Source organism: Myotis yumanensis, unplaced genomic scaffold (genome assembly GCF_028538775.1).
Source record: "Myotis yumanensis isolate MYYU_CA2020_CCGP unplaced genomic scaffold, mMyoYum1.0.hap1 SCAF_19, whole genome shotgun sequence".
In the NCBI taxonomy this organism is placed as follows: Eukaryota; Metazoa; Chordata; class Mammalia; order Chiroptera; family Vespertilionidae; genus Myotis; species Myotis yumanensis.
The window spans coordinates 22,142,570-22,420,433 of NW_027223770.1; the positions used below are offsets into that span (position 1 = coordinate 22,142,570).

General features: G+C 51.7%; 4 protein-coding genes and 1 pseudogene across 7 annotated transcripts; 3 read left to right on the forward strand and 2 right to left on the reverse strand.

Moving 5' to 3' along the window:
* Positions 1-26,128: 26,128 nt before the first annotated feature.
* Positions 26,129-79,765, forward strand: SGSM1 (small G protein signaling modulator 1). Of its 4 annotated transcripts, XM_070399759.1 has the most exons (26): positions 26,129-26,205; positions 26,301-26,344; positions 43,724-43,799; positions 45,124-45,286; positions 47,663-47,815; positions 50,857-50,924; positions 51,195-51,340; positions 51,472-51,603; positions 53,711-53,835; positions 54,414-54,481; positions 55,539-55,702; positions 55,871-56,003; positions 57,629-57,793; positions 59,727-59,865; positions 62,378-62,442; positions 64,282-64,427; positions 65,600-65,728; positions 66,093-66,275; positions 67,538-67,606; positions 68,187-68,774; positions 69,786-69,910; positions 71,796-71,878; positions 73,133-73,242; positions 74,709-74,805; positions 75,900-76,067; positions 77,703-79,765. In XM_070399759.1, exons 1-26 carry the CDS (start codon positions 26,187-26,189, stop codon positions 77,789-77,791), a joined length of 3,447 nt encoding a protein of 1,148 aa, XP_070255860.1. In that variant the 5' UTR covers positions 26,129-26,186; the 3' UTR covers positions 77,792-79,765. The 4 variants fall into 4 exon arrangements, with proteins under 4 accessions (XP_070255860.1, XP_070255861.1, XP_070255862.1 ...); XM_070399760.1 differs by lacking the exon at positions 67,538-67,606; XM_070399761.1 differs by lacking the exon at positions 57,629-57,793.
* Positions 79,766-79,976: 211 nt separating this feature from the next.
* Positions 79,977-89,553, reverse strand: LHFPL7 (LHFPL tetraspan subfamily member 7). Its single transcript, XM_070399763.1, has 4 exons — positions 89,433-89,553; positions 84,283-84,500; positions 83,342-83,480; positions 79,977-81,154 (listed from the first exon to the last, which is right to left on the reverse strand). The coding sequence occupies exons 2-4, from the start codon at positions 84,481-84,483 to the stop codon at positions 80,892-80,894; spliced, it is 603 nt and encodes a 200-aa protein (XP_070255864.1). The 5' UTR covers positions 84,484-84,500; positions 89,433-89,553; the 3' UTR covers positions 79,977-80,891.
* Positions 89,554-110,307: 20,754 nt separating this feature from the next.
* Positions 110,308-110,835, reverse strand: LOC138997859 (ferritin light chain pseudogene; annotated as a pseudogene).
* Positions 110,611-230,550, forward strand: KIAA1671 (KIAA1671 ortholog). The gene is given in 13 exon segments (XM_070399757.1): positions 110,611-110,742; positions 136,818-138,413; positions 140,499-140,586; positions 143,000-145,801; positions 151,728-151,862; positions 218,097-218,215; positions 219,762-219,969; positions 219,971-220,024; positions 221,209-221,383; positions 222,437-222,555; positions 222,984-223,117; positions 224,801-224,883; positions 226,113-230,550. Coding segments are annotated over 11 exon segments (5,454 nt in total). The 5' UTR covers positions 110,611-110,742; positions 136,818-136,872; the 3' UTR covers positions 224,880-224,883; positions 226,113-230,550.
* Positions 230,551-236,503: 5,953 nt separating this feature from the next.
* On the forward strand, positions 236,504-243,572 carry LOC138997812 (beta-crystallin B2). The gene is made up of 5 exons (XM_070399691.1): positions 236,504-236,572; positions 239,022-239,140; positions 240,160-240,292; positions 241,433-241,575; positions 243,404-243,572. Exons 1-5 carry the CDS (start codon positions 236,519-236,521, stop codon positions 243,570-243,572), a joined length of 618 nt encoding a protein of 205 aa, XP_070255792.1. The 5' UTR covers positions 236,504-236,518.
* The last annotated feature ends 34,292 nt before the right edge of the window (positions 243,573-277,864 follow it).

A 277,864-nucleotide genomic window follows, 5' to 3' on the forward strand; every position in this document is an offset into this window, starting at 1 on the left:
TGGTTATCAGCTCTGGTAAATTGGATTCTTGTTCCCACTCCACATCCTCCCTCAACAGAATTGTATATCCATGCTCTTTGGCTTGTGGGTGGAGTCCACTTCCTTGCCCCATTGGTGCTGAGCTTAGTCATGTGACTTGCCTTGGCCAGATGAACTGTGAGAGAAAGTGATAGTGATACAGTTCAGTTTCAGGAGGCACCACATTTTTCTGATCTCTTGCACGCCTGCATTTATCATGATAATGATAAGGGCATGCCCAAAGAGCTATGGATCCCGGAATAAGACACACAACCTAGAGTGTCTGGATACATTTTTATACCCAACTGAAATTGGCCAAATCTTTGCCCATCTGCAGACACAGAAGTGAGAAAAATAAATGTTCGTTGTTGTAAATCATTGAGGTTGGGGAGTTGTTTCACAGCATTATTGCAGCAGTAGCTGACCAATGTAACGAATGTGCATCAGAAGCCCTTGGGGAACTTTTAAACTCTGCAGATGCCTACGCCCCATCCTAGAGATTCTGATTGAGTTGATCTGAGGTGACCCAGTGCACCTCCCCAATGATTCTAATGTGAAGCTAGGGTGAAAACCACCAATCTGCATTATCACATTTAAGCCTCTCTACAATCCTGTAAGGTAGGGCGTATCCACCCCATTTTACAGATGAAGAAACTGAGTGCCAAAGACAGGGAGTAGTTATCTGAAGACTTTCCATCCAGTAAATGGCAAAGCTGGGACTCAAGCCCAGATCTGTGTAACTCAGAGTTTAAAAGCAGGTAGGAAAATTGCTAAAAATGTGTGTGTTTATGGCCCTGCTATGCCTCCATAATTAATTCTCTGGGATTTGGAACTATGAGCCTACTTTTTCAACTGACCTCTGTATAGGCAGAATTCTGAGATGGCCCCCAGAACTCTCACCAGCTTGTGTACATACCTTATTCTTTTGCCTGAATGTAGATTAGATCTGTGAATATATATGATGGATGTCACTCTCTTGGATTCTCTTCTTTTCCTGATGGGTGTTTTCTGCTTCCTTATCTTCCAAATTGCTTATTTCATCCTCTGTTTCATCTGCTCTACTGTTGCTTCCCTGTAATGTAGCCTTCATTCCAGTTATCATATTCCTCATTTCTGAATGGTTCTTTTTTTATGTTTTCAAGCTCCATTTTGTGTTTCCTGTCTCTCTGTTGAAGTTCTTACTGAGATCATTGAGTATCCTTACAACCAGTGTTTTAAACTCTGGTAGATTGCTTATCTCCATATAAGCAAACTCTGGTAGATTGCTTATCTCCATATTTTGCTTAGTTCTTTTTCTGGAGTTTTGTTGTTCATTCATTTGGGACATGTTTCTTTGTCTCTTCATTTTGGCTGCCTCCCTCTGTTTGTTTCTATGTATTATGTAGAACTACAACAACTCCCGGTCTTGGTAGAGTGGCCTTATGTAGTAGGTAGATGTCCTTGTAGGGCCCAGCAGTGCAGCCTCCCTCATCACCCAAGCTGGGCACTCCAGGTACACCACCCTAAGCCCCTCTCCCAATGTGGGTTGTGTGCACTGTCGTGTTGCAGTTCAGCCTTAATTGCTGTTGGCATGGCAATGGGAGGGATTTACCCCCAGGCCAGTTGGCTATGAGGGCTGGCTGCAACCTCTGCTGTGGCTGCAGTGCAGGGGCTGACCCCACAGAGCAGGACTCACTTCAGCAGGGCTCTGGTATCCAATGAATCTACCCCTTGAGTGTGTCTCTGGTGGAGGTGGTTGGGTGTGGTCCAGTGTGCTGGCTCTGAGGCCTCCCGGGAGGAGAAGGCCGAGATCAGCTGCCACCTGTGCCCTGCCTGGGGCCACCCGGCATGAGCTACAAAGCCATCTGCAGATGGCTGCTACTTGTGCTGGGCTTGGAAGTGCCCAGGAGAAGCCAAGCTGCAAACTGAGGCCAGCTACCACCTGTGCCAGGCCCAGGGCCACTTAGCAAGAGGTATAGGGCATGCCAAGGCCATATGCTGCTTGTTTGGGATTTGTGAACCTTTGAGGGATTTTAGAAAAGTCCGCAGCATGACCCAAGATAGGTTGTTTATATGGAAAAGCCACTGGAAACAGCGTGTGTGGGCCTACAAGTTGGGTTGGGTGGGTGAGCAGTGTTGGCCAGGTTGATGAAGACTCAGATATGGTGCCCACCTGCTGGCTCTGTGGGGTGGGGGTGGGGGAGGCGCTCAGCAAAGGAGCAATGGCTTCTGCCAGCACTTCTGTCTGGGAGAAAGCTGGCCCTTCAGCCCTCACTTCTAAGCCAGACAACTCAGTTCTTCCCCATATGGCCCTAGCACTTTTGGAGCTGCTACCCCAGTGCTGAGCTCAGCCAGTGAATCCGAGTAAGTCCAGGTGGACCCTTTTAGAGGGATGCCTGGCACTCCAGCAGCCCTCCTTCTCACACAGCCACAATCCCCAGTGGTTTCCACAGCCAGAAGTTATGGGGACTTCTCTTCCTGGCACTGGAATCTTGGGCTGGTGGGCCTGGTGTAGGGCTGGGACCCCTCACTCTTCAGGAAGGACCTCTGTAGTTCAGCTATCCCTCCCAATTTTAAACTGCCACACATGGTGTGGGACCAGTTCATTCTGCATGTCCATGCTTCCTACCAATCTCATCTTGATTTCTTTTTTTTTTTTTTAAATATATTTTATTGATTTTTCACAGAGAGGAAGGGAGAGAGAAAGAGTGTTAGAAACATCGATCAGCTGCCCCCCGCACATCTCCCACTGGGGATGTGCCCGCAACCAAGGTACATGCCCTTGACCGGAATCGAACCCGGGACCCTTCAGTCCGCAGGCCGACGCTCCATCCACTGAGCCAAACCGGCCTCGGCTTGGTTTCTTCTTTATATCCTTATCTATAGGACTTCTTTTCAGCTTGATTTCAGCCAGTTCTCAATGATGGTTGTTCTATAGTTTAGTTGTAATTTTGATGTAGTTATGGGAATATGCGAGTACCGTGTTTACCTATCCATCTTAACTGGAAGCCATCCAAATAGTATAAGCATCAGTACTCCAAAACCTGATCTGACCCTGTTGGGGTCTTGGGCCAAAGTTCACCAAGTCATAAGGTCCACTAGGTCAGCAGTCGTCAACCTTTTGGACCTCACGGTCCACCAGTGGTCCACGGACCACCAGTTGTTGACCGCTGCTCCCAAGGTTTCTTTAAACCAGTGGTCGCCAACCTTTCAGACCTCACGGACCACCAGTGGACCACCGGTTGGCAACCACTGCACTAGATGAACCTGCACATATCCTACAACTCTGCAGGCAGTGATGTTCTATTTATGCACTACCGGCCTTCCCAAGGGGGAGCTTTGGGTGTGTGGTCAGAGAGCCCTGGAGTGGAACCTCAGCAATACTTGTACTTGTTAACGTTGGACGAGCTGCTGTACTTCTCAGAGCCTCAGTTTCTTCATCTATACAATGGGGCAAGAACAGCACATGTAGAAGTTTATTGAAGGGACAAACTAATGGGCTCAGTGCAGAGCTAGATATTGAACAGATGCAGTATGTAATGATTTAGCACTTGGCCTCTAGAAAAAAGAACACCCAGATTCAAAAAAATAGCCCTGCCACTGACAAGCTGACTGAGTTCACAAATTTCCTAATATCTCCCAGCCTTGGTCTCCTCAGCTGTGAAATGGGCTAATATTGTAACTCCATCCTGTGGTCTCTCTGGAGATTAATAAAATGATGCAAAAAAAAAAAAAAAAAAAAAGAGTGGCAAACTCCCTGGAGCAGAATGAGTGCTTATAAATGGCAACTCTTATTTTGCAAACCCAGGTGATGGCTTTGTTATTAAGCATTTGGGTGGATAACAGAAGGCCAAGATTAGGGCCAAAGAATCGATCCCATGACCCTGGAGCTGAGTTATGACAACAAGCCACACAGGGCTTAAACCCACAACCTCGGGTTTGGGAGCAGACAAACCTCCCTTCCCCCACAGGCCACCAAGCCTGTTTCCCTCTGCAGAGACCTGGCAGCCACATGCACCAGTTCTCAGTTCATTCCAGTATCATTCCCCCTCCTATCTCCCTGGGGGCTGATTGATAGTGACAGGCGACAACCTATAGCTGTGTGACAGAATGTTTACTACCAGCCCTCTAGGAAATGATTACTTTGAGGTAATTTTGAACCTCCAGACTATGATGCAGTGTTTCATATATTAAACTGCAGCAAACGGTGTGTAACAGTCTTACAAGAAGACCTTGTATTTCACAGCTTACTGGGGAGGGAGCACACAGGGACAAATTGGTTTCAAGGGGAGGCCAGCACAGAGGATTCAAGCTCTTTGCATCCAAGTCTTACTGAAGGAACAGAGAATTAAGCTTTGAGTCTACATGGCAATGCCCATTTTATACCCTGGGATTGCCCTGGGAGAGACCCTACAGCCAATGCCACTGAGACCCCAGATATCATAATTCATATTACCAAGGCTGCAGGACCCAGCCATAGCTGCTTCTAAAAACTAGACGAATTTCTTTCTTCCTCTCCCATAGTCATTATCTGAACTTCTTTACAAATCTCTTTCATCTGAATGTTTCTTAAAGTTTAGACATGTAAACCAATGGAACAAAATAGTCTAGAAATAGACTCATATATATATATATATATATATATATATATATGTATGTATATAATCACCTGACCTATATCAAAAGTTCACTGGAAGCAGAAGGGAAAGGTTTTGTTTTCAAATACTGGTGCTAGGTCAATTTGATATCCATATGGAAAAAAGATTCATCTTGAACCCTACCTCACACCATACACAAAAATCAATTCCAGATAGATTGTTCAGCTAAATATGAAAGGTAAACGAATAAAACATTTAGGCAGAATATGGAGGAATGTCTTCATGACCTTGGGGTAGGCAAAGATTTTTTAAGTGGGTCAAAAAAGTGCTAACTAAAGGGAAATACTCATAAATTGGACTATAACTAAAATCATTGATAGTAATAAAAAAAATACCATAAGGGAATGAAAACCAACCAGTATAAGTCACATATTTGCAAATTCAAAAAGGAATTTTATCCAAAATATAAAAAGAACTCCTACAAATTAGTAATAAGACAGACAACACAAAAGAAAAATTTGCAAAAGACATGAACAGGAAGTTCACAAAAGACATTGTCCAATTGGCCAGTAAATACATGAAAAGAAAGACTCTTTGACATCAGAGAAATGCACAGTAAATCTACAGTGTAATATCTCTCACTGTTACCCTAATAGGCTAAAAATTAAAAAGACAAAAAAAAACACCAACTGTTGGAGCAATTGGAATTCTCATATGTTATTGGTGGCAGTATAAATGAGTATAAACACTTTATAAAATGGTTTCACAGTATTTGCTAAAGCCAACTATGTCTATTATCTTTGATTCATCAATTCTGCTTAAACACAAATACATATATGTGTTCACCAATAAATATGTACAAGAATATTCATAGCAGTTCTACTTGTATTAGCTAAAAACTGGAAGCAACCCAGTGCTCATCAACAGTTGAATGAATAAAGTAACTGTGGTATAGCCACACACTCTAATACTACACTAAAATGAGAATGAATGAACTACAGCTACATACAGCAACATGGATGAATGTCACAGAATGTTGAATGAAAGAAGCCAGATGCAAAAGAATACGTACTTTATATATTTATGTAGTTCCATTTTATTATATTTATGTTCCATTTGTATTTCTATTAATTCTAGTTATATATAAATACATATAATACAACTTTATATCATTGTGTTTCTATAAAAGTGTAAAAATTAGCAAACCTAGCCTGTGCTTTAGAAGTCAAGATACCTGGGGAATAGTGACTGAAAGGGGGCTCAGTGGGATCTTCAGGGGAGCTGGTAATGTTTTCTGTCATATTTTAGGTACAGTTACAAGAATATGTTCAGTTTGTAAATATTTAACAAGCAGTATATTTATGCTTTCTGTGATTTTCTATATATGTGTTATTCTACATCCAATGATGTAGAACACTAGAATGATGCTGATTGGCAAAAAACAAAAACAAAAATATTAAAAAAAATACCCACTAGAGGAGGGTAGGGGGAGGGAGAAGAGCTTCGATTCTTAAGTGCCAAGCCCTGTGCTGAGTGCCTTTGCACACATCTCATCTTTCAAGCCTCACCTCAGCGCATGAGTTAAGTTCTGTACCATCCCACGATGCAAGTATTGCTGAGGAAACTGAGGCACGGATAGGGGCCAGAACACATACCCAGGTCTCTATGGCTCTAAACCCATGCTCCCAGCCTCCATGGGTAGCTCATAGGGTGTGGAGGCTGCTTACTATGTGGGAGCAGCTGTTATTCTAGGACCCTCTATCTTGGTGACCTCCCAGCAGAAATGTGGAGGCCACGGCTGGGGAGAGAAGGCTGGGCTTCAGCCGTGCACACGTTGCCCTCCTGCTCAGCATCTGTGCCTTTAAATTGGCATGGCCCGCTTCACAGCAAGGGAAACGTTTACAGTGTTAACAAGGCAAACTGTTAATTAAGACAGCAGTACCTTCAGGGGTACTTAATTTGGGGTAGGCACCCACTAGGATAAAGAAGACATTCAAACCATTGAAATTGTGCAGATTCAACACCCAACTGGCTACCATGCAGAATTTAATAAAGATGACTTGTGCTTTCTAATTATGACTTCCACATGCTTTATAAACAAGCCTTTGCTGCCTCAGAAGGGTTCAGAGTCTGCACTTTGGGTGCTAATAACAAGAAAGGCAGGGCATGTGAGGCAATGAAGGAGTGGTGAAGAGGCAGGCTGCCCTGGTTCAAATCCTGGCTCCGCCACTTCCTAGCTGTGATAAGTTACTCAGCCTTTCTGGGTCTTCGTTTCCTCGTCTCAAAAATAAAGACAATGGGTTTTTGAGATTATTAAATTAGAATGTGTGTGTGATGCTGGGTCCCAACTTTATTTTTATGATTCTTTTTGTTTTAATTATTGACTCTTTTCAGCAATTCTATTACTGCTTTTAGGGTTGTTGTTTTTTTTAGGGGAGAAAACTGAGGCCCTGGGACTTGAAGTTCATTCAAGGTCACACTGCTCGTAAATGATAGAACAGGATCCAAACCCAGAGTCCAGTCTAAGTCCAGAGCCTATTTGCTTAGCTCAGAAATTATGAATCATTTGATGCGTGTAAATCACTGAACCCAGTTCAGGGCATGCAGTCTGTGCTCACTCGATTCCAGAATGCCTCTCTGAGCCAGGCTTGGACATCTGAACTCTTTTCTGTAGGTAATAGGGATTTTTTTCCCAGAGGAATTGGGTCAAAGGTCTACATGGTCATATGTATGATTTGGGGAGATAATTCTGTCACCCATGCAGGGCCTGAACAAGATTGAGGCAAGTGAGGTGCCCACCTCAGGCACACAATTTAAGTGTAAAAAAAAAACCAGTAATCAAGACAAATAAAAACGAGTCGATATTACTGATACTTCTTTTTGCCTCAGGCTCCAGTGTGGCTCAGCAAAGCACTATTAAATACAGCAAATCCTGTATTTATTTAAAAGTTTTATTTTTTTTCACCATAGGTTTTTTGCAGTAATTAAAAAATATATATGGCATTAAAATATGATTGTTCTTGTCCAGCCGATATGGCTCAGTGGTTGAACTATGAACCAGGAGGTCACAGTTTGATTCCCAGTCAGGATTGCAGGCTCGATCCCCAGTAGGGGGCGTGCAATCGATGATTCTCATCATTGATGTTTCTCTCTCTCTCTCTCCTCCCTTCCTCTCTGAAATCAATAAAAATATATGATTGTTCTTTATTGCTGAGTTTTTCGGTGCCCCCTTAACTCTGTGTCCAGGTGTTGGCCCTTCTGCCATGACATTTATTCATATTTCTTCAGGGCAAAACCTTGTCCAAGTCTCTGGTTTTGCAGTTGTGCAATGGGAATTATTGCCTGTCTCTCAGAGTTGCAGTGAGTGCTAGCAGAGATCCTGCAGGTAAAAGCCTTGCTCTGGGAGTGATGAATCATGTGACTCGTGGGGGATGTTGTCTGTTCTCATGCAGCAAGGTCACCCCACAGTGCCCTTGACAGATCTAGGTGGCATTCAGGCTTTTCCTTCTAAATCTGAATCCTTGGCCACACTGTTCTCCATCGTATTCTCTCCTCCACTACCTTCTGACCCACTGCCTGCCCAGTAAAGACAATCATAGGGTGGCTTATTCCTAAAAAAATTCCAGGGCCATAAAATCCTCCAAGAATTCACTATAAAATGGTCTTATGGCAAAATCTATTCTGAACCAGGTACTGGAACACAAACACTGCTCCTTCCCCTGGTCCTGAGAACCATGCCTTGTTTTTGGAGGCCTGGCGAGGGCCAAAATATTCTTTCTCTCAGTGGAAATGAAACTCGGCCTCGCACACTGCATTTGGGGCTGTTTTCAACCCCAGAGTCAGGACATTTGCTATTCTGATCGTATAAGCCCGAGTCGGGTACACATGCTGGGCTTCTGAATCTATTTACAAGGAAATCAGCATAATGTACAGTTAATATTCAGAATGTGATTAATCTAGAAGCCCCACTCCATATTCCAGTTACATCCACTGCCCCCCCCTATGTGGGCTGGGTTTTGCTTAAATGCATGTGGAGTCAGTTGGAGCACCAGATTTATGGAGGCTGCCAAAAGCCTGGCGCTCCAACGGTAATAAGTTGTATTCCTATTATGTAGTAAGCAATAAAAAATCTTATATTTATTCTGTTGGATTTTGAGAAACTCTTGGAAAGATTCTAGGCTGCTGGAACACAGTGACATATTTCACAAACAAATGTCCCCTCTTCGGTTTGGCTGTTTAAAGGAGCTGAATCCACCTTAGAAACCCTGTACTCAGTTCTTGAGGAGGTCAACCAGTGTCTTACCACGGCTGATAGCTTCTTACTACCCTAAGCTGGATACCTGGTTCTGTCCTGCTGGAAAGGCAAAGGCTGTGTGACATTGGGCAAGACCCTCAGACCTCTCTGAGTTTCTTTTTCTGCATCTGGAAAATGGGAACAACAATAGCAACCTGAAAGGTTTGTTGCAAGAATTAAATGAGCCCTGGCTGGTTGGCTCAGTTGGTTGGACATCATCCTGTGCACCAAAAGATCGCCGATTCAATTCCCAGTCAGGGGACATGCCTGGGTTGTGGGCTCGATTCCTGGGGTCGGGGTGGGGGGAGTTGAAGCAGGCAGCTGACCGATGTTACGCTATCACATTCATGTTTCGCTCACACGTGTGTGTGCTCTCTCTCTCTCTCCTCTCTCTAAAAATCAATTTTTAAAATATTTTTTAAAGACAAAAAAGAAATGAAATAATGAGCCTGCATGTGTCTAGGCCAGTGCCTGGCACATAGTAAGCATGTGACAGATAATTTTAAAAAATATTTTTTAAAGAGGAAATGGATTTTAAAATGAAAAATGGATCAAAGATTATTTTTTCAACTCATGCAGGCATTATTAGAACAGCGTGTCCTCAACATGTGGTAACAATACCACTGAGGGAATGTAGGGGATGATTTTTGATGCTACATGGATAGTGATTTTTTAAAGTTGTGCACTTATTTTAATGTGTCTTGAGGAGAAAAAACAAAAATATCAACCCCTTGATTTCATGAACAGTATTGCTTGGGCCATAGCTATAGAGGGCTGACTATTAGAACAAATCTTTTTTAAAAATAATGTTCTAACTAAAGATAGGGTAGAAATTTTTGAAAGTAATACTAAAATAACTGGAGTTTGGGAAGCATTGTTCTAGAAAGAGAAAAATAGTGACATAGATAAAATTCAGGAACTGTGAAGGGTAAGGTTGAGTCATCCAGGGTTATTCAGAATTTTCAGCTGGTTTCCACTGCCCATCCCCACCTCCACCCCCACCCCCCACCTGCAGGAAAAGACATCTGTAAGCAAGGCACTGAAAACAGCACCATTAGAGAGAGAAATGCGAATGTTCTCAAATTTATTTCTTAAGGAAATAATTTGCCAACTTGGGTGTTTCACCAAGAGCTCAGATTTGTTTCCAGCATCCCTGCTAACTGATGGCCGCCCAGCACCAACGCACTACAGTGGTGGAGAACTGCAGATCTCCAGAACCATGACAAGGTTGGATTAAAAGCACCCTGGGTGTTGAGAATATTAACCCTGGGTGAAAGAGAGAGCGAGAGCGAGAGCGAGAGAGAGAGAGAGAGAGAGAGAGAAAGAGAGAGATGGCTCCAGCTCCTTCCACCAGCATGCCAACAGCTAGAGAGCTGCTAAGGCCATTGTCATCTGCTATCTTAATTACGAGTTCCTGCTCCCTGGAAGAGGAAGCCATTTCAGGCTAGAAACTGCAGAAAGACAAGCTTCTGAGGCAGCAAGCATGGGGTTTGGTTGGTTGGGATGCATCTGTTTTTACAGACATGTCTGAGGTTTTCTCATGCACATGGAAAGAGGAGAAGCTCTTCTCCTTGGGCAAATGCTGAGGAGCGGAAGGCTTTTCAGATGACCAGTGGCTGGGCTTCTCACTCAGAAACTGTTGGTAAGATTCAAGGGTCTGTGGACAACCTGAAATGCAAAGCAGTGTGTGTCTGTGTCTGTGTGCGTGCACATGCACGTGAACATTTCTCTGGGAGAAAGGCCATGGCTTTTATTAGATTGCCAATGGGCTGGTTCAGGTTTTACCAGCTGTTTGGAGCTTCAATGATGTGGACTCTTAATACAAAAGTCAAGAGGCAGGAAAAAGGTTCACCAGTTGAAAGGGGAAAAGGTGGTTTGGGGTGAGGCTGGAATAGAGAAGGAGGTTTAAGAAATACTTGTGAGCTCTGGCCAGCGTGGCTCAGTTGGTTGGGTGTCGTCCCATGCACCGACAGGTTGTCAGTTCATTTCCTGGTCAGGGCATATACCCGGGTTTGGGGCTCGATCCCTGGTAGGGGGTATGTAGGAGGCAGCCGAATTCACTTTCACTTCGATGTTTCTCTCTCTCCTTTTCCATTCCTCTCTCTTTAAAAATCAATAGAAAATATTTGACAAAAAAAGGAAATATTTGGGTGGACTATGAATCCCCTTCACAGTATTGGTAAATGATAATAAATGAACGTGAGTCATTTTGAAATGATTCCTGGGGTGGTTAGACTGTACTTTTGATCTCCACAGCTCTCTAGACGGAGCCATATGGATCCCTGCATTATAGCATTCCATCGGCACTTCTCTCCGGATTTCATCTCTTCTACCAGATGCGAATCCTCTAGGAAGGTAGGAACTCTGGCTAATTACACATCATATCCTCCTCCGCCTCCCTAGTTGGTGCTTGGTGAACACTTGCTGGGGTAATAACTGCCTGTCTTCAGGAGTCACTGGTCAAAAAAGCATGAGTTGCAGCAAGACAGATGTGGACTCAAATTGGTATCTCAGAACATGGTAATAAGGCTTTCTTGGGCAAGTTACTTAGCTACTCCCATCCTCAGTTTACCATCTGAAAAATGGGTGTGAACGTTCCTTGTTTATATGGATCTTGAATGATTAAATGAATTGGGGATTTCATGTGCTTAAAACTGTTCCTAGCATATACAGGGCATGCAGCCAATCGCGGTTATTGCTCCAACAGCCCATTTGTTTGAAAGACTGACCCTACTTAATTGTTTAAAAATCATTTAGGGTCACCATCATAAATCTCAAATGGCCACTATCTTTAATATTATTTCATCAAATGAAGATTTGATGAGAGCCTTCTACATGCATTCTGAGCGGCCGCAATGATGCATTCCGAGCGGCCGCAATGATGCATTCCTTGCCTTCATAGGTCTCTTGGAGGCGAAGGGAGTGGTTGGTGCACTTTACGGGCTCAGTGGATGTTATTACCAAGAGGAAGAGGTAGATGCCATGAGCACTCACCTAGACAGAGAAGGCTTTCCAGATGAAAAGACATGAGAGAAGAGGATCTACAAAAAGAGTTGGAAAGTTAGCTAGAGAAAGAGGATTGTAGGTGAGAGATACCACGTGAGAAACCCTGAGGCAAGGAAGAGCTTGGTGAATTCAAGGAACCGGCAAGACAAGAGTGGGATAAAACAAGGAATTCTTCGGGCTGTCCTGGCCTAGGGTCTCACACTGTAGCGTCTCCTATCTGTTCTGCACATTACCCTTCTCTTTTCCATTCTCCCCACATCAATCAGAGAGATTATTGGAAAATATAACTTGGATCCTGCTGCTCCTCCTCCTGGCTCCCTGCTGCCAGCAGGATAAAATCCAAGTTCCTTTTCTTACCCAAAAATGCTCTGCTGACCTCATCTGTGACCTCATGCCACGCCAGGCTTCCCTGTGTTTCACCATGCACTGCATCCTTTTTCTTCCTCATCTGGGCCCTGCTCATTCCTACCCCAGGGCCTTTGCACCTGCTCTTCCATGTGCCTGGTATGCTTTTCCTCCAGGTGCTGGCTTGGCTGCCCCCCTCTCTCCATTCATATCTCAGCTCTGCTGTCTCCTCAGACAGGTCTTCTCTGGTTTGTCTATGAACCAGATGTCACTGTTGTTGTGTGCCACATCACCCTATGCTTCATTCAGGTACTTACTTCCTTGGTTTTCCTGCTTATTTCTTTTATATTTATATTATAATTCAAGCTCAATGGGAGCAGGGACTGTGTTGGATTCATCCCTGAGGTTCTTCAACCTCGCCATGAGTGTGTCACCTGTGGCAGAGTCTCAGGTAACTGTCACCTCCCATGCCTTTTCCCTGCATTGCTTCTCCCAGCAAACTCACTTTTCCTTTCATACTAGCCATAGTGGGGACTCACCCTGGATATAATCACACTTCAACAACTGTGCACCTACAGTGCTGGGTCCTACTGTTGAGCACCCAACATAATGAATAAAAGCATGGGCTTTAGGGGCAGCCTGTATTGGATTTAAATCCACGCTCTGTCTGAACTTGGGCAGAGCTGTTCATCTCTCTAAGCCTCAGCCTTTTCCTCAAGAAAATGGGGCCCATTACAGTACCTGTTCTACAAAGGGATAGGGAGGAAGAGATGAGATGACTCAAAGTGCTCTGCAGAGATGGACGAAGTTAAGGGGCAAGCCAGGCAGGCCGTGGGTGCCAAAGCACCCGTGAACTAGGGAACCCACAGGTCTCAGGTAGACTGCCAGGCTCCCTAAAGGCCTGAATGACTGAGCTGCTATGGTGGTGATAGCTATTTAATTGGTAGACCACACTCCCACAGAGTCAATCTCTTTCTTTAAAAGGAAGAGATCATATATCCAGAGATGTAATTTTTTCAATCCAGGGGTTCAGTGGTGAGAAACAGAGCAGAGGCATAAAGTCAGGTGGCTATTGCTCAGTAAGCAATTGCCATCACATTTTCACAATGGAAACACTTGGCTGTCTGAATCAGACCTTATCGTAACACGTGGAGTAGTATTTCTTCTCCCAACTCTACAGTCACTGCGTTTCTCCAGCAGCATCAGGGCATCGTGGTATTTGCCCCAGTTGCCATGGAAAACTTGATTTCAGATCCAGAAAATCCCCAACTAATTGTAAGGTCCGGGAATTAGAGATTCTGATTAATTGAATTTTCCAGGCAATTGAGTGCTAATCAGAAAATCACTTGCATTTTAACTGCTCTGGCTGGCTGTATTTCAGTAAGCTTGCTCTTACTCTGAACTCTGGCTCTGTCACTGAGGAGCTTTGTAGCCTTGGGGAAGTTACTTAATGTCTTAGTTCTCTATTAGCACATCACAAATTACCTCAAATTTAGAGGCTTAAAATAACACACAGTATCTCCCAGTTTCTGTGGGTTCAGTAGTCCAGGCAGAGCTTAGCTGGTCTTCTCAATGCTACATCAAGGTGACTGTGGACTCTTTTCGGGAGCTCTGGGCCCTTTCCCTGCTCACATGGCTGTTGGCAGAATTCAGTTCCTCTCAGTTGTGACTGAGGTTCCCGTTGTCTTGGTGGTTGTCAACTGGGGCTGCTCCCAGAGGATGTCTGCGGCTCTTGGCTATGTGACCCTCTCACAACATGTTTAACTTCCCTGACACTAACTTGGTTAGTGTTCACCATGACCCTCTGAAGTAGATGCAATTATTATTCCTGCTGAACAGATGAGGAAACTGAGGCTAAATGAGGTGCTGTGGTTGGTACAAGGATATCTAGCAAGTGGCAGAGGCCAGATCAAAGTCAAGTTGGTCTGGCTTCAAAGCCTATCTGTGGCCTTCTGTTGTCCATGTCTTATTAAAAGTTGGTTGAGTTTTATTTTGGAGTATATTTCTTACACACAGGATAGAGAGGTTCTTAGGAAAAGGAGCCACATCTTCATTATATGTGTCCCAGGTCCATAATATAAGTTCTGGCACATTATGGGTAACTAGAAATGTCTGTTAAATGGATGGGTAAGAGTTGGTGAGTGGCAGGTTTTTGGATGGCTGGATGAATGGCTGAATGGATGGACGGATGGGTGACTGGGTAGAAGATGATGGATGGATGTTATGAGGGATGGTGTAGGTGGTTAATAGGTAAGTGAATGGATGGATAGATGGATGGATAGGTTGGATGGAATAGATGGATGACTGGGATGGTGGATTGGATGGGTGGTGAGTGAATGGATGATGGATAGATAGATGGACAACTGTGGTTAGTGAATGAATGTGGTGGATGGGTATGTTTGAAAGGGTATGGGTGTGTGGAAAATATATGGATGGAGAATAGGTTGGGTATCAGCCGTCATATAGGGTGGGTGGGTGGTGGGTGGAGGGATGAGTGTGTAGCTGGGTTGGTGGTGAATGGGGGTGGGCGTGCCATAGGTGGGCAGAAACAGACAATAACTTCTCTCCCATCTAATAGTTATATCTTCCTATACATTTTCTACTTTTCCTCTGCAATCATCTTATATTGTATATATCATTTATCTACAAGATTCAGACTGGCCTAAATTCATCATTGAATTGATCCCCATAAAAGTATATTCAAATTTACGAATTTATAAATTGCAGGATATCACAGGGTTTGGCAGAAACCTGTATCTCTAGAATGGAGTGAGCTGAATGGCTGCTTAATAGGTGGACAGCACCAGACCCCCTAGGATAAATCCCCTGCCCAGTGCAGCCCAGAGCCCTGGGTGCTGAGGGCTGCTTCGGCTCCTACCTGCCTGCAAATGAAAGGAACTTTGCTTTTTCAAGAGCTGATGGAATCTCGCTGACAGAAGAACTGTGTGGAGCCCTCCCAATACCAGGGGTGGGTAACCAGGTCCTGTGGCATCAACTAGAGCATTCTGTGCCACCTCACTCCATTCTAGAGTCATGTTCTGTACCCTGATATCATTTAGGAAGCATGCAGTAACAATGATAGTGTAATGAGGATAGAGGTGAGCCATCTATTCCCTTTACTGGCGCCACAGCTCCTATCAGGTAGCCCAGTCCAGTAATTGCACCTCCCTGGACCCTCCTAATCAAGGGGTGGGCATTAGTCAGTTTTACCACATTACAAACAGCCTCAAAATCTCAGTGGCTATAGGAGCAAATATTTGGTTCTGCTCACAGGTCTTTAGGTCACCTTGGGCACTGTTGGGCTCAGATGATCTTGATCCAGGCTGCCAGCTGGGTTCAGATCTGCTCCATGAGTTTCCTCCTTCTGAGGTGAACAGATTCCTGGAGCACATTCTTCTCATGGCAAATGACAGAAACAAGCACATTTCTAGCCTCGGCTCACATCACTTTCTGCTTCACATTCTGTTGACCTAAGCAAGTCACATGGTCAAGACCTAACCAATGCCTGGGGGTGTTCATGCTTTCTATTGTACTAGGAGGCACTACAGGATCACATGGCTCAGGAAGAGAAACACTGAAACAATCATCTGGGCTATTCCAGGATGGTGATGGCTCCTCTTGGCGTAGCCCTGGAATCCTGTGTTGGCTTTCCAATGCCCCCGTCACACATTTGTAAATAGTGCGTGTATGTCCAATTTTAACAGCTATTTTATTATTTAAGTATGTCCTAGTGTCATTATTTTTTCTTATTAAACTCTCCTCAAATTACCTAGTTTGAGGCTATCATCTGTATGTATATATATATGTGTGTGTGTATATATATATATATATATATATATATATATATATAGTTGGTTTTTTTACAGAGAGGAAGGGAGAGGGATAGAGAGTTAGCAACATCGATCAGCTGCCTCCTGCACACTCCCTACTGGGTATGTGCCCACAACCAAGGTACATACCCTTGACCGGAATCGAACCCGGGACCCTTGAGTCCGCAGGCCGACACTCTATTCACTGAGCCAAACCTGTCAGGGCTCATCTGTTTCTTGAAGAACACATTTAATTCATTGTGCATTTGAGTCCGTGCTCCCTGAGAGCCTCCTCTGTGCCCAGCTTGGGATGGATAAAAATCAGATGAACTAAAATAATGCCCTTCTTGCTGAGCTTACACTCTCCGTACATAGGGCTAATTTATCTTTATGTGCATTATCTAATATAATGGTCACAATTATCTTCGGTGGGGCTTCTATTATTCGTTCAATATAAAGAAATTAAGGCTCAAAGTAGTCAAGCGACTTAATCCAAAGTAACTTTGAGTGTTTGGAGGTGAAAGAAGCAGGATTCGACCTCAGGTCCACCTGACTGCACAGCCTCTTAATGACTCGACTTGATAGCTTCATGTTGTAGTAAAACAAATGTTTTGCAAATATAGGCTCATTTCATCATCATCTGAGCAATAGGTTCAGTTTATTGCCCATTTTATAGATGAGACAGCTAAGTATCAGGGAATGGAGTCCAATTTCCCATAGTACCGTAGGTAGGAAATTGCACAGTGGAAATACAAATCCAGTTCTACCTGTCTCCAAAACTTGTTTCTTTCTAACATACCTCACTGCCAATCCAATCTACTCTCTAAACAAGACTGTCCTGAGCTGTTCCCAATGGAAATTCTGGCCAGCTCTAACCACAGCCCACTAAACAGAGGTCACCCCCCTCTACTTTCTACTTCGTCTCTCCCCTAATAACCTGGCCCCTCTCCAGGCCCCTGCAATTTTTCCACTCCCATGTCAACTGCTCTTCAGAGCCGTCTGTCAACCATGCTTTACAGCCCATTCGATGAAGAGCAAATCTGTATTGATTTCAGAATAACTCAAGCTGTAAATTAGAGGTCATGATTGGCTTGGTCACCCTGAGATGATAATCTATCGACTGTACCAGGGGTCTAAATCTAATTATTACCCCCAGGAAACCCAAAGGCAGGGTGGCCCCAATGCCTTTGTAAAAAGGAACTTTTAGTTCATCCAAGAACTACCTGCAGAAATGCATACCGCATGATTTAGAGCTGGGTCTGGTCTTTGACAGGTCAAAGTCTAGTGGCTTACTTTGACCACCAAATTAAGTATGAGAACTGACCTTGAACCATTGATGTTAATAGTAGTAATAATAACAATGACACAACAATAACTAATAGTCACTGACCACTTTGCATGCATTATTTTATTCTAAAGCCTCACAATAGGTCTGCTCTACTAAATAGCTGTATGATTCTGGGCAAGTTACTTAGCTCCTCTGACCTGTTTTCTCATGTAAAAAATGAGGGATAATAGCAACACCTCCCTTATTTGAGGGAAAAGTTAAATAAAGTCATTTATATAAATTGTTAAAGCTCAGGAGTTAGGTATATACTGACCCTTGTTATTCATGAAGAAATAGAAGCCCAGAGATATTAAGAGACTTGCCCAAGGTCACATAGCTAGCACAGGGTTTTGTCTGGATCATGGCGCGCTGTTTTTAAAATATTTAATTGCCAGCATTAGAAAATGGAGCTGATAGGTTGTTTCTCTTGAAAAAACTGGCAGCACTGGGCCTGCATTTCTTTCTACCACACTTCCCTGCTAACCAAATCTATTCTCTCAGGTCAGTGCCAAAGCCCAGCCACAGTTTCTTGAGCAAAACCCCCCACATTCTGGGTTTTTGAGGTTGTCTGTAATGTGCTGGCTCAAATGCCTGCATCAGATTATGCTGACCAGCAGCTGTTCCGGTTACTTGGGGATCTGTTCCTGGTTAACCCCAGTCCCCACCATTCCCTGTTGCCCTGCACTTGACCCATTTCTCTCATTCATCATGCCTGTCTGTCCCCTGTAGGCAGCTGAGATTGTGGGGTAGATGAACACACTCAAGTCTCATATCAAATCCCTGAGGGGTATACTATTATCATTCCCAATTTATAGACGCAGAAACAAGTTCAAGGAGACAGTGACTTGCCCAAGGTCACACAGCCCAGCAAGAGTCAGAATAAGGTTTCAAACACAAGCCTACCTACTCCCAGAGCCAACCTTCTTTATCCTTTGCGGAGGTTCCTTCCCAGGCTCCCAGGCTAAATGAACATCTGCAAGCAGAGACAAGAAAGGAAAATCAGTGTCAATCTGTCACACTGGGAAGAAATATAAAAAGAGAGAGTGCTCAAGTCCGCTTTCAGATCTCACAGACTCTCCTGCAATGACTTTTCAGAGAACAAAGGGCTGTTTCCAAAGGCTGATGGCTCGGACAGTGCAAGACCCTTATCGGTGAGAGCACAGAGCTTAACATCTGTCCCTGTTCTGTGGCCATTGTAAAAAGGCTTCCACATTCAGTTTGCTGTTTCTTTTTCATTCTTCAGACCTCACAGGAAAGCAAGAGGCAGGGAGAACTATGGCTGACAGCAGCCCCACACCCAGTGGGTGGCAGTGCCAAGGCCCCACTGTCTGTCAGCCCCAGTGAAGAGAGAGCTCCCCCCACCCCAGATAAAGCATCCAGGGAGAGAGATTTCATTTCTTCTCCTCTAGGAGCTGACAGCTTGGACAGTAGCTTGCAAGGAACAAACTTTATTCTCAGGAAGACAGGCCCAAGCTTTAAATGATCTCATGAATATTTATAGTTTTTCTCCCTGCTTCCTTCTCAGCCTCACTGCCTGTGGATGCCTCATAGCTCTGCAGAAGCAGCCTGTTCGTACTCTGGGATGCCACCAGGTGGCGATGTTGTCTACTGAATGACGAAGATGATAAATCTACATTAGCTCTGTAGTGTATGGAGTGTGCTAAGGGCTTTAGATAGTTTAACTTTTTTAATCTTCACAATGACCCCAAGAAGGAGGGAGTGAGGAGCAGAGAGGTGAAGTTGCTTACCCAAGGTCACACAGCTAGAAAGTATTGGTGACAAGAGTCAAATTCATACACCAGTGGCAGTTTTCTGTAGCATAATGTCAGTGTAAAGACCAACTGTCCCTGCCTGGGAAGGCTATGATTAATTATTTTCTGAGGTTATGTCTTTTATTATTATTTATGTGTTAAGATAGTCTTCTTTTATGAAATTATGGGACAGTGGATTTGTATATGTTATTGTTTTCCCTTAATCAAAATTTGAGATTTTTGCTATCTTGTTTCTATCTCTGCCCTGTCTTCCCCACCCCCCTACCCACACACACACACACCAATATTGCTCCAGGCTCCAAAAATCCAAGACCTAGGACCACGTCTACTGATTCAACAAGAATTGTTTTGGTAACTTTATATTGAACACTTACTATTCATCATTTATTCCAATAACAAGTATTTATTGAACATCTACTAGGGCTAGTGGTAGTGCTGGAAATACAATGTCAATTGAAAGAAGCATAGTCATTCTCTTAAGGAGCCTGTGGTGGAAATGAGAATGAATCAGATACATGCAAACATGCACATGTGAATTTATGAGCTATGAAGGAGAGGTACTTAGGTGCTGCGAGAGAGGTGGCTGTTATGTGAACTGCGATGTTGGGGTACTCATGAGCTGTGTCCAGGCTGCCAAGGACTTTAGCACTGAAAGTCTCAAGTCAGGGGCCTCCTCCGTCGCAGGCAAACTGGGACTGTTGGTCATCCTAATTTCCAGACGAGGTCTCGTCACTTGGGGTACCCCCCATGCCTTGTTCTGTTTATCATTTTATTAGGATGTGCCAGGCCGACCTAATGAGCTGAACTTGAGATTTCGCCTTTATTAAACTTCCCGCGTGTGCCCCTGCATCCCAGGTATGCACTCTTGACTGGGAATCGAACCTGCGACCCCTCGGTGCACAGTCCAACGCCCTAACCACTGAGCACACGCCAGGGCTGGATATTTGTTTTCATTTCCAAGAATGAGATGTTAGCTGCAGTTATCTCCAGTGCTGGGTGTATAACCTGCAGCAGTTTGTTCACTTTTTCAGCAGCATTAACTGAGGTCGTGCTCTGTGCCAGGCCCTGCACTAGGTGCTGGGGACACGTGAGCGCTGCCCTCAAGGTTCCCAGGGGATGGACACAGGACAAACCGCCCATAGAATGGGTCTGTCTTATACATTGTGTATTCTCCAAGCTTCACATGGTGCGCAGCACATAGTAGGAGCTCATTAATTAGCTACTGCTCTGGGCAACAAGACAATATCATGTCTCTGGCATTTGGACTTTGTCGAATAACAGCCTGTTCCATCTGTGCTGTGTGACTCTGGACATGTCACATCACCTCTCTGAGACTCAATTTCCTCTTGTGTAGAATGGGAACTCATATCACAGGCTCCTGTGGGAGCTAATCTGGGGAAAGAGCCTGGCACATGCTGAGTACTCGACAAAGTACAGTTATTGGGGTTAATATTGTCACCACCATGTCAGTGAACCCCGGTAAGCACTCGGGTCTGCATCAGCTGGAAAACGAGGAGCACTGACCACATCCCGGTGTGTCTGGTCCACAGTGAGACCTCGGAAGCAGGAATGGTGGTTGTCTTAGGTGGGTGGAGAGCAGCATCTAGTGGAGGAGAAACAAAAGTGACAGTGTCACGGGGACATTTGGACAAGAAAGTTTTAAAGGCTGGGACAAAAGTTGGCAGAGAAGCCAGGAAGGTGACTCACGTGCTGGTGTCCCTGGCGGGGGGAGGGGGGGGGGAGACAACGTCCCCGTCCTCTGACTTCTACCAAATATTTGAGATAGAACTAATGTCAGTCTTAAACATGTATCCGAGAACAGAGAGGGGGGTGCACCCAGCTGCTTTCCCTGGATCAGGAGAGTCTCGATACCACCCCAGCAGCAGGCAGGGAATTGCAGGTCAGCTCTTCTGAACGTTAGTGGCAAAACCTGATACCAATTTTTAGCAATCTAGACTCAGAGATTTTAGCGAGAAAGGACACTGGGGTTTCCTGGAGGGATTTGCATGGGTTGATGTGGACAGGATCACGGTGAGAAGGGACCGTGCCCTCGGGCAGGTGGAATGAACATTTGGTGACAGCGGTTAGGAGGGTCTGTTGTTCCTCAGGGAGCGCCCTGGGGTGGGGTCTCCAGGCTGTGGGTCACATTTGTGAGTCACAGTCTTAGGTAGTGGGTATGGAGGGGTCCCTCTAAGGCAGCGGTTCTCAACCTGTGGGTTGCGACCCCTTTGGGAGTCAAACGACCCTTTCACAGGGGTCGCCTAAATACATCCTGCATATCAGATATTTACATTACGATTATAACAGTAGCAACATTACAGTTATGAAGTAGCAACGAAAATAATTTTATGGTTGGGGGTCACCACAACATGAGGAATTATTAAAGGGTCGTGGCATTAGGAAGGTTGAGAACCACTGCCGTAGACATACATTGTGCTTGTCTGATTACCATGGAGGGTGTGTCCTGCTCGGAAGAAAAGCCAGTCCCTCTACTTGAGCTATGGATTCTGACCTCAACTTCAGGGATTTTGTTCTTCTTTCTTGTACATTCTGTGTTATATTTCTCCCTCACTATTGGATGATTTCCACCAGGATAAATACATATTATTCTCTAATTTTTTAAATCCTCCTCCATCTACTATACCATTTCCTTTCTCCTTTTTTTGCAGCAAATATTGCTACATTTTTTTCAGTGCCTTCCACCTGGACTTCAATTCCCACCATTCCACAATTTGCTCTTGGGGATAAAGTCCATGCTGTGAAACCCAATAGACTCTTTACCTTGTATCTTTCCCACCCAGCCAGCTTTATTGCGGTGCAATTGGTGTGCAAAAATGTGTACATAATTAATGTATACAATTTGGTGAGCTTGGACACACGTATACACTCTTATCTAGCTCCTCCTGTGTCAAGCATCCCCTGCCCCTCACCATATCCGTCTTCTTTCCTCTTTTTACCTGGAGACTGAGATGCTCCCTCTGCTCCTCTAGGTTGTTCAGACTCAGCCACTTGGCTTTGCTCTTGTAGCAGCTGGAGTTTAGGTGGATTTGACCAGGTGGCTGGGTCTGCATTTGGAAGCAGAAATAAAGAGTAGGTTATCTCTCTGTTTCTTCATCATCTACAAGTTGTCGTGTGCCTGCCACGTGCCAGACACTGCCGGGGCCTAAAGCAAAGGACCTTCCCTTAAAAATCTCACATTCCAGTGACATCAAATAAAAACAACAAATAATGTCTATGGCCATAGTGTGGCCATTACTAAGGAAATGCAGAAAAAAATAGCAAAATAACGGAAATTGAGAGTTACTAGGAAGGTGGCGTGTGAAGGGGGCTGGTTGCATTCATTAATGGCAGACAGGTGAGAATCAAAAGGAGTCTTGGTGAGAATCAAAGATTTGAAGGAAGTCAGTGAGTTAACAAGGTTACATGAGCTATAAGTTGAGGAAAGACAGCAAATTCTTCAGGTAGAAATGTCCAAGGAAGAATAAGGTGGCCAGGGCAGCTGGAGCAAAGCAGACCCAGGGGGAGAGAAGCAGGAGAAATCAGAGAGGTAGTCGGTGGGGGAGGGCATCTGAGGGAATTTTCTCTGCAAAAACAGAAACCCTCATGGGGTGGTGGGAACAGGAGCCACATGAACCAATTTACCTGGTTCTGTGTTGGGAACCGACTGAGGGGAAGACCCCGGCAAAAGCCAGACCAGTAAGGCGACCACTTGCAGTGTCCAGCAGGGGGAGCTGGTGGCTTGGACCAGAGGTAGTAAAGAGCTGATGAGAACTTGTCAGTTACTGGCTAGTCTTGAAAGACAGAGGCAACAGTTATCTCCTGGTTGTTTCTGTGAAGGGTTTGAGGTAAAAAGAGGGGTCTGGGATGAATCGAAAGACTTTTACCTGGGAAACTGGAAGGATGGGACTTGTTCAAATGAAGTGTGACATGTGTAGGAGGGCAAGTCAGGAGTGTGAGACGTCCGTGGGGTATTAGGTCGTGCAGGAAAGGATCTGGCCCGAGATATCTGGTGTAAGTGGAGATATTTTCTTTAGGTAGACTCAGACCTAGTACCTTAGGGTCTCAGGGAGGGAGATGTGGTAGGGGAAGATGTTGCAGTTTTGTTCTGATGTTCTATTTGTCTCATTGAGAATTAGGATGGAGGAGGAGGGTGGAAGGTTGAGGCTTGAGTGAAGACAAGAAGGAGAGGTGCATGAGGTTCAGATGAAATGAATGAACCTGGATGGTGTCGTGTGGGTGCTGGTCAGCAGGGGACCCACTGGAGGTCATAAAAGCAAGACCCCTCAGCACAGCTGTGGGTTCTGCTGCACGAATACCAAGTGGATACAGGATAAGAGAATCCAGAATGCATACACAGCAGGGATAACAAATTTAAACCATATTGAAACTCTGTCCAGCTCAGGCTGTTCAGGTACTCTAACGAAGGGTAGGTGCTGTGCCCACTCCAATTTCAACCCTGCAGGCCCAGCCTCTTCGGGCACCATGTCCATCCTGGACCAAATTAGGCCGATGTTGAGCTGCATCTGGCAGGGTCTCAGATCCACCGAGTCTCAGTGGAATGGGAGTGGGGCCCTCTGCCCAATCTCTTTTTTGAGAGAAGAAAAAAGAGAGAGAGAGAGAGAGAGAGAGAGAGAGAGAGAGAGAGAGAGAGAAAAAAGAGAGAAGAGAGAAACATCAAGGAGTCGGCTGCTTCCCACATGTGCCCCTACTGGAGATCGAACCACAGCCTGGGCATGTGCCTGGACAAGAATCAAACCTGCTACCTCCTAGTGTACAGGAGGATGCCACAACCAGCTGAGCCACACCAGCCAGGGTGTCTGCCCAATCTCTTGCCACCCCCTCACCCCCCTGCCCCTTGTCTCGACCATCAACCATCCTCATATGAACCTGCCAGGTGACCTTACTAAATGACATGCACTTGGAAATTCAGAAACGTATGCCCTTACCACTTAATACTTCAACCAAATCCCTGCTATTGCCAGTATAGCTAAATTTTAGCTGCTGTAACTGTCCTTAAATTCAAGCCAAGGCTCATCTGAAATCCTCTAGGCAGATTCCTGCAAGTGGATTCACAGTGATTTGTAAGCTTTCAAATATTTTGGGCCATTTTTAAAAAAAAAAAATGGTATTTGTCATATCAGTTTTTTGTTGACTGCTTACAGAGAAGACGACGGATATGGTGAGATGCAGGGAAGCTTGGTATAGGAGGGGATAGATAAAAGTGTATACGTGTGTCCAAGCTCACTGGGTTTCTTTGGCCTTGCACTTAAATTTTTTTTAAATCACAAGTTCTTTCTTTTAATATTTTTATAATTGCCTTGTTTGACATTTAAATCTTTGCTGCACACAGTGAATACCCACTTTAATTAAGAGAGAGATCGTTATCTGACGCTTTTTCTTGAGCAATCCTGACCTTACCCACTGCTTTGAAATGGCAGTATTAGCTCATAGAAACCAGCATGCACCCTCAGCTCTAATGCTAAATGCAATTCTGCACTGTCCACAGTGCTCCGGGAACAGCAATGTTTAATTTGCTACATCTTGAAAAAAATTCTAAGGACTAGAAAAAACTAAACCTGCTAAGCACTGGAAAATTCCTGGCTGTTTTTTTTTTTCAAACCAACTTTAGAATCATTGCATTGAGTTCCAGGATATTACAAATTCTGTTGTCCGTTAATTTGGGGTTGTATTAAATTTAGACATTAATTTAGTTCCTCCAAGTTGCAGAGCTTCACTAGGGTTTTCCTGGAAAATCCTTGTGCTCATAAGTGTTTCCAAAGAAGATGCCTTAAGTGTTCAGGTTACTGCTTAGGGTTAGCTGTGGAAACCGGCCCTGGCTGCCTTCTGGGTAGTGGCCATGCCTGTTGTGTGTTCTGGTTTGTTTGATTCTGGTTTGTCTGGTGGAGGGTAACCCAGGAGAGAGGGTGTGAGAAGAGAAGAGGATCAGAGGAGAGAACTTGGGAGTGTTGGGTTGAATAAGTCCTATTCCTCTTTGCTCAAATGTCACCTTCTCATTGGGGCCTCTCTCAGCCACCCTACCTCAAAATACAAACCCCACCCATCTGGGCCAGCCCTGTCTCCCTCGTCTAGTTTGTTTTTCTCCAGAATCTTCCAACATACTATGTCATTTACTTACTGAGTTTGTTGTCTACCTCCTAAGCTCCACAGGGAGGAGCTGTCTTTTTGTCTGTCTTGTTCACTTCAGCACCCAGCACAGGATCCTGGACCAAGAAATATTTGTTGACCTGAGTTGCATTCTGGGTGGATGCAGTCAGAAACTTAGTGGAACAAGCCAATAGCCTGCACAGTGGAGATCCTGGCTAACAGCTGCACCCCATTGGGGACAGGCTCCTGGGAGGACCCCGCCCTCCCAGTGACCTGCATGTGGTGGGGGGAGTGGGCCACTTAAGGCCTGGCCTCTCCTGGATGGAGTCAGTATATCCTGTGACGCTGTCAACAATAATAGTGTAACCATTTTAATAATATTAATAATACTGGTAAAAATAGCAGCTGCAGGAACATTTTATAGGCGCTGGACTGTTCCTCCTGCGTCTGTATTAAGTGTTTTAGATTCCTCATTTAAGTCCCATATCATTCCCATGAAGTAATCACATTCTACCCGTTTTAAAGATGAGAAGACTGAGGTGCAGAGAGAGTGCCCCACCGTCTCCGGCCACTTTCTAGACTAGAGCCTGGCACAAGCAGACATTGACTAAAGGTGCTGTCCTTCCCTGCCCCACCAAAGGGGGACACTGGCCTTGGGCAGGAAGGTGGGGGTTCATGGGGAGGTGCAGGAGTGAGGATGGGCAGGAGTGAGGATGTGCATCTGGCAGGGAGGATCTGCGCGCTGGGAACCAGGGGGCCAGGCAGTGTGTTTCCGGGGGGCGGGGCCGCGCGCTTGACGGGTCCTGACGTCTTGGGGCGCCTGGTCCCGCCCCAACGCAGCCGCAGCTTGGGAGCCCAGCGCCCAGGAGCCGCCGCCACCGCCACCGCTGCAGGCGCCCGGGACTCGGGACTCGGAACGTTGCGCGCCCAGCCATGGCTTCGGGCCCTGCGGGTGAGGGGGCGCGGGGTGTGGGGCGCAGGGATGGCGGGAGGGCAGCCCCAGGCCCCAGTCCCAGCTTTCTGCTGACCGGCTGTCTTGTCCCACAGGGGCGGAGACCCGGCAAAGGCTGCTGCGCACGGTCAAGAAGGAGGTAGGTGGTGAGGTGGGGGAGGGTGGGGACATGCGTAGCCCCCCTCCCAGGTAAGAGCCTCAAAGGTGGGGTTGCCACTGGCAGAAGGGGGCAGCTGCCTTAGTTGTGGGCTCACCTGGGAGGGTACTTAACCTCCCTGAGGACTGGAGGCTGCTGAATTTGGGGGTGGGGCTTCAGGTATGGGGGTGCCCTGGATGTTTTTCTGCTATGTGCAGGGTGGATGCCGCGGCGGGGGGGCGGGGGGGGGGCAGGGAGGGCACTCCCACTGTGGGGCACTCCTGCATTTGGGTAGAGCCCCCCTCATGGGAGAGCCAGTGGGTGGGTCTCACTACAGTGAGACAAGCACCTGCGGGGATAGGGCATGGGGGGTCTGGATCGGGAGGAGGACCAGACTTTAGGAAAGGGAATAGATAACCCTGTGGGAAAATAAAGCTTCCCCCCACTTCCCCATGCCCCCCCCCCAAATTCTCAGTCCCTCTGCCCCTCTCCCTCTCTCCCTGGACTGCAGGGAGCCCAGTCTAGCCTTTGGAGTTAGTAGCCCATGTTCCCCTGCAGAGAGGGGAGAATCTATAGTGAGGGGTGTCTGGGGAAGCATTTAGATGCCTGGACTGTGTGTGTGTGTGTATGTATGTACATGCCTGTGTGGATAAGGATATGTAGCTGTGTGTGTATCTATGAGAATATCTGTGCATTGTGTGTACATGTATATGTGTTTGTGTGTTTGTATTTTCAGTATGATGTGTATCTGTGTGATGCAAGTATCTGTGTGAATGAGTGAGGCTGTGACTATGTATGTATATCCGTGTGTGTATCCACGTGTGTGTGATGTATGATGCATGAGTCTGTGTGTGAGTGAGTGAGGCTGTGACTGTGTGAATACCCTCCTCATGTCACTCACATCCCTCAGCCTGGGACCCCATTGCTGCTGAGCCGGCATCCCTGGTGTATCTTGAGTCCTTAGCCTGTAGACCGTGGAGGCTGGCCTGATCCCTCTGTCTCTGTGTTTGGGGTGTCAGCATCTCCTGTCCTCATTGAGTCCCGAGAAGCCCCTCCCCGCTTGATGGCAGACAGCCAGCACGGCAGCCTCCAGGTTTCGACCTGTTGCTGCCCCTCCCTCCTCTGGGAGCATCGGTGTGTGGTGTGTGTGTGTTTGTGTGTGTGTGTGTGTGTGTGTATGTGTGTGTGTGATGCCCATGTTGTTTCAAGAAGCAGCCCCAGGGCGGGTTGTACATCCTGACCTCTCTGAATAAGGAGACACACACGGGATACATGGAATCCCTCAGAAAGGCCCAGAACTTTTCAGCTCAGCCCTCGCAGAGACCCTGTGGGGACCTGAAGAAAGCTCTGTCCAGAACCCCTTTCCAGAAAAACCTACAACCCACACATGATGATGACTATTTCAGGGGAGGGTGTGTATCCCTCCCCCCCCCCAAAGCCTTCAGGTTAAAAACCTCCAATATTTTTGTTCATTGTTTAACCAAACCAGATGTTTTCACTGGAATGGCTGTGTTTTTAAGGAAATGGTTGGCTGATTCCATTGGGAGGGGGCTGCAGGCAGAGGAGTATGTCAGCCAGGCACCTGGGGCCCTGGTCTCAGCTCTGCCACCAGCTCCCTTGGTGCCCTTGACAAGTCCCCTTCCCTCTCAAGGACTCAGTTTCCACACCTGGAGAAGGGAGCATTGGTCCATTGCCCTTGGAGAGCCCGTCATATCAGTCTGGTTTGGGTGATTGGCCAAGCTGAAGGGAACACTTTGTCTCTGGTGGCCAGTGGTCTGAGCCTGCATCCTCTCTCCTGGGAGAGGCTGGGTTTGGGGCGAGGAATGAGCTTTCTGCCTGGCTCCCGGCCAAGATCACCTCCTGATCAGAGACTGGCATCCCGCTTGGACCTGAGAGGGGCAGGGGCAGAACCGAGCAAGTTTGGACAAAGGGCCTAAGTACCTATTGACCCTGGATCTGCAATCAGAAGGCAGGACCTACCAGTCACAAGTTGGTGGCTGTTTCTAAATTCTGCATTTCTTGGGGCACATCATTTTCGTAACCAGAGCTCCCATTCACCCTGTGTGCACAGTAACTTTGTGAAGTGAGTGAGTTTGTCCCCTCTTTCAGACAAGGCTTGGAGGAGGAGGGTGAATTGCTCAGAGCACACAGCTAAGAAGGGACAGAGTTGAGGACGCACCCCCCAGGTCTGTCTGAGCCAGGCTCTGGGCCCTTATGTCACAAACATGCCCTTCCACAGCTACCCAGCGCCACCATTTCAGCGTGTGTGTGAGGTATAGTTTCCATTGTACAGATGAGGAAACTGGCCCAGAAGGAGTAAGTGATGCTTCAAGGGTACAGCGGAGTGAAGAGAAACAAGTTCAAGTCTTCTGTCCTGTGAGCCCCTCTGTTTAGCATGGGTGCCCCTAAGGGCATGATGACAGGTTTGTTCCCCCCCAAAGCAGACCTCTCTCCTTTCCTTGCATGTCCCCCTAATACCAGAGAGCCAGTCTCCAGTGGAATGCCTCAAAATCTGGGGGTCGGGCCAGCTGTTGCTTCTCCTCTGGGTTCAGAGGAGCCACATCGCTGCTGTCATGGTCTGCCTGGAGGCTCCCCACATCCTTCCTGTGGAAGAGGTGGCTTCACAATCAGTTTCTGTAGGTAGGCCTGGCTGGTCTGCAAGCTCTGCCTGAGCCACTGAAGCCACAAAGGCCAGCAGGGGTTGTGAGGCTGGAAGCTCTGTCCAGTGCTAACTCGGGGAGCCACTGTGGAAGCAGGCCAGGAAGGAGCCTTGGGATCCGCCAGAGCTGGGTTCAGATGCCGGTGCTGAGGGGCACCTGTGTGCCAGAGGCAGGGCTGGACTCTGTGGATGTGGCAGTGAACAAGACAGGCCCTGCCCTCTTGGGGCTGACTTTCTAGTACAGGAGACAGCCCCCAACAGACGTTCCGAGTGTAATTAAAAAGATAATTATAGGCTGTGCACCACGGTCTGAAGGAGAGGTACTTTGCAGCACAAGAACATAACAGAGCAGTAACTGCATGCGTTACATATCTTAAATTACCTTATGCTTAAGATATGTGAAGGATATGTGCATTTATTTTTATTTATTTTTTTTGAAAGAGAGAGGGAAAGGGGGAGAAGGAGAGAAAGAAAGAAACATTGATTTGTTGTTCCGCTTATTTATACATTCATTGGTTGCTGCTTGTATGTGTCCTGACTGAAGATCGAACCTGCAACCTTGGCATAGGGGGCTGACACTCAAACCAACTGAGCTCCCCAGCCAGGGTGATGAGTAAGCCTTTCAGGTGAAGGTAGGAAGTGAGAAGAGACAGAAGAAAACCATTCCTGGCAGAGGGACCTGCATCTGTGGCTGGAGGGAGCACTGTGAACATGAGTAACGGGAGGACTCAGAGTAGGGGGAGTTCCAAGAGAAAGGAGAACAATGTGGACAGAGCACTTGGTCCTGTCCTAAAAGCGAGAGGGAAGGAGTGGGGAGGACTTGGGGAACATGGAAAGAAGAGGGAGAAGCTCACATTGATGGCTTGTAAGTTGCACAGTCTCGGATGAGCATCCCTCTTTACATTCCCAAGTGTCTGGGCTTCAGTTTATTCATACTGGAGATGAAAATTACTCAACCATCAGGATAAACAATGTGAAAACACCCACCACATTAGCCTGCGCTTTACCAGGGCAGGCATCTTATTTTTCCATCTCCCCGATGCCACCAAGGGAAAGCTGGAGACAGGGTTGACCCAGCATGAGTTCCTCCCGTTACTAGTAAACCCAACCAGCGCTATCCTGGCTCCTTTCTCTCCCCACCTCCACCACTTAATTTTGTTTTGGTTTCCAGAGAGAGCAGGCACTGGCTTCCCGTTGCCATGACGACTGCCATTAAAGGAGCTAGCCATGTGACTCAGAGTTGATAAAGGAAGCAAAGTGACTAACGGCCTGGTTTTCCTGCCTCCAGGCTGGGACTAGGAGGCCACTTAATTGGAGGAAAGAAGGCAGGGGCTTGCTGGCCGGAGGGCAGACCCCAGGAAGGAGACAGGAGGAGCCTTCAACACAAGGGCTGAGCTGGGTTTGTTTGGGGAGCTGAGCCTCCGGTGCCCTGGAAGGCGATAGGATGGGGGAGGTGGGCTGGACTTTCTAAGACGGTAGGAGGAAAGTGAGAGAAACCACTGATGTTACTACTGGGATGCCATGGTGATTCCACTTCAACCCAGTGGTTCATAAGGAAGGTTCTTAATTTTTCCCCCCAGGTAGGGTTACCAGATGACATACAGGTAGGTCACACAATTAAATTGAATTTCAGATAATGAATAATTTTTAGTATAAGTATATATTGCTGGATCTGGCAATGTGTAGAGACATGGTTGTCACACCTGTGGTTGCTCCTAGCAGGTGATAGGTAGAGGCCAGGGATGCTGCTCCACTTCCTGTAATAACAGGATGGCCCCACCACAAAGGATCCAGCCCACAGTGGCACTGCTCTTGAGATTGAGAAGCCTCTGTGCTGGGCACTGTCCCGAAGGCTCCCCAAGTGTCTCCTTCTTCACTCTTGGGACAGGCAGTCCACAGAGAGGCCAGGATTCAAATCCCACTGTGTCAGGACCTGGAGGATGGCTTCATGACCCAGATTCACAGAGGGCAGTGGTAGGGAGCCATGAGCTTCAGCAGAGTCCCTGGAAACGGCTTGGGTTTAGGTGTGTGCAGGGGGAGGAGATGAGGCAGGAAGATTCCATTAGTTCTAGCTTGTGCAGGGCTGTGAATGCCAGGCTGCATTGTCTGCTCCATTAGACAGTGGGGAGCTATAGAGGACTGATGAGCAAGGAGGGTCTTGTGTAGAATTGTACTTAAGGAATTTTCAGCTGATGGCAGGGACCAGGATGGACCCTTTCTGTTAGTTCTTAGACAAAAACTTCTTCTCTTCTTTTCTCCTTTACTTTCCCTCCTCTCTTCCTCCCCTCCTCCTGTCTCTCCCACTTTCCTTTTCTTCCATAAATATTTATTGACCATCTACTGTGTGCCAGGCACTGTTCTAGGATCTACAGATTGGGAAGTGAGCAAAGCAACATCCCTGTGCACATGCTCTCATGAAGCACACAGTCCAGTTGGGGGTCATAGAGATAAGCAATCTATATATATAAAAGCCTAAGTGACCGTTATGACCGGAATGACCAGTCGCTATGACACACACTGACCACCAGGGGACAGACGCTCAACGCAGGAGCTACCCCCTGGTGGTCAGTGCACCCGCACAGTGGGAGCGCTGCTCAGCTAGAAGCCAGGCTCATGGCTGGCTGGCGAGTGCAGCTGCGGTGATGGGAGCCTCTCTTGCCTCTATGGCAGTGCTACCGAGCAAGCAGCAGGTGCAGTGGGGCAAGCAGCAGTGGAGCTGTGCCCAGCCCGGCTGAGGCTCCTCCCCAGCCTCCTGCTGCTTTGGCAGTCTGACATCCCCTGAGGGGTTCCGGATTGCAAGAAGGCACAGGCCAGGCTGAGGGACCCCACCCGTGCACAAATCCATGCACCAGGCCTCTATAGTAACTATATGTTAGGAGTGACAAGCACTATGAAGAAATAAAGCTGGGAAGGGCTAGAGAGTGGCGAGAAGGGATCACCAGAGGAGGGTCGGGGATGGCCTCTCTGATGGGGTGACATGAGCAGAAGGAAAGGAGGGAGCCACCCTGACGACTGCAGGAAGAGTGTTCCTAACAGAGGGAACAGCATGTGCAAAGGCCTTGAGTCAAAAATAGCAAGGGGGCCAATGCGGCTGGAGGGAAGTAAAAATGGAGGAGGAGGAGGAAGAGGAGGAGGAGCTGAGGTCAGAGAAGGAGCAGGAAGCTAATCATCCCTTGGAAGCTTTGGCTTTTATTCTGAGCGAATGGGAGCCGTGAGAGGGTTTGAGCAAGAGGGGAACATGAACTCACCTATGCTGTAGGCTGCTCAGGCTGCTGGGCAAGCGATCATTGTAGGTAACAAATGGGGGTGGCACAAAGTCATTAGGCTAGAGAGGAAACTTCTGTCTTGTTCTCTGAGCTTCCAATCTTGGGCAGGAAATCACAGCTCTCCCTTTACTCCCCTGCTGGGCCAAGTAGGGGTTCCAGAAATGCTTGCAGAAGGAATCTAGACATCTGGATGGGGTATTTTAGGGCTCTCTGATGCTGGCAGGGTTGACTCAAACCATTTCTGTGTGTCGTGCTTTCAGGCTTAAGACGGCAGAACTTCTCTTTATGAATAATGCAACCATATCTGTAGGTGCATTTTGATATTTTTTTTCCAGGTCTCGGACAATGCAGCTTCCAGGAGCTTCTGGTAGTGATGGCTTGGGCGTTAGCCCCCTGGCTCAGTGTGAAAGCAGGTTCTGTCTCCCGTGCACTCTGGCTGGGTCTCCACTGCAGTAACCTCCCGAGGGGCTCCGGGAGAGGGTGGTAGCATTTGGTGCTGGTTGGCAGGTAGGAAGGACACTCTTGCCGTCACCATGGGGAGTGAGGACACCTGAGTCTTTATCCCAACTCTGCTCCTACTACCTGTGGCCTCCTAGCAGATCCCCTCTCCCTGTCTCATTCTCCTGCTTTCTAAGTGGACAAGGTTGGACAAGATCCAGGACTCTAAGAACCTCGAGTCATCTAATTTGGCTGACATCACTCTCGGAGAGCCAAGTCTTTCCGATATTTTCTGTCTTCTGAACTTGCCAAGTCCGTATTTAAGACTTATTAAAGCTCAATAGCTGATAAGACTTTTTGGGAGCCTTTACTTCACTTTAAGGAAACCAAGGACTCCAGCCATTCTAATGGGATAAAGTTTTTTTTAAAAACATCATTTACTGAGCATTTGATATGGGTGACCTCATTTAATTATTTCAACACCCCTTGAGGTGGGTAAACACTCTCCCTTGTAGATAAGGAAATTGAGACACAGAGATGGCAAATAATTGGCCTAAGGGGCTGTATGGCCATCCGGGGTGAGCAGCTGGCACAGCTTGGGGGGCTGGTTCCAGAACCCTGCTTTTCATCACTCTGGAGCCAAAATCAGTGACCCACACGTGGTTGTGAGCTGTCTGAGAGTGGGGTCAGGGGAAGGGCCACCCTTTGAGTTCAGGTCTTGGCCATGCCATCAGTAGCTGCGTGACTCTCTCTGGCTTCAGTTTCCTGGTGCACCTGAGAGTGGGGGCATCACCGACCACACAGCAGTGCGGTGTGCCATCCCTGCTGCCAGGCATTCAACAGAATTTGTGCTTGGCTCACCCAGTGAGGAGCCAGATAGGCTCAGTTCCATAAGGACATTTTGCCACCCTTTCTGGTCCTACCTGAAGTTGCAGGTGCTCTCAGCATGGGATCTTGTTCTCCCTGGATAAACCCTGGGCTGGGGGTGCCGTGGCCACAGGAGCAGTGCTGTAGACTGGGAAGGTGTATTTATGGGATCCAAAGGGACGAGCCCTTGGGTAGAAATCAGGAGGACTGAGTCTTGATTGGCTGTTTGGCCATCCGGGGTGGGCAGCTGGATCCTCCCTCTGGGTCTAGTTGCTCATTGGCCCCTTGAGGTAATTCCTCAGCCCAGGGAGGTCGGAAACCCCCATGAGCCTGCTGGCCCTGCCACTTAGCCACTAGGAGCCCCTGGGTGAGGCGGCTGAGAGTGCTGAACTCCAGTGGGGATCAGCGTATTTTTCTTTCTTTTGATAATACGAGAAGATAGGAGATGGGCTATGGCCGCGTAGCTCAGTTGGTTAGAGCATCGTCCCCATAGGCAAGATTGCGGGTTTGATCCCTGGTCAGGGAATGTGCAAGAATTAGCCAATGACTGCATAAATAGGGGAACAGCAAATCTACTAGTATGTTTCTCTCCTCTTGCGTGCGCTCTGTGTGTGTGTGTGTGTGTGTGTGTACACATATATTTAATGAATATATTTTTGTGCCTTTTCTTCGCAAAATCTTGAAGCAGTTCAGATTGTGGGTGTTTACAAAGGACAGGAACAGGTCCTTTAGCAGTAAGGCTCCGTTTAAAAATCAGAGAATTGAAGTCCTAAGAGTTCAAGAGACTTGGTGATACTTGGGCACTGAGTGAATTCTTCTTTAATTATTTAGTTAGTAAATTATGTTTAATTAGTCATTTAGAATGATAGCAACTACCATTTCTTAAACAATGCTTTACTTTATCTCATTCAGCCCACAAAGCAGTCTTCCTATAGAGTAGATACAAATAGAAACTCCTCTTTACTGATGAGGTTAAGAAGCCGGACCAAGGTTACATAGCTGAGAAGTAACAGAACAGGATAGTTTAGTGAGCTCCAGTCATTTCAAGCTGGATAATAACTTGCTCACAAAACTAGCTAGAACAATAGGTAAACGTATCGACACAAAGTGAAAAGGAAAAAGAGACACTAAAAATAGGAGTTTGGGGAGGTTTGGATGAGTCCAGCTTCAGGTACAGCTGTATCCAGATTTTCCAGTGGTGTCATGAGGACCCCCATCTCTCCATCTCTCCGTGCTTCCTGTCTCTGTGTTGGCTTTAGGTTCTGCCCCTCTCTGTGGGGAGGTAGAATGTTTCCCAGCAGCTCTCAGGGCACAATCTGCCAACTTGGCATCACAACAGAAAGAGAGCTGCCCCTTCCCCATGGTTCAAGCAAAAGTCTTAGTTCTCATTGGACCAGTTTGGCTCAAGTGCTTCTTTGGTGCCAATCACTGTGGGATGGAGTGCTCTGATTGGTCCAGTCTGAGAGGTGAAGTGTGGAGTCAGATCTCTGAGAGCGAAGGGGTCCCAGAGGAGAGTCAAGGTGAAAGGACCAGACGGAGATGGAAACCAGGCAGAGAAGTCACAAATGTCCATCTCAAAGGAGTGAGGGTCCCTGCCTTTGGAGCCCAGCCTCTAACAATGGACGTATCCACTCTTGGGCTCTGTGCCTGGCTGTGATCCCAGGTGCTGCCTGGGTACCTGTGTGCCAGGTGTCTGCCGGATGAGGGTGAGAGATTTCTACTCGGGGGGTGTACAGAGCCCTGAAATTGTATCAACACTTTGTACTTGGTGTGTGGAGAGGGTATCCTCAGCTATAATTAGTACCCCTAAGTGGTCCACAACCCAAATATCCAAATACGGTTGAGAACCACCCTGTAATATGCCAGGATACATAGGTCAGCACAATACAGCTCCATGCTCAGAATGAAATGGTGCCTCCTAATCTCTAACCCAGTGAGCCTCCAATGTAACAACCCCTAATGATAATCATAATTAGCATTTATTGGGTACCTACTATGTTCCAGGTCTGCACTGTCCAATGTGAGCCACGAGTCACATGTGCCTACTTATATTTAAATTATGTATAATTAAACTAATAATACTTCCTGTCCTGGGTGGGGGCTCAGTTGGTTAGAATGTCATCCCATACATATATCACAAAGGTTGCGGGTTCGATTCCTGTCAAGGCACATACCTAGGTTTCGGGTTCAGTCCCCGATTGGGGTGCCTGTGGGAGGCAACCGATCTATGTTTCTCACATCATTGTTTCTCTCTCCCTTCCTTTCCCTCTAAAAATCAATAAAAACATGTCCTCAGGTAAGTATTAAAAAACAAAAACAAAAAACTTTGCCAATTAGCTATGCTTCAAGTACTTAGAAGCCACGTGTGGCTAGTGATTCTTACAGTTGGACAACACAGGGTTAGAGCATTTCTAGAGGTTCTGTCGTGTCCTAGACTTCGTGCTAAATGCTTTACATCCATTAACATATTTAATACTAAAGCCTCAGAGGGGTAGATCCTATTTATTTTCCCGTATTCCAGGGAGTAAAGGAAAACACAGGGAAGTGAAGTCAGGTCACACAGCTGGCAGGAGGCGGAGCCAGGATGCGAATCCAGTCTTTAGAGAAGATTCAACTGCTTTTCCTCCTAAGCCTGCGTAGAGGTGGCTGGTCTGTTTTCTGGTTCATGCTGTGTGTGTTTTAAGCAACCATCTGTGAATCTCATTTCTTACTTTCCTATAGCTGCCCGGCCCCCGAAGTCTGGGCAGCCTTCCAGAGAATCTAGGTACGCTTGAGAGTCTGTGTGTATGTTTCTCGTGCTTGAGGCCTGTGGGTCTGGAAGTGGGGCGCGTTGCCAGGGGAGCTGCCACACGCAGTGGGCAGCGTACCCAGGAGAAAGCTGTCCGATCTCCAGGATGTGGGCTGGGAACGTGACACGCGGTGCTGTTTTCTCTGGGAGTGGGGGGTGGCCTGGCATTGTCTTCAAGGCCCCATCATCTCCAGCGGTGACTGTACGTGGGAGTGTTGGCCGGAAGGTCCTTCGCCAAGGTGCCCCCAGGTGAATGCTCCAGGATCAGGCACTGGGGGAACCCCCTTTGTCAGGGGCTGTCTGAGGCTCCTGTGCAGGGCGGTGATGGGAGGCCCGTTTATGGGAACCCCATTCTCAGCCCCAGGATACCCCTCTATCCAGGTTGTGACAGGTTGGCCAGTCTGTGTGCTGTTAGGGCACAGTGCTGGCGCCTGTTTATAGTGCACCAGTAAATGATTAACTGGGGCCAGGGTGGCAGCAGCTGAGTGGGAGGCATTCCCGTCTTCTGCCAGCCCTCCAGCCACAGTGAGGCCAGGTTAGAGGGAGGAGCTGGAGGGAGGAGTTTCCTAACACTCCAGAGATCCACATGCCACTGCTTTATCCTTGATGTCGCCTCCCCTCTCGCTCACTCCTATCACAGGGGTGCAACTGTGGAGGACACGCCTGTGGCTTTGCTTTCGGTATCTGAGGATGTCAGGGCAGGATGGAGGGTTGGGCAGGAGGGTGAGGCAGGGCTGTCCAGGACCTGAGTGAGAGAGTCCAGAAAAGGAAGCTCTGAGCCATTGGCCAGTGGTTGCCAGCTCCTGCCAGATGCCCTCAGGCTCCTCTCTGTGAAGGCCCCAAAGCCCCTGGCAGGCCATGAGCGGGGGTGTGGAGGTGCCCATCTGGAAGGAGGTGCTTAGCCTGTCTGCTGAAATGTCGCGATCCCTGCTGACACCCTCCATTAGTGGCAGAGCGAGGAAAGGACATTATTTTTCTTTGATTTTTTTAGAGCAGTTTTAGGTTCACATTAAAAATAGAGTGGTAAGTACAGAGATTTCTCATATACCCCCTATTCCTACACGCACAGCCTCCCCTCCTACCAACATCCTGCACCAGAGTGGGCCATTGTTACCCACAGTCCACGGGTACATTTGGGTTCACTCTCAGTGGTGCCCATTCTGTGGGTTTTGGCAAATTCATGATGGCATGCGTCCACCGCTGTAATATCATACAGAATGGTTTCCCTGCCCTTAAATCCTCTGTGTTCTGCCTGTTCATCCCTCCTTCCCTGCCAACCCCTGGCAACCCTGGTCTTTCAGCTGTCTCCACAGTTTCGCCTTTTCCAGAATGTCATATACTTGGAACCACACAGTATGTCGCCTGTTTAGATTGGCTTCTTTCACTCTGTAATATGCATTTCAGGTCGGACAGGTTTTTGTTTGTTTGTTTGTTTGTTTGTTTTTACCACGATTCTCCTTTTGGGAACAGACATGTGACAGAGAGGGAGCTAGGAGGTGCCGGGTGTCCTGGAAGAGATGAGAAATGATGCCTCGGGCAGAGGTGGAGGCTGGCAGGTGCTGCTGGACCCTGGTTCTGGGAGCAGGGAGTTGACTGTGAATGTGACACTCGGCTGACGTGGGCTAAGGGAGCAGGTGCATTGGCCACCTGGCTGCTTGGGTCCCCACTTTGACCTGGGACAGTGGAGTAGGAGACCTTGATTCAAATCCCAGCTTCTTCACAGTCAGATGATCTTCGCCGCTCCCAGATCAGCTGCCTCAGTGGGAAAATGGGACACCTGTATTGCATGGTTGTTTTGCTTCTTTAGGCTCGTGTATGTAAAGCTCCTACTCGGCTTGTGGGAAGCACCTGTAGGTGAACCTACTATGTGCCAGGTTCTGTACAGGGCAGACAGTCATGGGTTTGAATCTCCATCCTGCCGTTTGCAAGCCACGGGCTCTTGGGCAAGTCATTTAACCTCACTAAGACTCTTGTTTCCTTGCCTGTAAGACGGGGAGGGTAACTGTACCCATCTCACCTAATTACCCTGAGGATTAGGTGAAATAATGCCCCTAAGCTCGGTGCCAGCACACAGTGAAAACTTTATAAATAAATGCAGGTTGTCATTACATAAAACTTACTATGAGGCTGCTATTGTATTTAATGCTTTTGATGCATCATCTTACACCTATGAGGCAAGTACTAATGTCACCCATTTTACTGATGGGAATGCTGAGGCTCAGAGAAGGGATATGATTTGCGCCAGATCACGAGTGCAAGAGCTGGGATTTGAATTCTGGAAGTTTGACTCCAGAACCCAATACTCATAGCTATAACGGGGGGTGGGGGTGGCGATAATGTCAATTTCAGAGGTTTAAGGACGGAATAAAATGAAGGACACCAGGTCCTAGAGGATTGGGTGGTTTTTCCAGAGCTGGAGATGGAGGTGGGAATGGATGGGAATATCAGGTGGATGGGACTCTGCCAGCAAAGGCCGGGGAGGGGGGGGGATCTCCTGGGTCACACAGCGGAATGGCACGTGCAGCCAGAGATCGGCATGTGGGAAGGGGAAGGGAGAGGATTTGGCAGGAAAGGGAGATTGGGCCACACCATGAAAACAGTCACAGCTTGCAGGGTGGCACCATCCTCCCCCAGCCCCTGCGTCGTGTCTGTTGGTGTCTAGGCTTGGGAGCTTCCTAAAATATTCCTATTTCCCCCACCCACCATCAGCCCCGCTCCTGCCCCTCCTGCCTCTCACCTCCTGCATGCCTCGCCCATAACAAATTAAAAATAAACAGCCGCCAGCTATTTCCACGCCACATTGTCCGTACACCTGTTCCTTCCTCTGAGCTCCAAGGCGGCTCTGTGGGGGCAGTTGCAGGGGAGAGCTTTTCCCTCTGCTTTGAAGTTGGAGAAACCGAGGCCCCAGAGAGTTCCTTTCTACTCGTACTTCAGATCTGGACTGTCACCTCCTTTAGGAAGCCCTCCTAACCTCCCTACCCACCCAATGTCCCATTGATACTTGTTTAATAGAACCAAGAACACTTTTTAATATATTTATTGATTTTATGTGAGAGGAAAGGAGGGAGGGAGGGGAGGAGGGAGGGAGAGAGAGAGAGAAGGAAGGAAAGGAAGGAAGGAAGGAAGGAAGGAAGGAAGGAAGGAAGGAAGGAAACATCCATTTGTTGTTCTACTTATTTATGCATTCATTGGTTGATTCTTGTATGTGCCAGGACCAGAGATGGAACCCGAAACCTTGGTGTATGGGGACAATGCCCTGACCAGGGCCAGGTGTGTGCATGTGTTCTCAGGAGCTGGGGTGCCCGTGAAGCGGCACAGCCATCCTCAGCTCACCCCTCTAGCCCTAGTGGTTGTCAAGGGGCCTTTGAGTCACCCCCTCTTTTCCCCACAGGCTGAGACTTATTTTTAAAGCCATCCCAAGGCCCCCCAGGCAACCCAATTTAACCATTCTCTCCACCCCTGAGTTTCTTACAAATGTAAGAGTCAGGTTGCCTGGGGGCCTCCCTCTCATGGGCCAATGCTGGTTCAGCGTTACCCACCCACCTGCACTGCCAGGCACCCACCACCTGAGTCAGGGCTGAGGCAGCGGGCCTCTGAGGAGCAGGTGGCAGCTCGATGATGTTTATTTAAGTCTGCTCTGGGCCACAGGCCCTGTGCCGGGTGCTTTAAACCAGGGGGCCCTGTGGGCCAAATCCAGCCTGTTTATGTACTGCTCCTGAGCCAAGAACAGTTTTGACTTTCTCAAAGGGTTGTAAAACCAAGAGAGACTATGCGGCATAGACGGATATGATTGAAAACAGTTTTGCAGATTGAGCAAATAAAATTTCAGAATGCCTGGTTAAATTTGAATTTCGGAAAAACAACAAATCTTTTCGTGTGTGTTCCATATTTGGTACATATACTAAAAAAAAAAAAATTCCTTTTTTATCTGAAATTTGGATTTCGCTGGGTACCCTGCATTTTATCTGGCAGCCCTAGCTCAAAGCCTGAAATAGTTGCTGTCTGCCTCTTTACAGAAAAAGTTTGCCGACCCCAGCCTTACACATAGCAAACAAGATCAGGTGTCAGAAAGCCTTAGGACACTGCCTGGAGCCAAGGTCCGTAAACACTGGCTGCTGGTACTAGTGTTATTAATCAGAGTGATCACCAAACAGATAGTGAGCACTTTCCGCATGCCAGGCACTGTCCTGGGGCTCAAGATCTACGTGGGACAGACAGACACTAGATGGATAAACCCCCAGAGGTGTGGGAAAGCCAGACACTCTATTTTAGACAGGGTGGTCTGAGCCCTCATCCTTTTTTGAGCTCTGTGCATGTTTTGTTTTAAGTTTTTAAAGCAGGAATTTATATTTAGAAACTCTCAAGAGACTTTAAGCAGGCCCAGAGGCGTCCAGGTTTAATAGAAGATCATCCTGAAGCAATGTCTGTTGGTTTCTCCATTACTCAGGCATCTATTTGATCCTTGTTAACGAAACACCCGGATGATTCTTCTAGTTGGGTCCTGGTGATTTCTTCTGACTGCTGCTATCTTTCATAAGTGGCCATCAGCTCACAAACAGTGAAAAACGTAATCACGAAACATCTGCAGATCCATCTCCAATATCCTGTCTGCATTCTTTGAAACCAGGTCTGGTGATTATCAGTTTGAGTAGTGGAGACCTTGGTGAGTGTCATCTGCAGCTCCTTCAGACAGAAACCAGAAAACACCCTTCGAGACAAAACACCCAGAGCTCTGCACACATTTTTATGAAATTCTCACATAGCAGCCCTGAGAGGTGGTGTGGGTTTAACCCCCATTTCACAGATGAGGAAACTGAGGCCTGAAGTCACCCAGCCAATGGCTTAACTGGAGTTTGAACTGGGCCTGGTGGCTCCCAAGCTCATGTTCTTACTCAGTGCACTAGTGCCTCCCTTTAGATGGTGCCAACCTTTGCTGGGTCCTTTGAGGCCCTCGGCCTGCATTTTCCACAATCCTTTTGATAGCCCTGAACACTGGGCCATGTTATTTCCTTTTGGAGCTTAGAGAGCATGAACACAGCAGTGTGGAGAGGAGTAGCAAGTTAGTTTGGGACCTGGCAGGGTTCAAGGTGGGCAGCACGAGGGTACCTGGGTGTGGGCAGGTGGCAGATATGAGGAGGGGAGTAGACAGGGCAAGCCTGGGAGCCCAGAGCCTTCCTTCCTGCTTTGCATATTGGCCAGGATTTCCCTGCCTGACTCCCTCCTGAGATTAATCCTCCTTTTATGTTGTTTAAATATTTGCAGGAAGAGGGAGGGATGGCGGGAGGGCGGGGCTGGTTTCCAAAGGTTTGCAGGGTGGGACTGGAGATGGAGTGGGCATGCGCTCTGAGGTCTGACGTGGAGGGGCGGGGCCAGGCCAGGCCCGCAGGCCAGTGAGGCCTTGATTTGGAACATCCATTGTGGGCCAGGGTGTGGACTGAATAGTTACTGTCGACTCCAGAGTCCCTACAGTTTGTAGAAGCCTCTCATTATCCCTGTGAGGTAGGGGTGCTGTTGTCTCCATTTTGCAGATGGGGAACCTGGTCCAGCATCATGAGAATGGTGAATGGCCCAGGGTTTGAGCTCAGGTCTGTGTGGTCTGTCCCCTGGGATGGGAAGCAGCATCTTTCGTCCCGCAGTGAGGCAGTGCAGTCTTCTGTGAGACTCTCAGTGACCTTCTGGGGAAGGCTCCCACCCGCATTGCCTTTTTAATCTCCTCTCCTGGCCTCAGGCTCAGCTTGTTATTAACTAGAAGGAGGTTCTAGCCCACGGCTGGCAGCCAGTGGGGCGGTGGGGAGGAGTCCTCACTTGCTGGAACCCTTGGTGCTGCAGTCCCACCTGCACCACCCACTGCCTGAGATCCATCCCCAGGACGGGAGGCCTGGGGCCAGACAGCCATGGGCTCCTCCCTGTAGCATTTACCGGCTGTGTGGCTGAGAGAGGGGTTGCCCTTCCTGAGATTCAGGATCCACAACTGTAAACAGACAGCCTGCTCTGCTCTGCAGTGTGGACTGGACACAGCGTGTGTAGTCAAGGTGCCAATAGGAAGCAGATGGTTCCCCCAAACGGAGTAAATTAAGGTGGCTTTAATAAAGGGGCTATTGACGGAGGCAAGGGATGCCGGGAGACAAGGAAGGGGGCAGCACCTGTGACTGTTAATGGGGGCAAGGAGGACCAGAAACCGGCGAGGGAGAAGCCAGGAGAGGGGGGCTGGCTGTGTGGGAGGGTCCCTGGACAGGAGCTCTGACAGCTCCGGCTCTTCCTTAAGGATTGTGGGAGATCATTTAGATCCTTCCAGCTCCTCTTCCTTCCCCACTTTCCCTCTCTTCCTCCTTCCCCTCCAGTCTTCTACTGCAGTCCGAGTGCTTGAGAATCACCTGGAAGGCTTGATAAACACGCTGGAGTCTGATTCAGTGGGTCTGGGTGAGCTTGAGCAATAGTATTTGAACCCGTTCCCAGCTGGTGCTGGGCTGCTGGATCCTGCATCTCTCTAAGCTTGTCCTGCCTTGGGCTTCACTGGAGGAGCTTCCGGTCCAGTGAAAGCTGCCCTATCAGGACCGGATCCCTGTCTGGCACATCAGAGGTGCTTGAGAAGGATTTGTTGAGTGAATCTGGTAGGGAAAGCATGTAGCCTGGGAGTCAGACACAGGCTGGAATTCTGTCTCCACGCTGGGCCGGCTCCCCTTCTCTAGGTGAGTTGCTTCACTTCCCCGAGCCTCTGTTTCCCCAAATAAGATCACAGATCCAGCTGGCAAGTGACGACTAGGGATTTGAAACCAGGTCTGCCAGCTTCCAGGGCTGAACTTTTACACAACACCCTCCTGATTCTTTTATATACCTGTTTCGTTCATTCGTTCATTCATTCATTCGTTCATTCATCCACTCATTTAGAAAATATTTATTGAGCACTTACTGTGTGCACCAGGCACTGTTCTCACTATGCACCAGGCTCCATGGGCACAGCAGCAAACAAGGCAGACGAGGCCCTGCCCTCGGGCATGTATATTCTAGAAGAGGGAGGCAGACAGTAACAACACTTGGGATGGGAATAGTGTGAGTATTCTTTCTAGAATGAGATGGATGGAGGCGGGAGGGCTGCCTCAGATGATGTGGTCAGGGAAGGAGATGACATCTTGTGTGACACCTGAGAAGAAGCCTGCCATGCAAGGAGCCTGAAAGAATGAAGCAGTAAAATGTGAAGGGTGCAGCTATCCCAGGCCACAGGCCTTGGCCCTACAGAAGACACGGTGCATAGGGTGTAGAAGGAAAGCAGTTATCAGAATTCTCCAGACAGCCTGGGAAGGCCCCGGGGTGTCTGCACCCCAGGTCGCATTGGGGTCTCCCCTCCAGCTGCCTCTGCCTTTCAGGTGAAGCAGATCATGGAGGAGGCCGTCACACGGAAGTTTGTCCACGAAGACAGCAGCCACATCATCTCCTTCTGTGGTGAGTCTATGGCCCGTGGCCTTGAACAGTGGCTTCTTCCTCTGTGGGCTGCCTTGGGGAGGGCGTATTTGAGCAAGGATTCTCACATCACTTTTTTTTTTTTTTTTTTTTGCTTTGTAACTTTGAAGGTATTTTTGGATTCCTTCATTAGGGACTTGGGAAATACAGAAAAGTTTAGAGAGGAAATTAAGCATGACCTCTGGACCCCATGAAGAGGGAATCATGGTTAACATTGGAGGCCTGGCTTCCCCTGCTGTGGGCTCAGTTCACACTGACCCTGTCCCATGCGACAGGGGCCCTGCATCTGAGGAATGGACTCATGTCCTTTCCTCACTCTGCCAAGTAAAAGGAGAGGACGGATGGGGACTTTTAAAAAACGGAATGAAGAGCTGTGGACACATCCTGAGGTCCTGAGGGATCCTGTCTAGCTGGCTCAGCAAAGGAGGCAGGACCGGCGCTCAGAGCGTGACTCACTGCTCTCCTTGAACCAGCTCCGCTCACAAGGTTCCCGAAATAACCTCACTGCCAGGTTCTTACTGTGCATCCCAAATGGCTAGAGGGACACGTGTTTTGCGTGTCCCTGAAGTCAGGATTCAGCTCATAATCAGTGTGTACATACAAGCAGACATGTTTCTTTTTTTCTCCCCAAAAAGCTAGTTCACGATTGGAGTGTCTCGTAATAAAGGACATGCTGTAATTTCCCTCTCCTGGTCTTAGCTCCATGAAGCTTCCGTTCAGATGACTGGGGACACCACCAGGGTCCTGTTATAATGTTATCATGTCAGCTGTTCCTGGAGTCTCAATAGTGATGATGATGATGATGATAATGATGATGATGTGGTTCCTTAACACAGATGACACTAAACAGACCTATGGTCCAGTCTCCCCCATTAACAGGAGGAATAGGTAACAGTTGGAAAACACTCATAGGTCCCCGGCTCTGTGCTAAGTGCTTTTCATGCATTTTTCCCACCTCATCCGAACAGCAACCTTAAGAGGTTAATGTTCATACTGTCCTCATTTTACAGCTGAGGAAATAGACTCAGGAAGGGGGAGTCATTGCCTAAGTCACACAGCTGGGGAGGGGCTGGGAGAGGATGTGAGAGAGGTGGTCTGACCTTGGGCTGTGAGTGCGGGTTAACCACTAAGCTCTCCTTCTCTCTTTTGAAGGGGTTGAAGGTGGAGAGATATACATGCTTTTCCCTGTGATGTTGTCACAAACCTGTAATTCTGGGGGGCCCCCACTTTCCCAGGTGCCCGTGTGACTGAGCTGGGTGCTGGGGAGCATGGGTAGGGCTGGGCCTGCTGACCATTGTCTCTGCAGCGGCTGTGGAGGCCTGTGTCTTGCACGGGCTGCGGCGCCGGGCTGCTGGCTTCCTGCGCAGCAACAAGATCGCGGCTCTCTTCATGAAGGTGGGCAAGAGCTTCCCGCCAGCTGACGAGCTGAGCCGCAAAGTCCAGGACCTGGAGCAGCTGATAGAGAACGCGTGAGTGCAGAGCACGGTGTACAGGCTGAGGGAGTCCCCCAGACAGTCCATGCTCTTCCCCGGGCTCTGTGAGAGCTCCGGCCTCCCAGCACTCCCTCCACTCTCCTTTCTGCTCCTCTGACCCGTCAGACTCTTTTCCACCCCAGGGCCTTTGCTTATGCTGTGTCCTCCACCTGGTTCTCATCCCTCATCTTCCATGGCTGGTTCCTTGTCCTAGTCAGGCCTTCCCCTAGCTAAGGGTAAATTCCAACCCTCATCCCATTTCTCTTTCATATCATCTTGTTTATTTTTTTCCCAATTGTCATCACCATCTGTAATTATTCATTCATTTGTTTGTTTACTATTTACTTGATTATTGTCTGTCTCCCCTTTTTGCCTGAACTCCATGAAGACAGGCAACTACATCTGTGTTATTCCCCATATGTCCCCAGCGTCTGGGAGAGCCTAGCACCTGGTAAATACCCAAGAAACAGGTGTTGAATGAGTAAGTGCCTCCTGTGAGCTAAGTCCTCTTCCAAATGCAGCAAGGCCAACGTTTAATAGAACCAGTGTGGTCTTGTTCACATGGGCCTCTGGATAAAACTCACATTGAGGCAACCACCAAAGGGGAGAGGTGGCTTCATGCGCTCGTCTTGGTGGCTGATTGTATGTGTTGGGGTGGGGAGAGGGAGGCTCATGGCCTGAGTGTTTGTACGTAAGTGCCTCCTGCTAGTGTCACTCCCAGAGTTCGACCTGGAGCCTGGTCAGGGATGGCAAATAAGTTGCAACTCCAGTGGCTCCTGGTGGCTGCCCGAGGACTGTTATGAAAGATTCTGCAGCTGTGACTGGGCTTCTTGGGAAAGAGTGCATGGATTGATTAGCCATGTCTGTTACGGGCAAGGGAAGGGAGAGAGATATATGCATGCCATGTGTTTACCATCTTTGCCACGGGTGGTCACTCCACTTCACTGGATGAAAAGTGGCCCATTTCTTGACCTTCAGGCCCTGCCTGCCCAGGGCTGCTGACCAGAACTGCATGATGGGCAGGGCTCTAGACCTGGCATTGCCAGCTCCCATTTGGCATCTGAATCCCCAGCTATTTGGTTTTCAGGAGCCTGTAGCTCAGTGGTTCTCAACCTTCTGGCCCTTTAAATACAGTTCCTCATGTTGTGACCCAACCATAAGATTATTTTCATTGCTACTTCATAACTGTAATGTTGCTACTGTTATGAATCATAATGTAAATATCTGGTATGCAGGATGGTCTTAGGCGACCCCTGTGAAAGGGTTGTTCGACTGCCAAAGGGGTCGCGACCCACAGGTTGAGAACCGCTGCTCTAGTCCACCTGCTAAATCTCCAGATGCTGCTGACAAATTTCTTAAAGGGATGGGTTTCCATGGGGCTTCCATAATACTGGGAGTGACTTATTAATGGAGGAATTCAAGATGCCCATAGCGGGTAGTAAAGGAGCGCCATCATTCATTCATACAATCATGCATTTATGAATAGCTATACTGAGCCCCTCCTACATGCCAGGCACTGTGCTAGGCCCTGACATGAAGAGGAACCGTTCTTACCCTGGGGTAGACTCTCAGGAAGTATTGTATTTAAAAAATAATTGCATCACTTAGTTCATGCCCTCATGGTCACAGTGTGGAGGGGAAGACAGAAGAGTGAGCAGGAAGTTATACTTCCGAGTCATAAGGGCACAGAGGAGAGCCCCCCCCCCCACCCCCCACCCCCCACAGTTCTGGCTGGTCTGAGAGGGCTTCTGCAGGAGGGGACGTCCTCACTGAGACCTAAAGAGTGAGAAGGGGTGAGCCTGGAATGGGATAGGGAGGGAAAGCAGGAACAAGCAGCTCATGGAAAGTCCTCAGATGAGAGCCTGGCAGCCTCAGAGACCTGCAGATTTCTGTCTAGCTAGATCAAGGGGTCAGAAAGGAGAGTAGTAAGGGGATGGATGGAGAGGTGATCAGGAGAAAGGTCACCGAGCGCCCTGTCTGTCATGTTAAGCTTACGTTTCAAGGGAAGTCAGGAGCCACTGAAGGATCTATAATCCAAGACTCTTCCTTGACCAGCACTCCTTTCTAGGAGAGAGAAAGGAGAGAGAGAGAGAGAGAGAGAGAGAGAGAGAGAGAGAGAGAGAGAGAGAGAAATATCAGTATGAGATTCTAGCTTACCCATCAACAGTGTATGAACTTGTCTCTTTACCACCTCTTCACTCTCACTGGGTATTATTTTTTTTTCAACTCTTTACCATTTGCCAAGAGCAATATGGTTTTAGTTGCCATTTCTTTATTTCCTAGACAGGTTGCCCATTTTCCCATTTGCATATTGATCCTCTTGGATTTTCCTTTTTGGTGAATATCTTTTCTCCTTCCTTACTGGTCTCAAAGGCGAAACCAGATCCAGGGCCTCCAGGAGAATGTGCGGAAGCTGCCGAAGCTGCCCAACCTGTCCCCGCTTGCCATCAAGCACCTGTGGATCCGCACGGCCTTGTTTGAGAAGGTCCTGGACAAAATTGTGCATTACCTTGTGGAAAACAGCAGGTGAGCCGGAAAGACCAGACACCTGGGCGCACTCTGCCTCCACCTGCTGGCAGTCATGGGAATTGCACCCCTTGCACACAGCCACTTTCTTTTTGCCCCCTTGATGTGCACTTGATTTAAAGGTACTAAATACAGGTCGTCTGGACATTTGAATCTGCACTGGCCTCGATTAGAACCTTGGGAAGATTCAGGTGTTTAGTAGCAATGCGGGGTCTTCGCATTTGGAATGGGTTGTAGGGTCTTGAGATTTTGGTGATCTTTCTTCTCCAGCGAGTTAAGCCCACCGTCTACTCGCCGCCAACCATATGGCTGTAGGGAAATCACTCAGCTGCTCTGTGCCTGTTTTCTCTTTTGGTAAGTGGGATAGGGATTGTTGCCACTTCGGAGAAGAGATGAGAAAGGGAGTTAGTCATTTTGGAAGTGAATAATGACTCTTTCTACATCTTCTCTCCTGGCTCAGAATTACCTGCTGTAACGGTTTTATAGTATGAGTCCTCTTGGCAAGCATTTATCCCTGTATTCATGTATTCATCCAAATAAGTATTTAGTGATCATCTACTATGTGCCAGGCACTAACCTAGATGTTGGGGATACATTGCTTCTACCTGTCATATTATGTCAAGAGCAGTGGGGAGCCCTGAAGAATCTATAGTTTGAGATTCCTCATGGCCAGTACTCCTTTCCAGCGAGAGAGAGAGAAATATCTAATAATCTCCCCATCTTTTGGGATATGAAAGTGCCTATTTAACTTAACTACATCTTCACACACAGTGGATATTCAGTAATAAAAGAGTAGATTTTGTTCTTTACCTGTTTGCTAGGAAAATATGTATGAAAGTACAGAGCAAGGTCCCTTCCCTCATGAAGCTGACATTGTAACAGGGAAACAGTCAAGTAGTAATTTAATAATATGTGGCGAGTGTTCCAAGACAAGAGGGGGGTGTTTCACCTCCTCCCGGTGCTTATGGAAAGTGTCCTGGAAGGTATGACAGTTAAGCTTCCATTAACCAGGCGAAGGGAGTGGGGAAGAGTGTTCCCAGCAGAGGGAACAGCAGGTACAGAGGCCTTGAGGCAGGAGAGGAACTGAAAGAAATCCAGGCTCTGGGGCTGCAGTTAATCTCTTCACCTTCTTGTAAATTGTAACACGTCTCTGTCCCCTGCCCTGTCCCCAGGGCCTCTGAGGTTACTGCCTGTGGTGTGTGACCTTGTGTTTTCCTACCGAATATGTCAGTCAAAAAGAATGAGTAATGATTTGAGCATCAATGCTAACCTGCTGTTGCTTCATTAAACTTTGTATTTTGAATTTTAGATTCGCACAGAAGTTGCAACATTAGTACAGAGAGTTCTTGCCTCCCCCCAATGATAGCATTCTGCACAACCAGAGTACAAGACCCAAAACAGGAAGTTGCCATTGGTACAACACTGTTCACTAAACTACAAGCTTTATTTGGATTTCACCAGTGTTTACATATACTCATGTTTTTGCTATGTAGTTCTCTGAAATGTTAAAACGCGTTGTTTCATATAAGCATCACCACACTCAGGATGAAGAACTGTCTATGACAGAAACCCATCACCTTAAAGAAACTTCTTCAGGTACCTGTACAGCCACCCCTTGCTCCCAGGGCTCCCTGCTGTCTTTTCAGGCACCATTTCCAAGGTCACATAACTGCCAGTTTTTGGAAGGGACACGGAATAGTGGAATGGAAAGTGTCTCGAAGCATTATCTTTATATCTGACACTAAACTGTATAAACTTGATGTCGAGCATGCCTGGGGCGTGTCAGTTATGCCTCAACCAATATTCTGGTTGGTAGAAGATTTCTTTGGGGTAAAATTACAATGATGCTGCAGCAATTTAGTGAGAAATTTCCTGGTGTCAGAGTTGGTGCTGTTGCTGTACATGCAGGTCAACGTTTCATCCTCCCAACAGCCTGGATAGATGCGTCTGTCATTCTTTCCACTTTGCATCGAAGCTCAGAGAGGGTAATCCCCTGCCCAGGGGCACACAGCGAGGAAGAGAGTAGCCGAGATGGGCTCCTCCTCGGTCTGTCTGACTCCAGATCCTTTGCCCTTCATCCCCGACTATAGGATGGAAAGAGCCGAGCCATCTGGGTGTGGCCTCCAGCAAGTCATTTACCCTCTCTGGGACTGAGATCCGTCAGGAGGTCAGAACAAGGTCCTTTCCAACTCTGAAACTCTGTTATCTTTGCAGTGGTTCCCAACCTTCCTAATGCCACGACGCTTTAATACAGTTCCTCATGTTGTGGTAACCCCCAACCATAAAATTATTTTTGTTGCTACTTCATAACTGTAATGCTGCTACTGTTATGAATCATAATGTAAATGTCTGATATGCAGGATATATTTTCAGGGGTCGCGACCCACAGGTTGAGAACCGCTGAAAGGTTTGCACAGACTTACACACCACTACACAACTCGAACAAAGACTGAGAACATTCAGCACAAACACTGTATGTGATGGCTTCTCCTGTCATTTTGAAGAGCCAGAATCCAGGGGTGTGTGTCAGGCCAGCATTGTCCACATTAGTTATCTGGACAGGAAGGCCTGTTCATACAGCCTTTTGGGACAAGGACAGCTGAAAAGCATTTTATCGCCTCAATAATATTAGAGGGGTAGATATCATCTGTGCCTCCTAATGACTTCCTGTCTGAAATGGAAGATGCGGTAGAAGCAGACAAAACCAGCCAGGCCTCAGCAGCCTTCTAATTATTCCCATTACCTCATTAAGGCTTTTATTACAGTCGTGTATTAAGCAGTGACATGCTCAGAAGCGACTTGCTGGAGTGACTGTGCTAAAATCAGTGCCTTACATCTGTTGTCTCTCTTGAAAGTCCTTCCCAAAACCCTATGCGATACATTATCATCTTCCTGTTACGGATGGGGCAGCTGAGGCTTACAGAGGTAACCGCGTGACAAGAGCGAGAGTGAACCCATCCTGTCTGCTTTTAACCACCAGGCCATGGTGCACCCTCTGCCGGTCACTTCCCGAACCTGCATGTTCTTTCCTCTCTTGCCAGTAAATACTACGAAAAGGAAGCACTCCTGATGGACCCTGTGGATGGCCCCATCCTTGCGTCTTTGTTGGGTAAGTGCAGCGCTCTGAGCTTCCTGTGATTCTCTAATCTCCGCTCACAGGGCCCCTCCTAAGGGCCTCGCTCACCTCCCTCCTGCCTCCCCCATCAGACTCACTTGTTCCCTGTCTGTTGCTCCCAGGGTCTCGTTTCTCGCCTTAGCAGGACTCTGGGGCACCCTAGCTGACCAGAGGAGAGGGATAGTGCAATGGGTGGCCCACCTGGAGGTAGACGGGAGGGCTGACTTTCAGGGGCCAAGGATTACCAGCCCCTCTGCTCGGCAGTGGGGCCCTGCGCCTTGGAATACACCAAGATGAAGACGGCGGATCACTTCTGGACCGACCCCTCCGCTGACGAGCTCGTCCAGAGGCACCGCATCCACAGCTCGCACCTGCGACAGGACTCGCCCACCAAGCGCCCCGCCCTCTGCGTGAGTGGGGTGGGCAGTGAGACCCGGTGGGGGAATCGGGCTGAGTTCCCGACTGGGCGTGGGGCCAGGGGATGGAGTGGGGCCTGGAAGGTCACTCCAGCCTCATCCTCTACCTCCGCGCACACTGCCAGATCCAGAAGAGGCTTTCGAGTGGCAGCATGGATGACCGCCCATCCCTCTCCGCCCGCGACTATGTGGAGTCCCTGCACCAGAACTCCAGGGCCACCCTGCTGTATGGCAAGAACAACGTTCTCGTTCAGCCGGTGAGAGCTCATCGTGGGCCCAGATCTTCCACTGGGCGTCTGGCTCCATGTTATAGAGAAGTTCCCGTTGGCTCTAGGTTGCCCATTCATTCATCCACCCACCTACTCACCCATCTATTCATTCATCTGCCAGTATTTTCTCTATCCATTCATTCATCCATATGCTGCTATTTCCTTCATTCATGCATCCACATGCCAGTATTTCCTTCTATCAAATCCATCCATACATCCACCCATATGTCAATATTGCCAGCCAGCCTATCACTTCTCTTGCAGTGTCTATAGCCACCATCCTTCTGTTCCTGCACTTCCCACCATTCTTTCACCCAACTTCCTGTATTTATGTCCACTCGCCCATCCATCCATTTGTCCATTTATTTTTACTCCATCTGTCCATCTATGTGTTCATCCAGCCATCTCTTCATTCATTCTCTCGTTACCACTCATTCAGCACACCTTTATACGGAACCTGCTAAATGTTAGATGCTTAGGATAGCAAGATAAACATCTTCATAGTTAATATTGATTAAGCACTTCCTATGTGTCGGGCACTGTGCTAAGTGCTTTTAATTCTGTCAACTCATTTAAACTTCACAACAACCATTTGAGGCCGGTGCTGTTATCATAGCTGATTATACTGCGGCCCATGAGGGCAAAGTAAGGCACAGAGTTATTATTTGAATTCAGCATGGCTAGTGCCAGAAGTTGCCACTCACCAGTCACCCTCTGTGCCCTGCACTGGGCCAGGCCCCAGGAATAGCGATGAGCAGGCATATGGTGCCCCTGCCCTCATGGGAATTCTCCTTTGCTGTCCCCTCCCTGGGAACACTAGGGTCAGTGTAGTGTTTGGGCTCAGCTGAGAGGAAGCAGAGGGACAGCTGTTGGCCACCCAGCTCTGTGGTCACAGTTACAATCACTGGGTGACCCTGAGCAAGTCACTCCTCAGTATCCACATCATAGTGGGTACAGCACCCTATTTCCTGAGACCTAAGAAGCATCAATTTAAGATGCACCATTTTTTATATAACTATCAGGAAATTGAAAGTGCTATTAAATTATATACAGTGTTTTCTCTCTACTTGAAACTCTTCTTTTATGTGTTTTGAAAGCTCTTTGAGATTTATTTGGATAGAGTTTTTATAAATGCCAGGCCTCCTTCCAAGAACTTTTCTCCACATGTGCAGTAACCACCATGCACAACACTTAATTGAAATAACAATATGAACAGCTGTGACTGAGTGTACATGAGTCAGGCAATGATAACGGCATCCCAGTGGTGGGATGCTGCTGATTATAAGATGCATCCTCGTATTCAGGCACATTGAAATGTGAAAGACAGATGCGCATCTTAGAATGGATGGAAGACTGCCACTGTGCTCCCTTGGTGGGGCTGCAGGCTTGGGTGGTTCAGTTGAGACATGTGACCCTGAGCCATACTGGATATATACCAGATGCTCAGGAAATGTTAGTTGTTGGTCTACAAATGTTGTTGAGGTGAATTTGGTGGAGGAGCTGCCGCCTCTATGGGTGAGGCTTAGGGACACCCCTCTCCAGTCCCTTCCCCACTTGGGATACAATATAGCAGGTGAGAAGCTCTGCAGGCAGATTGGGACGCCAGAGGCTCAGGCTGCTGGGCAGGGAGGATGCTGCGGGTATTTGGGGAGGGTCTTCTGGGGGAGCAGACAGAGGTTAGCTGCAATTTTTTTCTCCCATAAGACTGGCTAAAATGATGGTGGGTAAGTGTCTTCTGCTTTGAAAAAGGTGATGTTGAGAGGGACAGAGCTCCTCCTTGCTTCTAAAGAATTCCCAGGTCCACCCTTGCAGCAGGGCCCTGGACCTCAGAAGGGAGGTGAGGGTATGAAAGTGTGAGGGGCAGGCAGCTCTCACAGCTGGGTCTACTAGTATAACACCCATCCTGGGTGGTTGGCTGCAATAGCCTTGCTTAGTATGGCCACCTAGAAGGAAGTTCAGGGTCTTCCAAATAGCCATGACCTTGGAGGGAATGGCCCAACCTCTTGGTTCCAGTTATGTGTCCTTGAGTCCAGTGGACCATGTTAACTGTTCACTCTGGCACTACAGCCAAGTCTGAGTCCTTCTCGCTCTACAGAGGGATGACATGGAGGCTGTCCCAGGGTACCTGTCCCTGCACCAGACTGCTGACCTCATGACCCTGAAGTGGACACCCAACCAGCTGATGAATGGGTCTGTGGGAGATCTGGACTATGAGAAGAGGTAGGGTGCCAGGTCCCTCCCCTCCCCTTGGCACAAGGAAGTTTGTGCCTTGTCCCTTGTGCCCTGCCCCTACCTGCTGCTCCATCTGGTTGTTACAGCCACTTGGCCCAGCCTCCCTATGTCAGTGGCCTCATGGGTAACTCAAGAACTTGGGAGGATCCAGTAACCGACTGGAAGAATCTTAGGGTGTGGGAACTAGGCAGAGCCCTGGCCAAAACACCACCCAGAAATAACATTTTTTTAAAATATATTTCTTTATTCAGAGAGGAAAGGAGAAGGAGAGAGAGATAGAAACATCAATGATGAGAGAGAATCATTGATTGGCTGCCTCCTGCACGCCCCCTACTGGGGATCGAGCCCCGCAACCCAGGCATGTGCCCTTGTCCGGAGTAGAGGCAAGGGAGGAGGGGACCAAGGAAGAGGAGATAGTCTGGGAAGACTGTGATACAGATGTTAGGGTCAGGTGGGTCCTGGTGAGAAGAGTGGAGGAACCCATGGGTATGGTCTGGCCTCCGGGGCCCTCCCCCACGATGATGTGGACAGACATCCTGCAGCTCTGACCTTCCCTCACCTTCCAGCGTCTATTGGGACTATGCCATGACCATCCGCCTGGAGGAGATCGTCTACCTGCACTGCCACCAACAAGGTAGGGACTGCCCACCCGCCCCCCTGTTGCCTGTGCAACCTCAGGCAACTGACTTCACCTCTCAGAGCCTCAGTTTCCCCTCAGGGGGGATCATACCAGGACCTACTCATGGGGTTATTGTGAGGCTCAAGTGGCATATGTTAAGGTCTCAGCATCAAACCCATGGTGTTGGTTGCTAATACTGAGCAATTATGGTGTGCCAAGCCTGACTCTGAGTATTTACATGCCTGTTACTTAATCATCACAACAACCTAGTGATAGGGGCTCCGTCACGGCCAGTGCACAGATAAGGAAGCAGCATGGCACAAAGACATGCAGCTTATAAGCTCCAGAGCCTGGACTTGAACCCAGGTCTTTGTCACTCCAAAGTCAGTGCTCAGCCGACCTGGGATTAATAACTAGCATTCCCCTTTAAAGCTCAAGGCAGGCATATTCATAATAAGCAGAGAGTCATCCTGCTTTGGAAAGCAAGGGACCTGTGGCCAACCAAGATGTAAAACATACAAGCTAATTTAATGAGATAGGACTGGGTTCCAATCCACACCCTGCCATGTACTAGCTGTGTGACCCTTGGCAAGTTATGTAACCTCTCCGAGCCTCGGTTTTATCTTTTGTAAACTAGGCAATAATAGATATTTTGAGTACTACAATAAGATGGTACCTTTAACGTGATGTGCTTATATACAGTAAGTGCTCAATCCATGCTACTGACAGTTACTACTGCGCTGAAAAAGCCTCCATACAAAAATAGATCAAGTAGATTTGTAAAGGGTGCTTGAGGGGCATGGGTGTTGGGAGGCAGCCTTTCCCTTTGCTGGGGGCTGTAGGACATGTTCTTCTTGGCCATGTCCTACAGTCGCAGTCAACAATGATCATAAGTGGGATGAGAGGGACTTGGGGAAGGTGAAACTGCCTCTGACCTTCTGTCCAGACCTGTCCCAGAGCCTCAGAGCAGGTCCATGTGTCTGGGCCTGGGGGTATGTGCTGGCCGGGAGGGCCCGTCACCATGCCTCTTAGTGACTTCCTGCTGGGTCTTCTGTGGTCGGTCACATGGCAGTGGACAGCGGCGGGACGGTGGTGCTGGTCAGCCAGGACGGGATCCAGAGGCCACCCTTCCACTTCCCCAAGGGGGGGCACCTCCTGCAGTTCCTCTCATGCCTGGAGAACGGGCTGCTCCCTCACGGGCAGCTGGACCCACCACTCTGGTCTCAGCGGGGGAAGGTGAGTGATCGTGGCTGGGGGTGGGGTCAGCCAGGGTGAATGGTCATTCTTGCCCAGGAGCCCTTGTGTGGCTTTTCGGGCTCATGCACACCCCATCACGACCCTCATGACGTGCAGTTGGGGGACAGGTGTGTCCCAGGGACTGTGCATTGGGACATGTTCTTTCAGGGTAAAGTCTTTCCCAAACTGCGCAAGCGAAGCCCTCAGGGTTCTGCCGAGTCCACAGCTTCAGACAAGGAAGATGACGAGGCCACGGATTACGTGTTCAGGATCATCTACCCCAGCCTGCAGTCCGAGTTCGGTACGTTGTCCTGTTCCTGGGCCCAGGGAGTCAGCCATTAGCTGATCCTAAAAATGAACTAGGCGTTTGGAAATAGAGGACAAGAGGTCTGGAATCTGGGGCTGACGGGGGACCTGAAATCAGGAAGTTTATACCTTGGTGGCCTTGATTTGCCCCCATATGAGAACTAATAACCACTCTTCTTAGCGAATAAAGATGCCACTGACTGGGAGGTGGCATGGGATAGTGGCAGTGACATGGACTCTGGAAATCACGTTGAACTTGGGCAAGTCGCTTTAACCTCCTATGCCTCAGTTTCATAATCTGTAAAATGGGGTGTCTACAGCACATATTTCATAGGGCTTTTGGAGGATTAAATTAGATAAGTCACTTGACATAGAACACTCAAATGTTAGCTGCTATTGTGTTACTATACTTCAACATATTGTTGTAAGGATTTAATGAGATGAGGTGATCAGTGTAAAGCCCTTAGAATAAGGTCTTGCACATAGTAGGCACTCAATAAATGATAGTCATAGCAGCAAAGGGAAACAAAGTGCTTGGCACTAGCCCAGGAGATGATCTGCCTGCTGATTGCCGTGAGACAGACGCTTAGTGAATGGAGATTGTTGCTATTAAGATGATCATTCTTACTGTTGTTAGGATTAAGTGAATTACTATTTGAAAAGTTCTTGAAAGGAGGCCTGGCATTTATAAAGCACTGTATGGACATCTGTTAAACAAATCAGTATTAAGTTATACACATCCTCTCTGTTATTTAACCCTCTGTGGCCCCATTGATCCAATCAGATGGATAATGGCTTGAAGCCTCCCTTTGCTTAAGTGACCTCGGCTGCACAGTGAAAGGCTCTTTTGAAAGCAGATGTCCTTCCCAGCAAGGTTGAACTAACCATGCCCGGCCACTTAGTGCTCCATCTCTCATCCATCGCTGAGTTGGATTGGCAGTAAGATCCTACAGGGCTTGGGTTAGTGTGTTTTCACCCGTATATTCCTTCATGAAGAGCCACAGAGTGTCCTGAAGTGTTCTTAGCATGTGCACTCCTGCCCAGGCTGTCTATGCACACAGCCCCACCGGAGAGCTGGTTCATTAGCCAAGACCAGATGCCCTGTGGCCACCTTCCCAGAAAACTCTCTCCTCAGGGGCTCATCCTCCAACAGGCTCTTGCCGGAGCCAGGCTGGATTCCCTTATTTGGGGAATATCATTGTTAGCTTCTTGTGGCTGCATGTGCCACCAGGAGAGACGCTAGGATTCAAGACACTAGGATGCAGCAGTTCGTTGTGATAGGGGCTGTCCTGTACACTGAAAGATGTTGAGCAGCATCCCTGGTCTCCACCTACTAGATGCCAAGTGGCCAATCCATCCCCTGCCCACCAAGTGTGGCAACCAGAAATGTCTCCAGTCATTGCCAAGAAACTGGAGGCAAAATTGTCTCAGGCTGAGAACTGCTGGTTCAGAGAAAAGCTCACATCAGTGCATTCAACTCGGCCACTGTGTGTGGGGCCGTCGGGGTTGGGGTGCAGGGTGAAGGTTCAAGTCCCGAAGACTTGGTTCTTCTGGTCGGTTCAGTGTTCTGCCCACCTCAGACTTTCCATTTCACTGGTGCTTTTTGTTTTGTGTCTCAAGTTGTTCCCGGCCCCTTGGGCAGCACATCCTCGGTCTCCGTGGGCCCTGCCTGGACGGTGGTTCCTGTGGGCCGGTCCATGCTGGTGGTGGCCAGGGGCAGTCGGTGGGCCCAAACCAGATGGGACACCACCCTTCCCATGCCAGGCTTGAAGCAGCAGCCCCCCAGTAATGTCTGGGTCCCCCCATCCGTTGGGACTGGGTGCCAGCCACCTCTGCCATGTTGTCATTTGAGTCTTGGTCCTAGTGGAGATGGAGGTGAAAGACAAATAAGTACCTTTATGCTGTCCAGTTGGTACCCTGTGTGATGCAGCTTGGAGTGCTGTGGGTTCAGTAGTGAAGGGATCCATTGGTGATGTCTACATGTTGGGAGGGACTGGGGGCAGAGGCATGCCTGCCACACCTGGGCATAACTGATCAATGCTTCCCTGAGATTGGCTAAGAACTGGGGCTGTTTTTCTAGAACATTTTACAGGGGCTTGCTGGTCATTTTTGGCCAGCTCATTGGTGAGTCTGCTTGGGAAGGTTTAGTGTAACAAGCCAGTTTTGGTGGCCCCCAAAGCCTCATTCTGGAGGCAGCTTTGTCCTACGTCGTTGGGTGCGAGCTGACCCTGTCAGCCACTGAGCTCCGATGACAAGTGGGGCTGAGTCCACAACTACCCTCCCCTTGGAGCCTGAGAGAAGCTCAGTGGCTTTCACTGGATCAGGTGGGCTCAGGAACTTGGGTCAGACAACATCCTTGAGAACGCCTGGCACCAGGGTAAATATGCATCTCTCTTAATTTCCTGGAGCAGGGCTTGGCAAACATGGCCTGCAGGCCAAACCCAGCTTCATTCTGTACAGCCCATGAGCTGAGAATGGTCTTTACATTTTTTGAATAACTGAAAAAAATCAAAAGCAGAATAATATTTTGTGACAGGTGATAATGATACGAAAGTCACATTTCAGTGCCCATAAAGTTTTATTAGAACATACCCATGCTTGTTTGTTTGCATTTTATGTATGGCTACTTTTGCACTACAACAGCAGAGTTGAGTGGCTACAATAGCAACCAAGTGGCTCACAAATCCAAAACTATTTTCTACCTGGATCTTTTCAGAAAATATTTTTTGAGCCCTGTCCTAGAGAAAATAATTTTTGCACCTGTCTCGAACTGCCAGGGGGCCAAGAAGTTAACTGTAGAAATTGTGATGTGTATGTCACCAGTATGTTTGTCCTGCAGCGGCACAGATCCTGTGGTGTTCTTGGAGCTGGGAAAGAAAACAGTGAGAGAAACTTAAGGGCCATATTCCTGGGAGCAGTTGATCAGGAATCACCAATGTCCGGGAGTTAGGAGATCAGTCGTGCTTTCTTGGTTTTCAAATGTGGCTGCTATATCAGAATTGTTTTTGAAATATAGACTCAAGGGATGTATGACCAGGAGGTTTTAATTGGCTACATCAGGGGTGGGATACAGGCTTATGGCTTTTTAATAAGCCCCCGCCCCCATGTTATTCTGGGGGTGGCCAGCCTACTTGAGACCCATTGAAGCAGCTGGATCAGGACCACGGACAGCGCAGGTGCCCTCTTCCTTGTCAGTGGGAGGCTCCACTGGGTTCTCACCCTTGTGTGCCCTGCCTCATCAGATGAGTCAGGGTCCCTCTGTCTCACTACTAGAGACTCTCTCACCAGAGAGTCTGTCTCTGAGGACTGGAGACCATCTGCCTTCCCCAGAAGCCCCCAGCAGGTCCCCGTCCTTTCATGTCAGCCTCCTGTGAGGACAGCTGAATGACAACATGGTGTGAGGCGTGGCCTCCTACTCTGGGATTGGGCCTGTTTTCTTGGCTCTGGTCTCTCTCTGGGTTCTCTTCCACTCTCTACTGTCATCAACTCTGCCCATTTGCTGGGGGCCCCAAATTTTGGTGGTGGCTTTCACTGGATCAGGCGGGCTCAGGAACTTGGGTCAGACAACGATTGTGGTCGCTGTTTCCTACTGTGACATTAAGGGGCTTTTCCTATCCCTGTGCTGGCCTAGGAGTGAGCTGCTTGTTTTGGGGTGAGGCTTCTGTAACCCACATATGCTCAATCAGGGCTCTTCTTCTGCCCTTTCTACTCCCCACAGTGCCCCAGGACCTGATGGATGTCTCCATGAGCAACCTGCCATCCCTATGGCAACCCAGTACCCACAAATCCTCTTGCTCATCCTGTTCACAGAGTGGCTCAGGCGATGGTGGCTCAACCAATGGCTGCAAACATGAGAGGTATGAGGGGCTTGAGCTGTGGATGGAGGGAATTGGAAGGATTTACCAAAGATTTGGAGATACCTGCTACTTGCCTTGCACTGACTTCAGAGGCTCCGGAATCATCCAAATCCAGGTTAAATCCTAGCCTTGTGAAGTCCTAGCTGTTGGAGCTTCCTTACATGGAAAAAGAACGTATGTCTCAGTAACAAACAGCCCTAAAATCTCAGTGGCTATTACAACAAAGGTTTATTTGTCTTGCATGCTATGTGTCTATTATGGATCAGTTGGAGACTCTGCTTTCTGCACATCAAAGGCCCCGCTGATGGAGCCACCACCATCTTGAATATTGCCAATCACAGTGACCGAGGGAAAAGGCATGGAGGGACTCGAAGCAGCATTTAAATGCCCCAGGTCAAACGAGGCACCTGTCATTTCCACTCACACCTCATTGGCCCTGTCTACAAGGAGCCAGGAAGTGAAGTCCCCCCATGCACTTCCAGGCAGAAACCAGAAATATTACTTAATGACAACCACACATGCCTAAATGGGACACTAATGCTTACTTTATATAGCTATTGTAAGGACATATCAGATAATGGTTTGAAGTGGCCAACATGTGGTACATGGTAATGCTCAGTAAATTACACGCTATTTTATTGTATAAAGTTAAATCCCAAGATCAACTCTTTCTTTGCTCATAGAGCTTTGGTCTCTCTGGAAGAATGACGCAGCCCATTCATGAGAATGGTCTTGTTTCCTGCTGACCTGGCCTGGCCTACAGGAGTGGAATCCTTTTTTCCCTTCTGGGCCTCTGTCCCAATGGGTGGTGAGTCTTCAGCTGTAGGATCATCAAGGGTGGGAGGCTGGATTCAGATTTTTTAAGTCTTCAAGCCCTGGGGACCAGAAGCCTTATCATCCGAGCAGATTCTCAGTCTCTCATCCCAGACCTGCTGAAGAGAATCTGCATTTAACAAGATCCCAAGACCATGTGTACCTTTAAGTTTGAGAATCACTGGTATAACCGAGAGACTAACATGTTAATGTGCGTCAGAATCACCTGGGGAGGTAGCAAAAACTACTGGTGCCTGGACTACTGCTTGGCGGTCCTGACTGAGTAGGTCTGTGTGGGGCCCAGGAATCCACGTGGTGGAGAAATTCCAAGTGATTAGGGGCTTGTGGTCCATGGACCACTGAAAAGTGCTATTCTAACTTAGTACCCCCTTTCACTGTATCTGTTTACACACTTCTAGTGACAGGGAGCTCACCACCTTGCAGGTAGCTAAGTACACTATGGGACAGCTGTCAGTGAGATGCTCTTCTCATGTAATCTGAGCAAGCCTGAGTCTTGCCAACCTGAGGGCACAAAGAGGGTAACTTTAAAGTTTAATGCCTCCAGGTGTACCTGGAGGACTTCGGCCATGCTTTCTACTCAGTGTTCCTGGGTTTTCCTGGGTGTCCCCTGGGATCATTTTCCTCTACTCTGTGTTTTTGCAAGAAGGTACAACACTCTCTTCAGCAGCCCTTATTTTCTACAACAATGCTGGGGCCCTATTCCTCTCTCCTCTTTCAGCCAAAAAGCCCCCCAGAATTCCCATGCAAGGAGAATTTATGCGGCATCACCTACTTTGCAATCAGCTAGTCCAGCCGTGGGCAAACTACGGCACGCGGGCCGGATCTGGCCCGTTTGAAATGAATAAAACTAAAAAAAAAGACCATACCCTTTTATGTAATGATGTTTACTTTGAATTTATATTAGTTCACACAAACACTCCATCCATGCTTTTGTTCCGGCCCTTCGGTCCAGTTTAAGAACCCATTGTGGCCCTCGAGTCAAAAAGTTTGCCCACCCCTGAGCTAGTCTCTGAGTCCCAGTTTGGCTCAGTTTAGTTCAGGTGGGTCACTTCAGAAGTCAGAATTCTTTCTGAAGGTGTCAGAAACCCACTTCAAACTGGTGCAAGTAAGAAGGAAAATCTGCTGACAGAATTGAAAAGTCCACAGGTGCAGTGGCTTCAGGTATGGCTGGATCCAGATGCTCAAAACAGGAATCTGTTTTTTTCTTTGGCTCTTGCTTCTATTTGCCACTATGATGGTTTTATGCTTAGGAAGGCCCTTCTATGCAGTAGCAAAAATGGATCCCAGATGCTTCTGCCCCATATCCCATTGGCTTTGGAACTTAATCAGGGAAAAGAGTGTCTGTTTCCCAGTTATCCCAACAAAAGTCCCAGGACTGATTCTCATTGGCCCAGGTTGGATCACATCACCACCTCTGGCCCAATCACTGTGATTCCAGCGTGAGTCATGCACTGGGAAGAATCAACTCTACCCAAACCATAGGGACAGAGTTATGGAGTGACTCCCAAGCAGATAGCAGAAGGGGCAGTGATGCTGTATGAGCAGAAATAATACCCCCACAGTCTGCTTGACCGGCTGGCTTTACTCTGCTCCTAGAGATAACAAGTTGTCTCCTCTCCAGGAAACCTGGGCTGTGGGTGGGTCTGTCCTAAGTGTCTCCCTTTTCCTCCACCGGCAGGGCTCCCCTGAAGCTTCTCTGTGACAACATGAAGTACCAGATCCTTTCCAGAGCCTTCTATGGATGTGCGTATTGACCTTGTTTGCCGTCGTGATCTCCAGGGAACATTCATTGAGTGCCTGCGACATGCCATCAATATCAGGGGGAGGAGCCTGGCTCTGGAGTTTGAACCCATGCTCCTCTATTTCCTAGATTCCTGGTTTTAGTGACATGATATTAACTTCTCTGAGCCTCAGTATCCTCATCTATAAGTTGGAGATAAATATACTTTGATCCTAAGAGAGGGCAGTGAACAATGGGGTTCCTTGGTGGCAGGGGTTTGGTTTAATCGCCATTGCATTCCCAGTGCCCACCTTAGAGTGTTTGTCTTCAAGACTGAATGAGAAGCATGTATAAAGCCCCTGCAGCTAGTGTTGCACATCATAGGTGCTCATAACTGCCTGTTCCCTTTCCCTGTGGGCAGAAGCAGAAGAGAAAGGTGGCCTGATCCCCTCCCAAGAACTTAAAAATGAAATTCATAATATAAGTACTCCGATTATTTCATTTTAACCGATGAGGAAACTGAGGTGCAGAAAGAGGGAAATGACTTGCCCAAGGTCACACAGCTAATAAGCAACAGACTCAAACCCAGGCCTGCCTGACGCAAAGGCTCTGTTTTTTTCCCCACTCTGCTATATCAGTTCTTAGCAGGGTTTAGTTCCCCAGCCTCTCAGCCTAGTGTGTGTATTTCAGGATTCTAGAAAAGTGTTAACACATGCTGCATGGGCCTGTGAAATAGCAGTGCAGGTCCTATCCCTGAGTGCCTGAAGAGGCAGGGAGAGTGTGAGCTCTCCAAGATCAAGGCTTTTGCCTGTTCTGGGCTGACCCGTCCCCAGTGCCTAATGCAGGGCCTGGCATGGAGCAGGCATTGGGTGTTTATGGAACCCAAATGGAAGAGCTTCCTGGAGGAAGGGGAGAGGGTTTAAAGGGATCTTGAATGATATCATCGCATGATGTGGCTCATCCCTGATAGCAGCTGAGAGCCCAGGTTCTGGAACTAGGCAGTTTGGGTTCAAATCCCAACTCCACGCTTCCTAGCTATGTAACCTGAGCAGGTGATGAAACCAGTCTGTGCTTCAGTTTCTCCATCTATAAGATGGGGATAAGAGTACCCGCTATGGCGAGAATTAAATGAGGGAAGTTAGGTAAGCTCAGGTGGCAGCTCCCTGGCACGTACGTAGTATGTGCTGTGTGTTAGCCATCATCATCATCACTGTTGGTAGGGGCGAGTCCTCAGGCTCAGGAAGGTCCAGGGTCCTCTCTGGGAGTTAAGGATGAGATGGTGGGGGAGATCCAGAAGAAGGGTATGCAGTCAAAACCAGCACAAGCCAGTATTTGCCGAGTGCCTCGTGTTCCAGGCACCGTGCCCTCCAGATCCCAGGATGGGTTGGCTGAAGGTTGGCAAGCATTCTGTTTAGAGTGCAGGGCCATCTTTGAAAGCAAACCAGTGCCCTCAGCATCCTCTTGGTTATGACTCGCCGGGACCTCGTTTATCCAGCTCCACGTTTTCTCCCGCTCTCTTTCTCTCTGTGTGTGGATTAGAGGCACCCAGAGGCACAGGAGCCCACCCCTACTCTGCTTCCAGCCTGTGAGTTAAATACCTTGGATTCTAGCGGAGGTGGTATCACCCTGACCAAGGTTGAGAAAGGTGATAGGACCTCCCCACGGTCACAGAGCAGTTAAGCAGTCAAGCCCACAGTGACTTCCCCCTCTGAGCCTAAGCTCCTTACCTGGAAAAGGGGGTGATGAGAACTCGTTGGGTCATGAGGGTTCAGGAAGGTTATGGGCAGCATTTTGGAGACTCTGAGACAAGGCAAGGAGGGTCGGATGGTGGATGATGACCCTTTCTCTATCTCCCCCCACAGGGCTTGCCTACTGCAGACACCTGTCCACCGTGAGGACCCACCTGTCAGCCCTGGTCAATCACATGATTGTGTCTCCAGACTTGCCCTGCGATGCTGGACACGGGCTGACGGCCGGGATCTGGGAGCAGTACCTTCAGGACAGCACAGTAAGGCTTGGCCTGGCTCGGCCTGTGGTGGGACTGCAGCGGGTGGGGGGCATCTTGCAATCTAAGGAATAGACCTATCTGCTTGCGGGGACTCAAGGATGTTGTGATATCTTTGGGTTTTGCATACCCAAACTCAAGAGTTCCAAGACCCATAGCCTACTTCTGCCCAAGGAGGATGGAAAATACACATGCTCTTCTGGAAGGAGTAAGAATCCATCAGTGGCTAAGCATTTATTAAGCACCAGCTGTATGCTCAGTCCTGCATGAGGTGCTATGAGTCCCCAGTGAGCAGGAATTCATAATGCGGTCGAATCTACTTAGAATGAGGAGAGGAGCTAAGTTAGAGAGAGACAGCTGTTAAAGTCACCCTAGTGTGCCTCTAAATCATTAGTGTATACAGAACCAGCTACTAATGTTCACTGCGGATTAATTTGCTTTAAAGCAATTTTCTTAGAGCTTAGTAGAGATGAAAAACTCCAAGATAATATTCCCAAATAAGCACAGTATACAAAATTGATTGAAAATTAAGTAGAAATATAAATTCCTTATACCCTGGTTTTTCCTTTTTTCTTTTTTTTAAATTTTTTTTCTTTTAAATATATTTTATTGATTCTTCACAGAGAGGAAGGGAGAGGGATAGAGAGTTAGAAACATCGATGAGAGAGAAACATCCATCAGCTGCCTCTTGCACACCTCCTACTGGGGATGTGGCCGCAACCAAGGTACATGCCCCTGGCCGGAATCAAACCTGGGACCTTTCAGTCCTCAGACCAACGCTCTGTCCACTGAGCCAAACCAGTTAGGGCTTTTCCTTTTTTCTTTAACAAAAATGAGTTCACAGTAGACATGATCTGCATCTTGTTTTTTTCCACCAACAGTACACATTGAACATCATTTTGTGTAGGTTCTCATAGATGCACCTTTCTACTCTCTGTGTGGTATTCCCATGTCGGGGGTTACTGTTCTCCCGTTGGTGGGCAGTTGAGGGGTTCCCAGGGCTTTGCTCTTTCATGTCACATTGTAGTGGATATTGGGTGCCTATGGCTTTGCTCATTCATGCCAGGGTTCCTAAGGGCTAGGTCTGAAAAGAAGAACTGCTGGATCACAGAGTCTGCCCCTGGCTTTCTGTTGACCAAACAAACCCTTTGCTCTCCCCTGTCCCCCCACCACAGAGTTACGAGGAGCAGGAGCTGCTGCGCCTTATCTACTACGGGGGCATCCAGCCCGAGATCCGCAAGGCCGTGTGGCCCTTCCTGCTGGGCCACTACCAGTTCGGGATGACAGAAGCGGAAAGGAAGGAGGTTGGTTACCCTGAAGGGCACTGGGTCTTTGGCAACCGAAGGAGCCAAGTACTGTGAGGCTGGGGGAGCTCTGGTCCCATTTTGGACCAAGGTAGGGCAGGGAGCTGGGGGGAGCCAGGAAGCTCAAGGGCAGCGCTCTCCAACAGAAATACAGCACAAGCCATGGATGTCATTTTTTAAAAATAAACTTTTATTTTGAGATAATTGTAGATTCACACCCTTCTTTATTACCTTCCACCTCGCCTTCCTGGCACATAGTAGGTGCTCAGTTAATGTGGGTTGAATGTTATGCCATGAATGTTAGATGGGTGCTGCCAGGGCTCAGGGTCCCAGCACTTCCGGTGACCTTGCATCTGCCCTGCAGGTGGACGAGCAGATTCATGCCTGCTATGCACAGACCATGTCCGAATGGCTGGGCTGTGAGGCAATTGTGCGGCAGAGGGAGCGGGAGTCCCACGCAGCCGCCCTGGCCAAATGCTCATCAGGGGCCAGCCTGGATGGTCCCCTGCACCGGATGATGCACAGGGACTCTACCATCAGCAACGAGGTGATGGGCGGCTCACCTGAGGGAGTGGAGGGTGGGGTGTGAAAGCCAGGATCCTCTCCATCAGGCTGTGGTAGGAATGGTGAGGGCTGGGTGCCTGGGGCCTGGGGACAGAGCCTCACCCCTAGTTTTTGGGTGGAAGGAGACTTTGTAGTTTGACAGACCTAAGTTTGAACTCTAGCCCATTTTCTAGCCGTGATGCTTCAGGCAAACACCCATACTTCTGGGCCTCAGTTCCCTCATCTGTCAAAGGGAAATAATCATTTAGAGGGGAGGTTTGTGCACAGCTTAAATGAGTAGTGTACATAAAGCACCTACCACAGTGCTAGACTTCCATTTATTCAACAAATGCTTATTGAGTGCCTACCGCATGCCAGGTACTGTCAGGAATGTTCTGAGATATCGGGAATACTTCAGTGGCCAAGTCGGACATATCTGTTCTCATAGAGTCTCCAGTTTAGTGGCCCAAAGCAGGAACTGAAAAAAAAGTTAATTCTCTTCACTAGTGATGTATTAGCTATCATTCTGCTACACTAATACTGCATAACAAGCAATCCTCAAAAGTCAATGGTTTCCAACAACACACATTTCCTTTTTCTCGTGAGTCTGTGTGTCAGCAAGGCAGTTCTGAACTCTGAAGGTCAACTAAAAGTTTTGTTGACCTTCACAGAGCGCTCTCACCTGCCCGGACTGACTCAGTTTCGCTCCACGTCTTACCCTTCAGCTGGTTACCTGGTATTTTCTCTCAGTGAACGCAGATTATAAAGAGAGACATACACAAGCTCTTTTTCAGGCTCTGCCCTGGTGACTTTGCTAACATCCCATTGGCCAAAGCAGGTCACACGGCCAAGCCTAGCATCAGAGTAGGCAGGAAGTAGAAGTTATAGGGCAAAAAGCACAAATACAGAGTGGGAGTAAAAAAATCAGGCCATTCATACAAGTTACTCTGTGTCTAACTAAAATGTTAGCCAGAAGTCTCAAGTAGAGAGCAGTGAAAGATGGGGTTTCCTGCTTGCAGGAGTGGGAGGTGGAGGCCCAGGGACTGGTGGAGTGGCCTCCGAAGAGGCTCCAGGGAGCAGACAGTGAGACCCCCACCCCTTTCATTTCATAGATAGGAACCTGAGGGGGGCCTCCTGAAGTCAGGAATAGAAATGACACTAGACTTCTGACTCCTGCCCCAGCAACCCCTCCTGAGCTCAGTGCAGGGGCTCTGAGCCGGGAGGCTGCAGCCTCACCCAGGCTCCCTCCTACCTCTTTTCTCTCAGTCCTCCCAGAGCTGCAGTTCTGGCCACCAGAACATCCGCCTGCAGAGCGACTCCAGCAGCAGCACACAGGTGACCTTCCCAAGGCCACGCCCCCTACCTGCCCATCACCCTCCCTCCAACCTGGAGCAATAATGGGCTTGGATGCCCATCATCTCCGAGTCACTTATGGTTTATTTGTTTTAGCCGTTATACTAGCATTAAAGATTGAGTTTTTAATTACGCACGTAACCATGAATCCATTTTCCCTGTAAAGAAGTTAAAATATTGCAGAGAAAGCTAAATTTGGCTTTGACTTCCATCATACAAACTTATGTGCACATAATTTACGTAAAATATTAGTTAACAACATAAGGAACAGGTTAAACAAAGCATATTATATCCATGTAAATTCCTTAGTCATCCCTCCACAGAGTCAACTGCAATGCTTCCTTGCTTCTTTCTGCATTTTCATACAGATAGATTACTCTTTTATTCTTCACCAGGGGGAGCATGTATCGCACCTTGTGCTGCCTCACTCCTTTTACTGACTGGGCAGTATTCCATCACGTGCATGTTCCACATTTGAACCAGTCCCTGTGATGAGTATTTAGGTTACTGCTGGAAGCAGTGTCCCTCCTAGTCCATCTGTCTTTGTGCACCTTGTCTTCAGGTGTTCGAGTCTGTGGACGAAGTGGAGCAGGTGGAGACAGAAGGCAGGTTGGAGGAGAAACAGCCCAAGATCCCCAATGGGAACCTGGTGAATGGCACCTGTTCCCCGGACTCCGGCCATCCTTCCTCCCACAACTTCTCCTCTGGCCTCTCGGAGCACTCGGAGCCCAGCCTGAGCACCGAGGACAGCGTCATGGACGCCCAGCGCAGTGCCTCCCTGGTGCCGCGGCCTGGGGACAGCAGCGTGGACGAAGGGCAGAGTAGTGAGGCCACCACTTCCCGGGACGAGGCTCCCCGTGAGCAGCTGGCCGTGCAGGACAGCCTGGAGAGTGACCTCCTCGCCAATGAGAGCATGGACGAGTTCATGTCCATCGCAGGCAGCATGGACGTGGCTCCGCCTGAAAAGGAGGGCCCCCCGATGGAGGGCTGGGGGGGCAGCGAGGTGAAGTGCAGCCGGGCGGACAGTGAGGACAACCTCTCAGAGGAGCCCGAGATGGAGAGTCTCTTCCCGGCCTTGGCTTCTCTGGCCGTGAGCACAGCTGCCAACAACGAGGCGTCCCCTGTGTCATCCAGCGGTGTCACCTACTCCGTAAGTGTCTAGAATTCTCCGCTCAGTTACCTACAGCTGCAGTAGGGAGGGAGTGCCACCCCAAACCTCAGTTTCCAGACAACCCTGGTTCATTGCATTTTCCCCATCACAGAGAGTTCACGGTGGAAACCCATCTGGGGGGAATGATGATAAAATACTTAAAGAACACAGCCTTAGCCGTCAAACAGTCCTGGGTTTAAAGTGACCAGTTAGACAGGTGCCTTCATCTTTCTGAGCCTCAGTTTCCCTATCTATCTTCCTGGGTTGTTTTCAAAATCACTGAGTCAGGTCCTCTGTGCCTACCACATTGTGAGCACTCGATCAATCGATAGCAGCCCTGATGATGAACATCTTGACTTACACGCAGGTCCAATATCTTCTAAATCTTTGAGTTTGGCTCTTTGGAGTCCTGCCTCAATGTGGAAAGTCTCACTAGACTCCTTACCTTGAGGGTGGGGGAGCCACACCACCATTAAATCCAAGCTTAAATGTTCCCGTGTTGGCAGCTTCCCTCAAGCAAAAGCCAGCTTTGGTATTTTCTTGCCTTTTTGGATTAATTTTGGCCTTTAGATGTTCTTTTATTTTCTTCCCATATCATTGAGCCATGTCATCAGGATTTTGGGGTCAAGGCATCAGGTCCAGCCTATTTCCAGAATCGGACTTCAGTTCTTCCACTTATCCAGTCTTCGGCAGAGAGGGGCATACTTCCAGCTACAGTTACAACTCTCTTTTAGTTTCTTCATCTATAAAATGGGAGTAATGCATCCATGCACCTCAGGATTGCTTTGTGTTATCAAAGAAAAAAATTAAAAGAAAATTCCTCATACAAAGCGAAGGGGATTTCTTAGAAAACTAACAACAAAAACCAAAACAAACCCTCAACTGGGCCAGGTAGAGGATGTCCTTACAGTGACGACAGGAGAGGGGAAGGGGAAGGGTGAGAATCTCTAAAATTAGCCTCTGAGAGGAGTTGGGGTGTAATTGTTTTCTTCCCTTCCTGTGGGCCGGCAGCCGGAGCTGCTGGACCTGTACACAGTGAACCTGCACCGCATCGAGAAGGACGTGCAGAGGTGCGACCGCAACTACTGGTACTTCACGCCCGCCAACCTGGAGAAGCTGCGCAACATCATGTGCAGGTGGCTGGGGCCGGGGCCAGGGCAGGGCTACATCTGTAGGGGATCAGATCGGATGGGAGGGTAGAAGGTGGACTGCGGAGAGCCCAGCTAGAACTGCAGCCTCTGCAGCTGGCACCATGCCCACCAGATCTTATTCCAGCCTACACTGACACTATAACAGTCATAGTAGTGTTAATAATAGAGGACATTTATTAAGCACGTACTGTATACCAGGCTCTGTCCTGAGCCCTTCACCGACATCATCTCTCTTAATCCTCACAACAAGCCTCTGAGGTAAGTATTATCCCCCTTTATAGGTGAGCGGGAACTCATCCCCACATCTCTGGGGCTCTGGAATCTGTGCTGTATTTTATTAAGCCAAGACCTGGGGCTACTTACTACTTTTCATTAAAAGTTATTTTTATTTCTAAAAGTATGGAAGTAACCCAGGCTGATTAAAAACCTAAATCAACCAAGGAAATCAGTTCATAGATATAAAGAGAAACTTCTCCCATATCCAGCCATCAATACCACTCACCAGAAGAAGTAAGTACTGCTAATATGTTAGGGAATATTCCTCTAAAGCTATATATATAGCATAGATAGTATATTATATGACATGTAATAACATCATGTTTTATAGTGTAAAAAATTGTTTACCTACATGAAATTATACTACAAACTTTCTCTACCACTTGATTTTTGCACTCAGTAATACATCCTGGACTTCTTCCCATGCTACTCTAACTTGGTTTGGCAAACTACTATGCCCACAGGCCAGCTCCAGCCCATTACCTGTTTCTGTAAATAAAGCTTTATTAGAACCCAGCCATGCCTATTTGTTTGCATAGTGCTGTGACTGCTTCTGCAGAGTTGAGCAGTTGAGAAGAGAAGATGTGGCCTTCAGAGCTGAAAATGATTGGTGTCTAGACCTCTCAGAAAAGGTTTACTAATCCCCGCTCTAGCACATTCTTATTAATAAGCACCACTGCTTAACTGTTCTCTATTACTGTCCCCCAAGAGACCAAAAATTTAGTCTAGGAGGTACAAATATAATGTAACATACTAATGTTACATTAAAATGAAAAACTACTGGGGGAGAAGGAAGGATAGACTGATTTTTGCCAGGTTATGGCATTGGGAACAATCATGGAAGACACCACATAGGTGGTGACAATCGAGATGGACTTCGACAAAATTAGGAAAAACTGAAGAAACCATTTGGCCTACAGGTTAGGAGCACATACCCTGAGATTGCCTGGGTTCAAATCCTGCCTCTGTCCTTTATTATTAGGCGTATGACTCCGTGTGTGTCACTTATCTCTGCCTATCTCCATTTGTGAAATGGGATAATAATAGTTCCTTTTTTGTATTATTCTGAAAATTAAATGATGCAATATATGTGTATAGTAGGCTGAGTAAACAGTAAATGCTCAGTAAATATTCACTACTTTTAAGTGGCAGATGGGAATTTAAGACAGAGGGAACTGTGAAAGCACAAGAGCATGAGCGTGTGCTTTATCTGTACAAGTTAAATAGTTCGATGTGGCCAGAGAGGAAGAAATACTGGGACGTGATGGGTGAGACTGTGAATATGGAAGGGAAGGGACTGTAAGTGCCTTGGGCCCCCATTTAACGGTTTGGATATTGCCTTGTTACACAGTGGAAGACTGTGGCAGTTTTGAGCACTCAGTGACCTCCTTGAGCTGGGCTTTGGGAAGGTCATCCTGGTGCTGAGCATGTGATGTTTGAAGAGAGTGAGATTGGGGATGGGCATGCAGGCAGAAGGTTGAGGGTGTGGTCCAGGTGAGGGGTGGGGAGCTGGACCACAGAAGAGGCAAGGGAAGAATGGGTTGGAGAGGCAGGTTGTGGGTGTCCACCCTGAGCCCCTGTGTCTCTGTCGTAGCTACATCTGGCAGCACATTGAGATCGGCTATGTCCAGGGCATGTGTGACCTCCTGGCTCCGCTGCTGGTCATTCTGGATGATGGTGAGTGTGGGGGTGCAGTTTCATTCCTACTGCAGGGGGACGGGGATGGGCGGTGAACTTCACTTTGTGTCAGGACAGGTGCTGAGAAGGCCTATCTGGTGAACACATCAGGGTCCTCATGAAATAAAAAGTCCTCTGTTCCATCATGGCCAGTGCTGAATGCCAAGTGCCCGCCACCTAGCCAGGACGTTGCTAGCCACTGATGGTACAAACAGGAATGGGAATTAAAGAAAAAACCCAGGCCCAGCTTAGAATGACATGTGACCTATGCGGTCTTTCTCCCAGTAACCCATAATCCCAGTCTTATCATGATAAACACATCAGACAGACTCCAGTAGAGAGGCATTCTAGAAAATACCTTACAAGTACTCTTCAAAACTCTCAAGGTCATAAGAAACAAGGAAAGCCTGAGAAACTTTCATAGCCAAGCGGAACCTAAGGAGACATGACAAATATGTCTTCCCTAGATGGGTTCTTAGAACAGAAGAGGGGCATTAGGTTAAAAACTATGGTCTTTAGTAAATAATATATTATCAGTGGGCCATCAATGATAACAAAGGTACCATATTGCATATAAGATATTCGTAAGAGGGGAAACTGGGTGTGGAGGTATATGGAAATTCTCTCTATTCTGTTCTCAGTTGTTCTGTACATCTAAACTGTTTTAAAAAATAGTCTAAAAAAATGAATGTGATCCTACTATGCCTTGGGAAACCTCATAACTCTCCCCAAAATTACTAGGTGTTAAGAGAAAAAAGGTACCCCTTTTAAATAAATGTTTTAAACACTGGGTTAAACAATATGAAAACAGATTTCTTTATTGTAGGACTTCTCAGAGCTTTTTCTTTTCTTTCTTTCTTTTTTAACGGTACAAATGGCATTTAGTTGCAACAGGAAGTGGAAAAGGAGGGGATATGACAGCTCCAGATCCTGTGGTGGCTTCAGACTCCGTGGCTGTCCTCGGAAAGCAAGCTTTTTCCTAATATTTGTAGTGACTCTCAAAGCAGCTTTTCTCAACATTATTTTAGCATTTTTTTGCATAACATCCTTCCAATATTGATGTTTCCTATTGTAATACAGAAGTTTCCAGACATGAGAATTTCATGAACCCTGCCTTGAAATGGATGCACCAGGATTCCATTGTCCATGTGCTTCTCATGTGTGGCCAGCTCAGGGCCTGCGACCATGACTTTGGGACCTGCAGTTCCTTGGGCAGTGGTGGAGTTGATGGTTTCTCCTGTGCTCTTTCCCCAGAGGCCCTCACCTTCAGCTGCTTCACAGAGCTTATGAAGAGAATGAATCAGAACTTCCCCCATGGAGGCGCGATGGACACACACTTTGCCAACATGAGGTCACTAATCCAGGTGTGATTCAGTCCTCTTCAATAATATAACTTATTCCAACTCAACCCAATGGGCCTCAGGTCAACTTAATAGCCACTCCTAGTTTAACTCAACTTAGTAACTCAGCCCAGCTGAGTTGAACTCAAAAAATCAAGTCTGCCCAGCCAGTGTGGCTCAGTGGTTGAGCATTGACTTGTGAACCAGGAGGTCAGGGTTTGATTCCTGGTCAGGGGACGTACAGGGGACAGCCGATCAGTGATTCTCTCTCATCATTGATGTTTCTATCTCTCCCTCTCCCTTCTTCTCTGAAATCAATTAAAATATATCTTTTTTTAAAAAACTCAAGTCCACTTAACCTCTGAATTGAACTAAAAAATTTAGTTCAGCTCAACCTTAAGTCAACAACTCAAATCAATTCTACCAGATTCATTTTCACTGAGCATTTACTCAGTCCAGGCACTAGGACCATACAATGACCAAGACACGGCCCCAGCCCTAAGAGGATGTTTGGTTGTATTGGTCTTTTTCCTCAAAGTAATGTTTGGGTCTATTACACATACACACACACACACACACACACACACACTTTTATTGAGATGTAGTTCACATATAAAATGTACCTTTTTAAATGTACAATTCAGTGGGTTTTAGAATATTCACAGTTGTGAAGCCAGCATCACAGTCTAATTTCTGAACATTTTCATCCTCCCAAAAAGAAACCCCATACCCAGTAACATTAGTTCCTCTCCCCAGCCCCTGCAAACCACAAGCCTACTTTCTGTCTTACACATTTATCTTTTCTGGACATTTCATATAAATGGCATTATACAATATGTTGCTTTTGGGTCAGGCTTCTTTCACTTAGCACAGTGTTTTCATGGTTCATCCACGCTGTAGCATGTAGTATTTGTTTTTATTGCCAGATAACCTTCCATTGAGTGAATATACCTTTTTTTTTATCCATTCATCTGTTGATGGACAGTTGGGTGGTTCCCACTTTTTGGCTATTATGAATAATGTTGTACATTCATGTACACGTTTTTATGTGGACATACGTTTTCATTTCTCTTGGGGATATAAATCTATATGCAGCCCCACCATTTTACATTCCTACCAGCAGCATATGAGGCTTCCAGTTTTCTCTCCATCCTTGTCAACACTTTGCTGCCTGTCATTTTTATTATAGTCTTCCTAGGGGTGTCAAATAGTATCTCATTATGGTTTTATTTGTATTTACCTAATAACTCTTGACATGGAGAATTTCCCATGTGCTTATTGGCCATTTGCATATGTATTTTGGAGAAATGACTGGGTTAGGTTGAGCAAGGCTGATTTCTACTTTAAACCCTTTGCCCATTTTTTACTGCACCTGGTTATTAAGGGCTGTATGGTGTCCAGTATGGGGATGGACCATCATTTATCCAGCTGTCCCCTCGGGTCTGGCCTTTTCTCAGGAGGTTGATGCCCACTTTTCCTTCCTCTGACAGATCCTGGACTCAGAGCTCTTTGAGCTGATGCATCAGAATGGAGACTACACTCACTTCTACTTCTGCTACCGCTGGTTCCTGCTGGATTTCAAACGAGGTACAAACTTCAAACTGGGGCCTGGTTCCCAGACTCTTTGTAGCAGAACCTCAGGGAAAAGATACTGCAGAGCAAAAGCTAGTGTAAGAGAGCAGTACCTACTTACTGAATTCTTGTTATCAGTTCGCCTACCTTATCTTGCAGTGACACCATGCAGTAGTAGTATTGCAGTCCCCATTGTACAGATGAGCAAACTGAGACTGAGACAATCTGAACTCCGAGCTGGGAGGAATAGAGCCATTTCCCTTCCATTCTATGATGCTGCTTATCAGAGACTAAGAACTCTGAAGCCTTTGGAACATGTTTCACATGGGACTTAGATATTATGGAGAACACAGTACATTGCTATTGCGCTAATTTGGGATGATACTAAGAATAACATCTAACACATACGGAGGTGTTCGTTAAGTGCCAGGCACTGTGCTGAGCCATTTCTATGTATTATCTTGTTAGTCTTTTACTACCATCACCATCACCCCACTTAGAGATGAGGAAAGAGAGTATCTAGCCCAAGGTCACCTTGATGGAGCTAGAATTCAGACTGAGTTTATTGGGCAGAGAAAGTCTTGCTCTCTTCTTTTTCTTTTTAAATGACATTTATTGGGGTTACATAATAACATTATGTAAATTTTAGGTATACAAAGCCTTGCTCTTAACCATTGCTCTATTCTAGCTCTCCACTAGACCCAGATGCAGCAGCCAATTCTGTGTACAGGGGAGAGGGGAGATACACCCCCCATGGGTGCTAAAAGAGATGGGAGGGTACAGGAAGAAAGGGGGAGACTGGTCAAGGGGTAGAACCGGGATAGGTTAGTGTCAGTCAAACTGCTTAATTCTTCCACTTGCAGAATGTCAGAGTTGAAAACTTACAGCCCACCTTATTTGTTAGCCCATTCTACAGATGGGGAAAACTGAGGCTTTTGATGGTCAAATTGCAGAGTTAGGTCTCCAAGCTCCTGGCTTGAGCTCTGCTGCACCAGGACAGAAGCTCAGAGCGCAGCTGGCCTGGGATTTTTCCAGAGGGTGGGCAGCACCATGAGCCCTGTGGCTGACTCTCTCCCCATGTGTGTGTGCGTTGGTGTCTGTCTCGGCAGAACTCGTCTATGATGATGTCTTCTCTGTCTGGGAGACCATTTGGGCAGCCAAACACGTCTCATCCACCCACTACGTCCTGTTCATCGCATTGGCTCTGGTGGAGGTCTACCGTGACATCATCTTAGAGAACAACATGGATTTCACAGACATCATCAAGTTCTTTAATGGTACCCACATGACCGGGGTTTCATATGAGGGGTTCAGGCTTCTAGAGGGCCCCTTCTTGGGGCCTTGGGAGGGATGGAAATTTACTGAGATTGACACACAAGGAGGGGCTGGAGGGAGTTCTGCCCACTTCTTGTGTCTCTTCCCAATGGATGAGTCGACCTCCTGTAATGCTGAAGATATGTCTTCCCCTGGGATCTGGCAGAAGGAGCAGGGATGTTGAAATCGAGCTCGGGGCAAACCCTGGCTCTGCCACTAGCCAGCTGCGCCCATGGACAAGTCACTTCCCTCTCTAAACATCTGCTTTCTCATCTGTGAAATGGGGTGGCAGTGTCTGCTTCAGAGGGTTGGTGTGTGTAGGAAAAGCAAGCAAAGGAAAGCAGTTGACGTGAATAAAAAGGGCATAGCCTTGGAAATCAGAACAGATGTGGATTCTGATCCCAGCTCTGCCACTCAGGAGTTGGGGGACCTTAGGCAAATGGCTTCTTGTCTCTGGGCTTCAAATCCTGGAGGAAGAAAATGGTGCTAGACCTCAATCACAGAGATGTCAGGAGAGTTAAATGTGACATGAATGAAGCCCATCGCATGATAGCTAATCCATATAAGGGGCCCATAGCAGGAAGCTGTTGTTACTGTTTTTACTATTTATAACATTTTTTTTTAACTAAAGAAGCTTTTGGAAAAAGCAAAAGGAGAAAAAAAGCCATCTGTGACCTTCCCCTGGAAACATCATTATTTTATTTTAGAATAATTGTAGATTTACAGAAAAGTTGCAAAGAGAGTACCAAGTGTTCCTGATGTCCCTTACCCAGCTACCCCTAGTGCTAATAATAATAAGTATAGTTACTGATGGGGGTGTGCACCCGCTGGGCTTGGCCCGCCTTCTCAAGCCTTGGAATTCGGTTGACACCACCACCTTCATTCCCTGTGCCATGTGATTTTCATTTGTTTCTGAAAACCTAGCTGTGCAAAGCTATAAGGTCATCGACAGGAATACAATGTAGTTAGTAAACTCACTCACTCTAGTGTGCAATAGATGTGGCCTATTGCGGTGTTTCTCTCTAAATTTTTCTGGGTTCACAGTGGTGCTCTCAGGTACCTCGGCACCCAGTTCGGGAACCAGGGTCTTACTGCCTTTTTCCTCTGCTAAATGACTTTCTTATGATATATGTCTAAGTTTATGATTATTCTGCCTTAAAGATTTGACCATTTTGTGTGGCTCTTGATAACTTTCTTTCTTTCTTCCTTTCTCTCTCTCTCTCTCTCCCTCCCACTTCTTTTGCTTCCTTCCCCTGACACTTCTAAGCATCTACTGTGTGTCCAGCATTGCTTTCTTAAAAAGTTCCCAGGGGATGGGAAGACCTAACATTTTTAAGTGTGCACTGAACCGACGTCATCTCATTTGATCTCACAGTAACCTAGTGAAGCAGGTACTGTTACAATCCCCATTTTACAGATGAGGAAACTGAGGTCCAGAGGTGCCTTAGGACTTCCCCAAGGTCTCTGCTTCCCGATCCCTCTGGGGCTGAAGTCAGAGGACAATGATGGGAACACCCCAGAGACCCTTCCATGTGCTGGAAGTGTGTCCCGAGGATGGACACAGAGGGAGGCTCACGGGCTGTCCCCTTCTCTTTCAGAAATGGCCGAGCGACACAACACCAAGCAGATCCTGAAGCTGGCCCGGGACCTCGTGTACAAGGTGCAGACTCTGATTGAGAACAAGTGAGGGCCGCCTCACTCAGGCAGCCTCAGCCAAGCTGCCACCTGCCTGTCGTGCCCACTTTGCCTCCCAGCCACCTGGGGAGCGAGGTCCTGGTGTCTGTCTGTGAGCATGGACTTCTGTGCAAAGAGAAACTGGCCCGACTTTGGCCGCCGGGCAGGTGGGGTCGAGGGCTTGCCCCTTGAGTTCAGCCTTACGTTTTCCTGTTTGACCAAAGATCGCCCGTGTCTGGGATTTCTCCTTGCGGGAACTGTCGGTGGATGGAGGGAACGTGTTTGTTCAAGGCCTCCAGACGTCTTCTCTGTTCTTCTCTCCCCGTCCCTCCAGACTGTCTTGTCAGATGAGACTTGGGATGGGATTGTTTTGGAAGTTGGTGTAGGAGTCTGTGGGGTGCCCTCTGTACTCTGGAAGGGGCCTTTGCACATGTTCCAGAACAGCCTGGAAGACCGGCTGGCCGCAAGGTTTTTGCACTTAGCACTGTTGACATTTAGACTGGGTCATCCTTTTGGGGGGGGGGGGGGCGGGCGGGAGGGTGTTCTGCACATTGTAGGATGTTGAGCAGCATCCCTGGCCTCTACCCACCAGATGCTAGTAGTACCCTCCTCCCCACCCCATTGTGACAACCCAGAATGTCCCCGGATATTGCCAAATGTCCCCACAGCTTAGAGGAGGGGCTACCAGTGAATCTCCCAACCGGTTCTCTTTCTACCTAAGCTGCCTGTGTCCTGAGGCCCCCTCCCATTTAGGAAAGGCACGCGGGAGGCCTCACACATCTCCCCTTGAGGGGTGAGATTCCGTCTGCTGTATTCTCTCGTTTTTCTCCTCCACCGGACTCTGGAAGAGACTTCTTTTCAAGAAGGGAGTCTTCCTGCGGGGCAGTGGGATCCCAGAAGTGTCTGCAGGTGGGAGACAGTCCGGGGCTCTTCTGGGTTTCACCAGAGCGCCCTGTGATCCCCCCAGGAAAGACTGCCTCTCCTTCCACACGTGGGGTCTGGTGCTCCAGGAGCTTGGAATGTGTGTGTTGGTGCAGCTGTTCCCCAAGTGCCCTTGCTCACTCAGGACGAAGGAAGAGGAAGACAGAGGGCAGCCAGGGTGATGTGTGTGTTTTCCACGGTGGCTCAGTCAGGAAATGATCCCCGCCACGTCTTCTCTCAAAGGGTCGCCAGTCCACAAACAGATCCTGAGTTCGGTGGCTCAGCTGCCCACCCGTCCTCCGGGAAAGTGGTCCTGCCCACTCCGTTCTGATAATGCACCAGAATCGGGGGCAACAGAGCCAGGGAACTGCTCTTCCCAGGAATGGCAGGTCGGGTTTTGGAGATGGCAGGAGACACGTAACACACTGAAGCATTGACACGGGGTGCTTACTCCTCCCACCCTGAGCAAACCAGGACCGGAGAAGCCCCTGCCCTGCGTGCTGGGGAAGCTCTTCCCTCGGTCACAGCGCCTCCAGCTGCATCTGAGTCCCCACCTTCCCCTAGTGGGGCTTCCTGGGAGGGACAGACAAGGCCCAGAGGGCCCTCGCTTCCGAAGAGCGACCATCCTCTCACCCTGGTTCCCCAGTTTCCTTGGATGGGAAAACTGTGTGAAAGGCCCCTCCGAGAAAAGTGCATTCTGCCACATAGCTGCTCATAGCAGGGGATGTTTCGTTAGCACAACCCAGGGCCTAGACCCTCTGGTTCTTACTTATTTTTTGACAGAGTAGTCACACAGCACAGCACAAGATTTCCTCTCTGCCTTCTCTCGTGGTGTCCTGGGACACGCCGTGGTTGTGGCCTGGACTAACTGCTCTCTGTTCAGCTCTCTGCTTCTTCAGGTGTCCGTGAGCCGCGTCGTCGTCGTGTCCTAGAGTTGCGTGTGTGGGAGTCGTTCTGTCTGCTGCGTGCCCTTCTTTCTCAGTGTTACCAGCACATCTTGTAACTGTTTACTGAAGAGTTGTGTCTATATAGAGAGAAAACATATATAAACCAAGAGGTGTGTGAATCTGAGTTGTTTTTGTTTCTGTGTTTGGGGGAATTTTTTTTTAATTTGAAAGAAATGTTTGTTTCTGAAGACTCCGTCCTCCCGCCGCAGTGGCTCACATCCCCAATGGACACAAAAGTTCAAGGCAGGTGAATCACTTCGCATCCTTGTATCTTAGCTGTTCCCACGAGTAATGCTGCAGAACAGACCACCCCAAGACTAGTGGCTTAAAGTGTACATTTATTTAGCTGGTGACTCTGTCAGCAATGTGGGCTGTGTTCAGCTGGGAGGTTCTTCTGGTCTCAGATGGACTTCATGTGTCTGTGATCAGCGGGGCAGCTGGGCTGACTGTTGGCCAGGACAGTGGGGCAGCCGGGGCCCTGTGTCTCATGTCCTCCAGCTGGCTCTCTCAGGCTTGTTTACATGGCCATGACGGCATTTCCAAGACAGTGAGCAGAAGTGTGCAAGGCTTCTGGAGACCGAGGCTCGAGATTGGCATCAGGTCATTTCCACCATATTCTCTTGGTCAAAGTAAGTCACATGGCTGAGCTCACACTCAGAGAATGGGGAAGTAGACTCCACGACTCCATGGGAGGCTTTGGAAAGTGACATTGAAAAGGGGTGTGGGCCTGACTGGCACGACTCAGTGGTTGAACATCGACCTATGAACCAGGAGGTCATGGTCAGGGCACATGCCCAGGTTGCAGGCTCAATCCCCAGTTTGGGGCATTCAGGAGGCAGCTGATAAGTGATTCTCTCGTCATCGATGCTTCTAGCTCTCCCTCTCCCTTCCTCTCTGAAATCAATAAATATTTTTTAAAAAAGGGCTGTGGATACAGGTGGGGAAATCATTGAGGCCATTTTGCAAACAGTGTACCGTGTACCCCAAGGTCCATGCACAAGAGTGGTCCCCAGGTGGGGATGATTTCTTGGTTATGACCCCAGTTTCCCCGAGTTCCCATCATAACAACCGGATAAGGTCGGCAATATTTCACACTCCTCCATTTTACAGAAAAATACAGTGAGGTCCAGAGAGGTGAAGTGGCTTGCCTGAGGTCACAAGGAAGCAGTAGAGGTGGCATTTGAACCTAGGTACATCGTGATTCGTATAGCTGTAAAATGGGCTCTTTTCACTCCTGAGAAAATTTTATTTGCTCACTTCTGGCATAAGGATGATTTTCTCAGTGTCGCTGGAGAAGCGGATGATCCTCCCCTGTACTTTGGTCGTGCGGGGCCACCTGATGACGGCCAGGATGCTGGCCAGGACTGCGTTGAGGATGGCGGTCACATAGCCCCAGCCCAGCTGGCACTGTCCACTGCGGTACACAGAGGAGGCTCCACAGGCCTCCTTGGCAAATGGGGAGGCCAGGCTGATAGGGAAAGCCAGCAGGCCCAAAACGGTGGTGGTGGCTGGAGACAGCAAAGAAGAAAGCCAGTGTGTCAGGGCCTCTGGGCTAACCTTTCCTGACTCCCTCACTCATCCACCCTCCTGTCCACCCGTCCGTCCATCCATCCATCCATCCACCCATTCATCCATTCATTCACTAATTTATCAGCCTGTCTATCCCTAAAATTTTTTATTAAAGTATAGTTGGCATTCAATATAATACTAGTTTCAGTTGTACAACTGAAACAGTGATTTGACATTTATATACCTTACGATGTGATCACCACAATAAGTCTAGTAACGGTCTGTCACCATGCAAAGTTAATATCATAATAGCACATCTTTCCTTTTATCCACCCATCACTCAACTATCCTTGTGCCCATTTGTCCATCTACTCAGCCATCCATTCAACTATATTCTCATTCATTCATTCTCTCCATCCCTCTATCTGCCTATCCATTCACTCATCCAAACATCTATTCACCTTCCCCCCCGCATCTGTCCATCCATCCATCCATCCGTCTCCACCTTCCATTCATATTCCAATCTACCCATTCATCCTTATCCATTCATCTACTAAGACATCCATTGTCCACTTATCAATTCATCCATCCACTTACCCTCCCACCCATTCATTCATTCATTCACTAGTCCACCCATTCATTCACCACAATTGTTAGAGGTGCTGTTGTGGGCACTGATGATGCTAAGGAAATGGACCGGACACCTCCTCACGTTGGGCACTCCCAGTGCAGGAGAATCAGGTGAACCCTCAGCCTCGCTTGCTGCTCCTCAGCCACACCAGTCTCCTTGCAGTTCCCTGCACACCCCTGCTCTCTTGTCTCCGTGCCTTTGTCCCTGATGTTCCATTACATGAAATGCCTTTCTACATTTGACCATAATTCCCACTTGTCCTTCCAGACTCAGCTCAGGTGATGCTTCCTCCAGGACACCTTTAACATCCTTCACCGTCCTGGAATTTTTCTTTGCACCCTGTGCTTACCCCCGTTGTGCCAAATATCTATTAGTTGTACATGCCTGATGGACCCCATCCTCACCAGCCACTGTGCAAGCCTGGGCCAAGGACTGTATCTCCAACTATTGAGCATCTGTTACCGTGGTAGATGCTGGTGATATTAAGACAGACATATCCTCACCCTCATGGAACTGACGTTCCAGTGGAGAGAACTGGACAGTAATCAGGAAAGCAGATAAGAGATTTCAGGTAGTAAGTGCTGTGCAAAATACAAAGCAAGACAAGCAGGAGAATCTAAGGAGAGGGGAGCTCCTACCTGGAGGCCACGGAGGACCTCGCTGAGACAGAGCCCTTAATGAAGTAGGGAAGCAAGATAGGTGAAGATGTGAGAACAGGAGTCCACGCAGAGGGAACAGGCTGGGTGTATATGAGCAACAGAAGGCAGGCCGGGGTGGCTGGAGCACGTGGAGCCTGGCAGAGGGGGCCAGAGGTGAGGTTGGTAAGAGAATGGGGGGTTGACCAGGTGGAGCCTCATCGGCCACCATAAGGAGTTTGGATTTTACTCTGTGAGACAGGAAGTCAATGAAGGGTGGATGAGCCTGTCTGGTGGCAGGATCTGATGTCAGTTTTAACAGGATCCGTTTGGCCAGTGTGTGGCAAACATTCTAAGGTGGCAGGCAGCAGAGGGGCCCATGAGATGGTTATTGTTCTACTGCAGATGAGAGATGGTGGAGAATTAATTGGGTATGATTATCATCAAGGCCTGGGCTAGCTCATTACAGAGACTAAGTGTGAGTCAGGGAAAAGCAACTGTTCAGGGCAGATGCAACCCTGCAGTCTCGCAGCTTAGCAAGTGGAGCGTAGGCTAGATTTCAGCGTCTGTCAGCCCTCTGCTGGCACCCTGTGCAGTACCCGCGCTGCCCAGCTGTGAATGGTGGTCCAGGTAGAGATGATGCAAAGTGGATGGATAAGAGAGAAAAAAAGGGGGACCAACCATTATTACTGAGATTAGCTCAGGGCAGGAGAGCGTGCTGTTAAGGATAGCATCCCCTCCGCCCCCCGCCCCTGACCATTTCTGGCTTGCTAAAGGACCAGGAAGAATCTACACTCACTCCTAGGGCTTATCTCTGAGATTTGACCCAGGAGGCCAGACCTGCTGACAGGTTTTTCCCTTTCATTCATCATTCATTCCACAACATGTCTGGACTGCTTACTATGTGACAGTGGGTTTACCTGCAGCTGCCTGCACCCCCCGCATTTTGCCACTGCCCCTCCTTGGGCACAGCTCTTTGGGGGCCAGGACCCAGGACAGGAGGAGAATTGCATGGAAGGCCACCAGGAGCCAGCCTCCCAGGAGAAGCGCAGCTGAGACCTGCCAGGAGGAGAGAGGAGGGGGCAGGGTGTTGACTGGGTGGGGGCAGGAGGATGTTCCCCTGCATATTGACCAGCTACTGAGTCCTGGAAACCCCAAGAGGTCTGTGCTCTTATCCCCATTTTACACGTCAGCAAACTGAGGGCCAAGGAGGTAGGGTCATTGGCCGATGGGCACACGGCTAATTAAGTAGTAGAGCCAGGATTAAGATCTAGGTGTACAACCACCACACCCGACCTATACTGACTTCCTGCGATACAGCGGCTCACCTTTGTCGTTACCGCTTTTGAAGGCTGTATAATTTTCCTTACAGGTACTGGACTGGGAGTCCTGGCCCACTGCCCCCACTGTTGAATTTGGTAATGTGCCTCATAACAGAGACTTCCAACACCTTGGCTGTGGTTTTCCAACCTAGCAGTGCGTAGAGGGTGGCCAGGTAGGCGTGTGCAGGTTGGACACGGCACAACTCAGACGCACGGGGATCATAGATTTGCATATTGATTACAGTAATTCTCCAGCAGATGGCAGTTGAGTGGCCTAAAGAAGGGGCCCCTTGTCTTAATTTGTACAAAGGTGCTATATGGGCTGACAGCTGCTTTTAGAATCATCCTGGGTGTTTGCTAAAATGCAAATAGCCAGACCTGCCACCCCCCCCGCCACCCCCCCGCCACCCCGAGTCAGAGGCTCAGGTCAGAGCTGGTGGTGGTGGTGTAGAACTTGGCTTTGTTTCGCGCCCGTGGGTTTGACAGTCCCCCTTCCCTCATACCCCAGGTCCCAGTGAATTGATGAGCAGAGGACTCACCTTCCAGGCAAAGTCCGGAATGTCATCCAGGGACCTGAAGATCCCACAGCTCTGGTTCCAGCTGTCACCCTGAGGCCAGGAGCAGTAGGAGAGGACGCCAAAGGAGAAGGTGGGCGTCTGGAACCAGGCAGGGGAGAGGAGGCTGAGGGCCGAGATGCAGGTCAGGGAGAGTCCCAGAGCAACCCACACGCTGCCCACCATCGTGGCGTGTCAGTGACCTGGGGGTCAACGAGCAAGGTTAGTGTGGAGACTGTGGGGCAAGGAGAGGAACGGGGCCTTTAAAGGTGCCCCCCCCCCCCACCCTCTAGCCAGGGATGTGGTTCTGTGTTCATACCCCAGGTCATCCGACTCCGTTCGACCTCACAATGCAATGGGAGATGCTAACAACTGGAGAAGTGGTTTGTCCCAACAAGTCATGGAAGTAGGGATCCCAAGTCTCCGAATAAATGTTAGTGCTTAGTCCTTTGAATAATCCCACCCTGCTTTGCATGTCATCATCACTGCTCCATGCAAGGCCCCCTCAGTTCCATTCATTCATTCATTCATTCGTTCATTCATTCATTCTCTCTGCCCATCAAGCCTTGCACTGTCCAAAAGGACTGTTTCTATCTACCCAGAGGGGTCACCTTTTCTAAGTCACACAAACATGCTGTGTTTCTAGCAACCACCCTGCCCATTAATCCCTGCCAATCAATGACCGCTTTAATTATCTAATGTATATCTTTTTGTTCGGAGGTATTTTTGCAGGTATCTTTCATTTAAAAAATGGTATTATTTTAGAAAACCACATGGAGACCCAGAGAGGTTATGTGACTTGCCCAAGATCCCCTGGCAAATCAAGGGAGAACTAGAAATAGAAGCCAGTACTCCTGCCCCTGATTTATAGAAACACCCCTTCTTCCCCGAGCCATATCCCTACCACTCCTCTTCCCCAAGTTTGTGTCCCCGTGGCTAGATGAGAGAGAGAGAGAGAGAGAGAGAGAGAGAGAGAGAGAGAGAGGAGGAGGAGCGGAAGGTGGGGAAGGACTCCAGCGATGGATGGAGAACTGAGGGTGAACCATGAGGACAGGGAGAGTGTGATTGTGGGGTGCAAACTGCTCCAAAGGGAAGGCGAGACCCCACTTCAACCACTAACCAGCAAGCACCCCTTAGAGTCCCCTCCACCCCTCCCTGAAGGGGTGAGCATGACACCCTTCCCTCCACACCCTCCTCCCAGCCCCCTCCAACACGCACATCAACAAATACAGTTTATGACATAACCTCGAGCCACAAGGGCCTCTATAGTACCTGTTGTAGAGTTTTCCAAATGAGGAATGTGGATGCCACGGTGCCTCTGGTGGTCCTTGGGGGGACATATTCAGATGGCACCTGGACCCAGCTTTCAAAGTCACTCAATCATAAAATGCCAAAACTGCTTAGTTCTCAGCTCTCCTTCCATCTCTCTCTACATCTAAGACTAAGTCTTTGTGGAAGCTGAGGGGTCTTAAACTCCTCTCAGGCATTTATTTGTCCCCCTCCCTCTCTCTTTCACAAAGACAGGGAGCCCCGAGCAGGGGGCAGAGTCAGGTGGGGATGTGGGGATGCAGCTGGATTTTCCTTGTATTTATAGTGATGGCTTTGTTTTTGTTTTTGGCACAAAAGTGATTGCCCATTTACAATTGAAATTTATATAAATGAAAAAGTGAGTCAACATAAAGTCTAACCTACACAATAATAGAGGAAGTAGGAAGGTGGTATGCCCACGCTGTGATTGATGGCCAGAACTGAGCCCAGAGGGTTGAGCCTACCCAAGGGCACTCAAGGTCAAAAGCAGCTGAGCTGTCAGCCAAGCCAAGGGCATCTGCACAGACTTCCCAGGGCCCATCCTTTTCAACCTTAGTTTCACTTTAGGCCACTAAAGCCTGGCCAGCACTTTACACATGGCACAACCCTGGGCTTGGATGCCGGCCAGTCACTCTGCATTTCCCAGCTCTGTGACTGGGGCAAGTGGCCCCATTTCTCTGGGCCTCAGTTTCTCCATCTGTGAGAGCAGATTAGAAATCCCAAGGGGCAGGTGGCATTGGGTTCCATCACTGAGCAGGTGATGTTGTAGACAGACCACATCCTCCCCTTCCCAGTGCTGTGACCTTGGGGATGTCCCCTCACCTCTCTGGAAAATGGGGGTGGGGTTGTTGTGAAGGTCAAAGGGATAAAATCACGTGTGTGTTGCAGGGGGAAGGAGAGAGAAGCCTGGTCAGGTAGGTAGGTCGAGGTTATGTTGCCTAGACTTTTTATTCCCAGGATTAGAATAACCTCATGGCTGCTCTCCAGCAAGTGAGAGGTGGCCCTTTGAATGAGGGACGATGGATTTTTTTTTTCCCTCCTCCACCAAAACCGGACTCTCCTTGGGGTTTGGCAGGATCCCAAGGGGTGTAATTCCAGCCAGGAAGCCGGGGAGCCCAGGCGGACCGAGGCCCGTGATTTCGCCTCTTTGGCCGTCCCGGTGGCTCTCCGGGCGTTTCTGACCTTGAAAGGAGTTTTGTTCTCCAGATAATGTGCTCAATGTCACCTGGGAAAATCACGCTGACTGTCCAGGTGCCCAGAAAGCTAAATGAGGCATTATAACCCACAACCACATCCGGCCAGGCTCCCCTGAGCTGGACTCCAGCTGAGGGACGCTTGCAAGGGACTGGGCAATTTCTCCTCCTGCTCAGCAGTAACTGTCAGTGGCGGTCAGCGCTTCTTGCGCACCCGCCAGCCCAGTGCTAAACACAACACGTAGAGCATCTTGTTTCATTTAAGCCTCACGGCCGCTGGGTGCTAAGTCCTGTTGTCTTGGTTCCCATTTTACAGATGACAAAATGAAGGCTGATTTTATACCCGCCAGAGTGGCGGACCAGGGACTTCCACCCCGGGAATCGTGCACCTGACTCTGAGCCCTAAGCCCAAAGTGATATTAAAGGGTTAGATTAAACGTAAAATACCGAAGTGGTTTCCTGGGCCTGCCCGGGCGGTCGCCCCTCCCACTGCTGCAGCCAGGGAACATGGACAGTCCCCGGGGAGCCCTCGTCAGCCAGCGAGGGAGAGCTGGCATTTGGGAGTTCAGAGGTGGCTGCTAGTGCCTTGTTACGCCCCCAAGCCAAGCCCCTCTCTTATCCTGGCTTCCATATCCCCATCGGTCAGCTGAAGGGGTTCATCATTTATTCAGCGTACACATGCCCAGCTCTGTGTGACCCTCACAGATACAGTGTGAACAGAACTTAAGTCCCTGCCCTCAAGGAGCTTAGGGCTTTGTGGGCTAGACAAATAAACAGGGTAGAACAAATCTGGCGCATCTGTCCTTCTATCCACCCATCCACCCCACCCTCCCACCCATCCACCCAGGAACTATTCTAGGTGCTGGGGATTTAGCAAAATTACTGTCCTCACGGAGCTCGCACTTTTGGGAGGAAGACAGTAAGAAAGAAACAAGTCAACAAATAAGGTGCCAGATGTCAATAAGTGCCAGAGAAAAATGAGCAGAGAGAGGGATGTTGAGCGATGGGGGGTGGTCATGGAAGCCTCAAAGAAGGTGACCTTCGAGCAAGAGCTGAGGGAGGCAGCCATGTGGGCGTGTGGGGGAGGAATATTCCAGGCAGAGGGAGGAGCAGTGCAAAGGCCCTGGGGTGAGCGAGTGCTTGGCATGTTTGAGGAAGCAAAGGCCCGGGTGACTGGGAGGAACGAGGAAGGGGGTGAGTGGTGGGCCTCGTTGGCAATGGAGATCGTTGGCTTGGACTTCTGAGTGAGTTGGGGAGTCTGCCAATGGTCTTGAGCCGAGGAGTGACATGACCTGTCTTGTGTTTTAAGATCGCTCTTGCTGCTGGATGAAGAGTAGGTGGAAGGGAGGACAAGGGAGAAGCAGTCAGGAGGCAGCTTCAGACAATCAGGTGAGGGACACCGCTGGGTGGAATGGAGGGGCAGAGAGGGAGGACGGGGCAAGGAGTGGATGGAGTCTAGATCTTTGTTGAAGGTCAAGGGTCAAGCCAGCCGGAATTGCTGATGGAGTGGACTTGGAGTGTGAGAGACCACGATGCCCCCAGGGCTTTTGACCTTGGCACCTGGGACAGGGGCGCTGCCATCACTGAGATGGGGGAGGCAGGGTTGCTAGGAGAGGGACGGGTCTCTGAGTGTGATGTAGCCTAAGTGAAGTTTGAGGTGTGCATTTCACCAGCCCTTCGACTAACAGAAGCGAAAGGCATGCCCCACACCGAGAGAAAGCTCAGGGCCATGTTGGGGGCAGCATGGAGCGGGGGCACCTGATCCAGCCGGGGGCACGTGATGTCCAGGCTGAGATCTGAAGATGGGCAAGTCGGACCGGGGAGGACTTTAACCTGCACCCTTTGTCTCCTCCCAGTGGCACAGCCGGGTAAGCTGGATTTCTGGTTCTGTTCCAGGCTCTGGTACAAGTTGGCTGTGTGAGCTGGGTCTCATTATGCAGTGTAATGGCTCAGAGCCTCAGTTTCCCCATTGCAATGCAGTGAGTCTTTGTGCCCCTCTGCCCGCCCCCCCCACCCCCCCCCCGCAATTCATATGTTGAAATTCTAACCCCCAAGGTGATGGCGGTAGGAGGTGGGCCTTTGGGAGGTGATGAGGCCATGAGGGTGGTGCACTCCTGTGGGATTAGTGCCTTATAAAAAAGACCTCAGAGAGCTCCCTTAACCCTTCCTCCTTGTGAGGCCATTAGGAACCGGGAAGTAGGCTCTTACCAGACACCAAGTCTGCCTACGTCTCATCTTGGACTTGCTTCCCAGCCTCCAGAACTATGACAAATAGATTTCTGTTGTTTACAAGCCGCCCTGTCTGTGGTACTTTGTTAACAGCAGCCTGAACAGACTAAGACACCCACCTCCGAAAGGATGGCCAAGTCCTACACCAGCAACTTAACCTTTCAGATGTGATGGATTTCTTTGAAAATATGATTTAAAACTATGGATGCATTCCCCCATGCCGGCTTGTGTACACACACACACACACACACACACACCACATCACATCACACACACACCACATCACACACACAATAGTGTATGTAATTTCCAGGGCTCACGGACCCGAAGCGCTTTATGGCCCCTGGGAAATACCCCCCTCTCTCCTCTCCCCTGACCTCAGAACACTCTTGCTTCCAGACTCACCGCGCTTCAGGGCAAGCCCCTCTACCGTGGCCTCTTCTGCTCGGACTCCAGTGTTAGACTAAGTCTGTGACCTCGTAAGATGTCTCCTTGCCTTTGAGGGAAACACTCAGGTTGGTGAACAAAGCCCAGGTGTGTGATAAGCTGGGGGGTGTGTACGTTTCTTCCCACTTCCTTCAGTCACCAGCCTTTCACTCCGGGCCGTCTGGTGGACTGGGCAAAGAGGGAAACACCAGCCCCCAATCAAAGCGGGTGAGGGTGTGGTGCTTCTGGGTGGAGAAGGCGTGAACAGGGATTACCGATCCACAGCTAAACCTCCGGCGTGGACCTTCTTGCCACTGTGCCCTCTACCTTTCTGCCTTGGTCATTCTAGTCCTGCCAACAGATTTACGTCTTTCTCCGGGTCCTGAGGATCTCCCCTGCAGGCTGTGAAAGTTACGGGCACTGCATCTGAAAAGCCTTTATCCCAGCATCCGGCGTAAGACTTGCAGAGCGGGGTGCTGGGCTTGTTTTCTGCCGTACGCAATGCAAGCACACCTCCAGTTAGCTCCGGTAGAAATGTATTGGGCTGCCTACTGAAAATGCTACGGTGCAGCTTTAGGCATGGGGAGCAAACAGCTCAGAACCTCGCTCTCTCTCCATCTCTCAGCTGTTTTCTGCTGGGGTGGCTTCACTCTTGGGCACATCCCCCCTTACAGTGTTGGCTTCTGGTGGCTCCAAGCTGACCTTCTGAGGCTCAGCAACCCCAGAGGGAAAATAAAAAAAAAGCTCCTCTGCCCATAGTTGCAGCAAATATTGTGATGAACTCTCATTGGACAAACTTAGGTCACGTGCCCACTCGGGAGCCAATCACTGTGGCCAGGGAAATGAGATGTTCTGATGGCCAGACTTAGATCCTATCTACCCTAGGATGGGTGTTGAGGGCTGGAGATTGGGGACAGGGTAGAGTGTCAGGAGGTTCATTCACCCCACTGGAACTGTAAGGAGTAAAGGTGGGGGTGGGGTGGTTTCTAGGAGGAAAACCGAGGTGCTGGTGGCAGAGGTTGGAGGTTGGATGCTGGGCAGGAGAGAACCAGATGTGTCACCATAATGCTGGAATGCTGGCGTGACAAATGAGCATGTAGCCGTTGGAGGGTTCAGGGAACCATGAGACGGAGGTTCAAGTCCCAGCTCTGCCACTACACTAGGGTGACCTTGGTGAGGGCATCTCTGCCTCTCTCGGCCTCAGTTTCTTCACCTATAAAATGAGGACACTTGGAATAGATGACTGCCAGGGCTTTTTCCCATTCGTTCAGTCATTTATTTATACATTTTTTCCCTCCCAGTTAATATTTGTTCAAGGGCTTTGGAGTGAGTCCGAGCTGTTCAGATGTTTACTCGCTGTAGCAGGCTTGACTGATGCACCTTGTCAGGTGTGCTCAGCTGCACCCTTCCCGGACACCCCGCGGCGCTGGACGCCATGCGGTCTCTGCTTGCCTCCTACCGTGGGTGGCCTGGGTCAGTTGCTGCGGTCACGTGGCCAACTCAGCCTGAAGTGGCATGGTCTGAGTTATGGCCCGGTCTCCCAGCATCCCCAGCTGTTGCCCAAGCCGCCCTGACCGGAATTCTTGGCAGGGGAGGCGAGGACCTCTTGGCCTCTTCTCCCAGACTCAGGTGAAGAAACTGCCTTCCCTTTTGGCTGCCCTGAGGCTCAGGTGACACAACCCAGGAGTGAGGAGCAGTTGGGTTCAACTCCGACTAATAGGGGACAGGAGATGGGACACGCTGCAGATGAAGTGCTTGCCCTTCCTCCCTGCAATGCTTCCCGTGGCTTCTGCAGACACACCCTGAGTGACAGAACTCCCGGATGTGTTTTTTTGAGACTCTGTGGCCAGCTCCGTAAGGCATGATTTGTATTTGTTTTTCCTCCTTCCCTGCCTCACAGTCCCCTTTCCTTCATTTCTGTTGGGTCCAGATTATATCCCTAGTAAAGCATTAGCTGAGAAGTTTTGCCTCAGGCTCTGTTCTCTGGGGGAACTCAAACAGAGATGCTGGCTGTGTGACCCTGAGAAATTTACTTAACCTCTCTGAGCCCCAGATCCCTCATCTGCAAAAGGGAGATAATAATAGAGCACCTATCGTAGGATTGTTCAATAAATGATAGCTTCCATTAGTATCATTCCTGTGAACCAGGTGCTGGTTGTATCACATGAAAACATTTATTCGACATTGAATTGCAAGAATATTTATTGAGTGTCAACTGTTTCAGGTTCTCTGCTACTCTCTGCTCCCAAGATGCTCACAGTCTAGAAAGTGAGGCAGAGAAGTAATTGGGCAATTATACTGTGGTGTTATCAGTGCTTGAGAAGATTCAGGGCTAGGCATGGTGATCAAGGATGGTAGGGATAGCTTCTCAGAGGAGTTGATGTTAAAGCTAAGATCTGAAGGATTTGAGGGGAAATGTTTCAAAGATTATATTGGCTGTCATTACCAAGAAGCAGGTAAATTATAGGAGAAACAAAGTGGATAAATATACACTGACCAAAACGCATGAATATGGTCTTTGCCAAGGAGTGTGTGGGTTACTGTTCAATATGGGAACCATAGCCACATACGCCTATTTAGATTTAAATTAATTAAAATTAAAATGAAATTTAAAATTCAGTTCCTCCGTCGCACTGGCCGCATATCAAATGTTCAGTAGTCATCTGTGGCTACGCTGTGTCATACAGCGCAGACAAAAAACATCGCTGTCATTGCACAAGTGCTATTGGACAGAACTGCCATAGAGTCTGAGAACAGTCAGCCAGATCAGGACAGACTTCCTGGAGGAGGGGGTAGAAGATGGCAGAGAAGGGGTTCTGGGAAAGTCCCTGGGTGGCACTGTCCTCTCTCATTAGGAAGAGAAAAGCCAGGACTGGGAATGGGGGTGGGGTGTCGGCTCTGGAAACAATGTACAACCTGACACCTCCTTGGTCAGAGTATAATCTCTGGGTGTGTGCTGGCTGGCAGCCTCTGCCTGGGAGACAGGACACAGGAATGAATGAGGGGGAAATCAGCTAATGGGGGGGGGGGGGTTGCCAGGACATCCCACCTCTTCTGGGGCCAGGAGAACTCTGGGAGTTGTAGTTTTATCCCCCTCAAAGCTTTACTGGAGTAGAAGAGTTGATCCTGGGCCTGGGCTTTTTTGGGGGATTAGAGTTGTGGTGGTGAAGCTGGTCAGGGCTGGGGACACATCTGGGTTTGGGGTTTCCGCAGGTAATGTCAGTAGGGAGGCTATGTTCTCGCCCCCATTCTTAAATTCTAGGGTAGACGGGAGATGCCAAGGTGAAAGACTAAGTTGGATGTGGTGTTGAGGGGCATGGAACATTCAGTTAAACAGAACCCTCAGCCCACACATTCTGGTTGATTGAGATTTTCCCAGGAAAGACAGAGGAGAGGCAGCTGGTATTTTACCAGACCGTCCTCTGACTCCTGCCACACACACTTCTCCCTGGGAGTGGGAGTCGTATTTAAAAGCCATTGAATTGGGTCCCATTGATCACTGTGCTCAAGACATCCAGATCTTAAAGGAGAATATTCTGACATGGAGCCTCAAGCTCACCAAGGCTGTAAAAGGGGGTGGTGGTGATTGTAACTTCAAAAGGATCACTGTGCAGATTCAGTGAAACAATCGATATGGTGTATCTCCTATAACAGGAGTTCCCTTTCTACACACACACACCATACACACACACCGTACACACAGGAGGTAAGAGAGCTCCCTGCCAATTCTCCTGAGGCCACGCAGTGATGTGTCCCCCCCCCCCCCAACGTTATTGTCTGATTTACAAAATGTATATGATTTTAGGACCTTCGGCTACTCGTGCTCCGTATGTTTCCCTAGGAACACGTGTCACAAATGCAATTAAATTTATACGTGCAGTTATTGTTTACAATGTGTTTACAATGTCTGTAAACTCCACCAGTGCCTGGAAGTTGCAGGCTGCTTCACCACTATGTCCCCAAGCACCCAGCATATAGTAGGTGCTTAATACAGATCTATGGAATGAAATGAGTAAAGGATAGCAAAACAGGCATTTTCCATTCAAGGGCGACCTCCAACGATTCTCTCAACTTGTCTACGCGCCACACTCCTCAGCCCCCACTTCAGCATAATGGCAGAGACTGGATAGGGCAGGCGCCCCAACTTGGGGAAAGCAGTCAGGCCAGGCTCCCGGGTCTGGGTGCAGTTCCCAGCTCGCCACCAGGGGGCGCCAGTGATTCGCGCAGACGCCGCCCGCTCTCTGGCGGGCGAGCGCTTCAATGGGCGAGCTTTCGCAGAACGCCTCCTGAGGTCCCCGGCTGCATTAGGCTCTCGGGGGCGCAGACTCGGCGGCGCGTCAGTGTCCATTGTGGGGGATCCGGGGAATCGCCCAGGGAACGGTGGCGGGACCATGAACAATATTCCAAGTCGGGCACGGCTCGTTCTGGCCTCTGGGGCCTGGGGCGTTTCCCGGAGGCGTGTCCGCGACCTCTGACCCGCCGGCCAGTCCTCAGGACCCTGAGCTCGCGGGCCAGCGCGGGTCCCGCAAGTCACGCTCCGCCCCGGGGCCCTCCGCGCAGGCGCCGCCCGCCGCGGTTCCCATGACGACGGGGGGCGCTTCCCCGCCCGAAGCCCCGCCCCCAGCAGGCTAGGCTGCGCGGGGCCGCGGGCGGCGAAGGCAGGTGCTGTGGGCTGCGGGCAGGTGGCGGCGCGCCGCGGGCCGGCGGTGACGGCGGCTCTAGGGTAGGTTGCGCGGTGGCCGCGGGGGGGTGGGGTCCGGCCAAATGCCCCCTGTCCCGGGCCATCGAGGGGGCTGGGGAGGCTGCGGCCGGCGATGGCCACTAAGTTCTGCTCGGCTGAGGCCCCGGGAGAAAAGTTGGCAAAGTTGGCCGGGGAAGAGGCGGGGAGACCCAGTGGATCTCCCCGGGCTCCGGGTCTGCGGGGAGGGGGCAATTCCGATTTGGGACCGAGGAGCTCTGTTTCCCGAGACTAGGGAGTGGATCCCGCGGGTAGGTCCCCCGCCACCCGGCTGAAGATCCCAGAAGGGGTCGGGGGCCGGCGGCCTGAGGTTCCACTCGGTCCCACCGTGAGGGTGACGGTGAACGGTGATTGGAGACTAGAAGCTAGTACCCCCCCCCCCTACTCCCCCCCACGCTGGTCCAAGAGGAAATCTGGTGGTCGGGAGCTGGGTGATCGCTGCAGATCCGGGGTACCCAGCCTGGAGCTGCTAAGATCTGGACGTCGGTGCGGGTTGGAGACCCCGGAGGTGGACACTGGGGAACGGGGTGCCCAGCGAAGCGGAGCCCGGGGGCAAAGGGATTCTGCGGGCAGCCGGGGCCGTGGAGAGACTGCGCGCCGGGCCCGCGGGCGCCTGGGCTCTGGACGCGCCCTCCCCGCTCGGCCTGCGCTCCGCTCCTAACGCCTTCCCAAGGCTGAGGCACCCTGATCGGTTTAGGGCTCAGGCTCCGGCTCCCGAGCTCCCAGGCGGGTTCCGTCCGTCCCCACCCCTCTGGCGGCGCCGCCAGGGGCTGCAGGCGGGGCCCTGGGGAAGGGAAGTGGCGCATTGACCCCCACCGAAGCCTGACCTTTCCACACCCTCCTGGCACACACTCTCCTCCAGCTGGGGCGCCGCGCCCTGAAACCCTGCTCTGAGCCCCGGAGCGGAGTGTGTGACCCCTGCCATTCGCCTAGGTGTCCCAATGCTTCTTGCCACTGGACAAGTTCCTCTAGCCGGGAGCAGCCATTACCTTTTGGAATGGAAAGGGCTTGTACCTGTTGCACAAAGAGAGCTTTTTCTTCGCTGCTTCTTTGTGACCTTGGGCAAAACTCTTAACCTCTCTGAGTTCAGGCCTCTCCTCTGAGCAAAATCAGGTGAGGGTGGGGATCACAACCCTACCTCTTGTTCCGCTGGAAAGATTAGTGGGTATGATAGGTATGGAACAGATACTAGTGGGCCCTCATTTGTGGCCCCTTCTCTCCCACATCCCATCCCCTGTGCTTCCTCTACAATATCCGAGGGAGGGCCCTGGGAACCCAACTTGTTGCCTTTGTAAACTGCAGGCTTAGAGAGGTGTTTAACTTGGTCTTTCTTCCAAAGGGGTTGAAAGACTAACTCCCCACCACCCCACCCACCCCACCCCGCCCTCCTCCAGCCCTTGCAGTGAGAAGCTCTGCGGTTGGTTTGGCTAATCAGTAACCAGGGCCTTTGGACAAGGCTTCTCTCCCTTGGCCCAGCCTTCCCTTTGCTGATCCATCGAGGCTCCGGGACAAACATGCATTCACCCCCAGGCATAGGCATCTCAGTCCCCGAGGGAGCTGTGCAGACACCACCAGCTCCCGTCCTGGTGGTTTTAGGGGGAATCCTTTTGAAAGGATTTACTAGTACATGCTTGACAAGGGTGCAATTACTGGAGAGAAGAGCCGGGTTTCAGTACAGTGTCTGGGCACATGTTTCGTGTGTGTGTGTGTGTGTGTGTGTGTATAGCACCTACATTGTGGCAGTCACTATAGATGTGCTGTGGCCCAGGGCAATATAGAATCTGTCCTCCTGGCATTACATTCTAGCTGTGAAGTAATCAGCCTGCCCTCCAGTCCAGTGAGGCAGCTGTGCTGGCTCTTGATGGGGGTGCAGCCCTCACCCCAGATTCTGAGGCTGGAAGGGCCTCGTTCCCCTTGGAGGTCCTGGGGGCTGGCTTTTGTTCAGGGCTGACCTTGGGAAGAGAATGGAGGATCCCACTGTCTGGCCCTGAGGATTTCTCCCATGTCAGCATCACCTGTTTCATCTCTGATCCGCTGAGAAAGAGCCCCTGAAGAATATTTTAAATATTCATTCATTCATTCATTCATCCATCCATCAACAAGTACTTCAAGACACTGGGGGTCACATCCTTAAGGGAGGGGTAAAGGCTTTGTGAAACGAAGCAATTGTTTAGAAGGTGCCAGTTGTGAGAATGGGAGGAGGGGCTGATGCCTTCAGGATTGGGGGTGAGGGGGTGGGGAGAAAGAGGTTCAGGGTTTAGTTATTGGAGAGCTTGCTATGGGATGAAGAGGTTGGCGTTAGGGCCTGAGAGGAGAAACAGGGATAAACCGGGGAGTTTCCGGAGAAACCCAGATGGAAAGGAGGGAGCCATCTGGGAGGTTTGGAGCCAAAAGCTGGCCCTGCCCCTTCCTGGCTGTGGTCTTGGGCATGGTACTTGTTTTGAGACTCGGCTTCTTCATCTGTAAAATGGGCTCATGATGGGCTTGTTAGGTGAGTTCAGTGAACCAGTGCATGGAAATGCCGGGCAGTGTCTGCACTGGTCTGTGCTCACTAAGCAATGAGCATGACTATTACGACAGTCTGGCATCAGGATGTGTTTCAGGCAGGATGTGTGTGGCGGGGTGGGGGGTTGGGGGTGAGGGGGTGACCACAGGTGACACTTGAGCTGAGTTTTCAAGGAGGAAGCAAGGAGGGGAGAATGAACAGTCCAGGCAGAAAGAGCAGCACAGGCAGAGGCATAGCTCCTTTGGAGAATTATGTATTGATGGGTATACCCAGAATGAAGGGTGTGTTGAATGAATATAAGTTAGACCACCTGCCACTAAAATTCTCTTTACACGTCCCTGCCCCTCCCTACATATCCAAACAGGAAAGCTTTAGCAGGTTTGGGATAGAGAGGCAGACAAGAGGATGATTGTCCAGGAGGTCACGTTTCTTCCCACACTCACCCATCCAGATTATAGAAGTGTGACCCCAGACAAGCCACTTCCTTCTTGGAACCTCAGTTTTTTCTTCTGTAAAATGGGAGGATTGGAGAGACTATGGGTAAAGCACATAACAGAACAGCTGCTTTTCATTGATTGATTTTTAGAGAGAGAGAGAGAGAGAGAGAGAGAGAGAAAGACAAAAAAACATTGATTTGTTGTTCCACTTACTTATCCATTCATTAGTTGATTCTTGTATGTGCCCTGACCGGGGATCGAACCTGCAACCTTAGCTTATCCGGATGACGCTCTAACCAACTGGGCTACCTGGCCAGGGCCTGGCCTAAGCTCTTTTAAAAATATCATTTATTGCCTGGTCAGTGTGGCTCAGTGGTGGAGCATTGACCTATGAACCAAAAGGTCATGGTTTGATTCCTAGACGTAGCACATGCCCAAGTTTCAGACTTGATCCCCAGTGTGGGGCGTCTAGGAGGCAGCCAATCAATGATTCTCATCATTGATGTTTCTCTCTTTCTCTCTCCCTCTCCCTTCCTCTCTGAAATCAATAAAAAATATAAAAAATATATTTATTATATTTTGTTCTTTTTAAAATTCTTCCCATCAAACCCAGGTGGGATGTGCCTGCTTTCAGGACCCTTGATTTTGCGGCTTATGAAACTGAGGCTCGGAGTGGTCCTCCTGCCCGCTCCCACTACTCAAACTCCTGTCCTTTCAAAGGAAGCTAGCAGCCTTTGAGTTGAGGGATACACACGTACAGCATACCCTGTTTCCTTCAGTGTGATGAATATTTGATTGAGCATCTAACCTGGGCAATTCCAAAGAGCCCCTGTCCTCCAGAACCTGCCCCTCAGGAATCTGGTCCATTGGATGGGAGGGAGGGAGGGACAAGGCGAAGTGAGACAGTATACACATGGTGTCACATGACCCCTGGAGGTAGATATCTCTGCTACCTTTGTTAACTGCTCAGGTAATGACCTTTGAAATGTTCTATGGCCTTGTCTCCATTAAGAATATGAAATACATCCCCAAAGTGTTGATCTGCGGGTGTTTACATGACTGAGTCAGATGCGATACACACGGTATCTCTCTATCGCTCTCTTTCCTATCTATCTATTTAGTATTACGAAAATAACATGTAATATGTCCCCAAAGCATGAACTCTGGATGTTAACATCACTGAGTCAGAAGTGACGTACTCACATGCTGTGAAAATAACACACGGCATACCAAACACTTCACATGGCAAAATGATATTGTCTTAAGTCAAGCATGAGTTTCCCACCCCAGCCCTTATCATAGTCTGCTAATTGTCTAAATGATTTTGTATCCACACTGGAGCCAGGCAGAGAGAATCGATTCTTGGTTCCACCCATTATTTGCTGTGTGACTTTGTGAAGGTGGCTTACCCTCTCTGAGCCCCAGTCTCCTTGTCAGTAAATGGGGATAATGAGGGATCCTGCCTCGGAGGGGGGCGGTGAGGAGTAAATGAGAGGGACCTGGCACACGGCCAGTGCTCAGGCGTGTGCATTGCTGTTACTACCCTTGTTGTTTGTGGTGGTCTTAGTGGACTTGCTATTGTTACCTCTTTCTCCTCCAGACTTTACACTCCCAGAAGGCAGAAACCCTGTCTGTCTTCATTCACTGCTGTTTCCTCCAGTTAATCGTGGTGGAATAAACAAATGAATCAGCAGATGCAGACATAGCCTTTTAACAGCAACCATAAAACAATACATTTCGCACTTAAGTTAAAAACAGATTTGGACACGTTCCCATTTCAGAATGTGTTGACTTAGCCCACTCTTTCAGAAAGCTGAGCAACGCTCCAAAGCGTGAGGTGCTGTTCGTCACTGAGTAGATCCCCCGTTGGCTGACATTGAGTTGTTTTTTGCTGTGACACGCAGCACTGCAATAAACTTCCCTGTCCGCGTCTTTGCACGCTCACTGCGGTCGATTGCAGGACAGATTTCAGGATGGGGAACTTTATCCCAGGCTGGGATAAAGCCTGTTTAGAATGGTGATCTAGCCTGCCCAGTTTCCCTCCAGAGTGGCTGTACCTTTCACACTCCCACCAAGGCTGTGTGTGTGAGAGAGAGAGAGAGAAAAAGAGAGAGAGAGAGAGAGCCACCCTGTTTGTACATTTCAGTGAGAGGGAACAGTGGATGGCTGTGTCTTATCAGTGGCCATGGGATACAGCCTCTGGCGTGGTGGTAGGGAAGGCTATAGTTCCTCCAGGCAGCAGGTTTTGTGGCTCTTTGTTTTTAATCCAACTGGCAGGGGACTGTGTCTTGGAAGATATTTGCCCATGTGTACGCAAGTCCACATGCTTCCTTCTGGAGATATGTGGTCCGTGTATTAGTCAGGTTTTTCTATGGTAACGGTGTGTAACAAACATCTCCCAAATTGCAGCAGCCTTTAATAGCAAGCATTGGTTTCATGGTTGTGGGTCCGCGGGTTGTGGCTGGGGTTGGCCAGCAGGCTGGACTCCAGCCTTTGGGTTCATGTCTGCCCTGTGTATCTTCATCTTGATACCCAGGCTGACAGGCAGCAGCCGGCCAGGGAGCCCAATGGGAACCCGTAGTGCCTCTGAATGCCTCCACTTGGAACTAGAAAGGTGTCACTTCTGACCTCATTCTGTCGGCCAAAGCAAGTCACGTAGCCATGCCCAGCATCGAGGAGGCAGAGAGGGAGTCAGGATGTATTTTCTGAGCAGTTAATACAGCCTGCCACAGTCATGTTTCTGACGGGGCAGCATGGGTCCATGCAGGGGAGAAGGGTCTGCCTGGTGTGGTGGTGGGAGTCGTGGCTCGTGACTTGTGTGGGGCACGTTGGAACGGGGCTCTGGGTAAGAAGACCTGGTCTAAGTTCATGACCTGGAATAGGCGGCTCGCCTCTCTGAGCCTCAGTTTCCTCATCTGGAAAATGGGAATAATGCGTTCTATCTGACAGAGCTTCTGTTAGTGGGTGAAGAGGTGCTTCATGCCTGTGACATGAGATGTGAAGGGGAGGGATGGTCGTCTCCATGACGATTTTTGCTCTGGGTGTGGCTTACAGTTCCTCAGGCTGTGGCACCTGGAGCCCGTGGAGTGGGAGCCCATGGCGGGCAAGGCCAAGGGAGGCTGCACAGGAGACAGACTGGGGTCCAGATCCCAGCTCCGCCCCAACGGGTCATATGACCTTCCTCCACCTCTCTCAGCCTCATCACCTCTCTCAGCCTCGGTGAGTTTGCCTGTTTGTAAGGTGGACACAGGGTGCTTGTGCCATTAGCGGGAAGGACTTGGCATGAACTAGATGATAAATAAATGGTGCCTGTGATTGTGGAGCTAAGTGAGTCCCCAGGTTGGGTAGAATGAGAAATTCTGCAAAATTGGGTATTGGTTCTGCAGAACTGGTTGCAGAATCAGACATTACCAAGAACCCTTGAGGATATTACAGGGGATGCAGACCCAGACTGCGTGGGTTCAAATCCCAGCTCCACTACTTTCCAGCTGTGTGACCTTGGCCTGGCAGTCAACCTCTCGGTGCCCTAGTGTCCCCGTCTGTACAGTGAGAGTAACAGTGGTGCCTGCTTCATGAAGTCGATGCACGTTAAATGAGTTAACATGTAGTACCCGCTAATGACTGGACGTGCACTAGCTACTTGTGTCATCATTACTAATACTATTATTCGTCTGTGAAGGCCCAGGGAAATTGCTTCTCATTCGGGGAGCCACCAGGGCCTTGGGGGAAGGAGTGAGGAGGCAGATGCTTTTTATTTATTTAATTTTGACTTTTTATTTATTGAATTTAGAGAAAGAACGAGAGAGAGAGAGAGAGAGAGAGAGAGTTATTTATGCATTCTTTGGTTGATTCTTATACGTGCTCTGACCGGGGATCAAACCAGCAGCAACCTTGGCATATGGGGACGATGCTCTATGCTCTAACCAACTGAGCTACCTGGCTGGCGGGGGGGGGGGGGGGGGGGGGGGGGGGGAGGGGCGGGGGGGGAGGGCGGGGGCAGATGCTTTTAGAGCAGGTGCTGTCCTCTTCTGCTGTATCTGGAGGGCCTGGTAATGGGTCCCTCATTACTCCAGAGCAAGCCTTGCTCACCAGGGAGGGACCAAGGGCCTCAACCAGCCACTCAGCACCCTTGAACCTGAAGCCGCTGCAGTCCAGCCGGGAAGAGTCCGGGGAGCTCTGCATGTAAGGGGCAGTCACACTGCTCCCGGGTGGAAGCACCCAGCAGGCCTCAGGGAGCCCCATGATTATGAGAATCTGCAGGAGGCCATCGACCCAGGTGCAGGGTGAGAAGTCACCACCCCTTCATTCATTCATTCGTTCATTGGGCAACAGTTTATCCCGTGTCAATTACGTGGCAAATCATGTGCTGTTTTGGGGAAAATGGGATTCTGCTGGATGTCACGGGTGGCTTCTGAAGGAAGCTGGGTCAGGAGGTTGAGAGTTCGGAGTGGCACAGGTGTGGCATCCCTGGGTAACCCTGGGCACGCCGCTTCACCCCGCTGAGCATTTCCTTGTCTGTGAAGTGAGTCTCAGATGACCCAAGGTGTCCTAGTGGGTGAGAGGGGACAACCTCTGACTTCTGTGTCGCTGGTGGCTCCTGTCCTGGCCCCTGTGCCTTCAGAAGCTTGAAGGAGATGACTGAGGCAGCCTTGCCTCCATCTGCTGAGACCTGGCTTTGGAGAGCAGTAAGTGTTCTTCACTGTAGAAAAAAAAAAATAAGTAGAGAGTATTCATTCTGTCCTAGGTACTGTGCACATCATCGTTTTACTTGATTCTCATGTCCCCATTTTACATATGGGAAAACTGAGGCCCAGAGAGGGAGTTGCATGCCCAAGGCCGCTACTGGGAGGGGGGAATGAGGATCTGTGCAGCCCAACCGCAGCTCCTGTGCCCTGAGTCTCTCTGCCCAGTGGTGAAGCAGGGCAGAGCTGGACTATCCTAGTGTCCCGTCCTATCTCCACCACGTCATTGCTGTGTGACTTTGAGCGAGTGACTTTGCCTCGCTGAGCCTCAGTCCCCATCTACAGAGAGATGCTAAGATTTTCCCCTGTGGGATCATTGTGGGATTAGGTGAGTTAGCTGCACAGGAAACTCTTGGAGCCCTTCCCTGTAAAAAGATCAGCTGGTGTTTAAAAAAAAAATGTAAGTTATACCAAAGAATTGCTTTATAAATTACAGCATAAATCTTTATTGTTTGCAGTACTAGCAGAAATAATGACGGTAATAATAATTTGCATTGGCAGACTGCCTCTTATGTTCCAGTTCCTATGATACATGGCTTTGTTCATTTCATCAGAGCCTTTATCATAGCCTTTCTTCGTCCTATAAAGACAGGTGCTAGTGTTGTTCCCACTTTACAGATGAGGAAACTGAGGCCCCGAGAGGTGAAAGGCATTGTCCAGCTGACCAGCCAGTGGCAGGCAGGGAGCCCCGGAGCCTTTGGGCATGAGTCCTGCCTGCTGGGGACACAGCTGTCTTTTCAAAGGCTCCAGGTCAGGGCTGCGGCTCCCAGCCGACTGTGATATTTCTTCTCTTTTTTGTTTTGCTTCCTCAGTGACAAAAGCCCTTTCTGGGGACCATCCTGTTTATCCCCTGGCGTGGGGAGGCCCAGGGAAGGAAACTCAGAGTGTGCGGGACCTCCCAGCAGAAGGAAGCCAGCAGGCCCATTGGGTACACTAAGGTCGCCCTGTGATCTCATGCAGCCCCGCCTGCCTGGACACGAAGCCTGGGCCTTGGTGGGCGCTGTGCCCACCGAGCCCTGCCCAGTGCCCTGGGCTGGGCCGGAGAGTGACTTAGTTGGGGAACTCCCAGGGCCCTTTGGCCTAGGAAGCTGGCCAAGTGTGTCTCTCCCTTTCATTTTAGGCCCCAGCACTGGAAACCTCTTTTCTTTGATCCTAGAACTGACACCTGCATGCCAGGTGCTGTGCCTGGCCTGTGTAGGGCTCCTAGGTCACGGGGAGAGCCCAGGGGGCATTAGAATGGTTCTGATACTGAGTGCTAGTACCGGCTTCTCTGCTGTGTGTCCTTGGGTAAGCCCCTTCCCCTCTCTGGGCCCGAAGAACTGGATGAGTAGATCCCAGGGCCTCTTATTCCTGCTACCCCTTCTGGGAAGAATCAAAATTAGCTGTTTAAAAGGTAGGGCCTAGAAAACCTCCTTTCTCCAAGGGCCTACGGTGTGCCAGGTCCTTTGCTAGGGAGGTATTGTGTATACATCTCATCAGTCCTCAGAGTCACTCAGACAGTTGGTATTACTAACCCCTTTTACAGATAAGCAAACTGAGGCTCAGAGACAGAAAGCCCTCCTCGTGTCACTCAGCTTGAGGTAAGAAGTGGCGGAGGCTGGATTTGAACTCAGGTCTGCCCCCTGCAAACCTAGACCTCCCTGTAATAACTCAGCTCGGTCAGTTCCCTTCTCCCAACTCTCCCTGGAATACCCTCTCCCTCAGAACTCCCAGTGCAGTGTGACCTTTCCTCTCTTGGGTTCGTTGATCATTTTCATTGTTGTTATTTATTAAGCACCTCCTGTGTACCAGAGGCAGGCCCTGGTGTCAGAGCTGCCTGGGCCACAGCTCCTGCCCTCATGGAGAGTTAGATGGGGGGGTTACAGAGCAGCGTTCCCAGGGATGTGATGGGGTGAGGGGGGGCGGGGTGGCGGGCACTGGGATGGGGACCATGTTCTCCTGGAAGCAAACCCTCTTCCCTTGCCACACTCAGGATTTAAATGAGACTGGGAAGCTGGGCAACCAGCAGACCACCTTCCTGGGAGGTGAGATACTGGTTACTGTCCATGGAACTCCAGAGTGGAAGTGACAATGCTTCCAAGTGTGGTCTTTATCCAGATGCCTCATCCCAGCCCCTCTTGCCTTTCTTTCTCTTAGATCATTAAAAGGAAGCGGGGGTGGTAGGGGTGGGGGTGGGCGAGTGGCGGGGGGAAGCGGGTGGAGGCAGCAAAAAGCTTTGGAGGAATTTCTGGAATGCCCAGCATACTGGCTGACCCAGCAGAGCAAGTGTGAGCCATCTGCCCTGGCTTTAGTCGGGGTCAGCTGGCTGTCCCCAGGGGCTCTCTGGGTGTCACCCAGTTCCTGTTCTGAGGCCTGAGTCACCCCCAGGAAGGTGGCTCTTCTGTGGACTGCAGCCTCTGTCTGCCACCAAAGTCACTGCCTGGGTTCGAAGCTGTGCAGCCGCAGGGTCACATCCTGCCTGGGTTTTCTCACTTCTGCCTTGGTGTCCTCGTTCGTGGAATGGGAGGTTGCTGGTGCCTGCCTTTCAGCCTGGCCAGAAGCTCTCAGCGAGGTCACACGGGTGAATATTGGGGTGAAGGCGTGGCGATGTTGGGTAAAGCCCCCACTGTGCGCACGCATCCCTCTGGAGCACAGTGAGGGTCTTATACCTTGGTGGGCCCTTCTGATTTACTCGGCTGTCACCTGCATGCCTGGCACGTGGTGGCTCATTTCATTTTCCTAATTAATAATTTTATTCTCTTTTTATCCCTTATTACAATACATTCACATGATAATACATTTTCATTGCCCAGCATTTAGAAATCCAGGTAAATATAAAGGGGGAGATAAAACTCTTATGAACCCGTATTTAAAGATAACCAGGGCTGATATTTTGGAATATGATTTTTAGACCTGTCAGTCATGCCATGCATATGATCGAGAGGTGTCAGCAATGCGTCTTGGGATTTAGAATGCGGGCTTTATTCTCAGGTGGCTTGGAACCAGATCCTGGCTCTGTAACTCCCTGGCCATGTGACCTTGGGCAGGTCCCTTCCCCTCTCGGAGCCTCCTTTGTAAAATGAGGTTGCTGTGAGGGTTGCATGCGTTCATGTCCGTGAAGTGCTCAGAGAGGCACCCCGCACACAGCGCATGCTTCATTCTCACCAGCGTTTTTAACGGATGTGTGCTTTTTCTTGCTTTGCGCGAGGAGCCCCTTTCTGGGAATCTATAATTCACAATGGGGGGAGTTGGACATTAGGTTGGGAGGACCCCGGGTTACCTTCTCCGGGCAGGTATTTCAGAGGCGGGGCTGGCTCAGTATGGGAATGCTGGTCAGGTAGTTGGGCCCACACCAAGCACTGTGGGCGCTCACCAGCCAGGCCTGATCTTTATCCCTCAGGGATGCTTCCTGTCTCCTCCGAGGCCTGGGCATTGTCCAAGTTAACGCTGCTGGCACCCAGCGGGCTGGAGGTGGCCCCTGTAAGATGAGCTCATGGGGAGCCTGCCTCCACCCCTTCTGGCCGCAGCCTTGGCTTCAGGAGGCTCAGCCACACCTGGGAAGAGTGTCTGTAAACTAGGAAGTCATCCAGGCACCAGTGGGGTCCCAGACTTGCCAGAGAGAGGAAGGGGCTCGTGGAGCCCGGTCTTCAGAAGTGGGGGTGGGGTTGGTGACATCGATGGGGGCGGGGGGAAGTGATGCTGCCCTTTACTAGCTCCGTGACCCTGGGTAAGTGATTCAACCTCATCCATCCTCAGTTGCCTGGTCTGTAAAATGGGACGAATCGTAGTAGGTTTCACCTGATAAGGTGGTTGTGCCACAACATATAAAGGCTCCAACACAACCAGGTACATAGTCAGGCTCCCCTCCCCTTCCTAGTCCCCCTCCCCCTCTTCCTCCACCACCTATTCATAACAGTAACACTGAGCAGTCCCTATGCTAACTCCTTGCTAGGCACCGTCTTGCTGAATCCTCATAGTACATTAGAGTGGCCGTTATTGATACTCCTGTCTTGCAGTCTGACTCCGAGTTGCTTGTGAGCATGTTTAATTAACCGTGAGTTCACACTTGAGTGGGACGAAGCGCTCAGCACACAGTAGGTGATCAATAAAAGGCAGCTGCGGTGCTGACTCGTCTTATTTTTGCTGGTGCTGCACAGAGCTGTCTGCACCAGAAGCACCCCCCCCGCCCCCCCACCCACCCGACTTGCGAAATGGGGAGCGTTGGTACCTGTGCGTCCTCTTCGGGGGCCGACCTTGAGGACCACGGTCACGTCACAATGTTTACAAACACGGAAATCATGACGTTGGACACCCAAGACTAACATAATGTCATGTGTCCATTACACTTCCATAAAACAGTTGCACACTTTCAGAAGTGTACAATAAAAAATGCGTTCAGTAAGAAAAATGGTACACTTTTAGGAAAGTGTACAATTCAGTGGTTTTTTAGTATATTCACAGAGTTCCGCAACCTTCGCCACAATCAGCTTTTGAACATTTCTGTGACCCCAAAAGGGAATTTGTACCCGTTAGCCGTCATTTCCTCATTTCCTCTAATTATGCCCGTCCTCCGTAACCACTCATCTACTTTCTGTCTCTGGGTTTTTCTGGGCATTTTATATAAACGGGATCATACAGTAATATGTGGCCTTTTGTGACTGACTGCTTTCACTTTTCATAATGTCCCAAGGCTCACCCGTGCTGTGATGCATATCAGGATTCCATTCCTGTTCCTGGTTGAATAATGCTCCGTTGTGTGGAGAGAACCACGTTTGACTCGTTTTTCAAAACTTAACAAACATCTCACAAGATGTTCGACGTGCTGGTTACATTTGCTCTGATACACATGGATATGCACCACATAAATTACAGCGTATGTATCAGGGGATCACCCGCCCCCCCCCCCCCCCCCCCCCCGCCCCGCTCCCCCGCCGTGCTCTGCTGTACCGGGAACCTAACCTTGTAAAGCAATAGGCCACCCGCAGGCGAACTGTTTGCTGTGTGGGTGTTATAGTTGGGTGTGTGTGCAAGATGTTTCCCATTGTGCCCTGTAAATGAGACATCGTTCTGCTAACACAGAGGAGAGATTTTAATCCCTCGGCTCTGCTCCCGCTGCCCCCTCCTCCTCCGAGCAGTAATCCCACTGTCCTGCTCAGTTCTGACCAGCGTTTACTGCCCTCACGCTGGCTGCCTCGCCCATCCACCTCTGGGGCTGAAAATGGGAACGTGCCCTCTTCGTGGTCAACCGTGGTGGAATATTGTACTTTCACCAGGGACGTCCTCCGGGTGGCCCCACCCAGTAGGCAGCATTGATCCCTTTTTGCAGATGAGAAAACTGAGCCTCAGAGAGGGCCGGTGAGTCAGGAAATGCAGGCAGGACGGGCAGAGCTGGGATCCAAAGTCCCGGCTCATTTCATCCGGCCTCGGTGCCCCTGGGCCCTTGGCGATGACAGTGCTGACTCACTGGCAGAGGTTGGGAGCTCTGGCTTCTTCGCTGAGTCGTGGGGATGGTTGTGCTGCTACACCCACACTCCCCTGGAGTCAGAGTGGGCTCGCTGCTTGGCCTGCCCTGGGGGACGTGGCCAGGGTGGATGAGAAGCTTGGCTGGGGCCTGAGCACGGTCACGGATCCCTGTCTCCAGGGCCCCTGACAGCCTGCTGCTCCCTCTCCCTCTCCTGAGCCAGGGCCTCGAGGCCCTTGGCGCTGCCGCCGCTGGGGATGCTGAGCCGGGCGGCCGCCCCGGGGGAGGATTGCTTCACATTCGCGTTCCCTGTCTGTGCAGCAGGCAGCAGTCCCCCGGGGCAGGCATTGGATCCCGGCCCTGACAAGGCCGTCTGGATTTGTGTGCCTTTCCTTTGGAAGCTTTGCTTTCCAGGGGAGGGAACAAAAGGCTTGGAGAGGACGAGTGTTTCGTTCGAGGTCACACAGCCAGCCGGGAGCTGAGCCTGAGCTGGGACAAGATGTCAGGATTCCTGCTCCTAATTCTTGCTTCTCTCCACCCCCCTTGGCCTAACCCTCTCTCCTCCCCGCCCCCTTGCTGGAGGGACCTGTCCTTGCTGCATATCTCCCCCCGCCCCCCGCCCCCCACCCTCCAGCAGATGTGAGCTGGCTCAGGCTGCAGAAGCTCTGGAGCTGTCTGGGTGGAGCTCAAGACCCTCTGGCCACCTGCCAGGCTCAGGCACTCCCCTGGGTGACACAGGCCCACAGGGCAGGTTGTGACATGTAGACGCTTCAGCACCCAGCACTGGGTGGGTGGAGGAACAGGTCTGGGCCCTTTTGCCGCTCATCCCCGCATGCTGGGGCCCACCGCCGGCGGGGCCCGGGGGCCACCTGCCTCTGGACAAAGCCCTAGGGGGGCCCTGCCAGGCAGAAGTGGGGATGGCCGAAGTCCAGCCCAGCGAGGATGACCAGGGCCCCACAAAGGGACAGCCCCGAGTGCCAGTCCTGCCCCTGGACAAGTCCCGTCCCCTTCTGCTTCAGTTTCCTCGTCTGCAAAATGGGTGTGATTGTGAGGCCTGCTTCAAAGGACTGTTTGGGGCTGGGCGTGTAGTAGGTGCTCAATAAATGGCCCTGTCACGGGGGAGAGGATAGAGCCGAGCAGGTAGGTTCTTGTGTCTGGTAAACCTGGGTTCAGGTTGTTAAAGTGGAACTCCGGGCAAGTTCACTCCTCAGCCTCAGTTTCCCTTTCTGTCCCATGGGGATCATAGTAGAACCAGCCTGTGAGGACTGAGATGCTGATGTTCTTATTAGCGGGGTGCTGGGCTTGTCTTTGGCAGCTGTTCTTTTTTAAAAGTTGATTTCAGAGAGAGAGGAAGGGAGAGAGAGAAACTTGGATTTGTTTTTCCACTTGTTAATGCATTATTGGTTGATTCTTGTATGTGCCCTGACCGGGGGTCGGACCCACAACCTTGGAGTATATCGGGACGACGCTCTAACCAACTGTGCTGCTACCCTGCCAGGACTGGGATGTGTTTCTTTAAAAAAAAAAGGAAACCAGCAGGGCGATGAAGGTAGGGGGATGGACAGCGTGACTCCTTGGGAGCCCTTCCTGTCCTGAGATTCTGGATGAGATATTTGGTCCAAAGCCAGGGACTCTGTGTTCTGCCTGCTCCGGGCACTTAATAATTGGGGCTGGTGGCCTGCGAGAGGCTAGTCGGTCAATGGTAGGCAGGTTCCACCCCCAGCTTCCCTGGGAACATTTCCCAGGTCTGGCCTCCTGGAGCCTGTGGGTCGGGAACAGAAAGGCCTGCGTGTGTCTGGACCCTCTGACCCTGGGGGCACCTGCCTCCCTTCACCCCACCCCTGGGGTTCGGGTGAGGCCCAGGGGCCTGATGTGCTGATAGTTGGGGCCGTGGACTGGCTTCTCACCCTCAGATTCATAGGGGCATGAAGAGGGGGACCAAAGGGAGCTGAAGCCCAGCTAGCCGAGGGCAGAGGGTGCTTGGGTCTGGGTGTGAGCAGGGACATGTAACTATTGCTGAATTGGCCTCTGTCCTCAATGGGTTTAATTTCTCCACTTCCCTACATGTGGGAAGTCTTCACTCCTTACTCATCAGTGGCACCTGGCATTAAACAAACCACAAGGCCAAAACCCATCCCTGTGGGCCCACATATTTGTGTGCGTGTCCTCCACACTCAGAGCTCCAGCCGGCTGTGGGGGATGGTAGTGACCAGCCCCGTGGCATAGCTGTTAACGTACTGAACGCCTCTGTGAACCGGGCACTCTGCTAAACAAGCACGTGGTTTCATCCTTGTTAACTCATTTCATCCTCTCAATGGTCCCAGGAGGCCTGCATTATTATTTTCATACCCATTTTGCAGATGAGAAAACTGAGGTACAGAGGAACCAGGCAGCTGGGTCCAAGCCCTACCTTTTTTAAAAAAAGTATTTATTTTTAAATTGTAGTGAAATATACATCATATACATTTATCATCTTAACTATTTTTAAATGTAAAATTGGCATTAAGTACCTTCACATTGTTGAGCTATGGTCACCACTACCCCGTCTCCAGAAATTTTTTCACCTTGCAAAACTGAAACTCCGACCCCATTAAACACTAACTCTCCATTCCCCTCCCCCCTAGCCCCTGGCAACCACCATTCCAAGTTCTTTCTCTGTGCATTTGACTACTTTACATACCTCGCATAAGGAGAATCATACAGTATTTGTCTTCTTGTGATTGGCTTATTTCACTTAGCATGATATTATTGATACTGTAGCACCTGTCAGAATTGTCTTGCTTTTTAAGGCTGAGTAATATTCCATTGAATGGAGATAGTACTTTTTTTTTTCTGCAAAAAGTTTTATTGTGTCATTTGGTCCAGTGCATGGGAGAGGGCTTCAGGGTGGTTAAAAGAATGGCTAGTAGTTTCAGGAAAGAGGTTCAGGTAAAAGCCAGACACCTGGGGATGCAGAGGGGCCCCTCAAAGGCCTCTGGGCTCCACAGGCTCCTAGTCCTGCTGGAGGTTGAGCCTTTCGAAGAGATACTAACCCCGGCCAGCCCAGCCTGGGGACCAGCCAGCCTGCCGATGTGAGTCAGGTGTCGCCCAGCTTCTCGATGAGTTTCACCCGCTCACCCCGGAAGTGGTTCTCCAGGAAGTCGCAGAGATGGTGGTCTGCTCGGGTAGAACCCAGGGCCCGCAGCTCCACAAGGGCCTGGTTCAGGTTCCTCTCCAAGGCCAGGGCGGCTTCCATGGCGCCCTGAGTTTTGCCCACTCATCTTGGGGAGGCCTCAGCACGTCCTGGAAGAGAATGCGGCCGCCGCGCTGGGTTTGCATCTTTAAGAGACGCTCGGCGCCTTCGAGCTTCTCCGCCAACTTGCAGGAGAAGCGGCCCAGGCCCTCGAGAGCCACATCTTCACGGTCAAAAGAGAAGCCCAGAGAGAGGTAGGTGTGGGGGGCCCGCAGAGGCAGCTTGGCCAGGCGGTTGACCGCAGCCTCCACCTCGGTGGAGTAATTCTGACGAATTTGGGAGCTCATGGTTGTTGGGCAATAAGGAGTTAAGGTTGAAAAAAAAACCAAACCCACGGTGTGTTGGCTGGTCCCAGAGGTGGTTATGAAACTGGTGACTGGATAAGACGCAGGAGAGTGAGTGGTCGGAGGCTGGACGGATGGGCGTCCCTGGATCTGTTCCGTGCAAACACTGTTGAAGCAAGAGACAGACCCGGGACCGCCCAGGGCACTGCCAGCAAGTTTTGTTGATCCATTTCTCTGTCAATGGACCCGGGTTGCTTTCACGTTTTAGCTCTCGTGAACCATGCCCCTGTGGACATGGGTGTGCCGATATCTCTGATTTCAGTTCTTTGGGGTCTATGCCCTAGAACTGCTGGATGATATGATTCTATTTCTAGTTATTTGGGGGGCCTCCGGACTGTTTCCCACAGCAGCTGCACCATTTGGCATCCCCCCGGCAGTGCCCCAGGGCTCCGCACCTCCACTCGGCCGACACCACTTGTTATGTTCTGGTTTCTGATACCAGCCGTCCTACTAGGAGTGGCTGGCGCCTCATTTTAATGGGAGAGTCTTAGGATCTGTATCTGTGGGGCCTCGGTTACCGTTAGGACGTCTGTTGCATCACGATGTGTTTTCTGGAACGACCTCGGCCTGCCCCACCCGACCGTGAACTTTCTCAGAGAGCTGGCCTGGGTTAGACGCCGAGGAAATGCTAACGAGCCACTTCTCACTGGCCCAGGGCTCACCCTGGCGTGTGTGTTTTGTGGGAAAACGAGGAAGGCCTGCGTCTAGTTCTCCCAGGATGCTCTCTGCACACCAGGGACCCAGCTCCCCCCTCATTGGGGGAAGCGGCAGCAGCTGAGCACCTGGGACTTGGCTGCTCAGAAGAAACCCCCCGGGAGCTTTAAGAAAATGCAGGTGCTGGGACCACCCCCGGAGGCTCAGACTCACTGGGTGTGGGGAGGGGTCTGAGCATCGGTATTAAAAAAAGAAATCTCTTGCCCTGGCCGGTGTGGCTCTGTTGGTTGAACGTCATCCCATGCACCAAAAGGTCGCCGGTTCGATTCCCAGTCAGGGCACATGGCCAGGTTGCAGGTTCCATTCCCGGTTGGGGTGCATACAGGAGGCAACCAATTGATGTTTCTCTCTCACATCCATGTTTCTCTCCCTCTCCCTTCCTCTCTCGCTAAAAAAATCCAAAAAGACATATAAAATAGGTAAACTGAAGGTTAAAAAATCCTTAAAAAAAAAATCTCCCCAGGTGATTCTGAGGGACACCTGGACCAAGAGGCCTGCCCATATAGCATATTAGGCCATGTAACATATTACTCAATTCTGGGGAAAGCTGAGGAATTTATCATAGAACTACCCAGTGTATGAACCTGGTGTATGACTGACTGCCTCTTAGCTAGTGAGTGAGTGAGTGAGTGAGTGAATGAATGAATGAATGCAGAGTTCCCCAAGCTCTGTCATTCACACATTACCTTTCTGATTTTGCCAGGTCTATATACCTCCTGTGTTATTACTCACCTAATATTTTTTTATTATTTTTTTCTCACCTAATATTTTAATACAAATCTATGTACTGTTACTATAAATTGAAAGAAACCAGCATCTCTGGCCATAAGTAGAAATCTCCTTAAAAAATACAAACCAAGGAAACCAAACCCTGTCATCATTTTCCAGCCAAATAAATGCTGCTGTCCCTGCAGCCCGAGGCCTTGCTCTCACTTTGTTAAAAAGGGGAGATTAGCAGGCCTTGCAGAGGTGTTCAGGAGAGGCCGGCAGCCAGGGGAGATTCCCCTGGAACAACTTGTCTCCCATGAGTCAGTGCTATTTAACGCCCAGCCCGTGGACTCTGCGCCTTCGTAAATGCAGAGTCAGGCAAGAGGGTGTGTGAGGGAGGAGCCAGGGGTGTGGGGTGAGAGGGAGAGTGGTCGCCTGGGCAGGGCCATGGCTGGAACGGCCCCGCAGGTGTCGGGTAGCCCAAGTCCAGGGCATCCCTTGCCCCACAGCGGCCCCAAAACCTCAGAGGAGTGAAGAGACTTTATCTAATAGGTTCATTGAGCCCAGACTGGTTCTGCCAAGGTCAGGCTCTTGGTCGGGCGCAGAGCCCAGAGGCCACGGGCCTGGCAGCTGGGAGCCAGGAGAGAAAAGGAGGCTCACCTACAGGGGCCACATGCTTGCAGGGTGGGCGTCGGCATCCGGGCTCCCCAGATCGCTCATGTGGAAGCCAGAGGTCTGGGCGCTGGTACCTGCCTCTTCCTGCTGGTGCATCTGTCAAATGAATTCACTTGGAAACTTGCAGTGGATGCCTGCTGTGAGCCAGGCTCTGAGCTGGCTGCTGCAGGGAGCCCATGGCGGGGACCCCTTTTCTCTGGGAGTTTGTGCCTAGAGGGGATGCCGGCATTTCAGTGCGGGGAGCAGGAGGCTTTGAAGAAAGCCTGGAGGTTGCACTTTAGCCGGTGGGTGGGCCCGGGCTTTTCTGAGGAAACAGAATCTGGGTGGCGCAGGACAGCACCCATTTATCCTCTCGCAGTCTAGAGTCTCACGGTGTAGCAGGGGTCCTCAGACTTTTTAAACAGGGGGCCAGTTCACTGTCCCTCAGACCATTGGAGGGCCGGACTATAGTTTAAAAAAAAACTATGAACAAATTCCTATGCACACTGCACATATCTTATTTTGAAGTAAAAAAAACAAAACGGGAACAAATACAATATTTGTATTTGCATGTGGCCCGCGGGCTGTAGTTTGAGGACCCCTGGTCTAGAGGCTAGAAGTCCTCGACAGGGCACCAGCAGGCCACACGCCCCTGAAGGCTGCTGGGGAGAGCCCTTCCTTTCTCTCTCCCAGCTCCTGGGAGCTCCTGGCAGCCCTGCCGTTGCTCGGCTTGATTGTGCATCTCTGCATCTTCTCCTTTTCTCCCGAGGACACCAGTCCTTGGATTAAGGCCCACCCTAACCCCGCGAGACCTCACCGAGACCTAATTAATTACATCTGCAAAGACCGAAGGAGGTCACATTCCCAGAGTCCAGGTGGTCGTGACCTTCAGGGGGACATCATTCAACCCACTACACTGGGAAGGGCCATGAAAGCTGAGACCTAAAGGATGTTTGTGTGGGGGTGTGGGGGGGAAGGGGGGAGCGGGGGGGGTGGGGGTAAGAGTCCTTCCAGGCAGAGGGAACAGCATGATGGGAGTGCAGGAGAGGCTAGTGTGAGCAAGGAAAGCAGTGGGAGCTGAGGGCAGAGAGAAGGGGGGCTGGGGCACAGAGCCAGGGGGAGGGAATGGATTTCATTCTAAGCGCTTCTGGGGGATTTAAGCAGGGGCTCCCTTTTGGGAAAAGGTCATTCTAACTATAGACCGGGAGGGGGCATGGCAAAGACTAACAGTGCACATGCCTTAAGGTGTACCCCCGAGCGCATGTACTCCCCTGGGGCTCCTTACTCTCCAGGGCTCTGGCAGGTAGGTAGGGCAGTCCTACTGTCCCCTGAGGAAAGGGAGGCCCAGAGAGGTTGAGCAGGTTTCCCCGGAGCACACAGTGAGGAGGAAGAGCGCTCGGGGCTTTGGCTGGAGTCTTCTGTCTTACGATCCCGTGATGCACCTGGAGGTGAAGGCCCTTGGACCTGTAAGGTCCACCTTCAGGGAGCATTGATTTTGCACCTGCCTGCGCCAGGTTATGTGCCCAGCCCAGGGAAGGTTAGCTATGGGACCGGCTGAAGGCAGCCATGTAGTGCGTGTGGAGTTAACACTTAACCATCTGTGAGCTGCTGCGACCCTGCCCGTTCATAACGGAGCCCAGAGAAGAAAGAGCAGGCACAGAGCAGCACACACGGCCCTCTTCACCCAGAGCATTCGGGAGGCTGGGATGAAACGGGGCCTGAGACCCAGAGGAAAGCAGGCTCATGCCAGCTGTTCTGGAGCTGAGGTTCTCTGACTTTGGGGATGTATGTGCCATCTCCATGGAAAAGAACTGTCATCTTGGGAAATAAAAATCCCTATCTGCACAGCCGAAAACATCCCGAAGTGTGAGCATGTCAACCTCCCCCCCCACCCCCAGACTGGGAATTAAAACCTAAATGAGGTGCCGTCCCCCAGGTATTGAGGACGCTAATGTCCTCCTGAGAGACCAGCTGATTAGCTGGATGTGAAACTCGCACTGTCGTGCAAGGTCCTTATTTCCTGCTGTCTCTTGTTTGTTTAGTTCCTTCTTTGTCTCGCTGCTGGAAAATATATATATCTTTATTGATTTCAGAGAGGAAAGGAGAGGGAGAGAGATAGAAACACCAATGATGGGAGAGAATCATCAAGCGCCCGCCTTCCGCACGCCCCCCACCGGGGACAGAGCCCACAACCCAGGCCTGTGCCCTGACCAGGCATCGAACCTTGACCTCCTGGTTCATAGGTCAGTGCTCAACCACTGGGCCAGCAGGTTGGGCGCGCCTGTTTCTTTAGTTGCCTCTTTGTCTCAGTGCTGAGGGAGGAAGGGAGGGAGGGAGGGACAGGGAAAGACTGAGGGGGAGGGGGAGAGGGAGGAGTTTTTCTGAATTACTGCCTTTCTGTTGAGGATTTTCTGTGTTTTGAGAGTCCTGGGTGCTCCTTCCAGGAGAGAGCTGAGCAGTGGCTGCTGATGCCTCCATCCCCCACCCCGACTGCTGTGCTGGGCTCCTCACCCAGCCAGGTGGAGAGATGGTGTGTGTGCCTGTGCTTGCGTGCGTGCGTGCGTGCGTGTGCGCGTGTGTGCGTGTGTGCGTGTGTGTGTGTGTGTGTGTGTGTGTGTGTGTTTGAGGGGAGGTGCGTGGAGGAGAGGAGTTAAATCTGGTGCCAGATCTGAGGGCTGACTTCCTTCCTCTCCCGGTATGAATCACGTCCTCCCTGTAGAGTGCTGGGCTCCCAGAATGAACGTCAGGGCCAGGTGCTCTCGGGAGACCCCTGCCCAGGGGATGCCAGACCCTGACTCGGTGGGGGCCGGGGAGGTACCCTAAGGGGTGATGCCTGTGGCTTCCCTTTGAGGTTTAGATATTCATTCATTCATTCATTCACCCATGCAAGCCTGGGATGCTCAGCCCCCTGTTGGGACTCAGCCCCCTGGTGGGAGCAGGGCCTTGTGTTAATCATCTACCCCCTTTGCTGTTTGAGCACCTGCCTGGCGGGACTCACCCAAGGAAGTGCGGATAAGGCCCTGCGCCCTAGGGCAGGGTCAGCCATAAAGGTCTAGATCAGTGGTTCTCAACCTTCCTAATGCCGCGACCCTTTAATACAGTTCCTCATGTTGTGGTGACCCCCAATTTCATTGCTACAAATTGAACATAATGAAAGCATCGTGATTCATCACAAAAACAATATGTAATTATATATGTGTTTCCATTGGTCTTAGGCGACCCCTGTGAAAGGGTCCTTCAACCCCCAAAGGGGTCGCGACCCACAGGTTGAGAACTGCTGGTCTAGATAGTGAATATTTTTTGGATTTTTTTTTACCATATTACCCCCTCACTGCTGACCCTTTACTGCACAAGCTGCGTGAGACAGTGGGTAACCGAGGGGGCGTGGCTGTGCGCCCATCAGATTTTATTTACGGACCCTGAGATTTGATTTTCATGTATCATGAGATATTATTCTTTTGATCTCCCCCCCCTCTCCCCCAAATGATTTTTAAAAATGCAAAAACCATCCTTAGATCACAGGCCGTATAAAAATAGGCGGTGGGCCAGGCGTGGCCCATGGCCCAAAGTTTGTCACCCTCCATTCCAGACAGATCCTAAAGGAAGTAACCATCAAGAGGATCATTTCAGAGAATACAAATACGGCAGGGCCGTGGGACAGGGGCTCTGCTGCTGGCTGTTCAGAAAAAGCCCCTTTGAAGAAATGACCTTTCAGCAGAGAACTGAAGGTGGAAGAGGCGGCAGCCAGCCCCTCTTCCCAGACACTAGAACAGCACGGGCAAAGGTCCTGGGTGGTACAAAGTCGCTGTGGGGGGTGGGGAGGGAGCAGCAAGGACAAGGGACAGAAACATTTGTGGCCGAAGCATACGAAGCGGAGAGAGATGCGTGGAGAGGTCCTAGAGATGAGAACACAAGTCATTTTGGATTTTTTTTTAAAATAAATGATTTTATTGATTTCAGAGAGCAAGGAAGAGGGAGAGATAGAAACATCAGAAACCTCAGTGATGAGAGAGAATCATTGACTGGCTGCCTCCTGCACTGCCCACACTGGGGATCGAGCTCGCAACCTGGGCAGCCGGGCATGTGCCCTGACTGAGAATCGAACCTGGGACCTCTTGGTTCTTAGGTCGATGTTCAACCACTGAGCCACATGGGCTGGGTGCCTTTTTTCTTCTGTAGTCAGATCTCCCCTTGCTTCCCTCTTACAAGGACACACGTGATGGCATTCAGGGCCCACCCGGGTCACCCCGGGTGACCCCCCTTCTCAAGATCCTTAAGGATGCCCTAACCGGTTTGGCTCAGTGGATAGAGCGTGGGCCTGTGGACTGAAGGGTCCCAGGTTCGATTCCAGTCAAGGGCATGTACCTTGGTTGCGGGCACAGAGTGTGCAGGAGGCAGCTGATCGATGTTTCTGTCTCATCAATGTTTCTAACTCTCTATCCCTCTCCCCTCCTCTCTGTAAAAAATCAATAAAATATATATATATATATATATATATATATATATATATATATATATATATATAAAAGATCCTTAAGGCCAGCACATCTGCAAAGACCCCTTTCCCATGGGAGGTAGCAGGGCTCTCACCCCAAGAGAGGACTGCGTACCTTTTGGAAGCCCTGTGCAGTGTCACGCTCTCGGTCCTGCCTCTGGGCCTCACTCTTGCCCTCCGCAGTTTAACCTCCACTGGGTGCCCGGCGGGAGCTGCCTCACGGTCACAGCCCAGCGAAGGCCCTCCAGGGACGTCCCCTCTGGAACACCCTTTCCCGGCTGTTTGCATGGCCGGCTCCTTCTCTTCATTTAGGTCTCAGCTCAGGTGTCACCTGCTCAGAGCTTCCTCCCCATCCTCCCAGTCCTGACTCTTAGACCTGGTTGGGTCAGCAATGGCTTTGTTTTTTTTCATTTACCAAAAGCTCCACCTTGCAGAGCAGAGACCCCATCAGTGTGCTTTGTGGCTTAGAGTCGTGCCTAGCACGTAGTAAGTGCTTAAATAATGCCTATTTGCCGCCCGGCCGGCGTGGCTCAGTGGTTGAGCCCCGACCTATGAACCAGGAGGTCACAGTTCGATTCTCGGTCAGGGCACATCCCCAGGTTGTGGGCTTAATCCCCAGTAGGGGTCCTGCAGGAGGCAGCCGATCAATGATTCTCTCTCATCATCGATGTTTCTATCTGTCTCTCCCTCTCCCTTCCGCTGTGAAATCAATAAAAATTTATTTTTTTAAAAAGTAATGCCTATTTGTTGAGTGAATGGTCCTGGTGAGGCGGTCCAGGCTCCAGTGTGGACCTGGCCCCCACTTCCTGGATGTCCCTGGGCAACTCACGTCCCCTCTCGGGTTTCAGTCTCCTCTGCGGTCTAACCGGGGAGTTTGGGCTGCGCCGTCTTTAAGATGGAAGATTCTGGGCTTCCAGGGCCCAGGAATTCAGGGCCAGTCAGGGCTCTGGGGGGACACGCTGGCTCAGAATAAGAGTGTGGGAGGAAGGCTGACCCTGAGCCACGGGAAAGGGAGGGTCCTTGGGTGGGGTAGAAACTATTTGGGACAAGTTCCCGAGCCTTAGCAAGAGCTCCCCAGCCCCCTCCCCAAGCCCCCCCCCGCCCAAGAAAATACCCGCTGTTGTCTTAGCTGCAGTGTCAGTACCGGGAGGGTGCGTGGGGGAACATCCCCCTACCCGGGACCTCTGCCAAATGGACTTTTGTTTATTTGAGATTTGACCAAAAAAAAAAAAAGCCTGTCTTCGTAAAAACAGAGCTCCAGAAACTCATGAGGGTGTGGGGATCTGGACAGAAGATGGCAGGGAGCTTTTCTCTTTGTTAAACATAAGAAAAAAAAAAATCTGGATTGGACATTGTAAATGCCCGGCAGTCGGACAAGCGCTGAAATGGTGGGGGGATTTTGTGTTTGGGGGGAGGCGGTTGTTTTTCATGTAGATGGATTATGCTGATTACATGTTGGAGGGGGAACAAAACCCCAGATGTAAGCAGCTTTGCAGTTTCCTGTTTGCACTTAACATCAGGCCACGAACGGCTTCTCTCATCACCGGTGTTTGTAAACTTCATTTGGGACAAGTGCATAAATTGCCAAAGAGTCGAGTACCGCGGTCTGTGTCACCAATCCCCACTCGTTGGAAATTTACTAGTAGATTGTTTTACGTTTCTGGGCCCATCTCTCCAGCCTTGTGGCCCTGGTGTCCTCGGCCCCTGGGGGACTGTGCACTTTCAGCTCCCCCACGGCACTCCTGCCCCAGGACCTTTGCACAAGCTGCTCTACTGCCTCTCTCTCTTGTACCTTCTTGGGGTGCCCCCCTGACTCTCCCCACAGTTTGTTTGGAAACCTTTCTGGGGCTCCTCTTTGAGTCCTGCCCCATCTGCCCTTAGTCTAGCCTGTGAGCGCCCGGAGGACAGGGGTGTCATAACTGCCATTCATTGCTGTAACCTAGGGTCCATTTTGAGGTGTCTGGAGGGTGCCAGGGGACTGTTAAGGTTCATGCCCCATCGATGTTCATTCTTGTGTTGTGGATAGGGGGGGCCTCAGTTTCCTCTGCGTTGAGTGGGGAGTGGATACATTTAATGATGGGGTGGGAAATAAATTTTTATTTTAGCCTCCAAAGCACAAGGAAACAACGATCCCCACAGATACACGACATCCCCTCCAGTTCCTCCCCTGACTGCTGCACACATATGGACCCACTAGTGATGGCAGGAAGCGCTGCACAGCGAACCCCTCCACCATCCACTGTTGTACCTGTGCTTGTCCCCAGGCATCCCACACCCACAACCAGCACCCCCACATATACACACATCTCGTACCCACCCAACCCCCTGGAAATCTGATCCCTGAACCCGAGCATGTGTGTTTCTACACACATGCCCAGCCCTGGATTGTGGTATTGGCTCTGGGCTGTAGAATATTCCGCCTCTGACCTGGCCTCAGCGTGAACAGGCCACCTCTGGATATCCACAGGCATGACACAGCAGGTGCAGCCTGCGCCCTGGCCTTGCCCTTCCTCCAGGGGCGGAGTGGACAGATTCAGACCTGCTGGCCTCGGACCCCCGGCCGTAAGCCTGGATGCCTGTCTTTCCTCCGCAGCAGGAAGGGCTGGGGTTGGTGGGCGTGCCAGGCACTGTGCTAGGCTCTTTTTGTCCAGCTGGGGAAACTGAGGCTCAGGACACACAGCTGAAGTCGCAAGCCGGAGCCACGGGCGACCCCCTGTTCACTTACCGGCCAGGCAGCACCTGGCACTCAGGCCTGCTTTGGGGACCCGCCTCTGTGTTTTTAAGATTGTCCCCTGTCTGCGTTCCTGCCAGTCCAGCTGTGGTTCGGCCTTTTGGCCTCTGGAATTTGACAAAATGAGTGGCTTGGGACGAGGCAGTTAATCTCCTTAAACCTCAGTTTCCTCCTTTCTCACGTGGGAAAAGGGAACAATACCTGTCGTGCCAGGGTAATTTCGAAGAATCCAGGAGGTCACCTCTGCCCCGAGTTAATTTTCGAGCTTGCGTTTGGGGCCATTTCCGCCGCTGTGGGAGGTCAGGACCTGGGCTGGTCCTGTCCACTCTCGCCCGCCCCGCTCTCTGCCCGTCCGCTTCTTGGCATGGCCGCATCACATCAGCGTTATTGGATGTGGGTCTGGTGGACCCCTCCCCGCCCTCTACAGAGCGGGCAGGACATGACTCATTCCTGGGCTGACAGACATCGCCCTTGGCATAAGTGACCGCACCCGCAGCTGATCTCCCGAGAGGCTGGCCCTCAGGTTTAGAGATGTTGCCAGTGGGGGTGAGGGTAGGGGGCTGGGCTTGGACCCTGCCGGAGCTGAATTGCCCCTAAAGAGTTGAATTTTTAAAAATATATACATATACATATGTATATGTATATGTATATGTATATATGTTTCTATTGATTTCAGAGAGAGGAAGGGAGAGGGAGAGAGGGATGAAAACATCAATGATGAGAAAGAATCATTCATCAGTTGCCTCCTGTACGCCCCCTACTGGGGATCAAACCCACAACCCTGACTGGGAATTGAACCATGACCTCCTGGTTCATAGGCCAATGCTCAACCACTGAGGCACAGTGATCAGGCAAGAGCTGAATTCTTTAAGGATGCCATGCGTAGGTCTCTGCCGGAAGACAAAAGTCTTCATCTGCAGGCTTCAGGTTGTAGCTGTAGGTTGTGGGCTTTGGTGGGGGACAGGGTTTCAGGTCGAGAGAACACACCTACTGTATGTTCATAAAATCTTGTGCTTGTGATGACTGACTTGTGTGAGCATCGCATGTCTCCCCTGCCCCACCCAGCTGGCCCCGCTCCCAGTACAGTGCCTGGTGCATAGCAGGAGACCAGTAAAAGTGGAATCAATTAATAAACAGCGCCAAGGGCTTTTCCATGTACCACAGGTTCTTAGCAAGTCTCTCAGCCGATTTTGGAAATAGAAGGGATTATTAACCCACTTGACAGGTGAGCAAACAGAGGCTGAGGAAGAGAAGAAGCTTGCTGAACCTCATAAAGGCAGGAGAGGAGTGTGAGTCTGAGCTCTCTTGCGACTCAGACGCCCACTTACCGGGTGCTGATCTCAAAGCACCTCCCTCCGTCTCTCTCTCTACCTGCCTTGAAGCCAGCAATTCTCACCTGGACGCACAGGATGGAGGATGCTGACATGTGAGACGCCCTCCCCTGGGACTTGGGGGCTCAGTGAGGCTCCTGGCAGGCGGGCGGTAACTCCACCCTCTCCCACTCAGAGAAACAGATCAGAATGCAAGGGAGACAGGGAGAGGAAGGTGATTCTGGGAGAGCCTCAGATGCACTGTCACAGGTGGCCTCAGAGCCCTGTCAGATCTGCTCAGCACCGGCACCCCCCTCTCCGGACTCAGCCCATGCCCCCTTCCTGCACCCCACTCAGCCAGGCTGGCAGAAACTTCCATCCCATCCATCCCCTGAGCTCTCTTTTTAACTAGTCCTCATGGTCTTCCCTTGGCCGGCTCCCTCTGGTCCTTTAGGTCATGTGGCTGAAATGCCACCTCCCCCAGGAAGCCTTCCTTGATTACCCAGTCTGTGGGGCCCACCTGTGATCCTCATCACCGACCAGTTCCCTTCACCTGCCTTGCCATATGCTGCTGTCTTGTCCTGGCATGTTGCCTTATCCATTCCCTGTCTCTTTCACTCCCCGACTCTAAACTCTATGTAAACAGGGACCCCGACTTTTGGGGCTGTCAGTATCTTCCCATCATAAAACACATGGGAGGACACATAGTAGGTCAATAAACCTTTTGAATACATCAGTAGAGAGCAACCAAAAAAATTCAGCCAGCGCAAACGTGGGAACCTCACATCGCCGTGGTAGTCAGCGTGTTGTGGACCCGTTTCACAATGGGCTATGCCGCATCAGCTTGTCAGGACACCCTAGGGGAGAACGGGTGTTCTGAACTGGTCCACCTCTTATGAGTCAGCGGTTCTAGGAAAGCGGGGTGTCTCGGGTTGGGCTCTCCCAGAGGCAGGGCCAAGGATGCCCAGGCAAGTGGTTTACTTGGGTGGTGGTACATGAGGGTGTGCTGGTGAGCAGGTTACCTCTGGGGGCTGGGCCTCTGAATTGTCCCACCAGCGGGAGGAAGCTGTCCACCTGTGCCAGGAGGGTTTGGGTGAGGCTCAGCCAGCATCAGCTGTGCCCAGGCAGGCTCTGCCCCTGGTGGCTGACAGGTGGTGAGCTCTGCTGCCTCCTGCAGGCAGAGGGCGACTGTGGCTCAGGTGAACCGAGCTCAGAGGCTGTGGCCAGGGAGAGGCGACCTGTTCCTGCGTTCGCCCCAGATCTGGGGCTGTTTGCACGAAATTGCCGCACTGGACATAGAAGGATCTCTGAGCCCAGAGAGTTCATTCTCTTGGGTCCCCTTTCTGAGGAGGGATTTTATAATCAGAGCTCCTGTCTACTGTATGCCGAGTGCCTGCTGTATACACTTGTCAGGCCTCTCTAGTTTCATGTGGTCTTTGGGATGCCAGACGCAGCCTGTCCCTCCTGTTTCATTCCTTTTTCCTGCACATGTGCAGGCTCTGACCAGCAGTCTAATTTCACAGCCGCTCCCCCCACCCGCCCATCCCGGTCTCTCTAAATGATTAATAATAATACTGTCGATGACAGTAATCGATGCATGTGGCGACCACAGGTCTTGTGGCAAGCACTTCACACATGTCTTTTCCTTTTTTCTTTAATCCTCACCCGAGGATATTTTTCCCATTGATTTCTAGAGAGAAAGTGGAAGGGAGGGAGGAGGGGGAGAGAGAGAGAGAAACATTGATGTGAGAGAGACACATCGATTTGTTGCCTCCCGCATGTGCCCCTACCAGGGGTGGGGAACCTGCAACCAAGGTACCAGGTACATGCCCTTGACTGGGAATCAAACCCTTGACCCTTTAGTCTTCGGGCGGACACTCTATCCACTGAGCCAAAACGGCCAGGGCACATATATGTAATCTTTAATCCTCAGAAAAGCACGTGACTATCGACTCTTAAAGATGAGGAAGCCATGGCTCAGAGAGGTGGAGTGACTTGCCTAAGGTCACACAGCTGGTAGAGTTCTAGATGGGATTGGACTCCCAGCTGGTTGGCTCGGCATATCCATGCTCTGCACAGTCATACAGAGTGACACAGGCAGGGCCAGGGACCGGGGGCTCCTGGCTGCCAGTCTTGCATCTTATCCCCCAGACACTGTGTCCTCTGAGCTCTGAATAACTGGTGGTTATGCAGGGCAAAATTAGGGTCTGGGAGGACGGAGAGCAGACGGTGTTTATCTGAACTTGGGAGATGGTATAGTGTTTTCTGTGACCTGGCCCAGTAAGCTGCCTTCAGGGGAGGGGCTCACCGTGACTCACGGGGAACGGCCCCTGTCTGCCCTGGTGGCATTTCTGCCAGGATGTCTCTCGGAGGCCTCTCTGGACTCGGAGCGACCTTTTAGAGCAGTGGTTCTCAACCTTCCTAATGCCTCGACCCTTTAATACGGTTCCTCATGTTGTGGTGACCCCCAACCATAAAATTATTTTCGTTGCTACTTCATAACTGTCATGTTGCTACTGTTATGAATCATCATGTAAATATCTGATATGCAGGATGTATTTTCATTGTTACACATTGAACATAATGAAAGCATAGTGATTCATCACAAAAACAATATGTAATTATATATGTGTTTTCCGATGGTCTTAGGCGATCCCTGTGAAAGGGTCGTTTGACCCCCAAAGGGGTCGAGACCCACAGGTTGAGAACCGCTGCTTTAGAGCGTCAGTACCGGTGGCTGAATAGCAGGGATGTTTCGATGGGGTCCTTCTGCGTGCCTTTTAGAGATAAAAGTAAAAGGATTTGAAACAGAGGGTAGACTTGCCCCCAACATGCACACACCCTAATGGACATCGCCTCTGCTGCAGGCTGGGCTCCTGGTATGTCCTGAGTTCATCCCTGTCATTGTCACTCATTTTATTTTTGTTTTTTAATAGAAATTATCTTTTTTAGTATGTTCACCAAGTTGCTTGGTCAACATATATATATATGTTTTTATTGATTTCAGAGAGGAAGGGAGAGGTAGAGAGAGAGAGATAGAAACATCAGTGATGAGAGAGAATCACTGATTGGCTGCCGCCTGCATGCCCCACATGTGCTCTGATTGGGAATCGAACCGTGACCTCCTGGTTCATAGGTCAACACTCAACTACTGAGCCACGCCAGCCGGGCTATTTTTTAAAGTTTATTTTTCAATTACAGTTTGCATTCATGATTGTTTTGTGTTGGTTTCAGGAGTATGTTGTCATTTATTTTAGACTTCTGTTCCGGGGCCAGCGCATCCACCCACCTGGTGTCCAGGCAGGTAGTCTTGGTTGACTGTCTTAGGTCGGGTCCCCCAGCCTCAGAGCTTGGGAGGGGCCTTCTGTGGAAGCCTTTTCACCCTCTGAGTGGTGCCTGCCGATGAAGGAAAGTTTGCTTCCTTGATTTAATTTATCCCGTGTTTTCTTCTAAAAGGTTCATTGTTTGACTCACTGTCAGGTTTGGAAAGGTCGCGTGGCTTCCTGGAGGAAACCAGGAAGGAGGCTGCTGGGGTCCTCCAGGCTGGCCCCAGGGAGCGGGTGCAGAGAAGTGGGGGCCTGGGGAGAGATGTGAGCGGGCAGATTGAATAGGAGTGGATGCGGGTCATGATCTCTTCGCATCCTCCAGGGCACGTTCTGTTTGGAAGAGCGCTAGCTAGCAGGTGAGTCCCGGACTGGAGCGACTGGCCAGGCTGGTTTGGCCTTTCTCGGAGCCGGGCCCGCAGAGTGGCTGGTAGCTTTCCGATGATGCTGTGTTGGCAGCTCACTCAGGATTCCCGTAGCTGGGAGAACCTGTATTTATAGAACCCTTGAGCAAAAACAATCTTCATTTCATATAAACAAGTATATACTATGTTTATATCAGGTAAATAAATATATAAGTAAGTAGATAATAGCAAGCATTGTGTTATATGGATTATATAAAATATACACTATATATAAATTATTTAATAATACCTATAAATACATATAAATGCATATGGTCACATGTATACATGTTACATATAAAAAATTGCTTGATGATCAGAGAGCCCAAGTTCTAGTTGTAATTCTGACGGGCTGTGCCCGCCTCTGCGTTAGGACACATTCTCTCCCAACACAGTTCCCCCCCGGGATCACCTCCTTCCCAGCGTCCTGCCCTGAAGACACTAAAATCATTTCTGGAGTCAGCATTTGTCACGGAGGTGCCATAGTTTAAAGATCCAGGACAAAAACCACATGGAGTCTTTTCCCAACCCCTGGGGAATGCTTGGCAGTCAGCTGTCACCGCGACCGGAAGGAGGGGGCTCCTGGTTACCATTGGTAACCACGGACACAGGCAGAGATGCTGGGCACCCAGAGGTGCTGTAGTCGGGCTCCCCCAGCATCAAGACCTGAGGCCCGGATGGGAGCATGCGTGGTTCTTTGAGGAGGTGACCCCAAGAAGCACTAGTGGTGAGAGTGGAGGTGGGACACAGAAGGCAAGGAGCTGATGGAGTGTTATGAAGACAGTGCAGCCCGGCCAGTGTGGCTCAGTGGTTAAGCGTCAACCTATGAACCAGAAGGACGCGGTTCAATTCCCCGTCAGGGCACATGCCCGGGTTGTGGACTCAATTCCCCGTCAGGGCACATGCCCGGGTTGTGGACTCAATCCCCAATGTGTGGCGTGCAGGAGGCAGCCAATCCATGATTCTCTCATCATTGATGTTTCTGTCTCTCTCTCCCTCTCCCTTCCTCTCTGAAATCAATAAATACAAAAAAAAGAGAAAAAGACAGTGCAGGTTACTCATCTCAGAGATGTCCCCAGAGAGGGAGGAAGCTGGGATTGATGCACCAGTTCCCCCCCAGTCTGTTTGGTGGAGAGCTGCCCTTGGGCATTGAGCCCCAGGCACTTCTGGCCAGTGCTCCCAGGATAGAAACCACGCCCCCGGACAGTGAATCACAGGCCCCTCAGGAAGCAGCCTTCTGCATTGGGGCTGAGTGCTGAGGGCGCAGGGCACCGAAGGCGTCTGCGGCACCCTCCTTGAGAAACGCTTGCACACTCTGAGGTTCGTATTCTGTTCAGAAATTCAGTCTGTTTCCCTTCATGCTTTCACTTAGCATTAAAAAAAACCTTTTTCTTTATTACAAACACACTCGTTTTTATCAGAAGGCAGCACAGCAGAGGAATTGAGAGGGTGGGCTTCATGATTTTAGTGTCTCTGAGCCTCAGTTTCCTCATCTGTAGAATGGGAGTAAAATACTCCCTGCCTCAGAGGTTGCCGGGAGAAATGAGTTTTTGCCTGTGAAGTGTTTCACATGAAACCGGCTGCACACTCAATAAATAGAACCTACTTTGTTGTTGTTGTTATTGTAAAAATTAAAAAATTATAACTCAGAAAAAAGATTAAAATCAACTATAGCCTCATCTTCCCCTCTTAAGAGTTAACCTCTCGGAACAATTCCTATATATTCTTCCGTTACTTTCTCTAAGGATTCATACATTCATATTTACATACCCATCCATGTGCATCTATATAAAATGAGAAGTAGGATCTTTGTTTGAAATATGTTTTTATTGATTTCAGAGAGGGTAGGAGAGAGAGAGACACAAACTTCAATGATGAGAGAAAATCATCGATCTGCTGCCTCCTGCACGCCTCCCACTGGGGATCAAGCCCACCACCCAGGCATATGCTCTGACTGGGACTCAAACCTTGACCTCCTGGTTCATAGGTCGACGCTCAACCACTGAGCCACTCAGGCCGGGCGAGAAATGAGATCTTAATGGTCCATATTGCAGCTCAGTGTTTTACATTTTAACTCTTACTTATTTCTTTGGCTAGGCAATACACTCGCAAGATTCAGAGGGGGGAGTGACCAAAGTGTAGGCGGTGAGAAATCTCCCTCCCGTCTCTGTCCCCCACCCACCCATTTCCCCGCCTCCCAGGGAGCGAATTTAAAACTTATTTTTAATTGTAGCTTCCCCCCTGAAACTCTTTGTAACTGCCTTTAGCCGAAAGGGTAAAAGATTGATTGTACTCATTGTAACTCATTATATGTCCCCCAGCGAATCCCAGGAGAATGCCTTATAACCTTGGGAATTGAACGGCTGCCCCCTCTTGTATGTATCGCAGAATTCCAGCCCTGGGGGTAGAGATCGGTCAGCGCCCTGTGTTCCAATTGGTAATGGTGTTGGACCCGGGGCCGAGGGGCAAGGGTGACCTCGGGGACATGTGGCAGTCCTCAGTCTAAGCCACAGATGCTCTGTGCCCTGAGTGGATGTATGGCTTCATTCCTGGAACCACCATGAAGCGGAACCTTTCATTAACCAAAGCTGCTCCTCTACCCACCTGTGTTTAAGGCAGAGGGACTGAGAGGTCAAAATAAACTGTTCTCGTGACGTTATAGGTCGTGACTCCTTACAGCGGGCGAATAATTTGTGGTTCAGTTCAATCTTTACCTTCTGAAACCTCAGTTTACCAACCTCTAAAATGGGGATAATAACATTCTCAACCCCAGAAAGTCATTTGTTGAACAGATTAAAATAGAGTATTCCCTTCAACGACTTAAATTAAATTTATTTAATTTATTTAATTAAAGGTAGAGCGCTCGGCACAGTGCCCAGTCCATGGTAGCAACGAGTAACACAGCAACTGTTGATGCTGCCAGGATTAATAGGGTGGGATGGGGAGTGTGGCTCCACCCCTTGGGCAAATTGCTAAACCTCCCCAGGCCTTACCTGCACCCATCAAGTGGGTCTAATCCTACGACCCACCTCAGAGGGTGGATTAAGTGGGGGAAACCCATTTAAGGTGCCATTTGGCACAAAAATCAGGGCTCAACTAGTGATTTGATGATGGTAATTATTCATACCAGGCTTTCCAAGGGCCCAGCACTTAATAGGTGGGAAGACAAAAGCAATGGAATAGACTTGGAACAGCTCGGTGGGGTCTCCTTCTGGTAGTGGGGCCGGGTACATATCTCCAGCAAAGGCCCTCCCCCCCCTGCCGGGTTCTGTGCCAGGAGCAGGGCCTGCCTGTCATGCCCCAAGGCTGCCAGGCCAGGCCCTGACAGGTTTACGAGGTGCTAGAAGCCGGTCCAGGAGGAACTGGTTGCCTGAAGGGCGTGGGAGGCACAGTTATCCTCCTGGGAAAGCCAGGAGGGGCCCTGTCACCTGTCCCTGCAGGTTGATTGCCATGACAGCCTGCAAATGGGGATGGCTGGTGGGGGCGGGGCGGGGGCGGGGCAGCGGCCTGAGCCTGTCACATCTCTGGGACATGGGTTCAGTCTCCGCCATCCTGTAGGTTTTTCTTGCACCCTAGTTTGGGGGGGATGCTGTTTGGGGTTTATATTCTTTGGCACTTCCCTCCCCCGTCCGCCCCCCGATTTTCCTCAACGCTTGTGTAAATGACTGGCGGATATTGGATCTTAGGCAGCCTTGCAGATAGTATCCACTTAGCCAGTTGCCCTCCCTTTCTCTCTCCCCAGCTGTGAAATGGGTACAATTTGAGCATAGGTAAGGGTGGCCTCCCCTGAATCTCGGTCTCTCCCAGATTTCTTCACCAGAGAGCTGTTTCTTTAAGCCTTAAAGAATTTCAGTCCTGCCCCCCCCCCCCCCCTCAAAATTATATTCCACCAACCCACAAATCCCTCCCGTAGGCTTCATGGTCTCTTTATTTCTTCCCTCATTCATTTATGCATTTGCAGAAACCGGAATGCAGGGGTCTGTGCCCTGGGTGGACTGGGGAGGAGAGACTGTAAATCTTGCAAGGGGGAGAGCCTCAGGCTTATTTCTGATACGAGGCATTATAATCAGGTAACATGACCAAGGAAGGTTGGAAGGCAATCAGGATAGGCTTCCTGGAGGAGGTGTCCCTCAACAGGGTTCTAAAAGGTTGTGCGGGATCTGGGCAAATGGAAATTGTGCTATAGATAAAGGGCTCTCATGGAGAGGGGATAAGTGAAAAAGACACTCGAGTCACGGAACCCTTTGGGAATTTGGGAGTGTAGGCAGGGCCTGCAGAGTAGGTTAACTAGTTTTGGGGTGGTCTTGACCTTGTCCAAGGCAAGGGACAATGGGAGCCATTTATCTTAGAGCAGGGAGCATCATGACCAGACCTTCCCAGCGTTTGAGCTTTTCGCATAAGCCAGCTCTCGGGCCAAAAGAAGCAAATTCCTTCAGAAATCTATTTGTACTTTGAGGGAATGATTTTTTTTTTTCCTTCTGAAATGCAATATGCACTCCTCAGCCTCCCTAAAGAGGGAGCGTGTTGTCTCCCGTTTTTCTGAATCCCGCATTGTGCTGTGTGCTGTGTTGAATTGATCTTTGAGATTGAATTTCCTCTGCTATTCCGGGCTGGGTCTTCCTTCCTAGCCCCTCGTCCACGGCCAGGCCGGACATGGCCTCCAGGCTCGACCCAGACTCTCTGTGAGCAGTTCTAATTGCCCTAACAATCAAGTTTGTGATGACTCTGCCATAAACAAGAACCAGTCAAGCTCCCAGTGAGGGCCTGGCCAGCCGGGGGCCCTGGTTTATGGCTCATTAGACATCTTTATTGGGTCTGCCCCAGGGATGGGTTGAGAACCCTGACCTCCAAGCTTTGAATGAAGGCAGCAGGGGATGTGTTTCCCTTAGGTGTGCAGGTCCATTCTGCATCTATCAAAAGCTCTAAAAAAGATGTGCACCCCTTGAACCAGCCTGCCCGCTTCTAGGCACAAATTTAGTGCCTGTGGGTGTCCATTGCAGGTTTTAATGGCCAGGGATCGGAGACAGCCGAGCGATCCAGCGGTGGGGGTGGATGATCTGATGAGGAGTGTGTGCACGGAGCACACAGGAGCACCAGAAGCGGCTGTGTAGGTCGTGCAGCTCAGGATGTGAAAGATGTCCAGGACCAATTTTGACATCAAACAACCAAAAGAAAAAAAGCAAGTTCCTGAAGAACACGCACGGTCTGATTTCATTTTTCTTTTGACCAAAAGTTCCCATTTACATTGGAAACGCGCACGTCGATGGGCATCGGAATGCCAGGGCTTGGGCTGTGCCAAACATGCTTGCTCTCATGTGCGTTTTTGAATTTCCTGCGGTTAGCGTGTGGGACACCCGAGGAGATCCGGTGGAGGGCTGGGCCACAGCCAGAGCCGTGGAAGAGCTTTGGGTGGTTTCAAGAGGGGGATGTCACCCTGGCCGCTGTCTTAAGTGGTTGCAGCCGTGGGCAAACTACGGCCCACGGGCCGGATCCAGCCCATTTGAAATGAATAAAACTAAAAAAAAAAAAAGACCGTACCCTTTTATGTAATGATGTTTACTTTGAATTTATATTAGTTCACACAAACACTCCATCCATGCTTTTGTTCCGGCCCTCCGGTCCAGTTTAAGAACCCATTGTGGCCCTCGAGTCAAAAAGTTTGCCCACCCCTGGGTTAGAGCATCGGCCCACAGACCTAAGGGCCAAGGGTTCGATTACTGGTCAAGGGCAAGTGCCTAGGTTGCAGATCTGAAACCCTCGGGGTGGGTGTGGGTGGGTGTGGGTGACAACCAGTTGATATCTGTCTGTCTCTCTCCCTCTCCCTCCTCCTCTCCCTCTCCTTTTCCCTCCCCCTCCTTCTCTCCTTTTCCCTCCCCCTCTCCCTCTCCTTTTCCCTCTCCCTCTCCTTTCCCCTCTCCCTCTCCCTCTCTAAAGATCAATGGACAAAATATCCTTGGTGAGGGTTTTAAAAATAAATAAATAAATAGGGAAATGTCACATCCTCGTCCAGTTTCTCAGGGGCCTGAGTTTTCCACCGTCTAGAGCAGGTGTCCCCAAACCCTTTCTGCAACAGGCCGCCTCGTGAATACTGCAGGCTTTCTGGGCTCAACAGCTTCTGAGGCAACTACTCAACTCTGTCTTCAGACCTTGGAAGAAGCTGGTAGATCACGTATGCAAATAAATGGGCCGTGTTCCAATAAAACTTTATTTACAGAAACAGGCCGTGGGCCGGATGTGGCCGGCAGACTACAGTTTGCCCCTCCCTGATCTAGGCGAAAACAAACAAACCAAGTACAGCTTGATGAATGGTTTCAGGGAGTGCTTCAGCCAGTTCCGAAATAGCACAAATAGCAGGAAGGAACAGGCCCAGGGAAATTGAAAAGGCGGATGTTTAGGTAGAGGCGCAAAGATAAGTTGTAACGTTCTTCCTGCTGCGGACCAGCAGCTGCACCTGGACCCCGGGGAGAGAAAGTGGGGGAAGCAGTTTGGGGGTGGGGGACATTGGGGGAAAACAGTTTATGTGAGTCAGAAGTGTTGAACACTGGCTCTACTTTTCACTAGCGTGGGACCTGGCTCTTTCTGAACTGCGTTTCCCTCATCTGTAGAACGGTAATAATTTGAAAGGCACAAGGTTGTTGAGAGTGTTAAATGGGAGAAGGCAGAAAGTGCACAGAGTCCCTTGGTAGGGTGCCTGACTCAAAAAATATTAGTTGGAAGTGAATGTTGCCAAATTGCTTTTATGACTTACATTGGCCCTGGGAGCAGATGAGCATATCAATTTCTCCACACCCACGCCTGCATTGGATATTATTATTTTCCTCTTTCAAGGATGCTCTCCCTTCACGTATTTTTTGCACACTGATTTTATGTCCAGTGTGGTGGTCAGACCCTGGGAATACAGCTGTGACCAGGACCCAGGTCCCTCCTAGCCAGGAGCTCCCAGTCCAGTGGAGGAAACAGAGGCAGTTATCAGGTGTGCCATCAGTGCTGGGCGAGGGAGAAGTACCAGGAGTTTGATACCAGGCTCCCAGGAGTCACCTGAACCTACCCTGGGGCATCAGGGAGGGCTTCCTGGAGGAGGCAGCAGCATGGAGCTGAAAATTGAGGGATGGCTAGAGATCAGCCAGGTCGTAGGAAATGGCAGTGTGGAGACTTGAAAGTGAAGGAAAGCACAGCGTGTCTTGTGACCTGTCTGGGGTCGTTGTGCTGAAGTAAGTATGTGAGTGCATGTGAGAGACAGACAGACAGACGGACGGATGGATGGGAGGTGTCGATCATTAGACTGAAGCTGGTGAGATGAAGAGGAGCCAGATCCTCCCGGGCCTCAGGGAAGGAGTTTGACGTTTATCCAGAGGTCGGTGGGGAGACTGCATGGGCTTTGCGCAGGGGGGTGACATGGTGGTGCTCGCCAGTCAGAATCGCTCTGGCTGCTGCTAGGAGAGCAGATTGGAGGCATGTCAGCGGGGAGGGCAGATTTTAAATGTCTCTTCTCAGTGAAGTTTTCCCCTGGCCACTCTCTCCTTTATTGTCATGTATCTAACATTCTGTACATCTTGCTTATTTATGTTCATTTATGTTCCCCTCTTCTTTCAAACAAATTTTGTTTAATTTTTGATTTGAGAGAGAGAAAGAGAGAGAGAGAGAGAGAGAGAGGTTGATTTGTTGTTCCACTTAGCTGTGCATTCATTGGTTGCTTCTTAATGTGTGCCCTGATTGGGGATCAAACCTGCAACGTAGGTGTGTCGTTGGCCAGGGCCTGTTCCCCTTTCCGTGACTATCAGCTCCACAGGAACAAAGCTTTCTGGATATGTGTCCCCAGAACTCAGGACATAGTGGGTCCTCAATGAATGAATGAGCTAAGGAAGCAGCCATGGGGATAGAGAAGAGAGGATGCCTGCATTCCAGTGACGTGAGGCACTGGGCTGTTTCCATCTGGGGCCTGTGGATGGATGAACCACACACACTTCCTGCGTCCTGGCTCCTCTGGGAGGCCCCGGGCATGCACGTGGCCCTTTGCACAGTGCCCCGCACACATGCAGACTGGGGAGGCCGGGTCACATTCCGGAAGATACTGCAGGGTGTCAGGACTGGCTCGCACCCCTCACCAGATGGTGGCATTCCCAGGGAACAGCACCCAGAGATGGCTGAGTGAATGACTGGTGAGCTCCCAGATCGGATTTGAGGGTATAGTTATGAAGAATTGGCAACAGCTGCTAGAATGAATCAACGCCTCTGAATCTGAGCGGAAAAGCTGCCAAACTGTTGGGTTTTGAATGGAAGCAGCTCTCCGGCCTCCTCCCGGTGCGCTTCTCTTGGATTTCCCCGGAGACTTGGAGCTCCGTGGCTGCACCCCCAGCACCGAGCCCAGGGCCTGGTTTGTGGGAGGAGGGTCAGAAGGATGGAAGAATGAGTGAATGCCCTTGAGAGATACCTGTCGAATTTCAGCAGCTATTGGTCTCGGTGACTCAATTCCCAGGGAAAATGGTTTTCTCTGCATGAAATCATAGGAAATGGAATTTTAAATTTTGCAAATCAGTTCAGTGAAATCAAGCCTGGGGACTTGGCAGGTTTAGCAAAAGCAGAGACGTACGGGTCCCCACCCTCTGCTCCAGGTGCTTGAGGTCTGACTGACATCCTGTGTCTCCTGGTCTAGTGCAGCCTCCTGACCTCCCAGGCCAGCCTTGCACCCGGTCTGTCCCCCAGCGCGACCTCCATGATGATTAAAAAAAGAGATGGCTCGCCCTGGCCTGTGTGGCTTAGTTGATTGGGTGTCGTTTTGTCCACCGAAAGATTGCGGGCTCAAACCCTGGTAGCGGGTGTGCAGGAGGCAGCCAGTCAATGTTTCACTCTCACATCGATGTTTCTCTCTCTCTCTCACACTCAGTAATTATGTATTTGGTGTTATGATGGGCCAGGCCACTGTGCTGACTACTGGGGATTGAGGGTGCCCTCTGGGGGCTTACCAGGGAACTAAAGCACTATTATTAAATGTAACCGTGTAGCTATGGATGAAGCCTGCCGAGTATCTGTGGGGCTCCATGGATATGTAAGAGGGAGATTGTACTAGGTTGGAGAGGGACAGGGATGTCTGAGCTGTGATCTTAGGGGTGGGCCTGTGCCTGCACAAGAGGAGTCTCTCAGAGAGCAGGCACAGCATGTGCAAAGGCCCTGAGGCAGCATTTGAGAACCACCAAGAGATGCAACGTACAAACACTACTGAGCAGGAGAACCAGGAGAAACAGCTCCCAAATCAGCCAGCACCTGAGTGTTCAGGAGTCACCTCCACTAAACCAAGGGAGCCTTCCAGAACCACCACTGCCAACTCTAGGCGGTTAACCCTCCTCGCCCTGCGCTCCCATGTACCCCTTTATAGACCATGATGGATGCTTGTTGCCCATTGCATGTGTGTTTCCCACACAAGACTGTGAGTTCCCCCGAAAGCAGGGGATGTTTCTTGTTCACCTCTGTGCACATAGTAGGTGCTCAGTAAACATGTATCAGAGGAACGGGGGAGTTTTTACTGAGCACCTACTGTGGACTCAGCACTGTTTATGCGCATGTATATGTAAGGCTGCGCTATTGAAAAGCCGCAAGGAGCGTGAGTTTGACAGGCTGGGGGAGATGCCAGCGGACGCAGTTGGAGCTCCAGAGCTTTTGTACCGTCTGTGCACAAATCGCTGGAACCGAGGCTGCCGTCCCTGTCTCCCCAGTCCTGCGGAAACCCAGCCTGCAGGGACGAGTCTTCCCCCCTCTTACCCCCATCCCCCACGGGCTCCTGCCATGGGAGCGTGGGGGCAGCCCTGCTGGCGATGAGATGTGACACCATTGGCTTTCTCTGGCGGTCACACATCCCCAGCCAGGGCCTGCCGGCTCGGGTAAGTGGGGCTGGAGTGTCCAGGGGGTGGAGGGCGCCTGCGAGTTCTGCCGGGAATTTTCTCTCTGTCCTTGGAGTCCTGTGATTGCCGTGTCTCATGTTCGGGCTGTGTCTGTGACCCTGGGCAGGGCGGCCAGAGGTCACGGGGGCTGGCTCTGAAGGTGGACAGCCCTGATTGCGGGCAGGACCCCCAGTGTCACTGCAGGTAGAATTCTCCCTGTCAGATTCCCTGATTCTCCATCTCTGTCTCTCTCTTCTGCTTCTGACGTGTCTAGACAGCGTTCTCCGGTTTGGGGAGAAGGAATCTGTTAGCACCATCGAGCGTGTAAGGAAGAGAAAAATATCAAAATCTGTCTGCCTTTCTCTCCCGCAGGCTGCCGAGTGAGTCAGAGCCGGGGGCAGCCGTGCGGGGCCTCGGGAGGGGAGCGGGAGGCTTGCATCGAACTGAAACCCCTTCCAATGTTAGTCCATCTAGGTGGGGGCAGGTTTTCGGGGAAAGGGGACACTGGTTTGAAGGTGGGGACAGGGTGGGGGAGGAATCAAGAGCAGTGACCCGTCTGTCACTTTTTAAGACCAGCAAGGAATAAAACATAATTTTTCAAAAAGGCAGAGTTGAATGGATTGAGGACCTGAGGTCGAGTTTTAGCTGTGTGATGTAGACAAGTCAGACGACCTCTCTGGGCCCTTTCCCTTTACCTCTGTAATGGAGAGACCGATCATACCTGCCCCTTGGTGTTGTCGGAGGATTAATGAGAGAAGAGGGCTCCTGCTTTAAGAGAGCAGGTCATACATAGCTGGACGGACAAGGGGCTGTGCCCGAGCCACATAATGAGGTCTGGTAAACATCGTACCCACCTCGGAGCGTTGTGAGGACGATATGATTTCTAAAACACAGGGAGCCCTCGGCTTACCTCAAGCCCTCATTCGTGGTCTGTGTGCCCTCGCCATGAGCTGTGACTCTTACTGAGACTATGAAGGCAGCCAGCGAGAAGTAGGCATCCACTAGAAAAGAGCCCAAAGGCAAATAGGAACCGTAGGTGAGTGAAAAGTCAAGGTGGCACTTCTGAAGGCATCTGGAAGGGTGGGCGAGGGGAAGATAAAGGGCCGGCCGTGGGGTCGTGGGGTCGGGGGCTGAGGCTTGGGCTCTGTGGGCCACCCACCACCCCTGTGACCTCAGGGGCTCTGGCTTTGGGCAGCTGTGTGAGCTGGGGCTGGCCACTTACCCTCTCTGAGCCTGGCACCCCACACAGGCTGGTGAGGGGTTCAGCTGGGATGCCTGAGGCCGGGTGGGCCAGCTCTGAAGTGGGAACATGGTGACAGGAGACCGGGAACTTCAGGGTGCTGTCAGGGGTGCTGATGCCAGGAGCTCGCAGTGCGAGCATCACATCCTGACGTTGCCTCTTGCTCTCTGAGTGACTTCAGGCCAGTCCTTGGCCTCTCTGAGCCGACTCCCTTATCTGCACAGCAGAGATAAGCCCTCCTTACCTTGAGCTGAGCGCAGGGGAAAGTCCTGGAGAATGTTGGCGCCTTCCCCCTGCCCTTTGATCTGGAAGGAACTTCAGAAACAGCCCGCAGTTCAGAGGGATGGAGGGGGACTGGCCCTGGCTTGCCCGGCGAAGTCAGTGGGGAGTTGTTGTCCAGAACTCGGGGCTCCAGCTGCTTCGACCCAACCGGACGCTGACTGAATTTTAAATTTCCCTTTTTTTTTCTAGCAGTGGCTTCTCCATTTCGGATGTTTTGAATCCCCATGGATCCACAACCGTAACCATGGTGACGCGGGTGGAGGTCGGCTCCATCACGCCTCTGCCAGGAGTGCCAGGCCTCGGTGAGATCGCCAAGGAGGACACCCTGACGCGGACCTACTTCCGCCAGGCGGGCGACCCCTCAGGGACCCCCTCGGCCCGGCTCCTGGAAGGAAAGAGCCCCCTCAGGAGCCCCGCACGCCTGCTCCCTCTGCCCAGACTCGCCCCCAAGCCCTTCTTCAAGGAGAAGGCCCCTGCCGTGAAGTCCCCGGGGCCCAGCCCGGCCAGGCCCTCTCCCTCCTGTGGGTCGCCCCAGGACGCGGCGGCAAAGGACCCGGGCGAGAAGATGCCCAGCCTGGGGGGGCAGGAGGCGGGCGGCGAGGGCCTGCACAGCGGCTCGGCCCTGTTCCCCAAGGCCGCGTTCCTGCGGCCCAGCGCCAGCGCCCTGTTCCTCTTCGAAACCACCAAAGCCGGCCCTGTCCTGGGCAAGGGGCTCAGCGAGGGGGCCCCCGAGGCCAAGGCGGGGGTGTCTCAGGAGCCCCCCTCGGGCTCGAGGCCTGAAGTGGCCGCCAAGCCCGCCCTGCCTGCCCGGAGGCCTGGGGGGACCCTGCCCCGACCGGCCTCTCTGTCACAGGACACCAGGCCGGCCGCCCCCCGAGAGGACACGGGCCCCAGGGAGCCCCTCTCCAAGGCCAGCAGCGTGGGGGACACGGACAGCCCCGCGGGGGAGCCCCAGCCTCGCCCCAAGAGAAGGCCCGTGTCTGCGATTTTCACGGACTCCATCCAGCCTCAGAGGCCGGGCCCCGGCGGGGCGGCTGTGGGGGGGAAAGCGCCCCCCACCCCGCCCGAGAAGACGTGGGTGAGGAGGCCCCGGCCTCTGTCCATGGATCTCACGGCCCCGTTCGAGAGCAGAGAGGCCTCGCTGAGGAAGGCCGCTGGCGAGGCCGCCGCAGGTCCCTCCAGCCAGCGCAGGGGACCCGAGAGGCCCCACCCGGAGCCCCGCGTGGACGGGGAGTGTCCGGTCAAAGCAGAGGCTCCCCTCCCCGACCCAGATGCCGACTTCCTGGAGGTGGCCAAGAAGATCCGCGAACGGAAGGAGAAGGCGCTTTCCAAGCAGGCCGAGCTGGGCGGCCTCAGAACTGCGGGGGGCTCGGCCAGGGTCACCCCCTCAGATGACCCGAAGCCCGGGGAAGAGAAAGCCAGGCTGGACACCGAGCCAGACAAGGCTCCCGAGTCCCCCTCGCCCAGGCCGAGCAAAGGCCGAGAGAGCGCGGAGGTCAAGAGCAGAGCGTCCGATGGGGAAATCCGGACCCGGGGAGAGTGGGTCTCCAGGGGCAGCGTCAAGAAGCGCCTCAGCCTGTTTGGGGAGGAAAGCGCCTTGGCCGTGGGGTCTGAACCCCCACTGGCCACCCCTGAGTCCCCATCGGCTGCTCCAGAGCCTGAGAAAGCGGGACTGAGCGTCCAGGATCGGATCAAAGGCTGGGCCACCGAGAGCTCCAAGGTCAAGCCGGAGGTCAGGAGACGGGCGTTCCAGGCTCGGCCACTGTCGGCGGATATGACCAAACTGTGAGTGGGAACATCTCATGGGGTTCACTCTGTCCCCAAGCTGCCTCAAACCACCCACCAGAGGCCCCCCCTGGGATGAGGCACTGCAGGCCCCAGGTCCGTGCTGGGCACCCTCTCTGGGTTCACCCGCAGCCTCAAGAGGAAGTGGCGTGAGCTGCCATTTCTCAGAGGAGGCGTGTGCCAGCAGTGGGGCCAGGAGCTCGGTTTTCTTGTCTCTTCTCATCTTTGCACTGGGGAAATGTTGTGCCCATTTCACAGATTGGGATAGGAAAGATGAAGGACCATGAGGAAGTCGATGTATTCCAGCTCAGCCTGTCTCCATAGCTAAGCTTTCTTCTCCTAAAGTCTGTGGTCACCTAACATACGGCCGAAACCTCCACGAGTGACCGGCAAAATAAAACCAGATGGGTCAAGATATCTTGAGCCTCGGTTTCTTCATCTCATGATACTAAGACCTTTCTTAAAGGTAGAGACCCAGAGCATAATACTGAGAATCCCTCTGCCCGTGGAAAGCCCTCGATGCTTTGTAGCTTTAAATGATATCATTAGCCCTGTTAGTTAGTGGTCATTTTCTAAGCTCTCCCGGCCTCTGATATCTCTTGTGCCTTTGTTTTCCCACAAATGACTTCTTGCTTACAACTAGGGAGATGCCACTGGGCGTGTCCACTGGCTCAGTGATGACATGCATGCCACTGACATCCTCTGTTAGGGATGGAGCTTCCAGGGGACAGGACCTCTGGGCAGACTGCCCTCCCAGCCCTGGGAACTAGGGCAGCCAGCTGGGCCAGAATTAGACTGGTGCTCTCAGCATTTAGAATCACCGGGAAAAAATAGCAGCGCCTGGGTCCCACCTCCCGAGATCCTGATTCAGTGGGTCTAGGGCAGTGATGGCGAACCTTTTGAGCTCAGCGTGTCAGCATTTTGAAAAACCCTAACTTAACTCCGGTGCTGTGTCACATATAGAAATTTTTTGATATTTGCAACCATAGTAAAACAAAGAGTTATATTTTTGATATTTATTTTATATATTTAAATGCCATTTAACAAAGAAAAAATCAACCAAAAAAATGAGTTCGCGTGTCACCTCTGACACGCATGTCATCGGTTCGCCATCACTGGTCGAGGGAGAGGGGCTCCTCGCTTGGTTGTTTTTAGAGCTTCCGGGGTGATTCTCATGTGAGGGCCTGAGAACCCCTGGGCTCATATAACAGAGAAAGGGGCACCAGTATCAGGGACCTCACAGGCCTCCTCTCCCTGCAGTGCTTTGGATTAATCCCACTAGACAGATGGATAAACTGAGGCTCCAGGTGTGCAAGTGTGGGTCAGGTTTCAGAGGTTTGATTTCTCTCTCCTTTCTTTTCCTCTGCAGCCTCCCGCCCCCCCCCCCCCCCCCCCCCCCCCCCGCCGCAAACTAATCTTTAGGCATCCACTCTAAGGAGCTTTTCAGAACTCCCCTTTCGGGAAAACAGGCCCAGAGACAATAACTTGGACAATAACTTGGCCAAAGTCACCCGGGGAGGCAGAGACAGGCCCGTGCCGCCACACATTCCCCCCAGTCCAGTCCCGTGACCGGTGTGCAGTGGGGCTGCTGTTGTGGCTGTGGTTGCTAACAACAACCATTAATTATTCCTCCCGGGGCATCCTGGGTCTTCCCTGAACGCCCTCAGGTAGCTATTAGGGCTTGGGGTAGCCTCCTATCCGCCCTACAAAAGGCGATGGGGAGGTGTTAATTATCCCCATTTTATAGATGAAGAGACAGAGGCTCAGGTGAGGTCACAAGCCTGACCCAAGCTCCCGCGGTGGGAAGTTGGTAGAGCTGGCATTAGCACCCAGATCTCCTCCCCCCAGCCTGGGGCTCCTGGTACCCCAGTGATGCTGTGTCTGAGGTAGGCCATCCCTCCTGGGCCCTTTTCTGTTGGTCTGGTGACCAGAAAGGAAATGTCTTTTCTCAAAGCAAATCGGGCACTGTTGCTTGGATGATCTCCGATTCCACCCTGAGCTGGCTGTGGGGTGTGGGATGGAGGGAGTCGTCGCTGCTGGCCCAGCCACGTAACCTGGATCTCTGTACCTGGATCTCTGTCCCAGGTTTTCAAGTTCAGCTTCAAGCAGTGAAGTCAAGTATGAGAGGTGCTCGGAGCCGAGTGGCGAGCTTGCTAAGGAGCCGAGAGAAAAGGTGAGGAGTCGCTGTGTTTGGTAGCTACACTTACCGGAAGGGCTTTTCTGACCTGCGAGACCCAGAAAGAATCTCACAAACAATAAGACAGTTTTCCCTCGAATGCCCAATGCCGGGACTGTTAACGTCCCTTCCAGCACGCTAGCCACGAGCCCCCATTCCCTCGTCTTAAATGCTTTTTACAAACGCGATCGCCAGGTCTGTATTTTTTCTGTGCACAGAGGGAAAGGGGCATGGATTTCCTCTGTGAGAATGCCTGCTTTGTTAAGAAATTAATAAAGCTGCCCGGCCGGCGTGGCTCAGTGGTTGAGCATCGACCTATGAACCAGGAGGTCACAGGTTCGATTCCCGGTCAGGGCACATGCCCAGGTTTACGGGCTTGATCCCCAATAGGGGGCGTGCAGGAGGCAGCTGATCCATGCTTCTCTCTTATCATGGATGTTTCTCTCTCCCTCTCCCTTCCTCTCTGAAATCAATAAAAATATATTATTAAAAGAAATGAATAAAGCTTAAAAAATGTTCATAGAAACCCCTTCAATTTCCCTAATTATGGTCCCTGCTTCCTTCTCAACCCTGACTTTCACCTAGCAGCCACAGGAGGGAAGTTAAATTGCTCAAAAAGTATCTTTATTTAGTTCATTTGGTAAGGAAAAACTCATAAAAGAACTCCAGCGTTTAACTGGGTTGTGGATGATCCCTTCAGCAGACTTGTAGTTTTCTGAAGCAGCTTAAGTGAGGTATCACTGACCTACAGCGAACACACGTGGAAAGCGTACAGGTGGAGAGTTCGACATGTGTCCTGCACACCTGTGAAGGTGCCATCACAGCCCAGATAACCGGCATCGGCACACCCAGGTTCCCTCCTCCTCACAGTCCCTCCCTCCGCCTCCTCCTCCTCCGAGCAACCACTGACCTGCTTGCTGTTGCAATAGATTCGTTTGCATTTTCTACATTGTCCTATAAATGGAACCAGTGCTCTTTTTGACCCCCTCGGTCTTCCTTCTTTCACGCAGAATAGTTATTTTGAGATTCGTCACATTGTAGTGTGTATTAATAATTCACTCCTTTTCTTTGCTGAGTAGTATTCCATTGTATGGGTCAACCACAGTGTATCGTATTCATCCTCTGATGGATATTGGGGTTGTTTCCAGTTTGGGGCCCATTGCAAATAGAACTCCTTGTAGTCACATCAGAATACTCTAATGGCAGGAACAAAAAGAGCCACGTGAAGCAAGTTGGGTGAAATGTTATTGTTGAATTTAGGGAATAGGTTGAGGCGAACTTATTATTATCTCTGTAATTTTGTATATGTTTGAAAACTTTTTTTCTTTTTTAAAATTAACTTTAGGGAGAGAGGAAGTGGGGGGGGGGCGGGGGAGAGAGAAACATTGATTTGTTTGTTGTTCCACTTACTTATGCATTCATCGGTTGAGTGTTGTATGTGCCCTGACCACCTGCTTTTAATCCTTTGGGTTACATACCCAGGAATGGAATTGGTGAGTCCTATGGTTAATTCTCTTTTTTAACTTGCTGAAGGAGACTTAGCTCTAACAGGAAAAAAAAAAAAAGATTAAAAAAATTACTAAGTAGTACATGCATGTTATGAAAATCAAACAGAACCAAAGTATGTCGGATTAAAAGATGATTTTTTTTCATCTTTATTCCTTCCTCCTACTCACAATTTGATTTATATCTTTACTCCACTGTCCATCTACCTGTGTATACACACAGGTGCAGTTTTTTATTTTTATTTTATTTAAAAAAAAATATTTTATTGATATTTTACAGAGAGGAAGGGAGAGGAATAGAGAGTTAGAAATATCGATGAGAGAGAAACATCGATCAGCTGCCTCCTGCACACCCCCTACTGGGGATGTGCCCGCAACCAAGGTACATGCCCTTGACTGGAATTGAACCTGGGACCCTTCAGTCTGCAGGCCGATGCTCTATCCACTGAGCCAAACTGGTTAGGGCAGGTGTAGTTTTTTAAAAAATGGTCTTAAATCATAAAGATACTGTCCTGCAGCTGCTTTCTCCCATCGAAGGGATGTTTTGTGTGTCTTGGGTGCTAGGACAGTGGGGCCCATCCTCCTGGGGGTGGAAGGGCCTGTGTGGTCCTCCATCGTTTGGATGGATTAAAATGGACTTTGCCACCGCCTTTCAGACGGGCACTCACGTTATCTGTTCATTTGCTCTCAGATACACTGAATTGTCCAAAAGTCGGCACGACTTTTACTTTCTCTCCAGCAGCGTCCAAGAGTGTCCATTTCCCCACATCCTCACCCACATTGGATGGTTCCGTCTTTAAATTGTTACAGTTTATGATTTTAAAAGCAGCCATTTCAGTGACCTCCCCTCTTCCTTTCCATTTCGAATCCTTTAACTTAAGTTTCTTCTTTTTCTTTTTTTTCAGCAAAAGGAAGGGCCTGGTTTGGACGGAGCATCTACTCCAAGGAGCCCCTGGAAGCTGGGGACGCCCGGGGAGAAGTCCAGGCAGGCACCGCGGAAGGACAGTTCTAACCAGGTTCCCAGCAGCTGTTGTGGGGCAGGCTCGGCGGGGGCCCCGAGCTCCTCGGACGGCGCCCCGGAAGACGAGGGGAGCTTCCAGACCGTGAGGGCCACAGTGTTTGAGCATCACGTGGAGAGACACACGGTGGCTGACCAGTCGGGACGCTATCCCCCAGCCACAGCCCCTGGTTCTGTGACCCACGTCTTGGAGCCCCGACTCAGGCCCAAGAGAGGCTCGTGGCTGGGGAAGGACCCTCCAGAAAAGACGACCCTCAAGAAAGAGAACTCCCTTTCTTGGTCGGAAAACCCTGACACTGAGAGAGGGGGACGGACCCCCCTCTTGAATGGTGACCCCAAACAGGATCACACGCCTCTCCCGGAAAGGCCCCTTCTGGGCGAGAAACGCAGTAGCCACCCCTTCCTGAAGGGCTTGGAGCACCCTCCCAGGTCACAGAGGGTTGAGCCCAAGTACGACGTCATGCACACAGTGGGGGAGCGTGCACACAGTGAGGCTGTCCCCGCGGCGCCGGAGGAGAAAGCCGTGGAGCTCCGGAGCGGCAGCGGCAGGTCCCGTCTCTCGCTGAAGGGGAGGCAGCTGTCCCCCGAGGTCGCCCCTGCCGACCCAGAGCGCAGGCCGGACAGTCAGGCGGGCTCCGTCCAAAGGGCCAGTCTGCTTTGGGAAGCCCAAGGGACACAGGAGGTCAGCGGGCCCATCCCGGACCCCCGAGAGCCGCAGGGCACATTCGGGGGCAGCGGCCTGTCGCCCAAGTGGAGAGGTGGGGCGGCCGGGAGCTGGCACAGAGCCACTCTGGTGGTCAGCGATGACAGCGGCTCGGCCGTGAGCCCTGTGGTCCCCAGCGAGCGCTCGGCCAGGCCCTGTGGCCCTGAGGCCGCCGGTGCGAGGACTGTCCAGGCCGCCAGCAGCGAGGCCCAGCACCAGGGGCCCGAAGGGGCCAGGAACAAGCCAGGAGGCTGTGCTTCGGCGGGAGAAAGGGCTGCTCCCCGCGGCTGCCCTCCCGACGCCCCTTCCAGAGCCAAGGCTGAGCCCTCGGACCTCCGAGCACGGCCACCCCCCGACGGGCTTGTGCAGAAAGGGCCCCGAGTGGTGGCTGCCAGGGAGGGTGAGTGGAGGCCGGCCCCGGCCCCGGAGCCTGAAGTCAGGATGCGGAGGGGGACCCCCGGGGACCAGAGATTCGAGAAGTGGAGACGGCGGACATTGCCCCACGACGTGAAGTTTGAGGAGTTCAGTTTCCTGGCTTCAGAGGGGGAGCAGTCGGGCCCCGATTATCTGAGCCCCACCGCGGGCGCCGTGAGGAAACGGCAGCCATCCCGTACCAGCGTGGAGGCCCAGGACCCGGCCCTTCCAGCTGTGAGGCCAGGGCCGTCTGGGGAACCCAAGGCCACCTTTTTTGCGGTGACATATCAGATTCCCGATGCTCAAAAAGCAAAGGGTGTTGTTAAGCCAGGGCCCGAAAGCTTGACGGAACATTCTAGAAAAATAGCTCCGCCTCCATCGCCTCATCCTTTAACTTCCACGTTGGTTTCTCCCAACCCTGAAGAGCCACTAGAGACCGTGGGCAGTAAGAGCCGGGCGCCGGGCAGAGAGCGTGACAGCGCCGGCTTTTCAAACACGCTCAAGCCAACAGATGTTTCATCGCCTCCTGGGGACAGGATTCTGGATCTTTCCACCGAGAGAATCTTCGATGCAGACGCTGTGTGTGTCCATCGGCGACCAGAAGGCTGCACTGGGTTTCAGAATGACTGGAGGGAAGGTGGGAGCAAGACGTCCCCCAGTAGCGCTCCCCAAACCATCCCGGCTTTCCAGAGTTGCCCCAAAGCCGGGGACCCCCTCGTCAGAAGGAGGAGCGAGGTGATCAGCGAGACGTCCCCGGGCAAAGTCACAGGTGGCTACAGATCCAGTGTTCTTGACATAGACGCCCTGATGGCCGAGTACAAGAAGCAGGAGGCTCCAGAGCGGACGGAGGGGCTGCCCGCAGAGCCTGGCTGGGCCCAGGAGCGGCCAGGCCAGCGAGGCGGGGTGGACCGGAGGCGGAGGAGCCTGAAGGAGGGGCCCGAAGATGAGGGTCCCCGGAAGCAAGCCAGTTTTGCTGAAACAAACCGCGGTTCTAGTCCAGCCTCTGGCAGGCAGCTGGTCGAGAGCCCGGGGGCCGCCACGAGCCCGAGCCCCAAACTCAGCTCTCCTCTGTGGGCTCTGCCGCCCGGGGCTCCTGAAAAACAGCCAGGGGCCTCTCCCGGCCCTTGGGGTCCCGGGAAGAAGGTCTCAGGAATCACTGAGGATGAGGCCAAGGCCTTTGCTAGTAAACATCACGGTGCAAAGCATCAGGATTACCCAGCCGCCTGGGAGGACCCCAGCCATGGAGCCGGTGTGTTGGCCAAATCCTCCCCGGTGGACAGGAAGAAAGGGACCCCGAGGAAATGCACCGAGCGGGGAGAGGAGGGCCGTGTGGCCCAGTGGGGTGACCACCCACAGGACTGTGGCAGGTCACGGCTGGATGTCAAAAGGGCCTATTCGGAGAAGGGTGCCCCTGCCAAAATCCGAGAGGGCCTGTCCATCATGCAGGAAGCCAGAGAGAGGAGGCGAGAGCAGCCCAAAGGGAGGCCCAGCCTCCCTGGGGAGAGTTCGGAGGCCAAGGAAACCAAAACGGGGCCCTGTCGGCGGGACTCGGGGACACGAGACAGTCAAAAGGTGAGTATGAAGGCCGTTCCTGTGTTGTGAGACGCTGGTTACACATGAAGGCCAGGGGTATCAAACTCAGAACCTACGTGGGCCAGGTGGGTAAGGAAATGAGAGTCAGCCCGGGTCTGAGACTCTAGGGCAGTGGTTCTCAACCTTCCTAATGCCGCGACCCTTTCATACAGTTCCTCATGTTGTGGTGACCCCCAACCACAAAATTATTTTCGTTGCTACTTCATAACTGTCATTTTGCTACTGTTATGGATCGTCATGTAAATATCTGATATGCAGGATGTATTTTCATTGTTACAAATTGAACATAAAGCATAGTGATTAATCACAAGACCCCTGTGGAAGGGTCATTCGACCCCCAAAGGGGTCGCGACCCACAGGTTGGCGACCCACAGGTTGAGAACCGCTGCTCTAGGGAGTGGTGGGGATTGTGGCTAATGGAAAGCTCATGCCTTGTCTGAAGGGACAAGTGCTGCTCATTTCCTGCTGGTTCTTGACAAGTGGGAATGGTGGTCCTGAGAGGGCAGATCCGGTTTATCAAGAGAATCTGAAAAAGCAATCCAGGTTTTTTCCCCATGAAATGAGGACAGCTTACTAAAAAATTCTGTTCAGTCCGAACAAATAAAAAGAAAAGTGTCTGCTGGCTCCATTTAGCCACGAGTTTGAAACCTCTGGCCTAGAATGATGATAACAGTAGGTATCATTTATTGAGCACCTGCTGTATTCCAGTGTGTTGTATCAAGTTCATTATTGTATCCCAGAGGTCAGCATTCTGCTTGACATTTTGTGAACGTTCAAGAAATATTTGTTGAGTATGTGAATGAGCCATCTTATGTGAGCCTTGTGTGGCAATCCCTCTTTTGTGGTTTGGGTTTCCACAGAAGCAGGTTCTGGAAAGTATTGTTTTAAGAGGTGATCCTCAGAGGAGCTGGAAGAGGAGTGGAGCGGGGAGGCAGGGAAAGGAAGGCAGGTGATGAAGGTACCACACTGGGCCACTAACCCTCATTCTCAGTGGAGGCCTCGGGGGAGCAGCATAGACCACTTCCGAGTTGTCCTGTCCAAGGGGCGAGGAACCTGGAGTACTTATTTTCTGGTTTCCTTCTGTCTTTGCCCGAGGCTGTTTTCAGGCTTTTTAACGTTCAGACTCTTCCATCCTGCCTGGCTCCATGCTCAGTAATGGAAGGAAAAACCCTCACACAGCCTGGCTGGTGTGGCTCAGTGGTTGAGTGTCAACATATGGACCAGGAGGTCACAGTTCAATTCCCAGTCAGGGCACATGCCTGGGTTGCAGGCGCAATCTCCAGTGGGGTGTGTGCAGGAGGCAGCCAATCGATGATCTTCTTTCATCATGTTTCTATCTCTATATCCCTCTCCCTTCCTCTCTCTCTAAAAATCAATAAAAACATATATATATATATATATATGTATGTATATTTTTTTAAAAAGAGAGAGGGGTCCAACTGGGAAAGAGATGTTGTGGAAATGCTACAATAGAATTATTTCAACGGAGATCATGAGATGAAGGTTCACCCAAGGTTGGGGTGGGGTTTGGCTTTGAACCCACCTCTCTACTCTGCCACTTACCAGCTGTGTGTAAAGCAGGAACTTGGCCTCCTTGAGCCTCGGTTTCCCCACCAGAGTTAACAGGGATCCCTGCCTCAAGTCCTGTTCCTAGGCTGAACGGAGATAAAGCACCCAGCACGCGCCGGGCACCCACTGGGCATGAGCTCAGGGCCTGTCCCTGGCTTCTGCACAGGTGCTTCTCGAGAGGGGAGACACCTGTCCCCACCCCCGGGGTTCTTGTGGGAGCGCGGGGAGAGGGAGGAGACCAGGGAAATGCGACACGGAGGCTGTTTGCAGTGCCTCTCGGGGCCCTGCTGGCAGCGGAGCCCGCAGGGTGGAGGGCCCGCCCGGCCTTGGACGCCCGCCCCGGGTGTGCGGGCCCAGCAGCGCTGTTGTCAGGGGATCCGTTTCCTCACTAAGGACTGGGAGGCCTTGGACCAGCTCCCGTTGCTCTCCGCTCCTGCCCAAAGATATCTCGAAAGTGAAAACCCACACAAGCAATACAGAAGTGCACAACGTTGGTTGCTGAAAATTCAGACCTTACAAAAAGTGCCTAAAATAGTGTTCCCCTGGGACCCCATCCCCTTTTCCGTCCCCCAGATGCAGCCAATGGGGCAGTTTTTGATGTCCTGTGGGACTCTTCTACACGACAGATTGTCAGTCATATATATGTTTACTTATAATCGTTGTATTTTCCTTATTGCAGAAGGTAGTGCATGCTTGTGTAAAACCTAAAATATTATAGAAACAGACGGTTTAGAAAATCTTCCCTGAAAGGATGAGTCTGGTGCAGGAACTGGGGCACGCCCCTCCAGGCCCATTCACACTTCTCAGTCTTGCACAGTTGGCCCTCAGGGCCCATTTGACAAAGTTTGAGACTTTCTCTGTTGTGACAACTGGGGGAGAGTATGATCCCGGCATCTAGTGGCTGGAGACCAGGGGTGCCGCCCAGCCCCTCCAATGCCCAGGACGGCCCCACTGCAGACAGTCATCAGCCTCACGGCGACAAATGCGGCTCCCAGGCCCAGGAGCCCTGGGCTAGACACAGACAGAGGTAACGCAGAGTGCATCCCATCTAGGAAACACGGCAACATTCTTCAGAGCATCTGACAATGTGCCCTTTTTTTTTTTTTTTTTAACTTAACAGTAAAAAACAGTTCTATTACCTCGTTATTTTGAGTGGCTGCAAAGTATCTTATTATGGGATTGAGCCCCAACTTTTTTATCCAGATTCTGGTCGATGGACAATTGGGTTGGTTCCAGTCTGGGGGTCAGAAGCAGGATGTATGTCGTTGATCATTTTGAGGCACATCTTTGCTTCCTTGGTGAGGACTTCATGATTCACAGCCAGTTCCGCTCATGTACGGTGCATGGGTGTGATTGTAATTAAAGTGCTCCCTCCCTCCCTCCTCCTCTCCCTCCCTTCTTCCCTTCCTTTCTCTCTTTCTTTTTTTCACTTAACTAACATTTATCGAAACTTTGTCCCACGCCCGATTATTGTATTTCATGGAATTAAATTACTTATTTTCGTTTCGGAAGACAGAATGTTTTCACATGGCTCTCAAAATATTGAAAGGTATGGGGTGAAACTTCCCCCATACCTCTCGTTCCCCATCTTCCCATCCCTCCCCACCCAGTAATTACTTCCATTCTTGTTTGTGCAAATTCCTTTAGCGTTTCTTTCTGAAAATACAAGCAAGTAGGAATGCATATTCTTGGTTTTGCCTCATTTTTTTCGCCCCACAAAAGAGCATTCTGAGCAAGTGGTTGAAGCTTTGGTTGCCTGTGGGAGTAGCCCCCCTAAAAGAAGGCGATGCAGGGGCCTCACCCCAGACCAGTTCGATTGGGATCTCGGGGGTGGGGTCCGCCTTTGTTCGCTGTAGACGCTCCCAGGGGATTCTCGGGGCGAGGGTTTCTGCTGAACCCACAGAGCGGCCACTTGCCTTTTTTCATAAACGCATCTTGGAGAGTCTTTGGCTTCAGCCCACGGAGAGAGGGCTCTTGCCTTCTGGTTGCTGCACGGGTGGGAAGACTGAGGCTCAGAGAGGTCTGCCTGGGTGGCCTGAGTCACAGCTAGTGTGGACGTACCGTGTGCGTGCCCACGTACCGTGTGCGTGCCTACGGCATTGTGCGTGCCCACGTACCTTGTGCGTGCCTACGTCATTGTGCACATGCGCAGGTTCAGCCGCTCCTCGAATGATGTCATTTCGTTCAGCATCGTAACCAGGAGAGAGAAAAATGGCTCCTCTGCCAGGGCCACTATCCGTGGAGTTTGCACGCTCCCCCCATGTCCGCGTGGGCTTCTCCGGGCGCCCCGGTTTCCTCCCACGCTGCAGAGGTGTGCGCGCCGGGCTACTCGGTGGGTCTGCATGGTCCCCGCCTTGGTGAGTACGGGTGTGAGCGGCCCTGGGGCGGACAGGTGTCCTGTCCAGGGTGGGTGCCCGCCGTGGGCCCCGAGCTGCTGAGAGAGGCTTTGGCCCCCCATGAACTGGAGTAATGGGTTGGAAAATCATCATCTTGCATGTGCGTGTGTGTGTGTGTGTGTTTAATCTTTACTTGAGGAAAGAGGCTATTTTTTTTCCCATTGAATTTTAGAAAGAGTGGAAGGGAGGTGAGAGAGAGAGAGAGAGAGAGAGAGAGAGAGAGAGAAAGGAAGGAAGGTGTGGGGATGTTTTTGTGACCAGACACGTGTCCTAGGAACTTTTATTTAGATCAATGAGCCTGTGGTCCAGCTGGTGTCGTGATCCCTTGTTTTGCTTATGGTCAGTTTCCCAGGCCCTTGGGAGGACGCTCAGTGTGGACGTAGTGGACGTGCGCGGGTTCAGGATGGCGGTCGCCTGTGCCGGGTGGACGCGGTTGTCATTTTGCAGGACCCGCCGGTTCGCCCCGCAGCAGGGCTGCCCCACTTCGCATCCTCACCGTGAACAACAGGGCCCGCTTCCCTCAGCCTTGCCAGCCGGGTGTGGCCTCGGACCCTGGGGCGCACGCCCCAGTGAGTGCCCCTCGCCCTCGTCTTGTCCCGAGGCCGAGGCCGTATTTCCCTCCTGTAACCCGCTTGCTTACCTTCCGCCCGCTTTTTTCATTCCGCTCTTTAGGAGGAAGATGAGCCCTTGGTGCTCTTCTGACTTGATGTCTCCCTGGACTGCCACTTGGGCAGAGCTGGGACGGGGCCCTAGCTTTGTGACTTCCTGGCTGTGCCACCCTGGGCACTTGGCCAGACCTTTCTGAGCCTCAGTTTCCTCATCTGCAGAATGGGGATCCTCCCTGCTTCACGGACTTGTTGGGGGTTTATCAGGAAATCATGTGTGGTCTAGCCCCAGGCCCCGGGGCCTGATGGGAAGGAGGTTGGAGGAGCTACACTTCCAGGTTAAGCTTCATGCCTTCGCTTATTTGCTACCTTGCGTCAGTGTTCTCACCCCAGGCCAGGTCCTGCTCCGCACGCACCTGCCTGTAGACCTTCCCTTGAGATGCAGGGAAACTGGAAAGGACCAGCAGGGAGGGAAGAGGAGACCCAGAGAGTCTCATACGGCATCAAAGAAAGACTCGGAGGCAAGAGATCGGGAATCCAGCCTTGCTCTTCGCTGGTGCTGTGTGTCCCTCAGCAGGCGCCGTCGCTCTCTGGGCTGCCCTGCCCTTATCTGTGTGGGGAGAGTAGGAAACATGTAAAATCCATTCTGGAGTCTTGTATGTACTGGCCTGTGAATGTATCCTGTGTCTATAGCTGAGAGGGAAAAGAGTGACAGGATTCAGACTAGTGTCGATAGGACTATTTATAGACCTAGATATAGACGGTTTCTGTGTCTGTGCATGTGTGCAGATGTGTTTGGATGTATGGAGAGATGTCTAAAATGAGGGCACCCAGAGTTACCAGTGGCAGTAATAATGCTGGATAACATTTATGTGCTTCCTTTGACAGGAAGTCGGGGAGAAGAGTGTGAGACAAGTCAGGTGCCCAGGACCTGTACCCGCCCGCCCCCTGGTGGCAGCACTATGTCATACACTTTCTGAGTGCAGATGCCAGCTTGGTTCTCCCGTGAACCTGAATACTGTTATCATTGGTCTTTCTCCACTTGGTCAAGGATCAGAGAGGTGAAGGCACTCACCTGAGCTCACACAGTTATTAAATGGCTGAGGCCGGGCTGAATCTAGACTTGCTGATCCTGCATATTACCTCCTATCATTGAGACTGAGGGGTCAGAGTGTGTGTGGGGGCGGGCAGGGGGCGGGGTGGGGGGGGAGGAGTGTTGGAGCTTTAATTTTATTTTTCCCCCTTTTAGGTACAGAATGGACTTTCATGGTGTGACCTATTCGTCTTGCATATGGCAAAGCCCCAGTAAAGTCCTTTCCTTGTGTCCTGTCTCAGGTGACATCACGAGACCTGGGGAGGGAGGAGGCCCTCCAGGACCGAGATCCGCCTCTCCAGCAGGTGTCCCCTGTGGCTTTGGGCCCCCGGAGGAGCCACAGCTTCTGCAAGGACAAGAGGAGCGGGGCCTTTGTGGTGAGTGATACCGGCGTGGCCGGAGTGGATTTGCAGGTGGTGCTGGTCCTCGGACGCCACTGGGAATGTGGCCGTGTGGAGAGTCAGGGCTGGCCCGGGGGCCTGAGGGGTCAAGGCCAGGCAGGTGCCTGTCTGGGAGCAAGGTGTTATTGTCCAGCCCGCCCGCTGCGGTTCCCGATGTGGAGGGGGTTTGGAGGCTCTGTCGAGAAAGCCTTCCTCCCTCTCAGGTTTCTGGCCAATGCGGAGAGGTAACCCCAGCTGCAGGCATGGACCCGTTAAGAGAATGTGTGCTGGGGTCTGAAAGTCCTGGGTTTGAATCCCACCAGCCTCTCCTCTTGGCCTGTTTGAGCAATTTGCTTCACTTCTCTGTACTTTAGTTTCTTCACTGGCACATGGGAGCATGATCCTTAATTCTGCACCATAGGGAGGACAGAGTAAGACTGTGCGTAGGGCCCAGCACACAGCACAATCTCTGGTAGTAGTGGTCCCCGTGGGAGGCGGTGCTAGGCTGGTGGTTCAGATCCTAGCTCTGCATGCAGATGGGCCTCTGGCCTGTTTCCTCGTTTGTAAAATGGGGATAATAATAGTGTCTGTTTCACAGGGAGGATGTGGGGGTCGGATAGGGTCATGCGGGGAGTGTTTAACATGGTCCCTAGTTCACTGCAAACACCTTAGTAAGTGTTATTGTTATTACTATTATCATTACTGTTTTTGCGTCTTCGTGGGCCAGCACGTCCTCTCCCTCAGCCTGTTTCCTCACCTGTGGAAGGAGGCGGGTCATTGATGCAGCAGGACCCAAGAAGCTCCCTCCTCCAGAGCCTGTGTCCCCAAATGGGTTCCAGGGCTTCACCACCTCTGATTTTCAGTGATTTCCTTTCCTTTTCTGTTTTTGGACTTTAGTTCCATGAAACTTGGAGATCTGCCGAGCACTCCGCTTGCTCATGAGGTCCCTCCCGGGCCCGGGCCCGATGCGGAGGGGCCTCTGAGATAGGTGTTTCTTTAATGAGGCAGCTCTAGTCCTGCTCACAGGTCCTTTTTGCTCGCAGTTTCCCGCATGTCAGCAACGCCCATGCCCGGTCTCATGTCTCTGAGATACGGGATCCCCAGGATGTAAATCCTAGGTCCATTCCTCCCAGCTTTATGGCCACGGGCAAGAAACTTCACTTCCCCGACCTTGGCTTCCTCCTCTGTAAAATGGGGTGAAGAAGGCGCCCCAGTAGGGTTTGTGCAGGGACCTGGTGGGATAATGGCTGCAACAGAGTTAAAAAGCCTGCCCGTGGGGCTGGGGCGGCAGAGCCAGAGGAACTGGACCTCCGGAGTCATCTGCCGAGCCCGGCACCAGATCCCAGCCACAGGCTTGCAGACTCCCATACATTTGAAACCTGCCCGGTGTTTCCGTCGAAGGCTCCCTTCCACAGATTTCTGTCTTACCCTTTCCTCCATTCACTCTCCAGTGCACCGACTCAGCTTATCTGATCGTACTTGAACTTTTGTGTGTGGGGGTAAAGACAAAGGTTATAGAGAGAAAGCATTTAAAACCGGTCTTTTTATAGTCTTGGCACACTGGCACCCACCCTGGTCTCCCGGCTCCTCCTCTTCCACTCGCTGCCATTGAGGCGCCTTTGTCCTTGGAGTCCTGGCATGGCTTGCCTTGGCGCCGTCCTTCAGGCCCCCAGGTCCCTGCCCCACGGCTGCCTGCTTGATTTCTCTCCTTCAGAGGTGGATGGGTGGGGCCTGAACCCCACAGGCTAGGGTGGAAGACCTAATTTCTCTGCTTCCAGGATTCATGCCTGCAATTCTGGGAGTGGCCACCAGGAGGTGCTGATGTTCAGCTCACTTTCTGATGGCTTCAAAGCCTGACTGTGGGACCTTAGCATTGGGCTTTGCAGGCTGAAAGAAGTGGGTTCATGTTCCGGTTCTGCCACTGTGTGACCCTGAGCAAGTGACTTCAGGGACTTCCTTGAATTTCAGTTTTTCTCCCCTAAAATGAGGATAGTCCTATCTGGCCGCAAGAGTATTTTTGTGAGCAGTGAGATTACTCAGCACTCAGAATGGTCAGTGGTCACTTTTCCTTCTTTCTCCCAATCTCCTTCCTTTTTCCCATATCTTCTCCTTCTCTTCTAGCTCCCTTTCCCTTCCTCCTCCTCCTGGCTCCCTCTCTTCCTCTGCTCTCCTTTTTGTCTCACTTTACAACCCTCTCATTATAAATGGGGAAACTGAGGCCCAGAGAGAGGGCCTGACTTGGCCAGAGTGACCCTCCAGGTGGGGACTGGAGTCCTGGGCCCTGGGCCCTGCTGGTAGCCCCTGCTCCTCTGGCAGTAGGTTGGACTGCGTTTTGAGGGGGGTTCACTGGTAAATGTCTGCTTTTATTCCCACACTGTGTTACGAATGGTTTTGTGCTGTTGGTTTCCAATTTAGGGTCAGATTCTTCCCTGTTTCTGAGACTGTGTCTCAGACCTTGCTGGGCTGTCTCCACGTGGGGGAGTCTCACAGAGGAGGGACACGTGTGGGAAATCTTGAAGGATGAGCTGGTGTTTGCCATTTGGGTGTGGTCTGGGAAGAGGTGGTTTGCCCAATGGAAGGAGCAGACGGGGCAAAGGTTTAGGGGCATGACACTGCTCTACACGAGGGACATGTTCCAGAGTCCAGGGGACAGCCTGGGGGAAGTGACTTGGCCTAGGCTCATTCAATAGGCAGGTGCCACAGGCAGGACTCCACATTAGGTGACATCAGAAATGACCTAAGCGTCCTCCAGGGGCTGTTCTATCTGCAGTGTCTCTCTTTCCCCCCATCCTGTCTTCCAGATTAAGGAAGGCATCAGTTTCCTTGTGCGGTGTTCAAGAGTGGCCACCAGGGGGCAGGATGGAGGCGATCTAAATAGTACATTCTTTTTAATGCGTGCCAGACTTAGGCACACGTGTCGCTCAGCTCTGTTACCCATCAGGCTTCTTGTCAGTTTCCATTTACAAGCCAGACATCAGAGCTTTGGGGCTGAGGTGGGGACCATTCTTCTGCAGCCTCACTGCCCTGGCCACCCTTCCCCCATTTGTCTTCACTGATGGCTCCTCCCCCTCCTCCCCCTTATTCTCCCCCCTCCTCCTCCTTCTCATCATCCTCCTTCTCCTCCTCCCCTTTCTCCTCCTCTTCTTTCTCCCCCTCTTTCTCCTCCTCTTCCTTCTCCTCTTCCCCCTCCTCCTTCTTCTCACCCCCTCCTTCTCTTCCTCCTCCTCTTCTTCCCACTCCCTCTTCTCCTCCCCCTCCTTTTCCTCCCCCTTCTCTTCCTCCCTCCCCCTCCTCCTCCTCCCCTTCTCCCCTCCCAAAGCTTACAAAGGTGTAATGTACAGATTATGAACTTCACTCATTGTAAGTGTATGATTTAATACTTTATAGTAAATTTACAGAGTTGCACAGCCATCACCCCTGTCTAATTCCAGAAACTTTTCATCACCCCAGGGAGAAACCCCGTCTCCATTAGCAGTCACTCCCTGCCCCCCTACCCCCAGCCCCCGGAGACCTCTGATCTGCCACCTCCACCGGTTTGCCGTGTCTGGGTGTGCCCTGCCCCGGAATTGCATGGCACGTGTTTCCCCAAGGACATGCCTCTGGTGCAGCTGCCTTGCAGCCTGTCGGCCCTCCGTGCTGGACCGGCTCCTTCTTGTCTGTGTCACATTCCTGCCCCGGCCTCCCCTGTGGATCCCTCTGCATGGTCCAGAGAACTGCAGGCTGGGCACGAGGGGGGTGACGAGTGCTTTCCTGTTTCTTTTTCCAGTTGTGTGTTTGAAGTGATTTCAAACATCCTGCTGCTGATACACCTGAAAGGTTAAGGTGGGTGGTGTGCGGGCAGGTAAATAGCCATCCCAGACAGTGATCAGAGAAAACGGAACTTATTTAAGGAAAAGGGGGTGGAACGGGGGATGTCCAAAGGGAAATGGGGCCATGGAGGCAGGTCCAGGGGTCAGCCCGGGATGAGCTGCCGCTGCCCATTGCTCTCTTGGTTGCAAGTCTCCTGGGGTCCCTGAGAGGTTAGTGGATGTGTGCCTATGGGAAATGGCAGGGGCGAGCTCCTTGGAGGGGGAGCTCACACTGGCTCCTTTGTCCTGAGCCTATTTGTCTTTCTTGCAGGTGGAACTCTTAGGGGAGGTCTCAGGAGCGGGTCTTAATAGAATTAATTCATCAGCTTTGCAGGTGTGTCCTTTCAGGGTCCTGTCTCCCCTGATTGGTCGGCACCAGGGCAGGGGGTCAATGCAGCTGGTCCTGAGGCAGCCACGGGGCCATTTGCCTGGTTTTGCTACTTTTCTGGGCCTGGAGCTGAAATACAACCAAGGCCTAGGTGTTATCTTTAGGGAGGAAGGTCAGGGGGTCTAAACCGGTTGGCCAGTGACATGCTAGGGGACCATAGGTTACCCCGGGGCCGAGGTTCTTGTTCTCCCAGGTTTGCCCCTTGCTCGGCATCCAGGGCCTTCTGCCCTGATGAGTTTCTGTCCCTGGCCCATCGTCCTCGCTCTGGGGGGTTCTAACACCCTGTGCAGTGGCTCTGCCCTCGTGGGATGAGCTCAGAGGTGCCTGTTTGGGGTCGGTAATCCCTGGCCCTGATAGTCTGACCCAGCATGGGCCCCTCCTTGTTACCCTGCCAGCCAGCATGGCTGAACTGATAGGACAACAGGAAGTTGTGGCTGAGGTGTTTGGAGTGCTTACTGAGCTCTTGGCTCTGAGCACGTAACCACGTATGACCTCCTTTTCCCTGCCAGTGACCCTGTGGGGCAGGCAGGCACTGTCGTCACCCCTAATTTTCTTAAGGGAACAGAGAGGTTAACCCCCCCGCCACACACACACACACACACACACACACACACACACATCGCACAGCTAGCTGGTGCTGGGCAAGGATTTGAACGCAGGCCTCTGCCCTCAGCGTCCACACCCTCGCTAGTGCCCTGGCTGCCTCTAGGAGACATGCCATCCTCTCCCTAGGTCTGTAAATTCAGATGCCTGTGCCCTGGCTGGCGTGGCTCAGTTGGTTGGGCATCGTCCCTTGCCCTGAAAGGTCGCTGGTTCGATTCCTGGTCAGGGCACGTGCCTGGGTTGCATTCTTGATCCCCGGTAGGTGGTGTGCAGGAGGCAGCCAATGGGTGTCTCCTTCTCACATTGATTTCTCTCCTTCTCTCTCTCTTCCTCTTTCTTTCCCTCCCCCCCTCCTCTCCTTTCCTCTCTCTCTCTCTCTCAAAATCCATTTTAAAGCCTTCAGATGCCGGGAGGGCCAGCATGTGGTCTGGACCAGGGCTGTGAGGAGTGGGAGGAATGAGGTGGATCCAGGCCCCAGACAGTAGGTGCAGTGCCTGCCTGTCCCCACACCGGAATGCAGACCCATGGGGAGGCCATCCTGCCGTCTTTCTAGAGAAGCCAGGAGTCTGCGTCGCCACATGAAATTCTCCTGATGCCTAAATGTTGGCAACTAATTAAAAAAACAAAACAGTGCGCCTGCCTTCTCCGTCCTCTTCTTCACACCCACCCCCCAGGCCCAAAACTGACATCCAGGCAAAATCACTCCCGGGAGGGGGTGCCAGTTTTCTATCTGTTTGGTGTGTGTATGTGTTTTGTTTTGTGAATGCTGATGTCAGTTTAAAAACCTCCCATCTTTTTTATGGATGGGAGTTTCTGTCAAAAGCTAAGCACGTTGAGTAGATTTACAGGATGGTTTGGAAGGAATGAGTAATGTTAATAAGAATTGTCCCAGGGCCTGCTGCGGCCAGGTGTTGCGTTAGGATGAGGGCAGCCAGGCTGAACTGGTGGGTCCTGGGAGAGCTGACCTGGGAGGAGAGGTTGAAGGAGGAATTACAAAAGAGGAAGAATATTCCCCAAAAGAGGCGCTCTGGGACCCCGCGGAATGGGGGTGGGGGGCTGCCTTTGGCCTGACTGGAGGCTGCGGAGGAGGCAGGAGGGTTGGGTCTTCAGCTGGAGACCCCACCAGGAATAGGAGCAAACGAAGAGGAAGGGGGAGCACATTCTCTTTCGGGGCTGCCATGGGAGTTACCACACCCTTGACAGCCTGAAACAATAGATATTTATTCTCTCACAGCTGCGAGGCCAGAAGTCAGAAATCGAGGTGCCAGCAAGGGAAGGGCCCTGCTCCTTGCAAGGATACTGGGGAGGCCCCTCCTGCCTCTTGCGTGCTGCCCCAGGCGTTCCCAGCATGCCCCAGTCCTGCCTCTGTCCCGACCTGTCCTGTGTTTGCGACTTCCCTTCAGGCCCTTACATTGCACGCACTGGATTTAGGGCCCATACCAGGACATCCTGGACGATCTCATTTCAATACCCTTAACTTGGTTATATCGATAAAGATCTTTTTCCAGTTAAGGTGCTGAGCTGACACATCTTTCTGAGGGCCGCTTTCCAGGAATAGCAGAGCAAGCGTCCTGAGGGTGGGCGGGGCGGAGGTGGGGTCAGGAGGTGGAGGTTGCAAGGTGTAGGGGGGAGAGAGCCATTTGTTGGGGAGCCAGGGGAGGCTTCCAATGTGTGGGGTACCATTGCCACTTTTGTGCAGGTGGTTCTCCTGGCCAGAGGAGAAGGGTCCCACAGTGCAGGGTGGGGCCGGCTGACCAGAGGGATAACCCAGACTAGGTAGGGGTCACTTCCACCTGGGGTGAGGGGTGCGGTGGGGGGCCTCTGCTCCGGGGGGAAAGGGCCACCTGTGTCACTGTTCCGTTAGCCCCTCAGTTAGCAGGGCCCAGCTCCCAGACTTTACTGTTATGTAGTCAACCCCCCACTCCTGCACACACATGTGCACGCACACACACGCACACACACGCACACACACATACCCCAGCTACATAGCAGGCCTGCGGGGCCGGCTAGTTGGGGGGGGGAGTGACGGGGTGTGAGCAGGGCTTGGCCTTCCGGCTGCACTGTGTGTTGGGGGCGGGGAGGGGAAGATGGGGGAGTGAGCAGGGTCTGGCCTTCTGACTGCACTGTGTTGGGGGGAAGATGGGGGAGTGAGCAGGGTCTGGCCTTCTGACTGCACTGTGTGTGTGGGGGGGGGCGGTGATGGGGGAGTGAGCAGGGCTCGGCCGCCGGCTGCCTGTGTGTGTGTGTGTGTGTGTGTGTGTGTGTGTGTCGGGGGTGGGGGTGGGGGGGAGTGAGCAGGGCTCGGCCTCCGGCTGCCCTGTGTGTGTGTGTGTGTGTGTGTGTGTGTGTGTGTGTCCGGGGTGGGGGTGGGGGGGAGTGAGCAGGGCTCGGCCTCCCGGCTGCACTGTGTGTGTGTGGGGGGGAGAGTGATGGGGGAGTGAGCAGGGCTCAGCCTCCGGCTGCACTCTCAGTGGGCAGTGAGTGGCTGGGCCCACGGCATGCGGATGTGGTGCTGTGATGGAGGAAGCCACGGGCCGGCTTGCGAAGAGCTTTGAAGTTTGCTGTGGTTTCCTCAGCGGCTGAGCTCAGCTTCTCCCTGGTGTCCAGGGGATTTCCTGCCAGTGGCTGTGCCTCTGCCTGTGCTGGGCTAGGGCTAAAGCCTGTGGACCAGATGGGCCCAGGGGCCGGCGGAGCAGGAGCTGGCACCTCTGCCAAGTGCCTGCACCCCTTCCTCCTCGGAAAGGGGGGCGCTTGGCAGGGGCTCTGGGGCTGCCCTCGCGCTGAGTAGCCGCACACCCCGATGCCTTTGAACTTCGGCCTCTTCCTCCGGCTGGTGGGCAGGATAAGGCCTCCCAGTGGGAGTGCTGTGTGGCCTAAGCTCAGTGTGTGATTCTACCTCCTCCACCCGAACAAGGCGCCCACCTATCGCACAGAAGAGGCACCCGAGGCTCAGAGCGATGCAGGGACTTGGCAAGATCATGCTCCTGTGAAGGAGGCATCTAAGCTAGGTCACCTTGGGGTGGCCTTGGGAGCTGTAATTTGCATTCTTAGTCCCTGAAAATGGATGCTCCTCCCACCCTCATGGTGCAGCGGGCAGATGGTGACCCTGAGAGCTGGTCTCTCCTGTCCTCAGCACCCCACCCTCTCAGGAGTGAACAGAGTCCAGGACTCATGGTCAGGAGGCCTGCATTCCAGCCTTGGCTCATTTTCTAACACGCTGTGTGGCCTTGACCAATCAGTCCCCTCTGGGCCTCGGTTTTTCCCTCTGTGTCATGGGGACAACCAGGTGCTCCTTCCATGGCTGCTCAGCAGTGTAGAGGGAACCTGACTGAGGCCAGAAGGGACTGTGTGACCCGACAGGATCCTGAGCTCATTTATTTCCTTTCTGAGTCAGGAGCTGGGGGCCCTCCCCCTCCATGTACGGTTTGGGGAGAAACCACACACACTGCTACTCACACGTTCCCTCACACCATGCGTGCACACGCACCAGCACACACAGACACACCCTTGTGTAAAACTCACATTCACACACAGTCACAGTCTCACACACACGCTGGCTCCTCCTGCCACCCAGCTGGGAACCCTGCCATCCCCCAGCACCTCCAGGAGGGCTTTAGGAGGAGCCACCCCTGGCCCCACCCCGCTGGACAGGCCACCAGAGGTGCTACAGGCGGGCTCACGGGTTTACAGGCTCGTGGGACCTGAGCAGTGGCTCCCCGCCCGGCAGGCAGCGTGGCCATTAGCAGGGCGCAGGGTGTCTGGCTGGTCCCCTGGCTGCCAGCCGGCCTCTGAATGATTCATGCCGCCGTGAACTTGATTCCTGCGTGACCAGCCCAGAGGGAAGAGCCGCCCCCTCCCGAGGAAAACGGGAAGCACTCGGATGCGCTCTGCACAGCCCGGCGCGGCAGGGCGATGGAGTACTATTACTGCCCTAGCCTCCTGAAGCTCCTGCGCTACCTCTGGGTGAGTGGCACCAGGCTGCCGCTTCTCCTCTCCTCCTTCCTTCTCCTCCTCCTTCTCCTCCTCCTCACGCCAAGTTTGCCTCTGGGCTCTGCCTGCCAGCACCGTCTCTGTTTTCTTTAACAAATGGTGGTGGTTTCCAGGAGCCCGGGTGTTGGGGAAGGGAGGGGGGCTGTGGAAGAGCAGGGAATCCTGACTCTCTTGGGACCAGTGGTCCACAGGCGGTCACAAGTGGCCTGAGGGGCGGGGGAGACCAGAGAAACAAGGACAGCTTTGCTGAGTTTTCCCGAGAGTGACATTTCTTTGATTTAAAGGGCTCTTCTGTATTCTGAAATGATATCCTCTTGCTTTTGTGTGTGTGTGAAAATGCCCCGGCTTTTATGAGATGAGAAGAATAGATTTCGTTTTCCTTTCAGTGAACTTACTGAGCAAACGGAAAAAGTGGAAACCCGCATGTTGTTGCGTTCTCTCCTCTATATAACAGAAAAAAAACCCCGAAACTTTTTCTGGCGAAATGCCAAAGGCAGGGAACCCATGAGGAAGTGGTTTTGGGGTATGAAGTGCTTTTCAAATCTTGTTCTGACTCTGAGGCTGACCTGCTGTGTGTCCCCGACAAGTCGCTTGCCCTCTCTGGGCCTCTGTTTTTTTCATCTGTGACACTACAGGGTGAGCAGTAGGTGATGGTGGTTTAGATGACATTCGTCAGGTCTCCGTGATCAGAGGGGCTTAATGAGGAATTGTCACGGGTGGGCCTTGGAGTTTTCTAGAACATTTGCCACTGGGTTGAGAACGCCCAAAAGGGGAAAGACTTGGAAAATATTATTTTTCCTCCTGCTGAATGTTTGCAAATACTTCAGATGCCTCTCGCCCAGGGAATTTTCCGGAGGCCCTAAAAATACACTTTTAGGAGACGTCCGTCAGCAGCTTCTCCCCCAGGATGGGCCCTCCCTCCCGGGCCCCTGGAGCAGTTGAAAAACAGGAGCCCCTCCTGGTTCATATCCTTGGATTATTGACCTTTGGACCTGGTCATGTTACACCTGTAGGGTGACATATAGTGACTTAGTTTCGTGTTTTTTTAATCACAAGAACAATCTATGGACATGGTAGACAACTTGGAAAGTCCCGAAGAGCATGAGGAAGAGATAAGTTGCCCACAATCGCCTGTGTTTTTGAACTCTGCCGTCCACAGGGTGTCAGACTGTGGGCCTGGTGTCAGGGAGGCTGTGATACTGTGATTCATAATAAGAAATATCACTCCAGCTGGTGTTGCTCAGTTGGTTGAGTATTATCCCGTGTACTGAGGGGTTGTAGGTTTGATTCCTGGTCAGGGCATGTGCCAGGTTGTGGGCTCGATCCCTGGTAGGGGCTGTGCAGGACGACGCTGAACAATGTTTCTCACATCAATGTTGCTCTCCCTCTCCTTCTCCCTTCCCCTCTAAGAAAAACAAAACAAAACTATTCTTTAAAAATATATACAGCCCTAACCAGTTTGGTTCAATGGATAGAGCGTCGGCCTGCAGACTCAAGGGTCCCAGGTTCGATTCTGGTCAAGGGCTTGTACCTTGGTTGCGGGCACATCCCCAGTGGGGGGTGTGCAGGAGGCAGCTGATCGATGTTTCTCTCTCATCGATGTTTCTAACTCTCTATCCCTCTCCCTTCCTCCCTGTAAAAAATCAATAAAATATATATATATATATTAAAAAGATGTTTAAAAATATATATATTTAGCCCCCCCCCACCTTTCAGTCACAGGCCTCTTTGTGCCTGACAGCCCTTGGAGCCACTAAAACCCGTGGCGCCCTAAGTGATCAGAGCAATAAAGATTCCTTGATATTCATAACAAACTCCCTTAAGCCACATCTGAGTTAAGGATGGGAGCTGGTTGCCAGGGAAACCAACCAGTGATGAGAGGGTGGGAACTTTCAGTCCCAACCCTGACCTCCAGGGAGGGGAGGGGACTGGAGGTTGAATCGGTCACCAATGGCTAGTGATGTCATCAATCATGCCTATATATTGAAACCCCTTAAAAACCTAAAAGGATGGGGTTCAGGAGCTTCTGGGTTGGTGAACACAGAGATTCAGGGAGAGGTACACACTCAGAGAAGCTCCGCCCCTTCCCACATACCTTGCCCCCGGGCACCGCTGCCATCTGGCTCTTCCTGAGCTGAAGCCTGGTCATCTAGTTCCTAACATGTCTCTCTGAGCTCTGAGGGCCACTTTAGCAAATCAGTGGAATCCGAGGAGGGGGGTCATGGGAGCCTCTGATTTCTAGCCAGTCGCTCAGAAATACAGGTGACAACCTAGAGTTGTCAGTGGTGTCTGATGTGTGTGTGTGTGTGGGGGGGGGGGGGGGGGGGGGGGGCGGGGCGGGGTGGAGAGGGCGTCTTGTGGGACTGAGCCCTTGTTCACCTGTGGGACCTGATGCTGACTTCAGACGAGAGTGTGAAAGTTGGTTTAAATTGTAGGACACCCTGCTGGTATCGGAGAATTGCTTGGTGGTGTTGGGATTGGTGTCAGATTTGGAGGTGCGCTCAGAGATGACTGAGGTGCAGGCTGCCATCCCCAGGAACGGGGAGCTCAGTGTGGGTGCTAGGAGCATCAGCAGCCGGCTACCACCGTAGAGTCATTCAACACACACTGAGCAGCAGCAGTTCGGAGCCGGGGTCAGGTGCTGGGAGCACAGGGTGAGCAATCCAGACATGGTCACTGACCTGCGGGATTGCAGTTTGGTGTCGACATGGACCCCTGCACAAGACATCGGAGCAAAGACCGTGTGTGTGCGAGGATGGGGCCATGCCCAGAGCTGTGGGAACACGGTCTCATCGTGGGGTTCCACCAACACCCAAGAAAGCCAAGCTCTGGGGGATACACAGTGATGCTGTGGTGGGGAAGGGGAAAGGGTGTGGTGGGCAGAGGGAACAGCATGTGCAAAGGGCTGGGGTGGGTGTGAGAAAACGCCAGACCCATTGGCATGCTTGTGGTGGCCCAGGAACCGGCACACAGTCTGGCGGGTGGGAGGTGGGAGGGAGGACTCAGGGGCCGCTTTGGGGGTAGACAGAGACACCACTCCCCTCACCTGGCTTTGCCCCAACTCTCTATGTGACCTTGGGCACATCTTTGCTTCTCCGAGCCTCAGTTTCCCCAGCTGAACTATGAAGAGGTAAGGCGAGACGGTTTAGAAGGTTTTTCCGGGGTGTGAAGCCAGGAGAGATTTCCACTCAGTCACCAGCCTCCTGTGGGTGACGAGGTCCCAGAGCATGTGGCTCGCTGCTGGTTTTGCAATGTGCCTACGATTTCCTCATCCCTCCGGGTCACGGAAGATGGCCCGGCTCACACGTAGCAGCTTCGCCTGGTGTCTGGAATGCTGAGCCGGGCACTCTTGCTTGTTGAGCCCCGGGGAAGCTCGGGAATGCGGAAGATCCACAGGCTTCGGATGGCGACCAAGCCAGGTGGCCTTGGACTGGCCCCCTGTCCTCCCCAGGCCTCAGCTTCGTCATCTGCAAAGTGGGGACGCGCTGCCTTCCTATCTTCTATTTGGGACATTCCTGTGACCCCTGGAAGCTGCTCCCCGGCTCATGTTAGCTCCCCTTTCCCAGGAAGCCTGTCTGCTTGAGTGGGACCAACGGACCAGGAACTGCTGTCCAGGTCCCGGGTGGTGGCTGTGGTCTCCCCGCCCGACTGCAGCTTTGCATGGGAATGTGCATCACCCATTGTCCCTCAGGCCCCGCCCTTCCTCCCTGCTCGCAGGTTTCTGCCCGTGTCTGCTCTTCTCAGGGTCTTCCCTGACACCTCTGGCCAAACAGTGCCCCCCACTCCGCTACTAGTTTAAATGAGACTTCATTTTGGAATGCTTTAGGTTTATAGAAAGTCAGGCTGCAATGAAAGTAGAGGAAGTTCCAGTGTTCCCCTCATATTGGCCTCTTACAGTAACCAGGGCATCACCATAGGTGCAATTCTATGAACCAAACTCCAGACTTCATTCCGGTGCTGCTTATCCCGGGCCAACCTTCAGGGCACATTTGACAGTGTCTCCTGGCATCATTCAATGGCCACAACCAGGGGATGCTACTAGCGGCTGGCGGATAGAGGCTGGGGATGATGCCAAACATCCGACAGGGCACAGGGCAGCACCCCCACCTCCACCACCAAGAAGGGCCTGGCCCCAAATGCTACAGCCCCGAGGCTGAGAAACGCTGCCCCCCTTCACCAGATTTCGACTGATGCCCGGGATCCCACGTCATGTTTGCCTCTGTGAGTTTCATCCATAGGTGAGCCTGGCTGACTGCTCGGGAGTGCATGAGCGATGCCGGGTACACACAGCTTCTGCCTGTGCGTGCCCGGATGACAGGAACGTGCCCATGTTATTTAAAAATGCTTTGCATACGTGCTGTTGGATGGCGCCTCACAGGCTCACCCATTGTCATCCTGGACGCATTCGCCATGCCCCTGTGGTCGGGCACTTGGGTGGCTCCCGGGCTGTCACTATCCACAGCTCAGTGATGATTCCGCTCCGCCTCAGGCCTCTGCTCACCCTTCATGTCACTCCCCACGTCCACGCCTCAGAAGTGGGCCAGGTGTGGGCTGCAGCCGGCTTCTGCCGAGTCGTCATTTGTTGTGGGATGTCAGCGGCTTCCTGTGGGCGGCCCGAGTCCGCTGTGTAGCTGCGGGTCTGCTCCGGGGGCAGAAGCCACCCGCCCCTGCTGTCCAGGCCCCATCACCGGCAGCATCAGCTGGGAAGTGGGGGAGGAAGATCAAGTGTCTTTTTCAGATCATTAGTAACTGGAGCTGGTGGCCACGGCTGTTTTGAGTTACTTAATCTCCTCTGTTGCTGAGATAACCGAGCCAGGCGGTCCCAGCGCCGCTGGCCTTTCCTGGGACACTGGCATCAAGATGGCTGCTGTGGTTGTCAATTACAGCGATAGTAGTAATAATAGATATGGTACCTCCCCCCCCCCCACACCACGAGCATGCTCAGCATCCTGGGTGCCTCATCATATCCTCTCGGGGACCCTCTGGGTAGATCTCATGATTATCCCCACGTTGCATTTAGGAAACCAGAGAGGTTAAGCAGCTCACCTAAGCTCCCCCAGCCAGGAAGTGTTGGACGGAGCCTGTATTGGAGCCCGGGTCTCCTTCTGTGTCATATAAACTACTTCATTGAGTTGGATCTTCTGGTTTCTCAGATGGAGAAACTGAGCCTAGGGCTGGAGGCAGCTTACTAGCCCACAGGAGAGCTTTTTATTCACGTCCAGCTCTGCAGGGCGGAGGGTTTTGGAAGGATATCACCCTGGGCCAAGCTGGGCTCTGGAGGGAGAGGGCGCTGGCCGAGAATCCCAGCTTCGTCCAAAGTAAGTCACATCGCCACTCCAAGCCTCAGTTTCCCACCTGTGAGTGGGTGGTCAGTCCCACCTCTCAGGATGGTGCTGGGGACCAGCTTAGATAAGGGGCACTGCATCCTGACCCGGGGCAGGACTTAGTGATACAGGTATTCTTTCTGTGCGGGTGGGATATAACGGCGGTGAGCCTGGGAGGCTAGCTTGTGGCTGGCCACCTCCCTCTGCTCCACGTCACCTACAGCTAAGGAGGTTGCCGGGGGGTCCCGTCTGACAGCGCCTCCAGGAAGGTGCCATGTGCTGTGGATTCCGAGACCCAGGACGGCCCCCTGAACTGTTGGCTGTGGTCCCTCGCCTGCCCTCCCAGGCGCCTCCTTGCTGGGCTTTGAGGTTGGAAGTCTTCTCCGTGGGATGAGGGGAAACCGCTTGGTCCTCCGCTGTGGTTGGTGAGCTGCGTCTCCCGGTGCTGGGCTCCATGGCCAGATTGTTTTCCATGGAAAAATGTCCGAATGTCTAAATATGGGGAGCCTGGCTGCTCTGTGCCCAGGCTTTCTTGCTACCGTTTGCTTAGCTGTATCCCTCCACCAGGCTGTCATCACCGCCAGGAATTAGAATAATGGTCTTGAGGCAACAGCATGGCTGCTTCCCTTTCTCTCCAAGCACTTCCCCACGTGGCATCTCGATTGGGCCTCACAACACCCCCGAGAGGTGGGGCGTGTCATTGTTCTCCAGGTGGGGAAACCCACACTCCCTGAGGATGAGTGCCCACCTGATGTTAAACGGCTGCGGTGGAGATGCTGCCCTCGCTCCATTCTACAGGTGGCAAACCCACCATCTGGGAGGTTTAGACACTCGCCCAGGCCCTAGACCCCATTAGTAAGTGGCTTAGAAGCCAGGGAGCCTGGTGCCAACCCTGTCCTCTGCTCTGCAACCGGGTTTAAAGGGCACCCACAACTCGAGTCAGATGCAGACATCTCATGACGCAAGCTGTCCTGTGACCCAGACCTCAGGCCCGACTGAACGGCACAAAAATAGCCAGTTCTTCTCTTCTAACCGCACACGCTGCAGAGCCAAACTAGCACAAGCTGAAGGCACCAAGACCTGAGATTCAGGAGCTAGTAATAAAAGGAATGGCGACAGCATCGCGTCACATTCAGGCTCCAGCCATGTCCGTCCCCACGACCCCTTTGGCAGACTGGGTCGTTTGGGTGGTCCATCGGCCCACGTCTACCGAGCACCTCCTATGTTCCAGGCACCATAACAGGGCCTGGGGCCTCGGCAGTGAATGGGACAGACAACCTCCCTGCCTGGGGGAGGCTGGGTGCTGTAACCAAGCATATTAGCTTCAGTGCCAGACTTCCCAAGTTCGAATCCCAGCTCCACCCCTATGATGGGACGGCTGAGCTTTCTGTACGGCACCTGCGGTGGGGCTCAGATACTCTGGGCATCGCTGCTCCACAAAGAGTGCTTTGGGGCCAGGAGCTGAACTCCTCAAACTTCACATCGTGGGGTAACATCTGCCGTCTCTGCCTCTTGAATCTCTGGTCCCTGGGTTCCCCCTCCGCATCCTGACTTCAGGCTTTTGGGCCAGGGCCGGACTCTGTGTGCCCTCCCCAGCAGCTACCACGAGGGGCCCTTTCTGCACAAGCCTGTCAGTGTGCGGCAGTGTCTGGATGTGTTGACTTTGAAATGTCCATTAGACACACGGTGTCACCACATTCCCTGTCCTTCCCCAGCCTCGCTTTTCCCATCTGTATAATGAAGGTGATTCCTGTCCTTCCCGTATCTCGAGGTTGTTGAGATGCTCGGGCAGGAATTTCAGAGGACTTCCCAGGAGGATTAAAACACCAAGCCCACGTCATGTGATTGCTTTACCCCATTAGATATTTCCCGGCATTTCTGAGCCTCTAGGAAGAGGCACTCAAAGTCTTTTAAGCATGACCAGGCCCCACTAACTCCCCTGTAGGGTTTATAAGAATTCAGCTGGACCAAGGCCAGTTACCGCCCCCTCCCCCCCCCCCCCCCCCCCCCCCCCCCCCGCCACCGGCATGTCCTTCATTGTGACAAGTTCCAACTCTTTTCCACCTGTTAGGGGCCCCTCCAGCAGGACCACGGCCCCTATAAGTCTGTAGTATCCTTAACGTAAGATGAAACGAGAGCCCTGAGATGCTGATGGCTCCCCTGGCTTGAAAGCCCCGCCTGGTCCTCGGGGCCTGGTCCTCAGGGGGCCTGGTCCTCAGGGGCCGTGGCCAGCCTCGTGCTGTTGGGAACTCATGCGGATGTGCGGGAAAGAACCCTGCTCTCCGACAGAGGGCTTTCAGGCTGGCAGCTCTGGCCATCCCGAGGGAGCGGTTGCTGAGTTTCAGACATTCCGGGCTTAGAGCAGTGAGAAGGGACACGCCGATCCTGTGACCACTGAAAGGAATGATAAACGCAGGGTAGAAGCTCCAGAGGGGTGGGCATGTGGGCAAAACACTTCTGGGAGCCAGGAGTCTGGGGAGTAATTGCTATGTGACTGAGGCAGTTACTTGTCCTCTCTGCGCCTCAGTTTCTCTGTTGGCCCGATGAAATATCGGAGTGGACTCTCCTTAAGGTCTGTTACTGTGTATGGTCTCCCAGTTCTAGGGCTCCAGTGAAGAATGGAGCTGTGGGGTCAGACAGACCTGGGTTCAAATCCAGTCCTCCCTGCTGTGTGACCTTGAGCAAGTGGCTTCATGTCTCTGAGCCTCAGTTTTCTCATCTGGGGATGAGAAATCCCCCTTTCTTTTCAATTGGGGATTATGTCAGCATCTCATTGTGGAGAACAATAGGGAGAGTGCAGGGCACATAGTAGGCTCTAAATAAATGGGAGCTGTTATCTTTTTACATATCTTCCCAAGGGTTTTTATTATGTTGGTACAAGGTGTTGGCTGGCTGCCTCACTGGCAGGGTGATTTCCAGATCCAGACGCTAGAGGGCACTCCTGTTCTAACAAATGGCCTTTTCAAAGCAGGCGCAAGACTACACCCCTTACACACCTGAGCATGGGTAGTCCTCTGCATAGAGGCGGGCGCTCTGATTATCCCTATTTCACAGATGGGAACACTGAGGGAAACCTGACTTGCCCGGGGTCACACAGAGGGGAGGGGTCAGAACTGGGTTTACAGGCAAAGCTTTTTATGCTAAAGCCCACGGTTTGCTATCACTCAGGTCTCCTGCCACCTGAGTTCTAAGGCCAGTGAGGGCTGAGGAGCCCTGAAAGCTGTGTGGCTTTTTGGTGGGAAAAGCCAGGGCCGCTTCTGGCCTCTGGTTATTTCAGCTAGAAAATTCAAAATCAGGAGGGGTGTGGTGTGGAGTGTAAATGATGGGGAGGGAGTTTTGATAAGTTTCACTAAATCCTAGGATGTTCCTGCTTGGAGAGAAGCTGCACCTATTTTTTTTGTAGCAAATCTGGCTTCAGACCATAAACAATGGAGGAATGAAAAGCTTGATGCGGGCCGACGCCCATTCTGCCACTTCGTTTTGTCACTGGTGGCCAAAGGATTTTCTAGAGCTGAACAGGAACTTGGATTTGGGAGTTTCAAGCTGAATGAACACATGGTTTTCCTGTTTGAGGCAGAACTGATGAGCAGGGAGGCCTCCTGGGCTAGGAGGAGAGCCTTACTGAATTGGGAGCCAGGAAACTGGTGCCTAGTCCCGGCTGTGTGATATTGGGCCAGTCACTGGCCCTCTCTGGGCCCAGCATCTTCATTTTTGAAGTGCACTCGTTGGCTTATCTCAAAGTTGGCTTGTTGTGCATATGTATGGAGTGTTTGCTCTGGGCTGGGTCTTAAAGCCTGAGGAAGGCAGGGGGTCAGGGCATTCAGGTGGCAGGATGAGCATGTGCAGAAGCCTGGCAGTTCTGGAAGGGGTGGGAGAATTGAGGGTGTCTTTGTTTGGACCCCAAAGACACAGTGTAAATATTTCCTCCATGAATATGAAATAATGCAGAATTGAGAAGGCTGTCAAGGAATTTGATCTGAATTGTTTAAGAAAACGCTTTTACCATGTCAACTGTAATTGAAAAGTAAATTTTTAAATATTGAGGGAAAAAAAACCTCTTTACTTTCTTTTTAAGAGCACCTGATGTTTTAAGTAGAAATTTGTAGGTAAAGAGGGACAATTGTGAGCAGATGGAGTCTGTTTAGTGTTATACTAATATTTTGTATTAAACATACTCATGTTAAAATAAGCACATTCATGTTAACATAATATTATCTCACAATTACAAATGCAATAAATAATATAGTTACAAGATTTCTCTTCCTGCATGCTAGTGTGTGTGTTTGCTAGGGCTGCCATAGCAAAACACCACCGATGGAATGGCTTAAACAACAGAAAATAACTGCCTCACAGTTCCGGAGGCTGGAAGTCCAAGATCAGGTGTTGACAGGTTTGGTTTCTCCTGAGGCCTCGCTCCTTGGCTTGCAGAGGGTCACCTTCTCGATGTGTCCTCGTGTGGCCTTGTCTCGTGCACACACCCTAGTGACTCTCTCTGTCCAAATTTCCTCTTCTTGTAAGGCCACCGGACAGATTGGATAAGGGCCCACCCTAATGGCCTCATTTTACCTTAGTCATCCCCTTAAAGGGCCTCTCTCCAAATATAGTCTCATTCGGAGGTGCTGGAAATGGGGCTTTGACATACACATTTTGGGGAAACACAATTCAGCCCATAGCAGCCAGGCACTAGGCACTTTATATTGCTTCATTTTATCCTCGCAGTAGTCCTGGGAGAGAAATGCTATTATCATCCCCATTTTACAGATGACAAAACTGAGGCTCAGAGAGAGGTTGAGTCACTTATGGAAGATCACACGGCTGGTCAGTGTTGGAGCTGGAGTTTGCCGCCATGCTGTCTGGCCTTAGAGCCCACACTGTGTTAATTTATGTTTATCATTTGACTTTAATCCTGTTTTGTTTTGTTTTTAAACCTTTCATGTTCGATTGAATTGATGCAATATTTCCCCATTTCCTCTCTGAACTCTGCCCTGTCTTTGTTTTAGGTGTGATTGGAAAAGGCCTGGAGGGGGAGGGAAGGCCCTTGCTAGACCCCAGTGCTGCCCAGCTTATCTAGGCCTCACCCTGCCTGTTGTTGGCCACCTTTGCAAATGGGGGGGGGGGGGGGGGCGGGGGAGCGGAAGAGGGGGAGGGTGTGTTAGGGGCCAGCCTGCTGCCTGCTGTGCCCCAGACTGCCCTCCCGTGTTTGCCCAGAGCAGCCAGTGAAAGCAGCCTTTGTCCTCTAGTCCATTTCTCCAGAGGGATGACCTAAGTCCCGTTTGGGGAACAAAGGGACGACCTGCCACGTGAGTTTAGGTCAGCTCAGCAGCCCGCAGTCTCCCAGGCTAAGCAGGGCGGGGCACGGCCTTGGTTTCAGGGCTGCAGAGGTAGGTGGGGTTCTGCGTCCTGCGTGATGATGCCGGGGGCTCCTGTGTGCACAGACTTGACAGTTTGTAAAATTGTTCCCTGCTTTCCAGTTTAGCGGGTCATCCCAGGTTATAGAGGCCAGGGACGCAGGGAGGCAGGAGTCAGTTGTCACGAGGAACTCTAAAACATGAGTATAAACCAACCACTTCTTTATGCTGGTAATATTCAGTGGCTCAGGAAACGGGGTGGGTTAGTGGGGACACTGCTCCACGGTATTGGGGTGTCAACTGGGAGCCCTGAATGACTGAACCATCCAGAGGCTTCTTGACTCACCTGTCTGGCACCTGTGATGTCACAGGCCAGGCTTCTCTGGGACATGTGGCCCCTGCTGTAGCTTGGGCTTCCCCACATCATGGCGGCTCAGGGCTCCCAGAGCGAGTGCTGTGGTGGAGGCTGACCTCCTTTTATGATGGACGCAGCCTTAGAAGTCATACAGTCTCCCTTCTGCTGTGCTCTGTTGATGGAGGCATTCACAAGCCCCCAGAATCAAGGGAGGGCACATGGGCCCCACCTCTCAGTGGGAGGCCTGCCAAAGGATATGCAGCCATATTTGAAAGCCACCACTGTCAGAAGGAAAAGGAAATACTAGGTGACATTTAGTGAGCACCTGCTATGTGCCAGGCACTGTGCCCAGGGCTTCACATGGGTGAACCTCTGTGATCCTCCCACAGCCCCATGACGTGATGGATTCAAAGCCTATTGTTGTTTTTCTACAAGCATTTTGGCCCCAAAGACTGGAAGAACCTTGCAAAATCCACAGGGCTGCTGGCAGTTTGGTGTTGAACATGCCACAGTGGGAACTGTGAGCTGATATTTTTTTCCTTCCTCTTCTAAACTTAGACTATTCCTTGAGTTCTTGAAAATTCTCACTTAGGTGTCTGATTCATCTCCTCCTTACTCACCAGTTCTCCCCTTTGGTGTTTATTGTGAGCAATTTCTCTCTCCCTGCGTGCTGAGTGTCCTCTCACCCCCATAGCTCTGCAGTTCTCTGGAAAGGGTGGGTTGCAAATTTCCCAGCCATCTGCCTCTCTCCCAGCTTTTGAGGAATCATTGGTTAGGCCTCATGGTCCTGACATAGGAACCAAGCCATCACTCACCATCACTCACCCTGTGCTGGTTTTTCTCTTCCTCCAGGGCCAGGTCTGGGATTCATTCTTCTGCTTCCCTAGGGACTGACATACAATAGGTGCCTAATATATGTTTGGTGAGCTGAACCCATAAAAGATGAAGGAAGGCTGGCTATTCAAGGGTGGAGATTCCCTCTTATGCACACCTGTGTCCCTGACATACAGTAGGCACTCAATATATGTTCACTGTATTAAATGCACGGGTGGGTGAAAAACAGAGCAGCAACTGTGCCATATGTTTACATTCTGTCACATACACAGTACCAGACACCCGTTTATTCCATCAGTGAGTGTTTTTGGTGGATGAGTGAAGGAGTTACTAAAGTCAGCTCTGGACCAGATGTGTCTTACCTCACATCTGTGTCCATGGTGCTTAGCATAGGGCCAGGAACACAGCAAGTGCTCAACCATTGTTTATAGAACTGAATGAAAGAAAGAGTGAATGAAAAGAATGACAGTAAATGAAACTTCTTACCATCAGGGACCTTGTCCTGTTCATCTCTGTCTCTCCAGTTCCTAGCATAAAGTCTTGCACACAGTAGGTGCTCATTAAATGTTAAATTGAATGAATGAGTGAATGAATGAAAGGTGAAATTTTTTGAGGGTAGGAACATGTCTTATTTGTGTCTACATTCCCTAGAACGGGGGTTGGTATACACTAGGTGCTCAATAAATGCATATTGAACTGAATACCTGAATGAATGAGTGAATGAATGAATGAAAGAAACTTGAGAAGGGTAGGCCTGTATCTTGTTCATGTCTTTACTCAGGTCCTAATATAGACCAGGCATACAGTAGGTGCTTAGCACATCCTTCTTGCACTGCCTGGGAATGGATTGAGGAGGGAAGCTGGGCTGGGAGGACCTCACCCATCTTGATTTGCCCCCTGCCCACCGGGCCCCACTGCAGGCTTTTCCTGTTGTTCGGTCTGCACAGGTGGACAGGAAACCCCCAAAGACCTGCCCAGAGCTCCTTCCCATGTTTTCTTCATGCTGGACTGACCTTGAGTTGGACCAGGGCACCACGCCGAGCCCCAGCGCTGTTTGGCCGTGGAGCAGTGCCCCCGAAGGACCCCTCTTCCTGACCATGTTAGCGGTTCTCTTTTAGGACTGGCTATGCAGCCTGCAAGTGAGGCCTGGGTGAATGCTCCGCTCAGAGCCAGCTCCTAAAATCACCTTGTTCTGATGCTGTAAAGGCCTGTGAACCCCCTAACAGCTGAGCATCGGGCCTAGAGCGGAGAGTCAAGGCTTTGGGGTCAGAGAAAGCAGGGTTCAAATCTCCCTGGGTGACTTTAAGTTGAGCCTCAATGTTTCTCACCTATAAAGTGGGTGTGATAAACCTTTTTTAGGGGATCCTGTTTCCCAATATTGACTACGTGCCTGTTGCTTTTGCAAACGCCTCTGTTGGGACTACCCACTCCAGAGGTGTGGTTTCAGGAGATTCTCAGCCACTGTGTTTATGGAACTGTATGCCCAGTTAGTTTGAGAGGCAGCGTTCCAGGCTGGGTCCCCTAGACCCAGAGCCCAAAATGGGAACTCATGCGCACGCGATTTAGTGACAGAGAACTTGAGTCAGCCTGATCCTGGAGGAGTTCAGAGGGTAAACCACAAAATAAATCCACCTTGGAGCGCTGGGCAGCTCTCCCTCCACCAGTCAAGGTCTGTTGTTGGAGACCAAGGAGCTGTAGCAGCCAGCACCCAGAATCTGGGGGGATGGGTGTCCCAGCCAGGACAGGGGACCTGGGCAGGGCACCAGTAGCCTCTATTGTGGTCAGCCGGGGTTGATTCAGTTCAGCAAGAAGCTGGGATAGTTGTCTGGCATGGAGCAGTCGTAGGTTAATAAATAGTAACTTGGTAGAAATGGAAAGTTCTAAAGAAGATGGAAGTCAGTATTGGGTGTTAAAGGTGTCATTTGTTCCTCTGGCACTTAGTCTCAGCAGAGGGCCTGGCACACAGTAGGCATTTAATGAATGTTTGTTGAATGACTAAGTGAACTAGTGAAGGTTATAGTAATGCTAACGGTTCCTTTCATTACAAACAAAACTTTTGTTTGCTTATCATCATGCTTGTTAGTATGATGATTTGGTTTCTACTCAGAATTAGACTCACATTTCTAAAAATGAAACTCATCTATCTTTGCAACCCGTTTATCTCGTAGGGATCTGACAGTTTGCTTGTTTTCCCTCTGGGAAGCAAATGAAGATAGCTATTCTGTAGAATACCACCAGGGAAAGAAATCAGAACGTTTTCTTTAGAAATTTCTGCATCAAAAGTTAAAGCGAGATGGAACTGTACTTGAAATTTTCAGTTGCCATGGCTACTGGGTAATACAGTGAAGCGAGTTCTTACATATGGCCTCCACTCCACCTTCCACAGCTCAGTTACAGAGTTTTGGCTCCTGGGTGTGTGTGAAGCAGTGAGGGGCTGAGAAGAGATTCCTTCTGCTGTCTCTGCTGTCTGAGGTGCTCTAAGCAGCTCCTGGACCCAGCTCCACCGGGGTTCACCTCCGTCACCATCCTGCGGGGGTTGGGGTTGCCACCTCCATTTTAGAGATGAGCACACTGAGCCCCATAGAGTTTGAGGTGTGCATTTGTGTTTTCACTCCACTCTGTAATTTATTTGTTCGTTCATTTATTCCTTTGTTTATCTGCTCAACAAGTATTTATCGAGCCCGGGTGCTGGTCTAGGCCCTGAGCCTAGAAAAGCACAGTCCCTGCCCTGACAGCGTATGTGTGCCCGTGGGAAGGACATAATACATACAAACAGTACGTGCTGATAAATGCATGTGACACTAAAGCAGAATGCCGTGGCAGAGAGACTGGGAGGGGCGTGGCTCGAAGGCCTCTGAGAGGAGGTGGCATTTGAGCAGAGACCTGGACAAAAGGAGCTCACCATGTGGGGACCTGGGGCAGGAGTGCTTCAGGCAGTGGGAACGGCGTGTGCAAAGGCCCTGGGGTGGGACCAGCTTGGGAGTTAAAGCCAATATGGGCGGCCCAGTAGTGATCGAGGTGGGGAAGAAGGTGGGGGCCTTGAGCGCCAGGACCAAGCATTTGGGGTTTCATCTGGCTGTGGTAGAGAGCCGAGGGGCACTTTGGTGGAGGCTGACATGATGGGAGGGAGGATGATAAAGCTCATCCAGGCTGCTGTGCAGGGAGGGGGTTAGGGGTGGACTACAGGGGCAGAGGGAAAGTAGGGAGGCCAGAGGTGATGAGGGCTTCAGTCTGATGCTGAGGTGAAGGTTAGAGTACGGGTTCCTTCCATCACTAACACAACTGTTTGCTTATAATAGTATTGATGATGATGATGATGATGATGATGATGATGATGATGATGGTGATGGTCCTATCTCAGAACTAGACTAGCGTTTTTTAAATGGAGGGAGAAGCGATCTGGTCCAGGCTGGTGCTGAGGGTGGGGTGTGAGGGGGGAAGGCACTAAGGGAGGTCCCGGACTGCTGGCCAGGACGGCGGGCGGTGGCAGTGCTTTTTGCTGGAACAGAGAAGAGAGTGGAAGAAGCAGATTTGGGGCCCAGATTTCTCCTCTTTCAAGAAGAGATGGGACCTAGGGTGGGGGTGGGGGTGGGGGTGGGGGTTCTTAGCAGAACATCAGGGACATAAAAGGTATGGTGTCGAACCCTGTGCTGGGCCCACGGTGGGTGCATGTGGTGGCCGCCCCTCCCCTGACCTGGTTCTGTTCGCTCAGCTTCCACTAAGCGACACTGGCTGTGGCATCTCATTACTGCTCACCGTCCGTTTTCAGTTGCTTCGGGAAGTCCTTCCTCCGAGGGACCTCATTAAGTCACTGGAAATGAGCACGCTTGGCGGGGAGGGAAGGCAGTTAGAAGTTATTATTATACTCTGAAAAGGACTTGTCTGGTAAGAGCGGAGAGGCCCCAATCTTTCTTGACACTCTCAGCTCCCCACATATCCCGCCCCCCCCCCCCCCCCACACACACACACACTCTCACTGTCCCCACCCCTTTCTTGTGCGGGTGGCTCGGGACTTGGATGTCAGCTGCAAGCCGGACAGACCCAGGTCCAGGCCTATCTCTGCCACTTCCCAGCTGAGCAACCTGGGGCATCACACTGTTTGCCTCTGAGCCCGTTTCCCTCTGCATGCTGGTACTGGAAGGTTTATGAAAAAAAGTGGTTCTTATAAAATACGGGGCTCTGTGTAGTCCAGCCTTTGCACTGAATCCCATCCTAGCATCCAAGAGCAAAATAAAATAAAAATTACTTGTACTGTTTATGTATGTCTTTAAAAGAACAGGTAAGCCAGCAGCTGCAGGAACCCTGGGGACCTGTAAATCTCCCTGCACACAGCTCTGCCCGCCAGTCTCCTCGGTTGTTTCCTCTGCCTGGTCTGCCTCTCCTCGTCCTTTATGGTTTAGCGAGCCCGCCACCCCTGCGTACCCCTCACTGCTTGTCCCTTTGCTTCCTGGCCGGGAAAGACAGCTCCTGTAGACGGGGAGGAAGGCCAGGGTTCCACCGGGCCTGCTGGCCGCCAGCCGGTCCCTGGGATCAGGTGGAGGAGGAGGATCTGAAGCCGCAGATGGTGCCACTGAGCTGGGAGTCTGCCTGTTCTCTCCGGGATGAGTGGGGGAAGTCTCAGGCTACAGGGAATGCTGCTGTGCGCCTGGGTCTCCTCAGGGGAGACCAGCTGCTGGGTGCCTGGTGAACCGGCACCCCACACACCAGCTCCGGCACCTGGTGGGAAGTCCAAAAAGGCCTTGTGGGCGGTCGGCACAGCCCACATGGGCCCAGGGGTGGAGTGGCCATCAGAGCCAGGAAGGAAGGATACTGTTCCTGGTTGTATTTTTTCTAGGCCGGTTCTTTGATTAGTTTCCTGGTGCCCAGTTGTTTTGAGTGGGTTTGAGCTGGGTACCAAGTGACCCTGTGCATCCTGGGCCTCAGTCCCTTCATCGAGATTTGGGGAGAGTGTTGTCTCCTTTAAGAAATGTTGAGGAGCAAAGGAATGCCTAAGGTATGGCGCACAGTCGGTGCTCAGTAATTGCTGTCCCTCTCATCCCTCCACTGTATTGCTCAGTCGCCTACTGTGTGTCAGGCCTCAGGATAGGCCCTGCAATTCAGAATGAAATTGACACAGCCCTGACCTTCACACTGTCTACAGCTGATGGGTAGAGGGTGGGGAAATTGGCCCTGATAGTACAGCGAAGAGAATTCTGTGATGGGGAGCCAGGAGTTGGAGAGCCCAGAGGAGGCACTGAACTGAGTGGGGAGGGTAGCAGGGAACTGGGGGTCTTGCCTTGATGGTGCTTGCAGTGGTGGTGGTGGGGGGGCGGCTCTGGAAGGTGCTGCCAGGCTAGTCCAGGGTCCCAGACTGCGAGGCTGCTGGAACGTGCCTTGTGCCAAGTTGAGCTGCTGTGGGGACCTGTGTGGAGACACACCTTTGTGCCAGACTGCCTGGCTGCCCGCCTCCCTGCCCTCCCGTCCAGCACAGCGTGGCTCTTGGAACAGCGTGGGCCACACAAAGGAGGGCTCTCTGCGTGAGGAGAAGCGAGGCTCTAGAGATTGGACCCCCAGCAGGGTCGGGAGAAAGCACTCCTGTGTGGAGGCGTCCGTGAGGGGACTTTTGCTCACAGCGGCTTTGACATGAGAGGACGTCTGAGGGCTGACCAGCTGAGTGATGGGAGTGAGGGGGTGGGCACGGGAGGCCCGAGGTGCTGGCTCCCGGGTTCCCACTCTCTGCTGTGCCCTGAGCCACAGCTGCAGAGAGGGGTGTTGGGAGCACAGGCCTCCTAGCCAGATTTCGCCACTGAATTGCTGTGCAGCCTTCAGTCTTTACTCTCTCTGCCTCAGTTTCCTCATCTGTATAATGGGGATAGTTGTTCTCACGAGATGGTCAGAACACACATCATGTAATCTTCAGCATCACCTGAGGTGGGGGGGACCATTTTTATTCCATTTTAAAGACCAAGAAGGAAAGGCTCAGAGAAGGCAAGCCACTTGCCCAGGGTCACACAGCGAGGAATCAGTCTTGGGAGCCCTGCCCTTAACTGTGTTTGTCCATACACGAGTCTCCATTTCCTGGTCTCTACAATGGCATCATGGTTACAACCTTCCTAGGTAATACAGGTTCAGGAGGTGGCAGGGTGCACAGTAGGCCCTCGGCAAGTGTGAACTACTTCAGTTTGTTATTATACTTACTGCAAAGCCCAAATAAAACCCTCTGGGGGCCAGGGATCAGCTACTTTATTCATTGTCTCCGTAGCATCTGGCACATAGTAGGTGCTCAATTAAATGTGTACTGAAGTCAGAAGGGAGGAAGGAAGGGCCAAGGAAAGAAAGGCCTCCTATCACTCTTCCAGTCTTCTATTTTCCTCACAGAGATCCTTAAAATCCTGGGGTGCTGCTTGGGTGGCAATTCAACCAAATATAGCAAGCTCACTGCTCAGAAATAAGTGTCTTAGGGGACATCACGCAACCCTCATCCAGTTCTAATTGTTGCTCCCCAAGAATATTTTGCTCTTTTGCTTATTGATCCGAAGAAGGGGAAATTCAGCGGCTGTGGTGGGAAGGAACGTGCTGACCAACCCCAGGCAAGGTGATCAGACAGAGTTCCCAGCAGCTCCTCTCCTTCACTATATGCTCGAGCAGAGAGTGGCATCGTCTTGGAGCCCAGTGTCCCCAAAGCCAGTGGACAGCCCAGTGGGATGAATTAGGTGGTACCCTCAGCCCAACCTGTTTCCCTTTTAGAGGAGGCCCAGGCGCCCAGTTTCATTAGGGCCCAGCCCTCGAACAGGGGCTGTAATTACAGACTGGCCTCGCCACGCCAGGCGGGGCCAGCAGCTCCCCCCCCCCCCCCCCCACGCCCTCCCAGCGTGGAAAATGTCACTTTCCACTTGAGCTCAGGGTGGGGCCTGATGAAGAAGGGAGATGAGTTCCTAGCTGTTTCTAGAAAGATTTCCTTTCCAGATGATTTTTTCCCTCTCCTCCCAAGGTTAATTAAGGGCATCTTGGCCTTTAAGATGACTGAATAAGAACATAATAAATGAAAACTAGGAAATAGTCTTGGGCTTGGTTTCCCAATAATCTGGGATTGACTTGTAAAATCAAGTCAGTTCTGGTGTTTTTGGTATATATTTTTTTCCATATCAGAATTCTTTTCCCTGTTGCCTTGGAAACAAGCCTAGGGAGAGGAATGTTGGGAGTTGCGTGACTTAGGTTCAAGCCTCAGTGGTTCCTTCATTTTACCCAGTAGGCATGGTGAATGCCTGCTGAACGCTGCATGCTGAGACTCGAGGGTGAACAGGCCATGTTTCTGCCACCCTTGGGCTCATGGTAAATGAAGTTTCAGCCCAGTGTGCTAATGATGCAGTGGAGGTAATGTGGCAGGGTGGGAGCCCAGAGGCAACACTCCATAACTCAAAGAATCAGGGCAGGCTTCTTGGAGGAGGCTCTACCTAAGCTGAGTTATGAAGGACAATAGATAATGACCAGGTGAGGAAGAGTGGAATGGTGTCTTAGCCATAGGGAACAGCATGTGCAAAGGGCTGAATAAGAGGCACTGTGGTGCATCCTAGGATGGCAATTCGTCCAGTTTGGCTGGGGTGGAGAGAAGCCGGGGGAATAGGTTAGACATGAGGCCAGAGAGCCTGCAAAGTCCAGATCATGAGTGACTCCTGTGGGAAATCAGAGGGTGCACTGTGGGCCCTGAGCCAGTCATTCACCGGGGCTGTTTCTTCAGTGAAATGAAAAGGGTGGCCAAGTCTCTCTGCTGGCTGTTCCAGTTCTGACCGTCTAGGATTCTATGATTTGAACAATGAGATGATATGAATTAGAACAGAATAATTATCATCCTTTATGGCTGCCATTTATTGAGCATTTATTCCATTCTGGGCAAGAATGATCTTAGTTGTTATTTACCACAACCTTTTGAAGTGGGTGGACTTTCTGATCTCCTCTTTATGATAGGGTTAAATGAGGTGAGATGTGTGGGTAACCAGTTCCTGGCACATAGTAAATCTTCAATTAATCATTTTTTTACTGCACCGTATTCCTCATGATATAATATTAGTATATTTCTAGGCCCAGGATGCACACTCCTGGAATGTCAAATATTTAGGAAGCAGGATGTGAGGAGGGTCGTATAAGTGAGACCTCCTGGGAGAGATTTAGGAAAGTTGCTAAAAGTAGTCTTGGGATGAAGGGAGGTCCAAGATATGGGAAAATAGGGAAAGGCAGCCTTAGGCAGGGATACAGCATGTGCAAAAGCCGAGAGGCAAGGCTGAATATGGCCATGCCCCTAGCCTTTTGCACATATTGTTCTCAGCCTTCTTGGAGTACTCCTAATCAACCTTCAAAACCCCACCCAGATACTCCTCTTCCGATTGCAGATCCTCAATAAAAGGCCATCTTCCCTTTGCTCTTCTTTCTTCAACTTCCCACTTTCTTGGTTGGGTTTCAGTGTTCCCATAGTATGTTATTCACTTGTCCATCATAACGCTTGACACATGTATTACAGTTGTTCACTCTCTTCTGGCTTTTTCTTCCATTTGACCAGGAATTCTTTAGAGTGTGCATGTTTGTCTCAGACTTTTTGGAGAAAGTAGTAGCCTCAGGTCTGAGGTGGTCCATTGGGCTACCCTCCCTCCTCAATGGCTGAGCATCAGGGAGCCACTCTGAGCTCTTCAGGGACTGCAGGTTCCCTCAGGGCCAGCACAGCTCACACAAAGTAATGCACAGGGAATGTTTGTTGAATGAATGAGTGACCAACGTTCTAATTTTTGAAACTGCACACGCTTGTCTCGAAATGGTTCTGTCTAGGCCCTACCTCACGTTGTGGATCAAATTCCCATTTGTTTCCTGGATCTCAGCAACCCCTCCAGCATATTTTGGATTAATTATGTAAGGAGATGGCTTGCTTTCTTTTTCAATGCCCAGCAACATCCCAGGAGTTTCCTGGAGAGAACAGAAGAGTTTGCAGAAAACGTCCCCCAGAAGGGAAAGTGCTTGCACTGCCCCAGTTTTCAGAGCGACGCTTTTTATAGTCACAGTCTCAGGGCACATTGTACCTCCAGGGAGGCTGGAGGGAACAAGCAAGCAGTCTGGCTTTTCAGCTCCCTTCTGCACCCTTCTCCTGGCTTGGGAAGGAGGCAGAGCTGTGCGATCCTGCCCACCACGTGGTCTCCTCTGCTTTTCCTGACACTTGTCTTCCATCCAGACTGACTTGGCAAGGGCCAGGGCATCCTCTACCTTGTCAAAGGTGTGAGGCTGGGGCTAGCAAACTCCACCACTTAATAGCTGTAAGCCTTGGACTGGTCACTGAACTTCCCTTCGCCTCAGTTTTTCCTATAAAATGGGGGTAATAGTCACAGCACAAACTTCATTTCATTGTTGAGAGAAAATGATATAATGTTGATGTAATAACAGTAAGTGCTACTGACAGCATCCATGACCATGATGAGTTGGATGATTTCATCTCTGAAAATCAGAGTGGTTAAGTAACTTACTCAGGGTCACACAGCTAGTAAGAGCTCGAGGCAGATTTGAATCATGATACTATATTGATTTAGCAGATCCTGGGCTGGGACTAAAATGAAGTGACTTAAGCATTCACCTAGGATGCAAAATTTAAAGTAGGACCAAAAAATATCAACAATCAAGGTAAATAATATTATAATGCAATATTTTAAAAAATAAAAATTAATGCAAAAAAATCCATGATGAACAAATGATCAACATTGTCAAAACAGTATCGGTATTACTGGTTTGTTTTCTTTTGCCTCTGATGTCATATGACTCAGTGCTGTGCTGAGCAAGTCTCTTTTTGTTGGACAATTGGGTTCTGAATAATTTTTCACAAATCTATAATAATAAAAGTGTAATATGCTAATTAGACCGGACATCCTTACAGATGTCCTTCCTGACGACCTTCCAGACGAAGCTGTGGTGGCGGCTGGGGCCAAGGCAGAGGTGGCCTCCATGGTGGCGGGGCAAGCCCTTGCGTGAATTTCATGCATCAGGCCTCGTGTGTGTGTGTGTGTGTGTGTGTGTGTGTGTGGGAGAGAGAGAGAGAGAGAGAGAGAGAGAGAGAGAGAGAGAGAGAGAGAGAGATATCCTTGAACCAAAATGTTTGTATATATCATTCTCATTTCTAAAGGCAGATTACGGGATGTGGAATTCATGAACTTCAGGGTTAAAAAGCAGGCACGTCCTCCCACCCCCAGCCTTTTGGTATGAAATTTTTTCAAATATAGGAAGATCGTACAGGGCACACACATACCCACCAGCTAGATTCTATAATTGCTAACATTTTTTATATTTGCTTTATAAAAATCTAGCCATTCCTCCATTCCTTAGTATATCTTCTTTTTTTCTGCATGTCAAAGGAAGTTATAGACATTGTGAGTACATTTCAGCCTGTATGTCATTTCAGGCCATTATTTTTACGACTTTTGATCTGCAGTGTTAGATTCCTATCAGGAAAATATACTGATTTCCATCTCTGTCTGATGTGGACATATATGTCTCTTCCACCACAGCCTGGCCAACACTGGGTGTTACCATTTTAGAGGTATTTTACTTACTGCTTTGATTTAATGTTTTTCTTCCCAAAGCTTCCCGGTAGATTACCCACCTCTGTGTCCTGATGATCTGCTCAGAGCTCTGATCCTTTCCAGGCTTCAGTGATTTCTGGGGTGGGAAGGACTCAGTGCTTCTCATGTCTGCTTCTTTCTGGAAGTTTCTGTCCCCAGGGGGAGGGAGCAGGGCCTCGAGGTGGCCTGTCTGCTGCAGGAGGCTGGCTGTGCACGCTCTATGTGAGAAAAATGAATACACCTTGGGGTCCAGGAGGCCTGGGACCCTGAAGGTTCTACAGGTGGCGGGTGGGGCCCCGCGAGTTTCCTTGTCTGCCTTATGGGTGATGCTTCCTAACAGTAGGACCCGCTGCTGCTGGGAGAGCCCCTGTTGTCCTCCCCTTCTCCCTGTTCTACTCCAGCCCTTGGATCCTGATGGGCCAGGCACTGTCCTCTGGGCATTTGCATCTCTTGTGGGTCAGGAGCTTGGGAGCGGCTTGGCTGGGTGGCTTCGGCTTAGGGTCTCTCATGAGGTTGCATTCAAGGTGTCAGCAGGGCAGTGGTCATCTGAAGGTTTGACCTGGGATGCAGGGTCTCCTTCCACAGGGGCTCACTCACACGGCCGCAGGGAGGTGCTCTCTGTTCACTGACCCCTCCGATTCTCTCCATGTGGCTTGTCCATGGGGCTGTTTAGCATCCTCACAACATGGTGACTGGCTGCCACCAGTGTGATCTCAGAGAACCAAGTGGAAGCTGTGACGCCTTTTATGATGTAGCCGTAGAAGTCACACACCATCACTTCTGCCTTCTTCTTTGGAGCACCTAGACCAGTGGTCGGCAAACTCATTAGTCAACAGAGCCAAATATCAACAGTACAATGATTGAAATTTCTTTGGAGAGCCAAATTTTTTAAACTTCAACTATATAGGTAGGTACATTGTTATTAACTTAATTAGGGTACTCCTAAGGCTTAGGAAGAGCCACACTCAAGGGGCCAAAGAGCCGCATGTGGCTCACGAGCCGCAGTTTGCCGACCACGGACCTAGACTAACGCTGTGGTCGTAGGGGACCACACCGGGTGTGAATAATGGGGGGCAGGGATCACTAGGTACCGTCTTGGAGGCTGCCTGCCACATTGTGTGACCAGCAGGTGACTTCTGGGTCTCAGTCTCTCCCTCTGTCAACTGGACTCCTGGGAGGACTCATGAGTTAATTCCTGGGGGCACTTGGAATGGCATCGGGGACCCAGGCTGCAGTAAATATTGGCACCGCTGTAATGTCCTGCTGGCCTGGAGCCCTCAGCAGCAGGGACCGTTCTCAGTCTCTGAACCAGTGCCTGGCGAGGAGCAGGCACCTCTAGTGTTTACGTGAACGAGTGAGAGAATGAATGAGTGAATGAACAGCATACGGACTAGGAGTCTAGAGAAGGAAGAGATCTGTGCGGTCGGGAAAAACTCTCAAGCGAGGCCCTTCCATCAGTGACTGGGGAACAAACATTTGTTCGAGACCAAGGTGACGGGGTGGGGGAGCGCTCGGGATCAGTCAGACTGACCAGAGTTTCTGTGTGGAACCTGGCGTTCGAACAGTAAATATGTACTGAGCTCCAGCTCTGGTCCAGTGCCCTCTTGGACCTTGAAACAGTGGGCAGGGAACCGCCTCTGTCCGTCCCCTGGTGGTACCCTTGCTGTGTGACCTCGGGCAAGTGAATCTATGTCTCTGAGCCTGCATTTCTTCATCTGGAATATGGGGGTCGCAGGAGAAAGCAACAAGTGTGCCTCCCCTCCGGGATCCAGCTGCTGCTGACCCTCCCGACCACCTTCTCTGGTCTCAGAATGTTGCTGTCTTGTCTCCCCACTCTCACCCCACCCCCCATTCCAGCTACTCCAGCTCCATAAGGGTTAACATCCAGGCGCTCATGTGACCCAGTGTAAACCAGGAATCATTCCCATTGCTCCCTGTGCTGAGAGCCTGCCCGCCCAGGGTGGGGCAGATGCTGTGCCCCCAGGTTGCCATGGCAACTCTGCCTGTACTGAAATACAGCCCAGCCCAGTTCCTTCCTTGGGGGACCTCCAGGGCTGTTTTACCTGGCTCTGTGCTGCCTTCCAGAGAGGCGGGGGTGTGTGTGTGGGGGAGAGAGAGAGAGAGAGAGAGAGAGAGAGAGAGAGGTGGAAATTTGAGACTTGGAGAGGCAGGAGAGAGCCTGATAGGGAAACAACAGACCACCAGAGGGAGACAGACTGACAGCAGCCAGAGGTCCTGAGAAGCCAGCCTGTCACCCTAGAGGCAGTTTCTCAACTGTTCCAACCTTCCAGGGGCTGCCGGGTCTCCACATCCGTGTGCACACGTGCTAGTGTGCCCCGCGGGCAGCCGAAGCTCCCCCTGCGCCTGCAGTGAGGGCACTGGGCGGGTAGCAGCCTGGCGGGTAAAGCCACTGTCAACCCCACAGGACGGTGAGCGAGTTGAGACTTGGAGAAAAAAATGGGGGCGGGCGTCAGCTCCCTGGGCGTCCTCCTCCCTGAGGCCCCTCCTGCATTCCTGGGCAGCGAAGCCCCTCGCCGAGACAGGCACTGATGTCATCCGGGGCTGCTTGGCCAGGGGACCCGGGGCCCTGGTGGCTGCTTCCGGAAATGAGCTAGCTGCCGGCCGACAGGTTTGGAGTCTCTGGCCAGAGGACAGGAAACCTGCATGGGTCAGGTGAGCGGGGCCCGGCTCTGGGCAGCTGGGCAGGGGGCAGCGGCGGGCTGCAGCCTGCCCACCGGATCCTTCCCGCGTGCTCCTGGGAGGGGCTGCCGCCCTGGGGGAAAGTGAGGACCAGGTGCCCAGGGCAACTCTTCCTCCCCCACCTCGAGGGACCGTCACACCCGGGAGCCAGTGCCGCTGGCTCCCTCAGGCTCCTGGTCACAGCCGGCTCAGTGGGGTGATCGCCAGGGACTGGCTGTTGGACCTCCCAGCGTGTTGGCTTTGCATCCCTGTGGGTGGACTCCCAGCCTGACCCTGAACTCTGTCCTGATTCTGAGCGAGACCCGCGGACGCAGCCGGCTGCCAGCTCAGCGATGTGGATTCACTCTCGGTTCAGCTGAAGAGGGCTGCTGGCTTTCTCTGCCGCAAGTCCCACACTTCCAGGAGCTGCGAGTGGGAAGAGGGCGAGGACCTTGGCCTTGTGATTGCTTTCCTCCCTCTCATCGCCCGGCCCCATGGATTACCTGGGAGACAAACTCAGTGTGGCTCAGACCCACATGACCCAGTGGATGGGCACCGTGAGGAGGTCCTTCCAGGATGCCCTCAACTTAGTGACCACCACGGTGAGCCATGAGCGGACGGGCGGGGAGCCCACCAGCCGGACCCCCTTCAAGCGCACCTCCTCCTTCCGCCACCTGGCCTCCCGGAGCCGGGAATCTTTCCGCCGCTTCTCCGCTCGCAGCCAGCAGAGGTTTTCTTCCCTAAGGAAAAGGCACCCGGATTCAGAGCCACCAGATTTTGTAAGCTTATTCTGTTTTTAAAAAAATACTGAAATAGCAGGCAAAACTCCTCCCCTCCCACACTCCCCAGGTGGGGAAGGAGGGGTCCCCAGAGATCCAGCCAGGGAAGTCGCCTCTTCCCGAATAATTGTCCATCAGGCCCCACTGTTTCCTGCTCCCCACGCCTGGGGAAGAGACAGGTGGGGTGATCCTCCTGACGGTGGAGTTACTCTCCCCCCTGCAGTGGTCGGGAAATTGACACTGGGTCCCGCGTCTGTGTGGACGGGCGAGCTTTGCCAGTTGACTTATCTGTAAGTGCCGACACGCCGGCCCCTGAGGGAAATGCTTGTCGCCCCTATTTTTAGGGAGGATTAGCTGGCACCTGCTTCATCTCCTCTCACCCTCCCAGGATGACTGAGTGTCCGTGTCCTATGCATATTGAGTGGTGGCTTTTGTTGTCTTGTCATCCAGCAAAGTCTAGAGGTCACCCCTGATTACCTAAGGAGACCCCAGGTGCTGGGTGGGTTTGCCCACTGGCCCATGAACCCAGAGCTTGATGTGAGTGGGCCAGGCTGGGTCCTGGGGCTCTACCATCTCTCACTCAGACAAGCTTGATGGGGCTTGGAAGACAGGCTGGAATGTCAGCTAATGATTAAAAGCCTGGCCTCCGTCCTGCTAGGGCAGTGGTTCTCAACCTTCTGGCCCTTTAAATACAGTTCCTCATGTTGTGACCCAACCATAAAATTATTTTCGTTGCTACTTCATAACTGTAATGTTGCTACTGTTAGGATTTGTCATGTAAATATCTGATATGCAGGATGGTCTTAGGTGACCCCTGTGGAGGGTCCTTCGACCGCCAAAGGGGTCGCGACCCACAGGGCATGGTGCAGAATCAACCTCAAGGTCCTCACTGATGATTTGGAGAGGTGGGCCCAGAGAGGGAGAGGCACCTGCCTGGGGTAGCACAGCGAGGGAGTTGCAAAGCGAGAGGTTCTGATCCCCAACTCGGGGCTCTCTCTAGCCAAGCTCCTGGCATAAGGATTTCTCCAGAACTTCCTGAAAACTTCAGGGCTCCCACTTCAGCAACCAGGACTGAACTCCAAGAGAGGGCCTGGCATTTTCACACCTGACTGTCGGCCCGGGTTGCAGGAGGCTGAAGATGGGCAAAGGGCAAAGCCAGTCCTTCCCTGCGTCTAGCCTTGCGATGAGTCCCGATGGTCATTATGGGACCCGGTGTTTAGGGACCGAGTCCTGGGGTGCACCAGGTGTCAAGCCGGCCACCTGCACAATTGAGGTCGAAAACATTCACACCTGCCCTCATGGTGCAGGACTGACCCGGCATCCCCTTGGCTGGTCCAGAGAGGTGCAGTGACTTTTGGGGGGCCACACAGCAGCCAGAGCAGTCAGGTGCAAACAGGTGTCTTACGAATATGACATCTCTCGTGGGCCTGTGCTCTTTGTGGCCCCGGACAAATCAGTGGGGCCTGAATTTATGAGACAGGTCCCCCAATCCAACCTCCATAAAGGGGAGAAGGCCTCTTGTTCATTCTTTCTGTCCCACTGTCTCTACCTCTTGTTCTGTCTCTAAGTGCATATCTCTCTGTCTGTCTCTTTCACTCCCGATCCCTCTCTGGCAATGCGGTTAAGGGTGTGGGCGTCAGTAACATTCAGCTCTCCCACCCTGGGAGCCATGGAACCCTGGGCCTGGTGTAACATGTGGGTACCGCTACATGAATGAATGAATGAATGAATGAATGAATGAAGTTAGGCCGTGCAGGCTGCTGCCTCCTCTGCTCACAGTTCTCACGGTGCCTCCAACAAAGTGAACATGTGCTCAATAAATCTGGGCTTCGGGTTCCTGCCCAGTTAGCATCTACTGAGGGGTGGGCACCAGCTGTCATTGGGTTGAGAGCTTGAAACAGACTCCGACACGTCCATGCGGAGGGAACTTGACCGCTTCTCAAGCCTGTTTCTTCCTCTGTCAGCACATGAGGGCAAAGTTGGGATGGGCACCCATGCTCTGTCGCTGAGGGCTCGGGTTCAAATCCTGGCTCTGCCACCTCCCAGCTGTGCTACCTTGGTGGGCTCCTCCCCTCTGTGTGCCTGTTTCCTCACCTGTGAAATGGGGATTGTCGTCATTTCACATTCACACTTCCCATTGTTATCATGTTAGGGCAGTGATGTAACGTGTGATGCCAGGTGGTCCTGTGCCTTAAAAGTCAGCAATGAGGACAACCAAACCTCTCTCCAAAACCACTTTTTTCAAAGATTCCCAGTGAACTGGAAAATACACACACATCCCTTTTTCCTGGGGCTTTCACTTAAATATTTGCTTTATGGGAGGAAACTTTTAAAGCCACAGACAATAAGAGTCTTAGAGACAGCAGCAATACCCGTAGGTGGTGTTAAGAGGGGGGCAGGGTTTCAGTCTTTATGACTTGGACTTGTACACGATTTATCTAAATAATCAGTTCAGTTCCAGTCCTGCCTGAGGCTGGTATTTACTCAGAGGCGTGCCCTGAAATGTTTTCCAAAGCCAGCCTTGAACTAATTTGCTAATGGCCTGCCTCTGCCTTAAGAAAGAAAAGGGGGAATGGAGGAAATCAAACTCATTGTCTCAGAGCCACAAAGGCAGGAAGAGGCATGTTGTGCGAAGCCCAGCAGACTAGGTGGACTCCAGTAGAGACCAGAAGAACATTCCAGAACCCAGAAACAATGGCCGTACCACGGAGGCCGAGGCTGGAATAAACGTGGGAAGTGGAGGTTTCCAGGGCCGGTGGGTGTTCTACAAATCGGACAGACTTGGGCTCAAACCTCAGCTCCACTGTATGCTGGCTGAGCGACCCTGGGCAAGGTAAAGCACCCATTTCAGCCTCAGTGTCCTCATCTGTAAGATGGGGATTCTCCTGGTTGGTGGTCCAATGGGTTGGAGAAAGTAAGAACCCACACAGCCCTGGCACCTGTTAAACACCTGACATACAGGAAGTGCTTTAAAAATGTGCATTTCACATCACTTTCAGGGGGTGAAGGGGTTGTTGCCCGTGGATGAGTCCCACCTGCCTAGATGGCCAGACCCGTCTTCCTGCTGATCTGAGTTGGGAGAAGGACAGGGGTCTTACACATTGAGTACCTCCTACTTGCCGGAAACTGGTCTCATCGAATCTGCACAACTGCCCCTGAGGGAAATGGGCTACAGTCCCATATTTAGTGGATGAGAATGCAGAAGCACAGAGAGGTGAAGTCACAGGCCTGGGATCACACAGCTGGGATCGCTGAGGCTGGAGCTCCAGCAATACAGTGAGTGTCGGCCTTGCTGGGCCTACAACCCGCCCTGCGCTGGAGCGTCACAGTTTAAGCATGGGCACCTGTGCTGAGCATTCAGCCTCCGGCGAAGGCTGAGTGGGAGTATTTGGTTCTGCGTCAATTATAGAGTGAAATGGATGCCTAAAATATTCAGCAGGGCTCAGCGTCTACCCCCCTCCTCACCCGCAGACACATTCAGCCCTCTCTTTATTTTAGCGAGTGGGAGAGAATGTGAGTAGAATGGTGTTTGCGACTCTCATCTCCAGTCAGTACCTCCCCTGCGCTGATTTCTGAAGTCTGCCATGACATATTGCCTCAAACTTGGGAGCTGGAGACAACAGGAATTTACCTTGCAAGGTCTCGGAGGCCAGAAGTCCAAAGTGAAGGTGTTGTCAGGCCATGCTGCCTTCCTAGGGCTCTCGGGAGGATCCTTCCAGCCTCTGATGGCTGCACGCGTTCCTTGGCTTATGGCCGCATCCCTCCAGTCTCTGCCTCCGCCTTCATAAAGCTTCTCCTCTGTCTCTTCTAAAGATGCCTGGCAGTGGATTCAGGGCCCAAGAGATACTCCAGCACGATCGCATCTTGAGATCCTTAGCTTAATTACACCTGCAAAGACTCTTTTTCCCCAAGTAAAGTCACATTCTTAGGTGCCAGGGTTAGGATATGGACATACCATTTTGGAGGCCTCTATTCAACCTACTCTACCCTCCTTATAATTCCACTCTGGCCCCCTCCCCTCCAGTCCATTCTCCACCCAGCAACCCAAGGGGTCAGGTCATTCCCCTGACTCACCCGGGACTTAGAAAGCCCCAGCTCCTTGCTGTGGCCTGCAAGGCCCTTTGGGATCTGACCCTGCCTCCCTTTTGACCTCAGCTCTTACTGCTGCCTTCCATGCTCACTCGACTCCTGCCACTCTGACCTCCTGCTCTTCTTCATTCAACGCATGTTCATTCCAGACCTGGGGCCTTTGCCTACAGTTCCCTCGGCCTAGACTGCTCTCCTCTTCTCTTCACCTGCACAAATGCACAGAGAGGCTGCTGACAGCTGAGTTGGAGGCGATCCCCACCACATTTCTCTCCACCCCACCCCTGCTAATGTCCTCCAGGCACTCGTCTCAGTCTACACTTGCTTTATTTCACGCTTTAATTCTCTGTCTCCTCCACTAGAATGTAAGACCTGTGAGGGCTGGGATTTGGGCAGCCTGGTGTCCCCAGTGCTTGGAATAGTGTTCGGCACATCTAGGAGCTCACCTAGTATCTGGCTTCCTGAAATTCCCTCTCCTTTATTCTTGTGTCCACTTTGTGTACCGTCTCCATATTGTAGATGGGTAAACTGAGGCCCAGAGAATACCAGTGACTTGGCCCTGCGGTACACCTCCTAAGAATTGACACCAAGATTTCTCCCGGAGACCTGGGCTGCAGGGGAGTAGGGCTCAGCGGCCATGACCCCCTCCTCCGTCTCTTGCTGTCTGTGCCAAATGCTGCCCACCACTGTGTGTCCAGAGCCCTGCCAGGTGCTCCGGCCTCAGGCTGCCCCTTCGAGTGTGGCACTGAGGTGCTGGACTAACCACAGCCCCAAGGCCAGGCTGACACGACAGCGCCTCCGCTCTGGTGAGGATAGGCAGGCAGGAGGGACCGCTTTCTCCTGGGCGGCCGCACCCAACTTCAGGTCTCCTTTCCACCCTCCAGGCAGCAGGATGAAGTCACCCAGAGAACAATGGCCCCTTCAGGAACCCAGCCGGGCCCAAGGCTGGGCCCAGACTCTGGGAGAGGGACCTGGTGTGACAGGCAGGGCAGAACAAAGGGCTTGGCCGCTCCACAGGGCTCTGCCTGCGTGAAATAGCGTCCATCAGTCCATCACCTCTCCCCTTCCTCCAACTAAAAAAATGGGCGTGCTCATTTCATATTTGGAAACTATAGAAAACCTGAACAAAAACAAAACCCACCCATTATCCTGACATCATGAAAACCAGTCTTGGCATTCAAATGCATTTCCTTCCTGTCTTTTTTCCTCCAACCTCTGTCTTTTTCCATCTTAAAAAAAAAAAAAAAAGTAAGTTTTATAGGTCTTGGGTGAAGAGCATTTTTATTGCCCATGCAACATGCAGCTGCGTGCAGGCTCTGTAAGGTATTAACCCCTCTGGCTGGGTAATTGGGTTGGTCCCATTTGGGGCTTTCAGGAATGCCTGCAGGGGCGGGCCGGGGTGTGCACTTCTTCGTGGGGTCTCTGAGCGGTTCCTGAGATTTAAACAAGCTCCTTTCCATCTTTGGAGCCCGAAGGCCCCTCTGTTACTCTCACTTTCCCTCCCTCTTCCAGTGTTTTCAGATCTCAGATGTTTTGTTCAGACAGATGCCTCTTGCTTCCTCACCAGGAAGTCAGAAACTTCAGGAAGGAAATCTGGATTGATCCACATCACAGGGAAGGTTATATTTTTAGATTTCATGGAGAATGTGCTCTTTAGCAAGGAGTCATACAAGATAATTCCTTATTAGAGGAAATGCTATGCTGGGTCAGCTATAGTGGGCTGCTGGTAAATGTTTTTTTCCCTTGTGTGGTTTTTTTTTTTTTTAATATATTTTTATTGATTCCAGAGAGAAAGGAAGAGGGAGAGAGAGAAAGATAGGAAAGATAGAAACATCAGTGATGAGAGAGAATTATTGATTGGCTGCCTCGTGCACACCCCCCACTGAGGATTGAGCCCGCAACCCGGGCATGTGCCTTGACCAGGAATCGAACTGTGACCTCCTGGTTCATAGGTTGATGCTCAGCCACTGAGCCACACCAGCCAGGCTGCTGGAAAATGTTTTAGCAACGAGGCTTGGGGGAGCAAAAGTTCTGATTTGTAGTGTTTGTCTACTTCTGTGACGTAAATACTCCCACCAGAGCCAATTTTAAGCTGTTAATTAGCACAAGGAGCTGGGAAAAGTTGCACAGTATGTCATTATTATACAGTATTTGTACCATACAGATTGAGTATACGTAGATGATCTGAAGTCCGTAGATAATAGTAAAATGTCGTAATTGGGAAGTGATACAGTGTGCATGTTTTTTTTACTTTTGCTTTTAATATGATATATTTCATTGTAAGTTTATATAATTTAAATTTTAGCAATGGCTTATAATAAGTGGCTCACAAAGGGCTCCTAAAAATTTCACCACTGCCTCTAGGAAGCCAGGACCAGCCAGCTCGAGCAAACCACCCTTGGTTAAGCTGGCAAGTTGTGGGGTCCAAGAGTTGTGGGTGTGAGTCCTGGTTCCGCCTCTTGCTTGCTCTGTGACTTTGAATAGGCTACTTGGTCTCTTTACGCCTCCATTTCTTCTTCTGTGAAATGGGGCCAGTCATGTTAATTGCTCCATGTCTGTGGTGGAGATTATTTTGAGGCAATGCACACGAACACTTCACACTGTACTTGGTGTATAGTAGGATCTCAATAAATCGTTTCTATCATCGTCATCATTGTTGTTTGTCTAGTGCGTAATTGTTGTTGGCAAGACACATTCAGACATTGGTAGTCAGCCTCCAGGTTGACCTCCCCAATGATTCTAACCTTTTGAAATTCACTCCATAATGAAGTCCTCTCCTGTACCAGATAGGTCAGTGTGACCAATAGAATATAGCGGAAGTGATGGTGTCACTTGTGAGATCAGGTTACAGAAGGCACTGTGACTCTCCTCCTGGTCACTCTTTCCCTTTTGGGAGCATTTACTGTGGGGGAAGTCGGCTGCCATGTCTTGAGGACACTTGGGCAGCCCCATAGAGGGGCCCTGCTGCCAGCCAGAAAGTGAAAACCTGCCAACAACCATTCCAGTGAGCTTAAACCACTCAGCTGAGCCCCTCCTGGATCCCTGACTTCCAGACACTATGAGAGAGAACATTTGTTGTCTCGGGCCACTGACTTTGGGGCTATTTGTTATGCAGCAATAGATAACTGATACAAGTTCCTTTTCCTTTCTACCTACCACAACAGTCTGAGGATGGCCAGGAAATGTTACTTAATCCCTCAGCTCACAGATGAGTAAATTGAGGCGAGAAGAACTCAGGTGATCTGCCCAAGGTCTGTAATGTGGTGACCCTTGGTGTTCCCAGTGGGTGCTTTCCTCATCTCAGGGGCCCTTGCGTGTAGAGGAGGCTGCTCAGCCAGCCTAGGTTTGTGGTCCCAGGGGCTTTTGAGCAACTCACCCTTTTAGGAGTTGGCATGAATCTGGAATCCATTTCTTGGATCCTAAGTGCTCATCACCCCATTTAACTCATCAAACATTCATCGTAAGGGCTGGGCCATAAACTGCAGTGAACTCTGCACAGATTTGAAAGCAAGGCATACTAGAGTGGCTTTTCCCCACGTAGATTTCTAGGCCCTTTTGGATTGTCCAACTCCATTTAAAGGAGGGTCCTCAAGCATAAGTTATAGCCAAGAGTTAAACATTACAAAGTTTATGAACAGTTTTTACTATTTTTAAACAGATTTGGTATCCTTGGCTGTCTTTTCTTGATGGAAGAAAAATAAAAGGGATGCAGGTAGAATTAGGTCAATCCAGTTAAGAGCTTGGCTTTCCCTTTCATGTAGATCTGAGTTTGAATCCCAGCTTTGCCACTAACTAGCTATGGGACCTCGGACAAGCGTCTTTACTTCTGTGAGCCTCGGTTTCCTTGTGAAGTGCTTAGCACAGGGCCTGGAGCCTAGAAAGTACAGAATAAATATTGGCTGCTTTGTTACCCATGAAAGTTTTTACACGAGCCCTGGGAGCAAGTGTAAATGGATCGTGAGGGGCAGGATGTCAGCATGCAGTTACTCCTCCTCCAGGAGCTGCTCCTGAGCCTTGATTGTCACACATCTGGTTCATTCCAGTCCACCCTTTCATGTAACAGTTTGGGAAGCCAAGGCCCAGAGAGGGAAAGAGACCTACACAAAGTCACACAGCAAGTCAGTGACAGACCCAGGGCTGGAGCTTGCATTTCTAGTTCAAAGTCCTTCAGAGTCGAGCAGCAGACATTTACTGAGCTGCTACTGTTTGCAAAACTCTGCAGTCAGCCGTGTGAGGCATTAAAAATAATGAGATAAGCTCACACCTTTGGGAAGTTTGCAGAAAAAATGATCCCAGCTGTGCAGCTTTGCACCATTCCCTTCTCTGTAGCACGGGCTTTGGGTCTCAGTTTCCCCATCTGTAAAAAGGGAATCATGATACGTATGTCGTGGTGGTGAGAATCCCGCATGGTGATGGGTAAAGCACTCAACAGAGCATGTGGCATGTGGGGAGCACTCAGTAGCTGCAGGTAATAATCATGTTTCCCTTGTACCTGGCCTTCCTCGCCAACCACCTGGGGCTGCTCCCAGCTCTGGGATAACCATCTCTCTTCCCTGTCTTGGCACAAGCCATTCCCTCCATCTGGAATCATGGAGCTCCATCGGAGTTTGAAGGTCAAGCCTCCCCTTAAAAGTGTGCTGTTTGGTCACCAGAATGACCCCCCGCCCATCTGCATGTATGTAGGTTGTCAGGTGGACCTGGTCTACAGTGACAGAGCCCGTGGCTCCAGCCTGCCCACTTCCCCTGGGCTCCCGACCCTTGCAGGATGCCCTGTGCCCTCCTCCCTTCCCCCTGCCTCCCATGGCTACTTGATGGGAAAGCATATTGGGGTCATGGACAGCCAGGGCTAACTAGGAAGGAGGCACCAGCGCGGGCTTAAAGAAGAGGCTGAGGGCAGACCGGTTGGAGAATTTCCTACCTTGGCTGGTGTTTCCTTTCTCTTGCATAAATACAAGCCCTCTTGGGGGAGGGATAAAAAAAGAATGGAGGCCTTCGGAGCTCTGCTTAATGAGTTTCCTAATCTCTTCATATAATGTGGAGCCCTGTGGATTTTCAACAGCTCAGTGCCGTGCCGGGGGTGGGAACGGAACCCTGCCAGGCTTCTGCACTGAAGAGCTGACATGAGGAAGCGTCTGTGCCGCCTGAGTGTTTTCTGACAGCCTGGCTGGGGGGTTGGGGGTGGAGGAAACAGCAGGAGTTGTAGAGTCCTGGGTTTGAATCCGGGCTCTGATACTTCCTGTGTCTGGGACCTTGACCAAGGGTCTTGATGCTTTGAGCTGTTGTGTCCTTGGGTACAAAGGGGGCTTAAACCGTGAGGACTGAACTCAAACTTCAGTGGGCGCTTTGGATGCTGGTTCGGTGAGTGGAGTCCCAGGTGTGGGGTCTCAGGGATCTGCAGTACAGCCAGAGCCCCGCGTGAGTCCCAGTTGGAGACTGTCATGTGGGCACAACCCTTGGAGAAACAATTTCTGAAAGCAGTGCCCCCAGTCAGCAAACATTTATTGAGCACCGTCTGTGTGCCAGGCACAGGGATCCCTCAAGGAACAAGTCAGAGGTGGCCCAGCCCTCATAGACAATATGACCTTTCAGAGGGCTTGCTGCAGATTTGCTCCAACAAACATCATATGCTTGAATGAATGAATGAATGAATGAGCAAATGATGGCGGCATGAATTGTTAATACACTGTTCTGCTCATCGAGGTGTCTCTGCACCTTCTTCCAAATTCTTCCCAGCAGTTCTTGCTAGACCACAAAGCAATGCTGAGAAGTATTCGCACTTACACGTCCTCGGAGCCCAACACTACGCCTGGCACACTCGTGGCACTCAGTGAATATCTGATGAATGAGTGAGTAAATGAATGAATGCATAAATGAAGGTATAAATGGACTCTGAGCTCCCAGGTGGCCACCAGCCAAATTTGTTAGGTGGGTGGCTAGAACTCAGTGGAGCTGTGGTTTTGCTAGGAGCTTGGTTTGGGGAGCTCTGGTTTGTAGATGTGTAGCTCTCTGTGCAACGTCAAACTGTCCTGTGGGGTCACGGCTGTCCTCTCCTCATGAGGGTCACCGAAGACTCATGGTCTGTTGTGGTCGAGTATCAAGAGCTTGAGGAGCAGAAACCCCAGCGTGTTTTCCCTCTTCAGGCCACGGCAGTTTTATGTGGGTGCCCCTGCTCCATATCTGTGGGTGTCCTGCATCAGCCATCTTATTGGACCCCAAGATTCTCACAGCTGTGCTGTGCACACAGGCACTCGTTGATGGGGCTGCGTGGGGTTGGAGGCGGCAGCCTTTCTGAGAGCTCGTGTGGAATCCTCTCTGAGCTGATGCGAGGTCCTGCCTAAGGGAGGTCCCCGAAGCTTCTCTTTAGGTGGTTTGGATCCCATCCTCTGCTCGTGTATTCAGCTAACCTGCACTGAGGATCAGCTGCGTGCCAGGCACAGTGCGGGTGCATTCACGTACCTGGCACTACTTCGCCCTCCTTTCAACCTGGGGGGTTGCTGAGAATCAGAAAAAGTTGGTTTAGTGGCTAAAAGCACAGCTCTGGAGCCAGATGGCGTCTGTTCCAACCCCAGCTTTGCGGTCCCCTAGCTGTGTGATGTAGGCATGTGTGCCTCGGTTTCCCTATCTCTAAAATGGGCATAATTATAGTACTTCACAGGGCTGTCATGAAGGATATATTGGTTGACGTATGGGAAGCACCTGGGATAATGCCTGGCTTGGAGTTTGCTCTGAAACATGTTCAGCATGGGTATTAATATTACTGTATCCACTGCTATGTTATAAGAATACTATGAACTTGCCGAAACCGGTTTGGCTCAGTGGATAGAGCGTCGGCCTGCGACTGAAAGGTCCCAGGTTCGATTCCGGTCAAGGGCATGTACCTGGGTTGCGGGCACATCCCCAGTGGGAGATGTGCAGGAGGCAGCTGATCGATGTTTCTCTCTCATCGATGTTTCTAGCTCTCTATCGCTCTCCCTTCCTCTCTGTAAAAAATCAATAAAATATATTTTTAAAAAAAGAATACTATGAACAAACACATAAAATATTATGAGTCGATATTTTGGAGGTGTGATTTACACACAGCCAAGCTTTATATCTTAAGCATGTGGTTTGCTGAGTTTTGACAAGTGCAGACCCATGTAACCCACATCTTCCTCAAGATCTAAAACCCTCTCATTACCCCAGAAAATTCCTCATGCTCCTGCCATTCAGTCCTCCTCCCCTGGCGCGTCATAAACACTTCCTGAGTGAACGAGTGGGTGAATGAGATCCATTGTGTCTGATCCCATCCCTCTGCAGGCCAGCTGTGCTTGTAATCATCGTTACATAACTTGACTGGCTGTGATGTCAAATGTATGAAATAGTGTGAACAAAGAGAGAGTGGTCATACCATGAAAACGTATACGTGTTGAAAAGACTCCATAGAGGTGAATTCCTAAAGAAGAATCGTGTCCTATTGGGGCGGAGGCGACTGGGAAATCACACACACCTCGGTGGGCTCCCCGCTCCCAGATTCCCCAGGTGTCTGGGCCTCCGCTCAGAGCTCAGGCACTGCCTGTGCCCTCACTGGTCCTGCAGCACAGGACCCCATCCTCCGGGCTGGGAGCCCCTCTCTCCGCTGCTCTCCAGCGTGTTCCTTCTGGGGAAGCAGATCCGCCTGCAGGATGTGGGAGGTAGAGAAGCTTCACCTGCTCGTGGTTTTCATGGGGATGAGGGCCCAGGAGGAAAGAGGTGGGTCCCAGGGCCCCCAGCCCCCACCGCACCCCAAACTAGGGCTGCTTCTTGATCTTTGCAATATATTGGACTCCTTGATTTTACCTGGAGTTTTCATATATATGTATATATATATATATATATATACACATACACACACATACATACACATACATACATGCTGGTGTATATGTGTGTTTTTTTAATGATTTCAGAGAGGAAGGGAGAGGAAGAGAGAGAGAGAAGTATCAATGATGAGAGAGATGAGCCGCCTCCTGCACACCCCACACTGGACATGTGCCCTGACCAGGAATCGAACCATGACCTCCTGGTTCATAGGTCAGTGCTCAACCACTGAGCCATACCATCCGGGCTGGAGATTTCTAAAACTAACAAAGGAGAAGGGAAGTGGAAAATGGGTGCTGTGAGGCCACCCCCTGCCCTCCCCAGAGGCAAGATGTTCCCACGGGGCAGGTGCCTTGCCAGGGACACTTGGCGACACAGTGACAGGGGCTGTTCCCATTTTGGACTTCTAGCTCTGAGCTCTGAGCCTTTTCCTGGGGTCCCAGTTGGGCGCTGTCCCCCTGGAGAGCACATCTAGGGGCCCTGCCTTGGCTCAGCCCACGTGACCCCCATTTCGGGATCTTGGATGCACAGGATACCCAGCGTGTACCTGGTACCTTGTCAGCCCACAGGGGGTGCCCGGTTCCGGGGCCTGAGCAGGTCCCGCTGCTTCTCAGGGGACCTGCTGTGCTTTGGGTCTTGGGTTCAGCTCCTCTCCCTCCAGGCCCGGCAGCTGCTGGGAGCTGCTCATTCCCTCTGGGGAGTGGGGTAAAGTCACCCTCCAGGCCATTGGCCCTCATGGCTGGTCAGGTGCAGGGGCCATTGCTCTGGCTCTGGCTGATGTCATCCCGGGAAACCACTTGGCTCTGGGGACCGCCTTCAGCCTGGCTGCCTGCCCGCCTGGCTGTCGCTTTTGTCCTGTTTTGTTTGTTATGTGGGGCGGGCTCAGGGAGGCTGAGTGGGAGGCCCACGAAGAAGGTCTTCTCGCTGCCCTCTGGGCACAGGTGGCAGTGATGCCATCCCTTTTCGCACTGAGGCACCTCAGGTGGGGGGCAGACTGGCTTCAGGTTCAGTTCCCACCTCTGCCACCTCCCTGCTGGGTGGCTGTGGGTGGGTTACTGCCCCTCTGTGCCTCAGGGTCTTCCTCTCCAGGGGCATCGCCTGTTAGGGCTGTTCTAAGGGTGACTGAGGTGATGCAGGTAAAGCCGCTGAGCGTGATGGCTGCCCTCGGGAACGCCTGTGGCCACGGTCTCGATTATGGAGGTGGCGGCGATGGCTGTCATTTCTTTCTTTTTCTTTTTCTTTTCTTTTCTTTTTCTTTTTTTTTTTTTTTTGCATTATTCCCATTATTGATTTAAGTCAAGCTTAAAAATCATACAAAACAACACACTTGCGCCCTCTTGGCTCCCCACCTGTTTTAAATGAATACGATTTAACCAGACACAGAATTTGTGAGCAGGTTGGGTCATTCCCAAAACCTTCGCTCTGGCAAAGCTCTCAGCCTTTCAGTTTGCAAACCATTGCTGGGGAATGGAGCTTCTCAAAAATGCAGGTGCCCGGGCCCCGCCTCTCAGGCGACTGACATTATTGGTCCGGGCCGCTGTCCAGGAAGCTGGTTTTCAAAGCTCCCAGATGACTCCAAGGTGCCACCAGGCTGAGCCCCACTGGGCCGGGCGGCAGAACAGGACGTAAGAGGGGTTAAGGGTCACCTCTCAGGGCAACTTCCTCCACCCCCCTCGGTTTCCTTGTCTGCAAGATGCTTCAAGAGGCTGCTGGGAGGGACCTGAGGGATGTGAAGGAGTTGATGAGTCAAAGGGTGGACAAGTCACAGATGGGAGGCAGGGACCTTAAGACACTGCTCAGCCAGCCAGCCCCACCCCCACCGAGGATCCCCATTCCTGGTCTCCCCCTCACTTTTCTGGTCTGGGAGTTTCCCAGATTCTTTTTTGTTACACTTGACACATGGGTAGGTGTTCCATGAATAAAGAATACCAGAGAAAATACACTGGAAAATCACTTGGTTAAACAGTGTTTTTAATGCAGGACTTCTCATAGCCTTTTATCATGCAGATAGACATTAGGAACCTCCAGAGGTGGTCCTTGGCGACCTGGAATGCCTGGATGTCTGAGACCTCAGTCCAGAGAAGTGCTGTGGATTCACTGGCTGACCTAAGGGGGGGGTGGGGGGGGGGCATGAACAGGAAGCGTCACTCAGGGAGTGCACCTACCCTCAGGAATGCTGAATCTGGGGGTGGGGCCCTGCCTCCAAATGAGGGGTTAGTGGCAGTCAGCACTCCAGGACAGAATTGGTATCTGCATAACACACACCTAATGGGCCAGTCATTTCCCTCTAGAACAGTGGTTCTCAACCTTCTGGCCCTTTAAAACAGTTCCTCATGTTGTGGTGACCCCCAACCATAAAATTATTTTCGTTGCTACTTCATAACTGTAATGTTGCTACTGTTATGAATCGTAATGTAAATATTCGATATGCAGGATGGTCTTAGGCGACCCCTGTGAAAGGGTCGTTCGACAGCCAAAGGGGTCACGACCCACAAGTTGAGAACCGCTGCTCTAGAATGATACACCTTGGCTTCCAGTAAAAGACTCTGTTCTCCAAGCTGCCTTATAAAGTCAACATTCGTTTACTCTCTCCTCTATTTTTATTGGGCAGAGCGGAAGATGGGTGTATGCGTGTACAGATGTGTAAATCATTTCATCCGAGCGTGGATGGGACGGGCCTAGCAGGGCCCCAAGATTCCAGAAGGGGAGCTCTCCATCTGGTCTAGGCGCCGCGCCCCTTTGTGTAGAGGAGGGGCTGAGGCTCAGAGGTGGAAGAGACTTGGCCAAGGTCATGCAGCCCCTCCGAGGCCATCCTGTCCCTGGTTTTTTGCTGTTGTCCATCTTGGCGGAGGAGCTTGCGAGCTGTTTGTACAGCCTGAGTCTGGTCGGCCTCCAGTGATTATTGAAATGAGTGGAGGTTTCCGGGAACAGAGCAGATCCATAGCGTTTAATTAATGAATGCCCCGAGGGCTTGGCAGCTGGATTTCGTGTTTACCTCAGGCTCGCCTGGCACGCAGTTCAGGAACTGCAGGAGGGTGGTGTCCATCTCCCCACCCACCCTGCCCTCCTGGTGTGTGTGTGTGTGTGTGTGTGTGTGTGTGTGTGTGTAAGAGAGAGAACCTGAAATCTCCCCACTCCCTTTACAGCCCTGTGACTGCATATGACTTTCTTAATTGTTTTGGAAAGTGCTAGCGTTTTGTTTTTCGAATTCTTTGTCAATCTGTTGAAATGAAAGCATCCCTCAGAGACCCTGGAAATAGAAGGAAGTGTCCCTGACCTGGCAGGCCTAAATGGAAGTGCTGTCGTCAGTTCTGTTACCGGCACATTACACCAGATGGGGGCCCGTGGCCAGCGGTAAAGCCGAGGTAACCTCCGTGCACTGAACCCCGAGTTAGGAGGCCGCGGAGCCAAGGCGAGTGCTCTGCAGCATTGCCAGGCAGGATCTTGTAGTGGCCACAAGGCTCAGCGTCAGGCAGCCCAAGTTTAAACCCTACAACTGGCACTCGCCCTCTCTGTGTCCTGGAGCAAACACCTGGCGTCTCTGAACCTCAGTGTCTTCTTAGGTGGGCTGGGGATACTGATTGTATAGAGAGAGCTGATGCAGGCAGAGCACGTCGCAGGATGTCTCCTAGCAAAACTGTCAATGTGAGCAATGATCAGTCGTCATCACATGCATTGCCTGTCATAGTGTGACAGCCAAGTCAGGAGAAGGTCGCCGACTTGCCAAAGGGTTGGCCCAGCATCGGGATTATGTGTTTGTCTGTGACCAGCCCCGCCACTCCGTATGGACACGGCGTTGGGGGATCCCGGCCCTTTGGCTGTCCATCCGAATGCCTGTCGTTGTGTGGATGCCGCATGGCTTCCCGGAGCAGTGCTGCTCGGCTTCCCTCCACATTCACACTTCGGCAGTTTCCTTCCCACTCCCGAAGTCCCAAGACTGGCAGCCAGACGTGTGACTCATTAACACCCCTGAAGTGGGGAAATAATAATGACTTTAGATGTCATTAAAGTGACAGCCACCGAAAGAAGGGGCTCCTGCCCCTCCCGTGGCTGCCTGATGGGTGTCAGCTCCGGAGACGGACAGCGAGACCATCTCCTTCCCCGCTGTCCCCTTGGGTCCTCCTGCATCCTCCAGGTCCCTGGGGAGAGCTGCCTAGCAGCCACCCAGCAGTACCGGCGGCTGCATTTGCCGAGTGTTCGCTGGGTGCCAGGCTGTCCCGAGTGCTTCTCATGCTTAGGTGGTTTAATCCTCACAAACATCTGGCGAGGGAGGTGCTGTTATCCACCTGTACAGTTTTGGGAACTGAGGCTCAGGGAGGTGAAATGACCTGCTCAGGTCATGGGCCTGCGGGGATGCAGAACTGGCATCAGACACAGGGCATTGGACCTGAGCCTGTGAGCATGACCATGATGCCCCCCAGGGCATAAGCTCTGTAGCTAACGGAGCTCTGCATGGGAAACTGCCCGACCCCATTTAGAGGAGAAAGAGGGAGGGAGCTGATCTTCCTTTTGTAGCTTCTCTGGGCTTCATGTGCCAGATGGTATGAGCCCTTTACATATAACTCCATTTAGTTCTCTCTTTTTATATACTCCCTCCTCTCTCTCCCTCTCTCTCTCTCTCTCTCTCTCTCTCACACACACACACACACCCCATTATCATTATGATCCCTGTTTTTTTTTTTGGATGAAGAAATAAGCCTCAGAGCCATCAAGGGGCTTCCCCCGATCACACAGCCAGTCAACATCAGAATTCGCACCCAGGTCTAGAGGATTCTGAGCAAATAGTTTTTCCACCCCGAGCCAGATGGTGGCATTTCTGGTCCTGTCCTCAGAGGAGAGGGATGATGTGAATCTGGAGCTTGGCTCGTGGAAACAGCACAAGACCAGGCGTCAGGAAACCGGGAACTTAGTCCTGGTTCTGGCAGGACCCTGCGGGCCAGAGAAAATCCTGCCCTGCTTCTCCTCCCTTACCCATTTGCAGCGAGTTCGTCTCCCTGGTTCCTGAGCCCCTTGCACATGCCAGCATTTCCTGTGCATCTGATCACAGCAGAAGATGCCCCTGTGTGTCCCGGAGAAGACACAGCTCAGGCAGACCGCACACCTCCCTGGGGTGGGGGTGGGGGAGGAAGCACATCTGCGTCTCCCAGGCGGAACTTAGGCCAATAATGGGATTTTTACTTAACAAATAAGGATGTTTTCCTAGCAGCGGAATAGACAGGCTCCATCACTGGGGCCCTTCCGAGGCTGTACCTCTTCAGTTTATGCAGTCACGGCGCATGCTCGGGAATGTGGAGTGGGGAGTCTCCCATCTCTGGTGGAGAGCAAGCAGAGGCTGGATGCTCTGATATGAGGCAGAGTTAGAATGACCTCTCACATACCTCTCAGCCCCGTAATCCCATGATTCTGATAAAAGGTAATCAGCTGGTAAGCCAACAGCAGGGTACCAACTAGATCTCCAGCCACCTCCTAACTCTAAATAACTGACAGTGGCTGCCTGAGGTTGTCTGGGCTACGTTCTGTAATTGATTATTGATGTCTGCCATGGGCAACCAATGGGTGTTGTTACTGACTTTCTACATTTTGCTGTTTTCTAAAGAGTAATGCATTGTGTTTCCAACATGAAATTATTACTGTTTTTTTCTTAAATCCGGGGACAGGATGGCGTGGATGTCAGCAGCCATAGTAGCAGCAGCCACCAAACCCACACCTGGAGTTCTCTGTCCCACGTTACCAGGCCCGTGTGGTCTGCCTGTGAAGGCCAGGGGCCCTCGGTCTGGCAGAATTTAGCAACAGCCAGTGATTGAGGTTAACAGAAGCAGGTGATAAACAAGGACGTTTCAGATGCCTCTCCTCTGTGTCTGTCGGGCACCATTGTATATCTGCCTCATTTTCAGAGCTTACTGGACATGTGCTGGAGGAAGCAAGATGGGTGTAGTTACCAGTTTCCCTAACTCTTTCTGTGCCCTGACAGTAGCTGTCAGGTTCTCATCAAGTGATTTTCTTTCAAAACAAAATAAAAGTCACTCATCCCTTCCTGGGAGAGTTTGTCTGCCTGCCAGGACCTGTGAATAGCAGGGGAACTTTCCAGCAAGTAAACAGTTTGCAGTGGGGGGGAGGGGAGGGTGGCAAGACCCAGAGAGGGTTAGCCGCTGATGCCTAAGACCACACGGACAAAAAGCAGAGAAATGGGCCTGCTCTTTTTTTTTTTTTTTAATATATTTTATTGATTTTTTACAGAGAGGAAGGGAGAGAGATAGAGAGTTAGAAACATCGATGAGAGAGTAACATCGATCAGCTGCCTCCTGCACATCTCCTACTGGGGATGTGCCCACAACCCAGGTACATGCCCTTGACCGGAATCGAACCTGGGACCTTTCAGTCTTCAGACCGACGCTCTATCCACTGAGCCAAACCGGTTTCGGCGGGCCTGCTCTTAAATATGTCAAGTGAATGGCCATCCTGCAGTAGATCTTCAACACATGGTGGCTCATTTTGCTTGTACTCGTCTCAAAAGTTGTTTGCCTTTGTATCTGTCAGGGTAGGCAAGGCTATGCTGCAGTAACAAACAACTCCCAAACTTGAGTGGTTAAGACAGAAAAAAAGGGTTCTTTCTTGAGTGCTCCACCTGTCCACTGACATTAATTATGTCTGTGTTTCCTGTCATTGTCAGCCTGGGGCCCAGATTGATGGCACAGCTTTCCTGGGACATGGCCAAGCATGTTGCTGAGGGAAAGTGAACATGGGCTCTTAAAGTTTCTGCCTGGAAACAAATGACATCACTTCCTCTCACATTTCACATTTCATTGGCTAGGGTGAGTCACATAACATACCTGCATTTAAGAGGGGTGTGTAATCCTTCTGCAGGGAGAGGCTGCAAATATGTAAGCCTCATAATACAGCCTGCCTGCCATCGTCTCAGCATGAACTTTATGGATTCGTCTGTGGAATTTAGTTTGCACAGGCCCATTTTTTCCTTCCCTATAGCATGAGCCACCCTTTGGAGTAACTGTTCTTGGTTCTTGGATTTATCAAGGTGCCCTTGAACATATACCCATTATCAAGTACAATTTCTCATTCTGACATTTCCACTTATTCATCTGTTGGTTCATCCTCAAGATGGACTGCCAACCTGCGTGAAGGAAGGAAGGGAGGGAGGGAGGGAGGGAGGGAGGAAGGAAGGAAAGGAAGGGAGGGAGGGAGGGAGGGAGGGAGGGAGGGAGGGAGGGAGGGAGGAAGGAAGGAAGGGAGGGAGGGAGGGAGGGAGGGAGGGAAGGAGGAAGGAAGGAAGGAAGGAACTTCCAATGCCAGAGCTCTTCAAAGGAATTCAGAGTTCCTTAAAGGATTGCAGGCCTCCCTCTCCCCAGCCCAGGGAAGTGCTGCTGAGAGGGCCCTGCGGCCTGGGTGGCTCCAGGTGGGCAGCATTTCTCAAGCACCTGCTGTGAACCAGATGCGTATGCATCGGAATCGGGCTGCTCTTGGTCTACAGGCTGCCTCAGGAGGGTCCCTGGGAGCTCAGGGAGACGTTCACTTCAGTGCCTGGGAATTCCGCCCCTGCCTGTTCTTCCCTCCGAGGGAAAGGAAAACCCAGGTTCAGTGCTAGAGCAGAGAGAAGCCCCAGCCATCTACCCTGCCCCCCAACCCTCCGCACCAGCCCCTGACCGAGAAGCAGTGAAGGAACTATTAATAAAGGGTCTAGGCATAGTCTTAAGGGGTCCCCTGAGTATGTATGCTCATCTCTTCTTATTTGGAAATTCTGGGGATGCTGCTCTGAAAACAATTACAAAAGAAACGCTTATTGCCTGGGATGCTCAGAGAGGCAATTACATAGGAAGAAGCGGGGAGCTGAGGCCCCCTTGATGTGGCTCACCTGGGAGGGTGGTGGGAATGGGAAGCTGTGGGCTTGGCGGCCTGTGGCCTCCAGCCCTGCTTCCAGGATGGGGTGCCTGATCAGAAGGAGGCCTCCCTGTTACAGGGGAGGTCTTGGGAGATGGGAGGAGAGCTCTATGGTGTATAGATGAAGTCTGACAGACTTGCCTTGGTTCCCCATTCTGCCACCTCCTTGCTGTGCAGCCTTGAGTAAATCACATTGCCTCTCTGAGCCTTAGTTTCCTCTTGTCCTAAAAAAATGACATTAACACTATCCAGTTGTTATAGCGGCTCCTCAGCTGACCTGGGAGAATAAGACAGTAAACAAATCATTGCACTGGCACATTGCCCCTCAAGTCTGATCCCAGCTTTATAAAATACTGAACAGACATCTCGACCAGGTAGCTCAGTTGGTTAGAGCAGCGGTCGCTAACCTTTTGGACCACACGGACCACCAGTGGTCCGTGGACTACCGGTTGGCGACCGCTGGGTTAGAGCATAGTCCGATACACCGAGGTTGCGGATTCGATCCCTGGTCAAGGCACATACAAGAAGCAACCAATGAATGCATAAATAAGTGGAACAACTGACCAATGGTTTCCTCTCTCTCTCTCCTCTGTCTCTTCCTTGCTTTCTCTCAAAATCAAGAAATAAAATAAAATACTGACCAGAAGTCCGACAGGGAGTAAATTTAATTTACCCATATTTTAACAGTGATTCTCTTTGAAGGTGGCATTGTGGGTGGTTTTTGTTTTCTTATAACATTTTATTATTAACAGATATCTTTTGTCTAGATCTACATTTATATTTTACAGGGAAATTGTGTAACTTCTAGAATCAGAAAAAAAAATCCTGACTGCCAGGGCTTTGGGGTTGGCATATCCCTTTTTTACACCCCCTAACCATGTTCATTACAGTCAATCGGGGGGCTGTGCATCTCCCCATATTTATTTTACTTAAAAAGGTGGCCTGTCAAAGTAGATTTTCATTTTTCAACTTCCCGAAAGCTGAGTTCTTGTGGTTTTGATTTACGTTATGAGCTCATGGTGTGTCGGGCATCTTGCAAAGTCCGGAGTTCAGTAGATATGAACTTGAACTTGAATACTGGCTCCACTATGTACTAGCTCTGTGACCTTGGGCAAGCCTCCTCCCAGCCTCAGTCCCCCTGGCTTTGAATGGGATAACCATAGCCCTTGCTTTATAAAGGGCAGATAGTAGGAAAAGCAACGGGGTGAGTCATATGGAGGCACCTCCCAACCTATAAAACACCGCAAAAATGGTCATTTGTTCAAAATTAAAAATTAATGAGCCACACATTCTTTATCAAGCATTTCTGTGGGCAGCCCTTTAACATCTGCAGTACCTCCCATAGTTCCAGTCCCAAGGGGTGGGGGGAGGGGGAGGGATGTGCTCTGTAGCCGCTGCCTCTGGTTGCCTAGCAACCGGAAACCCATAGAGGTAGATATTCTAAACTGTCAGAATGGTTTACCCTCTGAGATGGAGCTGATATCCAGTTACCTGAGAAGGAAAAGAAATCAGCCGTGTGCACAGCCCTGTCCACGAGCTGCAGAATCCGATCCCTTCCCAGAGCCTTCTCACGCCACAGCTAAGATTTTAGAGGCCACCAGAGGGTTGTGAAACTGGTTCTTTCACCGCAGGGAGCGCCTGATCCCCATGAATTTTCAGCTCCAGCTGCCACCTTGGCCTGCGGGGCTGGCTTTGAAATGGTGTTTTGGGTTGTTGTCATCCATCTGGGCTCCTTTTAAAGCAGGTGGATGAAACCCAAGGTGCGCTCAGGCCTCGCCTAGAAATTGAACAGGCCTGCCCTTTAGAAGCCCAGCTGGCCGTTCTCAAACTTGGGAGCCAGGGCCAGTCATTGCTGTAAGCATTCCCACAGTTCCTGTAAGTTCTGCCCGATCCTCGAAGAGGGTGTTGACTGGGGTGGCGGCGCTGCCGTGATCTGCACCAAGAATTTGGAAAACGCCTCCTTTCTAAAAGCTTCTGGTCCCACGCTGCCTCTTTGGCTCTGTGTCGCCGGCTGGTTTCAGAGCCACAGAGAGGTGATTCTGACTTCTGAGCATCAGGAAGACGACGGCACTCATTCCTTGAGTACCTGCCATGTGCCAGGCACCGCACTCAGCACTTTCCATAGATCATTATCCCGTGCAATGCTGGCATCAGCTCTGAATGTTGCAGTGGTTCTCTGCTATCACTGAGACTCAGAGAGGTAGAGTGACTTACCCAAGGCCACACAGCTTCTGTGTGATAGGGAGCCAGGATTGGAGCCAGGGTGTGTTTGACCCCAAGGCTCCTGCCAACCTGGCATCTCTTTTCCTTAGTCCCTGTGACCTGCATGGTCTGCAGCTAACATCCCAGCCCCTATAGGGGAGGCACCAAACCCTCCACCTTTTCACTCCCTGAGGAATTCCCTGGAGGTGCAGACAGGCATCTGGGAGGAGGCAAGTGCTTGCCTGGCTGGGTATGTTCTGGATCCTTTTCCTCTTTTAAAAAAACTGCAAAACCCAGACATGCTCACTGTAGAGAAGTAAGATCATAGACGAAAAGGAATTTTTTAAAATGTACTCAATGTCTCACCCTCCAGAAATAGTCCTTGTAACATGTCTATATCTCTTAAGATTTTTGCATATATATGCAAAATATATATATACATACATGAATATATGATAAATATAGACACATATTAAATACACATTTTTGCATATAAATGCAGTATATTGCACATATGATATAATGTGCTATATATGCAATATATACATATTTTTGCATATGTGCAAATGGATCAAAAAATAGGAATTTTGAACTCTTTTGTACCCAGTTTTCTGTCATCTTTCTCTACTCTGACTAACTTCTCATGTCAGTAAAATGGACCTGCATTCTTATTTTCAATGGCAACAGCATCTTCCATTTTTCAGGTTATGCTGACTTTATATGGTCAGGCCTCAATGGATTTTGGACACTCAGATTGTTCGCAGTCAAATTTTTATCTTATAAATAACAGTAAGAATCGCTGGACATTCATTGTCACCCACCTGCATAACGGGAATAACTTTTAGAAGTAGAGTAACAGGGACAGAGGCAAACAACCTGTGCAATTTTAAGGCGATGCTTGTTGCTAAGGGAGTTCAAGTTCATCGCCAGAGTCATTGACGTTGCCTTGGAGGCCGTGTGTGTGGCGCTTAAATCCCTCCCTTTGCTGTCAGCCAGCCCTCTGCGTGAGCACACATGCACACACACGTGCACACACACACACGCAAACACGGCAAGTTGCATAATTCCTCTGAGCATCTGTTTTCTCTTGTATAAAATGGAGCACCATGTTGCAATCCCTAACCCACCATTCCAGAATCCACAAAGCTCTCATTTGAGGCAAAACTACCCCATACCAATTGTGCTGATGTGAAGTAATTAATAGTATTTATTTATCCCACGTGATGTGGCTATTCATACATGTTGCTAGAGAAATATTAACACACTTGCCTGTGTGATGTTGCCCTACACCACTATTTATCCACTTTTGGAGGGGGGTGTCATTATTCCCTAAAGAGCCTTTTTCAACATTTTTTCTTAACTGCCTTTCCATGAAATGTTATATCATGGCTACATTGCATATCTGTATATATATTGTATGCAGTAAAAAATAAGATTTTTACACCCTGGCCGGGTGGCTCAGTTAATTGGAGCATCGTCCCATACACCGAAAGGTTGTGGGTTCAATTACTGGTCAGGGCACATACCCAGGTTTCAGGTTGCACCCCCAGTCGGGGCACATACGGAGGCAACCGATCGATGTTTCTCTTTCACATCAATGTTTGTTTGTTTTCTCTTTCCCTCCCTCCCTCCCTCCTCTCCTCTCTCTCTCAAATCAATAAAAACATATCCTCAGGTGAGGGTTAACAAATAATAATAAATAAGATTTTTCACCTCCTTCCCAAGAGCCAGTTTTCACTCCCTGGGGGAGGGGACATATCCCTCATGGAGAATGCATGGCCTAGACCAGTGGTTCTGACGCATGGGTGACTTTGCCCCTCAGGGGACATTGGCTATGTTAGAGGCATTTTGGGTTGTCAGGACTGGGGGGGGAGGGAGAGGGTTGCTACTGGCATTGGTTGCTACGGACAGGGATGCTGCTAAACACCCTGCAGTGCGCAGGGCAGCCCCACCACGCGCTCTAGTGCTGAGGTTGGGAGCCCTGCCCTAGACCTCCCACCGTGTGCCCACCTGCTATCTTTCTAAAACCTGGCTGGTCCCAAGTTTGAAATGCACTTTGCCCCTGGGTTTGGGATTGGGCCAGTGGGGCTGTGACCCTTTGGGGGCTGACGCAGGAAAGCATGTTGCTGGGTACCTGGCCTTGGTGCGTGCTCACCCCAGGTAAACCAGGTTGCTGGCATCCCCAGTGCCTGAATGTTGCCCCCAAATTGAGAAAAGGGCCCTTCTGCAGCTGGACCTCTGGCCGCACATTTCAGCAGCCTTGGGAGCCTGTCCCAACCACTAGGCCTGGCTTCCAAGTCTTACCAAGTGAGCTCTGGCCCCAAGGGTGCCCGGCTCTGCAGCTGCCTGCAGCCTGCGTGGGCCCCAGCTCTTCCACCTCAGGCCGTTGTTTCGTTTGTGGGCTTTGCCAAGGCCCAGTGTCTGCCTGAACAGGTCTCAGGCTCTGCCCGTGCACCAGTCTGCAGCCAGCTGATAAGCTGGCTCCGCGATGCTGGGGCCCGGCCCTGGGCCTGGAGCTCTCGGCTTCGGCTTCCAGAGCGCTCTCCCCAACCTGTGACCCAGGGAGCCATGTGATGAGCAGGCGGGAACCCTGTGGGACGAGGCTCTGCCCCAGCCTGGGCTCTATGAAGCACTAGCCAAAAAGATAGCATCCAGGCGGGCGTTTTCCAGGGCCTCTGGCCTACCTACCGAGGGCTGGGTTGTGAGTTACATCAGGCGGCGCCCTGGGCCCCGGGCAGGGTCTCTGAACAAAGCCACAATCTGGGCTGGGCACCAGAATGAAAGGGAGCCCTTGGCTCTCTCCCGGGCGATGGAATGTCAGCCCAACTGGTTTTGCTCCTTCACTGGAGCTGGTGTTCCTTCACAAGGTGCCACCGTGCCCGTTGAGGGTGGTGGGCGTCCACGCTCGGCCCCTACCTCGGCCCAGCCCCCACTCCAAGGGAAGAGGAGCCCCATTCGTGCTCGGCGCTCTGAGCTCTCCTCGCCCTGGCCGGACAGCCTAGAGACACCAGCCTCTTGTCTATAAGGCGGGTCTAGTCTCCCCTGCAGGGCCGCTTCGCAGGGGGATGGAATGGGGCTGTCCAGTCCACCGCATAGCAATAAAGACAGCATCTCCCTCCCCGCCTCCCCTTCTCCCAGCCTGACCCCTCACCCGCACTGCCTTCTCTGTCTCCCACACCTGCCCCTATCTGACCCACTTATCAAGGCCTGGGCCATGTCACATGCCCTCCACGAAGCCACCTGCCACCTACCCCTCGTCACCCTTGTGCCTCCTCCCCTCGAGTCCCTTGGGTACCTGGGATTGGAAACTGTTCATCTCGGGGCCCAGGGTAGTTTAAGGCAGAATTTTCGTGAACTACCTACAGTGGCTTTGACATCTTTCCATGTCAGCGCCTACATTCTCCCTCATTGTTTTTACTGGCAGCACCGAGTTCCCCTGAAGGATAAGCCAGGGTTTGTTTATACCTCAGATGCCCTTGTGGAAAGGGCTCTTTTACCCAAAGCGGCGCTCTTTGTATGTATGTAAACGTCTGTGTGTATTTGTGTGTGTAGTATGTACATGTGTAATTACATTTGTGTATATGTTTGTGTATATATTTGCATGTGCGTATATTTGTGTGCATTGTGCATGTGTACATGTGTGTACATGTGTGTATATGTGTGTTTGTATTTGAGTATGCGTGTTTGTGTATATATCTGTACGTGTGTATATTGTGTGTGCATCTGTGTTTGAGTGTGTTTCTCTGCTGGATGAGTCACCAGAGGGGGATTGGGGAGCAGAGTCATGACACTGGAATGTGCTTCTGCCACTGATCACAGGGCGAGAGGTGCTGCAGGAGTGGGGTCCTCAGGCCGAGAGGGACACACCACCCCCTGCCTTCCACCAGGGTCACACTTACATGTTCGAGGCTGCAATGCTGTCTCCTGACAAGTTGAGCCCTGGCCTGAAATAAACATGAGAGATGTTTTGACGTGTGACGGTTAAAAAAAAAGAGGCCAAATTTGGCAGAGACTGTTTTAAGAATCCAGGAGGAGCCAAGTCTGGCTGGGTCAGAGCCGATTCCGTGAAGAGGAGAAGCTGGGAAACAAAAGAATTATATATTTATGTAGAATTGTACTTTTTAACATTTTTTAAAAATTACTAACCGTGGTGTTACAAAATACAAAAAGAGGTAATTAAAATCTATGTCTGCCTCTGTGCCCCCCTCCCTGCCCATCACCCATCACCCAGTTCCCTCCCAGAGACCAGCAACTCCGTGTCCTGTCCTCTGAGGGTCTGTATGTTCACATGTTTACGTCTATATTGCTTCCTCACAGACAGGCGGCAGCATACGCCCCCTGGATTGCGTGTCTTGCTTTATACACTTGATAATGTATCTCGGAGCCCATTCCATACACACCTGCCTTATCCTTTAACAGCTCTTTTTAACAAATAAATAGTACTCCACATTATGGTTGTGCTATCATTTAGGTTAAATGAATTTTTAAAAGCCCCCCAGTTCTCTCTTCCCTTGGCTCATCCTAACCTTAGAACTCTGGACCTTTTATTAATAGGGCTTTAGACTTCAGGGGGAAATTTAATTTGTCTGTTTTCATGCAAAAGTATCTCAGTACTTCTGGAATGTTCTACACCCCCTTCCTTCCCCTGCATGAAGGTTCTTGTTTGTTTAGGGGATTTCCTGAATCAATCTCTCCTATTTTGCACCTTAAAGAAAGTCACAGTAGCCAGTTAACTTTTATTGTTTGCCAGCACACTAAGCATGGTGTTTTTTGTTTTTTTGTTTTTTGAGGGGGGGTGTTAAATAACAAAAATTAGCTATTAAGGGCATATTAAATATTAAGGGCATATAGATATATCAAGAGAGTATGACTGAACAGCAGTATTATCACAGACATTAGAGAGGGGATCATTTATGGGTTCGTTCATTCATTCACTCATTTATTCATTCATTCATCTGTTTCTTTTCAGTTGCTCCCTAGCCACAGTGGCTATCTCTTTACTTGGCACTGGGGTTGCCTACCCTCAGGGAGCTCACAGTTTGGGGGAGACAGTCAAACAGGAAGCAAGCACAGCCAGCACATTAAGGTCTATGATGGCTAGGCACAGGGTGCTCTGTGGGGGCCCAAGGAGAGACCCCGGTCAGCTGTGGTTGGAGGCAGTCAGGAGAGGCTTCTTGGAGGAGGTGATGCCTGAGCTGTGTTTTAGGGGCACATTCCAAGCAGACCTGGGGCCAGCGTTGGCCAGTGGCCGGCACACTGTACCAAGAAGTCTCCTGGAGGGGCGTTTTCCTGGGTGAAATTGCTAATAGGAGTGTTAGAGTGGGAGGGGGTAGGTAACAGGCCATAGACTCAGAGCCCAATGCCTGGGTTTGAACCAGGCTCCTTCACTCACTCGTGAGGCCCTGGGCAAGTCCCTTCACCTCTCTGTACCTCAGTCTTCTTATCTGGAAAGTGGGGGTAATAACAGCTGCCACTTAAGATCATTGGGAACAAAAATACGGCAACTTGGCACACAGTAAGCGCCATGTAAGTGTCTATTGTTGTTACTGTTTACCTCGTCTGTGAAATGGGGACATTAAGAGTACCTACTATGGAATTAATCTAGATGGTCCACGTAAGGAATTTGATGCGGTGCCAGGCACAGTCAGTGCTCCCTAAATGTTCAGGGTTATTACTATTCTTGCCACCTCCTCTCTCACCTCTGACGCCCGATGGGCTCCTGGAGCCTGGGCCCCCAGCCCAGCTGTCATGTCTGTTTATAGCCTCTGAGACCTTCGGGGCAGCAAGGCAGCTCTGGCCCCGAGCCTTGTCAGGCACTCCCAGCCAAAACCAAACACGCCTCCCGAGGACCAGCTGCAGACGTGTGTCCCTGTCACTTTGGGCGAACACTTGTCCGTGGATTCTAGGCCTGGCCAGGCACCCGATCCCTTCCCTTCAAGCCCGAGCTAGGAGAAGGCAGCGGCTTTGGGGAGCTCAGGCAAACCAGGTTCAAATCCCAGCTCCCCCACTTTCTAAGTGTGACCTTGGGCATGCCAGTTTGCCTCGCAGGGCCTCAGTCTTCTCTCCTGTGAGATGGGTCCATGACAGGCCTGTTGAGAACAGTGGAAGGCAAAGTGAATGGCACACCATCAGCACCCTGTGTTCACCTTCAACACTGTCATTACCATTGCCGCCCAGTGCTTGTGCGGATCTGACCCGGACACAGGACAGGAAGGCTCTGAGACAGAGCTGGATCCCCACGCCAGCCAGGGCCCCATGACAGCAGAGCTCCCTGCATAGCTGGGGTGTAGAGTTGCAGGGGGGATGGGACTCACGTCTTAAATTGCTCAGAATCGCTCTGTCATCTGTGGGCCACCAAGCGCTGCCCTGACTCAGGGTTCTTTCTTAGGCGGATGTGTCAGACACCCCAAAATACACGCAGGCATAATATTCTCTCCTTTCCCTGCCCCATCGCTAGCTCCATTCTCTTTTCTGGATAAGAAGCTCACACCTACTCATTACAAAAAAGTTATTTTCGGGAACATATTCTTCCAACAGACATTTATTCAACAGTGACTCCAGGCCAGGCACGGTTCAGAGTTGCTGGGACACAGACTAAAGGCTGTAGATCAGGGGCCACATCCAGCCAGCCACCTCTTTGTCAATAAAGTTTTATTGGAAAACAGCCACGCACACTCACATATTGCTGGCACTGCTTTCTGGGTAGCAGTGGCAGAGTGGAGTGGCTGGGACATTGACGGGGTGGCCCATAAAGCCCCAGATATTTACTGCCTGGCCCTTTACAGAGAAAGCTTGCGGGGCTCTAATGCAGAGGAGCAAATAAAGATGACGGGTTGTTCTCACTCCCACCCGTGTGTGCATCTTGTCCACAGCATCCCTCAGACACCATGGGGTACACAGTGTCCCCAAAAGGTGGCAGCAAGAGAATGGGAAGGGGGCGGGCACTTACTGGGCCAGGCGCTGTGCTAGGAGCTGTCGTTGCATCTGTGCCTTAGGGTGACCACTATGCCTCACTGAAGCCCTAGAGCAGGGGTGGGCAACCTTTTTGTGAGTGCGTGCCAAAACCAGCAAAATCTCTGACTCAAAATTCTTCTGCGTGCCAACCCTAATTTTTTGAGAACATGTTACGCCTACTTGATATCTCTTAAGGTGTACATATGTGAAGAACCTTGAAGAAATAATAAAATTCATTTGAGCGACAAAAACACAGTATATGATGATGAAAAATACATTTATTTTTTAATGTATACATGTACACTGATAGTCCGACAGGAAACTTTATGACTCCGTTTGATATTATCAGTGGGACTCTTGCTGCTGCATCACTGATGACAGAGATTTTACATCAGGTTTATATTTCGTGACCTGCAGAGGTATGCACGAGCTACTACTTTCATCCGTCAGGCTACTCCTATTACGAGACTTAACAAAATTCATCACTGAGAACAAAGATTCACAAGCGTATGTGGATGAAACCAAAACACTGGTCGGATCTAGGAAGGCAGGGAGAGTTAAGGCAGAGGCATAGAAATTGCTCTTCCCCTCTCTCGTCAATCCATGTCTATGGTCTTTAAAATAACTTGTTATGTAAAGTTATTTGTTTATCTAAGATGCACCTACACTGAATTTATCTGAAAAATTTAAAAGTCGATATTAAGAAAAAATTGTAAATAGAAGATTATAAGAGAGGGTTTCGCGTGCCAGCAAAAGTTACTGGCGTGCCATGTTTGGCACGCGTGCCAGGGGTTGCCCACCCCTGCCCTATAACGTCTCTGTGCATCAGAACGGGAGGCGAAGGTCACGCACAGCTTTCCACGGGCGCACGCTCGTTTTGCTGGGCCATGTGCACTTGTTCTGTTAGGGGCAGTTCCACAGAAGCTGGGAAGAGGCACGCTCCCACTTCTGGGAGGAAGACAAGCTGCTCAGGAGAGGGTCCTGCCCCCTCACTAAGCGCCTGCTGCATGGGGAACAAAGATGATGCAGTGTCCCGACCTTGAAGGTGCATCAGCAGTGATCCTACCCCCATCCTTAGTGCCTGGCACATAGTAGGTGCTCAGAAAATATCTGTTGAGTTAATAACGTCTATGTCAAACTTTCCTGCACAGAGGTGAGTCTGGGTTAGGCAGGACGAGTTCAGGAGGAGGAGAGAGCACCATGGGTTGCCATGACGCTGGGTAGGAAGGATGGATAGGAAGAGGGAACAGCACAACCAAAGCCAGAGGCCAGGAATGCGTGAGGTTTGGGTGGGGTGTGGTGAGTAGGTCAGGAGAGAGGGATGTGGAGGGCTTGTTTGGGGCAGGGGTGGGAGTTGGGACTGGACAGGAAATTTTGGCTCAATTACGAGGGGTGTTGGATTTCAGCAGGAGGACAGTAGGGAGCCATAGAAGGTTTTTGAGCAAGAAATGGATGCTATGCATATGCAGAATATGCCTCCTGACCTCAAATAGAACATAGAAGTGGTCTTTCTGGAGTTGGGGCAAGGTTGCTGTCATCCCCTCATCCTGTCTCCCTCGGTATTCCTCATCTCCTGGCCTCAGGTCGTCAAAAGATGGTCTCTGGGAACACCCTTCAAACCTCAGGAGCAAAGGCCATTTGAATTGTTACTGTGCCAGTGGCCGCCCAGGGGGTGGAGTTTGGTTTCTCCTTGACTCCTCCGTTTGTCCCAAATGAACAAGTTGCGAAGCCAGCCTTTCATTCACTTAATGGAGATCTATGAGCTCCCGCCGTCTGCCAGGCACGGGGTGGGACCTGCAGCCAGATCTGAGGTAACCAGCATCTCCCCAAAGGCCCAGGCCGAGCGTGGAGACCAGGAACTGAGCAGGTGGTGACAGAACCAAGAGATCCAGGCCGTGTGGGCCCAGTGGTTACCAGTTTGGACTTGCAGGTCCAAGCCCCTTGCCCGGGTTTGAGTTCCACTCTGTCACTTCACCTCCTAAGCCTCAATGTTCTCATCTGTAAAATGGGGATTGTGATAAGCTCCACCTCATAGGTTGCCGGGTGACTGCAGTTCGTGAGGTGATACGTACACAGCTTGGTGAACACCAGGCACAAGTTCAATGCTCCAGGGATGCCGTGCCGGGTGGTCTTGAGGGGGGAAGCACGGTGGCCATGGGAACCCTGGGTGGGGTGCATGTGGGGGGTGCCCTAGCCAGACTGGTAAGTCCTGGGAGCATCCACGGTGGAGAGAAGTGGGGCCTGGCTGCAGTGCCGGTGGAGATGGGCACTGAGGAGGGTCGGGGAGCGCCCAGCAGAACCCTGCTTGCTGGGGAGGGTGGCCCCCTCGGCCCAGTTTGCCCGGCTTTAGCACCGACGGTCCTGCATGCCGTGATGTCTTGGGCAAACTCAGGCGGTTGGGCACATAGCGCCCACCAAGACATCTGGACCCACCTCTGAGCGCAGCAGCGGGTTAAGCCCGGTGATATGTTAGGGTTTGCGCCAGCAGGGCAGGTTCTGAGCATTTTCCCCGACGGTAACGCCTGGTCTGGCCTTCCCTTGCAGGATCAGCTGAAACAGTGCTTCTCCAGGCGGCCCCCCGAGGCCAAGGACACCGACACCCTCGTACAAGAAGCCGACAGCCAGTATGGGACGTGGAGGGACCAGCACCAGAGCGGGGAGAGGTAGGTGGGGTGTACGGGGCGGCTGGGCAGGGGTCAGTGTTACTGGAGCTTGTTTTGTCTGTAATTGTAAGAGTCAACCATTCTTGTTGTAAAATAGAAATTTAGAAAGTATTAAAAAAATAATAAATGATATGTGAAATGTCCAGAATAGACAACTCCATCGAGACAGAAGGCAGATTAGTGGTTGCGAGTGGAGGGGCGGGGGGGGAGGGGGAGGCGCCCGGGGGGGCAGGAAGGGAGATTGGGAATGACTGCTCAGCAGGTACCAGTTTCCTTTCGGGGTGATAAGATGTTCTGAACTACATGGTAGTGATAGTGATGGTCACACAACATTGTCAAGGTACTGTATCTCACTAGTGGTAAATTCTATGTTATGCATATTTGCCACAATTTAAAAAACATTATAAAGAAAATGAAAACACCAGTGATCTCAGCACACAGCTATTAACCTTCAGTAATGGTTTTGTCTTTCTAGAATTTTTCAATATATCTGTGTGTTTACAAATATAAGGACATATACATATTGCATTATACGCTATCTGTGTTTAATGTGGCCACTGTCAACGGCCAGTAGGTCCTCGGGTGTCAGCCTGGCTCATCATGGCAGAATCCTGGGTAGCCCGGATTCATGAGGCAGGCAGGTCTGAATCCCAGCTCCACCCCTGGCCCATTGTTATTCTCTCTCTGGGTCTCCAGTGCCCCTCTTACTGGGACCTGGGATCTCCCAGGGAGGTGGGTGCCTCCTCCTGTCTCCTAGAGGCACTGCAACGCCTCCTCCTGGACAGTCCCAGGAGCTGCTGTGCTCCCAGCCCTAGCTAGCAGTGCCATCTGCTGCCACCTTGATGGTATTTCTCCTTATTTTTTGTGGATTTGGCTCAACCCCACCCCATACCCCCAAATCCTGCTTATTTCAAGTAATAAAATCATCCCAGAGCTGACAAAAAGCGCCTCTGTGCTCCCGGTACACCTGGGTCGAAGGATCTGCTTAAGGGTACAGCTGAGGGGGGGGGGGGGGTTCTTTCAGGATAGACCCTCCTATCAGGGAGGTGGTGTCTGGCATGCCCACACCCCCTTCCCCAGGTAGGGCTTCCTGTGCTCTGGAAGCCTTTTTAATGTAAGGACTTGATTTATTCACAAATTTCCTATTGTATGTGATGCCCATTATCCAAGTGGTACCTGAATATATGGCCGTGGGAAGAAATTCCGGAAGTCGAAGAGGGTCAGGGACGTGGGTTCTGGAGTCAGTTCTGCCCCTTTGGGCCAGCTGCCTCGTGTCTCTGTGCCTCAGGTTCCTCATCTTTTGTGAGGTTAATGTTTCATTTCAGGAGGTTACCTCCCATCCCACAGCTGGCCAGGTGTTCTAGAGGCATGATCAGCACCTGGCTGTGTGCCCACGGTGGTTCTCCGGGGATGTCCGTCTGCTGCCTCCTGGTGTAGAGAGCACACCCCACACCCCACTTTCTGTGCCTTCTTTACCCTGATACTCAGTCCTCGGAAACAGCCTGCATGACCATGTCCCCTTCCTTCCTTCCCTCCTTCCTCACAGCGTGGCCCCTGAGTCCCCGTCCCCGTCCCCGGACAGCAGTGCAGCGTCGGCGTGGAAGCAGCCCTCCAGCAGCCGCTTGTCCTCACTGTCCTCCCCCACGGAGGCCACCTCGGCCGGGGACCAGCATGACTGCCCCAGGGACCAGCGGAGCACCAGTGTGGACCGCTCCAGCACCGACCTGGAGTCCACTGACGGGACGGAGGGGCCGCCCCCCGCCCGACACCTGCTCTACAAAGAAAGTAGACGACTTCTCCTTTATCGATGTAAGTCGGTACCTGGGAGCGTGTGTTGGAAACACTCACTTCTTCTTAAAGGGACACACTAGCATCTCCTGGCGAATTGCCCCTTTCCAGGGTAGAATCTGTGTGCCAGGCACCCGTCTGGTGGGTGCAGAGGGCACAGTCTGAGATGGGACTGACATCTGCACGTGGCTTGGACCTGCCATACACCAGCTGTGTGTCTTGGGGCAGATGCTTTCACACCCCTGAGCCTCGGCTTCCTTATCCCCTTGAAACCAGCAGAGTGGGCTCCACAGCCTCAAATACTGTCACATGTGTTCAGATTGAAGCTGATCCTAGCCCACGCCTGTTAGGTGAGCAGGAAGTCTGACCTCATCCCTGCCAGGTGCTCTTAGTGGGATGTATCCCTAGTGCCAGGGCGTGCAAGTCTCTCTGTAAACGGAGAGCAGTGGTTCTAAGAAGGGGAGACCCCCTCCAGTGTGGGTCCCTTGAGATATGAAGGTCTCATTCTTCTGCTTCCCTGGCAGTAGGGCTGCCCTCCCACCCTCCTGAAGATGCAACATCAACGTGCTGCAGAACCTAAAGGGACCCGCTCTCCTGACAGTAAAGCCTCATGCCCTCGCTCGTAGGGATGGCTGCTCAGACTCCCCCTGAGAGAGAACCCACTGCTTTGGGAGGGGGACTCCCTCTAGGGCCTCAAAGGGGATTCCCCTTCCTAAGTATAGTCAGCTGGCACCTCTGGGTAAGAACAGAGATGGGGAAAGGCACAACTTCAGTCTCCACTGGGGCACCCCACTATATAAACATGGACATGGTATGGAGTATAGGGATTTCATTAGGTGATGTCTTCAGTTATTCATTCAGCAAACATGTATTGAGCTCCTGCTATGCATTGAGCACTCTTCTAGCCTATATGCTCGTATAATGTCACCAGGAGGGGAAAGGCCTTTCCATTGTGTGCCCACTCTGTGCCAGGCACAGTGCCAGGGCACTCAGCTTCATTTGATTCTTGTGATTAACCTACGTGGTTTGTTTCATGGAGAAACTTCGGCTTCGGGTGTCAGGTTAGTATTGAAATGCAGAAATGCCGGCCCGTGTGCCACCTAAACAGCTTGTGCATCAGCGCAGCTTGACACACTTCTCTTGGGTGGTGCCCTCCATGAATGGTTCCCTTGTTTTTCCTCTCTTCCTCCCTACTGCTCCCAAAGCAAACCTCAGTCCTCGACTCAAGTGCCCTCAAGACCCGGGTACAGCTCAGCAAGAGAAGCCGCCGCCGGGCTCCCATCTCCCACTCCCTCCGGCGCAGTCGGGTCAGCGAGTCAGAGAGCAGGTCTCCGCTGGAGGAGGAGGATGACACCATGTGGATGTTCAAGGACTCAACAGGTACACCCCTCGCCTCCATATATACCACAACCAACAGCAGGAAGGATGGAGGTTAAACACTAGAAGGAACTTCCTGTGAGTTGAAGGCTATAGGATATTAGAACATAATTATACAGGAAATTGTGATTTCTTATTCTGCACAGCTTATTAGGAACTAAGTAAAAAAATTCTTTTTGAGGGATGATATATTAATTGGGGCTCTGCAGGTTACAAGGGACAGGGCCACAACTTAACAGGGTTTCATGATTTCTGCTTTTATCCTTATTAAATTCATCCTATACTCTCTTCAGGTTTATTTGCTGGTCTTTTTTTCTAGATTTTTCAGTTAAAAGATCAGTTTATTTATCAGTCTTACTTGGTTTCTAGTGAATTATTTTAAGGCTACGCATTTTCCTCTGAGGATATCTTTGGCTGCATTTTAAAGGGCAGGTAGGGATTAGCCAGTGAAGGGTATTCCAGAAAGAAATATTAACAGGACCAGAGAGGCAGAGGTGTGGAAAGAACATTCTGTGTGTGTTGCAGGTGCCCCTCTAAGTGGTTAAAGCTGGTAGTAGCAGGAATTATGCTGGAAAAGTAGGTGGGGCCAAGTCGTGGGAAGTCATGATTCTTTGCCAAGGAGTTAGGCTTTTTCTGTAGTTAGAGAGCCATGGGAGAGTTTTAAGCGAAATCTTGTAATGGAAACCATAGCAGGGACCTCCCCACTGTACACATAGACAGCCTTCGTCCCCTACAGGCTACTACTGTAGGGACTTGTGTTCACTTGGCAAACAGTAGGCTGTCAGACCAGCTTGGAGCTGAGTGAGGGGCGCAGTTTCTGACCAGACACCTTAAATGCTTGGAGGGCTCTCTCTCCCTCACCCGTCTCGTGCCTGTGGAGAAGGAAGGTCAGGAAAGCAAGCCCTGAGTGTGTCCTCCTGTCAGATGGCCCAGGAATGCCCAGATGGTCAGGGCTGGTGTGAGGATTGCCCGAGGGTCTATGTGCAGAGCATCTGGAACCCGAGCCTCAGTGCACGGGGCCTGCCAATGCCATCAGCTCCCTTTTCATTGCAACAGAAGAGAAATCCCCCAGGAGAGAAGAGTCCGACGAAGAGGAGAAGCGGTCCGAGAGGTCACCCAGCAGCCATCCCCAGAGGATGCCCGCATTTCCGGGCATCGACCCGGCCATGCTCAAGGTACGACACCTCGCACCTGGAGCCACTCACGGCCCTGGTAGCAAAAAAAACAGAAAGAGCAGGCCCCATAATTCTCCCTCCCTCCCCCCCTCCCTCCTTTCCATTGTCCTCCAAATATGGGTGAGAATCCACCCTGCCTTCTTCCTGTGGGAATCCGTCAGTCCAAAAGCTTCCTCTTATTCAAATGGATGCAGGAGCATGCAGCTGACAGAGCTGAGTTGCACCTGCAGGATGGGTTGGTGGCCCCACCTCAGGGCTGCAGGCCTGGCCACCGATTCTTACCCCCCACCCCGGGTCAGCGAGCATCCCCCCTGCCCCGGGGCTTCCTGCCTGTGGAGGCCCCGGCATCACCGTGCAGTGGCAGTGCCGTGGGATGGGACCCTCTCCGGGCAACAGGTGGTTACAGACTCAGCTCTCTCCTCTCCCAGGCGCAGCTGCACAAGAGGCCAGAGGCGGACAGTCCCAGCGAGGCCCCCAGCTGGGCCCCCCAGCCCAGAACCCCCAAGTCCCCCTTCCAGCTTGGCAGTCGTGTGCTGCCCACCAGCCTTGAGAAGGACGAGAGGTGAGGGGTCTTGGGGTTGAGTGCCCTGCCCCCTTGGGGGTGTAATTTGGGGGAGGGCGGCTGCCTGTTGGGTTTTAGAGCTGAATGACTGAGGATAAAGGAGGAAGTGTGGGCACTGCTTATAGACATGCTCAATAAAGGATAGTGGAGTTCTTCTTAGGGGTCCTGTTAACACAGAGAAGCTAGGGGTTATTCATGATGCTGACATTGTCATATAATAAGTGCTATGATAGAGCAGGGGCTCTCAAACTATAGGCCACAGGTCCATTTCAGCTCATTGTCTTTTTGTTTAAATAAAGTTGTATTGGCACACAGCCACACCCATTCATTTATGGTTTGTCTGCTGCTGCTTTCCTGATGCAGCTGCAGAGCTGACTGGTTGTAACAAACACCCTACATCCCCCCAAGTACATTTACAGTCTGATTCTTGATTTGACCCTGTCATAGAGGACAAACTGGCGAGCTAGACTTAAGGAAGAAAGGTGTGGGAAGGGTTTCTAAGAGGAGACACCTGAGCTGAGTCATGGTGTCCACAGAGGTGGCAGCGTGAGGGGTCCCGGGCTGAAGTCATGGCATGTACAAAGGCCTGGAGACCTGATAGAGCCAGAGGCCGGAAGGAGTGCGTGTTATTGGAGCACAGAGCGGGTGGCAGGGAAAAGGACCCGAGGTTGAGAGGGACAAGGCCACAGCTGAGATGGTGCCTGTCCTGCTCTGGGGACACCAGAGCTGCAGGCCTGGCTCCAGAGTCAGCGTCGCAGCTGGGGGAGCCCCCAGGCCAGGTCTCAGAGGTACCACTGGAGGCCTGGTCTTGTGCTTCACCATGAGACAAGGCTTCCTTGGTCTGCCCAGGGAGGCTCTCCTTCCTCACAGACCTCCCACCCCCACCCCAGGCAGGTCAGGAACTTCCCTGAGCCCTCCAGGCTGAGCCCTCCAGGACCACAGGGTCTGGAGCTTTCTCTGAGATCAGCATAAGTCACGTCTTATATGTACGAGACAGATAGATAGATAGATAGATAGATGTATATGAAGGAATTGTCTCATGATTTTGGAGCCTGACAAGACCACAATGTGCAGAGCAGGCTGGCAGGCAGGAGACCCAGGGAAGATCTGATGTTGAGTCCCAGAGTCAATCTGTTGGCAGAATTCCCTCTTCTTCGGGGAAGGCCAGTCCTTTTCTGTTAAGATCTTCAACTGATTGGGTCAGGCCCACCCATAATATGGAGGGTGACCTGCTGGACTCATAATCTACTGATTTAAATGCTAATCCCATCTAAAAGAAATACCTTCACAGAAACACCTGGAGTGATGTTTGACCATATATTTGGGCACCATAGCCTAGCCAAGTTGACACATAAAATGAACCACCACAGAATTTACCTGGGTAGAGAGATGGCAGGATGAATGGATGGAAATAATTTTATATAAGCATTGACGGTATAGCTGCAGATTATTTCGTACAGTGGATGTACCAGGGTTTATTTAACATTCCCGTTGTTGGGTGCTTTGGTTAATTGCTGTTTCTTGCCTGTCAATCATGTGAGCATGGGCATGTTTGCCATCTGTGAGTGCCCTGCTCAGCGTTCACCTTGGACAGCAGATGGAGAGTTGGGTACCTCACAGCCCTGCCTGCAGGGTGCCCTCGTTCTCGCTCACACTTGACTCTCCCGGGCTTTGTGGTTTTAGATCAGAAGAGACCTCACCCCAGTGGCTAAAGGATCTGAAATCTAAGAAGAGGCAAAGCCTGTATGAGAATCAAGCTTGACCAGGTAGGAAGGGCTCTGGTGGGGGAGACCTGGACGGAGCCTGCAACTCAAGGGATAGGGAACGTGGGTGGTGAGAAGGCATAGGTTCAGAGATGTGGGATGTTGTACCCTCGGAGGGAGAAGGAATACTGTGGGTGTGGGTGTTGTGGGTCCTGTAAAGGGTGTGGCAATGCCTGCTTCCTCTTAGGGATCAGTCACAGCTGTGCCACCTGGAGTGGCAGGGCTAACCCAGCCCCTGGCTGGCCCTTCTCCTGTGTCTCCGTCCCCTTTTATAACATGAGAGAGCAGGACATCGAAGATCAGCTTAATCTGAAAGGTTCCCAATCTATATTTATATACTCCCTGTATAATTAAAAATTAGTTTGGAAAAAAAAAGATTAAAAAAAACACACGATTTGATATGGCCTAGTATAGGTCCCAAACGGCTGAACACCTTGGACTTCAGTTTCCCGTCTGTAAAATGGGCTGAGAGCAGCAGGCGGCCGAGTGGTCCAGGAGCTCCCTGCGATTGCACCTCCAGTGCCTCCTGTGCATCCTCAGGATGGGAGCACACGGTCCCCGCCCAGAAAAGCTGCTCTGAGAGGCACAGCACAGCAGACCTCTGCCTGCCTCCCTGCCCCCGCCTCCCCCCGCGTCCACAGGCGGAAACCAGAGCCCTCTGACAAGGAAGCATCTACCTCTCAGAGGCCGAACCCGCCCTGCGTGGATTTAATGCTGCTTAGGCTCTCTCCCCTCTTTCTGTGAACACCCATACGTGACGCTGCAGGCATACTGTGTGCTTGCTTATGGGTGTTGCATATATTACACAATATTTACATCTTTATATTTAGATATAAGCATATATGGGTATATATTTGTGTATCATAAACTCCAAAAGGAATTCTAAATTCTGCAGTGAAGCTGTGCTCCAGGGTTTGGATGAGGGATGGAGCCTGTTTGTGTGTGTTTCGAGCTGTGCAGGTGATGTCTCAGTTAGGCTCCAGTCACCCACGTGAGGACGCTGAGGCTGGAACCCCGACCTGACTCAGTGTCACCTCCATCCACCGCATTCAGCCGCCCGCCACCTTCCACGTCCCAGGCCTTAAACAGCAACAACCCCACGTCACCCTTCCCGGCCTGCGGCCTGCGGCCTGCGGCGTGGCTGTCTTGTCCCAGCAAAGGTCCTGAGGCCTGAAGCTAGAGTAACTGGGCTCCTGCTCCCCCCACTGACAGGGCTCTCCCTTCCTCTCCAGACGGGGACACCGCCACGTCTCATGAACAGAAGCCTTAACTGTCAGACCCCCAAGACGAGGCTGCGCTGCCGCCGTTCCCTCCTGCACAGCGGTCACCTGCCTGGGCCCCGCCTTCCGGTCAGGGCAGACGCTGTCCGGGCTCCACCCTCCGCAGGCTCTCAGGATGGACCAGATCGGACCAGATCAGGCGGAAAGGCTCCCTCTTCACGCACCTGCACGCCTCCCAGACAGCACTCCAGGCTGGGAAAGAAGCCAGGCTGCCCAGAAATGTCCATGTGGGCAGTTTTGTTGCGGTTTTTAATGTAAAAGTGCATTTCCGCCCACGTCAGCAGCAGCTGTGGGAGCACGGGTCTGTTCTGGAAAGCACCCGAACTGTGAAGCGCCTTCTCCCCTCCCAGGGCAGGTCTTCCCAAGAGGACTTTCCAGGAAAGGAGAAGCCGCTCGTTTCCTGCTGGTGTGTCCAGGCAGCACCGCCGGGCGGGCGTCCTGATTGCTTTTCGGCCAGTTCCCCTCCCTCTCGGAGGCTCAGAAGTTCTGATGTTAAGCGTCCCCTTCCTGTATTTATCCTTCCCAGGGGCCATGTGCACAGCTGGCCTCTTTTCTTGCGTGTCACATTTGTTTGCTTTCGAAGGTGATGAAGCAATAATGCAGCCAGTTTCCCTTGAACATGGACGTGTATATAAGCTTTCACATTGAGGAACCGGAGGAGAGAGGCGTGGCTGCTTTGCCGGGAGTATCTGGTCATCTCAGGTTACCTTGTCCCTATCCGAGCTTTTTGTAGACATTCTGATTGTCACTTGTGTGTCTCCCTGGTTTCTTGCCCTTGTGAGCTCTGGTTTCTGTGGAGGGACCTGTCCCTTGGCCTCCGGGGTCATAAGCTGCAGCCCCGTGGCAGTGCCTTTCCACCCGTCAGACCCGCCTGGGGATTTTCCCAGCGTTGACCTCCATCACTGCCTGCGCTACGGGAAGAGCCGGTCCGCAGTGGCCTCGCTGAGCAGATACAGGGATGAGGGGCTCTTGTGTTTCTACTCACCTCTTCCTTCTACCAACCCTCCCCCTGCATCCACCATCTTTTTAGGTCCGGATGAAGGGCGGGGTCTTGCGGAAAGCCCTTCTCGGCAGGGGAGCTCCCCAGGCCAGGGACGCGGACAGAGCGCTGGGTGCTGGGTGCTGGGTGGCGGAGCGGAGGTTTACCTGCCTCTTTTTCTTGCTGTCTCTCCTCTGTCCCTCTCTTTGGGAATCCTCCACACCAGCCTCCTCCACCTGCGAAGCCCAAGGCCCCAGCAAACATCCCAGAAATGCCTGCTGGCCACCTGCCTGCAGTCGCCATAAACTTTGTGCCAACCTTCCCTGGGAGACGCCCTTTGGAGAGAGAGATGCTTGGGGAGTTCACAGGGTGGCTGGTGGTGGCCGAGGGGCCCTGGGGCTCAGTTTTCTCACAGACACATACACAGCATTGGCTAGGTATAGACACCCCCCCCCCCCCCGCAACTCCCCAAAAGGTGAAAATCTTCATAAATCCCAATATTTGCAAGTGGTGTCAAAGCATACCTCCCTTCCCAGCCACCTCTCAGGAGTCTGTGTGTCTGCCCATCACTCTTTTCACATCATCTCCCTTTACCTCCGCTCTCCTCTTGGGGGTGGGGAGAAGGGGACAGCAGTCGTCTTTCTCTGGGGTAAGACAGCCTGTGCCCTGGGGAGCGGCTCGCTTCAGCACCGCAGACAGTGACCGGAGCGCCCTCCCTGAGTCCTGCGGGCTGAGCTTTGCTGCTTACCGATGGGCACTGGTTGGACCCTGTCGCCCACCCATCCTGTGGGTCTGGAAGCCTCGTGCATCTGCGTGTGGAGGTCTGGCCTTGCTTGATCATAGCTGTGTCCCCTTCATTCGCTGAGTTAATCCGTTCTCTCTGGCTGTTTGGGGATGGAATTTCTCCAGGAGCTGCTGGTAGACTTTTGTTGCTCGTGCTCTTTAACAGCGTTGATGTGGTGGCTCTCCTGGTCAGGAGGCCCCCTAGGGCACTGCTAGTTCCTTCCTCAGCTGCTGCTTTCTTTGTCCTTCTGAAGGTGGGAAGGGCCCCTTGGGACCATCTCAGGCAGCAGGAAGTGGCCCATTCTGTCCAGTGAGTGTATCGCACTCACCATGCACAACTCTCTGTTCTGTTTTAGCCCAAGTTTACCCGACAGGAAAGAAAAACACATGAAAAGGAGATCTTTTGCCTACCCTCCCTCTACCCCCCCGCCCCCCCATGACTGGAACTAAAAGTTCAGTTGATTCCATGGTGATTAAGACACACAAAGACCACCACTTTCAACTGACTAGAGCAGACTGAACATTCTCCCAACTTCTTCCATTTCCTGCTGCCTCCTCTCTCCATGCAGAGCAGACAATCACAGTGGGTCAGGAGGGACCCTCCCAGTGCACCCCTCCCCCCCGCCTCAGGAACCCCTTGGGGTCAGTGCATCCAGGTCAGAGGGATTGACGTCCGGGCCTGTGCAGACAGGTGGGCCACTGGGGTGTGTGCTCCTCTTTCTAAACGGGGTGAGCTCTTTGGGGCAAAGCAAGGGTTTGTGTTCCAGTTTCCCGAGTGAGCCTGGGGTCACCCTTGAAAATCTGTCTCCTTTACACTAACTGAATATGCCTTAATCATCTGTACACAGTCAAGCCCTGCCCGCCTCTCTCCTTCCTCCCCTGAGCCCGTGGCTCTTCTTAGTGAGTCTTGCACAAAAGGCCAATTGCTACGGATGCACCATCTTAGCCACCTCCCTCCCCGCTCCCTCCCTCTCACCCCCCTCCCTCTCCACACACACCCTTTGACCCTTTGCACATCAGCATCTTGACAGAGGACCTCTTGACAAGTCTGTATGTTCCCCCCAGTGGAGCCCCTTCCTCGTGGTCTCTTGTCTAAGGAGGCAGAGGCCTCTGGCCTGTGAACCTCCCGGCATGGCCTCCGGCATCAGTGCTGCGGAGGATGACGGTGCCACCAGAGAAATGCCGGGGCCGGGAGACCTCTTGGGGTTTGGGACGCTGGGGATGGCGGCCTCAGGTGCCTAGGGTTGGGGGCCAGGACAATCAGATGGGGATGTTTTCCAGGGGGACCAGCCACGCCCTGTGCTCTCGGACAGATGTGTTTCCTTCTGTGCATCCCGGGAAGTGAGGCCAACTCCAGATGTTGCGAAGGAGCGAGACTAGACGAGGCCCAGGCCCGAGATCCTAAACCTTAGAGGCTGCGCAAGGGGTTTAGGAAAGCCCTTGGCGTCATTTCTCAAAGGAGCTGCCCACCTGGTGCTGAGAGCTGCCTTGTCCATTCCCGCTTTTCCATTTCCCGCCGGGCACCCCGGGTTGCCCCCGGCTCAGGGCATAACTGCAAAGCTAAGTGTCCACGGGTGTGCGGGCAGGTCACCTGCAGAACGAAATGCTTTCTTAAAGGTGACTCGGTCCTGCGTGGAAGACGGCGTCCACCCACAGAGAGGGCTCTCCCCCTCAGCCCCTGCGGCCCCTCCGGAAGCCCTGTCCCTTAACAGGGAGCTGGACGCCGGCCGCCTTTGTATGAACTAGCATTTGGGATGGGCCTGTCGGAGGGGGAGGCGGGGGGAAAGCGCTCTGGGTGGGACCTCCCAGCCCGTCCGTGGAGCCGTGGGAGGTCGCGTCCCTGATGGACAGCCTGTGCCATCCTCCGGAAGCACCGTCCGCGAGTCAGACAGGCACTTGTGGACCATCTCTGGTGGCACCGCGCCCGCGCAGAAATACGACGCCGTTGTCTACAGAAGAACTTGAGCCTTTTTCACGATCTCACTCCACATGGCCTTATAGATCCTGTAAATAGGGGGCTGACAAAAGTCATATATTGTGTTACGGGCGACATTTTGTACGGAGCTGTTTCCTAAATCAAACCAATATTCTGGAAGTCCAGCACTTCCCGCCTGATTTTGATCCTCAGATGCTTTGTAAGACGGGGGAGTGGAAATACATAGACGTAGACTGTATATTTTCCTAGCCTTTCTTCCGGGTCCCTTCGTCAGAGCGTTGAGTCCCGACAGAGAAGGAACCCAGTCGGGCGTGTGGGAAAGCTAAGCTCCGGCCCGCTGGCATCCTCGCAGTTGCCTTAGAATTCGCCAGCCCTGGAGTTCTGCACGGGAGGAGGCGAGAGGCACTTTATCCAACCCCAGAGGGAACCTCGAATCGTGTGACTGACAATTCACCTAGAAAAAAGCCTATATTTTTAACGTCGAAACCACGGGGCTCCCCGGACTCACCGAGTATTGGACATTGACAAGTGCTTTTATATTTTGTAACTGTAAAGAGTTTCATACGCACATCGAGAGCAGTTGGGAAGCCGGCCAACTGCCCCCAGACGAGATGACCTTTGCATGTACAAAGATGTTGCATTCAGACCATGGAAACAGAAATAAAGCTTTGGTGCAAGTTGCACTGGAGAAATGGATGTCCGTGTGAATGAATGGGCGCCCAGGCGTGCACGCCCGCCACCCGCTGCATCCGGCTCTTGTCCTTGCTGAGCTGGGGCCAGGCAGCGGGAGGGGCTGGGGTCCTGGACACACAGCTGGTTTTCCATTCAGCGTGGGGCCGACTCCTCATTCTGCCGCCTCCTGGCCGTGGGCCATCCCTGAGCCTCGGTTCTCTGCCATGGGGTGGTGATAGCGACACCAGGGCAAGAGGTTAAGGCAGTGGTTCTCCTGGGTGCATGGAGCTCCCCAGGTGACATCTGGCAGCGACAGGACACATGTTTGGTTGTCACATGGAGGGGCGGGGGCTGCTCTGGGCAGCCAGTGGGTGGAGGCTGGGACGCTACTCAGCATCCTACGTGCACAGGACGGTCCCATCACAAAGAATGGGCCCATCGCGAATGGCAGCAGTGCCGAGGGGAGAACTCGGTGACAGTGCTGGTGCACCATAGGTCCCCGGGGTCCTGCCCCCATGGAGGCTGCCCACCTCTGTCTTCCCCTTACACCCCTAGCAGGTGGTGACTGCACCCCAAGTTAAGGGGCCGGAACCAGCCGCACTGTCCATGATCACCCCAGGAAGGGCCTCTCGGTGTGAACTGTCCTCAGGGAACAAAGTGAGGCAGTGCCAGCAGCTACGGGCTCTTCTCTCACCAGACTTGGGTCCTCCCTCGCCTGCAGAGGTGAGCCGGGCCTCTTTCGCCTGAAGGTAGCTGGCCTTTGAGCACAAGGGCTTCCACGGGGAGCATTTTATGCTGGAGAAGGGGAACTACCCTCGCTGGGATGCCTGGTCCAACAGCCACCACAGCAACAGCCTCCTGTCCCTCCGGCCTGTGCACATGGTGAGTGCAGCTGCTGCCCCCTGCAGGCAGCGCTGGGAAGCGGGACGTGCAGGGAGCTGGTCAGACCAGCTCATGTCACAAGCTTGGCCCAGGGCTTGGCCAGTGCAGACCAGGCCTGGGAAGGCCCTCATCATGTCTGACCCGAACGATTGTGCCGGCTTATTAGATGGCAGGGGGTTTGGGGTGGGAGTCATTTTGGGGTGACTATCTCCTCCCTGCACCTGGAGCCCTGACCCGTGCTCTGGGCCCGGAAGTAGCCACTCATGCCAAGACCTCGCCCCCCAGGACGGTCCGGATCACAGGCTTTACCTGTTTGAGAGCCTGGCTTTCGGGGCCTGCAAGATGGAGATAGTGGACGACGACGACGGGCCCTGCCTCTGGGCTCACGGCTTCCAGGACCAGGTGGCCAGCGTCCGGGCCGTCAACAGGACATAAGGGCCCCAACCCCCACTCATGCCCCTGCCCCATCCGGCCTCCGGGCCGTCACGCTTCTGACTGCAGACAGAGCTCTGTTCACTGTCTCCTAGATGTTCCCTCATTCGAGCCACTGCTCCTCCATCCTTGCTCAGAGCCCGAGAGAGCGCCCTCATGAGGCCAGTGTCCGCTCGCTTGTGCTCTTGGGCCCCCGGATTCCCAGGAGGCGTCGCTGTATAGAAAGTCTTATCTTTTTAAAAAGTCAGGCAAAGTCTGTTTCCCCTGCCTGTCCCCATCGAAGTCTTCACTCCTTTTCCGAACATCTCTCAGCCCTTGGACCGATGCGATGCTCAGATGTTTTTCCCTCTGCACAAGGGGGAGGAGGTGACATAGCGGCTCTCTGGGTGTGGCCTGAGTAATGCCTGGGGAGCATGCGCATCACCTCCCCCTTCTGGGCTCCAGAGCTGTTAATGCAAATTAGGGTCACCTTCCCTTTGTCGGTGACCACAGCTCCCTGGTGGGCTTGTGATCTGGGGGACTAGCCTTGAAAAGTGCTACCTCTCCCTGATAATAATTTACCCAACACTGTTCACTGAGCACCTACTGTGTGCTGAGTATGAGAGCAGTAAGAGTGACAGCTGGTGCGTGGGAGCCGGGGGGCTCAGGAGAGTGTTGAAAAGAATACAGCGGACTTCAGTGACCTCAGCCTGTATATATATATATTTTTTTATATGCATAGTCAGTGTGTTCCTATATGCATAACCCAGGGCCAGCGACAATAGGGTGATGGAGGCCTGGGGTGGGGGGTGGGGGCGGGCTAGAAGAGGTCAATGGGAGAAAAAGGGAGACATATGTAACACTTTCAACAATAAAGATTTTTTAAAAATACGCATAGTCAAGAAATCGCCTTGAATTACTTTTACTGTGGTGTGGAGGGGAGAGCTGGGAGGGGGGGTGGGCCTCAGGCTTGGGGAGGGGCACCCAGTGTGGATGGCAGCCACCCCCGTCCCTCAGCCCTCGCTCCTGCCTGGGCCACCCCTCCTCCCCCTCAGAGAGAGGCCTGTTCATGGCCCAGTGGAGCCGACACTCCCCGTGACCCGATGATGAGGGACAAGTGGACACAAGGGAACGAGGCTCTGTGGCCCGGCTCCCGGAATCCGAGAGCAGGACCCGGCCTGAGCAGGGCTCCTGGAGACAGGACTGGAGCCCGGACCCCGGGGAGCTGGGTGGCAGGCCCGCGGGCCTTCTAGGTGTCGCAGCTGGCGAGCCTCAGCGGATGCATCCCCCTCCTGGTTCCCTTGGGGGCTTCTTCCTACTTCCTGCTACCGGCTGCCCTCCACCCCCCAGCCTTACCCTGGATGTCTTATCTGGCTGTCCATAGATCCTGTAGATGCTTCCCCATATCCCTCAGAACTGACAGCATTGATGTGTGAGGGCCACTTCCAGCTGCCAACATCTGCATGCCTTCATTCCCGGGGCGGCTGCAGTTCCGGGGAGTTAATGCCAACGAGGAGCAGCTGTCATCCGGTGACAATAGGGATTGGTGTGCAAACACCCCAGCTCCCTGCCCTCGGGTGTACTTTCCCAAGCCTTCCTCCCCGTCCTGGAAAGTCCTGGCGCCCATGTCGATGTTGTGTTTGCAGCACCAGTAAGTCCCTCCCTACTGAGTCCACAGCTGACACGCAATAGGTGCTCAGGATGTGGAAATGAATGAATGAATGAATGAATGAGTGCAGAGAATGCCCAGGTTTCCGACAACCTCTGGCCTCACACCTTGGAGTGAGGGAATGAAGAAGGAATAAACATAAAAGGCTTTGAAACGACTGCAGTCCGTGTAGGTGCAACAATAATGAATAAAGGAAGAGGTACAGTCACGGAGCGCTTTCTATGGGTTAGAAACTCTACTGCGGGCTTCTCACGGTGGGCTCATTTTACAAAGGGTATAATTATAAACGCTACAATATTTGAATTCTTACGAATTTGAAAGAGAAGGAAACTTCCATTTGCAGGTGAGAAAAGTGAGGTAAGAGGAGAGAAGCAGCATAGGGTGAAGGCTCTGGAGTCTCAAGAACCCTGAGTTCTGAGTTTGAATCCTGCCTCTACCACTTTTTTGCTGTGTGACCTTGGACAGGTTAACCTCTCTAAGCCTCAGCTTCTCACCTGTAATAGGAGATACTCATATCTCCTTAAAGATGGTTGTGAGAATGGAGTTTAATGAGACAGCAGACAGAGGTTCCTTCAATGAGCTTAGTAGGGGCTCAATCCACAAAGCCCACCTCTGCTCCTCGCTGACTGTGCAACCTTGGGCAAGTTGCTTGATCTCTCTGAGCCTCAACTTCCTCTAAAATGGAATGATGGGTAAATGCAACACTTACCTCTTGGACTTGTTGGGAGGATGGGAAGAGCTCAGTGCAGAGACAGTGCCTGCCTGGTGATAAGATCTCTTACTACCTACATGTTAGCAGTTCTTATTTACTAAGACGCAGCCAGGTCTTGAATCCATCAAATATTCAGCAAATATTATCTGACATCTGTTATGGGTTGAATTGTGTCCCCAAAAAGGCACGTTGAAGTCCTAAGCCCCAATACTCAGAATGTGACCTTATTTGAACACAGGGTGTGGACAGAGGTAACTGAGTTACAGGGAGGGCCTGGATCCAGTAGGACAGGCGTCCCTATAGGACGGGAAACCTGGACACGGCGGCAGACACACACAGAGGAAAGACGATGGAAGACGGCCACTTGACAGTGATGCCTCTCCCCACCAAGGACTGCAGGAGAATTCCAGAAGCTGCGGGAGCCAGGTGAGGATTCTGGCTGGAGCTGTGGGAGACAGAGCAGCCCTGCCCGGGCCTCGATTCCAGCTCCCAGCCCCCAGGACAGTGAGCGCGTTTCAGGGCTGGGCGTTGACTTGGCCTTCACTGCGGTAAAATATAACCTACAATCGACTATTTCAACGGTTGTTAGTGTACACTTGGGTGGGGTTCGGCACATCCACGTGGTTGTGCAATCATGACCCTCCGTCTCCAGAGGGTTTTTCATTTTTGCAAAACTGAAACTCGCCCCGGTAAACACCAGCCCCCCATCCCTCCCTCCTTGCCGCCCCTGGCACCCACCTTCCACTTTCTGCCTCTGTGACTTGAACTGCCCGAGGACTCTCGCGCGAGTGCGGTGACATGGCGCTTGTCCTCGTGTCTGGCTTGTTACCCTCAGCATAACGTGTGCCAGGTCCATCCATGTCGCAGCGTGGCCCGAATTCCCTTCCATGCTGGGGCTGAGCGGCGTCTCACTGTGTGCACAGAGCACATCTTGTCAGGCGTCTGGTCAGCGACAGACACTTGTCCTTGGAAATCCAGCAAATTCAAGAGTAACGTGATGCCTGGGCGGGGGGGCGGGGGGGGCGGGGAGGGGGACATGCTGGAGAGGGAGCAGCTTGGCTAGCGGGCTGGGGCGTGGGTGGTGCGTGCGCGTGCGTGTGTGCACGGGCGCAGGTGCGCGCGCACGGGTGTGCCCGTGTGCGTGCGCGTGCATGTGTGTGCGCATGTGCCGGGAGCATAAAAGATGGGGAGAGCTGGTCTCCTCACTTGAACCCCGTCTCCAAGCCCCAGCGCTGTCCCCTCTCCTGCCGGACCTTGGGTCGTCAAGGCACAGAGGGGCTGCAAGGAAGGAGCGTAAAGGCCGTGGAGAGGCCGTGGCGGGGCGGACAGCAGGGTTTCCCCGAACCTCAGGGTCCTGGGGGCCTGGGAGCACCTCCCCTAAGCGCAGCAGGTGCTCCCTCGCCCGCTCTCCTCGCCCTGCGCCACCAGGCCCTGGCCCTGCTGGAACTGTCTTCCCAACCTGACTCCCAGGCTGGTTTCTCCGGACCCAGAGGACTTCTCTTCCCCTGAGCCCTCCAGGGCGGTCCAGGCTGCCGCCACCTTCTAGAACAGAGCACGGCACCACGCAGACGGCTGGTGAGTGGGTGTTGGATGGATGAAGCTGGATTCTGCCAAACCACCCTCTTGAACTTGATTTTCTATCCGGGGTCACTGAGTTTTGCCTCTGTCTGCCTTCCCCCAGGGCTCCACGGCCCACAGCTGTGAACCCAGCGTGCCCCCGGCCCGGGCAGCCAGACAGCTGATGCATGCAGAGCGCGCATCTCCTTGCCCGGCCGCCTGACCGCCCTGGCCTGGCCAGATCTGAAAGCTAATGACATTATTGTGCAGACACAATGTCTGTGGGCATTTGCTGACCTGGCCTTTGGTGCGGGCTTAATCCCCCATTCTCGCCCTGCTTTCCCCGGGGCCGCAGTCTTGGCACGGGCACTCCGGGGGGGAGGTATAAAGGCCACCTCCCGCCGGCCGGGCCTCACAGGCGCTCTCGGGGGCCGGTGTCGCTGGTAAGAATGCCTCTCTCGCTCGCCTGGCCTTTTCCTCGCGTGCTCATCCCTGATGGAGACTGGGAGGCCTGGGTTCGATCCCAGATGCCACTACTTCCTGCCAAGGTGACCTGGGCAAAGGCTTCAGCGCTCTAAGCCTCAGCTCTAGGGCAGCCTGAGACCAGGCAGATAAAGGCAAGGCCTGCAGTGCTGGGGCCCGAGGTCCCCCAGGTGAGGAAGCCGAGGGCCCAGGAGGGTCCTCACTGCTGTTTACCCACCCCCCCCCGCCCCCGCCCCCGTGTCCTCCAGGTCATTCTTGCTCGGAACAGCCCGCCATGGCCTCGGACCACCAGACCCAAGCGGGCAAGCCACAGCCCCTCAACCCCAAGGTAGGTGCCACGTGGGAGGGGTGCAGGGGGGCCTGGCAGAGCTCCTCTATCAGACTCAGTTTCCCTTCTATAGAGTGGGGTTGGCATCTGCCTCCCAGGGCCTCCCTCTCTCTGCCTCTGCCCCTCCCTGTGCCTCAGTCTCCCCATTTCCATGGGGTGCGGGGTCGGGGGGGGGGGGGGCGCTGATTGTGAAGGCTCCTCCCGGGCCCACCACGGGCAGGTCAGAATCCCAGCACCAGCTTCCGGCTTTGGAGACGTAAGTTTCTTTGCCTTACCACCCCCCACCCCCCACCCACCCCCACGCTATTGTCCATGGGGGCCCCCTAGGGCCAGGGTGGACCCTCGTCCCAGCTAAGAAAGGCCTTGTGAAGGGGAGATGGGGTTTGAGTCCTGGCTCCACACTGCTGTGTGACCCTGGCCAGCCTCTCGGCCTCTCCGAGCCTCGGTTCCCTTATTCATAACATAAAGAGAATTGAATTCACGACACAGGGTGATTGTGAAGAGGCAAAGCACAGACTCGGCCTCACGCCTGGCTGCTGTGTCCACCGATGCCAGCTACCAGCAGTGTCTTCTTTGCTTTCTCACCCTCCACGTCCTTATCCCAGTGTAAGCTCGTCACACCCAAACCTCCGCCTTCAACTGTCCGCCAGGCTGCCTCTGTTTCCCTCTGCACTGGGGCCTGGGCAGGGCATCCACCCCGGAACTGCCCTCTGTCACCCCATTCTGTCCCTTGAGGGGCTTACTTTCTAGAGGAAAGACAGTCAATAAATAAACCAGTAACTATATGACTTCAAGGAGTGAGAAGTGTTAAAAAAGAAGCATAGAGTGAGGGTTCCTGAGAGTCGGGGTGCAGGAGGCATGGTGTGACAGCTAAGGTGCTCAGAGAGGGCTTCTCTGAGGAGGTGGCATTCAAACAAAGACCCAGGTCAAGGCAGGGAGCAGCCACGTGAAAACCGGGGAGCGGGGCAGGGGAGAGCATTTCAGTCAGTGGGCACGGCAGGTGCAAAGGCCCGGGGGTCGGAGCGAGCTGGGTGGCTTTGAGGAACAGCAGAAAGGCCGGCGTCACGTGACTTAGAGCAGCTCTGTCCAATCGACATAAAACCAGAGCCCCATAGAAGTCATCAGCGGCTTCCTAGTAGCCACGTTCAAAAAGTGCAAAGAAACAGATGAGATGAACCTTCACGCCGTATTTTGTTAAACCCAATACAGTCTAATGTGAAGCCAATAGGCACATTATGAGGGAGCTGCGTGACATGATTGTCTTCATACTAAATCTTACAAACCTGATGTGTAGTTTATGCCGATAACACATCTTCCTTCGGACCCAGTTGCCCCTGCTCAATAGGTATATGTAGCTAGTGGACAGCGCTGCCCAAAAGGTATATGTAGCTAGTGGACAGCGCAGGTGTAAAGGGTTAGAAACGTGTAAAACTTTAGCGTCCATTTGTCGACAAGGAACCACAACGCCAATAGCTCCCCGGCTCTCTGGGGCCTTTCGAACGAATGGAAAGGCTGCCGTTCCTCGCTCTCTCCACCCTGCCAGCCCTTGTCCCCCTGCCCCTCACTGCCATGCTCTTGACTCATCTTGGTGACCCTGTGAGATAGGAGCGATCCCCCATTTCCCAGATGGGCAGGCCGAGGCTCGGAGCAGTCAAGCTGCTTCCTAGGGGTGCACAGCTGGAGGCGGGAGAGGTGACACCGATGCCCGTGTCTCCTGACCGTCTGTCATCGAGTCAGTGACCGCAAAGGCGGAATGGAGCCCTGGGATTTGTCTCTGAGCCCTGGCAGGCCTGCCTTCCCTGGCTTTCTGTGGCTAATCCCCGGCCTGGGAGAGAGGGGCACGTTTACCCAGCCTCTGCTGACCGGGCGGGTTGCACGGCTGCCCTCCTGGGAGGCCGCTGCCCTGAGCCCCCTTCTTCATCCAGAGGCAGCCCCTGGGGAAGTGGCTGGAAAACCCCTGCTCCCTGTTCCCCCCCTTCCCCGGGCCCCAGATGCTCTCTGGAATCATAAAAGGTGGCAGCTGGCCTCCCCTTAGCACGTGGCTCTGAGGCCTTGGGCTGGTGAGAGGACCGGGTGGGACAAGGGAAGGGAAGTCCTGGGGGGAGGCCCGAGGGAGACCTGCGAAGCCTCTGAGGCATCAAGCAAGGGCCAGGTACGTGTGGTTCCCTGGTGATGCGGGGCTACGGGTGTGGATGGCGGGGGTCCGAGGCCAGCTCCCCCAGGAGCAGGAGAAACTCCATCCGTTGAGCATCTCGCTGCACCTACCGTGCCCTGCAGACCCGTGGTACCAGCCCCGCCCGGGAGCTCACTGGAAATGCAGACCTGCTGGCTGGGACCCCAGGGAGGAAGCCTGCAGCCTCCTTCGAGGCTCCTGAGTCCCCTCCCACCCACCGCCCTGCTCTCCCTCTTCTCCGTGGCAACGGGGACTGACTTTCTCCCGCTGTTACAGATCATCATCTTCGAGCAGGAGAACTTCCAGGGCCGCTCACAGGAGCTCAGCGGGCCCTGCCCCAACCTGAAGGAGACGGGCATGGACAAGGCCGGCTCCGTGCTGGTGCAGGCTGGACCGTAGGTACCGGGGAGGCCGCCCCCCTCAGGGTGCCAGGCTGGGGCAATCGGGGGACCAGGATCTGGGGCCCGGCAGCCTAGCGGGAGGATGTGCGCTTTGGAGTCAGAGAGAGAACTGGGTTCAGATCCTGCCTCCACCACTTTCTGGGCTGGGCGGCTCCCCTCTCCGAGCCTCAGTTTCCCCCTCTGTGGGATGAGGATGGCCATGCCCTCCTGGAGGACGAAGGGGCAGGGCTCATGGGAAGAGTCTGATCCGGAGGCCAGCCACTTCCTCGAGGCAGGGAGCCGGCCACAGTCATGGTCGGGGGCCTTTTGAGAATTGTCTGTCTCTGGCTCCGGTAATGTCCTCTCAAGGATTGCCTTCCGGGGACACGTGACTAATAGAGGAAAGAGGAGAGTGGGGTAAAGGAGACACCGCTTGGAAATGCCTGGCATGTGGAGGCGGTTCGTTGCCAGGGTGAACCCTGCAGCCTGGAGCCCTAATGGCTGTTCAGAGCGATCATCTAAGTGGTTAAAGGGAGGGGTGAGCCTGTTTCTTGCTGCTCTTAGAAGAGGATGTGCTCCATCCGGCAATGTTGCTCTAGGCAGCGGGTCCTTAGGAAGCAGCTGTCGAGAGCTCACGGACACCTGTCAGCGTGCGGGCATTGGGAAGTGCGTGTCAGCCATGGTGGGAGCATTTACACCAGGGAAATTGGCAAATGCCACCATCAGAGCTTTGTGTTTGCTTTTGAGAGCTGGCTGTTCGTTCCAGCAAACCCTGGGCCCTCGTGCATGGGCCTGTAGGTCTGTATTTGCTGCCAGGCCGTCTGGCTTATTTCCTGCTTGGTTTCCAGATGGTTGAAGTCAGCGTAGTGCTGGGTTCTGGATAACTGAGGTGATTGTGCTCTTGGATTGGCTGTACTTGGACTTGAGTGGGGCTACTATTCCTTGATGAGCTGAGCAGGTGTGAGCTTCTCTCTCTCTCCCTCTCTTTTCTCTCCCCCTCTCCCTCTCCCTCACCCTCCCCCTCTCCACTGCAGCTGGGTGGGCTACGAACAAGCCAACTGCAAGGGCGAGCAGTTTGTGTTTGAGAAGGGGGAGTACCCCCGCTGGGACTCGTGGACCAGCAGCCGGAGGACGGACTCCCTCAGCTCCCTGAGGCCCATCAAAGTGGTGAGCCCCTGCCCCTCACCCTCCTTCCTCTATCGCCTTGGAGTTAGGGGTCTAGGGACCGGATAGAAACCTTCACCTCCAGCAGTGTGCCCCTTCTGATTGGCAGGGGACGTCCTGGCTGTGTGACCCTAAGAAAGTCACTCCCCTCTCCCCAAGCCTCAGTTTTCTCCTCTGTAAAATGGGGATATTCGTCTCCTGTCCTGAGATTCCATCATGCTTAGTCTGAGAGCTGCACAACCCCATGGAGCTCCATTCACAAGACTTCAAATCCAAGGGGGGGCGCTGTTCACGTTCTATTCTGTGTGGACGGTGTTTCCAGGGATGTACAACTCTTGCCACAGAGCAGTCGCTCAGTCACGTGTAGCCGTTGTAAAGACGGGAAGGACTTCCGGGGTGGGTTGTGGTGGAGAGCGGCTCAGCTCTTATTCTCAGCTCAAGCCCGTGTGGCCTGTGGGCCTTTCTCTGGTCCTGATTCTTCCTAGTGTTTGAACTGGGGGTGGACACAGAGCCCAGCAGGGCTCAGCCACACTCGCCAGCCTTCCCAGCCCTGTCCAGTTCTCCCCAAAGCCTGACAGACAGCAGAGTGGAGAACATTGGACTCAGCCTTCTGCACACCTGGGTTCCTACGTGGCTCTGGCACTGGCAGCTGTGTGACCTTGGGCAAGTCACTCGACCTGTCTGGGCCTCAGTTTCCTCATTGGCCGAATGGCACAAGTGGCTGAAAGGATTAAAGGAGCAGGAGGACGGGGAGAGACGTGGAGATGAAGGAAAGCAACATATGTCACGTCACCTAGAGGCACCATAGGGCCGTGTGTGTGTGTGTGTGTGTGTGTGTGTGTGTGTGTGTGTGTAGCTCCTGGCTGGCATTTATTTTAAACAGGGAGTTGAGGTTGTGGGAGAGAAAATGACATTTCAGAATCAAATATTCCCCGAAGTGTAGACTCTGGAGTGTCCGTTACATCACAATAGAACCTCAACAAACAGCCGCTGTTCATTGGCAATTGTCACAGACACGCGGGTGGTGGGGCCCTGGGCCGAGGCCATGGCGTAGCTGCTGACCCCAACCCCAGGGCGTGAGGATGGTGGGAGGGCTCACCCCGGCCCCTGCCCTGCATGGACCCCCCCGCTCCCCGTCAGCAGGACAGCCAGGAGCCCAAGATCATCCTCTACGAGAACCCCAACTTCACGGGGAAGAAGATGGAGATCCTGGACGACGACGTGCCCAGCTTCCACGCCCACGGCTACCAGGAGAAGGTGTCCTCCGTGCGGGTGCAGAGCGGCACGTGAGTGCAGACCAGGCCCGGCTCGCCCCGCGCCAGGAGCCGGGCCCCCGGGTCCTAGGTCCTGCCCTGCCCTGAGCCCTGGGGATCCTGCTCACTCCCCCAGTCAGTCTTCGCATTGGAAGCTGGGCGTGGATGCATCGGCCACGTGTGGTGGCTTTCAGCCCTGCAGTCCCACCCAGACCTGCCTTCTGGGCAACACCTTACCTTCGGAGGAGGGAGACCTTGGCCTTAGCCTCACCCCAAGGTTCCTGTTGGTGGGGAGGCCGGGGGGCAGGGGGCAGAGACAGGGGTGGTAGCAGGAGCCTGGGAATGAGCTGAGTGGTCCTACTAAGCTGTGAGGCAGGGAGCCCATCCCACGCTGGCCTTTTTTTTTCATCTTCCCAATTGATTTTAGAGAAAGAGAAAGGAAGGAAGAGGGAGGGAGGGAGAGAAACATCGATGTGTTGTTGCGCTTATTGATGCATTCATTGGTTGATTCTTGTATGTGCCCTGACCGGGGAGCCAACCCGCACCTTGGCGTAGTGGGACAGCGCTCTAACCACTGGACTACCCGGCCAGGGCAGGCCCTGCTGGCCTGATCATGCATGAACTCTTGAGTTTTGGGTGAAAGGAGTTGTCGTTTCCCACCACGTTAACCTTCTTTGGCACGTGAAGCTTGGTCACCAGCACTGGGGGGTTTCTCACTGGGAGACTTTTCGATGTAAGAGGGGCCCACGGGTGGGCTCGGGCAGTGGCATGCTGCGGCCGGCTTATACCAGCTTGCAAGAGCCGACTGTTAATCTTTCAGAATTTTCATAAGCTGGTGGTTGAATCATTAGCAACTTGCAATCAGCCATTGTGGGAGCATTACAAGTATTACAAGTACACCAGGGGAATTGGGAGCATGCTATAAATCAAGACTTTGTTCTCCCCACGGGGGTAGTTTACCATCACCGACTGGCTTTCTGGGGTCTGTCAGGCTCCTGAAAGAGCGCGGATAGTTCTGTGTGCATCGCCCCCTTCACTCACTGTTGATTCATCCAATGTTTCCATTCGCCGAGTGCCACCACGTGCCGGGCCCTGTGTGAGCGGCCTGGCTTCTCCTTGAGTAGCTGACAGTCTAGTCGGGGACAACTGTAAGTGACTTAAGAATCACACACATCTGGCTCCTTCCCTGAGGAAGGGACCCGTGAGCTGAGATCTCAAAAAAGAGCAGGAATTGCAGGGTCCAGAGACACCCCTGGTGAGCAGGAGGGACCCTGCAGAGGCCAGAGCAGCAGGGGTGCAGGCGCGCGGGGACCCGAGACTGAGGAGCAGAGCTGAGGTGTCCGCGGGGCCGGCCAGGCGGGTCCCTGTGGGCCAGGCTGTGTGACGTTTTCTGGGGAAAAGACTGACTCTATCAGGTACTGGAAAGAGCGAGTCACCCGCTTCATGGTGGCGGCTTCAGCTGGGCCTCTGCAGCCCTGCCCGGTTCCTCTTGCGGCCTTGCCGCTGGGCTTGGGGGTGGGGTAAGAGGCCTGTCTTGTTCTAAACGTCAGTGAACTCAAGATCACTCCTTCCACTGACCCCAGTCTCAGGCCTTCAGGCAAAAGGTGCTTCCTGAGGTAGTGAGCTCCCCATCAGGAGAAGGAAGAAAGCAGAGGCTGGGTGCTACAGGGTGAAACTGGGAGGCTCAGTCTTCAGGAGATGGAGAGATCAGCACAAGCGATCAAGTCCACCGTTTCTATGTGGACCTCTCTCTCTCTCTCTCTCTCTCTCTCTCTCTCTCTCTCTCTCTCTCTCTCTCCCCCTCTCTCTTCATCTGTTTCTCCTTCTGTCTCCATGTTCCCTCCCGCCTCTGGGCCTGCAGGTGGGTCGGCTACCAGTACCCTGGCTACCGCGGGCTGCAGTACCTGCTGGAGAAGGGCGATTACAAGGACAGCAGTGACTTTGGGGCTCCCCACCCCCAGGTGCAGTCTGTGCGCCGCATCCGTGACATGCAGTGGCACCAGCGGGGCGCCTTCCACCCCTCCAACTAACTCCCCCCATTTCCTCCTTCCCAGGGGCCTGGTCTGCTGCCCAGGCCCCCCCCCCCCCCCCCACCTTCCCCAGACCTCTTGGCGCGTGAATAAAGTGTGACTTGCAACCAGTCCGCTGCAGTATCTTTTATGCCAGTGGGACTAGGGTGCTGTGTGTGTGTGTGTGTGTGTGTGTGTGTGTGTGTGTGTGTGTGAGAGAGAGAGAGAGAGAGAGAGAGAGAGAGAGAGAGAAGCAGAAACTGGGCAAAGGGTAGGACAACAGAGCCCTCACTGAGTCTTACACTCTGCAGCTACTTGGCTGTGTGACCTTGGGCGCAGGGCACAATCTCTCTGAGCCTCTCTTTCTTGCCTGACTTACAACACCTTTGCCCCGAGTGGCTGGCTTGGCCCGTCACCTGGGCTCCCTCCTGACGTGGTTGCCCCCAGGGGCATGTGGCGGATGCCCCTCCATAGTAATTATTTTAACCATTTTAGCTCATTCAACAGTGTTTCTTTCAGACAGTGAGTAGGCACTCTTTATGCATCATTATTTCCACCGACTTGTCCACCTTCATTTGGTTCGTCTCCTCATCAGCTCTCCCCACGAACCCCTCGCCTTCTTTGCACACGTATTGCGATGGCTCACAACTTGTTTGCGCCCCGCCCCGCTTCCCATCACAACTGCACACTTGCTGAGCGCAGGGGCGGGGTCTGCTGTGCCACCGCCTGGTCCCAGGGCACTCACACGCTCCCTAGCTGCGCGTATGCGTGAGCCCCCTCCTCTCTCGGGGAAGCCACCCCCCCTCCTTCTCCAGTGACCTCACTGCTCCAGGAGCCCCTGTAATAGGAAGGGAACGTCTGCTGTCCAAACTGGACCTGGTCGCTGTGCGGACCTCTCCATCTGAAATCAGCTCACTGCTCGGCCCGGCAGCGATGCCTCCTCCCCCTCCCATGGGGCACCACCTCCAGGGCGCCCCCATGAGCACAGACTCGGGAGCCTGTCCCAGGGCGAGATGTCCATCCTAACGCTTCATCGCCCTGCGCCTTAACCAGGCCCGCTGCGATGTTCTCATGTGAACACGGCTCATGGGGCTCATTCAGCAGGAACCGGCCGGGAGCCAGCCACCTCAATGCTGTGGAACTAACATAGTTCCTCTCTTTTTCTATTTTTTAAAATATATATTTTAATTGATTTCACAGAGAGGAAGGGAGAGAAAGAGAGGGGTAAAACATCAGTGATGAGAGAGTATCATTGATCGCTGCCTTCTGCACGCCCCCTACTGGGGATTCAGCGCGACTGGACACGTGCCCTGACCAGGGAATGGCACAGCGCCCTCCTGGTTCATGGGTCCACACTCAACCACTGAGCCACACCCGCCGGGCCGGTTCCTCTCTTTTAAACTTTTCATGCTTCCTCCTTTCTTGGGGCCACCGGGGTGCTCCAGCCGTCTCAGTCTAGACCAGGGGTTCTCAACCTGTGGGTCGCGACTCCTTTGGGGGTCGAACGACCCTTTCACAGGGGTCACCTAGGACTATCAGAAAACACATATATAATTACATGTTGTTTTTGTGATTAATCACTATGCTTTCATGATGTTCAATTTGTAACAATGAAAATACATCCTGCATATCAGATATTTACATTAGGATTCATAACAGTAGCAAAATTACAGTTATGAAGTAGCAACGAAAATAATTTTGTGGTTGGGAGTCACCACAACATGAGGAACTGTATTAAAGGGTCGCGGCATTAGGAAGGTTGAGAACCGCTGGTAGAGCATCTACCGGCCTTCACTCCAGGGCAGGCTTCCTACCCTCAGCTCCCCTGGCAGGTCCTGGGGCTGCGCTGTGCACCGCGAGAATTTGCGCAGCATCCCCGCCCCTGTCCACTAGGTGTCACTCTCGCCCCACGTTGTTTCCACCAGCCTTGCTTCCAAAGGCAGCCCGGTCTCCCCCGGGTGGGAAATCAGCCGCTGAGAACCGCTGCTCTAGGCGTTAGGGATCCCCATCCCTGGGGTAAGTTCATCTCTAAAGAGGACAGTTGGGGGGTGGGGAGCGTCACCAATGGCGGGGCTGCAGGCAGGGCTGCGGAGGGGAGGGGAGGGAGGAGGACAAGCTGGACAGGGAGGGCCTGGGTCTCTGACCCTCCGCCTCCGGGTTGCAGACTCAGATGAACTGTCAGGGCTGAGGCACCCCCGTCTCTCCTCTCACAAAAGGGGAAACTGAGGTCGGAGGCGAACAGTGAGCTTTGGGTGCCTGAACCACACACGCACAGATATGTTTTTAATATGTACGTATATGATCTACACATGAGACGTATATATAGCAACTTATTAAAAATGGATATGGAGTCACCAGTAGGAAAAGAATTTTAGATTTTGTTTCTCTCTGTACCCTTGGGTGGGTACACACACACACACACACACACACACACGCAGCCCAACCTTCTCCGTTCCTTTTGTTCAAGGAAGAGACAGTGGGAGGAATTTGGGGTGCGTTTGCTCCTTGCCCGCGCTCTTTTGCTCTGGAAGCCGTGGCTGGGGGAGAAGGAGGAGGGTGGGGCAGATGGAACCCCATTGCTCAGCCAGAGGGACCCTGTGGGCTAAGTGGGGGCAGTGCCATTTTGTCCTTTTGTTAAACCGTTTGGGGGCCTTGATCGGTTTTCAACAGCTGAGTTTTACCCTCCATGTGACGTGCAAGTTGTCAACAAGCAAACGCAGGACCCTGACCCCAGGGAGGGGGGAGGGGGAGGGAAAGCAGCCGTCTCCCACCTGTTGGCAGGCCCGGCTGGCCCCTCAGACTTTTCCAGGAGCTTTTGGGCACCGTGGCCGGGGATTTGGCTTCGGGCATCAGGGTAGCAGGCTGCGGGGGAAGGGCTTTCCAGAACTAGGGGCCACGTGTGCAAAGTTAGCTGCGAAAACTCCATCAGCTGCGGGGGAAATGTTTGCAGGTGTGAGCGCGGCCTCTGCGGGTGGAGAAAGGATGGTGAGGGGCGAGGCCGGCCAGGCAGCAGAGCCCAGGGGGTGAAGGTGAGTGCTGACAGCAGAGAGGGGCTGGGCCTTGATTCTGAGGGCACTGGGCTGCCCCGGGAGGGTTCTGAGCCAGGAGGAGACATGGGCCGGTCCAGTGGGCACTGGAAGGCTCCCTCTGAGTCCTGCCTGGGCCTGGGCCTGGGGGTTGGGGGAAGAGCCTGAGCTGTTTTCTGTGACCGAGTGACTGTTGGGGTGCGGGTATGCTAAGGGATAGGGCGGGGCTTCTCAGTGCACCATCCTTAGGGGGGCCCTGGGGGCTTGGCATCTGCTTACGGTGCTCGCCAGGATCCCGTTTTGTATACCTTTTGTCAACATGAGAAACGGCCAAACCTGTGGCAGCTTTTCCTGAGCTGATCTGAGCCAAACTGGTGACAGATGCCGGGACCGAGATCTCAGGCTTCCTGGGGAATGGCAGGCTTGCGGCTTGTTTTATAGGTTCAAGGAGAAGACGCGGGGAAGGTGTGCGAAAGCGTGGGTAGTTGGTGAAGGAGGCGGGAGCAGGCAGCGTGGGGAGATCTGCGGGTCTGGGTGAAAAGCCAAGTGGAGAAACACATACGCTCTCACGGCGATGGGTGCAGCGTGGTTGGTAACGAACGTGTACAGCGCACAGAGGTGGTCGGGGAACAAGGTACTGATGGGGGGGCGGTCTGCGCTCTCCTGCCTGTGGGGAGCCTTTGAGGGGACGAGAGACAGAAACCACTCGGACAGTCCGAAGGGGTGCTGTCTGGGGCGAAAGGACAGCGGGCAGGACTCACTTCTGCTGAAGTGGCCTTTGCTGCGGAAGCTGCGGCCTGTGACGCGGCCGCCTGTCCAGGGAGGGATCTGCGCTCAGACCCTCCCGTGGGGTTACTTTGGGTCACCGCGCTGGTGGGGCCTGCCCTGTGCTCCCACCCCGAGCGCGTCCGGTTTATCACATCGCCCCCTTTTCATTCACGTTTCCGAACACACTTGCTCCGTTACACCACCACAGGAAGCCGAGGAGAGCTGAAGATCTCGCCGGCTTTAACAGTGATTCATAAAAAAATAAAAATAAAAAGTGATTCATATGCCGAAACCGGTTTGGCTCAGTGGATAGAGCGTCGGCCTGCGGACTGAAGGGTCCCGGGTTCGATTCCGGTCAGGGGCATGTGCCTGGGTTGCGGGCACATCCCCAGTGGGAGATGTGCAGGAGGCAGCTAATCGATGTTTCTCTCTCATCGATGTTTCTGACTCTCTATCTCTCTCCCTTCCTCTCTGTAAAAAATCAATAAAATATATTTTTAAAAAAAGAGTGATTCATGAATCTGGCAGCGTCCCAACCAGCAACTCGAAGGGCGCCCCGAGGGGCCGAGCAAAGCAGAAAGTTCTTACTGGTATAGGGAGGAGAGTGCAGCAAGGGAGCTATTAACAGAAGAAAAGGAAAGATTATTGGGGCTGGGACACCTTTTTGGGGGAGAAGAGAAGGGAAGGGTTTGTATCGTGTGCATGGCCTCTTCTTTCTAGGGTAGAGGGAGGGGAGGGTCATGGGACAGATGACCTCATTGGTGTTGGCCAGAAAATTCCAGACTGGTTGATGAAGATTCTGTCCCAGGAGCCGCAGCGGCTGCTCTTAGAGCAGGAGTCAGATCCAGGCTTGGTATCGGGGGCTTTGGGCACAAGTGACGCCATTTGGGGCCTGTGGGTTTTTCCCTATAACAGTTCGTTTCTTGCTTCAGACATTCCTTTAAGAGAAATAAAAGGTTACAGATTACAAGGCTGTGTACCCCTGGCCCCAAAACCATTCCCTTTTCTTCCCCTGCCTCGAGGTGCCACTTGTATCTTTTTTTTTTAATTTCACTACATTTGTGAATATCCATAAACAATATATAGTATTTTTTGCAAGAGTTACGTTTCTTTTTATTTTTTAATATATTTTATTGATTTTTTTACAGAGAGGAAGGGAGAGGGATAGAGAGTGAGAAACATCGATGAGAAAGAAACATGGATCAGCTGCCTCCTGCACACCCCCTACTGGGGATGTGCCCGCAACCAAGGCACATGCCCTTGACCGGAATCGAACCTGGGACCTTTCAGTCCGCAGGCCGACGCTCTATCCACTGAGCCAAACTGGTTTGGGCTGTAGTATTGTTTCTACACTCTTCCTAAACAGGAAACCCTACGCATCATTTAGTAACTGGTTCTTTCCTCTCAACATTATGCCCCCAAGACTTGCTCATGTGATAACACGTAGTGGGTTTAGAATTCAGTGATGGCGAACCTATGACACGCGTGTCAGAGGTGACACGCCAACTCATTTTTTGGGTTGATTTTTCTTTGTCAAATGGCATTTAAATATATAAAATAAACATCAAAAATGTAAGTCTTTGTTTTGCTATGGTTGCAAAGATCAAAAAATGTCTCTATGTGACAAGGCATCAGAGTTAAGTTAGGGTTTTTCACAATGCTGACACGCCGAGCTCAAAAGGTTCGCCGTCACTGGTGTAGATTGTTCCTCTGAATTGGTGCGGAGTGATTCACTGTGGGGACCTAACGCGGGTTAGGAGCCCGGGCCCCACGGGTGGACACTAACGCTGCCCCTTCCTTTCTCTCGCCCCTTCGAGTGCTGACGGGTTCACATCTCAGCCCTGTAACTTACGGGCTGGGAAGCAAGCACGTTCCCCAAGGAGCCCTGGCTTTCTCACCCATAAAAACAGGGGACATAGCAGTGCTTACTGTAGGGCTGCTGTGAGGACTCGCATGCCGCTGTAGGCAAAGCACTGGGAGTAGAGCCTGTGAGGCAAGTGTTTGATGTGGGTGCAGAGAAGGTGTGGATGGAGCTGTGTCCCCGCCTCTTCCAGGCTGTGCCTCTGGACAAGTCCCTTCCCCGTCGGTAGAACAGGGCTTTGTGAAGAATGACATTTAGTAGATACTCCGCAAAGATGCATTTTTCTCGCCTCACTGCCGTGTCCTCCCTTGCGAGGTCTTTCGGGCGCATGTTAGAATCTTCTTGGACAGGTGCGGGGACTGAGGCTCAGAGAGGTGGAGACACTTTCTGCAGGTCACACAGCATGTTGGGGCCGGTGGGCTTTCTCCAGGCCGCGCCCCGGGGCTGGGTCCCTGTACTCATTGTTGGGGACCCTCAGGGCCAGCCCTTCCTCCTGCGGACAGGCCCCGGGCCTGGCCCTGAGGCTCGGCCACCCGCTGCGTTCTTGCTTCCACGTGGAGCTGATACAAACAGGCCTCTCAGAAGCAGCCACCAAGCGCTCCTGTAGCGTAGCAGCCGCAGAATCCAAACAGGCTCTTCATAAAAGATCAGAAGGGAGAGGGCGGGGGAGGGTGAGGGAGGGGGGAGCTCCCCCCAAACCAGGCGCCCCTCCAGGCTCCCCACTGCTGTGCTTTCCTTTATGGAAGTGATTTGGTTGGCGTTGTATCTTCGCAGCTAAAGGAATCCCCCCCCCCCCCCCCATTGTTTGCCTCCAGCCGACCGACCGTGGCTGGGAGCCAAGTGGGGGGTTTAAAATATACAAAAGGAAACAGCATGTCGAGGTCTGGAGGAGAAGGGCCATCAGGCAGCGGGTGCTCCGGGGGTGGCAGAGCGGAGCGGGCCCTGTGCCATGTCTGGAGCCGAAAGTGGCTTCGCCTGGGCCCACGGCGTCCCCAGGGGTCTGAAGGGGAGCACGTGGCCTCTCGTGCCCACTGCCCAGCCCTGCGTCAGCTCCTCGCCATGAAACCCCAAAGCGTGCAGCTGGGAGGCCCCGGAGACCACCTGATCCCTGGTCTCCGATTTCTGTTTTAGGCAAAGAAGTTGTTCTCTGGATCATCCGGCTGAGGAACCCCAATATGCAAAGCAGGTAAGAGAGTGTCGGGGTGGGAGTGGGGCCTGGAATCCTGGCCGGGGGAGGGGGCGAGCTATGGGGTCTCTACCTTATCCCCCACCCATGGGAGACTTTAGCATCTGCTTCCTCTGTCGGTGCCGATGGGACGAAGGACAGACCAGTTCCCTCAGCACAGAGGAAGGAACTGTTGCTGTAAGTAGTCATGTTAGCTGACGGGTGTTATACTTTAAACAGGCCAGGGGCAGGGATAGGACCTCACATGGTGGACGGGATCAATCCCCCAAACCACCCGATGAGGTACGTGGTCTGATGATTCCCGCTTTGCAAATGAGGAAACGGAAGCACAGAGAGGTATAGTCACTCCCCAAAGTCACCCAGCCGGTGCGTGCGTGGTGAAGCCAGACGTAAGAGCTCAATGTGGTTGATTCTAGACCAGTGACGGCGAACCTTTTGAGCTCGGCGCGTCAGCATTTTGAAAAACCCTAACTGAACTCTGGTGCCGTGTCACATAGAGACATTTTTTGATCTTTGCAACCATAGCAAAACAAAGACTTATATTTTTGATATTTATTTTATATATTTCAATGCCATTTAACAAAGAAAAATCAACCCAAAAAATGAGTTCGCGTGTCACCTCTGACACACGTGTCATGGGTTCGCCATCACTGTTCTAGAACCTGTGCCATTGACCACTATGTGGCCCAGGTTGTTGAAAGTCGAGCTGAGCTGCTCGAAGAGGTGGCCTGGCGCGGAGGGGAGCTCCCAGCTGTGCAGGGCTGGGGCTCTGGATCCCACATGTGCATTTGTCCAGGCCCTTTGGTTAGGGAGGGAGGGTGAGTGGCCAGTGAGCACAGGAGGAGGAGGAGAGGGGCCTTGAGGTCGCACTGGAGAACTTGGAACTAGGGAGCTACAGCAGATGCTTGAGCAGGAGTGTCAAGTCTGAGCCGTGCCTGCACGTCAGTGTTGGAGCAGTAAGCTCCGAGCAGTTTTGTGAATGATAATCACCACAGCCCCAGAAACTGCGCTGAGCACTGTGTAGGCAGGATCTTAACCGTCACGAAAACTCCAGGAGAGAGGTGCTGTGATCACCCCATTTTACAGATGAGGCCACTGAGGCCCAGAGAAGTGATGTGGTTTGCTCACCTGGGGAGTGTGGCACCACTGACATTTGGACTCAGGACTGGCTGATTCCAAAGCCCGCATACGTGTATCCGTTAGGTGTGGCCGCCGTAATGCTGAGTAACAAATAATCACAAAACCTCGGCGACGTAGAACAAGTGTTTAGCTAACTCACCCGTCTAATGTCTGTTGGCTGAGCCAGGTTGGGCTCAGCTGGGCCGCTCTGTTCTGCTTCATGTCTCTCATCCTCTCTGGGGGTCAGTGGGCTGCCTTGGACATGGTCCTCTCCCGCAGATGTCAGGGAGAAGGCAAGCAGCGACACCCAAAGCCTCTGGGGGCGAAGGTTCAGAACCAGCACAGAGCCATTCCCGCCGCGTTCTGGTGACTGAAGCAAGTCACCGGACCAAGCCCAACATCAGAGGGTGGGAACTACACTCCGTCCCTTCATCAGGAGGGACTGTAAGCTCACTTAGTACGAGTGGGAATGCAGGGAGCGGGAGAGATTTGGGGCCAGCCCTGGGGTCTACGGCAGTGCCTGTGACTTATGAAAAATATACCTGCACATCTTTCAAAGGGTGGAGCCCTGGAGCGTGGGCTGGGCTTCTTGATTCCCTTCTGATGAGCAGAAGACAGATGTGACAGCTGGGACCCCGTCCTTGCTCTCTTGAGGACCATCCCTCTGGAGGAATCCAGCCGCCTTGTTGTCGGGACACTCAAGCAGCCTTGTGGAGACACCCACGTGGTGAGGACCAGGGGACTCCAGCCAGCCACCGTGCGAAGGACCCTTTTTGGAGGCAGGTCCCCCAGCCTCGGTCGAGCCTTCAGATGACTGTAGCCTGCTGACATCCAGATGGCAACGCCGTGAGAGACCCCGAGTTAGAACCACCCAGCCAAGGAGCTCCTGAATTCCTGGCCCACGGGAGCTGGGAGACAACAAATGTTTCTTGTTTTTTAAGCCGCCCAGTCCTGGGACAGTTCGCTCTGCGGTGACGGCGAACTGATGATGATGCTGACGCTCTGCCGCCCCTTCCGAGGCTTGGACGGAAGACGTATTCTCTGCTCCCGGGAGAACCAAATAAGTCCCAGCAATTTACGGAGATTAGGGACCAAAAATACTCACGATAAACTGGTCATTAAGAAACATCTGCTCTCGAGCTGCCCAAATTGGATTCTCAAAGGGAATGAAAATGCTTCCGGGGATGGGGGAGGCTGTGTGGGGGCTGATGCTGCCCCCCTGGGCGGACTCAGCTTGTTATTCGTGGCCCTCCGTGCGGCTGGGGTGGGGACAGGAATCTGAACAAAGGTCTGGTGGGGTTTACGGAAAGGAGCTGCCTGTAGCAAGGCACTGAGGGCTCTGTCTAGGGGCAAGGGAGGTCCCCACCCATACCACACTCCTACTGTGTGCCAGGTACCCCTACTGTGTGCCAGGTACCCCTACTGTGTGCCAGGTACCAGGTAGGCACTTAGCACCTCGCCTCTGAGGACCGAGGATTGGTGTGTTGGCAGACTTGGGCGGTCTGAGGACTAAGGGCTGAGAGGCAGTGTGGAGCAGTCCTTAGGAGCCCATGTGCAGACCTGGGTTTGAACGTTGGCGATGACGCCTGCTCGCTCCGAGGCTTGTAAGTGGCCAGTGGCTTCTACACTCTGAGCCAGTTTGCCTACCTGTAAAGTGGGCATCATAAGTAGCAGAGCTGCCCTGGCCGGGTTTGCTCAGTGGCTAGAGCCTGCGGACAGAAGGGTCCCAGGTTCGATTCCGGTCAAGGGCACGACGAACCTCGGTTGCAGGCTCCTCCCCAGCCCGGGCCCTGGTCAGGGCGTGTGCAGGAGGCAACCCATCGACGTGTTTCTCCCACATCGATATCTCTCTGTCTTTTCCTCTCTCTCCCACGCTCCCTAAAAATCAATGGGAAACTATCCTCGGGCGAGGACTTAGAAAATAAATAAAATAAATCAACAGCAGAGCCTACCCGACCTGTGGCTGCGCTCTGCCCAACTTTGCTTTGTGCCCCAAAGTGCAGACTTCGGAGTCAGGAGACTGGCTCAGCTCCCTCCTCTGTGAACTGTAGGAAATAGTACCTACCTCCTCCGGCAAGAAAAGGACTCCATACGATTGTGGTTGGTGAACGTGCCAAGTCCTCACTGGGCACAAACAAGGGCCCCTCCAGCGGGCCCTGCGTAGCCCCGATCCTCTAGGATCCCAGCCGGCGGCTCCCGCCCCTGCCTGACCCAGTTTTTCATTCAAATTTGGCCCCTGGCCCAGGCCCTGGCCTATTTTCGGTCCACCTCTTTCTGTTGCAGGAAAAAGAGACCCACGCACATTACCTTAAAACAGGGGGTGTATTGTGGGGAGATGGGGGGGGGGACAGGAATGTGGGGGGCGGGGGAGACAGGAAAACCCTCGGGACTGGGTCTGCTTCCATGTGGACTCTCTTTTCTTTGCTCCTTAAGAAGGAATCCTTCCACCTGTGTTGGCGGGGAGGCCCCCTTCCCAGGCCTGGACGGTCACAAGCCTGGGAACGCGTGGTGACTCTCGTTGTTGAAAGCTGAGACTTGCGGGGAAGAAACGCAGGTTTGGGCTGATCATTTGAATTCAGGTTTTAACAGGATCCTCAGGGCTGTTGTGAGAAAGGAAGTGAGCAGGGACGTGGGGGTGGAGGGGTGTAGGCAGTGACCCTCACTTCTCATCCGAACCCGGACACTTTGAGGTGGACAGGGGCACAGGGACAGTGGACACACACCGAGACCGCACAGGCCAGGAGCCCCCTTCCCTCCGGCTCTTCGTCGCTGGTGACTGACTGGTCCCCTCGTCTTCCTGCCTGACTCCCCGCCCCGCCCCTGGGCAGTGATATCACCCCTCAGCTCTTAGCAGTCTTTAAAAATGGTCTTTAATGTATTGATTTGAGAGAGAGAGAGAGAGAGAAAGAGAAAGAGAGGGAAACAATAACGTGCTGTCCCACTCGTGCATTCATTCATCGGTTACTTCTTACATGTGCCCTGACCACGGATTGAACCTACACCCATGGCTCACCCACTGAGCTAACCAGCAGGGCCCCTTAGCCATCTTGAAATAACTCTTCTCCGCTCCCCAGGAAGGCCCTTCCCTGACCCTGCTGGTTCTCATTCCGCTTATTTACCACCATCCCCTTCTCTATGTAGCAACAGTGTCCCCAGTTTTGCTAAGGTGGGACACCCCTCCCCCCATCCTGTCATTCTCTGGGCTTTCGAGGAAGCTGACTCCACCCCCTGGATACAGTGGTAGAACATGTGGCCTAAGCTAAGCCAGTCAGCACACCCCATCTCCCTGGTCCCTGATTGATCTAGACAGTGGCCAATCAGAGTTTTTGCATGGCTTGCAGTCTTGAGAAGAGCCTGAGACCCTTTTCTGGGGCCCCCTGAAGGGGTGAAGAATGGCACGCAGAGCTGCCAGCTCCATTTTTGATGAAGGATCTACACATGGAGCCAACCCCAAGGAAGTAACGCTGGACAGAAACTGGATCCTGGGGACATCATTCAAGCGCCTAGATCAAGCCACACCTGAAGGCTTGCCCCTGGGGCCATTCGAACACAGGAGCCAATGAATCCTCCTTTCTCTGCTGCCTGCAATGGACAGAGCTCTACGTGCAGGTTTGGTTCCAGGGCCAGGAGGATGCTCAAACCAACGGTAAAGGGTAAATGAGTCACGCAGTTGCTCATACAAGTTCCCAGCCCCACGGAAAGCTCTTAGTCTCTGTCTTCCTACCCGCTGCCCTGAGCCTCCTTACAGAATCCACTCCCGGCAGCTGTTCAGGGCTGTTTCCGGAGCCGCAGGGTTCCACCTGACCTCCCTCAGGGGGTCTACATGGCCTGGGTGTGACCTCCCGGGACGCAATGGTCCCCCATCGTCCTCGGCTCACGGTCCCCACGCCCAGGGCGTCCCCAAGGCTCCGTGCTTTTCCTGCACTGCCCCCCCCCCCACCTCCCCCTGAGATCCAGCCGTCCTGGCAGCTCCCCGGGTTCTCGGCTTTTCCCACATCGAGGTCTTTGCCGATCATGATTCCTCTGCCTGGAATTCCCTCTTCTGTTTCTTCACCTAGTTATCGTCTGTTCATCTCTGAGCCTCCGCTGAAATGTCACTTTCCCAGGGAGTCCTCTGTAGCCTCTGGGTCAGGCCAGCGTGTTATGTTCCCATGGCGCCCCGCGCCTTTCCTCTCATAACTGGAACCCCGTGCTAAGTTGCTCCCCAGGGTCTGTTGTCAGCCTCGTCCACGGTCGGTTCCCAAAAACATCTGGATGCATGAGTTCCTCGGGAAGCGAGCCCATCAGCGACGGGGAGCAGGGGCCCAGAGAGAGGCGGCGCTCACCCAGGGCCACACAGCAAGCCTGTGGCAGTGAGGACACTTGAGGCACGACTGTGGCCGGATGCTCTTAAGGGTCCCGGGGGTGGCCGCCCCTCCCTTTGTCTGCTAGTGACGTCTCTGTTTATGCCCTCAAAGACCTTCGGAGGGCGTGTGGCTGCCAGCCATGTGCTGATGGCCATGCAAAGCCAGGCTGGTGGCTGGTGACTGGCGACTCCCTGGGAGGCAGGTTATGAGCCTGGCGGGAGACGGGGCCGTCATGGGTCCTGGCGGAGGCAAGCTGGGTTAATATTTATCTCCTGCCCAGGGACTGGAGTCATCAGACCAAGGTCAGGTGCAAGGAGGGTGACTGTAGGGGGGGGGCACCCCGGGTGCCCGGGCCCTGGTGTGGCGACGAGGCCCAGAGCCAATGGACACAGAAGACCCTGGTTTGCAGTGATTTCTCCTCCTGATGCTCTGCCATGACCCGTGGACGTGAACTGAGGTCCAACCCAAGCTGTGTCCCCGCCAGTGGTGACCTTGGGCCAGTCACCTCCCCGCTCTCCGTCTCCACTGGCCGTTCTGTGGAACGGAGATATGAATAGGCACAGCCTCATCAGGTGGACATGGGCGTGAACTGAGGAAGTAGCCGCCTGCTGGCAGCAACGCCTGACCCGGATGAGGCTCACCCTGCCCCCCTGGGCAGTGGCTACAGGGGCTCACCCAGAAAGCAGTTCTAGTGCTTCTTGCCTTGCTGGCTTTGTTATCATCTGAACCACCCCCCTCCCGCCCCCCTGGCCTGTGAGCTCCGTGAGGGGAGATTCTGACTGGGCTTGTTCACCAGGGAATGTGTGGTGTGGTGCCGGACACGTAAAAGGCACTCACCCCATGCTGAGCAGGTGGGCGCATGGATAGACGGATGAGTGGGTGAGTGGGAGGGTGGGAGGGTGGGTGGGAGGGTGAATAGATGGGTGGAGGAGTAAACAGTGGATGCATAGAGTGGACAGCCACAACTAGAGGAATGGACGGCCACAGCAGTGAGGGTGGGTAGATGGCCCTGGCTGGTGTGTCTCAGTGGTTGGAGTGTTGGCCCATACACCAAAGGGTTATGGGTTTGGTTACCGGTCGAGGGCAGGTACCTGGGTTGCAGATCTGATCCCCACCCCTGGGTTGGGGTGTGTGTGGGAGGCAACCAGTCGATGTGTCTCTTTCACATCCATGTGTCTCTCCCCTCCCCGTCTCTCTCCCTCCTCCCTCCCACTCTCTCTAAAAATCATGGAAAAAATATCCTCAGGCGAGGATTAACCGAAAACAAGAAGGGTGGGTAGATGGATGAGTGGGTGGGTGGATCCAGCGGTTCTCAACCTGTGGGTTGCGACCATTGGAAAACACATATAGCATTTCAGATATTTACATGACGATTCATGACAGTAGCAACATGACAGTTATGAAGTAGCAACGAAAATCATTTTATGGTTGGGGGCCATCACAACATGAGGAACTGTATTAAAGGGTCGCAGCATTAGGAAGGTTGAGAACCACTGCTAGACGAATGGTTTGTAGGACAGATGTGAGCGTTGGTTTCTGAACCAGTGATGGCGAACCTTTTGAGCTCGGCGTGCCAGCATTTTGAAAAACCCTAACTTAACTCTGGTGCCGTGTCACATATAGAAATTTGTTTGATATTTGCAACCAGAGTAAAACAAAGACTTATATTTTTGATATTTGTTTTATATATTTCAATGCCATTTAACAAAGAAAAATCAACCCAAAAAAATGAGTTCGCGTGTCACCTCTGACATGCGTGTCATAGGTTCGCCATCACTGACCTATGACCTTGCTGCTCACGGCAGAGCCCTCTTCCCTCCCTCACCTCCGTGTCCACGGCACAGGCTCCCGTGGGTGTTTGGAGCAATAAGCTAAGCACACAGCACCCTCCCTGCGGGTATTGCTGTCCGTTTCCACGCTGCGGGGGTCAGAATATCGAACGGCAAAGAGAAGTCTTTTCTCTCTCCAGGAAGGAGTGGGCCCCGTCTGCCCGGGCGGTGGACGGGGGTGTTTGTTTGGTTTAACAGCTATTTGACTCAGACCTCCTGCCAGCAGGCGCGGTGACCTTTCCTCCGAGCTCCAGGCCTCGCGCCAAGCCGGGGAGGGCTGCTCCCTCGCTCATGAGCCTGTCAGTGCAGCCACGTCTCTGAGATGCAGTTCGCACTGACCTCCGTGGTTCAAATGCGTGCCTCCCAGATCTCTGCAGAAATAAGAGCTGCGTGGTGGGGCTGGCGCAGGAACAGGAGCGGGAAGATGCAAAATGCCAGCCAAGCACCTCGTGTTGTTACCTCATTGGGGTTGACCGTTATACTAATACCCCCTCCACCCCAAAAGGTCCCGATGCTCTGGGTCCCCCCTCTTTTGCAAACGTGCCTTCGTTGCTCTTCCAAACAAGCCGCGGAGTCTATCCCCTCACCCTCTGGAATCGGGGATACTCGGGGCCTGTGAGGCTAGGTCTACGAGGCACTGCACTTGCTCCTGCCCCCTGAGAACTGTGGGACCACGAGGCTGTGCGGAAGCCCAGTCCCGCCTGCTCGTGGGTGAAAGACCACGTGAGGGACATCAGAGGTGGCCCATTAGCTGGACGGCATCCACTGCCAGACGTGAGTGGGGCCCCCCCACGGTACTAATACCAGAAACGAACACGTCCGTCGTTTCAGGGAGTGGTCCATTCTCTGAAACATGTCTCGGAGAGGAGCGGGGAGTGCGAGGTGCTATTCTGGATCCGGTGGGCGGGCAGCCCTCTCTCAGGAGATGCTCAACCGCAGACCCGGCTGCGGGGACATCAATTAGTTGCGTATTATCCACCGTCTCCTTCTGCCTGAGTAACCGCCACACTCCACTGCTGGGATCGGCGGTATCCCTGGCTACACAAGCACGTTTCCTGGCCTTCCTTGCAGATAGGAGCGGACAATGAGATGTAAGTGGAAGTTGTTAGATAGAGTTTCCAGGAAGTGTCCTTAAAACAAGCCAACGTGATGTGTCGCCCGCAGAAGATGCCGATTTCATTCCTCTCGAATCTGTGAGACGCACGAAGGATCCGGGGGTCTGTATGTCCCCAGACCTTTGACCGGGCTGGTCCTCGGCCGGGAATCCTCTACCCCGGCTCCTTGCACGACTGGCTCTTCCTCAGCCTTCGGATCGCGGGTTCAACGCCACCCCTTCAAGAAACGAAACCGCGCCCACACAGCAGCTCTGCAGGGATGGTCTCAGCAGCGTTGTTCGCAGTAGCCAGAAAGTGGCAACAACTCAAGTGCCCACCAACCGATGAATGAGGAGACAAAATGCGCCGTAACCATACAATGGGATATTGATTGGCGATTGAAAGGAGTGACATACAATGTGGACGAGCCTTGAAAACATTGTGCTAAGTGAAAGAAGCTGTTCATAGGAGTTCATGTATGATCTCGTTCATAATAAATGCCCAGGCTAGACAAACCTGAAGAGACAGACAGAATCGGTTAGTGACCGCCAGTGGGGAAGGGGAAGGGAGGAATGGGAAGTGGCTTCCCTTGCGGGGGGTGGGGGGTGGTAAGGGTGAGGACATGTGCCCAAATTGGACTGTGATGACGATCGCACAACTTTGCAAATACATTAAAAACCCCTGAACTGTGCACTTCAACCGGGTGAGTGCTGTGGTATGTGAATTTCATCTCCGTAAATGGGTTTCACCAAAAGGCACCTCCTCAAAGAAGCCCTCCGGGATTCCTCTCTCGGAAGGTGGTGCCCCTGATGGTTTTTGAAACTCCTCCCCTGCTTGACTCAGTCCCTCATCCCGCTGGCCGCCACCCGGGCCTGTTCTGGTCTGTTTATGTGTGTGGGGCAAGTGTGTGAGCAGGCTCCCTGGGAACAGGGGCTGCCCCCCATCAGAGCTGTATCCCAGCACTTAGCATAGGGCTGGTTGTTGATTGAATATTTGTCCATTGACCAAAGGAATCTTGGCTCCCCGAGCTGGAAAGGAACCCAGTGCTCATCGGGTCCTCCTTGTTTACAGATGTGGAGGCTAAACGCTGGGTGGGGTAGGGGCTCTCTCAACACCCCAGCTTTCCATGACTGTGTTAAGGCCACCCCCTCTCACCCCAAAGCTGTCTTCCAACGATTTGGAAGTCCAGCCAGCGCCAGCCCTAGTGGAGCGGACAGACTTTCTCGACTTAGCGGTTAAATGACAAAGACAAATGAGGTTTGAACTAATAGACGCACAGGCCCTTTTATGGCCATAGGTGGTGTGTGTCCTTGTCTATAAATGTCCCCCGTGTCACCACAAGGTCCCGCTGTTGCCAAGCTGCTGTCAGAGGCAGCGGGGAGCGGGGGCCTCCCCACCCCGGGCCCTGCGTGGGGCTGGGTGAGGGGCACGGCGGCCAGGCCAGACCCCATCGCGGCAAATTGCTCCTCCGCGAGCCGGCTGGCTCCCAGCCCGTGGGGCAGCAGGGTCCTCTGTGCCTTGAAGCAATTAATTATGCCACATGGCGAGGCAGCCCAGCAAGATTTACGCAGAGTCAGCGACAGATGGCCCTGAGAGGAAGGCAGATGTGCGCGGAGATGGCGAAACGCCGGCTCCCAGACCGCAAGGGATGGTGGTGTGTGTGGTGTGTGTGTGTGTGTGTATATGTGGTGTGTGTGTGTGGTGTGTGTGTATGTGTGCATGTGTGTATGTGTGTGTGTGGTGTGTGTATGTGTGTGTGCATGTGGTGTGTATGTGTGTGTGTTGTGTGTGTGTATATGTGTGTGGTGTGTGTGTATGTGTGTGGTGTGTGGTGTGTCTGTATGTGTGTGTATATGTGGTGTGTATGTGTGTATGTGTGTGGTGTGTGTGTGTATATGTGTGTGGTGTGTGGTGTGTCTGTATGTGTGTGTATATGTGGTGTGTATGTGTGTGTGTGTGTGTGTCCGGGGGACGAGGCGGGACGGGCACTTGGCGGGGGTCTGAGTTCTGCCATGTTTTCGGGATGGCCCACCAGAGAGCAGATACTGCTTCCCCTGGGAATTCTTCACGTACCCGCCTCCCAGCAGAGGGGAAGGACTGGGTGCTGGCTGTCAGGATGCCTGTGTGGGCGGAGGGAGCGATGCCAAGGGAGTGACAGGAAAGGGTGAGAAGATCCTGGCGAGGATGGCGCTGCTTCTCCACGGGCCCCCTTCCGCCTCCAGCACTCCCGGCCTCCTGCATCCTCCTCTGATGAGGGATCCACCCCCGCCAGACTCCCCATCCACAGACTCATCCTCTCTCCCTCCCCCGGCGCCAACTCTGGCCTCGCCTCCACCGGCATCCCCAGTCCTCCGAGAATGCAGACCTGACCAGCTCAGCCCCGTCTCCCCGCTCCCCCCTCCACTTAATACCCTCCCAGCCTCATGCCTGGGCCTGAGGATTAAGTTGAATTTCTCTGCAGGGCACCTAAGTCCCTCTGTGATCCCCAGCCCCTGGGTTCATCTTCTCCCACCTGCACCGAACCCACTGTTTTCTGTACCCAACTTCCTGTTTCACGCCGCCATGTCTTTGCAGCTGCTGTTCCCTCTCGGAATGCCTTTCCTCGCCTCGCTGGCCTGAAAAGAATCCTCATTCATCCCGGCTCACGTGCCTCTTCTTCCCTTCTCGGTGGACCTGGGGAGTCACTCGTGTTCTTCTTCGGGCCTCTTATCATGTGGTGCTTCTCACTTGGTTTGTACACGTGTGACTCTCCCACCGGACTTGAGGGAGGGTCTCTGCTTATATCTCCTTATCGCCGAGCACGATACATGCCTGGCGAATAGTAGGCCCCCTTAGGCTCCTCCTCGATGGTGGGCCTTGAATAATAAATATTTGCACGCTGGAAAGATAAAAGAGCAGATCTGATTCTAACTCTGGGGCCACGGATGGCAGTCAAAGGAAGAAGCTAATGGACTTTCTTCCTTGATGTTGGCTGTGGGCTGATTACATGAATGATTCAGGTCGTGGCCTTTCCGTGTCCACACCCTTTGTAATAAGAGTTTGAAGGCCCTCCCAGCAAGAGGTGGCCTCTGTTTTCCCCCTCCTTGAATCTGGGCCGCCCTTGTGACTTGCTTTGGCCAGTAGGACGCAGCAAAAGTGATGGTGCGCAAGATCTGACCCCAGAATTCCTCTCATTCTCCTAGAAGCCTGACCAGATGCCATGTGAATAAGCCCACGCCAGGCTGCTGGACAGTGAGCAACATGTGGAGCAGAGACAGTCTGTCCTTGTCCCATTCCAGACCAGCCAAATCCGGCCAACCTGCTGCCCGGGTGTAGGCAATCACAGATAAACAGACCATTGGGAAGACCCCCAGGCTTGGAGCTGAATACATCCTGTTGTTCTGAGACATTGATTTTCGGGGGGATGTTTTGTTACACAGCTATAACTAACTGATACATTGGTCAACACGAGCAGGGACACATCATGTTGTTCTTAGTAAACTGTGAAGCTTGCTGGGAAAGTTCAGAAGGACACAGTGGTGCTAAGGCTTTTACTTTTCTTGCTGATAAAATGGGAAAGGGGGGCAGAGAGAGAGAGAGAGAGATTACGCAGGCTTTATCGATCTTGCCCCTCCAACCAAATTATGGGTGTCTGCATTAGCTAGAACTCAAAATATCCAGTGTTTCTCAAACTGTGTTAAAAACTGGGAGCAAATCCATGGCCCTCGGTAGCAGGACGGGTCATAAAATTGGGGACTTTTCGTACAAAACAAACAGTCCACAAACATAAAACCAAACAAGGCAAGCGCTTCACAACGTACACGAGCCTCGCAAACATTTCCCTGGCTGCGTTTACGTGGCTTTCTTCGTCCCTAGTTTTCAGTGACCTAATGAGGGTGTGTCTTCGGTTTGCTCAGCTTCTGGAATCTGCGTGTTCCTGTGTTTTGACAAATTTGGGAAGATTTCAGCCATTATTTCTTTGAGGGTGTTTTCAGCTGGCCCTCCCGCTCCGCTCCTGCAGGATCTGGTCACATGAGTGTTAGATGTTTTGCTATCGTCCCGTCGGTATCGGTCCCAGAGGCTCGGTGCGTTCTTTTTCCCGTCTACCGTCTCTCTGCTGTTCAGATGTGGTCGTTTCTATCGCGCTGCCCTCCAGTCCGCCGATTCCCCCCCTCTCTCCTCCGTTCTGCGGGTAGGGGGTCCTGGAGCCTTTTATTTCTGTCTGTTTCTTAGTGCTACGACTCCCACCTGTTTCTCCCAGCTCCGGCTTCTCTGCCGAGCCTGTCTGTTTCTCACTCGGCTCAAGCGCGTTCGTCATTGCTCACGGAAGCGTCGTTATCATGGTTTCCTTGAAGCCCCTGTGAGATCATTCCAGCACCTCTGCCCTCATGGCGCTGACACCCATTCATTGTCTTTTTTCATTCAGCTGGAGGTCGGTCTGGTTCTCGCTCCGACGAGTGCTTTGTGATGGGAATCCGGGCCTTTTTTTGCGGTGTATTTCGAGTCTGCGTCTTATTGAAACCCTCGGTTTCGGCGCGCTGCCTCTGTCACTGTTCTGGCGGGACCTCATATATGAAATGGACACGATAATGACTCTCACCTTGGAGGCTTGTCCTGATGAGTCAGCCCACTGGGCCTAAGCCTAGGACCTTAGGAGTTGATAATAAGCGCCCGGGTGGTTCTTCTGCAGGGAGGTGGGGAGCAGGGCATCTCCATGAGAAGGTCTCCTGTGCATCCTCGGGTAACTGACTTCCCTTCTCTGTGCCTCCGTTTCTGCAGTTATAAAATGGAATGACTAGACTGATGGTCCCTGACGTGCCCCCTTTATGGGCAGTTACACTGACCCAGAGGATGGGGCCCCATGCCTCTGTGCCTTTGCACATGCTGTTCCCTCTGCCCTCACGAAGCTGCAGCGAGGCAGGAGCCTCTGTACTCCTGCTGGGATGGTGTCAGGGACTTCATCCCCACCACTCAGTGAGGAGCCACTACCGGACTTCCACCTCCAGTTGGTTGCTAAGGCGGAGTCCCTCCCACTCCCCACGGAGTGATGTTAGAGGAAGAACCAAAAATTCCACCATGGTGAGGAGGCCACCCTGCCTTGGGGTCAGTGGAGGCCGTGTGGGGAGTAGGAACTGCCCACCCCGTCGTCACAAGCACCCCATCCCTTTGGGCGTCAGTGGTGGGACATCGAGCCTCTGTCTCCTTCGGGCAGTGACTGGCTCAATCCCCAGTGTAGGGTGTGCGGGAGGCAGCCGATCCATAATTCTCATCATTGATGTCTCTCTCTCTCTCTCTCTCTCAAATCAATAAAAACATATTAAAAAAAGAAAAAGAAAAGAAAAGATTCATCCAAACAAAAAAGACAGAGAGCATGACCATTACTGGGGGTCGGAGGGGAGAAGAAGCCCTTCCAATTCCTCCCATACAACCAGGGAAATCCCTCCTCCAGGCCCAGCATGGCCCTGGGTTCTGGCATGCAAATGCCTGTGCCCTTTCTCCCTCTCCTCCTGTCCCTCCACTAATCACCACTGGGTTCTGCTCTCCTTGAAAGCAACAGGTCATCTTGGCAATCAGCACTGCTGCCAGCTGGACTCCGTTCAAGTTCACTTGCGTCTCCCTGACCGGGCCGAACCCATCCATCCGTGTTGAAATACTCCACCGATAACGGCCGAGGGGATGAGGCCAGCACCGGAAGATAGATTGCTAACAGATTGGCTGGCCTGGCCTCCAGCTTGGAGAATATATGAGCACTGACGTAAAACAAATGAAACCTTGGCCGGGTCATTTCCCATCCACCCGGGGGCCTTGCCCTTCCACCAAGGGTCCTTGGGGCTGTTACTTAACAACCCGCAGGTCAAAAAAAAAACAAAACAAAATAAAAACAGACCTGATTTCTCTCCTGAAAGCGCCATTTCTGTAAGGGCAGGAACCCCGCCCGGAGCTGCGAGGGCTGCGGGCTGTGCCGACTCTTTTGTGTCTTTGCAGCTTTATTGAGGTAGAACTGACAGGTAAAATTGCACGATATTTAAAGTGTACATCATGATGATCTGACATAGGTACACATTGTGAAAGATTCCGCCCGCCTAGTAAATGAACACATCCATCACCTCACACACATATAGACAGACAGAGAGACGATAGAGATATATTTGGTGAGGACGGTGAAGTTCTCTTAGCAACCGTCAGTGACACAATGCGTGTTATCGACTACAATCACTATGCTTCACATCAGATCCTCAGACCTTATTCATCTTACAACTGAGAACTGCTACCTTTTACCAGCCTCTCCCTGTGTACCCCGCCATCCCCACAGCCTTGGCGTGTCAGGATGATGCTCTAACAAACTGAGCGACCTGGCCAGGGCCGGAAATGTAATTTTTAAAGACGCTGACTCTACCCACAATGCCTGGTAGTCATGTAATTTAGGGGCTAGTGACTCCATTCCCAGCTCCGGAGGTAAGCCCCTCCCCGCAACTGGCCTACGCCAATCAGAAAATCCAAGTCTCTAGCATGATGGTCGCCAGGGAGCGGGAGGGTGGGGAAAAGGGAGATGATGGTCAAATGGTACAAACTTTCTTTTTTTTATATATATATATATTTTATTGATTTTTTACAGAGAGGAAGGGAGAGAGATAGAGAGTCAGAAACATCGATGAGAGAGAAACATCGATCAGCTGCCTCCCGCACACCCCCCACTGGGGATGTGCCCGAAACCCAGGTACATGCCCTTGACCGGAATCGAACCCGGGACCCTCCAGTCCGCAGGCCGACGCTCCATCCACTGAGCCAAACCGGTTTTGGCAAATGGTACAAACTTTCAATCATAAGGTGACCAAGTTCCAGGGATCTGAGGGACAGCGTGGTGACTACAGTTAACAAGACCGTGTTTTATTCTTTAATGTTCTCACCGTAACAACAAAACGGTAATTATGTGAGGTGAAGAGTGTGTTAGCTAATCTTATTGTGGTCAACGTTTCACAATATATACGTATATCAAACCATCACATTGGACACCTTCAATTTACACAATGTTATATGCCAATTGTATCTCTATAAAGTTGGAAAGAAAGAGAAAGAAAGAAAGGAAGGAAGGAAGGAAGGAAGGAAGGAAGGAAGGAAGGGAGGAAGGAAGGAAGGAAGAATTCTACTGTCACACATGATTATTTCAAAGATGGGTCCCCAACCCTCCATTAAATGAACGAGAACATGGCGGTTCTCTTGGCCATGATGATTGGTTCAGATGTGGGCATGCAACCCAGGTTAGTTTAATCAGAGTGAAACTCAGAATTTTGTTTGGTGTTTGAGATCGAGAAGCCCCCTCTTTTCCTCAAGAAGATGTGATATATGGAGCAGTTCCAGCCCTTTGGCCACTGTGACAAAAGGGCGTCCGAAAACTAAACCATCGTGTGGAAAGAGGCAGAATCAAGACAATTGCAGAGAAATGGAGTCGGCACCCTGATCAAGCTGTTCCTGAAACTCACATTGACCAATTTTCATTCATAGGAATCAACACATTCTTTTTATGCTCCACATCCTTCAGTGCTGGGTTCTGTTTCTTGCCGTGGGAAGCACCCTAACTGATGCATTGATCGTTATACTTACAGCTTAAGGATGAACAAGCCCTAACGGAGACCCGAGTCCTCACTGTGAGCCCACCTTAAAGCCACCCCAGCACGTAGGTTCAGTCTTAATCTTACCAAACAAACCAGCCCAGGGCTAACTGTGCCCTCTGTGAATGAGAAGTGAGCATTTCACTGGAATTGCCATGGGAACCCTGGGGAGGAAATTTCCGTGGCTTAAAAAAAAAAAAAATCAAAATCATAAGATTATTCATCACTCATCCCCGTAGGACCTCCGTGCTGACACTCATCTCATCTTTCTTCTTCCTCCTCTCCCTGGCATCTTTTTAGTAATTCCACTCTCATCCTGCAGAGTGATGTTCTGTACTCTGCAAAAACAAAACAAACACATAAAACAAGAGAAATAAAAAACAGCCACCATCTGTCCCTCCATTTGTTTCCAACCCCAGCCCAAGGAACTCGCGGATGCGTCTGCCTGACAAAACCAAGGCTCTTCCTAAAGGGTGATTCAGCGGCTGGGAAACCGTTCATCTCCCATGTTGTTTGCCGTGTTCTAGAAATACACAAGCGGTGCTCTGAGACTCTCCGCTGAATGGGCAGCCACTCCCGCAAGAAAGAGGACAAATCGTTACCGGCTCCAGTGAAACTTGAGCCCTGCTAGGCTCCAGCCCCTTCCCTGGGGCAGTTTGGAGGAGAGAGACCACAGACTCACCTCCTGAGGGAGGTCAGAGTAATGATCGAGAGGTGACACCTTTCTAACCTGTGTCTCTAGAACCCCAGCCAGTGAAAAATGACCCTTCTGCAGGCCGGAGCCTAAAATCAGAGTCCCAGAGCTGACGCGTGTGCATAGATCTGTGGGCACGAGTGCGGCCGCGCTTCTGATGAAATCCTGACACATCTACGACCGGCCTGCCGAGGAGGCTCCGCTGCACTTCTTTCTCGGAGTGGCTGGAGCGAAGATGAGCACGTTGTTGAGAAGATTGGAGATCGCAGTATGCAGCAGGGATAAATGTTACAGCCGGGTGAGAGGTGGGAAACCATATTGTTCCCCACCCACTGACCATTCTAAGTTTCTGGAAAAGAATCACAAAGAACCGAAACCCTTGCTTGGAAAATGATGGTGTACATTACAGGGCTGAATTGTAACAAAAATGATCAGTGGGGTTTCTGGGTAATTAATACAGGAGTTTTGTAGCCACAGTGACAAGCTGAGAAAGCCAGCCTTTCCTCCCTCCCAGCTTCTCCTCCCTGTCCCTCGGTCTTCCCTGATTGGCTTCTTCTTTTAAATCCTTACCTGAGGATATTCTTCCATTGATATTTAGAGAGAGTAGAAGGGAAGGACTAAGAGAGAGAGAGAGAGAGAGAGAGAGAGAGAGAGAGAGAGAGAGAGAGAGAGAGAAAGGGAGATGAGAGGGACACATTGGTTGCCTCTGGCATGCATCCTGACAGGGTCTGGGGATCAAACCTGCAAGACAGGTATGAGACCCTTGGCTGGGAATCAAACCCGAAACCCTTCTGTATGCAAGCTGACACCCTAACTACTGAGCAACACCGGCCAGGGCTTCCCTGATTGATTTTCATAAACATTTTAATCTAATTCAGGATTCAGACTCTTGAAATTAGACAAGCGCCTCCAGTTCAGACACATCTGTGTTTATCCTTTAAATCGTTGGTGAACAAAGAAGCTGCTATGGGTTCTTGCCGTGTGCCAGCGGGCGTACAGGTGGATGAGACACAGGCACGCCCATCCTGGTATAAGTGCGTATATAGTTTTCTTGTCCTGACTTGGTCTGGCTTTGGTATCGGGGTGATGGGGCCTCGTAGATGAATTAGGAAGCGTCCCCTCCTCTTCTGCTTATGAGAAGAATTTGGGAAGGATTGGCATTCATTCTTCTTTAAACATTGGAATTCACCGGTGAAGGCACTTGGTCCCTGGCTCTCTGTCGAGAGGTTTCTGATTGCTGATTTAATCTCTTGCCTTATAACAAGGCCTATTCACGTATTCTATTTCTTCCCGTGTCAGTTTTGGCAGTCTGTGTGTGGCTAGGAATCTGTCCATTTCATACAGGTCATGTCATGTGTTGGCTTACACTTATTCATTGTAAAAGGTAGGTGATGAGCCCTTTCCCGCGATGAAAGGCAAATGCTAAAATAGAGCCTGACCACAGTGTAGCATGAGCAGGGAGGTGTAGAGGGGGGGTCCTGTGGACCAGCCAACCGTGGGGTAGGGACAGGGTTATGAAAGGTGCTAATTACCACGCTAAGGATTTTGGATTTCGTTCCTTGATTGATGGGAAGCCACCAACATTTTTTGTTGTTAATCCTCACAAGAGGATATTTTTTCCATTGATTTTTAGAGAGTATAAGGGAGGGGGAGACAGAGGGAGAGAGAAGCATCGATGTGAGAGACACATCGATGGGCCTCTTGCATGCACCCCAACCAGGGCTGGGGATCGAGCCTGCAACCAAGGTACATGCCCTTGACCGGAATCAAACCCGGGACCCTTCAGTCCTCGGGCTGACGCTCTATCCGCTGAGCCAAACCGGCCAGGGCAGAAGCCACCAACAATTGTTAAGCAGGGTGTTAAGACGAGCGGGTTTGTGGTTTCTTAGAGAGATCCTTTCGGTGCCTGTACTGGAGGGGGAAGACTGGTGGGAGGGGCCTAGGCCTCTGCTGTCACCCATCCTGACAGGATGACAGGCGCTGGCCGAGGAATGGGCCAAGGCTGGCTCCCCGAGATCCTGAGCCGTCCGGCCGATGGGAAAGACAGACAGACAACTAGCAGTGAGGCCAGAGAGAGGGACAGCATCAGCGATGAGGCCTAGGCTCCCAGCGGGATGAGCCAGTCCTCCAGGATGCAGCGCTAGGGCACTGTCTGGTGCTCAGCGCGTTCTACTCGCGTGTCTATGGGAGGAGGGTATAGACAGGCTGGGGTGGTGTTGTCATCCTCATTATAAAAGCGTTAGCGGGGGAGGGGGGGGAGGCGCGGGAAGGGGGGATTATCCCAAAGAGAAGAAAGATTTTCTGAAATGTGTTCTTATCTCAAGGGAGCAGCAGGCAAATGGGAAAACCTTGACGTGTCATTGATTGCAGGGCTCGCGGTGACCTTGTGTTCGCATCCCGCTGTGCGGCGGGCTTTGCCAGGGTGGGGCCGGCAGGAGGCCCTCCTTGGGGGAGAAAGCAGGGGTCTGAGGGGCAGGGCTGAGTATTTTTCTTTTTCCTCTGCGTCGGAAAGGAGAAATGCCCCATCGCTTTAATAGTCTGAACGACACTTCGCATTGTTTCTGTGCCTTAGAAGATACAATCCAAGCTTTTCCAGGTAATAAAACACAGCCTTAGGAGAGCGAAAGACACACCTTAAAATGCTAATATCGGAAAATATCTCGTCCTGTACATTTGACTGGGGAGTCGTGAAAAATTCTATTATAATTCTGAAAAGTCGAAATGAAAAGGAAAAGTCATTCTTCAAAACCGAAAGCAAAAGGAAACAAATGGATCTAACTGTGCGTTGACGTGGTGACGTCACCACACACAAGTGACTTTAAAACTCAGCAAGTTAGCCGTGGCCCGTGTGGCTCAGTTGGCTGGGCACCGTCCCATGAACCAAAAGGTTGCCGGTTTCGGGCTTGATTCCCCGTCGGGGCAGTGCAGGAGGCACCCATAGATGTTTTGCTCACATCAATGTTTCTCTCTCTCTCCCTCTCCCTTCCTCTCTCTCAAAAAATGAATAAAGTATCTTTAAAAAGAAAATAAATTCTTAAAAAAAAAAAACAACCAATAAAACCTCAGAAAGTTAAAGGGAAATACCCCAAAGACCAAAAAAACAAAAACAAAACTAAGAAACAACAAACAAAAAAACAGCCAAGAGAACTTAAACCTTTCTCATTAATCTTATTATTAGTAATAATACCATTGGTGTTGTAATTTCAAAACTATTTTATGGCCCAGCCGGTTTGGCTCAGTGGTTAAGCGTCAACCCCTGAACCAAGAGGTTACCAGTTTGATTTCCGGTCAGGGCGCCTGCCCTGGTTGCAGGCTCGAGCCTCAGTAGGGGGCGTGCAGGAGGCAGCCAATCAATGATGTTCCTCTCTCATTGATGTTTCTATCTCTCTATCCCTCTCCCTTCCTCTCTCTCTCTAAAAATCAATTAAAAATATTTTAAAATAAATAAAAATTTAAAAAGTAGTCTACCTACTAAATCAGTGGTTCTCAACCTTCTGGCCCTTTAAATACAGTTCCTCATGTTGTGACCCAACCATAAAATTATTTCCGTTGCTACTTCATAACTGTCATGTTGCTGCTGTGATGAATCGTCATGTAAATATCTGATATGCAGGATGGTCTTAGGTGACCCCTGTGAAAGGGTCGTTCGACCGCCAAAGGGGTCGCGACCCACAGGTTGAGAACCGCTGTACTAAATGAAGGAGTAATGACATGAGAATAGCACCATTCTGCAAATGCCAAGTCAATAAATGGATCATCCATCACACCCCCCCACCCCCAAAAAGGCTGCCAGACGTCACCTGCCTTCTGATGGAATAACTTAGTTACCTAGGATAGCGATTTTCAATCTTCTTCATCTCATGGTACACATAAACTGATTACTGAAATTCCGTGGCACACCGAAAAATATATAGGATGCCCCCCAAAATGTATACACACACTTTGAATAATGATAAAGGCAGTGTTTATTAAAATACGTTTCATTTTCAAAATTGAGCTTCAGATGTTAAAGGGTGTGTACATTTTTGGGGGACACCCTTGTGTTATGTTTTTTGCCGATCTGACCCAAACAAAGGTATCATTTTGATTCATTCACACCAGGCGAATATGTTGTGTTGGCTGTTGTCACTTTTTCATTTGACAGTCGAAGGGGAAAGGAGCTCAGTGCCCCTGACTAAACAGTCAGGTATTGCATGTTTTAAAAATCCTTGCGGCACACGAGTAGAAAATCGCTGACCTATGAAATATTCTTGCCCAAAACTCTAACCTGACTCAGATCAAAAGTCTAAATCTAAGTACCAATTTACAGGAAATACAAAGGATTGAGGAACATATTAAAATGGACCACGTGGATACAATGAACAAAATCCAGGTTGTGAGAAACTAGCTCATGACCCAGTTTTTTATTTTTCAATAAACAACTTGCAAGGAAATAGAGAAAAACATCGATTTGTTGTTCCACTTATTAACGCATTTACTGATTGCTTCTTGTATGTACCCTGACTGGGGCTCGAACCTGCAACCTTGGCGTATTGGAATGACCCTCTCACCAACTGAACCAGGAATAAAACCAATTTTATAAGGGGACGAGATAGGGGAGGCCAGGGGAAGGTCAAGGGGCGGGGGGCGGGGGGGGGGGGGAGACATATGTAATACTCTTTGTAATACTTTAAGCAATAAAAACAAAATTTAAAAAATAAATAAATAAGGGGACTAGAGGCCCGGTGCACGAAATTCGTTGTGAGAGTAGGCTCGCGCAGCGCCGGCTTCGTCCAGAAGGTCGTCCGGATGGTCGTTCTGCTGTTCGGCCATCCGGTCTAATTAGCATATTACGCTTTTATTATTATAGATGGTGGGGATCACTTTCATGAAGTGTCTGCTCTGTGTAACCCATGATGCCTACTCTGGGAATAGCTACACTTTAGATCAGTGGTTCTCAGCCTGTGGGTCGAGACCCCTTTGGCGGTCGAATGACCCTTTCACAGGGGTCGCCTAAGACCATCGGAAAACACATATATAATTACATATTGTTTTTGTGATGAATCACTACGCTTTAATGATGTTCAATTTGTAACAATGAAATTGGGGGTCACCACAACATGAGGAACTGTATTAAAGGGTCACGGCGTTAGGAAGGTGGAGAATCACTGCTTTAGATGACGATTACCTATAGGGGAAAAAAATGAAATAAATGAGACACAGAAGTATTCAAAGAAAAGGCTGTGGCAGAAATCCCCGAGCAGCCCCAGATGTACACGCTCTGCGTCAGATCAGCTCTCCTTCCCTCTGGTAGTCTGTCCCGGGAGGCGCGCTGCTTGCTTTTCCCGGATGGGCAACTTCACCTCCACCGAGTCACCATAAATCACAGCCCGAGAAACCTGGGCGGCCCCCAGATATTTCTGCCACGCTCCCTGGTGGTCAGCTGTGGCTGTGAGAATGGTGCACAGCAACCCCCAGATCGCGGCGGTTTACAGCAAACCACCCCGACTGCTCTCTCACAGGGGCCCAGGTATTAGCCGAGGTTCACTGGCCAGGACGCAGGGCAGCTCCGTGTCTCTCACGCTGGGACCAGGATGAGGGCGCCGTGGCCACCTGGAGCGGCGCCAGGTCACACCACACAAGTGTATTTAAAGCCTCCGCTTGCGTCACGTCTGCGCACAGGCCATCGGCCAAAGCAAATCTCACGGTCATGCCTCAGTGGAGTCAGGATTCCACTCTGTCGGCCCCGCAGCCGGGGCAGGAAGCTGTGGCGGGAAGAAAGAGCCGTGGACGGTCAGTGTTGCCCACCGTTCCAGCATAGCTTGCCTGTTCACACGTTTATCTCAACGATTAGGACAATTATTCTGTATTTTCGGCATGCGCAACCTACCGCGGGCAATGACTCCCCTGTTAATGATTGGTTAGGAAAGTAGACGGTCCCTGATTTATTTTTCCTACTGAAAAACAGAAGTTTATTACTTCTGGCCAATTTACCATATTCATGTAATATATAATTAACGTAAATAAGGGGAAACTGGGTGGTCTATTAGGGTTCTGTACGATCCTCATAATTTATCTGTGAATCAAAAACTATTCTCAAATAGAAAGTTTATTTAAAAAATAATAGAGCCCTGGTTGGTTTGGCTCAGTGGACAGAGCGTCGGCCTGAGGACCGAAAGGGTCTCAGGTTTGATTCCGGTCAAGGGCACGTACCTCGGATGCAGGCTTCTCCCCAGTCCAGGCCCTGGTCGGGGCACATGCAGGAGGCAACCAATTGATGTGTTTCTCTCACATCGATGTTTCTCTCTGTCTTTCCCTCTCTCTTCCACTTGCTCTAAAAATCAATGGAAAGCTCTCCTCGGGTGAGGATTTAAAATAATAATAATAGAACCTAATTTGAAAAGATGTGTGGACCCCTGTGTTAATTGCAGCATTATTAGTTAAGAGGCAAAATATAGAAGCAACCTAGGTGTCCATCAATAGATGAATGGATAAAGATGTGCTATATATAATGGAATATTACTCAGCTATAAAAAAAGAATAAAGTCTTGCCATGTACAATAACATGGCTGAAACTAGAGAATATTATGCTACACAAAAGAAGTCAAACAGAGAGAGACAGATGCCATATGATTTTACTTATAAGATGTGGGATCTAAAAAACAAAGGAATAAACAAAACCAAAACAGACCCATGGATGTAGACAACAAGCTGATGGTTGCTGAAGGGAAGGGGGTTGGGGAATGGGAATTAAAAAATTTAAGCAAAAAAAAAAAAAAAATACAGGTAATATGTTTTAAATGTTTATTTAAAAAATAATAGCACCAGGGCATCTCTTGAGGATAAAGAAGGAAGTTGAAGCATAGATTTGTGTCACATTTTCCCATTTATTAGTTGTATGACCCTGGGGAAGTCACCTAACTTCCCAGTGTGTCAGCTTCCTCATTTATGAAATATAGTTACCACAGTTTCTTTCTCAGGGGCTGGAGAAGGAGGTACAGATCACATACCTAAGCCAGGGGACATGTGGCAGGCAATTTACAGTGATCGTCCTCATTATTTATGAAATGATTTATTTCATTACTCATACTCAAAGTATTCTCAGTGGATTCCACATTATCCCTTTTATAATCAAACTAGAGGCCTGGTGCACAAAATTCGTGCATGGGGGGAGGGGGGGTCCCTCAGCCCAGCCTACACCCTCTTGCAATCTGGGACCCCTTGGGGGATGTCCGACTGCCGGTTTAGGCCCAATCCCACAGGGATTGCTCACCTGCCTGCCTGATCACCTCTAACCACTCTGCCTGCCTCATTGCCCCTAACCACTCACCTGCCTGATCACCCCTAACCCCTCTGCCTGCCTGCCTGATCGCCCCTAACCGCCTCTGCCTCAGCCCACGCCGCTGTGGCTTCATCCGGAAGGTTGTTCGGCTGTCTGGTCTAATTAGCGTATTACCCTTTTCTTATTATAGATAAGAAAATTTAATCAGAAAATGTAAAATGGTAAATGATATTGCAACAGATGACCTGAATTCAGATACGACTTTTAGGTCTAAAATATAGACTATATGAGGCCCAATGTATGTGTTTACAGTAATCTATACTGGGAAATATGTTTTTCTTGGTAACTGAAGAGAGTCTAATTATTTAGAGTCTTCAGTCAAAAAGATTATGAATGTTCCATAAAAGAATTACAGACCTGCCCCATGCATGAGCAAACACCTTCCATGGCTTCCGGCGGCTCTTATAACAGGCTGTACAAACCTCTGTCTGACCTGACCCCTGCCCTTCTCTCTGACCTTATCAGCTGTGCTCCCGCCCATCACCCTCAGCTCACTGACCTTTAAATTCTCAGAGCTTGTTCCTGCCCCAGGCCCTTTGCACTTGCTATTCCCTTTGCCTTGAGTGCTCTTCTCCTGGCTCCTCCTCTTTCTGCAGATCTCAGTTCCTCTTCAGAGAGACCTTTCCTGGCCACCTCTCTGGCACTCTGTCCACATCCCCGTGTAGTTCCTCACAGCACTGTTACCAACCTCACAGCATCTGGCTCATTTATTCATCTGCTACCTTCATCTCCTGTTAGAATAAGAGTTCCTCGAGGGCTGGGCCCTTGTCCAGTCTGGTGTCCCAGTGTCCCCAGCACTGTCCTTTGGAGAGGGCTGGGAAATGGGGGTGAGGGGGGGCGGGAGGGGGACTTTGGATGTTGTCCTGGGGTTGGGGTGGGAATTAGGAGTTTACGGGAGGGTGGGCGCCGTGAAAGGGACCAGGGGCAGGCTGATGCTTGGGAACTCTTTATCTTTTAATTTCTCTGTGGTTGCACTGCTACTCTTTTTAAACAATGATTTCTTATTTTAAAATTACACTTGGTGCACAGTATTAGATTAATTTTAGGCATACAACCCAGTGATGAGACATGTATGTACCTTACAAAGTGATCACCCCAAGAAATCTAGTACCCGCCTGACACCACCCATAGTTATCACAATGTTATTTCTAAAAGGAATTGGTGTGTGTGTGTGTGTGTGTGTGTGTGTGTGTGAGGGGCGGGGGCAGAGACAAAGAGAGAGAAAGGAGGGGGAGGGGGAAGACAAAGAGAAAGAGAAGGAGAAGGAGATAGACAAAAGAGAAGCTTTCTTATCTAAAAATGAATGGAGCTGACAGAGGAGCTTCGAGGCGCGTGTCACTTAGTTTCTGCCTGGAATTGCAGGGTCTGCGCTCGCTCGGGGCCTTTATCGTTCACAGGAGCTTCTCCAGGCTGCACGCTGAGGATCCGCAGGTGGGGGGGGCGGGGGAGGGACGCGGGACAGAAGAACAGTGGCCATTGCAGGGTAGCTACAGCAGTTCTTCCCACTTCCCTGTGAGGGGCTGGGAAGAAACACAGTTCCCTAATTTCAGAAGAACTGAAAATGACTTCTCTGTGGGCTGCTGGGTAACTCCCTTCCCCCACCGCCACTGGGGCCAGCTCAGGTCCACACACCCCTATTTTCGGGGCGCCCTTCTCGACCAAAATGTCATCAAATGTAAATCTCAAAGCAGAAAGTCGAAAGAACGACGCTCATGGCAGCTGTATTTTTTTTTTTTTTTTACCAAAACCCAGAATATCCAGTCAAAACCCAGCCCTCTCTTCCTCATTTTCCTCTCTTTTCCTGGCAGAGAAGGGAAAACGTAGGTGCTTCTATCAGGGCTGAATTCTCAGAAAGATAATGTCATACAGAGGTGTAGGCTCAGAAACCTGCTCTGGAAATTGGTGCGCACGCGGCCTGTTCTTTACCGGGCCTGGCTGGGTGGCTCAGTGGGTTAGAGCATCGTCCCCATACACCCAGGTTGCAGTTTCGATCCCCAGTCAGGGCACATACAAGAATCAACCAATGAATGCATGAGTAAGTGGGACAAGTCAATGTTTCTCTCTCTCTCTCTGCCCCCCTGCCTCTCTCTCTCTCATCAATTAAAAAAAAAAGAAGTGTGAATGTGGAAACTGAGCTGAAATGGCAGTGGTTGGATAGCAAGAGAGACTAGCGTCTTATTTTTTTCAATGTTCATTTTCTGAACATTTCCCTTCTGTGGCTGACGGACCAACCTCTGCAGACGTGGTCCCCGTGGCTGCCGTGTTGCTATTGTTTTAAAATGTCCACTCTTGTCTGTCATCTCAGGGCTGCTCACCCATCTTCCCTGGCTCGTTTGCTCGCCTGATCCATGGGGTCCCTACCTTAGGGAGCTCTGAAGTTCTAGACCGCGTCTCATTGGGGAGCCGGGGCCCCAAAATGGTCAGTATTTGCACCACAAGGGGTTGATTACCTCTCACGCCACGATTAAAGTTTGACTCTCACTGGACGGCTGCTCCACCTGTGGAGGTGAAAAGAAACACCTGGGGACGCGTGTGACGTCCTGAAAACAAACACCTAGCCGTGCCACGCGCCTGTGTAGCACACTCTATGGCTCCCCAGTGCCTGCGGGATCCAGCCCGGGTTCCGTAGCCGAGGCTGAAGGTCCCGCAGGGTCTGGCTCCTTGTTGGCATCTCCAGCTCCATCTTTGGGGGCGGGGACTAGAGCCTGGGTGTGTCACTGCGGGGCCAGTCACAGACGCAGAGCCACGAGGTATCGTGGGCCAGGGCCCCTGTTGCACGAATGAGAACATGCACTTTTGTGCAAGGAGCTGAGGAAGAAAAGCATTCACTCACAAGTGCTGGTGCAAGTAAAGGAGCCCAGCGCGTAGGGACATCTGGAAGCTCAGTGCGTCCAGCGGACGCAGGGGCCTCTGAAAGGGGCTGATGCGGAATCTATAGGAGTTCGTGGCCGCCGCCTGCGTGGATTGACCGCTGAGCGTCTAGAGGTGGGCTTGACATCGCTGCAGCCCAGCAGGCCCAGGCGGAGGTGGGCACGGTGCAGGAAAGCGAGAACAAGCCGGGAGCTGCCCTGCGTCTGTCTGCCCCCCACACCCCTTCCCCAGGTCCACCTTCCCCGTGTGATGGCTACTGCTTCCCCCGGGGCTCCCCGGACCCTCACAGCTTCACTCGTGGGCAACTCAAACCCACAGCCACGAAGAGGAAGTGGTCTGGGAAACGTGGTTCCCCGTGTAAGCGAGTTGCCCACAAAATCCAGCGGCGCAGGGTGGGGTGAAGGATAAGAAAGACGAGGTCCCTGTGCCCAAGGAACAGGGTTGGGGAGCAGGGGGTCCCAGGAAGGCCTCTGGGCTGTGTTGCTGTGAGATGTGGGATGCAATCCCCTCCTCTCTGTCTCCATCAAATCTTCAGTGACACCCACACGCTTTGCCATATGCGCACGTTGGCCTCCCTCCCTCCCTCCCTCTGTCTTTTCCTTCTCTTCT

Excerpts from the sequence above, each read along its gene's own strand:
- SGSM1 (XM_070399759.1), top strand. Across the intron at positions 51,604-53,710 it reads ACAACGTTCTCGTTCAGCCG|AGGGATGACATGGAGGCTGT; the intron begins GTGAGAGCTCAT and ends CTCGCTCTACAG. Across the intron at positions 71,879-73,132 it reads GCTGGTCATTCTGGATGATG|AGGCCCTCACCTTCAGCTGC; the intron begins GTGAGTGTGGGG and ends CTCTTTCCCCAG.
- LHFPL7 (XM_070399763.1), bottom strand. The coding sequence starts at position 84,483 with ATGGTGGGCAGCGTGTGGGTTGCTCTGGGACTCTCCCTGACCTGCATC. Across the intron at positions 83,481-84,282 it reads TTCCGGACTTTGCCTGGAAG|GTCTCAGCTGCGCTTCTCCT; the intron begins GTGAGTCCTCTG and ends TCCTCCTGGCAG. Across the intron at positions 81,155-83,341 it reads GGGGGTGCAGGCAGCTGCAG|CCACCACCACCGTTTTGGGC; the intron begins GTAAACCCACTG and ends TGCTGTCTCCAG.
- LOC138997812 (XM_070399691.1), top strand. The coding sequence starts at position 236,519 with ATGGCCTCGGACCACCAGACCCAAGCGGGCAAGCCACAGCCCCTCAAC. Across the intron at positions 236,573-239,021 it reads CACAGCCCCTCAACCCCAAG|ATCATCATCTTCGAGCAGGA; the intron begins GTAGGTGCCACG and ends CCGCTGTTACAG. Across the intron at positions 240,293-241,432 it reads CCCTGAGGCCCATCAAAGTG|GACAGCCAGGAGCCCAAGAT; the intron begins GTGAGCCCCTGC and ends CCCCGTCAGCAG.